The 213,858-nt window shown below is 38.6% G+C and overlaps 2 protein-coding genes and 1 long non-coding RNA gene across 8 annotated transcripts; 2 read left to right on the top strand and 1 right to left on the bottom strand.

Annotated features, from left to right (window-relative positions):
* Window positions 1-30,280: 30,280 nt before the first annotated feature.
* LOC124049729 (cadherin-7-like) lies at window positions 30,281-115,075 on the top strand. 5 transcript variants are annotated; one of them, XM_046371683.1, is made up of 12 exons: window positions 30,284-30,539; window positions 35,393-35,956; window positions 66,846-67,140; window positions 74,712-74,831; window positions 86,923-87,090; window positions 88,743-88,930; window positions 89,792-90,045; window positions 91,098-91,234; window positions 93,686-93,807; window positions 102,429-102,546; window positions 105,316-105,564; window positions 113,185-115,075. In XM_046371683.1, the coding sequence occupies exons 2-12, from the start codon at window positions 35,720-35,722 to the stop codon at window positions 113,697-113,699; spliced, it is 2,403 nt and encodes an 800-aa protein (XP_046227639.1). In that variant the 5' UTR covers window positions 30,284-30,539; window positions 35,393-35,719; the 3' UTR covers window positions 113,700-115,075. The 5 variants fall into 5 exon arrangements, with proteins under 5 accessions (XP_046227641.1, XP_046227642.1, XP_046227639.1 ...); XM_046371685.1 differs by lacking the exons at window positions 105,316-105,564; window positions 113,185-115,075 and adding an exon at window positions 95,172-95,295 and having other exon boundaries at window positions 30,281-30,539; XM_046371684.1 differs by lacking the exons at window positions 30,284-30,539; window positions 35,393-35,956 and adding an exon at window positions 53,941-54,150.
* Window positions 115,076-120,515: 5,440 nt separating this feature from the next.
* LOC124049750 lies at window positions 120,516-186,589 on the top strand. The gene is made up of 3 exons (XR_006841456.1): window positions 120,516-120,619; window positions 184,523-184,619; window positions 185,085-186,589. It is a non-coding gene; the product is annotated as an uncharacterized LOC124049750 (long non-coding RNA).
* On the bottom strand, window positions 133,715-153,571 carry cdh19 (cadherin 19, type 2). Of its 2 annotated transcripts, XM_046371742.1 has the most exons (13): window positions 153,149-153,571; window positions 149,625-149,706; window positions 147,061-147,440; window positions 146,612-146,906; window positions 145,059-145,178; window positions 143,537-143,704; window positions 142,240-142,430; window positions 140,543-140,796; window positions 139,080-139,216; window positions 138,377-138,498; window positions 137,883-138,000; window positions 136,133-136,384; window positions 133,715-134,609 (listed from the first exon to the last, which is right to left on the bottom strand). In XM_046371742.1, the coding sequence occupies exons 3-13, from the start codon at window positions 147,304-147,306 to the stop codon at window positions 134,089-134,091; spliced, it is 2,424 nt and encodes an 807-aa protein (XP_046227698.1). In that variant the 5' UTR covers window positions 147,307-147,440; window positions 149,625-149,706; window positions 153,149-153,571; the 3' UTR covers window positions 133,715-134,088. The 2 variants fall into 2 exon arrangements, with proteins under 2 accessions (XP_046227698.1, XP_046227699.1); XM_046371743.1 differs by lacking the exon at window positions 149,625-149,706.
* Window positions 186,590-213,858: the final 27,269 nt, after the last annotated feature.

The following is a 213,858-nucleotide window of genomic DNA, read 5'->3' as shown; positions in this document are numbered from 1 at the left end:
ACTGTGGTCTGATGTGTCTTGGGCTGTTTTTGTTGTTATGCCTGGTCATAATTTAAATGAGGAAGTCATTGGGCTGTAACATCCTGCATGCCTGCCAAGGCCCCTGCACTTGTAACTAATGCAGGGCATTTGTTTTGATTAGTTTTTGACTTGTCTTTTTTTTTCTTTTTTAAAGAAACGACTGAAGAACATTCATCTGTGTTTGCGAGAAATTCACTTTGTTTGTTCTACCACAAATTTGCACAGTTTGAGTTCAGCAAATGAAGATAAACATTTTGTTCAGTGTATGCTTTTGTTCATTTATTCCTCAGTGGTGTCCATCTACTCTGCACAGACACAAAAATTTGCTGCCACTCGCAATAATCAAAGGTTCATTTTCTTGTAAACCACTTGTTTCTACCTTTTCTGCATTTGTCGTTTTCCTGATGTATCTTTTGGATTGTAAAATCCACCAAATGGTACAATGTGTACTGAATGCATTCCATTGCATTTTGTGCATATTTACCCAGAAAATAAGGAAGAATTGAGTGAAACTGCACCTTTGGTTTCTTTCTTGCAGATCCTCCTCTTAATGCATTACCCAAAATAATTCAAACTGCCTCTGCATCAACCATATTATATCCTCATTAAGTACAATTGTGATGCATTTACTTAATAATCTTTGGAAGGCAAACCTATACATTTGACTAAGAAGTAGGATATATATTGGCTAAAATGCATATATTTCTCACCGGCTTTGTGCCGTGTTTGATTCTGATGTGTCACTGATTGGACTAATTTCTGATGTAAGTCATGCATCTGGGCAGAAGATCTAGAAACAAAAAGAATGTGCATGGGTGTTGGTAGCATCACTACTACTTTGGAAGCGATGTAACTGAGATAATTAGACATCTGGTCTGAGTACAGGAGAGAATAAATCAGGAGCCACTCTAACTAATCAAATTTAATCACACAACCAGCCTACTGTATATAATTAATGGACTCAGCATGTAACATATATCTACCTCAATCTGCTATATGTATTCTACCCCCTAAATATTGTAATTATATGCAACAACATGTTTTATATGTAGAGATTATTCGTAAGGAAATAAAGTGAATGTATAGAAATATTACTATAGTATATCAGCAAAATGGAACCTGTGATGGATATTTTTATTAAATGTGTTTGTTAATGCTGGTCTGGCTGGTTGAGGTATAGCATATACAGTGACTGTGGGTTGTTGAGTTCAGTCCTCAGAGAAAATCTGAGATGATTAATATAGTAAGAAAGAGTTCAAAACAAGTTCTGCTACATAAATTTGCTTTAAGTATTTTGGGGTATTACTCTCCTGTTTACTTTTTTGTGTAATATTGGATACTTTCACCTATCTGGGCTTCAAACGCTTATTTAAATGAAACCACTGAGAGGTCTTGAGGGGGAATCACTCTCTGTAGGAACAGCGGAAATTAAAAAAGGACAAAAAAATATTGCAAAGAAATTTTAACTGTTGGCCTGGAGGGGAAAAAAATGGTGTTAGCGGTTAAATCATAATGCACACGATGCATGTGATTTAAACGTTCAACAAGGAGACAAAAAAACAGCTGGAAACATCAGCTCTGCATGCAGTGGTGAGGAGACTGCAATGGCACCTGGAGAATTAGCACCATCAACTGTCGGATGCACTCAGCGCCTAACAGTTGTGGATGGAAACGTGCTTTAGTTCCCATTTTCTTTGGTAGTTATAGACAAGTGAAACGAGACAAGAGTGCTTCACAAGCAGAAAAGTTTGGTAACCAGTCATGTTATAACCAATAATGTGTTGTATTTTTCAAGTTTATTGTGTGCTTCTTAAGATAAAATTCTAATCTGAAAAGTTATCCACAACTCCCAGAAGATCTCAATACACCAGTTTGATCTGTAGCCCAATATCTGATGATTGGATGCATCAGTTCTGTGTTTTGCAATGTACAATACATACATAAGTTAATTTCCTTATTTTAACCAAAAGTCAGTGGCTTTTGTGTCAGGAAATAACCAAACATTTCACAACGTTAGTAACAGTCCAAAAGTTAAAATATGTCTTCATACTTAATAGGTGAAATGCTTACCAATGCTTACCTTTATTTTGAAAGTCTAACTGGACTGAAAATTTCAAGAAAGGAACAAATACTTACTTAAATTGTATTTAAACATAGTACTTGATTAAAAAATAAATAAATAAATAAATAATTTACCTTCCATAATTTGCACAGTTCTTTTGTTTTACAGAGATTTAAACCCAAGAAGTAATGCAGCCTTTTGCTTAGCCTAGCAGCTCAAACTTATCCACTGTGAAAACTCTTTACACCATAAGATTAGACTTTCAGTGTGCATAAAATGCCTGAGTCATGACAGTGAATGATGGCTTTATGTAAAATCATAATACTTTTAATAAATGAAGTACAGGGTGCACCGTGAACCTGTAAGACGTGATTAAATAGTCCGGTCCCTTGTTAATTAGATTCCTTCAGGTGTTAACTGCAAATGCCAAGCTTCCCAAAACACATTGACGGTGAAGTCTGCAAGAAGACAGCGGACTGTAAAGAGGCCACTCACTAAGACAGGAGCAAAATCTCCTTTATATGGACCCATGAAGCTTATGAAGCCTTGATCAGGGTAGGATTTGGGGGCTTTTCCTTTCAGCAGTTGCACAAAAATCCACCATCTCCATGACAATCCGGGTGACATTTAGGAACAGAACCTGAAGTCACTTTAATATAAAGCAATTGATCTGTATGTAGTGATTAACATTTGTGCCAATGACCGAGGAACATCAGGTATTTTCAGTCATTTTCTTTATTAATATCTTATTTTTGACAGTCCCTTTACACTGAGAGCAGGGCTCATAAACAGTTGACAGATTTACAGAGAAAATCTCCAGGGCTTAAGTGGATCACTGCTCTCCTTTGGTAACAACTAACTTACAATCGCAAAGAAAAGCATTAATTGTGTCTGAGACATGATACACATCTATACATTAAGGATTTAGATGTCTCATTTGTCTCATGGCTGTCTTGTATTGATTCATTAAAAAAGAGGGTTTGATTTTACGCTTTTCCAGTTGAATTTTATCTGAATTTTAGTTCACAGAAAGTACTTTGGCAAGAAAATATTGGTTATATTGTTCTGGGTTGGATACAGGCATCTATGGGCTCAATTTACCCTTCTCTGTGCATATGAAATAATAAATAGATGTGTTCTTTGAGGTGGAAAGCATCAAGTAACTCTGAATATTGAATAACAGCTCTGCAAGAAGGCAGCTATTTTTGCTTACCTTTTGCTGTATGCACACGAGTCGTATTCAAACACGCCCCAACCCTCCTTGACACTCTTTGTTCTTAACACCATGAACAGTATTTAACTCTGCTCTCTGAACTCATCTCCTCCAGCCTTCAATAAACTCTCTGCTTAAATGTTTGCACCACATTTGACTTGTTGAATGACAGCGGCGTGTTTTTACATGATAGCGAGCGAGAGCAGAATCCAAGATGAGCATGAGGTGCTTTAGTTCAACCACCACGGGGTGATATGATAGTCAGGCTGATACAGTTTACTGTGGATTTTAATATTAATGTTAAATTAATATTATATTATATTAATGGTTGAGCTGGTGAGGCCTAAAGTGACTAAGGCAGATAGGACTTCTGCATGAGTAACCCTGCATTCTGACTTAACGGGTGAAACAGAGCAGGGCAATGAACATCAGCTGGTTGTCTCGCCCAGCTGGGAGACTCATAAAATCTACTTCATATTCCTGCATGTTTTTTTTAATGAGTATTTGACTTGCTAATTCAGAAAAAAAGGGTCCTGAACGACTATACCCTAACGATAACCAATTCCTTCCGAAATGGATTTTACCACAACTTTTGTGATAAATCCTTGGTTACAAACAGTTATGTTTGTTTTCTATCCTCACCCCCTCCCACATACTCAGCCCTTGGTGCTTTGGGTCTCAACCTTGGCATCTTGTCAAGTGCACAGGGTTCGCTCAATTTATTTGGACTTTTTTTGGTTTTTAAACTGGTCAGATGCAGCTGCTGATTGTGGGGAGGTGCAGGACATGTTAAGCAACTTGGGACTGAAAGGAAATAATTGATTTTTGCTAACCAGGTTAGAAAGAATGAACTCTGAAAACCTACATAGGCCCAGCAGTAGGCCAATTAACAGTCTGATTTAGAAAAAGCATGAGAGAACCTCTGTATTTGTTTACCATTGCCTGAAATTTCTGTGAATTCATCAAGCATAAACGTTAGAAGAAAAAATCCCTCACATCCGACCTTCTGTCTCTTTGAACATTTTAAGGTCAGAGGCAACGTTTTCACAGAATCCTAATAAGTATTTTCTCAAAAATTGCACACATTTCCTTTGGCATTAACATCAAATACAGATATCTTTAGCTCCCTTTCCATCTCTTACCTCGAAAGCAACTGCGACTTCTAAAAATGAAATTAAGGAGAAATTAGAGAAATTGCTTCACAGTGCCATCTCCTGTGACTTCTATTTATACTTTTTAGCACCATATATTATTAAGCATCAAAGGGTTTTGTCAGCGTATTTATAATAATTTTGATTATTTCATCTGGTTGTGCATTTCATTATGAGAGGGTAAGAGGGAAGTGGGAGTTTTCTTGTGTTGCACATGAAAGAAAATATTAATAACTACCTCACTGTTGGTCACTCTGTATGCTGTTATGGGCTTTAAATAAGTCCCTCTGGATATCTAAGCCAAATACAGGGGTAAGCAGAGAAACTCACATTTGTTCTAACATAATTTGCTGCATTAAGAGAATGATTCAGGTGAGAAGTCTCTTATTTTAAGAATTCATTTCCTGTTATGGATCAGCTTTAATGAATGATGATTCACACCTGAAGTAAATGCGGCGACCTCAGTGTGCTCATGTCAGCCCACCTATTCGTCTTTTCACCTCTTCTTTATTTGCATTGTAAAGCAGCTTGCATCAGGCAGCTCCAGAGAAAACAGAGAAAGCTCTGTCTTAGAAATGTTGGTTTTATCTAAGCCTTTCAATTTACCAAAGTTGAGCCAATGGAGAGAAAATGCTCCTGACAGTTTAGATATCATATGTACATAAACTATATTTATACTTTTAAGTACCACACCTAAATCCACCTTAGACTGTTTTTTCATTTGTATTGTTTTTTTTCTAAAAGGATATCACAGTCCAAAAATATTACTAAATAGCCTACATCGATAATATTGTCAGTTATTTTACATAATTATAATGGAGGGTAAAAGGGAAAGCTTTATCCTTTTCTTCAAGATAGTTAATGATTTAATTCAGTAAAATTTAATCTGATGTTTATTTTGTTTAGCTGTCAATGTTTTCAGTTAAGCGAGCTAGCCACACAGTCCTTTCAGCTGGTCCACTGATGTTACACATTCAAACACAAATACCAATCTTATTTTTATTATAGCTATTGATGAAGATAAATGCCCTTGCAGATGAGTATGACATAATAAAAATAAAAGAAGTCTATGATTTCTGTGAATTTCTAACAAGCAATAGCGAGCAAACTTTGTTAACATTGTTTGCATTAACATGTTGACTAAGCAGTGGCACCTTCAGACATTTTACGTAGGGGTGGCCAGACACAAGGTCACTGAAAACCCCTGGGTTGCCCCCCCCCCCCAAAAAAAACCCTGGAATTCAGCATCTGTATTATGCTGTTCAAATATAGAGGCTAGTTGAAAACTATGTCAGTATGAGAGAGAGTTGCTTACCGATATACTTTGGTTTCTTATTTTACAGTTAATGTCACTAATTATCTGATGTGGCTAGACAAATGCCAATACAGCTCAATCAGCAGAGACAAGTGAATGAAGTGGAGACAACAGTTTATTACAGCAGATGATGAGATAATTAAGTCTTGTCAGAAAGTCTTTGGTGTTCAGGCTCTGCAGGGAGATTTTGTGATCGAGGGGCATCGACCCTGAGCTGCAGCAAGATAAATCCCCCCATGGAGTCCAGACACTGGTTGTAGTGGTGGCTGATCACTCTGCTGAGACTGATAGGTTGGTTAAATGATGAAGCTGATGGGTACTACACAGACTGTGGCTCCAAATTATGTCTCCAGCACTAGACTGCAGTGCCCACATTTGGGATATTTCATTATTCTAATCATTTCTGTGCACTGACCAAAAAATTAAGGGGTTGAAACATAAACTGAGGGAGTGAAAATAAATATAAAAGTAAAATAACAGACATGTTGCTTTATTTTATCAGTTGACTGGTTGTTACTTCTTTATACCAATTTGTTGGTTGAAGGAAAAGTCTAAAGCTACATATTTACTTTGTATACATCTACATTTTGAACCTCTCTGACAATGTTATATAATACACAGATCTTAAAAAAGGAATCCAATCAGAGAAAAGAAGAGCAAGTGAACTATGCAATCATCGTTGGGAGCCGTTGCTTCGGGGGCATTCAGATTTATGTGAAATGATTTAGGAGATAAAACCAGGATGTGCTACATTTTGGCGTGTACATATCCATTTATGTAATTAACTAGGAGTGCTCCCGTTAGCGACAATGGTTAATAAGCTCCAGTGGGAATGTGGGAAGGCAGGTGAACCCCTGGCCCTGGAGATGTTAAACACAGATGAATAGATGCCATAGCACACACACACCCTAGTAAATCAGATAAAATGAGCAGTGGAACAGGACACAAATGGGCCTCGCGGTGAAAACTCAATATCACATAAATGGACAGGCCTCTCATAGATATTGGAAACTGGTAACCTTGCCACTGCAAGCTCACCTTTTCTATTGCTCAGAAGCCCAGTAGACATTTACGGGCTTTACCTTCTTCAGGTCCATTTTAGCCTTCAGAACCTTTACATGTGTAGGATGGCCATAATGGACAGTTGGCTAAATTAATGTATATTTTTAATAGCTCTGGTAAGAAGACATTGAAAACAATATATTATGTAGTCATCACTGGTATTCCTAACTTCTACATAGCTAGCTGAGCTGTCAGGCAATGCACCGTGACCTTAAGCTGGGGTGGGGTGGGGTCAGAAATAGAAAGGAGATGCAAGGTCACATATTTGATGTCCATTCAGAGAGGAGGCAATGACCTCCTGAACTCTCTTTACTTCATGAAAATAAAAGCTTTTATAGATAGATAGATAGATAGATAGACAGACAGACAGACAGATAGATAGACAGATTTCATAGCAAGTTACACTGAGATTTGATAAATCTATTTCAAGCATGACCCATTTAAATTACATATTTTGTGGTATATTCCTTGGAGATGCTTGACAATCCTTTACTGCTGCCTCTAGCTTTGAATGAATCTCAAATGGCTTCTCCTATATACATCAAGTTTGGCTAATACTGTTTTTTTTATTCTCGCTCACTTTTCATTTTCCTTACTCTGCTTTATAGAGTAAAATGTTTGCAGATATTGAGACAGGCAGGAGGAGAAGGCCTTGAATATTTACACTGATGAGAATCGGTAGGGTTGATTTATATATTTTTCTTAGATATCAATGAAATTCAGTTGTGAGAGTCATGCAGATCTGCAAAGAGGAAAAACGCTTATTTGATTTGAACATATTGATGTCTTAATCTGAATGACTTCAGCATATAAATGTGATACCAAAAATCAACTGAGATAAAATATAAATTAAATTAGCTGCAAAATGAATGGTCTTTTCACCATATCAACATCATCATCACGGCTCGCTTATTTGCTGATAGTACTGTAGGATTTTATTGGCATATTTTAGCATTGCATCTTAATACAGTGAGGAGAAAAGTTGTCTCATCTCAAGTCAGTAAAGACAACAAGCTGCATTAGGTTGTAATCAAGTCTTTCATGTCTCTCAGACTGTCAATGTCTAACCTGACATAGTGATCATCTCAAATGCCTAAAAAATATTATGTAGTCTAATCCTTGCATTACAGGTCACTAACAAAATAATTATAAGAATGCTTTTATGTGGTTGCAGGCTTCTGTATTCTCTCCAGACCATAACACTCTGTCATGTTGTGTATCATTAGGAAGTTATTCTACATGCAAACACACCAGAGAGAATGGGGAATAATTAAAGTGTTTGATGCCAGAAATATCCATTTAGATTCATAATGAAAGAAAACAGGGCTGAGAGCGCAACGAGAACGGCGAGGAAACACACCATGACTGTGAAAACCAACAGGTAATATTTTATAGACTGTTGATTTAAATATAATTTTTGGTTAAATTTGCTTGGTTTCAATGAGCAATAAAATTTTACTTACGAAAGGTTTATTTTCCCAGCATATACTTGAGTCATTACTTATGTACTTCGAGTCTTTTGTGACTCACAATGCGCCTCAGAGTTGTCTCACTATTTTTATGATCTTTGTAATCACAAAATAATGGCCTGAACTTCTCCAGTACTTACATTGTTGTAGTAATGAAATAAAATCTTGTAATAGCCCTTTAACAATGCACTTATCAGAAAAGTGTCTCACATTTAAGTTGGCCCTAATTGCACAGAGTTATGGTCTATTAGATGGGGTCTGGAATAGCTGCACTTGGCACTTTTATGAAGTGCGGATATGAGAGAGGAAGTGTGGGAAAGAATGCTTTTCGTGGTGTTTTTTATTTTATGAGCTTTTCAGTAACTTAGTGGTAGACATCCCCTTGCCCTGCCCTTTTACTTTGTCTATTCATTCCTGTGATTTAAATTATGAAACTCCTGTGTTTTGCCTTTCAGTGGTGCTCTTGTACATCACAGTTGCACAAGAAGAGTGCTTGGATCACCAGTCGCTGTCACAAAGGACTTTACTGCACAGTGGAGACGAAGATGGAATTTTCTTTTTTTTATACCGGCAATGTCACCTTGATAGAATCACAAGACTGGAGCTTAGGATTTCTCCTGGAGTCACCGCTATGAGTTGTGTTTTGAGCACTTTGATGTGGTATGTCATGTAAGGTGTCAGTTAACAATAAGACTTCCACATCAGAAAAAAAAGAAAGAAATATATTTCCTGACTTCAAGACTTCAAGTGCACAGAGAGGCACAGTAGGCACTCATCCTTTAAGCAGCAGTCATATGAGACACTCTCCCCAATGACCATTAATGCAGAACAAGAAATATCGTCTAAGTTATGTGCTCTTATTTTGGGAACACAGCCCTGATTAGCATACTCTCCCACTGCAAAAGTCCCTTTGGAGGTGTTTGGATGATTTGCACACCGATATATATTCAGAGATTCATTGCACAGATTCGATAAAACAAGAGTCCAGTTGCTTCTCCTCAGTTCTGCCGTTCTCCAGCCCCTCTCACTCTCCCTCGGTCCTTCACAGTGCTCATCTGCGGCTCTGTAGCGGTAATTAACAGCAGCGTTACATCTGGGGAGATACTGCGAGCTATGTCAGAAAATTAGGCTGTGGAATAATGAGGGTTGAGGGACATGTACTGCTGGTCTGTAGCGCTGCATTAAAATCAAAGGACTTCCACAGCTAATTGGAGAGGGGTTAAACTGCTTGGCGGCCTCACCCCTGTCCCGAGCCCTCCACCCAAACCCGCCCTTAGGAGATGAATGCCTTCCTTTTCACTGTAATTTTGTGTTTCATTTCCATACCAAAGTGTTCTCTTTTTTTTATCTGCTTTACAGGGGGAATCTGTAATGCTGAGACTCTGGTAAGATAACTTTATTCGATACAGGGCCAATTTCAACTACAAGCAATTACTTCTTATGATTTTTTTTTCCCCTTCTCTTTTGGGACTCGATTGGCCACCCACCTGCGTTATTTTCTTTTTAACGGTCACAAATTTCCTCAGTACCCTCGCAATTGACCAAAAGATACACACAGCATAAATCAATGCTACATGCCTTCATTTTAGCTGACCGGAACATTTACTGATACAAGTGAAATTAGCACAACACGAGATGCCACTAGCTCCTGCCTCTCCCTGGTTGCAATGATAGCCTCAGCAGCATGACGCTGTATAATGAGCACAGACATGGCTACACACCCTCTCCAATGGGCTTGTGCAGAGAAGCTGCATGGGTCACCCTCAAGACGGCTGCACATCAGCTAATTACAAGCCAACAGTTGCATTTTAGCCTGGTTTTATTCCCAAGGCATCAGGTTCCGTTTCATGTTTTGTCACATCCCACGGCTTCTCTTCCAGACGCAGAAAGTACCCTTTAGCATTCAGGCTTTAATGTATCTCTAATGCAAATACGTCTGCATCAGAATGAGATGATCAGAGCAAATGCACAGCGTGACGCAGTTTACCAAGTGAGGTCAGGGTTGCACGCATGACCTTCACAACAATAAAGGAGTTTGCGTCCTGTATGAAACCAAATGTCGCTGATCTTTTCCTAAATCTATTCGAGTGGTTTTTGCGCCTAAACTTAACAAAAGGGTTTTATGTTAACTGCATTTGTGGCAGGAAGGATTTGAGCATTGCACAAAGGGTAACAAAGCCACACTATCTGGCAGCCTAAGATGAGTATGGGCTGTGTATTTATGTATATATTGAAATCAAACCAAATTGTGTGTTTTTTTTCTTTTGAAATCAAAACATACAGGATCAACAATACATTGGTATAGGAGGACCATGCTTTATGTTCTGCATCTAGAAGAAGGCATTTGTGCTGAACTGCGTTGATTCACAAGTGGTATATTTTAGGTAGAGCAATGTTTTTAGCTCCACTAATAATAATAATAATGATGATATTTAATGAACTAACATAAAGGAGATCTGCACCACAGGCTCAACAACCACAATAACAGACCATTGATTATACATAAAGGTATTATACAAATATAATATACTGTCATAAAAAATCATAAATAGTAAATAGTCATAAACACTGTCATTATGAATCATAATAATAAAATAGGCCAGTAAATCAAACCTTTAATGAAATAACTATTGAAGAACTTTCAGTAGAAGAGGATAAATGTGGATGAAAATTGTGATTGTGCCTCTATTCATTACATAAAATCAATGTAATGAATATCTTTTTAATCTTTTTTCCTTTAAAAAGGAAGGTGGATTGTTAGACTTTTGTAGCAACAGAACAACCCAACCATGGCTTCAAGGATTCATCATAAAGCCATTTTCAATCTGTTCATGTTCTGTGAAAGACACCTGCTGATTATCGATTTCATAAACCCGGTCAAACTAATCACAGTAGTGGGAGGTCATGGCTTGTGTTTCCAAAGCACCGCTAGGTGTTTTGAAAACTGTAGCGGATTATTTTTATTATTACGGTTGATTAAGATCACACAGTACGAGCAATATGTGTATAAAGCTGAAAAGAATCTTTCAGATCAGAGACATCTTCATAAACTTTAATTTCAGAGCTCAACAGTATGCTTAAACATGGTTATGAAAACATTATAAGCGAGAAATAGGCTTTCTTTCTGTCTCTTTTTTTACAATTTTATTGAGTGAGTGAGCCACGTGCATTTCTTTTGGTCTGAGATGCTGGCGTTCTAATGTGATTTCAGGTTGTGAATGATGTACATTTAATTCTTCAAATGTCTCCATTTTCTGCATTTTAAACCGCTGATGTACCAGTGATATAATTTGAAAAACTGACAGCAATCATGACACCTACTTTACAGCCATTAACTGGGCAAGGCCACCAATGTTATGAGTTTTAAAAACTATCACCTTATGCCCGCTCAGGTTTAAGGTGAGTGCAGCTTTTGTAAATTAACTAAATGCTAAACAAGTCTTAATCAACATAAGCAGAAATGCCTTTTGGTAATATAAGCATTCTAAACAGACCAAATTTCTGATTACATTGGAAATGCTGATGTGTTTCCACTGCAACCCCAGTTTAAAGTCATCACATCACACTTGGTGAAGTACGTGAAAAGACGGCATGAAAAAGGTTTCTCCATGAGGTCCATAAGAGGAAGTTGAACTCTCTTTTCCCCGATTCATTGTTTATGTGAAGCGGCTGATTTTGATTTCCAGTTACTACGCAGTCAATTCAGGTTTCTGCCCTGAATTTCATATTTCAGAAAGACTGGCTCAAGTTCACAGATACTGACTGGGTCCTGGGACATGAGGGCAAAATTCTGCCTGTAAATTTTTTAAATTGCTGGCATCCTCCTCTTTAAGTGTTAGGTTGCTAAAATAAAAACACTTTCGCATGCTGAGTCTGTTGTATTATATATTGCAATGCATCCTGGAAACAGAACTCATGTTTGACTTTACCTAATAAGGTGTTGTGCTATTTCTCTGCTGCTGCTGCTATTGTTAGGCTTTTTTTTTATGATTATTTGTGTTGGCGAGAGCTTCTGCTGTCACTGTCACTCATTAACAGAAGGCACAATGGGTCCTGACAGATGAAAGAAGCAAATTAATTCAAGACTGATATTAGAATTTGAAGTGTTACCATCATGGCAGGAGCAGGCCGCATTCTTGGAATCTGCTTGTTGCACTGGAAATGTGGCCAAAATGTTTTTTTTTTCTATCACTCTACAGTGCATAAATAGCATCAACATGTTTACCAAAGCTTTGAGAAATAAAATGTGTGATGTCAAAATAGCAATTTTCATATGTTTCCTGACGGTAAATTATTTCCCTTTGTGCGTGCATATAGTCTGAAAACGATTTCACACATTCAGACAAGTAAACATCCTGGCACATGTTCTTTTATGCTTTACATCAAAAACTACTTTATGAAAGAATCCCCATTATTTTTTTTGTGCAAAAGTGAAAGAGCAAGCTAAAATGTTCTTTTAATGTACTAATTCATCAAGTCACTCTACTCCAAATGTCATGAGACTCCATTAAATCTGCCTTCCAGTGCTTCCAGTCTCTCTATTCTGCTTCCCGATTATGTTCCCAGTCCAGGCGATGGCACTGATGTGGGAGGGAGGCCATAGCTTTGTTCAGTCCCAAAGGGAGAGTGTGAGATCTGCACAGACTGAAGCTGCCTTTCTCTTTTCACAAGTTTTCTTGCCGGAGTCAATGAGGCAGCCATTGAAGGCAGTTTTATTTTCATAGAAAGCATGATCATTTAGTGTGGTCTCCAATAGATGAGATTTTCCAGGACTATACTGCAAATCTATATTCAAATGTGTCTTTCACTTTGTCTAGGACAGTCCTGTATGATAACCTCTCCTCCCATGTAGAATAATAAAACCATTAATACTCCAAGTGGTGATTTCGTCAGGTTGTAAAGCCTTGTGCTGATTCCTACAAAATGAATAGAAATATTATGGTAATACAGTTATTAGGGGCTTTGCTTTGGACTTGTTTCAGTTCAAAACTAATAACACAAGTGTAGAATAGAGCTGCTTTGATTCAATGACATTTTTAAAGTTTTTCAGTCTTTTGCATTGAATGTCAAGTCAGAGCGAGGCTTCAGTCTTTGTATTTGTAATGTGAGTGTCTGGATCATCAGCATGTAAAAAACTGTCCCTGAGCTGTGGACTTTTCTGCTCCTGAAATGACAAATCAAATGACTAGTTCCCCTCAGCTATATAGAGTGTTTTAATATGTTTGAGCTTATTGTTTTGATGTTCAAATCTGAAATTTTACAGCTTTGATTCATTCTCAAGGCTTTCGTCGGCCATTTATTCAACTTTCAACTGCAGCTGCTTTCAAAAACATAGAAAAAAAACCCCCCTGCAAGCTATACCTACCCAGCAGAAAGTTAGCGAATAGGTTGTAAACATAGCAAGCATGTACCAGATAAAGAGACACATATTTCCAGGAGTTTTTCCAGATGTTTAGTCTTTTCTTCTGTCTCACCAATGTCAAACTACTCCTTTAATCCTCATGCGCTTTTTGGCTGGATGGGTGACAGGCAGCCTGATCCAACGACTATCAAGAGCAATTATCACATAAACCTAAAAAATCTGTTTGTGGCCGTATTAATTTAGTGTATGGTGGGCAATAGATCCTTTCTTAAAAAAATAAAGTCAAAAACCAAAATGAGATAATAATAAAAACATGGCAGCATCTGCAATAACTCCAATCTGCATTCAGTTTCAATAATGAAATTTGACAGAAAGCCCTCGAGAGATTAGGGATTCCGCTATGCCAACAGATGTTTATGAAATAAAAGAGTTTCAAAGAGAAGAGGGCGGGCAAGAGAGGCAGGGCAAGAATGCAACCAAAGTGTAATCTTGAGGTGGAGGGGAAAATGTTTGGATTCTCTCTCCATTTGCACAGTGGGGGTAAGAGGACAATGGATGAGGCTGATTTCTACATTGTAAATGCGTAATCCCCCAGCAGAGGAGTGCTGCATCAGGATCAAGACTTAAACAATGTCGCCTTGCCTTTATCTCGCCGCTGCACTCTCCAACAGACCTGCTGGAATAGACTTGCAGTCTGTTACTCCCAAAAGCCTGAATCACAAACAGCTCCCTCTCATTCAAGTGCAGCTTCATTACTGCTTGCAATATGCACAGATTCAAGTATATGTCGCCATTATATTCCTTGACTTGTGTGACACTTACATCGTAATAGGGCCGCCGTTCAATCACGGCGACATTTCATTTTTGGAGCAATAAAGTTTGTGTAAAGTTGACATTGTGATAAACCTGGATGGCCAGCTATGACCTTGAGCCATGATAAAACATCTCACAGCTCAGGAATCATAGAAAGAAACTGTTTCAAGATGGGGAGATTGAATCCTCCATTCATCCTCTGTACAAATTCAACTAAAAGAACACTTGTTAAAGACCTCTACTTTATTGGGCTGGAGCTGTCACATCTGATAAAGCTCACTGTAACCGAATGGGCGACCCAGGGACAGCAGTGGGGGACCAGGAGATTGGTTGGTGCCAAACTCGTGTGAAACAGAAATTCACCTTTCACTTGGCCCTTACCAGGCGATCATTTCAAGCTTAAAAAAAAAGTCATAGCCTCAAAGGCAGCAGCAAAAAAAATTCACAGATGTTGAAAAAAATCAGCTCCAAACAACAGACTTAGCTGCAATCTGGGAGTAACATTTGTTGGAACACCTTGGACTTTAATGATGGCTATGAAACCACAAACGAGCAAGTGAAGACTTCCAGTGTGGAATCAGGAATGAACACATTGGCCTGTGCTGACAGATGAGTCTTAATTGTTACCTCTGGCAAATGGGACTTCACATAAGAGAACAAAAGCTCTCCTCCCAGCACCCTGTTTGATGCAATGTGACGATGACCTTGCTGCAGTGCACCCTCTGCAAGATCCTTAAGAGTTTATCTTGACAGACTCCCAAAGACTGTCTCTCAGGTGTCGCACTGATAGACCAATTCATTTAACTCTGTCAGGATCCGGGGCTTTAGAGGCTGCTGCTTGATGAATTTCTATTGTTCCTCTGCCTGTCTGGCTGTTTGCACTCCTTGAGGCGAGCTACATTACTGTTTCAATAGCCTTTAAACTATTACCACATGAAAAAAAACTGCACCATTTTCAATGAACATTGTCCTCGCTTGTCCTATGTGCAATTCCATGGTAACAATAATAGCATGCACTGCTGGATAAATGAAACACGGATCACTCAAGTGCTTCTGTGCTTTTTAAATTCATTTAGAGGTGTTATGTCTACATGTAGCATTAGGAAATCAAACACAGAAGCCTAAAGTGTGTTCTTATCATCATCTTTTCACCATATCACATCACATTTAATGTACTGTCATATGTCATGTCTTTACATTCCCTATCTATCGCTCTAATAAAATGAGCTGTGTGGCCTCTTTGCTTCATTATTATAGAGAAATAATTATAAATGATAACTAATTAAACAACACGTTATATCTGTTCTGTATCTGTACGAAAACCTAAACATATGCCTTCCTGGTGTATGCCTTTTTTTTTAACAATGCCCTCATTTGTATGAATTGAAAACAAGATACGAAATATAACAAAATACGCCAACTAACACTAATACTCCCCGATTACATTATATCTTGTTATATCTTGTTCCTTGTGAGTACCGTAAAGTTAGCTGTTTTCCATCTTTATGCTAGGTACCGGCTACATGTGGATATTGTCCCACAAACATCAGATTTCCATCAATCCTGTCATCAGTCTCTGGGCAAGAAACTGAACAAGCCTGTTTCCCAAACTGTCGAGCAGTTCCTTAAAGGCATCTATTCTCTTACTTACTGTCTCCAGCTTATGTTGTGTGCACGTATAAAGGGAATGTGTCTGGAGCTTGACAAAAGAGAAAAATAGTCTGCAGATGATATTTGTAATGGTATAAGACATTAACCGATTATGATTTAATCCATGTTGAAAGGTTGTGCACAAATAAAAGTGTATATATTTGAATTCTGTTCTGTTTTATCTAGTTTTTTTTTTTTACTAAACAGTAAGCTGTATAGTTTTTTTACTGCATCTTCAAGGTGTTCAGTTCAGCTCACATGGCGACAGAATGATTGATGCCATTGTACTTTTTAACTAAATAGCTATAAATAGCACTTCATAGAAAGGGTGTCAGTGATGTGTTTCCTCCACATTCTCACAACCCAACTCTGCATAGAGGCTGCAGATGGTAACCAGAGGTGGTGGAAAACTTTCGAATCCAATACCCACAGTCAATATGAGGACGGTAAATTTCACACAGCATTGCTTTATAAGGAAGGATATGAGAGGGATGAGAGAAATAAAAAAAAATAAAGCCTGACATGTCCAGTTTTCGCTGGTTGAGTCGCTCCCTCTCTGCTGTTTCTATTTCCGCATGATTTCTTAATTTCTGCTGTTTTGCCCCACAGAAATTATTTCCATACTGATAATTTTTACCTGTGAACACAGGATCTAAGTATAGGAGAGTGAAAAGTGAACTTTCCACATTTTGTCGACATCGTTCCTTGTAATATGTCAACAAATCACCACAATTGGTTGCATCTGACCGAGCACACTCATTTCGAGCAGCTGGACTACCTCATTGCCAGGCAGGGAGTGTGTGAGTGGTGTGAGTGGTCTTGCCTGGTTCAGGAATGGGCATGCGGGTGTTAGATGAGTCATTGATCCTTCCCAGCAGGCTCTTCCAGCAGGCAATTCCTCCACTTGCACAACCCCTCCCCCACAGCATTGACTTTCTGCCATGACGTTCCGCTGTCACGGCAAGACCTGACATTTAATGATCCTCTGATGGAGTAACGTCACATTTATCACTTGCCGGTGCGGAAACTGAGAGGCAAGTATAGACCAAAGCAAAAAAAAAAAACAAACAATGTAAGCCAGGAAGAGGAGCTGCACTCTGACTGACAGTAGGAATAATTCAGGATAAAGCCCCAAAAATGACTGTGCAGAAATTTCTTCTTCTCAAATATTAATAAATACAGCCAGGACAGTCAGCTGAGGCAGTGCAAACTTGTTTTATGCTCCACACTCGCTTTGTAAATTTTTTTGTCATGCTACCATAGCATCAGTTACAGCTAGTTACAACTGATACACTCTGCCAGTGACAGCTGTCATTTCAGCAGCAAAATTGATTTTTGCAGAAACGAGAAGCTGAATTTGCCTGCCACTGTCTCAAACCAAGGTCCTACTTTCACATTTGACTTTAAGAAACATGAAAAAGTCAGTTGGACATTGAGTTTTAAACTAGTTCACAGAGTTAGTGTTAGCTGGTTAGTTAGAGCTAATCTGCAACAGCAAGTCTGTTTGTAAGGCAAACGTGATTGCTGTTGTTTAGATTTTGCTGCACCAGACTCACAAGGAGGTGGTTGGTAGGTATATGAAGTGCTGTTAGCACGCGGCTAACATATGACATATTCCACAAAGTTAGCAACGTATCACCACCGCCACAAAATATTAGAAATTACACATTAAAATCACATTTTCATACACACATTAGCACATTTCTTATTGTGTCGGAAATTTATCATTGAAGATCAGTGATTTTTCTTCATGCTGGGATGTGTGGTACTGCCCTTGCGCACTCAATTAGCCAGCCAACTCAGATGTTTAGCTCTTCTTGGAAAATTATCTATGTCTCTGTACAAGAAGACTGAGAAGATTCAGAGCAATAGTCATAGAGTATAAGAAAAAGATATCCAAGACGAACTGACTCTCTTTCCTCGATCAAAACGCTGAACTGTCCAAAATCCTGCCCAATATCAGAAATAAAAAAAGGCCTATACTCTTAGGTGATTTGCATAGTATTTGGTGAGTATAAAAACATCCCAAGTGTGCTTTTTGCCTGAAGGAAACGGTCCGACTTGTATCTGATGAAAAAAAATCTGCACTGTAAGTTGAAATAGTGACTCTAAGTTTGAATAATTATGCATCATTTCATACGGTGTTTTCCAGCACAAAAAAGCTGTCTAACAAATTCTGATCAGACCAAAAAAAAAAAAAAAAAAAAAAGAAAAGAAAGAAGAAGAAAAAGAAAAATAATGTCGAAGGACACTAAAAGAGACGTGTTAATTTACAAAAGGCTTGAGGAGGAGTTAATTAAGCCAGCTGCAGGAATTGGAGAAAGTGCTGAGTTCTGGAGACACAAAATATTTATTCATCAGCCCATTAAACTTTAATTCCTTTTTTTTCTTCCTATTTTTAAAATAAGGGAGAATGGAGGAAAGCTTTGAACATTTGACCTTATATGTAAAAGTGTAGGGTGAGTCTGAAGAGCCTCGGGGATTGTTTTAATCATTAAGAACTAGAGCAAAAGAACTTGTTCAATGCTCTATTGGAGCAGACTTACATATTATTCAAATCAGATCATTGCAGCATTTGATTATCCCCTCTCCGTTTTCTGTGAAAGTTACGAGATATTCGGGTGAGAAAACAGATACGTAACAGATGGAGCAGGTGACCTCTTTCTGGAGGTTCAATAATTGCTTGAGACAAATGGATACATGACACAACACTGACAGATTAAAGTCTGAAGCAACCCACCTGTCCGAATTCTGCTTCAAATATCCATCATGTCATACACAACACTTCAGGGCTCCTTCTGATGAAAGGATGGTGCTTTGCTGAGGAGGAAACAGTCGTGTGCTTGATTTGTCTGCAGCCTAATTATATGGCAACAAACGAGTTGCCAATCATGAGAATATATTGTCTGGTTTTATCTCAGGAACTCATCAAGTCAACCCAATTAAAAGCTGCAATGAGAAAGACATCGGCAGTGAACAGGGCTTTCATTCAGTTAATTCATGATTGCCAATTAAAATAGAATAGCGTGCAAAGTTGTAAAGCTGTCAGGAGGGCCAAGCTAAATTACCCTTTTCCACTTTGAATGATGGATGCGTTCATTGCTCTCCCTTATCTTATTTATTCTGTGGGCAGAAGTGTGTGTGTGTGGGGGGGGGGTGGTTGGAGGGGCAAAACCGGGAACAGTTTAAAGAGTGTGTCACTAATGAAGAAGGCTCCACCTTTTGGAATACTGAAAACTGCAAGTGTTGGAAGACTGTTTTGGTTTCCTAGAAAAAGAAAAAAATGTAATTAAATCACGTACAGTATCCCAGATCCATGTAGATGACCCAATTTTTTCACACAATGAGTTGTGAAAATTAATTCCAAAGACTTAGTATTGATATTGATATTCCATTGCTGTATGTCTTCTAATATGCACATTTTACCACTATAGTACCACCAGAATCAGCCCATACTGACTACATAAAGATTTTTTTTCAGACACAGTCTCAAAATTCTGTGTCAACACAATGCTTTAACTCCCATTTAAATGCGTCCACAACAGTTAAAGTGAAGACAACTTATCCTGGTTGTGTCCTCTGCACCATTAGCCACTGTTGCCATACTATTGATGGCCTAATTAAAATGTGTCAGCCTGAAATATGTCACATTTTTTAAAGGCTGAAATTGATAGCTCACATTAATTTTCGCTTTCTCAAAATGACCTTTAATTTCACTCACCAAATGCAGGCTTGTGCCTACACTGGCACACCCTCCCATTCCCGCTCCTCCAACAATATGTCAAACAGCTCTGACAACACATGGGAGAAGATGACCATTCTTCAGAGCAGAATGTCTCAAAGATGAAATTGAAGTCACTCTTGGATTTCAAATATCCATGAGAAAATGATATGCCAATGACTCCCTACAGAGTAATGGTTTCAGACATTTTTTTCTCTGCTAATAAGTAACAACTGGTAACTCTCCCTTCTCAGCACACTTCCTTTGGCAATGTGCTCACTTTTGCTCTCAGCTGTTATATCTGCCACTCGGGACCCTCTCTTTATGAAAGCAAAACAACCCCAGATCCAAAAGTGGTGATGTTTTCCTTCAAGCACTGAGGGAGAAAGTGATGGTTTCCATATGGGCTCAAGTAGCCAGGAGTTGGTTCTCATCCCCAGGAGACATGCTCTACAGGTCAAGCTCTTTGCAACAGATTAAAAGAGAGTGTCACTAATGTCACTCAGCCAGGGAATCAATGGCATGGCGTAGGAAATGAAAGCTGTGACGGATGTGGAGGACCACATCAGCTCCTGTCACTGTGTGTCTACTCAGGGTATTCTCTTCATGCTGGCAGCTGCCGGGACCTGAGGGTGTGCCTGTCAGCTGAAGCCAGCATGGCCCAGCACACTCCTGAACCACGGAAAGCCCATTGAGGCCTTTTCTTGAAAAGGCTTACAGGGCTTCAGACACTCACACCATCAGCTCAATCAACTTGTGCCACTCTAGACTGAGCTTTGCTGCTGCACCAGAGGAGAGCTTATTTTCATTTCCAATGTGAGTTTGTCTGTGCATGAGAAATGAAAGTGTTAAAAGTGAGAAGCACATGAATATTAAGTGAACTATGTGTGATTATTTTCTGAAGGAAAAAAAAGACATTCTTTCCTTTCTTCTTTGTTTCTTTCGGCTAACACTGATACTCAACAGAGATCATTGTGACTGTCTTTATTTCTGAATGCACCAATTTTTCAGTCAGTGGATTTAAACATCGTTTGTCATCCTCCTCCTCTACATCTCTTTTTTCAGCACCATGTGCATGGAATCTCATATATTTAGATGTGCACACTTGTTGTCATTTTGAAACAAGAAAAATATAGCTGTTTATGTCACAGCTTTTGGATCTTGAGTGTTCACAGCCTTTGGCTTTTGAGTGTCCCCCCTCACCTTACCATTCTTGGACCTTGTCAAGCTGTCCATTCCTGCGATCTTTGGCTGTGGAAGCAACTAGTTCAGTGCAATACATTGTAATTAAGCTAGTTAGCCAGACATGCTACTATTTGCATCTTATAGTAAAACAGACACATGCACTGATTAATTCTTCCTTACACTTTTGCTCTTCTGTTTTTGTTTTGTAAAGTGTAAAACTGACATCATCAAACTGCTTCCACAAGTGGAGGAATCCAAGCCTTGACAGGCCTGTCAAGCCCTGTAATTGCTGCTAAGATGTAGCCTAATTGGATGGATTGGTTTAGGTGAGGGGCTCGCAAATGATCATCAAAAGCCAATTGCCGTAACAGAAAAAAACAACAATGTGTAAATGATCTTTTTCCATTATAAGATAGCCCTAAGAACCATAATATGGATCATTTGAGGTAGCTGGCAACAAATATTTGCCCTTGTTTTCGCATTTTGAATACAATGTACTTCTGAAGGAAAACCTATTACCTTACTTATATACTTTGTTTACAAGAAGGAAAAAAACAAGATTGGGTAATGTATTTTGTCCTTCAGCCTCCATCGCCTGACTCAACGAGTGTTCTTGACTCATATGATCCCTTTCACATAAAGATGGAAAGAGGATTTAACAGGCATAACAGAAACTCCTGGAGTTAATGAGAAGCATTTGAAATATGCCTGATAAAGGGAAGAAGACCTGAGTTTTCCACCAGCATTCATTACCCTGTGTGTTCAGTCAACCCAGCTCCTCATGCAAGCCTGTGTATTCCCATCTGGCACTTGTTGGTTGATGTAGTCCATTAGATTATCACTGTTCGTTTCCTTTTCTCAAGATTGGGAACTCACCTCTGTCACCAGCAGGATGGCCCAGGCACCACGGGAGCACCAGATTTCAGCTTGACAGGACTGCATTTGATTTTCAGGATCAGGACGCTTCGCCCGACGCAAGCACCACCTGGGCTGTTCTGTTTGTGTTTACCCATGTCTTACAAGAAGAATGAAAAGGTGCTACTTGTTTCCTCGTTACATGGGGCCAGGAAACACGGAGGCTTGTTGAAGCAAACACAATGCAGATGCTTGTGGTGTGGGAAAAAGGGATGTGGAAAGAAGAGGAGCAAGCAGATGAAGGGATGGGGGTATAACAAGCTCTCTGCCAACCAGGCAACCATGAGTGCTATTGCTCTGCTGGATTGAATGCAACAGGCTTGGGTTTTTCAGCCTGACTACTGGAGCATGTGAACACACATCTTCCCCACCATGGGAGAGAAGACTGTCATGACAAAGCCAATGCCTTTGCCTCTTTTTTTCTTTTACTGTCCCTTCCTGCTCCTCATCTATGTGTCTGTCTCATCCTGTCCTCATTTCTGTCTTGTTTGTGCTTGCTCTCTGTTTGGCTCTTTCTCTCTTTCTTTCTTTCTCATTGTATATCACCCAAGGTGACATTATTTTTCCCCTTACAAAATGGAAAGAAAAGCATCTGGGTGATGTGCAGCCAAGGCTTGCTGTCAAAAGTTTGGTACATTTACTACCTTTCATGAAAATCCTAATTGAAAACCCTGGCTCTGGAGGTGTAACAAATAAACTAGAAATGTCTAAGCTAGTAATGAATACAAATGCAAACTGGTGTGCAACCAGAAGCAGTTTTGTTAAAATGATTGTGTGTCTTAATGTGGAGCAGCATTTCTAAAACAAGATCTCACACAAGAAACATTATTATATTTTGTGTAATATTCCTCACAATTGTTTGTTTGTGTGTGTGTGTGTGTGTGTCAAACACTCATCCCCTGTAGACATCTAAGGTGTAATTTTAAAGTTTGTGTGTCATGGTTTGAGGTATCTGTTGGTTAGTTTCCTGTTTTATTTTGTAGTTTTTCTCTCCTTGTGTCTGATTTTGCTTTCCCTTTCCTGTCATTGTCTGTTTTCCCTCCAATTTTGATTGCTTGCCCCGCCCAGATTGTTTTCACCTGTCCAGACTGCTTTTCTCTATAAATAGTCCTGTGCTCTCCTTGCGTGTGTCTTGTCAGTTTGTCTGTTTTCCCTGAGTGAGTGCTGTTTTCTTGGTTTCTCTGTATTCCTTAAGCATATGCAATTCTATGCTCTTTGGATCATGCTTTGTTTTGACCTTTTTTCCTGGAGCTCCCAGCCACCTTTTGTTTCCCTGCTTCTGTTCTTGACTTTTTTATTTTAAAAATTGAAGTTTCTCATGTTCAACCTATCCCTTCTGTCGGTGTCCGCATATTGGGTCCTCCATTTTGTAACTCCTTACATTGTGTAAGCATTGCCCCTTCACAGGTGCTTGCTACTGTAATCACCACAGCCTTGTGTTACCGTGGATTTACAGCAGTTACAACTGACAAAAAGAATTCATAAACCTTAAAAGACCCACAGAAACTTATGATGCTACAACTGCAGCAAAGTTCTCTTCTCGGTCCCTCGTCTTGTATGCTAAGTTCTCACAGCTAGACTTAAAGACTGTATGGCTAATTGCACTTCACACAACCCTCTCAAGCCAACGTTGGATCCTGCCCTCTGCTCTTCCAATGCTCAGAATAGCTCTACCCTTGTTTGCATTGTTAGATAGCATGCTCCATTTTGTTTTTTATGAAGTTATGGTCACATTCCTATCATTGAAGAAATGGTTGGGATTCAGTACATCAGACCAACACAATGAGCAACTAAGGTTTGCAAAATGCCTTTCTCCATAGACTTTATGGTAAAATAGCATAACAAAAGTAATCAAAAATCACAAGTATTAAATTAGTTTAGAAATGACCCAAGCAAACCAAGTGAAGCAAAAATATTTTCTGTGGAAAGTTCAAGATAAAGCAAAAAATAGATTTCATCTTATGTTATGTAAACATTGGCTACAGATGCCAGTGGCTAGTTAATTGGCAGCTTTGTGATCCAAGTACGTGATAGAACACACTAAAAAAAAAAAAAAAAAAAAAAAAAGCCTGCAACTACAGTTGTCTTTTCACTGGCTGGGAAACGACCAAGTCACTCTCCTGCCCCTGAGTCGGCTGGGAGGCTTATTGTTATGAAACCTACTTTTTTCATATTTGCTAGAACTGTCCCTTCTTTGTGACAGCAGTACATGAGACAGATAATCTTTAAAAAAAAAAAAAAAAACATCTGGTTTCTCTTATTGTCCCTAATGGCATTTGCAAGAATCCTCCGCACCTGAAAGAAAACAACCTCCCCATCCCCCGCTTTCTCTTTCTCAGTCAACCTCTAGTTTTCATTTTCCATTTTCACACAATGGCTGGAAAAATAACTAGCTGCAATTCGTGGAAAACGGCCCACCCCTCCTTTGTTTAATACAATGTATAGTACAAAACACACATGGAGCTTTAGGCTCATTATGTTTGACGCCAGGGCACTTGTATAGATGAGTTGCAAGCATTCATGATATCAAATAGTGGGGAATGACTTATGATGGGGAAAGTAGTGTGTGTGTGTTACCCTGGATTTTGCTGATACAAAGCTGAGTATGACCAATTTCCTGTCTGTGTTATTAGAGGTCGGCGTGACAGTCCAATAATAAGGCCCCCTCGACCAGAGAAATCAAGTCCTCCCCTGTTTCTTTACCCTTGCTGCCAAAGTAAAGTGTTCCTGAGACAGTCAAAAAAGTCTGGACCATCTTCTCATCTCACTGACTTACAGCTGCCTTGCGACCATGTAGCACTAGAGTGGTGTCTTGAGAAGGTGAGCTGTGGCAATAATGACGGGGTCTGGCGCATTGGAGAGCGGGTTCTATGAGGGATAAGGTTCCATACGGCAACCGGTTCCTTCTGCAAACTTATGGGTTTTAATTGGAGGGGCTTAGTGGACCAGAAGAGAGAGGAGGTGGAAGACTTTGCATTATGTATGTTCAAGTAGAAACTGCAGCATTATTTTTTTATCTATTATTTATCTTGTTTATTTTGAGTATTTCTGACCACAGAACAAATTTAAGTTCAATACTCACTCTTCTTTTAGCTTTGATATGGTCACCACCAACTGCTGCTTTTTGTCTTTCTTTAGTTGCTAGTTGCAGACTTTAATTACTGTTTTGTGCTGGACAGGTACAGTGCACTGTGGATTTATCAGAGCTTTCTTGGTGTTTATGACATGAGAATTTATCAGCTGTAAATCCAAAACAATAGCTTAAACAGGATTAAAAATTTTGTTGACCTTTTAAGCATTATTTTTGGCAAAAGAGTTACAACCATGAATTAAATGCTTTTTGAAGTTTTAACCCGAGGTTTCAAAAGCCACAACTCCATGTAGTGTATATTAGAGTAGTGCCTGTATTAACAGGGATGATCTCCTCTGACACTTATTTTTGTTTTGCAGTGCTAGGTGCAGCTCTGAGTGTGAATTGAGAGCACAGTCCAAGCTGCCACGGCTCTCCCATTCTGTGACACACAGACCGCTGAATGTTAGCAAGTTGGTGTGTCATTAGGATTCGACTCAGGATGCTGTCTTAGTCGACACAAACTGAGGTGAATGAACATGTCTGTCTGCGGCGAGACGTTTCTCTTTCAGAACCTGCTGTGACGAGTCTAGAGGGAAATTGCTGAGGATGACCTTTGTACTTACCTGTTATCTATCTCAAGTATTTACAGAGTTTTGGGTTTTTTTTGTCCACTATGGGCTCTCTGTCTCAATCTTCTTGAGAAAGAACGAATATCACTTTACTCCTTTGCAGAAGTGATGCTGACACTATATGAAAGATGCCACAAGTTCATGATAAACTTTCAGTAACATTGATTATTCACACAGATGCAGGAGATTGTCCTTGAAGAATGACTATCTCTGCAGTGTTGGCAGCAAGTGTCACCAACCACCAAGTCATAATTTTGCTTGTGTGCAAAACTGCATCTGCAAGCATGACAACATATTCAACACACTGTATATCAATGAGAATTAAGACAATTTATATATGGAGGGCACAAGCAGAGGTACCTTGCTCTGCAAAATCTCCTTGCAAGAAAATATGAGAAAGAAATAAACTACCTAAAAAAAATGGAGAAGGGTTGATAAAAACTTCCTACATTAAATTATTCGAAATCCAACCCTCTGCAAGACAAGTTCTAAGCTGCAACTCAGCAAGATTGCCATTCCTCCTCCATAATCTATTTAACCCTCAGGGGAACAGGAGAGGTATGGACTAAATTAGTGTGATCTGAAAGAGGGTTTCTTGAATATGGTGGTTTCAGCCAGTGAGGGATCGTATCCGCCTGCAGCTTCAGTGGCCTGACAGACAATGAGGATATGACCATCTGAATCGATACGCCCAATCCCCCATGATTAGGTCGTCCATTAGTTCACTTGATCTTTCGACCCTCTTACATTGAATCTGATGAAAATGTAATCGCTCAATACTTGCTGGATGATTAGTCCAAATCCATGCTTCTCAAAGAGGAGGAGCAGGAATGTTTTGATGCAGCATATGCAAATAGGTCAGGCTTTTGTATTTTGGTCATGGTGCCGGAGTCAAAGGGACGTCAACTCCCCGGCCTTGTCCCTTGAACATCAAGGCTCCTCTGCTCCGTCTGATCCCAGGCTTTCTGCAGCCTTATGAACAGCATGTAGTGAAATACACGCTCACATACTGGGGGTAATGCTGAGCTTTGCTGAAAGAAACACAACTCCTTGTGCGTCTGAGCTCAACAGACTGAAAAATCAATCAAAAAAAATAAAATTAAAAACAATTAAAGAGGGCATTTAAACTTGCATGCAAATGTCTTGGCGGAATTGTGGAGCAGAGAAGGAGTCAGAGATGAATTAGAACAAGCGCTAAATGGAATTCAGTTTGATGATAAATCCACTGTCCCACTGTCAAGATCATGGTGTGAAAAAGGTCACTTGCTTTGAATCATCGCTCCACCAGCACCAAGAACACAAAGGCCAATGCAGTGAAGGGAATTTTATTTTCATAAACCTAAAAAGTTGAATCAAAATTAATTAAATTGCAATTCTTAGGGCACTGCCATATTTCATTGTGGATTTTCTTATTTGCCTCTGCATAATAAGAACCAGATCATGTGTAGCTATTTCACTGTTATTCTCCATCTCTTCCTGTGGCTTGACTGTATTTAGTGTTTTGTCTGTGCAGTGCTGTTCAAAAAAGATAACATATGTTATGACATCTCTTTAGCTGTGAGCGCAGCAGCATGTTTTCTTTAAACGTTCAATGGGGAAATCAGTACCTTGTTTAGGGCTGAAATTAGCCAGTCAGTTTTACAGTAATCTGTTTACAATGACTTTGAGAGGCAGTTACTTGAATTATAATGTCAGCTGTCTTTTAGCAGGTCAGAGACTGACCAGAAATTAAGATGAGTCATCACCTTATTTTGCTATGGACTATTGATTTATATGTATTGTTGAGCAGGTACACCATTATCCTCATCTGTTCCACCAAGTAAATGATCTGTATTCGTATCTGCACTCAGAATCAGTGCGATTTAAACCAGAGACTAACTGAAAGTTGTTCATTTAAGCCCTATTTTTTTTACAGAACAGCCTCAAAACTGAACTACATAACAATGTTTTTCATCACAAGAGCAACAAAACTATTTACAGAATTATTTTTTTCTAAACTTGAATGAAGAAGAAGAAGAAGAATCAGCTTTATTGACAGTATATATATTTTTACATACACACACTGAATTCATCTTCTGCATTTGACCCATCCTTAGATGAACACACACATGCAACACCCAGCAAATTACATGCAGTGAATATGCGGTGAATATAAGTAACATATCTACCCAGTGAGGGTTTTCCTTCATCACAGCAGTTCCTGGCCCAATTTACAATAATGATACTCATACTTGTAAAAAGTACCTCCATACTAGCTACTTGTTTCATCTGAGTACTCGCTCAACATTAGTATGCGCATATTAGAATTCACTGACTCACCTGTAATAATAATTGTCGACATAGGCTATAATTAGCAGAAGTGCAGTTAAAATGGATGGCTGGCTAACAGTGAAGGATGAACAGAATATTTAGCTAAATATTGAAATACACAATTAAATTAATGGCTGGGCCTTAAAGTTCCTGTGTGAAAAGTTGAACTAGCTCAACACAATGGATAAACAGCTGAAAAACGTGAGAATGTGTGTTCTGTACACTAAACATTGGTTCAACTTCATGAAAACATTATTGTAAGCTAACAATGTGAACTTTTTTGTAGTTAGTAGTGTTAAATAACATTCTCTTCAGTTCAAATGAACACATTTGGAACATGCCAGGTGGTGCTGATAAAGAGGTATCTGACTGTATTAGTGTCATAACAACTCATCTAAATACTAAATGCAGCAACTGAGATGCTTATTACACAAAAATCAAAGCCGACCATCCTTGGAGGTCATAGGATTTTATAAAATATTCCATAAGCTGCAACAGTGTTACTGTTTTCCTTGTTAGTCTGTGAACAAAAAGACCTATCATGTGGTGTGTCACAGGGGAGCAGATAACAGTAGACCAGGTGAGTGGAGGTCAGAGCATCCTGATGAGGGGGTTGGGTGGAGGGGTGGGTCGGTAAGGGTGGAGGAGATGTAATGGAGGCATGGCGGCGGCTAAATGCCTGGGCTAGCCGTGGGATCCAGAGGGAGCGGGGCGCAGGCCACATCACCTCAGGCATCTCCTGACCGCGAGTGATTGATGGGGAAGAGCTGACGAGCTGGGCTCCCAATGTCACTCTCCAATTAAATAACTCTCACTGCTGAACTGCCCCCCCCCTCCTGTGACACACCTCCCTCTTCTCCTCCCTTTCACCTCTCCTTTTATTATCACACACCCACTCTCCCTCTGTACTCTGTCTCCCTTTAAGTTGAGTTCTTATTTAGTCCAGTTTATGCTCTCCTTCCTTTCATCTTCTTGCCATTATCCTCCCTTAACTTCCATTTCTTTTGCTGCTTTCCCTTTGCCTCACACAACATTATTCTTCCTCTTATTCCACTACAGTGTGCAGTAACTTATTTTTTTTTTTACCTGTCCATTGTCCCCTGTCTCTAATTTCAGCTTTTCTAACTGCTCTTCCAGGTATGACAGATAGAGGCTGCTCTTTCTATTAGTTTGGGTCAGTGCTCCGTTCTTCTATGACAGAGAAGAGAAGACAAAAGGAGCTACACAACCGTAAATTACTCTGTCTGAAAAATGCAAATTGCATGGAGAAACATACACAGAAGAATCACTGGATGACTAATGATCATGGCTATGTTTGGAGGGAAATATTATATTTCTTCTGTGAGAGCAGGTGTATTTACTATGAAAAAATGTGTGTTAAGTGTAAGCCACCTGCTAAAAAAAATGAGTCCAAACTGTTTGCACTGCCCCACCTTGATGAGTGTTTTACTCTATGCAAATGTGAGTGTTACAGCATGCACCAGCATCTCCAGTTAGTATGTTTACTGTCACTAATTAGAAATGCAACCAACACTGGTTGGTTTCAAAAGTCTGTGAGTGTAGAAGTGCAGCAGTTAAGAGAAGCCAGCCTCATGCTGCATTTTTTGTCACCACAGGAGCTCGTTTTCAGCTAATTGGATGAAAAACAAATAGAAATGGGATCCCAGATATCCATGCACAATTACATTTAAAAAAAAAAAAAAACCTCTTTAAAAAATGTGTATTTAAAAAGTAAAATTGGGTAGTATGAGTTAAGCAATGAAAAATAAAATGATGTTCAATGGAACCTCAAATATGAACAAGGGAATGTAACTTTTTGCCAAAAAGAAGAAAGAAGAAATATAATTGTCTCTTATTTTAACACCTGACTTTCAGTATTTAATTAATTCTCAAGCTAATGGAGAGGTGTTAAAGTCCCCTCATTGGTTGAAGGTGTCAAGAATTTTGTGTTGATTTTCTTTTCACCAGCAAGGCAGTCATTTAACAGTACACATGCCATCTGCTGCCAGAGACTTGGCAGGTTTGAAAATCGGTTCTTTTTTTCTATCTGCCAAAACGCTGCGTGAGTCTCTGGCTCCCTTCTCACCAACTTATTTTGGTCAAACTATTTCGATAGGCTCTCTCCACTCCAGTCAGTGAGGCTTTGGCTCAGATGAGAGCGTTTCCTGTCTCGTCCGATGTTCTGACTCTACGCTGCTGCGCGTCCCCTGTTGCCTATGTAAAAGAGAGATAGATACATGCCCAAACCCTGCAGCTGGGGTTCCCTGCACAGAGGCAGCACTGCGCAGGATACGGGCAGAAGGGGGGAGGGAGGGAAGGAGAAAGAGAGAGAGCGAGAGAGACAGAGAGAGAAAGAGAGAGGGGGATGAGACTTGCCACATCCCTGCCAAGGGTGAGAGCATTTACGCGCGATCCAGTACCCGATCTCCAGCAGCCTGTTCTGCCATCAGGACTAATTTTACCATGAAAACTTTCAGCCTTCATTTTTACATAAGCTGATTTCCTCTGTGTGGTGAGCGTAGAGGAAAAAAACACAACTTTTACCACCAGACACCATCTGCGCGGCGAAGTTATTCCATCTTCTTTTGGTGAGTAATTGCAGTAGCTCTCACAGCGCAGTGAAGACAGTTGCGATAGTGTGTCGATTTTTTTTTCCATCTCCGCAATGCATCTCATTTAATTTATGGTCTGCTTGGGTATTCTGTCCATTTTTGTCCCGTCGCTTATTCTGTGATTAGTATTCCATGGACACAGGTTTCTTGCGGCGGTCGCTCACAGAGATTTAACTGTCGACGTTTCCGTGCTGTCCGATCCCTCTCATGTGTTTATTTGGTGACATCATCTGTCCTCTTCTGCTTTATTTCTCTGAATGCCCGAAGTTGTTGAGATGTTCAATAGATTTTTATTTATTTATTTATTTATTTTTTTAATGGACAAACGCCTCTTATTGATCTGGGAACAGGTGCGCCCTGCGAACTTTTTTGTGCATTGTGCAGGTGTTGACAGCTAATGCGCAATGATTGATACTTAAAAGGAGGGTCAAAGCAGTCAGGTCACATCCGTGCGCAAGGCCGAGCAGAGAGGTACCTGCTGATTTACACTGCGAACAGCCCATGTCAGAGATTACAGGCTGCACGACCAGCTTTTTTTTTCTGTGCGCAAGTGAACAAAATTGTAAGCAGCGTAAGAGAGTAACTTCATCAAATTCTGAATTGAGAATATTCTAAAGTAAAAGATCTGTCCTGTTCGGCTTAATGTAAATCCACGTTTCGAGGAAATTCATGAAACAAATGATTGCAGTGGGAATAAATGCCAGAAACTGGCAGAATGTTCCACTTATTTAGGGACCAAAACAGATTAGGCTACGTGTGGATCAATAGACAATAAAACGACTTATGAAGATGAGTGCTGCAGTGCAAGTTTATTTTTTAGGCAAAATGCATTAACATATGAGATTTCTGACTGTGCAAAAAATGCTAAACTGTGTCCTGTTGTCTGTAAACCTTATAGTAATCATAGTAGGAAATGCAGTGTGATATATTACTTTCCACAACCCATCAGAAGCATTTATAAGTTAAATCATATTGCTGCAAGGACAGGAAGAGGTATTTATGTGGTTGTCAATGTGAAGGTCTTATGGTCTCAGTTTAAAGACTTTTTTAAAAGCATGATTCCAAAAATACTCAAGTAAAAACTTTAATTAAACACATAGTTTTGATTATATTGCAGGAATATGAATTAGAATGAATTCCTGGCACAAGATAGAAGTCAGTGTCATAACTCATGCTTTTTCACTTATGAATTATCCACTGTTTGGAGAACACACTTCTGCAACTCTAGAGAGCAAATTTCTGCCTTTGGTAATGTACAAGCTGTGCATTGAAGTCCACTAGTGAAGGATGCAAGATAAATTCAGATGAATCAGAAAGTGGATCAGTAATTATATCAGAAATCAAAAGAGTGGGGAGACCACCATTCAACTGCAGTATCTGGGTTCAAGCTCCTGACTCTGTTAGACTCTGGTCTGGATATACTGTGAGTGTCCTTGAAGACCTGCCAGCTATGGGCTCATTGTGGCTCTTAAGCTGACCCCGTGCTCCGATTTTCCCCAGAAAGAGACATACAAAGAAGGAAGGTCGTGGAAAAATCAATGAAGTGCCAAATACTTTTTATTTATATGGAAACTGTTCACATGCTGCTTTTTTTTATTACAAAAACCCGCTGCAGGTCCTTCAGCTAATGATTCAAAATGAAGTAGAATATGCTATAAACATAAACAACACCATAAAAAGCCTTTACAGAACATCTTAAGCCATAATTAACATAAGTTCTCAGCAGTTTGGGTTATGTTTCTGGCCCACGAGTGAAGACACTCTGAACATACACAACGATTGAGGAGAATATGGATCAGAGGAAGCGTGTGATTGGTTACCGGGTGCTCTGGTAATCCTGTTGTGAGACTGGCAAATGGGATTAGAACACCGTGTGTAAAAGAAACAGAGCCGGGGGATGACTGGGAGGCTTTACATTCATGGCTTTATCTCACATTTTCACTTAATTTAGCGTCATCACTTTGTCACCACCCAACAATGAGTGTGTTTCGCTTCACATATGGACTTTGACCAGAGAGGCTGGTATTGCTAGACTGAGTCAGCTGGAAAATGATATTTTGTGCTGATATTTGACTATTTTTAAATGTTAACAAAAAAGCAGCAGTCTGATTTTCTCTTCAGGCTGGGAAACCAACTGAAGCATTTCACCAAAACATTGCCAGCACTTTAAGGCACAAGGGTAAAAAAATTGCCTTGATATCTGGTAGTGAAAGCACAATTTCTCTGTTTTTTTCAGTTTGTCCTTCTCCTTTCCATTTGACATCAGTCATCATACTTGCAGACATCAGTCCTGGTTTTCACTGTTGTACAAGTATGAAAAACACAACTTCCACTGAGTGAGATAATCCATCACAGCAAACATGATGCCTTCATCTGGTTTCCGCCAAAGTTTCTCTCTGTTTCATTGTCACTTCATTGTGCTGGAGTTGAGTGTTTTCATATCTGCGCTGCGTCACGCTCTGCTTACTGTCAATCTCCTGACACCAATAGGAAAAAGAGATAGAAGTTGTCATGAGAAAACACTCCCTTGTCACATCCTTCTCTTTGTATTTGCATGTCTTTATTTATGAGAAGAGCAGTTAATTTTAAACTACATTTAACATTATGCATGTTAACTTCTACAAATGCATTGAAAAAAATGTATTTCTCTGCAGCATGAATGTTGTAATAATTTGGACAATCAACTAGACAGAAAATCCGCACCAAAGCTCAACAAGCCAATATCTGCCATAGTGACCACACTGCTGCACCCACAACTACATTAGTGTTATCTCAAGTCTGTATCTGACTCTCATATCTATTAATGTTCAGGGTTTAGCAAAGTGAGATGCATTAATTTGGCTGTTCGGCTCAAACTGACCCTGCGCCGATTTTCTCTCCCACAATACCACCACCGCAACCTGCCTTCACAACTCGCGCTGCCCTGAAGCCAGATCTGCTCCACTTTCCACCTCTACCATTAAATTGTCATGCAGAGGCTGTGAGTTTGTGTGTGTGTGTGTGTGTGTGTGTCTGTGTGCGTCTGTGCATTGGAGCTGCCACAATTAGTTGATTACTTGATTAGTTGATTAAAAGAAAATTAGTTGTCAATTATTATGATAATTGATTATTCATTTTATTAATTTCTCAAACAATGACAGTAAATGAAGAGCCTTTGGGTCTTGTGCTGTTGGTTGGACTAAAGAAGCAATCTGATGAACATTTTTCATGGTTTTCACCAGTTTTTGACACTAAACAATGAAGTGATTAATTGTGAAAATAATCAATTATAAACATAATGATTAGTTGCAACCCTTGATGTTAAAAGCGTGAAGGGATCACGATGGATGTTTTCATAGCTTTATGGCTTCTTAGGGAAAGTTTTGCCTTGTAAGGGTTTGTGTGCTTTCTACACCTTGACCAGAGAGAGAGAGAAAAACAAATCATTTGAAAGTGAGACCTCCCTCACGTTGATTCTCTGGTGTTGAAGGTGCTTCACACAAACATCTAGGTGTCTGCAGAGGTGGCAGTCACACTGTTATGATTTATTTCTGTGTTAATTATTAGCACTGCATAATGACTTTAGTGTGGCAATGTACAACAAATCACTTCCACAGGATGTGTGGTGTGCTGTTTGTATTTTGCTTGGGGGGGCAGAGAGGAAGTAAAATGAGAACTAGAGAATCTGTGTGTGGGAAGAAAGAGGTCACTTTATGCCAAAGCAATTACCTTCCTCATCCAGGGCACTGCCAATACTCTGAGTAGAGGAGAGAGAAAGGGAGGTCAGCGAAAAAATAAAGATACGTGTGGTCAAGCTCTCAGTGTTTTAAATGTTTGCTTTCAGGACCTCCTGAAGTTTAAATGGCATTTCTGAGTCAATATCAAACTAAGATATTGCAGAAATTTCCCAGAGAACTCTGCTGCACATCTTCACTGGCTCCATGTGTGCAGTGCTGTTCCTTCAACAATTAGTCAAAGTCATTGTTATGCCTCAAATTACACAGGTAATATCAGCAATGTAATAAAGGTTATGTAATTTCTCAAGTACTCGTGACCACCCGGATGTGTTGTGACTCGAAGAATGTTATCTGTCAGGAGCTGATGATTTTCTTCCTACTTTGACAAGTCTTCATGTTCTGGCATCTTGGGGGATCTGTCACTGCATGACGACGGCGGGGGAGACAGATCCCTTTGCATGTGCTCAGGCCGGCAAACAGACTGCTCAGAGTAGAGGTCAGGAGTGCTCGGGCCATCATGCTGCTGACAGCTCAAATTTATTTTTAATCTTGGCAATGAGAATTCACCACACAGATCATGTGGCTTGTTAGTGTTGAGTGGCGAGCCCTGCCACCATTACGCCCATGATCTTATACAAAGAAAATGTGACAAAATAATGACCTTGGTGAGGTAAAGCCCAGATAATTGGGAGCCAGCTTGAATGGGGGTTTGATTGTTATTCCGCGCAGCCACTGTTGTTTCACTTGCTGTGAAAATCTCTTCGCTTATGTGCATTGAAAAATGCAGGTCATTTTCCCCTCCATCTTCACCTGATTAACTCTTTGACCTGCCCCCCAGTTGTTCTCGACATGTGTGTAGGTGAGTATGTGTATGTGAAGGACGTTATGTTGATTGTCTGTCCTATATTTACTGTCAATTCAGTTTTGACCAATTTCTTTATGATTGGTGAAAAAAATGTCATTATCATTGCATCAGCAAGCACATTACTTGCTGTCTAAAGTGACTGCGGTCACAGAGGCAATTTTGCTGACGGTACTTTCTCTCCTCTCTCCTCAATGTCTTTGTCTCTCCCCTTTTTCTCTCTCTCTCCCTCTCTTTCTCTGTTCTGATAGGTGCCAATTACACAGCCTGTGTGTTGAAGCCTGCCCGGTCGCCACTGCCCCTGTTAGCCAGGTTTAATGTCAACTCCTTGGCTCCAAATTGGAGGGAATTACCCCACTTTTAGTCTCCAATCAGGAAAAAAGAAGAACAACACAGCAAAATGCAGGGCTTGACTCTTTTTCAACCCATGCGCAGGGTCTGACTGCTCTTGCTTTCTGGTGAAACACGGGGTCAGGACTGTGTGGATAAAACCCTGAGGGTTTTGACATTTCAGCCTTACTGTCTTTTTTTAGTTTTTGCTACTCTTCTGGCCTCAGTGGTTTTTGGAGGAGGCCCAGATGATGGGGTGGTGTTGCTCAGGCATATGCAGAGCCCTGGCTCTTCTGGCACTCCTCTTTCCCTTGCGGGAGAGGGGCTGCTGGGGGCTGAATCCCAGCTCTGGGGATCTGGAGAAGTCCCCACACTCTGATCCAGACCCCTGGGAGGTCCTGCACAGGCACAAACGCAGCTGGGTATGGAACCAGTTCTTCGTGTTGGAGGAGTACACAGGAAATGAACCACTCTATGTTGGCAAGGTAAGCAGTCCGTGGCTGTTAATGGATCTGCATTAGCAAGGCTTAATGATGTGTTACATGCACGAAAAACAACAATTTTAAATCTATTGGTGCTTAAAACAAATTTTATCATAAACGTATTCACACATCCTCACATACCCTTTTTCTACAGCTCTGGCACCACATTTAGCGCACCTGTACAGTAATACACATATCAATAACCTCTTACCATAAGGACCAGCAAAATCTGGGACACAGCAGTGTTTTTACAGAGTTGTACATATTCCCAATGCCCTATATAAAATGTTAAACAAATGGAAAAGACACAGACAGCGTAGGAAGGTTTTCTGCATTTTATATCAGCTAGGATGAAGTGTGCGCTGTTTTAGTTTGGAGGACGGTGTATGACTTGACAAGGTAATTTGCACTGTAATCATTCCCCAGAAAAGGTACATATTACTCAAATGTGTCTTTGTAGAGTAGGTGTTCAGCCTAGGTACAAGCAGATAGATCAAAGTAATGCATGTTTTGTAAGATAAATAAGTATGAAACTCCCCCAATGACACAAGTGGCATAGTTAATGAGAGGGTACACCTACAAAGTGACAAATGATGCATTTGTTAGATACGATAACACTGTTTTTCTGCTATAGATCACATTCAACTTGTGTGTGTGTGTGTGTGTGTGTGTGTATAGCATTTACTTTCTTAACAGAGCTTTTATTGTGAAACATTTGCATATGTTACAGCAGTTGGACAAGTTTAAACCAAAAAAAAAAAAAGAGCTGTTTGAGGTTATTTCCAATGCGTGGTGCAAAGAAATGAGGTCTGCTATGTCCTATGCATTTGACACTTTCTAAACAGAGATTTAAAAACACCTACAAAAATTGGGTGCACTGAATGAACAAGCTCACAAGTATGCAACAAATAAAAAAATATTAGCAAAACACAAACCAGCACAGACGCACTTGCACTGTGAAAAACTGTGTCTTCCTCCACTCCTGATTCCACTAGCTGTGCTACATGAGTATGGTGATAACTAGTTTATGCCCTCAGGTGTACAAGTGAAGTAGCAACAGCAATAATCACACAACTTTACCCCACACACAAACACACACACACAACATGGAGCACATACTAAAACTGACTGCAACAAGCGACCAATCAAATTCATTAATTTCATTTATTGTGTCAGTTATAATCTGACACAACAAAACAAAACAAAACTAAGGTGCAGTCCTGCAGATATAAACTTCAGTAGCCACTAATACAGTGTTTACAGTAAGGCTGATCAGATTTTCACTCCACAAGTGTGGAGAAACAAATTCACAATAATGGTATTATCACAGTATGTACGGATCATTTGATAAAAACAAACAAACAAAAAAAAAACATTATCACACAAATTCACCTTAAACTTGGTTTATTATGGGTTTAGCCTCTTTTTGGCAAATGAATTACAGTCAAAATACGAGAGAAGAGAAGTAAAGGGTAGAAGACAATCGATTAATGGGGGCCAAAGACACAAAGTCAGTAATCTTGTTGTGTGTTTGAAATAGCCTGAGATGTATTTAAATTAATCTTAACCTCATATAAGACAGCTTTATTCATAAATTATAATGTTATGTTGGTTGTTGCACAACATTACTAATGCATCACACTCTGTTTTGTCAAATGTAATGCTAGTTCTTACCGTTAACAAGAAACTCGTCACTGTGACCACCTTTAAAAGTGACAGAGGCACGACTGCCTTGATAATTCAAAATGGTCATATGCAGCTTCTTAAGCTTGGGTGAGCATCGGTCCCATGCAGACAAGTTCAACACATAGCAGCGTGAAAATCTACGACCAGAACGCAAAAGAGCTACGTCAGCTGGGCCAGCATCCTTTGCTATTATCATGATGATTAAACTTCCAACAGAGAGTTTTATTCCACCAGTGCATCGACTGATTTTTTTCCTTCTGAAATAAAGGGAAGTAGTGATACAAGACAAGTGAACTGAAAGAGTCGAGTAAAATACATGTGCAAGTACTTCAAAAGGTACAGAATGCTAATTAAAATGCTTAGTCATAGTCTACAACTGGAAGTAACAAGTTACCAAAGCTGTCAAATAAATGTACCTCGAAATGTGCAACTCTGTCACTTTCTGCACATAACTGACACCCATAAAAGTGTAGTTTTTCAAAATTGTATTGTAAAATTGTTGTTTTACAATGCAATGTTTGGTGTACACAAAGAGCTCCCAAGCTTTCAGCGCTACTTTTTAAATGGATAGCTCCTGCCCAGAAAATGGCTCTGGTGTGTGCAGTGCAGGCCAGCTGGGTCTTGGATTGGTCTCTAGATCCCCGTTATCTTGGAGAATTTTCTGGTCTTATTATTAAATTAGTTTTCATCTTTCCGCTCATCTGCAGGATAATCATTCTCATCTGCATGTATTTGCCGGGTCTGCTCTCACAAGCCCATTTCCTTGCTGTCTCTGAACCGGATTAGCGTCTCCAGCTGGAATTAGGATACATTTGACTGTTCTATTGTTCTCCTCTCTGTTTTTGCCAGAGGGATGTTGGAGGAAAGCATCTAAATCAGAATGAGCCTATTTGTGACACTGCTAGAGTTCAGTTAAAGGTCATTTCTTGTCCAAGCATCCACGTTATCTTAAAACAATGTTTCGTCTGATCTGTGTGTCTCCAGATATCTTCTATATCCGACTAGTGGGGAAAGTATTTTTTGCTTGGGGATATCTGTTCTCTGATTCGCATGTATTCTTTTCCTGTGCTGCCCATTTGAAAGTTAAGGAGAAGAGGCCGGCACGGTAGACTTTTGCACGTGTTTGTGTCTGATTGCTTTTCTTGTTAGTAAATCCCACAGGATGTGAACAGGCTGATTACTTATTCATAGATGTGTAGAGATCTGCTTATCCACCTGGAATATACACAAACTCATTTGCAAACCCTTTTTCCAACAGGTAGTCTTTTTATTTATCCCCATGTAAGTATTGATTGATCTTCTGTTTCGTTTGGCATTCGTGCACTTACGGTGGTGCTTTAGAACTAACAGTCAAGGGCGGAGACAACACAGCAGCAGGCGTATGAAAAGTCAGACGAGCTCCATCTTTACATCTGACCTCCTGCCCGAGCTCAATCTAAGCATTTCAGAAATATCAAAAATCTTATTCATTTACTCCCCCCCGGGCACAGCAGGCTGCCTGGGAGCCTGAGAAGCTGTCACATTACTTGTTTCATCATAAGATCATAGTTGTCACAGTGTGTGTTTGTTTGGTATCACAAGGACATACAGTAAAAAGCCTGGGCAGGACATCCTGACCTTGTGACTCAGTGTGAGTGACATGGAAAGTCCTGCCATGTCAAGAAAATGACCTTACTAGAAATAAATTCTTTATGCAACTTCTGCAAAAAAAAAAAAAAAAGCATCTAAACCAAAGCTTGTTTCTCATACTCAGCTCTAAAATTTCCAGCAGGTGACAGGCAAAAACACCAGCATGACGTGACCAGTTAGTGTATCTAATATGACAAACAATAGGAATTTGTGTCCAAACAATGGTGCAATCGCTGCACAATTTGGTGATTTGTTTGGCTGGAAAAAAAGAGAAATATGATATAGTTGGTAGGAAATTGGAAGTCATCACTTTGGCCTGGCTGCTCCCTTTTCATCTGCAGTATGCTTGGCTTTAATGCATTCTGTCAGATTCTGAATTTCACAACCAAATGTCTCATTATGCCTTGGCACTCTGCCTCGGGTAAGTGTACTGGCCTGGAATCAGCTGCAGTCACATCAAGCCAGTGGAAACATATATTAAAGAACCTTAAACTGCACAGCCTCTGCCGCAAATTGGTGACGCACATATTTGAACAAGCGAGAAAGCCGGAGCAACTCATCCACTTAACAAACACTTACTGGTAAACATGATGTGATTAACATTTTCTGCAGAATATTCATGTAACCAAATATTTGCAAGCATTGAAATGTACCAATCTGCAGCTTCTGCTGAATAAGCGATGCTCGCAGGCCTGCCTTTTTTCTCATGTAGAGAGACAAATTGACTCCTCTGTTTAGAACTTTGTAAAAGCACCAGCTTTCCTCCATTCAGTCTTTGTACTGGTATCTGGAATTCAGTACCGGTGCCCGATGCTACCTTTTCAGTACTTTACTCTCTCTTTTCATTTGTAAAAAAAAAAGACAAATGACCCAGAACCTTGTAAAAATTGTATTACTTTAAAGGAGGAAACTGTTCAAAAAATGAGCAGCTGGAGAAACAGTTTTTACTCTGTGCACTTTGTTCAACCTGAATAACTTGACCAAAATGAAAAATGAAAAATATATAAATAGCTGTAAAAGGCAGTGTGCCCTTACAGCTTCTAGTTTGCCTTATCCAAAGGAGAAGAAGAAACACAAGCATCATCTGTCTGTTATGTTGTTATTGTCACTACATCAGTACTTATTTATTCCTAAATAGAATGCAGTTTATGTAGTATTTATTCATACTAAGATTTCAAACATACTAATGTACTGTTTCAGCATAATACTGACATGTTGGTAAGGATTTTCTGATTCAGTCAGTGTCTGAATGTGACTAACGCTGGTAAAAATACTCATCTAATGTCATCCAAAACAGATAAAAACAGAGGACTATTGTGTGAGCGTGGCGAGTCCACTTTGAGAGATAAATTTAGTTTGTGGCCAAAGGTTTCCTCAGGTTAGATGGGTTGCCCTGGCCAGGTTTGCATTTCACATAACAGATATTACAGCGTGTTATCAAAGTCGAGTTTTGAAAAGGTTTTCTTTTCTTTTTTTTTTCAAAACCTTTTTAACGAAGATGTCTTAAAAATTGGCAGCCTGACTAACCATCAGAGTAATGGATGGACCTATTTCACCTTATAATTCAGGCTGCATTCTGTTGGCATTAGCCAGGACTCCTGCTACACTCACAAAAGGATTTCTTCCAAAATAAATAGAAGGACCCAGCCAGAAAATGGAAAACATCTCTTGATGGAAGAATCACTTATAGCTCGCTGTCAAGTCTTCTGAGACTGAGGCTCAAGAAGGGAAATGACTTGTCTCAAACAGTGCAACATAAAGAACAGGACTTTTTTAATTTATTTGTTTGTTCATATTTATTACAACAATTATTGGACATTTTCATGAGCATGCATCATGAGTAATTTCTGACCTGGCAGCAAGAACCTGTCGTTGTGCATGACAGTCATTCATTTTAATAATCAAACAACATGCATTGTGGGCATCAGGGATAGTCCCACGGATAATTACACTGGAGCCAACATAGCATGTTACTATGCAAACTACTTCATTAGCATTCTATTAGACGTTCACTGTCAAATGGGTTAGAATCATAGAGCACAGGGCGCTGCTGCAAAGGTCAGTCTCAATAGCATCTTCTCACACTCGCTGGTGCCGCAAACACATCGGCGCAGCTGGGGAGTGGTGAGAGCAGCATGTTGAGCTGGAGAGGAGGGTGATTCAAGCTGACAGGGGGGACATCATACACACGGTATCCAGGGACAGGAGCTCACAGAGGGGGGAGCTCATGAGGCATCCTGGGGGCCTCTGGGATGGTAGGAAAGCCTTTATCTGAGCCAGGGAATCAAAGCCAGACTAGAGGGTAGTTATCAGTGGGGTAGGGGAAAGGACAGAAAAGGAACAATGTTTACACTTCTTTCTCACATACAGTACTGGGATGAAGCTGGTGTCAACATCAGCAGGGCAATTTTTAGAGATACTTTAGTCCAGAGGGATTTCAGGAAGGAGTCAAGACAGGGTGAAGTGAAATTTATTCAGGAACAATAACAAGTAACAACAGAGGCTGCAATCTACCCTTCAACATCCAAATGATATCTGAAACGAAATACACTGTGGTAAAATTTTAAGTTGACACTCACCCCCATCTAATGCGACTGACAAAACAGTATCAGAGTCGCCAGACACTGAAGAAGCAAATAATCATACAAAGGCTGTAGAATCATTGTATTTTAGCAGAAACTATTGTATGTTCAAATATGTGCAAAACGTGTGTGCTGCATTTTACCATCATTTTTTTGTACCCTTAACATCACCAAAGAAAACTTAAAGGTACCAAAATGAGATGATTTGACAATCAAACAAACAAAAGCAGCAAAATGCAGTCATTTGTAAGATCAATACCACTCTGCTGTATGTCTGTTAAACGAAGTTAAAGCTAGCAGCCAGTTAGCTTAACTTAGCATAAAAACTGGCAACAGAGCGAGACCATCTGACTCTGTCTAGGGAACAAAATCTCACAAAATTATAATTTGTCTGGTTATTCCAGTCAAAATAATTGCAAAATATTTTTTGGCTTTAAGCAGCTGCAAGCCAACCTAAAAAAAGTTAAGAACAGGTCTGATGAAAAGGTTTTTACATAATCAGACAGCATGATAATTTGCATGGCCAAAATAAACACCTTGGTTTTGCAAATGGAGAAGCTGTAGAATCTAGATTGTGATATTTGTTTTAAGGCCAGATCATCCACTGCTCGGTGGAGCTTTTATACTTTATGAGACTGATAATAGTGTAAATAGCCCCACCCTTACTATAAACGTTTACATCCATCAAATTCTCCCTAAATTTGAAGAATCTGTCATATTAAAACGTTGTTCTCTAGAAAAGGAGGGATGTTTTAAATATGGCATTCTTTGTTTACAACATGTTTACTAAGAAAGGAAGTCAAAGTCAGACAGATGGTTTTGGTTTGGTGCTGGGATTTACTTCTCATATGTCGGCCCTGGTTATAGAAACTGTTTTTCTTTTTGTCGAATTTAAGTTATTATTTAGAGCTTGGATTTACACACTCTCCCCTTGTCTCACCCCACGGCTACATTCAGTAAATTTATGGTGGTCTTCTGATGGCTTGGTAAAGACAGAGGTATATCATTTTGTCACTGGGATGTACTGTGTAAGATAAATACTCTTTCTTATAGTGAACAATATTGTAACTTAATGAAATATTAAGGAATATTGTAGGCAGGGAGAATTGTGAGGCAGTTTGAAGTTGTTGTGTATTTTATTTAATGTTTTCTGTCTGTATCCTCTTTTATGTCTTTTTTTTTGGTTTTTTCTTTTTGAGTGTGGTGCTGAAGTTTCCTGAAGTGCTGATGTATTGAATTTTTCGACATCCCCAACAGGTCTGATCTTGAATAATTCAAGAGAGTCCTCAGCCTGTGCTGAGTGAATAGACGTACTGTGAATATACACAAAAGTTAAGTTTTTAGATCTCGCTATTTTTCCTCTACAAAGTGGATAACAGGTGGCCTAGAGACTGTTTGGTATCAGGCATTCTTTTCTATTTCAATGAGTAATGTAAGCATTGCAGTTCATGTATTATAAAGGTGATTAACTGTGGTTAACACTTGTTCCTTGTAGAAGTTTTTGTGATTTAAAGAAGAGACCATTAGCCTTTGGGAAAATCTAAAAAAATATGTGTAGTTAGTTAAAAAGCAGGAAAAAGACATGAGAGGAGAAAGATGCTTGGCAGACATCTGTATGCAGAGTCTGATGATTCTCAAAATATAATGAAGCGCTATAGAGTGGCACTAGTTTTTCATGGGCTGACTAATTACATCTCACACGGATATCTGTTTGAAATGAAAGCAGTTTGATCTCAGTTTTCTGGAACTGGTTTTCATACCAGACAAGAAACATTGCAAATGTTTCTTCAAAGTAGAGAGTTGTTGAGTTCCCTCATCTCTATTATTTTTCCTTTGCTACAGATACCTTCAGAGATTTGCTCTTTGAGTCAAGTGTGTTTTGAGATTGATTCATTATATATTACCCTCCATTACTTAAGGGACCCTGAATTTAAAGTCTATCAAACCTCCACTGATTTAACAAACATCGAGGCTCCATAGTAATCAGATTATTCCCCACTTTCAGCAGTAGTCTAATTTCAGAAACACCCATCTAAGTGAGAAAAGTGGTTTCCTTTTTCATGCTAACGGAGGAAGAATAATTTTGTTAGCAGTGCTAGATTTGGGAAGGTGAAACACAATTATGTGGCAGAGTATAACCTTATATGGGTTTCTTGGAGTTCTTACTCATGTTGGAAAGTACCACTTACAGAACACACTATACTAATGTCTCCAAACCAGGTGTTCCTGTGCACCCAGGGGGTACCTAGACTGGAACCAGGGGGAACACTGAAATACTGTAGAGAAGCTCAGCTAATTGGACAATATGCACTGAAATTATGATCTGGAAAAACATACAGATTGTGTAATCTTACATTCTAATTAGGAGGAAAATAAACACAGGCAGATAAATCATGTGATGCCCACTTGAAACAGTTATAACCTAAGACTTCCCGATGCAGTTGTTGGTCAAAATCACCTTCTGCCGCTCCGTGTTTTTGCAAATCCACTGAAATAATAAAAGTCTACAGCCGTGCTAGCTGCTCTCTAAGGCTGTACCATGGACATATATAAAGAGGGATGACGCATCTTCATTTCCTCCCACTGTATAAAAATGAACCCAAAATATCCTGAACATAAAAGTTCTGTGCAAAAAGCTCTTTGTCCTTTTTTGGATTAGCCGGGACTTAGGCGGAGCCATGCACTGCCAGCTGGGGCCACCACCCTGAGCTTCACATTAGCTCTTCATAAACATGTGGGTGATGCCAGAGAGACTGTGTCCATATTTTATACAGTCTACGGTGTGCAGCCATGTTCTCGCTCCATCAGGCACACGATGCTTTGAGCTAAATGCTCAGATGCTCGTCAACATGCTAAAATGTACCCAGTAACAACATGTTGATGTTTTGCGGGAGAAGCATACCATTGTCACCATGTCACATCTTTAACACGCTGACATTTGCAAATTATCACTAAACACAAAGTACAGTTGAGGCTAATGAGAGTCATTGTGTTGATGTTCTGTCATAAATAATTATTTTTAAAAAATATTTGTTTATTTAAGAGAGATATGAAGGTACATTAGTCACAAAAGGTTGGGAATCATGGTATTACAGAATCTCCTCCTGGCTAATTAATTCCTGTAAAAAAATATCATGTGTGATTTGGCATGTGTGGTAGAAAGTCTTAATAGTAATTCATATGCGCTTTTTTGTTTGCAATAGTGTACTGATGGTTTACTTTGATATCAGGCATTTTTTTGGAAATGGAAGAGGGGAAATACATAAATGAGTTATCCAACTTTCTCACCTTAACCTGATTACTCTCACTAATCTGCTTTTGTGTGTGTGTGTTCATGTAAAGGCGTTCAAATTGCAGCTCTGCTAAAGTAACCTGACTCTTTCTACCACCATCCCCTCCATTCAAACACACACTTTTTATCGAACCCAACCCCCACACCCTCCTCTAGACATTTACCATCCAATGGATGAAGGACCCTAATATGCTAAAACCGGGGATGCATTGGCCACCTTTCGCTGTAATTAAATTCAGTCATAATGAATCATAGCCCCTAATCCTAAAACAGGCTATATTTCCACAGGGAGGAGAAATGACCTACATGTACTGGAAAAAGCTCTTAGTATAGCCTTTCTACTACAGCTTTCTTACTTGGCATCTACTCTGAAAGCTTTACAAACACACACAAACCTCACTTTGAACCGCACTGAAGGTAATCATATCGCTAATGTTCATTTGTACGTATCATGCAGAGTGTAGCAAACAAAATCATGTAGCAGCTTCAAAAAATTTATATCAAGTCATGTCACAGTTTGGAAGTATTCCTTTATAATATGATCAAATCTTTAGTATGAAAATTTGTGTCGTGGTTTCAGCTAATGCTTTGTGAACTGAATAGCAATGTCATATGCAACGGCTCATTGCTCTGTGGAGAAGAATCTGTGCATAGTAACACGAGCCAATTAAGGTGCTGTATGAGCCAGTCATCGGACTAATGTTGGTGATTCACAATATTGCCTCTGCACCTTTGCTCTTGGAGGTGTATTTTATCATTTGCAGACCATGTTGGTTCCTGCCCAAGATACTGTCACCGATTCATTGTGTAAAAAATACACTTGGCAGCAGAGGAACACAGAGATTATATGTACTTTGTTTTTCTGTTTAGAATGGCCACAGATAGAAGAAGAAATAACGCACTTGGTTGCAGTGCAGGGATGTGTGTTAATGACAATTTCTATCTTTGTTTTACGTGTTTGAGTCATTGTGTTGAATTCATTCCAGTCTTTTTTGTATGTAATTGCATATAGTCGCTAATTGCATCAGAGAATATAAAATTTCAGCTTTTGATTCAAGCTTTTATTCTTGCCTAATGATGAGCCTGCACTATCTATCATGTGCTGCTGGAAAATGTAATTTTTCATCGGAGCAGGTTGAATCGTGTTTTCTGGTAAATAATATATTCACTGCGTGTCTCTTGGATAACAAGAGCCCATTTTTTGTGCCAGATATTAACATATGATCTGGAAAATGACATCTGAACCGCCAGCTTTTGCACTAACACCTAGTATGAATAATAAAAAAAATCTTTTTATGATTTTTGCCTGCAATTTGATCAGATCTCAATATGCAAATTAGATTAGCAAGACTGGCAGAGATGTCATGATGGAATGGCCGAACACTGAGTTTTCACACAGGGGATTAGGGTTTGTTTCCTGTGTGGAAAGGAATGTTTTTAACCCAAACCATGATTTCTTTCTCTTTTTTGCTATTCTTAAACATCCTACAACAAACAGAGGAAATACAATACAAAATATGATATAATATAAATCAACTGTGTGTACAACAAAGCACACTGGGGTGTTTATCATGATAACAACAACATTGTGGCTGTGGGACATGGCTACAACAACTGATCGACTGAGGTGATCTTTTAACTTCAATGGGCTATTTTGAAGTCACTCTCTATCAGTCTGTGGTACTCCTTTGTAAAAGTCTTCCCAAAGTGAAGACATTGTGTTTCTCATTGGACGTTATTAGAGTCTGTACTACTGGATAGACAGTGATGTAAACTACATGGGATGGTGCAAGATGAGGTGGTAATTCTTTGCTAATTAATGCTAAATGCAAAGTGCATCTGAGATTCTAGTGTATTGGACGTATTGAAATGTTGGTGCTTAGAAGTTTAAGGCATCACTTTATCCTGAAGGGACCAAACCTTCACTCCAACCTACAAATTTGTACTTCATGGTGGTGCTAGAGACAGTGCCATCCCTCAAAATATTACAACAACATTTTATTATAAGAGTGAAGCGTGGGAAACTAGGTTGAAAGGTATTTCTCTCAGAGCCCAAGTTTAATGACCAAATGATCCAGCAAATAATCATAACGCAACAAGTGACCTTTTCTACCCGCTCTCTACAACCGAGCTACAGGCCTGGCTTTAAAAGCATAATTACTTCAATGAACAAAACTAACCCCTCTCATTACTGACTCCACATGACTGATTTTTGACTTTCGGTGCCCAAGGCAAATTCATAAAAACTGCATTGGAATGGGCTGTTGGCTGAACAAATTTGTTTCTTTTCATTCTGTGCAAAATTTGAGCATGTATTTCTTTTTATTTTCTGTTCTTTTTTGTTCTTTTTGCTACACTATGGATTCAGTTACTCCATAAAAATGTAGTTTTCTACTAAATCAGCTATAAAACTAATTACTAACAATTTCACAATTATCTGTACAAAACTGTACTTTTGGTTAGGACACATGTACAGTGCAAACTAAAGGTGCAAGACAAATTATTTTTATTCCATTCACACCAAACTTCATTCATTTTCAGTCCATTTTTCCTGCCGACAGATATCACTTTGACACAGCCTGAATTCAGTTAAATTTAGTGCCTCCAGAGAAGTTTGAGGGATCTCTGTGAAGCCATCCTGCTCTTGGAATCCAGCCCATTCATTTTCTATGGAAGAGATGAGTTCATAGTCTGACAGTGTTAAATTATGCCAAGGGGCTAAGGCTATGCAAAGACTATGGGATGATTCAGAGATGGATTGGGGTATGATCTAAAGCCGTTATTGAATTTGGCTTCTGATATCCCTCAGAGTGAAGAATGGAGTCAGGAGAGTGATTTGCTCTTTTTCTTGGTGCAAGACTAAATATATTCACTACTGGAGGGATTGTGTACACATCAAAAGTCTTCTTTCCCAAAGGCCCCCTCATGTTGCTGTTTAATAAGGTATTTTATTGTTTGAAGTAGTGCTGCTTGTTTGAGTTGTTTATAATCCCTTTGGATTGTAGCAGCACTGTTGGTAGTGTAAAAGACATGACATTATCCATGTTCTTTCTTTCTCACACACACTGGGCTTTGGTTACATTGTGTAATGCAGGTGGGCTTTTTCGTTCCTTCTCCCAAAGAACTAAGGGAAGGGTTGGAGTCACAGGGCTCTATTCATATTATATACTTCAATGCCATTTATGAGCAATAGACATCTTTGCTGGTTAAGGTATGTAGGTGCTACGCAGAGAATGGAAGGTAAATAACTATAAATATATAACATGAAATGAAATGTGAAGGTGAAAAACAGGTGAATTATTTAACATAACATGGCTACAGCACCTCATGGTGTTAGTGCAAGTGTTCATCAGCTGCAATGGATTTAGTTAGAGTTCAGTTGCATGTCTGTCCATGCTTCAGTATTAAAAATAATTTGCAGTATTTCAATCCCAAGAAACACAAACCTAACCAATTCCTGCAGTATCTGTGCAGGTCCAGGGAACATCCACCCTGAGAGCTGGGCAATTTGATGGCGGGCCCACAGAGTAGACAGAATGAAGTTGGAGAATAATCGGATTCTGTAGAATGAGTGAACTACAGTATGAATTAAGGACTTTTTAGCTTGTTGCCAGGGATTGGCAAGCTAATTTAAAGACTCGGTCTCTTTCAGGGGTGAGTAATTTTACATGTGTGGATTTTGTGAATTCATTAATATTCTGTGGACAGGATGGGAGGCTTTGGCGGAATGGATGTGACCTGCGGGCTGCCAGTTGATGATCACTGGTATAGGTGCTGCAGTGCATAACTACACTGGTCAGAAGGCTGATTCCCACATGGCCATCTAACATGAGGAATTGGTATAGATACAAGCACAGTCCAGCAGAGCAATGTGTCAAATATTGGACATATTCTTGGGACATAATATTGACTGTACTCCTCAATTGAAAATGCTCCTCACTTGACAGCAGCAGGACATGATGAAGAAAGTCTGACTGGAATGTTTAGTGCTGCAATGATAAGTCAGTTAATTGATTAGTGGATTGAAAGAATACGTATTTTGATAACTGATTGAATAAATAAAAATGAAACAAAAATTTCGTCTTAAATGTGATTATTATTATACATTTTATATCACATAAAATGATATATATCTTTGAGTGTGGTTTTCGACACATCTGGGAAACTTTGATGGACATTTTTCATAATCGTATTAATAAACGAAAATTATAAATAGCAAAAACAATTATAATTTGCAAACTTACAAAAGTTACTTCAAAAAGTCCAAAATTTTTAGTTATGGCAGAGTTTAATTTCTGTCATTTCTTTTGTGTCAGAAAAAAAAAATTTAAATGTAATCTATGCACACAAAAGCTTGATTCGGTAATATAAGAAATTATGGTAAAATGTGTCTGTTTCAGTGTCAAGTGCACAACAATGGTTGAAACAAGCTGGAATTAACAGGCATTTTGATTTATTAAAATAAATGCAAAAGTAATCACAGCATCCTGTCATCCAACACTGTGAGGATGTCAGCTAAATGTAATAACTTCATTTTGAAATTATTTTGGCGACAATAAAAAGTAAATAGTATTGGTGTCTGAGTCATATTGTTTTATTGCCTCTGCGGCGGCAATATCTGTTTTTTTAGGCATTATGTTTTTAGGCATTATGTTTTGGGGTTTTCAGTCCTTCCATTGGACCAAAAGGTCAAAAGGTTAGCCATGCTGTAACAGCCATTATTGAATAAGACAAGAAAAACAGCAATATAATGTGATTCTAAACTGTTGAACCACAAGGTACTTTATTGTTACTTGACAGACTTTAAACTGTCTGTTAACTGAAGTGTGGAAAAGATGGACTTGATTGACAGTATTTGTCGCATAAATATACATGTGGAGAGAAGAGATGAGAGCACATACTGTTATCATGCATGTGTCATACAGCTGTTTAAAGGACTGGCATCAACAGTCACCGGCATATCAGTGTGGATGTACATCAGCCTGTTCTGACTATAGGCTATAGGCCAGTGTTTCCGAACCTTTTCTGAGCCGTGGCACAAATGTTTGGATCAGTTGGCCGCTCCGCCCGCCACCGCACGCCGCCCACCCAGAACACCAATCGGGTGGCTCCTTGCGGTAGGTGTGCCGTGGCACAGCAGTTGGGAATCACTGCTATAGGCTTTCACTGTACTGTAATTTGCTGTGAACTAAAAAGCCGCAGGGTAAATGCTTTCATTTTTTGTCTGATTTTGTCAAATCTAATTTACATTGCATCACATAAATTAAAGGACATTATATAAAGCTTTCTGCTTCCTAGGGACTCTTTATATACTGACACTTGCTAAATGTAGATATGTACAGTCGGCTTAAAAAAATATGTGGTGTTAAAGTGAACGATTTATGCATCTCTGCCCTTGTAAATTATTACCCTCTCTGAGATGTACACTTGAGCTGATTTTACTCCATTTAAATCAATTTCTTTTTTCTTCACCTTCCATGTGTGGTTAAAATTTTATGATTTTCATCACATCTGTCATGAGCTTTGAATCTTTATCCACAGTTGCCATAGATATTAATACTGGCAGGATTTAATGTAAAAATACCACCTTAAGAAACTTAACAAAAAATTTGCAATTGATTTAATTTACATTACTACTTACTTTACTTATTTTTTTAAACGTCTAAAACATTAACGGTAAATGTCAAAAGAACTTTGTTACTCTCTCTATCTGCACTTACAATTCCTGCAACAGCTACACGTATGTTGTCTGTTTTTTTGGAAAATGCAGAAAATCATTAAGCAGTGTGGAGGAAAAATCAGCAGAAACTAATTAGAAAAAATAATACTGACAGCTCTGAACATTAATAATGGATGAAACAATGTGAGCATTTGTTTTTGCTTGACCTCTATAGCATTCATAAATGAACAAATCTGATCTGAAAATACATCATGCACATAAGTGTTCTGCATGTAAATGTGTTGTACACTGAGGTGCAAACATGCAGTACCTGTGGCCTGATTCATTTGTATGTGTCAAATAGCATTAGAAGCATATTCCACTCATTAGGCCAGTGGGTTTCACACTTTTTCACATCAAGTAAAATCCTTTGATGAGAATTTCGCTTTTTGATGTTTTATTACAGAAAGTGTATGAAACTCAGGACCAAAATAGTCTTACATTCTGTATTAGTGTCACTTATGGATGGAATTATGGTGAAAATGAATTATTCCCCTTTTTGCTGGGGACCCCCATAGAACACCCTTTAGGACCGCCTCTGGCAGTCCCTGGACTCCACTTTGAGAACCACGCTAACATTTCACAGAATAATCCCAGAGTGCACTGCAGTTTTCAGAACCATACCTTTTCAAGTGGCCTGAAACAATCTGACAGGAAGTTAGTCACAGAAATATCTCCCATTAGATAGATAGATAGATAGACAGGTAGATAGATAGACAGATAGATGTCATTCTTGTATAAAGAAAAGGTCTTTTATTTCACTTAAACAGGAAAAAATCCATCCAGATAGTTAAAAGGGTACATTTACTCTCACTAGACATTTAAACCTTTCATTCGCTTGCTCATGATAAATGATGAGTGGAAAGTATGTTGCCAAGTCATGCAGGTCTGGTTTGACTTAGAATCAGGGACCACGACCAGTCATGACATTCCTGCACCAGTCAAACTTTTGCTGACTCTTCATCTCTTGGCCTCAGGGTCTTTTCAGCATTCGATGGCATATACAGCAGAGATGTCATGCTCACTCTTGTGCTGTCTGGGGTATTTGAAGTAATGGCACGGCGACAGGAACAACACACTGGTTTCCCGCAAGCAGCAGAAAAAAAAAAATCAAAGTTGACTTGTTCTTGACAGCAAGATTCCCAGATGTCATGTGAGCAATAGATTGAACACAATAGCCCATAATACCACATTTACTCTCAAAGAATATACACTTATCATTTAAATGTCTAGGGTGTCTGCACTGCTCAGTGCTTCATCCAACTGCAGCGGTCAAAATTTAAGACTCAACTTCAGCTGCAGGAGGTTGTGTGAGTTAGTTAAACAAATATTGTTAGATCAGTGTAAGTTTGAGCAGTCCCTCCAATCTCACAGTTTCTACTAGTTCATTAGCTAGCAAATCAGAGTCTACAGTCATGCTTGCTGACTATACTAATTCATGTCATGTGGGGTGGATGGCAGAAGTCCAGTTAATCCAATTATTCTGATATTTCCCTTAAACAAAAATTGCCATGGTTGAGCAAGGGGATCACAGATGTCAACAGGGTTCATCCTCTGAACACCATGAATTCCATCCACTAGTCTTTCAGGTATTTTAATTTGGAACAAAGTGGCAGATCAACTGACAAACTTTGCCTTCCCTATACCCATGCATGGCTAAAACCTCATACAGATGCTACACTTCACTGTAGTTCTTCATCCTCGACACACACTTGTGGTCTTGTGTCTTCGCGGAATCCCACGTTTTAAATCTTAAGCACCCCCAGTTCATGCTCAAGTTTAGTACACTACTGATTTGCACATGTCTAAGTTAATGTAGATTTAAATGTTAGAAAGTTGAGCCTTCTGAGGGCGCTGTTTCTTACTTGATGTGAGTGATATATTACTCTATTAACACACCAGTTTCTGTTTTATTGGTCCAGAAGATTGAGAAACGTCACAGCCTCATCACAAAACCTCTTCACGCTTTAGCTATGACTTTTACTAAAGGCCACTTTCAATAAATGTCAGACTCCAAACATTGGTAAACAGTTTTAGCTCTGATCAAATTCCAGAGGGATGATATACACCGTGAGGCTGCCATGTCCATAGGATTACAAGTGTTTCACTTTGGAAATGGCACATTAAACAAATGGATTATTTCCCACTGGTGACCACAGTATTTATTCCTACCACTGAGGAGGCCTGCCCTTTCACTCCACGTCCCATTCGTCCAGACGTCAGGCCGCCACCCATCCGACTGATGACGACTTGTTTAACTCTGGTTACAAAGTGCAGCTTGGGAAGGCAGAGCTCAGCTGCAGGCTCGCAACTGTGAAATATTCTGCAGAATGCAAGATGTGTGGAAAGTTGATCTGTAAAATTTTAAGCATAACGATTGCCCCAGTAAAGACTGTATAGTTTTTGCCTTCTCTACTTAGAATAGTCATGTGTTTTGTTTTGTTTTTTCAGTTCAAAAACCACTACTGGCAGTGGGATGAATATGTATTTCTCTTATAAAGACATTACATGAGTGATTGAATGAATGATTCCTTGGCAAGTAAATATATGATCGGGTGACTGCACCATGTGACAAAGCTCTTTATCAGTTACAACATATGTTAAATGAGTCTGGACAGACATGGACGTAAACTGTGACTTTAGTGCTCAGATAGGCAGTAATTCTAATTTCAAAGATTATTTTAAAAATGATGTGACATTTTCAGAAATGTTACATCCGTTAATTGTCCTTTTATTCCTTATTTTTCAAATGCTTTGAACTGGCAAATGAATGTAGATTTTAGTCACACATCTGAACAATCCAGACTTGAATGGATTCCTGAACTACAGTGCAGTGATGTTACTTAAAAGTGCTTCCTCCTCCATCACTTTTCCCTATTTTAGCCAACAGTCAGAATACAAAAGACAGCTTGCTTGCTCAATAGACAAGTAAAAGAAACTGCATGCATGCACTCTTTTTTTTTTTTTTTTCAGCAAACTTTATTCAGAATATTCAAGTAAACTGCAAAACTGCATGTTAAATTGGGAAGATTGGGCTCAAGGTGTAGCTAATTAGATTAACTAGGGTCACAAATTGTGTGTGAAGTAATATCACTCTCCAGCTCTTGAAATTGTTTGATTTATGGGTACTAACAAGGCGGTTATCTTTCCTCTGATCCACATCTCCAATATTTGGACTGTTCATTGTCCTTGTCGGTCATCTTCATCCATGTGTTGTTGGTGACTAGTGCCTGAGAAGAGATTATTGATGTCACTGTCATCAGGCGGTCACCTCAGAGTGTTTGGAGTGGTGAGTACTCTTCACTGAACAGGTTTTTAATCAAAATAATGTGTGTCAAACACCACTGAAACCTGTTTGCTGAGAAGAACTTGAGTGCATGTGAATAACAAGAGTAAACACACTCTGCTTCCCAAGCATTTAAAAAATATATTGACATGAGAACAGTGTTTATCAAAATCAGTGAAGTGATTGTGAAGATACTGTCATTCAGCTTGTGATTAACATATTATTATGTTGGCTACCGTATATTGGCTCTCGGCTGTGCACCAACCTACTGCGTGGAATTTGCGTATTTCAAACACTCTGAAGTAGACTGTTCTGAAACATGTAAGCTTTGGTCTTTCCTCATTTTAGCCAAATAACCAAGTAGAACAGAATAATTTGTCCTCTGTGACTTGGACATTTGAGATGTGCTACTCTTTTATATGTTTTTTTTTAGGAATATGCACACAAACATGTGTTTTGATATTTTATTTTCCACAGCTAGTCGTTAAATTACTGTTCTAAACCTGCTTGATGTCTGTGTGCACAATGTTGCACAGTGGGCAGTAAATAACTAGAGACGGGAGGTCTGATTCAACCCAGTATCACAGCAGTTCAGGAAATAGTGAAAAAAATTACTTTATAGGATTTGTGTACAAGAGCAGCACAACACATGTTGAAAGTGGATTTAAAACTATGTGTCCATGTATACAAGTCCCATAGATAAAATCTAACTGCAGACTGATTTGGATCCAGGATTCTGAAATAAGTTGAGTAGATGCTCTTCACTTGAAGCAAACATGATAATCTAACGGTGCTGTTAGAGCAAAACTCAATCAGGAGATCACCAGCGTCAGTAGGAACCGTTTTCTAAGAACACAATGTCAGAGCGATATCTCTAATGGTTGATGAGAAATTTCATTCTGGATAGGGTTATGTGATTATCAAGTGCTTGAATTACCGTCTCAAAATCCCTTCCCAGGCAGTTGCACACCACTTCACAGTTTAATTAACGTGACTCTAGCGACTCTCATGAGTGCCATGCGACCTCACACATGACCTCAAAGATCCCAAAGCACCTGCACGGGTTTAAATATCTGGGAACTCCCCGTAATTATCAGTCAATAGGATTAATGAAGCCTGTTAGATGACTCTGAACACAAACTTACCTTTCACACAGTACTTAAACATCCCAAAAATATATTACAAGGCCAATAAAACTACAGTTGTTTTGATCTTTTGCTCTTTACACATAAAGTATGGCAAGTTCTTCTACATGGTACAGTAGAAATACCGTCCTCATTATATCCTCCAGTTTTAATAAAGTGCCAGGGCCTTTTTTCACCTGACAGCCAATGGGGAGCTGCTGCAAGACGGATGGAAAGCAGCCACTTTGGAAGGGCCTGTCATTTTTGTTGGCAGAGCGGAGCGCTTTTTGAAGTTGTAGAACATTTTAACTTTACATACCACACAAAGTGGGCTACTGTTGGAAGATAGAGCAGGTAGAGCAGTTTGTAGTAGTTATGAAGTCGGTCTGCAGCTGTCTTGACTCTTTGAGTGCTGAACATGTTTTGTGACTCACTTGTCCCTATTACCTGCAGGATATGTCATATATACTGAATGTACTCCATGTGATATGTCATGATAACGTGTTTTTATGTGAGGCTAAATTTAGTCCATAGATATCAGAACATTATTTAAGGCATTAAAAACCACACACACAGACAATGCACCATTAGCATCATAAATGAATCAAGAAGTTTTGACCAGGAGGGTGGAAATATGAAGTATTTTATTTATTTCTGAATGTCTGTGTACTTTAATATTATTTCTGCCTTTTTAGCTCGAATTTGATCTGACAAAACTTTCAATTACTTTAGATAACAAAAGTAGCTCTGAAGCAATTTTTCTTTTCTAAATGGACGCTTAAGCTCAATAGGACTCAGGAAAGAATTGATTCAATGGAGGGAAGCTGAGAGTGAGTTGGATCACTATCAGGTTAGAATATCACATAGGCTGTCACAACAGGTAGGCACAAAATAGAGACATAAACTGAGATTTTGCTCAGACATTTTTGTAGCGTCCCCTCAGTTGGATTTTTTTTTTTTATCTATGAGAGATGCATTTTTTTTATGAACAAGCATTTTGGACTTTTAATTTGGATTTGGTTTAGTCTTTTTTGCTGTCATCTTGTCTACTGGACTCCATGTATAAACGTATAAACCAATTACATGGAAAACTGTACTATTCAGATGAACTGGCCCAAGTTAAGTTGGCCCACACACATAACAGAATGATAACCTTTACATTTCAGTAGGAAATTATAATGTTCATCTATAATGTTTCAGATTGTAACAGATTGATAAAAAGTGTCTAAGACCAAGGCACAGCCACAATTAATATAAATTTTACCAAAACACAATGTTTCTGTGTGTTTTCAATGTGTTGTAACTGTTTACTGTAACTTAGTTTGAGCCTGGGACCAGGAGTCAGCACAGTATGTCAAGTGATATTTATAGTCCTCTGTAGCCTCTTGTACTGTACTTGTCCTGAGCAGCAGAATGAGCTCTTTGTCACTTTTGTAAGTAGTTTGGTCAGTGTGTGACCAGGCCTGTAGCAGTTTGATCTAAACAAATGTCTCAGTCCCAGCATAACGCTTTTCTCTGTTTAAGTGAGGCCTGCATTCACACTTCACTGGCTTGTCTCTCTGTCAGTCACTGCCCTGGTCCTCAGAACAAAATTAACCCTCATGGTGGTTGGTATCCACTCCTTATGTGTTATTATAATGATCCAAACAACATGTGAGCAATCTGGTTGTGCTCATTCTTTCTATTGGAGTTAGAGGCTTTAAAGAGTTTACTGAATTGCCTGAGTTGCCTCTGTTAGCGCTATAATGATTTTATAAATGATTGATACGAAAGATTGATTGATCAGAAATATAACTGACAGGTAAGCTCTATTTAATGATGAAAAGTTACTTTGATTAAATGTCATTTTTTTGTCTATTTTACTTGTTTTTGAAGCTGTTGTAAGCTCATTGTTTCTGTCAGTATCGGCAAAAATCTCACAGGCGTCACAGGGTAGTTGAATTTCATACATCAAATTAATCTTCCTTTTCAAAATGTCCTGCTTATTCTGAAAAAAAGGACAATGTGCTAATGAGAGACATTCAGTGGCTGATAAATGTATATAATAAAAAAAAACACAGTTTGGTCCTTGGACCTGATGGTTAAATGCATTTTGCCTCTTCAGTGTCTTTTAGTAAATCGGCGTTGCATTCACACTGGCAATCTTTAACCTTCCTTTCTATAATGTTCCTCTCATCGGGATTTTGTCTGAACTGTGTCCACTTTTAAGTCCTCGTCTTCTTTTTCTACATTTCCGCCTGTACAAGAGGAATAGTAACTGTAGGACAAGCATGCAGGGATGATTTTCTGGATTAAAACCACCTTATATGGAAATACAGTTTCCTGCTGTTCACGATTTCATTTAGATTGGTCCATCAATAGCTGTCAGTTCTAGCCTGTATTCACATGAAAATAAATAAATAAATAAATAAAGAGTTGTCCCAATGATAGCATCTAAGGAGCCTTTTTGTGACAAGAGAGCTTTGATTCCCTCACCCATAATACTTTGAAAGGGATGTCTATTCCTGTCTTCCATTTATGTGCATCTCTGTGATGAGGGCAGGTGAATGCCACACACATACGCACTCCCACACAGCCACACACACAAACACACACGCAGACACAAAATAAAAAATAAAGTGAAAGCTTGCCCTGATTGCCAGCTTGATTACTTTCATTGATGTGGATGACAAATCGGCATGGTGGCAAGGCTGGCAAACCAGAAAAGGCAGCGGGGCACCAGACTGAAAGGCCTGGGAAGCACTCCTGCATGTCTTTAATTAACATGTGTGTGTCAAGGGCAACTCCTAACACGGCTGTATTGTGCTAAAGTAAATGAGGAAAATGTTTGAAATATGTTTTGAAGCTCGTGTTGGGCAGTAGGTGAGCAGGTTTTATCTTGCATCTCTTGTGGTAAAATGAGCAGGTTTTCATGGACATTTCTGTATGTGAGATGCAGTGATACTATGCTATTTCTGGTGCTGATGCTGGCACTAAAACAGCTCCTGTGCTTAGTGCTTAGCATCAGGAATTGAATTTTTCAATTTCTGATAGCATGGCTGATTCTCCTAATGGCTGCATTATATTCGCTTTCTTTCACAATAACACCCTTTTTCACTTGACCATCTCTGATTACATCCTGGACAACTACAAATGCAATTTGACTAGTCAAACTAGTAACCTAACCAGTCTGAACTATAATTGGACATATGTACAGTGGCATTTTGAATAGCAAAAACAACAATTTAAGACATCTTCTGTTAGATTTCAATTAATTAAAGATGTCTGTAGTGAAATCACTGTTTTATCGTTTATTATACTGACTGGATTCATATTCTAGATATCCGGAGTACTTTTACAATCAGTCAGAACTTTCATTAAATATATCTCTAATTTTCACTTGTAAGAAGCAGAAGTTGTATGAAGAATCTAATCAGAGGTATTATTACAAGTCAAAACTAGGCATCATATCTAGATATCACTAATTACACCTGACAGCAATTAAATTGTTAATTCGTGCTATTCAGAATATAATCAGAGACATCTCGAATTCACGTTCTGACTACTCATAAATGCACTGCAGCTCTATTTAATGCACGTTCTTAAATATGTTATTAGGGTGTCTGTATGAAGGTCCTTGCAGAAAATCACGAATCAATACACTGTCAGTTCTTTCTTGTTAGAAGTGAGATGTGGTTTGGACACGAACAGCCTTATACTATGAATTTCACCAACACAATATACAGACGACTGCTTTGTTTCTTGTCAGATCCTCTTGTGCACCACGAACTGAGTGCGTTATGTTTCAGGGTTATATTAAGCACAGCCCAGTGTATGAATAGATGTAACTGACACCCACGTTCATGCTAGTTTTTGACATAATGTGAAAGTGCTGACAGAAACATGAGTGATTAATTTAATAAGTGCTCAGATTAGAACTTGGATATTTTTAAGTGTGTATATCTCTCTTTTTTTGTGCCTTTGAGATCTTTACTAAAATTGACTAAAAGGCCTATTCCTATGGAAATCCAAATTCATTTTCCCCACATGGAAACAGAGCCATTATCTCTCTGGTGTTATGACTCAGCCGGCAGGTGCAGATATGAGCCGCCGCTGTCTGATGGAGACAGAGTGTATAAATGGCAGTCAGAATTGTGAAAAATCATTTCTGACTTTGATTGAAAGCCGATTCTTTTATGTGAACAGTCACCACATCAGAGAGAGAGCAGTGAACCCTGTCTTATGCCTGCTGAAAACTGCCTCTCTGCATTTTCATATTCATCCTCTAAAGAAAAGCTATCGGCTCTAGCTTTGTAAACGCTGTCAAGCCTTCACACGCATCTATTTGTATAGATTTAACAGTGAGTTTAACTGCCTTTTTGACTCGTTTTGAATCAGCTTATTTAGGGCAGAAAATAGAATTTCTCCTGATTTAATTTTGTTCTGTAAATTGTAAAAAGTGTGATGATTTTTACTCTTCAAAGTGGCACTTCAACTACTTAAGCTTTTCATCTGCTATCACTGACAACACTTCAACTATTTCTATCTCTTTACCTTCAACTGTCGGTTCAACTGATTTCATTTCTCACCTGGAAAGGATATGTGTGTGTTTGTGTGTGTATATGAGGCAATTGGGAAAGTCAAAACACTTCATTTCCTGCGTTGCGGTGATTGCTATGTACCAATATGTACGTCTTCTGTATCATTTTAAAGTGCAAATGGCTTTAAATGTCTAAACAGATGCACGTGTCTATTAATCATTTTATCACGTTTTATCTGGCATAGAGGCAGATTTGTTTGTTTTAAATGGAGGACCTCTTTGAGGGAGGGAACAGTGTGAAAATACATAGAAGTTAGCAAAAATAAAACAGACTGTCAAACTGTCAGACTGTCTATTTCTTAGTATTTTAAGTGTTAAACTATTTTAATTTTTTCAGTAAATCTGTTAAATTCGCTTACCAATTCTGAATAGAGTTGTGCTTTTATGAACCACATGTGTGGAATTCGCACCATTTCAGTGACTCATTTGGCACAAATCCAAACAAATGTCATGTAATCATGGTAGTCTTAATCATTTAAATCAATACGCATACAGCGTGTGATTGATTGTTTTAAAAGATTAGCATTATTGGCAAACCAAAAAATGTCAAGGTGCTCTACAAACTCATAAAGTCAGACAACTTATATGCACATGAGTATTATTAAAAACAAACAAAGATCTACAAATAAAGAACATGAGGAGCATGAAAGAAAAAGGTGAAGGAAAAGAGTTGCAATAAATAAGATAATACATTATCAAAAGTAAAACATAAAGACATCATTTATTTCATATCAGGACAGTAAGGTTAAGCCTATGTGTACAGATCCCATGCATCTGTGCACCACTGTGTGATGGCTAACAGCTTCTCCATGGTGATGGCTAATTCCCTCCACCTCCCAACGTGAAATAAATGAGGGGCGGCTGAGCCTCTCTCAGGGCACAGCACCCTGGCTATTCACCAGAACATGGCTGAGTGAATAGATGAAAAGCCAAGCATGTCGGGAGCTCATGTCAGTGACAGCTGCACTGAAGCCTGTGTCTGCATATTTAGCTCTTTTTTTGGAGCAGAGTGATCCTTCTTGTCCCTGTCCGCTGGCCTTCTTTATGTGAGATTCATGTATGCTTTACTTGATGAGTCTGAACTCCTTCAAATATTAAGTGTCCAGTAATAACCTTTACCCACCAGCAATTCAAGTCGTGATTTCAGCTACATACAATACAGTTCTATAGTGCAGGGATTATTGTGTGCAGGTTTGTTGTGCACAAAGGAAACAATCTCAGAATGCACCTTTGTCAATGTGCAACAGTTTATTTTTAGGTTTCTTGTGAAACATGCAGCACTACTTTACACATAGAGACCCCGTTAAGCCCTGCTGTTCAGCTGATCTGAGAAATATCTTTAGGGCAAATACTGATTAAGGGCTCTTGAGCAGCAGCAGAGGCTTTTGTGGCGTACTCGGTCCAGTGTTGCTCACAGGTTGCCTGTAGGTATGGACATTTGTATCCATTTTGGATTGTGAACACACCGTTGAATAGAACAATTCTCTTGTGAGTTTCTCTCCTCACAAGAGAAACACAAATACAAAGCTTGAAACATACATGTTTGGGTTTAAGCATTTCTGTGTTTAGTTATTTTTTGTTTTAATTGAGACCTCGATAGTTTCTTATGCACAGAGCCAAGCCAAATGAGGAACAAATTAGAATTACTCTCCAACATGGCTTTTCGTGTAGCAAAGAATGACAAAAATGGAAATTCAAATGCTAGAACAGTTTATACAGCAGTTCTGGTGATAGGACAAGTATGAATCAGTGGGTTGTTATGGCATCTTTTGTGCTTCTTTACCCTTCTCCCTTGCTACAAGGTAAACAAGCAAACACAAAGCAAACAGGCTGCTCCCCGGAGTACTCCCTGCATACAAAGTGATGATAAGTGTCAGCACTGATTTCAGAAGGGTTCATGTTCAGATCCCACCCCTCCTTCACAATCTTTGGGAGTGCCTTTGAGCTACAACTCTGCGCTGCATGCAAAGAATTACAGAGTAGTCTTTAGTTTTTGCAAGTGAAGCAACTATGGTGCTCAGTACAGGTAATAAAAGTTGAAACTTCAAATACCACCTGAAAATGAGCAGTGACCGCTTGAAAATGGGTTAGATTAATGAGAGGGAAAAGTATTTGACCAGCGTATACTTTTAATAAGCCTTGCCAAGCTATACATATTTTATGTAGTTCTCAGCATTGATGAGATTTAGAGATAGAATATGTGAGTCAGTTGTAGCGCTGTTGTGTGTCATTCAATAGCCAGGCATAGAATGGGAAACTAAGCAAGCCAAAGGGTTCACTGGAAAGACCACATAGTGTGCTTGACCCTCGACCTGGATTGCATGCTTTGTGGCCTGTCAGTTTCGTCCTCTTGTCCATGGCATTTACCAGAAACAAACTGCCACGGATGGCTTCCTCAAGATTAAATGTTGACTCTCCACGACTGACAATTTACCTCAAGTTTGCTCCTGACAGCAGGAGACGGTGAATAAACATGGTGAGCTCCATAAGAGAGGCGGCATATGCATGCTGAGGCTTCAGGACACAACAATGCAATCATCATGCTCCTAACGCAGCATCCATCACCGAGCTGATGGATTCCATTAATAAAAGACCTTTGGTGTTGTATCCTCTGTTCAGCATGTACTCCTTCAGTGCTACCAATATAATATTGACCTAATCATTCTCCATCCCTGCAGCGGTGGCTTGAAAACTGAAATATCATTGTTATTTATCCCATAATGAGATGTTGACATTTACAGATAAATTGAAGGAAGAGTTTCAACAACAATCCTGTGTGAGTACATTGTAATATAAAAAGAAATGCTGTACAATAGGCTTTTGTCATTGGAATAAACAAGAGAGGCCAGCAAGTAATTGAAAAGCACTGTACACAACGTGCACAGACTCACTCATTTGTTCTGTTTTCATAATAAAAACAATCATTGTGATGAAAAATAATTAAATTGCTCAAATATAATCTTTTTTTATATTGTTTCTGCACAGAGTAATACATTAGGTGCGCTATTTCATACACTTGTGTGCTGGGTCAGGCGTGATTAGGATATTAAAAATCATGTAGCGTCAAAGAGGTTCAAACAAACCTTCGGATGACTCTCAAAAAGAGAGGGCAAGTCTTTGTCCTGACTGTTTTCATCAGTGATAGTTAGCTGCTAACCTCAACTGGGGATCATGCAATGGTAGGATTACAGCAAAGATCTCTTGAACCCAAATGTTGTACCGTCTAAGAGGAAGACATATTGTCGGACTCATTCTAAGTCTTACACATCTCCCAGGGGAAGAAGAGCAAGGTGGTTAAAAATCACAAGACTGGAGGAAATTCATCCTTGAGATGCAAAAATCTATGGTTCTCATAGGTAACGTGCCTCTTCAGTGTCACTTGAGTTCAGGAACAGTGCGTCACGTATGTTGAGGAAAGACCAGCCCGACAAGGGTGCTGACTAAATGTCGAACCTCGTATTCAAGAGGAGAAATGTGATTTCAGTCTAGCTCCTGGAAGAGTTCATCACCTCTTCACCATTGCACAGAAACTGAAGAGGCCGTGAAGTTCAAATTCACATGTGTTCGATTACGAGAAGGTGAGGTCTATAGCGTCCCCTGAAGTGTCTTAAAGGGTTCCTGGCTGGGTGCACTGGAGCAATCTGAACCAACTTGAGGACTTTGTTTGCATTTCCAGTTGTGAATTAATGAGGAGAGAATAGTATGGATTGTTTTTGTGACCAGTTGTGTTTTTTTTATTTTATTTTCAGAGACATGGTCTTGAAGCAAGTGCAGGATTTTTTGCAACTGGCTCTCAACTGAGACAAATGTTTTTGCATAGTGAATCCTAGTGCAGTTTTGAGAATCATTAAGCTCCTCTCTTTGCACATTCGAAAAGCTTTGCCTTAAATTGTAGAAGATTTCCAAAGAAATCACTTTATATTTACTTTTCAGTAAAATAAATATTATTTTATGATAATATTTGATGAACACACATATTAAGAATTTTAAACTTTTGCTGAGGTGGAGTTTTATGCCAGATGAGAAAAGTTGCAGGATGTTTTATTGGGAAATTGCTAGTTTGATCATTTGTGACAGTGGCAGTTGCATCATCTTGTTTGATTTCTTTATTTGTAACAAACTGAGCATCATGGTGGGATTTTTCATAACATCTTGTCAGGTACCATTGTGAGATTTGAGAGCCTTCTTGGTGGCGATTTTAGGTCTTAATTTAATTTTATTTTCAGCTACGATTTTAGGTTATGAAAATAAGATCACTGAGATTAAATATGATAATCGTACCACATTCCATTTTGCTCTTGTTTTGCCTCACGTAGTAAAATGCAGTGCTTCGCGTTACAGCGGAGTGTTTTCGCCTCTCCCCAAAAGCTTAAACTTACTCTCAGACAGACTGTGGCGTGTTCAGTTCAGCTCACTGTGGTAAAATGATCTGTGGATTCTAAAAACCTGGGCAAGCCAGATGCCATTTTGCACTTGAATTATATTTCAAGTTAAGGGAAGATGCTAAAAAGATGTTTTGCTTTGTTTTGTTTTGCATTCATGCAGAACTAGCTTTCTCAGAAATCAAACGTATCTGTAATTGCTCAGACACATTCAATGTCACAGCCAGCAGACAAAATATAGTGGAATTATCCATTTAAAAGAAGCTTCTATTGTGTGAAGTGAGAAGTCTTTTATTAAGAATGAAAAAAAAAATTGAGATACATTCAAACCCTGACCCCATCCTCACCTCCCACCGTTAAGTGGGTTGTGAATGTCGTATCATTGGTCAGTAACAGAACTGCACAGCCAACCCCTGGACACATGTAGTCCTGGTGGCATCACGAGGCATCCATCACACCGTGATGTGTTTTGCCGCTGAGTTTAAAGTCAAACTGTTGCGGGTCAGCAGTGCCATAGTAAATTACTGAAGAACCCTTTTAAGTTTGCAGTGTTTACACTGTGATTATTGGCAGTGTACTTTATACTTTACAGAAGCCATTTGTCTCAGTGCAGTGGGCTGAAGAGAGCTTGGCTTGCAAGTGAAAAGGGAAAGTTTTTTTTTTTTTTTTTTAAACAAACAGACACCCATCTGTCTACCCCACCTGGTCTTTCCTGATTTTACTGGTTTGGAGGCACCAAGATGCAAAACACTTGGAAGACTATTGAAGCGTAGCTATTACAGATTCAATAATTGAAGCTTTATTCTGTGCACTTTTAACACCAAATATTGAAAAAAAAAGTCCCCTGAAAAAAATTCACAAAATCTTGCTTTGTCTGCTTTGCTATTAATTGAGGTGTTTCGTCATGTTGGAGGTGACGGAGTTAAGACAGAAATATGCACTCTGCTAAATGCTGACAGTTGAAAATAGTCCATCTGTCCATCTCTGCATACCAACAACGGCCTTCCCTTCAGATATATGGCAGTTTCTGTGATCTCTCTGATGTTCAGCTCATTGAAGAGGTTGCTGGCCATCAGACAGCTCTGACTTCAAAAAGGATTATTCAAGGTTGGTTACTAGCTTCAAGTGTTCTTTTTTTAGAGTTGTTCAAGGATTTTTTTTTTTTTTTTGAGTCGTACTTTAAGGAGGGGTCTTAAAGTCGTCTTTACACTTATGACTTGATCTTTTGGGATTAAAACCCCACTGTAAGCAGGAGGTTTTTGTAGTGACTACACAGGTTCAGTGATAAAAATGTAGCTTGTCTGACTTCCTTAGACCTTGTACGTCTGTGGATGGAACATTATAACAACTCATTAATAATATTCTAGCTAATTTCATAGTGGTAGCTCACATCCTTTGAGCTGAAAAAGATTTGATTTGATATGAAGATATGAACTCAACCGTTATTTGGTGTGCGGCTAATTTTAGAGAAGGATGGGTTACATGGCCATTAAAAAGGACTGATTTAAGCTCAGCTCTTGCTATTAATTCTCAAAAGAAAGAAACCAGCAGAATCCGTTTTGCTATAAGTAGTGGATGAACTGCTCTTAATGGCAGTGATAGGGAACTGTTAAATAACCGAGCCTTAATATGTAAATATCAAATCATACGGATATATCATTGAAAAATTGCACATTCATTCACATCTGCCTGTTCCACTCGCTCACTGCTGTTTCATTAGCAGTTTGAATGCTGGATACTTCACTACCTATTGGCAAAAAAGAATCTATACATGACATCAATGTCATTTGAGTGAAGACAACAAACATACAATAGGGGTCTTCACTCAGGCAGATGTATTTTTACATTAAGTTTTTCTCAGTGAAGCATCATATGAAAAGCTTGATATTTAATCTTTGACCAAATGTGGATCAAGATCAATCATTCATTTAGCAAATAACAGATTTCTAAACAGATACTGTAGTATAGTGAAATAAATCAATTTGACGAATCACTCATTTTTTAATTGTTGCAGTGTACTTCTTCATGTTTCTTCACACTACATTCGTTCATTCGTCGCATTGCAGTTAGTGGCACTGTTCCATTTCATTCCTTTTATTTGTAGCAAAATGCAAATCATGATAGTATTTTGTAGCACGATTAATTCATGAATAAATGCTTTGATTTTGTGATCTGATTCGTGTATTTATCCGATAACGTGTATTTGCTTGTGTCTGTGTTTGTGTGTTCAATATATCAACAAAAACATGACAGTGAAATACACTCGGTATAAATATTGAATATTCACATTTACATATTTTTGTATGAGATATTTACACATTTTTTTAAATTAAATGAGTGACATGAAATGTGCTAAAATACAGCAATGTTTAAATTCCAGTTTATTCAGTTCAGTATTTTGTCTCTCAACAGACATAAACAGAGAAGAATAAACCTCAGCTGTGTAATAATTATTTAATACTTGGTAGTGGAGCAGTCATTTACGAAAGAAGTTATTCTTTATTAAATCTAGAATCAGTAATAAAATACTGATATAAGACATTTTTTCCACAGAAGATTATTTACTTTCTTAAATGGCGGTCTTTACCGTGATGTTCTTTTTTCTTTCAACAGCTACATTCAGATGTGGACAAAGGAGATGGCAAGGTGAAGTATGTCTTATCTGGCGAGGGCGCCACCTCCATCTTCACTATTGATGAGAACACAGGAGACATCCATGCCACGAAGCGCCTTGATCGGGAGGCTCAGGCCTACTATACCCTTCAAGCTCAAGCTGTAGATCGACTCACCAATTTACCTGTAGAGCCCAGGTCTGAATTTGTGGTCAAGGTCCAGGACATCAATGACAACGAACCAAAGTTTCTTGATGGGCCGTACTTGGCAGGGGTACCAGAGATGTCACCTTTAGGTAAGCATTCCCATTAGTCTAACTAATGTCATCCTAGTTCACCCCTCTTACTTATATTTCCTCCCCATTTTCATCCTTTTCTTCTCTTTCTCATACTCTCTCTTTGACTTGCCAACATCTGTGTTTGATTCTTTTCCACTGAATTTGTTTTCATCCCTCTCAGCCTATAGGTCTTAGGGGTTTGGGAAGTTTGCAATATTAATTTGAATCCAGCATATTTATTTCAAATGCATGTTAATCACACTGGAGCCATTTAAACGGCACGAAGTGGCAGCGCATGGGCTTTATATCTGAGCTTCAGGTTAAGTTTCCTGCATGTAGGCATTTCTTAGCCACACCATGCAGGTTTTTTGGTTTCTTTGTTTTTTTTTTTGTTTTTTTTTTATTGCTACCACATGCTGATATAAAAGACCATGGATGTTTCTTCTCTTGAGGTCTTTGAGTTTTTAAAAACCTTCAGTTTTGTTTTGATGATGATGTACAAAGATTGAACTCCTAAGGTGCCCTTGGAACTTTGGACAAGCCAAAGCAATTTATTCATGTTATACACTGAGAAATTCAAAGTATTACATGAAAGACACCGAGACTAAAATGACTGAATGAAAAAGTAAAAGGAAATACAAGTCTGTCAAAAAGATGAAATAGAAAAAAAGTCAAAAAAAAAGAGAATGGTGACAAGATTTTAGCCTTGATTTATTTCAGCCTTTACCCTTCTAGCCTTGATTTCAAAGTAGATTTAAAGTTGATTTGAAATGGGAGGAATTCGAGAAAATCAGAAAAAAAATAGGTTTTAAAACACTAGGGGAATAGATAAATGATAAGGAGTTATCATTAATTTAGTTAGAGTTAACAAAAGTAAGATGCTAGCGATGCTAGCTTTATGAGGCTGCCCTTAACTACAGCTGCACACTCAGCAAATGCTAACGTCTTGCTAAGTTGCTATGGAAATGTTTTAATTTTACTATGGACTACATATTATAAGGTGGTGCAGCAACCAACTTGCCATTCATAAATCCATTCCACTGACATGGCTAAAACACATGACTGTCGTTAGTGTAAGTTCCCACAATTCATATTCTAATGATCACATTAGAATTCATGACTGCAGATATTTCTTTTATCTGTCTGTTTTAAATATGGTCCTTGAGGGAGCCATCACATCAGACCTTTACTGTAACTTGTTACTTCTTGCTGGATGGTCGCGATATCCTCCTAGGTTTTGAACAGGTGACATTCAACCTCAAAATCACAGTAAATACTTTTTAGCATAGTGAGACAGACAGAGAGAGAGACAGACAGAGAGAGAGAGAGAGTGACCTTGATGTTGATAAGCCATCATGTATATATGAGAATATATGAGAGTTAACATACCACTTAGAATATTTCATCAGTTTACCACTGCTGGTTTAGGTTATTTTGGGGGGTTTGTTTCTCCTTTTTCAGAATATATTTTCCAGTTTACCATCAATGCTACTAAAATTCTATATTTTGGTCAACAAGAAATAGGTGGTGCAAAGCATAAAATGCTGTCTATATGCTATTTCATGGTGTTTTTAAATGTGACTCAGTGTATTGTAATGTGAAGTCTGATGTACCTTTATTTACATATTTATCCCCACACATATGCCAGCACAGACCTCGGGGCTCAGAAATGTTGATGAGTGATGCAAACGCGAACAGACTGAAGCAAACTTGAGGTCTGAATCAGGCTTGAAGGCCAAAGGCATGTTTTCCACAAATTAGGCCCAGAGTTCACGCTAGCCAGTACTTACTCTGCTAAAAATGTCTCTGAAAATGTATTTTTTTAGACAAATACATTTCTATCTATCCATTTAACAGGGGAGCACAGGCGTCCTTAACTTCCTGGAGCTCCTCTGGGGGTTCCCAAGGCACTTTCAGGCATGCTGAGAGCTGTGGTCTAATCAAAAGTAAACCCTGACTGATAGGATGGAGTGGTAAGATGGTCAGAAATTACCTTGAATGTCAAGTGACAACAAAAAGGTCATATGGCTTTTTTGTTGCACACAAAGTTTGAGAGTTTGAACCTATAGACTGTATGTATTGATAAATTTGATTACTTTCCCATAATATGTTCCTGTAGTTCATTATTAATACTGGATATATTTGGTACCAAAACTGTACATTAATATGAGTTATTGTCTTAGCCACTTCACTGTACAGTCTGAATCATAATTTATTATTAAGATTGGGATCTAACACTTAGTTAATTCACTCACAATACTGAAAGGAAGCAGATGAACTACTCAATTTTGTTGTTTAATTATGCAAAATAAGGCACAACATCCTTATGAGTGTCCTCTGTATACTCCTTTTGAGTAAGTGAATTCAATAGGTAGCAGAGCAAGGCCAGAACTCTGTGATGTTGCCACATAGTCTTTGATTTCATCGAGAATATATTAAACTGTGTTTACATAGGAAACACCCTTTGAGACAGGCAGTCTGTGACAGACAGTAGTTGGGTTGAAATAGGACAAAAAAGCAAAAGCTGGAGCTGAAAGACGCTACAAAGCTCTGTAGCACTGCAGAGTTGATTAGAACTACTCTAGATTTGAGTTTTACCAAAAATGAAAGCACATTACACTTCCTTACACTAACAAACGCTGAGAACTGAAAAGCATCATCATCACCTCAATACCTCAATCATGCATGGCACCTAAAAGATGGAAATGAGGGAAAACAAAGATGTTTATGGCTTTTTTTAGAACCTTCAAAGTCAAATTGATAATTTCGGCAGGCATGCAGTGGCAGGGGGAGGCGGTCCAAGAGGAGCAATGCTTTGCTTACTGCACAAGCATGGAGATCTCTGAAGGATTACACAGCTGACTGTCAACAGGGGGTACAGAGCTCAGGCTTAAAGAACCAGAGGATTAAAGTACAAGGGCTTGGAGTCTTGTGTCCAACCCAAGATAAGACAGCAACTCACTACATCAACCACAGAGGGGGATGCATTCACACCAATAGCATCGAGACGCAGGGTCACTCTCTGCACCTTATTTACTCTGCCAGTTCCTGTGAACATCTCCATCACAAGCTGAGAGACCAACGGGAGAATAAAGTATTGCTTCTCTAAATATCTACTCGAAGCAATTATCAATGCGGTAAAGAACCGGGAAGGGCCAAGCACCTCCCGTCCTCAATAATTCTGTTATAGATGTCTTTAAATCATTAATGGTCACAGCTCTGCACAGCTGATAAATGGGTTCAATTTAGAGGAAATCATGAATTTAATTAATTTAAGTAATTAGAGGCAGTGCTCGTCCATATACATGGAGACCTTATGGCTCGAGGATCTCTGAAGGCTTTTGTCCTAATCATGACATGGATGTCAAATAAAAGACGAGAGAGCTTGAGGACAGTTGGAGGTGTGACAATCGCAAGTCTTGGCTCTCTCCCGCTGGACAGCGAAGGGCCAAAGGAGCAGTTTGAGGGCTCATTACAGGCATAGAGAATGTAATGTCAACCCAAGGCCACAGCTCTTGAATTTACTACTCAGCAGCCCTATATTCAGCTGTCATTGTTCCTGTCTAATTCATGAGAGCTCAAGATCAAGGATGGGATAGTCATTTCATTCTGGAGATGAAAAAGGTGTTTTGGTTAAGGTAAAGTCCATTCACATTATTAGTTTTCATCACAGATAGAGGATTGGGGTCATGTTGATTCCTCTTTGCATTGTGGATTATAGATATACTCTCAGTGGCCACTTTATTAAGCCATAACATTTATCTTTGTTTAGTTTTTGGTGACATTGTTTAGAACCTAGGTCATAGTGGTATTGGTGGCATGTACATGGTATTTACATACATGAGATGGTGCAAAATGAAGTCCTGTCTAACACGATCACTGTGACCTCAGTTCTAAAACACTGAATTAACGCATCAATGGCCGTGTGAAAAACATTATGGACATCATAAAAATAGACTTTATAGTGGCAGAGCCGTATTGGATTACATTCGATTTTACGGGTGGACCAAATAAGTGTACCTTGAATGTTAAAATTCCTAAAACACACACAGAAAACAGCAGTCCATTAGTAACTTTCTCTTAAAGTGCTGTAATTCATTTTCACTGAACTCTAAGCAATAAGCCCTGCTTATCTGAAACAGTGGGGAGCAGGTGTGAATGTCCATGAATATAATCAACTTAATCAAGGGTATCAACTCTGAATACTCATGAAGGCATTGCAGAATAATTGTGCTTAAACAGAATATTTTTAATATTAATATAAGTCATAGATTTGGTTTCTGCTTTAGTCACATGAAAATGTATTTATATTTGGCCCTTCATTTAAAGATGGTGTAGTTTGTATTAATAACACAAAGTTAGAAGTCACATTCTGGGTCACATTCCTCAAAACAGACAAGCTAACAAATTTCATCGTACGTGTGCACTCAAAAATGCATATTGCTCTCGACAGCTGGATGAAACCTGTGTGTGCAAGTGGCTGAAGAATACCTGTCTCCCATTCAGATTAAGCATGCCACATTTATTTTCATTACTGGCAGATGACAGTTGCTCACCCAAGATGCGGAAATGATTAGGAAATCTGTTTTGTACACAGCTGCGGGGTATAAAGAAAAAAAAAGAAAAGAAAAGAAAAAAGTGAAGATCGGATCCATCACATCAATGAGGATGGACAAATACTGAAGGGACACAGACAGGGCAAATTGAGTAGCAGATGACAGCCTTGTGGAGCAGAAAGAATTCTATTCAGGGTGTTTGTCAGTTTTTTTGACATCCAGCTCACCCTTTTCGTATTTACTTTCATTCTAGCAATATTGTTACAGCAGGATGTTTGTTGGCCTCACGTGGCAAACAACCTGAGTAAGAAGCTTAAAAAAACTAAACCTTTAAAAGGTGTACTCTATCTGAGGCCATGCCGAATGTTAATTTACGGTCTCGTCTGCCGAGCGATGTGACAAGTGATTTTAACTATCAACCTGTAATAGAGATTTAGACGTCGCCTGAGTTCTCTTTCATACACTCATCCTTTGACCTTGGTGTTTTAAACTACCTGTAATATGGCCTGTCATGACTAAGAGGTTATGATATAATCTAGGTGTCCTTCTACAACCAGCTTGGTGATAACTTCTCCAGCTTCACCAACCGTTTTTTTTTTTTTTTTTTTTTTTCTTTATATTCGCATCTAGAGCCAGAGCCTGTTAATTCTACTTTATGGCCAGAACAGAGGACTCTAATCTTCAGTTTCCATGATCACTTCATTTTGTAAAAGGTTGTAAAATACATTTCATGTTAGAAAGTGAGATTTTTATTAGGATGTTTTCCTCAAAGTAAAACACTTGTAAGACAGCACTTTCTGTCAGATGTTACAATATGGGCTGAGCTCAGCCAGATACGTGCAGCTAGCAATTAAAGTGAAATATTCTTAGCATAAACCAGCACTCATTACCTGAACAAGTGCAAGAGGCACATTTTTTTAAGGTTATTTGAACAGTGTTGTTGATGATTTCACCACTGCCAAGCTGTAGTAGGCGTCAGCTTTAAGACCAACACTGACGTACAGTCTAACAGCAAAAAATAGCCTGAATCATCAGTGTTAGTGAGAATTAAGTTAAATGGCCTTTTCCTCTTCATTATCGGATGGATATCAGTTCCTCGGTGTAAAATTCCTTTGCCTGAAGAATTTGTAACCAATAAATGAGCCCAGTTGGAGCAACGAGGCTCATTTATACTATAATAAATGACCTATTGAGATTGACTGGCAGTGATTGGCCCTGATTATGTTTTCCCTATGAAATCTTCAAACACTTTTCTGCATTACCTTTCAAACCACGGCTGTCAGACCAAGTCACATCAACCACGTTCCGTTGGTACATGTAAAAAGAAATGCATAGGGAGTCATGTCTGATGTCTTCCTTTCTGCCTCGGAGGAAGAGTGGGAGAGGACAATACACTACTGCACACAGAAACAACAGTTGTCAGTTGTCAGCAGAGTTCACAGTCGAGTGTGAAAACAAATTTCCTTCTTGTAAGCTGGGAGGAAGTTTGGGGATTTGGGGGGTAGTTCTGGGCACTAAAACAAAATCAGGCTTTGTATCTTGGGATTTATCTTCAGTGTTCCACTACATAATGTAAGCTATTTTTTTCTTTAACCTGAGACTGAGGTGATAAAGCCTAACTATATCTATTTCTTTTTGGAATTAAAGTTTAACAAAAAAAATGGCATTTATTTTACACTGCAATCAGATTCCTTACCTTTGCTTTCAATCAAACCATCCATACCTGCCATGGCTCAGTGCCATAATTAAGGTGTTACTTAGGGTCTGAGTTTTTAGGCATAAATTAAGGATTCGTTCATGGTAATTGGAGAGATTCTGCTTCATATGTTATCTTACATGAATTCCAGGCTAAGGATATCCTTTCTGGATAGATGACTTTTGGTGTTAGTTAAAGTAAAATTTTTGTGGAAAAGAAACTGTACACAGACTGTACACAAAGATATACTTTGTGGGACACTTCATTAAACAAAAAGATCTGCCTTTCACTGTGCACCAGCACCAGAATTTGACAGAGCATCATGAGCAAACAACACTTAGGATGTTTGTGCAGCAAAATCACTATCCTGCCTCTCGCCTTCAGATAACATTGTGTTTTCATAGTTACATTTTTTTCCTTCTCCCTCAACAGAAGAGCAGTGTGTGGACCTTAAATCAGCGACTGGATGGGTTACCATCTGTGCATATTGACAAAGCTTTTAACTGGGAAATAAAATAGTAAGAGTAATAAAATAGTAAAAATGGAAGAGAAAAATGTTTTCCCAACTTTTATCTTTTCCTAAAACTTTGTGTCATAAAATTCTTCAATCTACAAAGGTTTACTGAGCACTAATTAGTCCAACTGAAAGATACAATGTCCTCCTATCATTGAAGGACAGATTCAAAGTCTTTGACTCTTAAAAAAGAGAAAAAAAAAAATTCTGTGGGATTTTATGATATGAGATGCATAATAATTCAACTTTGTCTTTTTTTGGTGGTGGTGAAATGCCTCTTGAACACAGCACAGATTGGTTGCAGAGCCCCTTTGGCTGCTGAATTAGAATCAACAGATTGTAGTTACCAGGAAAGATGGTCCTAACAGATCTGCAGAAGGAAAATGGAAACAATGGCAGCGAAATGATGTCTAAAGGCGAGGAGTTACTCTTTAATCCTGCTGCAGCATCCCTGCAAATGACTGCAACAATGGAATTTGTTTCAGTGTTTCAGGCTCAGAGCCAGTACACAGCACATGTCACTTCTATTGGTGCTGCTGGAGGTTCCCGTAAAGAACAACTTGAAGCTCAGGCATTTTGTATAAAAAAGAAACTTGGTATAAAAGTAAACCCTATTTCAACAAAGAAAGACAGTGTAATGACTAGTAAATAATGAGATTATTTACTGCCTAAGAAGTTACATTTTTATTGTCCCCCCTTCCCCCCTTTCAAGTAGAATTGGTCACCCTCTCTGCCGATATGACGACTATTTCCACATTTAGCTCTGTTTGACATGGCTTCTGGATGTTGTCTTGGAAACTAATGAAGGGTTGTCTGCCCACAGGAACAATGGTAGTGCAAGTGGCAGCCACCGATGCAGATGACCCAACATATGGGAACAGCGCCAGGGTGGTCTACAGCATTATTCACGGACAGCCGTATTTCTCAGTAGAGCCCAAGACAGGTTGGTACAAGACATGTCAGATGAAAGTTATGGCGATGTGACAGCAGTGCATAATTTAAAGGCCTTGAAACATGTATTCTCATCAAGTGAAACACAGCTTTGTGCCAAACTGGGAACATTTTAGTTCTTTTATTTGAGAGATTTCTGTATTTGTGTTTTTATCTGAGCTCCTCTTATTCATTTGTTGTGGATGGAGCTCAGTGAGAAAACATGATGTCATATACTTCTGTGCAACAGTCAGAATTTAGCTTTTACCCCCTTCATTTTTTTTCAGATACTTTATTATATTAGCTTATTTTTGCTTAATTAGTTATAAATATTTGATTTCCCACCAGGATTTGGGTAAGTTTTGTGGTCACTATATGACTACGTGGCAATAATAGCCACACAATTTTTTTCTTTATGCTCAGTTGTGACTGTATTAGGTATAACTGAACAATCCTTTGCAATTCAATAGAATAGCACTACTACAAATTCCAGCACTGAAAGGTTGATATTGCTCAGTTGCTGTTTTTTTGACCTTGTCAAAAATGTGTCGACTAAGTTATATGTTCATTACTAAATTGATTTCTCCATGATGGTGACATATTAGTTAAAACACCTTTGAAGACAATGCAGTCCCTTATAATACCTATGCCTAGTAAAACAGACATTGAGATTAATTCTAGAGAATCTTTTGTGTTGGTAGCTTTAAAATCATTACAATTATACAACCAGTCGAAGACCCAACGTGTTTCCTTGTGAGGAAACCAAGTTTTACCTCTTATTTTACCTTAATAAAACTATTAAATGCTTATCTGTGACATGATATAACTTAATGTAACAGTAGCTCAAACAGAAAAGAGCTAACATTGGTCAACATGAGGCGCTATAAGCTACCGGTCATAACAGACTGGTCAGGCTGTAGCAGTTTTTTCAAAAATCACATAGTGTGGCTTTTAGCATTGCTCATACTGAAAAATTCACCAGACTTAAGTGCCTGGATACTGACAATAAAAACCCCACTGACAGTTTTATTTTGCCATCAGCAAATTAAAGCAATGAGTTTCAAAGAATGAAACTGGCAACCAAATTCTATTGTCGCTTGGTACAATAAAGATAACAGCAATCAAATTAAACAACAGTTCAAAAAAGCCTAAGAATATGGAGTAAAATAAAGTGCAAGGTATAGATGTAAGGTAGTTTGTTGACTTGTGGGGCATTTTATCCTGAGAAGTGCAGCTGTAGTCCTTGCAACATCTTCATTGCTGGCTCATTAGCCACTGCCCTGCTGAGGCTTGGCTACTCCATGCAAAGTACTCTTGCATGAAAACAGAAAAATATGGTCCCTCCCATAATGTTAGGCTTCATCCTCTGCTTCACGAGCTACACATACACACACACGCTGGGATTTTATGAATGTATATAGTTCTAATTCATGAACTGGTGAAAGCCACTGCAGTGAAGGGATTTACTATATGTCCTTTATTTGTCACACTCAGGCAGACACAGAAATGGGAGGGAAGCTTGACAACAAAAACTCTAAATCTGCAAAGTTCACTGTAAACATTCAATAAGCCTAACCAGAAGAAAATGGAGCACTCAAGAAAAATGAATGTCTATCACAAGAAAGGAAATGACTTCATACTGTGTTGGATTTATGGATGTGCTGTCTGAAGAGAAAAAGATGTGAGCATGAAAATCTCAGTACACTTAGCTGTGAAATGTGCACAGTATCACTGAACTGCTATGTTGTTTTTCACTTTCCAGAGACCTTTGACTAATGAATCCTTCTGCTGAAGATTTCATTAGGGAACATTTCCATGTTTCTATGTTTTGGTGCAAACATTTACATGTTTTATACACTCTAAATGAGTAAGTTCCTCGTGGATACTCTTTAGGTTCTGAGAGTTCCACTGGGACCTCTCTGAGGCTGAAAATCTTTGATTTTCTTAGAAACTAAAACTTGTGTGGGCTAATTAATGTGTTAAAAAGCTGCAATCACCTTCCCTAGGAGTTTTCTTTTTTTTTTTTTTTTTTGGAAGGGGGACTTTGTGGGGATGTTGTGCTTCAGTATTTTTCTCATTTCCTTTCTTCCATTAATTCAGAGGGTGATCAAGCACTAGACAGCCGTAGATGCTGGTGTGATGTTCTTTGTTTGTTTGTTTGTTTTCTGTCATCACTCAAGCCAAAGTAGTGGGTTATAGATTAAGACAGCCTTGGGTCTACATCATTCCAGATGGCTATTTGACATTTATGTATATATTGTAAAACGTCCAGTTTAATAGATAATTTAAGTACTAGATATTTAAAGACATGTGTACTGTAAATGCTTAATCTCACAAGCAATTTCTGTTTTTTTTAAATGAATTTCCAAGACTTTGTATGTTTGTTTGTTTTTTATTCTTGACCCCACATATTTATTTGCACATTTTTTCATTTAGTGTGAATTAACAGTCTGTTAACTAGAGATAAAAATTAGTCTAAATATTTGATATTTTCTCTTCTCTAATTCCTTAAACCTGCTGTAAGTGATTTTCTGTTTAATTTTGATTTTCTTTTAAGACCATTATTCACTTTCCTTTTAGCTCTGTCTTGGTCTCCACCAACCCCAGAGGGAAATACCTTATTAGCTGCTAAGTGTTGCAGCATATTCCCCAGCTTGCTACTAACTTTGTCTGCCTGCATTTTGGTGCTGGACAAATAGGCCACAGTGTGTTTTAGAGCATTTCTTAACAGCTGCTGTCTGACAGCAATTATGCTAATAAGGCTGGAAAAAAACACTAATGTTGTGGATCATACAATGAAAACTATGAGTTTAAAGGTGCTAAAATACTTCAGAAAGCTGAGGGAAACTGCAGAGTCTGGTGTTAACGTTCTCTAAATTTCTCTAACATATTGACTATAACTGGATTTAAAAACAGAAACCAAATCTCCTTCAAACCTCCAGCAGATGAGTTGTGGTCTCTCGTCATCATAATTTTAAATTTTTTCTCTGAGGCTGTTTTATTTGTCTAGAACAACGTAGCGTCTGATTTCCCCAGTGAAGATAATATTCACACAAATAAATTCTCAAAAGTTAAAAGTGAAGTTCAAAAATGTCACCTGAAGCGAGATCTGATATTCTGTCTCTCTTTCATTTTAACAGTTTACAGTACAAATTAGCAAAATTGTTCTTCTTTTCGTGGTCTCCACTTTGAGGACGCCAATGTGTTCATGTGTAGAGAGGATTGGTGGTTAGATTCCTGGCTCCTCCACATGTCAAAGCATCCCTGAGCAAGAGACTGAATCCCAACTTACTATTCATGCATAGATGGAGAAAAAGTCATCCTGACAAAAGTGTGTTTGCCATGTGATTTTTTGGTTAAAGTATGAAAAGTTTAAGCTCTAAGATAAATCCCACGTTGGTTCTGTTTCTGTACGACAACAGCTGGTTTATTAACCTGTCAAATAAGTGCCATACACACACCCACATCCACACACACAGACACACACCTAAATGTGCACCCAGGCACAGCCCTTGGGCCCCTGCCAGCACCTTGGCTTTCTGCTGCCCATCACTGTCTGACCACGACTGATTATACTTGGCTCTCTTTCCATCCACGTAGAAGGTGATTGGATCTCATGGTTATGAGATGCAATATTGGTGTCAGAATTGAATAGCCTGGATGGCTGTCAGGGAGATATGACTACATGTGGGACTTGATGCAGGGAAGCATGAAGACATGTTCTCTTGTTTGACAGGGGTAACCTTAATAACAACCTAGTGTAAAACAACGGCTTATAGAACGGGAACTTGTGTGTCGAAGGGGAAATCCTGCACGCTTTCATGGCAGCATCGTTACTACCTCGAAGTCTCTACAGATTTACAAGAGTTTTTTTGATAGATTTCTTTTTTCTTTTTATCTCTCTGTATTGCCCTCTGAAAAAGTATGAGACACAACTGTAGTCTTCACCAGGTTACATTTGTCTTCATCTAAATTTAGTTACCTTTCAGAAAGAACTACCGTAGGGAAATAAAAATTTATGCTACTAAAAAATGCTTGGCTGGTTTCCTGTAAAAACCAAGATCCTGTAGTATCATCAACTTTTAACGCTGTGGCACCTTTTACAAACTCCCCTTCTTTTTGTGGTTTGTTTATTTAACATTTTTGAAAAATCACAGCGCTTGTTCTATGGTCATATTTGTCACCATTATGATACATTTATCCAGCGGGGTCTTATCTCACTTAAACGTGTTTATGTGGAATTTGGTGATCATTAGATAATAGGTTAGATTAGATAATACATCCTAATTTGTGCTACTTCCTAATGTGGAATTAATTAAAATTCTGATCCTGAAGAACTAAAAGAAGGGGTCTCATTTATCACATTGTGTCCAGTAGAAAAAAATTTGCACAACAGGGACAGGACTGATTTTTGACCACTTCCCTCTGGCTGTTCAGTGATCTTTAACAAAGACTGTGAGAACACCCAAACCCATCGATGAGTCTCAAGTGAGACTTCATGACACCAATACCAATTAGAGCGAGAGCAGACATTTACTTAAGTGATGTTCAAACAGCTTGTGTGCCCCATAAAGTCCCCATTACTCTCATGTCATGTTTTTCTTAAGACCCGTTCAGCTCAATGACCGGAGCTCATTCTTTCACAACCTCAGATGATGACGTGTTTTTCATTAAGCTAAGTGGATTTTTAAGTCCCGAGGTTGATATTTCAAAAGCTTTAATGGGTTATGATGGCTTACTGTAAGTGGACTGTCTTCTCCCTCTGTAGATTGTGATGCTAACGAGAGATTTCTGCCACATGCCAGACTGTACACTGTACTGACTGCGAAACAATCGACTTTGTGGATGAGGCATCATGCGGAAACGTCATTTGTATCGAGCTGTCAAAGCCTTTATCATTTACATACCTACACATAGACTTTTGTTTGCATCTTGACACCATTTTGCTTTTTTTCATGTTTCCATCATATAAGAATCAATGAACATTCAGGCTGTGTCAATCACAGCAGTACAAAATGCACTTGTAATGTGCTAGTCAGTTTTCTTTTCACTGATAAATGTATTTCTGTCTAAGTCATATATTCCTTTGTGTATCTTACTTCAGAGGTGATCATACTTTAAAGCCATTGTTTGGGAATTTTAAAAGAAGAAATAACAATCTAATAAGCAGCAGAAATGCACTGCAGCTCACTTCAATAAAAGAGTTTTGCTGCTGCACTCCTGCTGCCTGTCTGATATGACCTGTTGTTTATTAGGTAAATTTAGATAACTGACACTGCTGGCTTAGGCTTTATGATGGTTCTAAACATGTGCTTCTGTTAAGCTACATTTTTCCTATTTTTATTACGTTTCCATAACTGCTGCATGTTACCACAGTGACTGCTGTTTAGCACAAGTTATGTAATCTCGCTTTAATGAAACCTTGAGAGACATGAATCATCTGTGGGACAGCCATACCCTAAATTAATAGTGCAATTAGTGTTTGTGTAAGGGAAAAATAACCTGAGCAAAATACAGTCCAGGGCTGCAAGACTTGAAACGATGGTCTTTAAAAGAAGTGGTGAATTGTTGTGTGTCAAACACTTAAAACAAGACTTTTTTCTGTGAATGAATCCATAAAAAGCAGCTTGAGGCAGGATTATTCTGCCACACAGCATCCACTGTGGCCACAAAGTGGACTTCACAGAATAATGGTGTACTTAATCGTTGGAAAATCAGTTGCGTGGTTGATTTTTGTGATAATACCATATCTGCCTGTGTAATGCTATCAAAAAGAAGTCATGAAGTGACATTTGCTAAAATCAACCACCATAAGCGACATACCAGAGCAAGAAAGGCTGTGGCAGAAAACATCTTTGACTTGACTCTTTTCAAGGAGATTTTTTTTCTCACAAAAGCCATGCAGTCTCCATTTCAGTGTTGTCACAGGTGTTAAACATTTAGTCCACCATCTGTATTGAAAGGGAATACGTTGTTTGTGTTAACTGTTAGTTTCTAACATGTTGTCAATACCATGTATATTACAGAATACACTCCAGGGGTGAGACACTGGCTTTTAGATGGCAGCCCAGATTGAGTGTTGTGGGATGAGCTTTGTGCTTCTGTCTTTGCAAGTTACTAATTAGTCCCATTTGCAACACACGCTTGGGCCATAGCAGAGGGTGACTTTGACAAAGTGCCTGGGCTGAAATACACTCTAAGCTCCACACTGCAATACTGCACTTGCGATTAAGTGGCAGAGGGCTAATAGTCACCGGGGGGGGGAGGGGGGAGATATGTGTGACCTGATGTTAGGTGGGTAGCATCCAGGCTCTCTCTCATCTAACAAGTCTCTTTACTCTGGTTCTTAATCCCAAATTGAATCTTCAAGGTGCCCTTGGGAAAAGTACTTAATCCTGAATAGCTCCAATAACTTCCAAGCAATGCATAATGTCGGCAAAATACATAAGTTGCAACGCCAAAAGGTGCTCAGTTAAGACAGCATTTTGTAATATATATTGATGGATAGCTTGTAGTTTAGTTTGAAGGTGACGCTGAAATTGTTATGCTGTTAAAGACTGCATTCTAATTGATGGCAGGCTCAAGGAGGTTTGAACAGCTGCCTCCAGCTCCATACACCTTGGCGATATGGCAAGTCCTCCAGAGACAATTAGCCATGCACATTAGTACTGCTAAGCATGCATGCTTGCATGCTCACAAACCTCAATGGCTGGAATAACAAGAGAAGAATTTAGTTAGCAGAAAATGCCAGGTGCCTGAATGAGAGGATTAATTACATTCTAAAGGGGGTATTTAAGATGTGACACGGCTCGCCTCTCAAAGCAACACGACTATGACATCTGAATTTGACAGGTACTTAGTTGAGAGAGGACTGGATGGACTGAGCTTTATCTTTTTTTTCAGCCTGAGAATCTAATTAAACTGAATTTGCTCAAATAAAGGAAAAGGCCGGGTACAGATTCTTGTGTAATCTAAGGTTGCTCGGGCTCATCGTGTGAAACTCTGACTGGGAGGTCAGGAGGACATGGGTCGACCTGTGGTCAAGATATTAGCATTTCCTTTTTAAAATCTTGTGCGCTTTTCCTCATCCTCTTCTTTAAATGTTTGTGTTGTTGTAGCTCTGCGAAAGATTCATATTGTGGTGACTGCACTAAATCGAGAACATTACAGCTGAAGGCTAGATATAAATCTGGCTGCCTCCTGTAGTACCGAGAGGGAGATGCAATTTTTCAATTCTAATCACAAACAGCTCACACACTTGGATGTGTGTACAGATGAACACACTTCCTTTCAGCGTAACATTACAAATGAATGGATATTGTGTTCTCTAACATGTTTGACATAATGATTTTCGTGGTAATACATGGGTCTATTGTACTGTTGCATCATGTGGGCCTTTCACACTTGTGGATCCCTGGGTAGGTATTGTGACCTGTGATTAAAGCATGATGCTTGAATGTCACTCAGTAATAAACTACCTGGGCAGCAGGTTTTATTCCCTGTTTGTATGGTCTGTTTTTGTGTTATGGGATCTCTTCCTCGTAAGCAGACCGCCTGAGGCATCAGCAAATCACATACTGACACCTTCATGTTTAAGTGTTCACCACCTTCATCAGCACCTCTCATAGCTGCATGCAGAGCCAGAGGGTTCCTCCAAAGTCTGCACTTTTATTTCCTCTTCCCAAGACAAATGTCAAGTATCTGGGCTTTAGCAGGGAGCATGGCCCACCCGTCTGCCGCCAGTGGTGTGGAGACAGCTAGATAAATGCATGGCTACAATGCGTCTGGCTTGCTCCGGAGGCAAGGAGTCACGGCACAATGCGAGGCCGTGCCGTGATAGCGACAGAAGGATTTTAATCATCTCCTCTCCCCAGGAATGACACCAGCGCCGCACGGAGTAACAGAGATAGAGAGTAAGGGGGGGCTGGCACCCAGCAGACAAACAACAGCCTTGCAACATCGCCATGTGGATTAGCGGTGTCGCTCGGTGAGAAGTATGTATGCCTCTCGCCAGGCGGGAGGAGAAACATGTTGCTGTTTTTTTTTTTTTGTAGTTTGCTGGAATCAGGATTCATGGCATCGTTAACCACAGCCAATATCTCTCCGGCTCCAACACACCAAGCCGATATTAAATAAGTATATCAATTGTGTGTGAAGCCTATCTGTGGTTTAGTGAGATCATTCATTTGTCTCAATGCTGCCTGCACAATCTTAACATCTTTTCCTTTTAGGGGCAATCCGCTGCTGCTCTTGTTATAAGCCAACCATTATCCAGCTTCCTCCTCAGCTTTACTTCTCCTGAATGTTTAAAGATGCCTCTTTCAAGTCTAGACATGCATGTTTTGTCCCGGTGGTGATGTTGTATGGAGTAGAGAACAGAAAAGTTTTGCTTTGTTTGTGTCTAGCCAGTATTAAGGGAGCCGTGCTGGATTGAAAGCTTGAAGTAACCTTTCTGATGCAACTCAGTAAACAGGGTTCACAGGTGTCACTGCAGCAGGCACCAGAGCAGTGGTGGTGCTCTTTAATTGGCTGCGAGGGCACACTGTGGAAGAAGCAGCAGAGAAGTGATGAATGGGTGGATGGAGGACGGATGCAAGGGATAAACTGATCAGATGGGTAAATATCCACAGCTCAGTGATAGATGCCTGGATTCTCAGCATAAAAGCATTCGTTTAAAAAAGAAAGAAGCAACAAAACAGATGAAATGTTTTGACTTTGTTGTTGAGGTTTAACTAAAGGAGAGAAATCCAGTCATGTTTCCCCCCAGTACTATATGACAACTGTTCATTATTTCATGCAGAACAGAAATGGTACGTTCTGTTGAGCAACAGCAAAACATTATTGCTTTATTGACCACCGTCATCCCACACTAAGTCCACTGTAAGGGACTTTGGAGAAAAGAAGTGGACAGCCTACTATAATTTAGCTAACTGAGCCATTTAGTTAGAGCAGCCAATAACAGTTTTTAGCTGGAGGGACTGTAATGACATTAATAGAGAATGGCAGGGAGAGAGAAAATTAAACGCTTAATGGAATTGTTTATTTTCAAGTACAGCCATGGTTGACGGTCAAAAAGGCATCTTCATTTTCTCTTGAAGCCTTTTGCCCCACTTTGCTTGAATTGTTTGTCCTTCTTCCTTTGTTTCTTGATTGAGCTTAATTATAAATGCTGTTTGTGTGTGTGTGTGTGTGTGTGTGTGTTTGTGTGTGCGTGAAGGAGTGTGGGTGTTCTACTTGTACTATTGCTGTGAGAACCACATTTTGTAATGTGAAGAAACCTTCACATAGGACAAAGCAAGGATGAAGGTCAGGTTAGACACCCACATAAAGAAACAGCATGTCATTCAGGGTTACAACTCAGTGAAAACAGATTATAACTACAACAACATTAGCCTTCATTTTGAGTCATGCTTCTGGCGACCTAACAAGTTTAACTTCAGCATTCACTCTACTTTTGTCTCTGGTTTGTCAACTTCTTATAGAAATATCTGGCTCTTCAACTACTGGATGCTCCGCTATGTTCATTAGCTATAGTGGCTAACTTTGTCGCTTCACTATTTGGTGCATGGCCATGTAGCATTCACTGTTTTGTCTGAGCTTTTAGTTATTTTTTATTTATTTGGTTTGTTTTTTTCTAAAACTTTTCTACACTTTCTAACCAAAGTGTGTGTAAGTCTCATATACGCTGTCTGTCTACTGCCAAAAAATAAGATCTACTTCTTCATGTCAGCCAGTGAAATTTGCAAACATTCTTGTTAATTCCATGTCTAAAAACAACATGGGCCAAAGCTGATTGAGCACTCTTCATTACATATGTACATATAATGAGCCAATAAGAACTTTTTTTCTTCCTCTGTGTAATTTCTGTGTAATTTAAAGGATTATGAGAAATTCTTCAGGTGCCAACTCTAAGCAAGAGCCTCCGTTTGATCTGCTCTATCAGGCCGTGAATGTGATAAAGCAGCTAGAAATGATTCATTTATTCTGAAACTGTGTGCTGTGGCTTTGTGGGGTTCGTAATGAGTAATCTTCCATGTTCTGTAGGAATCTTTAATAAGTGCCATTTAATGAATGAAACACATTGTGTGGTAAGTCATTAACTTTGAAAGCAACAGTGATTGCTTTTGAAGGATTAGGACACTTTTCTTTGCATTTAAATGTGCGCCGTTAATTTCTCTGGAATTATCATCTTTGTAGTCAACAGATAAAGTTGAGATTGGAAAAATGTCATTAATGAAAAGATTCCTTGACAAGATTTTTATGTATTATGTGTATGGGTACCACATCTAGGCTTAACACTAGTTGTCTCCTACAGCAAACAGACAACTTCAGACAAATACCAGTCATCTGATGCCAATGTTGTCACATCTCTAATCTTTTTCTGATACAGATCAATCATGACAAGGGGACAGACAGATAATGCCTCCCCTGTCGGCTAAAATGTCCCTTTTCATGTGCTCACTTTTCTGACAATGTCTTAACATCACCCTCATCATGTGTCAGACCACTAAACAGTTTGGAGTGACAGCACATTTGAGGGCATATAAGAGTCACAATTCATTGCTGCTGTGTAAACAAGCAAACAACCATCATAGAGATCCCCCATTAACCCCAAGTCATGTGTTCTTGTAATGACTGTTTGAAGAGTTGAAGCTAATGCCTTTTTCCTGTCTAAATTCATATTATAGAGTATTCATTTTGACATGAATAGATCCTTCCAGTACTTGAGTGTTTACTTGTCAACTAGCAGTTGAAATAGAGCTTGATGTATAATTTTATCAATGTCTCAATTTTAGTCACTTTTTTTGTGTGTGGTAGTGTGGAAAATTTTTTGTGCTTTTATATAAAAGACCTAACACTTGCAGTGAGACATCACTTAAGGCCTCCTCCTCTTAACATGAACATAACATTTATGAACATATAACATACATTATATGGACAAAAATACTGGGACACAGCTCTTTATTATTGAAGTCAGGTTTCGGGGGGGATGGCCCTTCTAGTGAAAGGAAATCTTAATGCTTCAAGTATTTATATATGTCTTCTGCATCACTTGAACACTGCATGTTTCTGTGTGAGTGTGTGAAAGGTAGCAAGCAAATCGGGTTACCTAAAAGTAAAGATATTGAATGTAAAGAAAAAAAGTTTAAGTAGGTAATAGAAATGGATAAAGTTCAACCACACCCTGAAAATAATATAAGCAATGGTAAGCAAGTAATGGATAAACTGTTGGAATGGTCTGCTAAAAATATTGGGAAAGTGTGTGCACACATGGAGGCACACCCATTTGGTTGGATCTTTGAGATTGACCGTGTGGTCTAATGAACCACAATGAAGAAAGAGTTATTAGAGCTAACTTAAATGCATCAGTTTTGGAAAATTTGTGCAGGAGCGTTTATGGTACTCACATGGTACTCACCAACTTTAGACTCATTCTACTCAGTAGTTTGGCCAGCCTTCTTCCGTGCCAAAGCCAACAACAATCGTTCTTCGCCCACATGTGTGTGTTTGTGTGTCTGCTAGTGTGTGTGACAGAGAGAGACACAGAGAGACAGAGAGAGAGAGAGAGGGGGGGGGAACAAGGACAGGCTGAGTGAATCAATGTGATACGTGCAGCTATAAAATGAAATAAGGTTTAACCCATTTTAAATAGTAAAGAAGAATGTAGGAAATCAATATTTGGCAGTCAGTGTTCATATTGTGGGGGCTGCCACAAATAAATCAATGTATGGGAAACACTGTTTGTTGTCTTTTTTCCCCATCCCGTCCCAGTCACATGATGAGTAGTGAAATTAGCACCCATCTCATGGGAAGCCCACAGGTGTCCATAACCCACAGTATTCCCGAAAAAATGTCATAGCAACTCATAGTGGTAATGGTAGCACAAAGACCAACTTGACCAAATCAACCAAACATAGTCAATAATGTATGAACACATTGTTGTAGGCTAGGCCTTTTATACAGTGTTAAATAACATCAACACAGTTTGAAATCCATTCATATGAACACTTGAACATGTCTGGTGATGTAGATGAAGGGGTTTTGAGTTGATCCATGGATAGAGTCTAAAGAAACTTTTTCTCCCTGTCTTCCTCTCTCCTCAGGTGTCATCAGAACAGCTCTTCCCAACATGGACCGGGAGACGAGGGACCAGTATGTTCTCGTCATCCAGGCCAAAGACATGGTCGGCCAGATGGGTGGCCTCTCCGGCACCACCTCTGTGACTGTCACTCTGACTGATGTCAATGACAATCCGCCTCGGTTCAGTCACAGTAAGACTCCGTTCTTGATTTCTGTACTTGGACTATTAAGATTGTCACGTGTAGTATATATGTCACGTTCCCAATGACTATTCAGCGATGAAAATAAAGACCACAGCTGTTTGCTTCACTTGCATGTTTTGTGCTGCAACTGAATGAGACTTTAAAGGTCTACAGTCACTGGAAAACCACTTAACCTCAGAGAACCAAATGAGGGAATACTTTGTACTGCATGCAGTTAATGCAGAAGTATGGAAAGACTACACCGTTAGTCCACCCATGAAAAGAAATCATTGGAAAGCAGTAAAATTTCTATATTAAATTTTTTTCCTGTAATATGTGGGAAAATACAGTTGAACAGCAACACAGTCATTAAATTATGATCACTAAACTTAAAAGACTTTCCTAACTCTATTTTCCATTCATCTTTAAACTTTCCTACATTTGTATTTTTAGCAAGCATTTGGACTTTTACAACAAATGAAAAAACAACCTTTCTGCAAGGTGTGCACCTTTGCTCTTCATCAGAACTGGGGGCTGCTTTCTCCTTGGATCCCAGGATCAATCAGTGTCCGTTTTTTGTTGTCAGCCTATTTCATGGGCTGCTAATGGGTTCCAGGCCGAGCTTTAGGATTCAAAGGCATGCAGTGCTTCTCATGATAATCCGAAGCCCTGGCAATCGGTTTACTGCTGATAGCCCAAACACTGTCTGGCTAGTGCACTCACCACTAGACCGCCATGAAGCAGAGTCAATTTGCAGGCCCCTGGGGGGAAAGAAAGGTTCAAGTTTGCACAACAAGTCATCAATGCCGTTTTAACCCAGTGCTGTCACACTGGGAAGAAAGAGACTTTGGAGGAGTTTGGGGTTTTGCTCCTGCTGTCCCTCTCCCGGGGTCATGGGTCAGAATCGATAGACCATTATGGAGCATCAGAGCTGATAGAGTCAGGAGCTATAGCTGGTCCTTGGAAGAAACAAGGGGAAAGAAGCCAAGGTTAGCCGCATGAGAGGACAGGCTGCAGGGGAAGTGTGGGGAGAAGGGAAAAGAGGTAGGTGCCCAGAAAAACGGAGGGAGGAAAGCAATTCTTTGGTCTTTTAAAGAGCTGCTATTCCACGGCAAATTAAAAAGCCATTATAAAGATTACATGGCGGCAAACAATGTCAGGCAGATTAGCATTTAGACAGCGGCTGAGGGAGACAGTGTGAGGAACACAGAAAGGTCTGGTAATGAGCTCTGCCATGGTGATTGGAGAGATTATGATTATGAATATGATTCCCTTCTTTATTCTTATAAGAGTACTTTAAATCCAAAGGGTCAGACAAAAAGCTCAAGGAACACAATAAAGAGTTTCGAAGTAATAGAATCTTCAAGTGGATATTTCATCCCATAAAAGGTGGGATTTCAGCTTGACTCATGTTTTTCTTTCTTTCTCTCTCTAGCTCTTTTGCACTTTTTTTTTTCATTCTTTGCATTTAGAGTTTTAAATGCATTTGTTAACAAGCTGAGGTTTGGAACTGTCAGATGTCAGTTAGAATCTGTTAGAAATCATGACCGGGTTACTCCGGATTTCATGTTGTGACGCACTTTTGCAGGATAGTGCAGGAACATAGTGCAGGAACGAGGCACATTCATTACTAGCATCTGTTTCTGCCCATTCCTTTCCAGAGAGCTACCAGTACACGGTGTTGGAGTCATTGCCCGTTCAGTCTGTGGTGGCCAGAATCAAAGCAGCTGATTCTGACATCGGCTCCAACGCAGAGATGGACTACAGGATTATGGACAGTGACGGCCCTGCTATGTTCAACATAACAACAGATGAAGACACACAAGATGGGGTCATCATCCTTTTGAAGGTACTGCATGTTAAACAAACACATAAAAAATTAAAAGACCAAAACAACTGTTTTCTTCCCACTGAAACCAAGATGATATAAAAAAATGACACTTATATCCTTTTACATAAACAAAATAAAACTCAAGTTAAATGTGTAACAAAGGCACTTATTCATTTCTACAGGAAATTTGTTGCACATTCTTGCCTCACTTTTGGATGCACCAGAGCTCATGGCTCATACTTAACGTTTCAGGATTTCAGAAGACTTGAAATGGTCTCCTCGGGCCACATGGATGTGACAGTTTATTGCCGCCGCTCTTTGTAGTACAGGGAGAGCCGTTGTTGGACACTAGCAATTCTTGTCAGATGGGCCAATTTGATCCTGTGTTTGTTTTGCAGCAAAGTCAGACAATTACAACACTGGAGAGAATCACTGACAATGAAAGTGTCAAATCAATGTTCTTCTGCACTATATTATATGTTGCAATCGGGGGTTCCAGACAAAATGTTTCAAAAGCATTAATTTCAGATGCTATTCACCATGGTGTGTGCCTATCTTAAAATCAATATTATTGTTTTCACAGCACAAAGTAACTATAATCCATCAGCAAATGACTTTAAGTCTGACTCTGTGTTAAGTTGTAATGGGTCTTTAGAATAAACATCTTTAATTGGGTTCAATATTTCAGCATCGTATAAATGATTTAACATTATATACGCATATAAGTTGTTCCTTTACCATTGACTGAAAATGTGGGGCATAGCAGTGTAATCTTTCCAACAAAGAACTGAACAATCTGTCACCAGCTCAGATTTTGTCAGAAAAAGTGAATATCTCTCACATATATGTTCATTTGTGCTTCCTGTCTGTCTCTTCCAGCCTCTAGACTTTGAAACAAAGAGCAGTTTTTCTCTGAAAATTGAAGCAACAAACAGGAACATTGACTCCAACTTCTTAAGTTTGGGCCCATTTAGCGACACAACATCTGTCAAGGTGATAGTCGAAGATGTGAACGAGCCACCGGTCTTTTCCACATCACTGAGCAAGATGGTTGTATCGGAAGACGCCAAAGTGGGCACCTCAATCGGGAGAGTCTCTGCCCATGACCCAGACACCTCCAACAATGCCATCAGGTACAAATCACAAATCTCTTTCAACAGATGAAACATCTGTTATAATTCACTTTAATTAAAAAAAAGTGTTCTCATTCTCCAGAGCTGTTTGTTTAAGAATAAATGCAAATAAAGCTCTTAAATCAAGCCAAAAAAAGAGTTGTTTATAAATGGGTTAATCCATTCAACTGCTCCACATTATGTGACAAACACAGATTCTGCAGACCCTCGAAAGTCCCTGTGTGGCTGTTGTAAAGACAATGCCAGATGGTGGGAGGGCTAAGGAGTGCAGCATTTGCAAAACTGAAATGCCATCTTGGATGAGAGAAGGGCATTCTTGCAGGAGGGTCAAGCCTCAACATTTGTGCCATGGCATTTATGACTCAAGACAAGCACTCACATTGCCAATCTGTGCAGTGTCACTCTTGAGATCCCCGCCTATTTTGCATTAATTGAATGAGCATTGTATGGTATTCATGCTTGGTCTGTTAGGATTGTTAGTAATCTTAATCAGAAAATCATATTACTGCACTATTGTTGCTGTAAATTGCCTCTTTTTGCTCCTGTGACTATTATCAGCATCTGCAATATATTTCACTACATCTGTTGAAATTAAAATTATTGTGGAACTAATGCAGCCACAAGAGTCAAATTACATTGCAATAATACCCTTTGGATGTAGGCTAATTGAAGTTGTAATTTTCTCTAGAAATATGAGTTGCTGTATATTGAAAGGGTTTGATCAGTGTTGTGTGCTGAGGGACAAGTAGACCACCTTCAATTTTATCACAATTTAATGGGGTTTTGTTTCACAGTTTTTGTTCCATTTCTTAATGCAGAGTAATCTCTGGACTTGAGTTAATTATTTTTACTTTTTAGACTCAACTGTGAACACAATGTATTGTTAATTGAGTAAAGTTCTTTCTGTACCAATTGAAAATCTTCTGTTTGATTGTTGCACACCTTGATGGAAGAAAACTATAATAATTTTAGAAATGTCAAATCAATACCACTACTCAAAAGCAATTTTCTAAAAGTATGTTGTTTGTGTGTATTGTGTTATTTTTGTCCAGGTACTCCATTGACCGAAATACTGACTTGGAGCGCTTCTTTAATGTGGATGCTCTTAGTGGGGTCATCAGCACAGCAAAGCCTCTGGATCGAGAGGCCAACTCAGTCCATAACCTCACCATCTTCGCCATCGAGAGCCGTAAGTTTACATGCAGTACACGCTGACCAATTTGCTGCATCTTTCATTGTAGACCCTTTGTCCAGTCATAGCTTAGTTAACCAGTCACGGCAGCTTTAGATTTCTTCATGTTGAAGTGGCGTGCATTTGGTTTCAGCAAGTGTGACTCAGCAATTTAAGACTTCAGTTAAACTTTCAGACCAAAGATATAAGAAATAAACGGTGTGGTCATTTGCTCTGTTGACAGTAAATAAAACAGGTTTAAAAAAAAAAGGTCTACTGCTCAAAAAATCTACCGTTTGCTATCTCCAACTTATGTGTGTATACATATGCAGCTTTGGTGCCGAAACCTGACTAAATTATGCCCGCTTCATATGAACTTAATTTATTGTTTATTGTTACCATGGTGATTAAGGCCACCTGAGTATGATGACAAAGGTCACCTGACCTAACAAGATGACGAGGTTCACCTGACGAGGTCACCAGACTTTGTCTTTTCTTGAGCGTCTAGCTACATCAAGGACAAACAAATCTAAGATGAGTGTGTTTTTGGAACAGTGAGCTTTGGGATAACGGGCTGTCTGAAAAATGGGCTTTTGGCCCAACTGGACATTTGTCAGATTATTGGGATTTTAGAGTAATGGGTCATTGGAACAATGGGCAGTCCCCCAACATGAATTGGTAAGGATTCTAACTTTTGTTAGGCTCTTTTAACTCAATATCATGCATTTGACCATCAAGTACTCATTATGTAGACTCTTCATGCAATAGTCTCATTTAAAACAAGTTCACTAGCTGAAAACATTAAAGTCAGCTCAAAAAAGTTTTCAGCCGACTAAAGGCTCGATTAGCTAAACAGCTACAGATGATAAAACCAGCTGGCAACAGTTGTTATTTCTGTCTGTAAAATAGATGGTTGGTAAAAATGAGACACTTCATTTTGTTTCCCTCCATTTAAGGATCCATTGTTTAACAAAAAAAAAATAAATGAGTATTGACTCTGAGGGGTATTGTGAAAGGTCAGTTCACTTGTTAGCATCACTGTGAGTGAGTACATGAAACCTTATCGGTCTCTTTCATATCGGTCCTGTTATCCTCTTCTCAATGTCCCGAGCCTTCTGTGCTGTGAACTATGCAGCGGTTGGGCTTGTTGTAGGGCTGTCGGAGAATGTTAATTCACGCACAGGACAGTCGTTTTGACCTCCGCATGTCCCTGAACCGTGAGATGCTGACTAAGGGTGGGCGATCTCACCCTTGGGTGATCTATGTTAATGTGATGTGAAGAAGTGCCGCCTGCCTTTTTGTTGAGCTCTCTACAGTCGAAGGACATGAGTGCCTTTTTTTTTCTCAGAAGCCTTTTTTTTTTTTTTTTTCAGCATTTTTAGCGTTCCACTGCCATAATGGAAGCACAATGGACAGCAGTCATCAGCTCGCAATGCGCCTAGTTCACAAGAGCGCTGCGCCATATCAGTATAAGTTAAAAAAGACAACCAACCTGTCAGCCCAGCAGTTCCTCTGTTTCACATCTTCAGACTGAACACTGTTTGAAAAAGGGTATTCATTTTTTTTCAAAAACCCTTTTATCACTCTTTGTTTCAAAGATGTGTTTTTATTTACATCTAACAGCACACAGATGCAATACTCAGTTGATTCCCGAGTGTGGGTGCTTGCCTGATATAGCAACAAAGAGAAGGCAGCATATAATAATAGCCATATGAAATGTCACAACAGTCCTTCATGCATGAGGCATTGGCTTCTGACACACTGTGACACTCGGGTGCTGTTTCCAGCTGAAAACATCTCTGAGTTCACTGACTGGCAACAAAATCCACTGCCCTGTATGCCTTATGACAGTATTTATAGTAAATGGGTTCTTTGTAACTGAAAAGAGTTCAGGGACTCTTTGGTTGAGGGATGTTGTGCATTTGAGCTGCAGTCACTCACATTTCATCTGTTCTGCCCAGACCACACCAATGACAAGAAGTCTGTGGCCCAAGGCTCTGCGCGTCCTTTTTATCACCATCAAATCAGTCGGCCCGAATGTCAGTGCATCATCTCTGGCCGGCATGGCGGCGATGCCAGGCCAAATCATCATCTTGCACTTAGATGCAGCCATTTAGCCATCAGTGTGTGTCAGGCAGACAGAGGCGTGAAGCCCACTGTGCGACATGGTTCGTCAGCAGACGCAGCCTTCCCCAACTACAAGCCTGCACCGAGCGTAATCACTTTGGCTGATCACAGCAGCCAGGACGCCAGCTGTTGGAAGCACATTGCATATTTCATTACCAGAGCCCTTTTTTTTCCATCTCCTTCTTGGTGATTAATTAAAACACATGAAAAAAAATCAATATTCCATAATTTGGCCAAGTGCATCAATGCAAAGTTAAGGCATTTGAATTAAAGTGTTTAAAAGAAAGTTTGCTGAATGCTCTGACATGAACAGAGGACTCTCTTTTCTCTCTTCTTTTCCAGAGGATCCAACCCAAATTGGAAAAGGCATCACTCTGATCACTGTGCTGGACATAAATGATAATGCCCCGGTCTTTGCCATAGACTATGAAACTCTCCTCTGTGAGAATGCCATGCCGGGACAGGTAAGACTCACCATCTCTGCAATCCGTCCAGCTTCCGTTCTTTCTCCTCTCTCCTCACTTGCTTAAAGTTTGACTCACAAAGACAGTCTGCTGACTCTCAAAGCTGTTAAAACCCTTTCTTGTTCCTCAAAACAAGTCTGCTGTGCACACATCCACCTCACAGCTCGAGGTCATCCCAGGGAGGCGGCATCATTAGTATGAGGCACATCCTTAAAATTTAATAGCACGTATTGTAGGTGTTATCGCTCATTAGAGATGTTACTCTCATTCCAAACTGTCAAAGCCAACTGAATTAATGACAGTGCTTGACTCTGCCTGTGGTCTTAATCTTAAGTAATATCACAACGTAATGTGATATCTCATGCTGAAATGGAGTGGTGCTCTGACGCATTATGAATTTCCGTTCTGAAGACCACTAAAATTAGACACTCACTATGGAGGGCAGCCAGGTAGAAAATGCTTCACAATATCAAACAAAAATGGACCCTGAGAGATTTCAGGGCTTGGAGATTTGATCCAGGAGAAGAAAGGGAAAAGAAACTGTAGCCATACTTTGCATTTTCTTTGTTTAGCATTTGGCCTCATTGTTGCTAAATGACTTGTGTGTCTGTGGCAGCTATTCGTCTGTTCTTGGCATTTGGAAAATACAATCGGAAGCGAAGGGTAAAGGAGGCGTGTAGACCTGAAAACGTACAATTGATCAGAATGATGCATTGTATTGGAAATGGCTATTAGACCCTTTTAAATATGTTATTTGCATTCATATTTTGGAGTTGTTTGTCACTGTGCTCATGGGAGGGTGAACTAAAATAGCAAATGATTTCATTTGCAAAAAATGAAAGACTATATTTCATGTGTGCATTTATTTATTTTTTTTTTCCTCACTCTGTGTACTTGACCATAGCATGGCTGTGTTCTCAGTGAGGTTACAGAGCCGTACAGATGATGTTTTCTGGAATTGCTGCTGTGTTGTGCATCTGAAGTGTTATGTTTGTCTCTTGTTTATTTTGCTAACACTTAAAATTAACTACATAAAGTTCAATACGTACAATTCAACCTTACCTGAGGTGTTCTCTGATGTTGGTAGATATAAATTTAATTAATCAGATTTTAGCCCCAGGATCCAGAGTACTTGCTGGAACATTGCCTCCATATCAGGTGGCATCATTATTGAAGAATGCATTCCACCAGAACTGAATATCTTTGTTTGTTGTTTTTTTTTTATTTTTAGCAATGATGCTGCCACCGATCCTGAGATGATTGTTGTTGCTTGGTGATCAAATTCAGAGCAACCCTAGCAACTATCTATCACTCATCAATATACCCTGACTTTCAAATGTAATTTGTTCATTTCTTCCCACTAGCGCCTGATAAATTATGGCACAGGGCCTATGACAATACTGAAACAAAGTCATTCCCCAACAATCAAACAGGCCCCGAGGACATTGCAACAGCCATAGCCCATGACAGCATCATCAGCAGGAAAAGGTACAGCAAATCTGTAATTACTCAGCTGAAGCAGACAGATTGCTTGCTCAATGCCAGTGATAGCTGCGCTGTGAGGTTTCCCCTAGGTGTAGCTAGGACCTACTCTGCTGTAAATTTGCTTGTGACGAAGGCCTCGTCCACCCAGTGAGAAGACAAGCTGCATTCACATTCTGTTCATATGGTCTGTATTATTTATGTAATCATAAAAGGAGCTGCTATACATACATAATAGTTGCAACGTGCTAACAGCCAAGGTTCTCTGCATTTTAAAATGATGTGTGTTTGTGGTGTGTGTGGAAATTGATGTTTTCACATGTGATCTCCTAATTTTAACTTACAACAACATGTTAAGTTGTTGTTTTCACATGTAAATTCTCATCTCGCGCTTATGAATTATCTGAAAATCACATGGCTATGTATATATCTCATGTTAATTATGTCTTAAAAATTACAAAAAACAAACGTTAATTCATGCCTATGGATTAGTAAACGTTGCCCTTGGTTTTACAATCTGTGTCAGTGTCCTTGGCTGCTTTTCCTTCCTCCCGTCTCACTGTTATGATGATGTCGCTGGCTTCCACACTACAGCGGCCCTCTATACTGTCCACATGTTTATGCTACCTTTAAATACAATGACCTAAGCAACCATTATTATTATAGCTATCAAAAAGAAATTCTGCTATACTGTGCTTGCTGTACACACAATATACTGTATCCCTTTATGGTATTTTATTCATATTTTATCTATAAACATGCATCCATATATTCTAGATTTGGTAGTGATGCTGTATATTCTGTGTTCCTTTAAACAACTTAATTGTCTCTGGTGTATAAGGAAAGCCCTCAAGGTATATGTATCAAACTGGAGCACAGCAAACACATCATACCAAAGTCGCTACATTAATGTTGTATTAATATGGATTATTACAGACAAAATTAAGAGCCCTTCATCAAAATAATGTCATTGCATTTAAGAGTAATATAGATATGTGGGCCATATCAACACAGTGAGACAGGAGAAGAGAGAGCTGTTGAGAGCGCAGTTTACTAAACCAAGGGAATGGATTGCTAAACCATGGGCACAGTTTACTAAACTCATTGTTTAAAAACTAAGCACTAAAACCTGGGTGCAGATTTGCACTTTTTTCCTCATCTGACCACAGGGGGCCTTCATATTAGAGTGAATGAAATGCTTGTTCTCATTTTTATTTTTCAAGAATTCCAATTTCTATTCAGCACCATTCAAATAAAGCCTTCTGTTTAGGCAATACTGAAGTGTACCAGTGGGATTCTACCTCCAGACTGAATAATGAGGGCAAGAAAAAATGGAAATTTCATGATGAAATTTACACCCAAAAACACATACAGAGCAAAGGGAAGGGGAGCGGTTGACATTTGAATGCAAAATCCTGTTTGAATTACAACTAGGTGTCGGCTGTCTGTTAGCAGACAGACTGGGTGGACTCGTAACCTGTCAGATGTGTGTTCCACCAACCCGCTGATTCCTAATTAATTAAAATACTCCTGTTGTGTACTGTATGTCCGGCTGTAACGGTGAACAGTTGGCTGTACTGACTGCTCTGCTTCCCTGTGAAGCTTTGTTAAGAATCTTAGGCCACCCACTGACTGTCACGCCCATTGGCTTATTCACAGCTGCGACAGAGATGAAATAATAACATTTGCACGTTTGGGCCATGGTTGACTCTGTGGCTCTGTAGCACAGATTAACAGGGAGTGCAGGGATGGAATAACCTGCCATTTTTTAGGCCTAATTAAGGCCGTCTCGTGGCACTGGCTCTCCAGAGATGCCACTTGTTACGGATCATCGGTGCGTCTGTCTTCTGCCATAATATTAATTGATATTATGATGGGGTGGAGGGGGCAGAGGCAGTAGGGATGTGGAGGGGGTCACGTACAATCACTTCAGTGTAACTATTACATACATGAGTGGACTTGGCATTCTGCTGCCCCCATCTGCTCCCCTGCCCCTCTGTGCACTCCTGCAGCATCCCAGAGGAGGCTCAGCATTCTCCAGAGATTTGTGAGGTTTTCAACCAGGATTCTGCCATTCTTATTGGGGTAGTCTGCCTTGTGTTGAAAATCTGGAGAAATAAAGAGGGGAAAAAAAAACTCACAATTTTCAATTGTCTGGATTTGTGTGCAAGGAGGCCCACAGTGACTTTGAAAACTCCAGGTCAAATACATTTTTTTTTTTTAACCTTCCCTTCACCAAAACTACATCACACTAAATCACAACTGCTACCTCAACTGTCACATCAATCACACAAACAACAAGAAATGTCTGCACAACCCCAATTTTCACTTAAATTATCAGTTTATTATGGGTGTTGCATGAAGGTGGTGAAAACAGCTATGTTAAGGTGTCAGTGAATGTGGAAATGTCTGTTCTATAAAAAGGAAGAACCTCAGATCTCAACGGGAGATCACTTTAGCCTCAGCAGATTTGACTTAACAGGATCACTCCATGCTCTGGTCAAAACGAATCTCAGCAACTGATTCAGATAATGTGAAATGAGCAAACCGGCTTGGAAAGAAATAAAAAATAGATCGAAAGTTGACATTAGTTGAATGGCGCATATTGATTTCTTTTAAAATTTATATGTGTGTGTGTGTGATGACAACAGCATGATGTGTGATGTTGTTGATTTGTTGGTGAATGAGCGGGTGTCACATGTGGGTGATGTTTGGGGCGCCAATGTCATAGGAAGCAGCAGCAGAGCAACGCAGAGTGAGGGGTGTGAAAACTGCACGACCACCACTTCCTGCATCAGCACAGCCTCTGGTGACAGCTGTGTTGTCACCACCTACGATGCAATGCTTATTTATTCTCTTAGTTCATAAGTGCCTGGCTTGATCTTATCACATGAATCATCTGGCTGACTATCTGATAATTAAACTTCGAGGACAATATAATATAACTAGATTGAACTTTTCCTAATACTAAGGGAGTAGTTTTTCTACATGCAGTGTAGTGTTTACCCTGTCAAAGAGGAGAAAGTGCTATACAAGGGGATTATCTCTCAGTTTTTCAGTCTCTCCATCTAGTCATGTTGCATCAGCTGATATTACTCTGCTCATCACGGAGGCCTCAGTTAGAGCTGCATCTCCAGTTAGTCGGCACAAGGAGCACAGATGTCGTAGGTGAAGTGAATTAGGGTCATTGCAGTTCGCTGGCGTACTTCAGGTGTTTGGGAGAATCTTTATTGTTTGAGCTGAACTCTGATGAGAACAGACAAAGGGCAGAAATTTTTGTGAAATTACAGCAAATTATGAATATTTAGTCTGTGAAGGTTCGGCTTAATCACCCAAGTGATATGGTGTTTGGAGTAAAGTGCATCCAAGTCACAAGACAAGTCTTCAATCATCAGAATCTGCAGACTCAGCATCGCATAAATCATGGTGTGCATAAATCATGTGACTTAAGCATTCACTGAACAGACAAAAAATAGCGGCAGATGAAACCAAAGAGAAAGGACAATAAAATCTTCCTCAAATGCGCACATAAGAACAAACAAATTCCATATTTCCACTGGGTTTTATGCATTGTTCTCTGTTTGGCTCCACTAAAATGTCTGACCTTATGGATGATACTAACTTGAATCTGTTCGTCACAAGAGAATTGTTTTCTCATTTGTCAACTGAAGAGGACTGCGTCTGTACGAGATTCAAACGTACATGGGGCGAGCTCGATTTGGTACATCACAGATTCAAAAGCCAGTTGCTGTCTGGAAAATACAACTGCTGCCATTTCCCAGGCAAAATTGGTGAACTATCAAGACAGGAACAGATGTATTACTGTATAGTTCACAACCACTAATGAGTGACAAAATAGCAAACCAAATAAACACAAAAATGAAGATGAACGAACTACACTTGCATGCATTTTTATACACCTGCTAGTCAACGATTTCAATGCACAGCAGGCTTTTATCTGAGTTTGAGTCTCACTAGGGCTCAAACATGTAACGTTATGGCTGAACGTCTTTATTGTTTCATCTAACAATTGCCGTCTTAATGCACACTGCTCCTTCACTAGTCAGCCTAGCACAAGCAGTGGTAGCGAGCGAAGCGCAAGGCCTGTGGGGAAGAGCGGATGTGCCTCCAGCCTCTTTTCATATATTTTTTTTTTCTTTTATGAAGAACAACCAAGAAAGCAAAATATTTGTCACAGCCCGGAGGGGAGCTTTTTCAGTTAGTTATTAGTTAATGGGTGTCAGACTATCATAAGCAACCAACTAAAATTGACTTTGCTAATCCTTACATTCAAAATGAAAGTTTAAAATTGAATATTTGTCATTGAAAGTTGCAAAATATCCTCATTTATTTTGCAGTGCCAGTGAACACATATGTGCATGCCTCTGTTGTTTGCACATTTCTCCTTGTCCTCCTCCTCTGAGGCAACAGAGAGACACCTTTGTCCTTTTATATCCTTTTTGAGCTGACGAGCAGCCATGTGTAAACTCAAAAAAAACCCCTTTAATTCTATGATTCATAGGCCTCCACTGTCGTGCCTTGCGACAGGCACCAGTCTGCTGCTACTGTTAATGTCTCTCAGCGAAAATTTATGCCTACATCCTTGCCTCTATCCTCCTGTCTGCTACTCAACCCATTAGAGAATTCCCCACCAAAGGTTCTCTGGAACGCCTTGCATCAGAGCCACACTAATGAAAGGCATTATACATTACAAAGTGTTTGATTTAAGGATGATTTACTGTCGTTTTCCTCAGTAGTGAGGAATGGGAACCTTCCTCGAGATAAGCTCTGAATCCATCTGCAATATTCAAAGGACATCAAAGGGTTCAAATTGTGTATAGGAGGTGTCGGTGTGAGAACCACAAAGATAGGTTTCTATCAGATGAGAAATTTCCATAACAGAGTGAGAGGCTTGTGAGTTATTATGATCCCTGAATCAATGGCAGCTTTGGCGATATGCAGCCGAACACGCACACACAGCATGTTTAGGTGCTCAGTTGTTTCGTCTACCTGTCACTGATCTGGTGCTGACACAAAGATCACTTCTGTCTGTATAGAGAGATATCCCAAATGTTCTTCAACTAGAGCAGATAACCTTCTTTGCATTTCTGCCTCTCTCATAAATTTCCCTTGTGCTGCAACACCAAACAGTAAACAAAAAAAAAAAGAAAAGAAGCATACTTTGTGATTACTTTTGCTGATGAAAGAGGAACTATTTTAATTTTGTTTAGAAACAGAGTAAAATATTCATGAATTTTCACCCCGCCTGCCAGATTTAATAATTGGCAGGATGTCGTTTACCACCTACACCAACCCCTAATACCTGACAGCTTGTAACCAGCAGCATTTAATCACAGCTGACAACTGATAATCCATGTCTCAGCACTGATGGATCATTGGCTTTTTATTTTTTCCTCATCATCTTCGCCCTTTTTATTTATTTATTTATTTTTTTCATTTTGTTTTTGTCTTGATGTTAGAAGCGGAGCCGTTTGTGGCTGGGAGATGTGATAATTTAGTGTGGATTGCTTTAAAGAATCTCTTGGATCCCATCCACGGGTGTGAGTTGTCACAGGGTTGAGTTTCTAGATTGTCTACAAAGGATTCAGGAGGCTTGATTTAAATTTATAAGGACACTGCTGCAGTAACACCCACTTTGATGGCCGTCGTTGCGGCTATCATTTGTCGCCCATATGGCATGCCTGTGTGTGATATGCTTCTCTTGTGCCGCATGTACGGAGTGAGATGCTTCTCTTTTTTTTTTTTCTTGCTGCAGCTAAGTGGTGTTGCACAGAAGGTGCTGAAATTAAAGCTCAGTATTTTTGTAGCTGAAAAGAAATAACATGATTTTCAGATACCACGTTTGTTTGAATAATAATAAAAAAAAAATCATTACAGCTCATGCTGGTGGGTGTATATAAATTGGTTTATTTGGTAATTTGATTTCTTGCATTATTTATAGTTGTCAACACCGTGTGATGAAGGGACTAAGATTCTGCTTAGTCTCGGGTTCGAAGGCAAAATAAAGTGGGCTGAAACAAACAGCATTCACTTTTTCAATTCTGAGATATGAATGCTTGTCTTGCATTGCCTCAAGCAAGAGCAGTTGTTATCATGAGTCATTTTCATACTTGTAATAATGAAGTAGCAATGCCTGACTGCATAACATAAGCATTTAGTTTGAACATCACTGTGGCAACATTCAGTGGACTGACCTGATTATATGGTGGTTAATGCAGTCAGATACATGAGTCTGTGCTTCAGATATCAGAATAAGAACAAGACCCTGCCTGAGTGAAAATGGTTGACTGACATTGGGTGTGCAAATTGAAGCGTATAGGAAATACTTACAGGTAAATACACCAAAAGACTCTTGTGCTGTTCATTTTCCATGTAAAATGATCGCATATGACTATCCTCTGTAAAAGGAGCTGCGCAACTATAAAATGTATTTTATTTCACAAAATGTGTAGTAGGACATTGTTACCATTTGGTAGAGATGCACATTTACCATAAAAACACATGTGAGCTAATTGGTAGAGGCACTTAACTTTAAAACTCTGTGGTCTGTTGTAGACAATAATATAGATTTTTTGTTGTTTGTGCGCAAAGGAACTATGAACTATGCACACTATTTATATAGACTGTATAGATTTTTTCTATTGGACGTTATGGTCTGGGTGCTGGGACTGAGAAAATAGCTGCTGGACAAAGATTTGCTGTGGAGAAAACACTTTCTAAAAGAAACCCTTCATCCCTAGGAGGGTGCCAAGCTCTTGCCAAATAAGCACTTACTGCACTTCAAGAGATAAATGACACAAAACCACAGCCAAACATTATAAAACAAATTTTTTTCCATCAATCAAAAGCAAATTAATTTTCTCCACTTCACTCACACCTTTGACAAAGATATATTCCTCCCTTTATAAACATTTATGAGAGTGAAAAGTGATGCATATACAAAGGCTTGACAACAGTGCTCTGCTTAAACTGACACCACAGCTCTTACTGCATGCACACATCAAACAATTTACAGCTTGAATTAACATCTAATCAGCTAGAGAGATTGGATAACAATCAGCAACGTAACTAATCTTTAATGTTTCTGTTTGTCTCTTTGGTGCTCCTGTTGTCCTCAGGTGATCCAGACTATCAGCGCAGTGGATAAGGATGAACCTCTGAGTGGTCACCGCTTTTATTTCTCCCTGGCTACACCTGTTGCCACCAACCTCAACTTCACTCTGCGAGATAACAAAGGTGCTGCTGTTTATTTTGTGATTATCTGTGGTTACATTTTATTCATTTCTTTTCTCTTCTGGAAATCTGCAAGTCCAGGTTATCTGCAGGTCTTGTTTCCTTACAAAAGTCTGGCAGCTGCATTGGTTATAACATGTTTATGTATCCGACTACGGGCTGTCGGGAGATGTTGTAAACCTAAAATAAAATCTGTTGATTGTTTCGATGGTCGTTTGTGCGTGCAAGAGGCGGTTTAATCTTGTCATACTGCAGACAAGGCAACATGACAAGGAGGATTGATTACAGAAAGAAAACGTATTTTGAAGTTCATCTGGGCAGTAGACTATACTTTGAAGGGAGACTTAAAATGATGCTTTTCCATCATGCTTTCATACTTTGAGCACTGTGACTGTGAAAGGTTAAATTGTACTCTACGTGGTCTTGAAAAGTCTTAAACTGAACTTGGTGAAAACCATCAAGTCAATCATCAATTCAAACTTAAATGTCTACATCCTTCACAAAGCTTCAAGTGTCAAATCAACCCTGTTGCATGCAGCTGCTAAATTATAACTCCCTGGAAAAACTCATCCATCAGCCTGTGGAGTCTGTAGACGGTATTGGTCAAGTTAGTTACGGTCTATTTGCTGCTTACCTCCTCTCAAATTGAGCCTTGCAGCAGTGCAATTGACACTTTGGCCATTGCTCTCGACAACTCTTTATATCTGCCCTCCACCTGGACAAAATATACTCTGCAGTCTGACTCAGGAGAAGAAGTACAGAGTAACTGGTACCTCCCGGCATGCTCAACCCGGCCAAATGAAACCATAATTCTGCTATGACAATGCCCTTACTGCCTTTTTTTGTAATCAAAACTGAATGCAAAAACAAACTTTCTGCTGCAACTGGAGCATATCTGAGATAACTCAATTTGTGGCACAATCCACTGTGCCACCGACTTGTTCTGCTTAGTCCAAGGTCTCTGTGTACTAGATCACAGAATAACTTTAACCTTGACACACAGGCTGAAAATTGTCATGCCATTATGATTTTCTCTCCACCTACACGGCATGCAGTGGGCAAATGAACAAAGTTAGCCTCTCCTAAAGGAAAAGCTAAAGTTATATTTGCATATAGCTATAAAGACGTGAGAATTGTGCTACGAACGTGTGCGGAGCTGCCACAGTCTGAGGTCATGTGTTGTGTGCTTTGTTCAAACCAGCGGGAGATGGGCTAAGGCTCCCATGTTACATTTCAGAGGTAGCAGCAGCCAGCTTGTTCAACGGTATTCCATGTGAGTGCAGACCTGTGAGTGTTACATGATATTTCATGTAGCCTTTCAGCAGATTACCAGCAACTTGGCTGGAAGACAACTTTTGATAGCTTTGTAGAAAAAAGGGTCTTTTTTGAAAATACAGTTCTAGTTTAGCTTCATTTCAATACTACTGAGTGAATGTAAAGAAAAAGGGTAATGCTAGGGAACAGAGGCAATGTTTGGACATGGTGATGGACACACAACGTATCTATTGACCACCTTGACCTCCGTACATTTACTTTCTACTTTGCTCTTTGGGCTTCCATTCAGTGAAATCCTGTAGGCTGTGACTTCTGGCTTTTTCAGTGCTATAACTGGGAAACTATCCATGCTTTTCATCATAGAAAAAGACCATAAGCTTCAGCAATATCTGCTGCCTTCCCTCTCACACAGAACTCTGCTTACTGGAGCAACTCCTGTCTGTAGCACAGTAGTCTTCAGTTATTAGAGGTTGCTATTCATAACTTGCAACCAGTCAAATCGGGGGGGGAGGGGTGTACACTGAGTGACATGACAGAATGATGACTTTTTACTTTTTATTTAAACTTGAAGTTATTATTATTATTTATTTTCACTTGTCTCCAGTATATATTTCTAACAATAGAATAACAATTCTTTTGTTAATGTACATTTTTGATTACTTCACAGTTGCTTTGGCAATAGAAAGGTTTCCCATGCCAGTCTATATATATATATATATATATAGTAGTGGCAAATCCCTGCAGCCAGCCCGTTACAGCATCCCATCATTTTGGAATGAACAATTTATCTTTTGTGTGTCTCCTCTGGACAAATGTTAAAGATAAGACCAACTGTTTCCCACTTAGTATCAGAACATTTAACAATTTAAGCGTTTTTCAACTTATCACAGTTGTTATCAACCATGCGTTTTTCTTCACCTGTGAAAACATTTTGCTGATTAGACTAATGTCGTATTTACAAGAGAACCAATCTCTATATGAATTGCTACCTTCCTCTAAAGCAAAGAGAAATCTTGACATTGCTGAGAAAAACAAAGGACTTGTTCTTCAAGACAAAATTTACCTTTCAGTTGTGACTGCTGAATTTGAAAGTGCACTTCAATCTATTGAACTAGTTGTCAAAAATTGCTTTTTTAACTGTGTTGGCACATTGTTCTCATCTGGCTTCCTTTGTTTCCCTCATAAGCTGAGATTTCATTTCAGATTTCACCATCAAATTAAACCTGTTATTAGCCAACAGGTGGTCAAGATCAGGGAGAGACGCCGCAGTGTATCATATAATGAATTGTGTTCATGACACCATCTGTTGGTATTACTGCTTCTAATACTGTAAAATGATTTCAAACTGCACAACCAGTGCACAGCAGTCATCAGAGAATAGCAGTGAAGCCTCTTGTTAGTCATATATATGCTGTTTCATTGTTCACTTGAAGCCAGTAAACCTGATATGTACATTAAATGCAGCCCTCCATATACTTTTTCACTCTTATTTTGCAGACAACACAGCGTCCATATTGACAAAGCGAAGTGGTTTCAGGAGACGGGAGCAACCTGTGTATCTGCTGCCTGTGTTGATTGTGGACAGTGGAAGTCCTGCCCTCAGCAGCACAAACACACTCTCAGTGCGGGTGTGTGACTGTGACTCCGACGGCGTGGCCTTGTCTTGTGGAGCTGTGGCCTACACTGCAACTGGCCTCAGCACCGGCGCCCTCCTGGCTATTTTAGGATGCATCATCACACTTCTGGGTAAGATCTGTATGACCTCAGTGTCAGAGATATAAGTCCGTGTAACAACTAGTGGAGGAGATTGGTATGAAGTTCAGAGAGATCATTATCGTAGAGGTGGCCGCTGTTTCTAACAAATAAGAAGACATCATAATTGGTTTATATAGTTTTTAAGTTTTGTTTACAGTTTGTCTCATTATAATGTTGTTGCCTCTTTGCCTTTTACTTAAATAGTTCTGCCATGTAAAAATACTAACTTACTCTACAAGTTAAAGTCCTGCACTTATAATTGTACTTCAGTTTTTGAGAAGTATACTGCAAAATGTAGTCAAAGAATACCCAAGTTATTTTCAGTATATTACTGTACTAATTTAATCTATTTTAAATATGTTGGTAGTTTAGTTTATAACATTGTAGCATATTCTGTTTTAAGTTGATACTAAGTTGATCTTTAATGTAAATAGTACTAAATAAAATTAATCAATACTGGTAACTAAAGCTGTGAAATGTGGCGGAGTGAAAAGTGCAATGTTTCTCTGGCCTCCTCTTCCTCCGTAATAAATTAAGTAAATAAAGTATACAGGGAATCTACATCTTAAATAGACTCCATGGCATTACTTTCGAGTTGTGTGGCTGAAATAGCTCAAAGGCTCAGTTTCTTTGTTAAGAATACATTTAAGCTAACAACCTTTGCAGTTCCCATTTAAGTTCAGAATTAAATGGAGCTAATGTAGATATACAAAGCTACAATGCAAAACTCTACTCACCCGAGTATGTACAGCCCATTCAGACTCATCTTCACTGTTATGTATCCTTCAGGCATCTGAATGTATGAGAGATGCTTTGCTAAAGCACAGTTGCATCTTGAGGTCTTGCGCATGTCAAACCTGGGGGGACTTATCTTCCCCTCATATTTCCTCTTTGGTAAATGCGTGCGACCTAGGTCAGCCAGCTCCGAATAGCGGCCTGGATGTTTACAAGCAAGATACTGTTACTGAAATCCTGCCAACAGGATCAGTTACCGAGAGTCAGTATACTGGGTTTTGGGGGAATTTGGGATCACTTATATTTTGCATGAGTATTTAGCTGGATGCATCAGAGAGCTGAAATTAATTCTGTGGGTTTTTCACTGATGGAATATATGTTCAACTAAGGCAGTTACCTTTATATGAAAATTTTGAATCTGTTTGCCCAAATTTTGAGAAATGGAAGTGGAACAGTATAGCATTAGTGCATATTCAACATGTGTTTAAAACTTATGTAATAGAATATGTTCAGTTTTTCAGCATGGTTCTAGACAAGATTTGTCTCAAAGTATTGGTTTCCTGTATGTTTAAGTTCCCAATAGCTTCTACTGGCAGTCATGATTATATGTCAGTTATGTGACAGTGCTCCTCCTGTGTTTGAGCATACTGTAAGTGTGATGATATGCATTTTTATTGAGAGAAAGCAGTGCCTGAAGGCAGCCTGAGTCAGTGATGAGATTTCAGATTTTAGATCATTTTCCTGTCTACAGGAGCTCTCATGATGGCTTCTCCCAGATACATTTAGTGTATTTTATAAGCTTAATTATAATATTTCATGAAGGTCACATCGATAAGTACTGTATGGAATACTGCATTTCAAGGGCAGACACTCCTCTGCTTCTGTTTTCTAGTGTAACGCCATATGTTAAGATGTTAGTCAAGACACTTGTAAATGAGAATTCATTAACATAACGTTAAAGATATTGAAGCAGTGAGCCATCACCTCCTGGCTGCATTATTACTCATAAAACCCACAGACAGAGCATTACCACATCAGGGCAGAGTCATAGTTTAACGCTTAGGTGATCTTCATTGAAAGCTGAGGAGGATCTAAACAGCACATACAATAACTGGAATGAGTTCTTTGATGGGGTCAAACTTTTTATTCCAGTCCCCTTGAAGTTTGTCTCCTTTTTACTGCAACACAGAATACGTTTTAGTGATAAATGATAACTTCAAAAGAGCAACCAGGGAACTTTGTGGCCACACAACCCTGAACCCAGGCATCACTAATGAAAGCTGGTGCTATTCTGCAGCATGGCCTCAGGCCACAGGCTTAGAACTAATGACCTCCAGCTGAATATACTTCCATGTTTGCCTGTGTCTGTGTTCATGTGAGTGTGTGTATCCTTGACAGTCTCTGTCGGTCTGTTTAGCTCAATTGGATCAGCCTCTTTCCTTCTTTTCTCTGTTTCCTCCTTGTGCATCACACAGCCTGTCCTTTCATTAACAGCCCATGCACGACCACTATGCCCAATCCTTTATTCTGATCTTCCTTGATGGTCTTCCATCAAGATGTCTTTCAGTCTACTAGGTAGCAATCGACGCTGTGATTGTGCGTGATTATATTGTTTTGGACGCGACACGAACCAGAATGAGACCAGAGCTGCGTCTCACTTCCGTGATCCTTGGGTCCTGTTGATCTCAAGTCTGCTTCTTTATTCTTTACCCTCCTTCCTCGATCAATCTCCGTCTTTCTCATCAGGTGAGAGGAACACCCTCTCCTGCCAGCAAGACACTGATTTTAGTCATCTGTCGTCATGACTGAGTCTAATAACTACAATGCATGGTGTGTGTGGAGTGCTCTTCAGAGTGCCACTCCTCTACTTGTCTTAGGATTTATCATTTGTGTGTGAGAACTTCAAAAACAGCAGTTGATCCAATGAGCACTGTTTCCACCTGTCTGCCTTTTAAACCACACAGATCTGAATTAGCTTTGAGTCCATGTATTCATAAGCTAAGTGGCCATTAATCATAGGTTGATATTTTTAGATTTAATTACTGAACTTGTCCTCTAACTCCTTGCGGTACCAACTATGTTTTTCTGTAAATGTCATTTGAAACCTTTTTTTAATGACATAGTCACTTTTGGGTGATATATCCAAAGTGCAAGATGATCATTATCTTGTTAAGATTAAGTGCCTTTTTTCCCCAATACAGGTCAGATATTGTTCAGTCCTCTTGAGGGCCAATTAGGACATTACGTAGCAGTCTGATTCTCCAGACAGTTTTTCCATCTTCTCAGACCCATTCTATAAATCTTTACGTTCACTCGACTGTCTCTCACTTTACTGTCTGTCTCCCATGTTAGCTCTCTTTCTCTCTTTATGTATTTGTCTGTATTCAGGCAGCACACAGTTCTTCTTTTTCTAATCTTTAAGCTATGCACATTGTATCCTGTGATTGTCCTCGTCAGATTTGTGTGTTTTAAATCTGAAAATTAATTGCCTATCATTACACCATGGCTTGATCTGCTATAAATAAGGAGAAACAATCAGCAGGAAATCAGCCTTTTTTAACTGAGCAAGTCAATTAAAAGCAGGCTCATCTTCATAATGACAGTCTGGCACAACCTAAAAAAAAAAACCTTTAGAGAGGGAATTGGGTGGAAAAAGGCTAGCAGCTTTCAGAAAAATTCACAGAAGAAAATAAAAACAGAAATGTGAAGACAGTAAAGAAGCACGGACACATTATGTGGACAGGATGCACATAAACAGTGCGACAGATGACATCGGCAGCAACAACAAAGAAACCATCAAAGCTTCTTCGATTATGCAGCAAACATAGAACAGCCCTAGTTTAAAAAAAAAAAAAAAAAAAAAAAAAAAACTTTAAGCAAATCACATGGAGGTTTTGTGTGATTAGTACGTCTCTATACTCTTCATCATGTGGTGGTACAGCATGAGTTCTATGCAGTGTTCCCCGTGAAGGATTTCTGTCAGCCTATGAAGCTGATTATGAACTATAATTATGAACTATATTCATAATCAATTAATTGTTTAAGCAATTTATTTATCAAAATTGCCAAGCATTTCTCAGTTCCAGCTTCTCAAATCTGAGGAATAGCTGATTCTCTGTTTTTTTTATTTTATTGGTAACTGAATATGTTTGGAGTGTTTGTTTATACAAATTTGAAAAGAATTTGAAGATATCCCCTTTGTGTGTCTTGGACATTTAGTCAGTTAATTGAAAAAAAAAATAAGTATAGATTAATCAATAATGACATTTGTTTCAGCACTTATAGCTGCAAAATGTTTTCCAATGAGGGAAAACGTGTAGCGCTCTGAAAGCTGTAAGTCTGTTCAGGATGTTGAAAGTAAGTTGGATAACAGTTGGTTGGACAAATTTAAGTTTGAGTTTGTCAAAGATTATTACTGTTTTACAGAAAAGACACAGGGTTTGACAGGCAAATATTGTGAATTTAGCATATAACAAGTGGTAAACAATTGTGAAAAACAAAAATGACAATTACAACCAGAGCATTGACATTTGAAATGTTATTGTTAATAAAATATGCAAAAGGGAGCATCTAAGGAATTGCAGTATCTGTTTTTTGTCTCTGCATGGTGCTATATGCTCTTTCTAGCTCGCTGTTAATATAACTCACACATACTGAGAGAAATTACAAACACTAAGAGAAATTACATAACTCACATTAATACCGTACACTGAATGTAAATATATTCTGTCTGGCTATGTATACAAGTTAGACATGAAAAATATCCCCCTGCTGTTTTTAGATGTACAGCATACTGAACAGCTGGTCCCACTAAATCAAGCTTTTAATCAGAGCTTAAAAGTGTGGCAGCATGCTTTGTCCAGTCAGATAAAGAGATTCAAATGGCTTCACAGGAACGATTGACTGTAAATGTTATGTATTGATAGTTCAATTCATCATACTTTTGTCAAAGCACAAGACTAATCCATTTGTTATTTAGATCGGCCCGGGGGAGTTTCATTCACTTTCACTGAAGCAGAAATGTACGCCTGGAATTATTGGTGTTGTGATGTACCTGTGCTGACAACGCACATCAATCCATCCATTATCCATCACTGCTTAAATGTAAAAGTACACATTTTATAGAATGGCCAATTTCAACCTAATGTATGGTGTATCATTAGATTATGATTATTGGTGCATTCATGTGTGCAGTGTTCATCACTCATATTGTGGTTGGTAAATTAGGTTCTAATATTCATTTAATTATATGTATTTTAAATATATACTACTTAGTATAGTGTGGGGTTGTTGTGAATATTCTCTCTTGAGATCAATATAGTATTTTCATATAATTTTATCATAATGTATGTCATTATGTTTCGTATTGTACTATTCTACATTTTGAAAATAACTAGTAATTTAAGCAATGGAATGAATGCGGTGGAAAAACCTATGTCAGCTATGTCAAAATCATAATTTGTTCCTTTCCACCACTGCACTGAACAAAGTACACAGGATTAGCTGATAATGAGTGCTGACTCATAACACAACATTAACATCTACCCTGCACATCATATGTGAATAATTTACTAGGTAAAATAATAGAATATTTAGATTATATATTTTTCAATCTGATGGAAAATGATGAAATGATGAATAAGGCTGCATGACCCAAATGCCATGATAAACAAACAGGATTTAAACAGTGTCCAGTGCAAAAGAAGAAGTTTTGGTTGATAGCCAGTATGGGGTTCAGTAGATTTATGCTAACTTTTCATGTTAACACTGATTTCATTGTGACTCCCTGTTTATAACTCGTCCTTAAAATGCTGTCTGTAAATTCATAGTGGTCTACTGCTAATGGCACAGCACATAAACATGAATAACGTTGCTCATTTGTGACAATCACATAGTAATCATGGTTACCTATGAAGTAAATAACTTTCCTCTTCTACATGTGCGGGCTAATATCATAATATATTCAACATAACCAATAACATAACATGGAAATAGGTTTCAGGGCCTTTCAACAATTGATAAGCATACAAGAAAGACACTCCTACAAACAAACAGTCTGTCATTTCAGTGTCACAGCAGATTGATACCTCTTCTAGAAACTGCACAGCAGAACAGAGACATGGGGAGTGTGTGGGTGACAAAATAAGTGAATAATCTGTCACCGGCATCACATAGCAAATGGACCAAAATACTCTAATGAGAAAAGTACATTCAATGATGCATGCTGGGAAGAAAAGGGCAGCACATAAAACTCACCTTTTAGTATTGATTGGGTGATGTAGATCATTTAAACAATTCAATTACAGTAAAAGCCTTTGTAACACTAAATTCATCTCTGTTTTTCCATTCAATGTACATTATTAGTAAAAGTGTTATGAAGAGTGAGACTCCTGTAACATCAGGGTTGTATGTTTACTCAACTGTCTGGGCTGGAAGTCATTTCTTACAGGACCCTTGGTAGCTGCTTACACAGATTATTTGTATTCTCGGCCATCCACCTGCTCTTCCTAGTAGGACGTGATTGGATGTTGGCCTGCTTCCAGCGTGTGACGCATCGTAGCTGCCTTCTAGGCATTAAACCCTGAAGAGCTTTGCTGGAAAGCACTGAGAATATTCTATTTCAATATGCCACTTTGTAATTCACTTTGGAGAAACCCTACTGAACTGAATAGAATTTAGAATGACTCGAGTTCTTAAAATCAGAGGAAACAGTCTTCCGCAGAAATGTTTGGCGTGCTGTCTTAAAGCACTAAAAAAAGTGTCACGGGTATTAGCAGAGGTTATTAGACTGGAGAGACCATTCACCAAGTGTTTCACAAAGACTGTGCTATAGCTGCTGTTGTTGCAGGGTACCAGCAGTCACCATATAGCCAACAGAAAGCTACACATTTGTCTCCTGCAGCCTTTCCATGTGACACTTTCTTCCCTTCCATCTCTTACATTTGCTCCCTTATTAGAGGTTGTGAAGTGGTGTTTGAATGTGGTTCCTGGGCCTCTTCCTCCGCTGCTTGCAATAGCTCGATGCTGAGAAGGAAATATGGGCCCGCTGAACGATATTTCACTGGCACCAGCTTGACATTGATGGATAGAGGATCATTAGACATTTGCCAGTTTGCTTGGGCGTAGAGTTATTTTCAGCAATAATGTATGGGAGAGGGAACAGGGTTTGGAGGAGGGCTCCTGGTAGGATCTTAAGAGGACCATAGATTACAGTGTGGTGGAGTTTTGTAGTTTTGAAACAAGATGTAGGTGGTGCAAATGAAAGAGGAGCACATTATATTACATTGCAGTTTATTTTGGTCAACTCTGACAGGAGTTAGAGTGCAGTGGTTCCTACCTGTTTGTTTTTTTCAGATGTGCCCTGACCGCCCTGCCAGAAAAATTGAAATCCTCCTTAAATGCCACCATATGTAAAATGTGTTCATTTGAATAGATTTTAGAAAGAATGTTATTTAACATTTAATACTCTACATACTTTTAGATATTTCCTCATTGGGGCCTGTGTATAGTTTTCCTTGTCATCTTAGGTCAAAAAAGTTCCACGTATCACACTGAAGAAGTGTGTAACCTTTCTGACCACAACTCAGTGCTGAATTAACATCTTGTGCATTTCATTTTAGCTAACTATATAAACTCACTTTCATTACATCATTTTTAATATTTATATCTATTCCAACTGATTATTCAGTAAGCCTACTTTTAGTTGACATTTTGAACTTAGCCTACAGTAAAATGCTGGCTGAGTTTATCTATTTGTATATTGTGGCACTTGTTGATTTTTTTTGAAAACATACACACCCACACATGCAGCATATATGGCACAGAAAATATGCACATTATGAATAGTGACTTAGACATCTCTCCCTTTCTGTGCAGTGATGGTTCTGCTAATCGTAACAATGCGTCGGAGGAGGAAGGAGCCTCTGATTCTTGAAGAGGAGAGGGACATCAGAGAGAACATTGTCCGTTACGATGATGAGGGCGGGGGAGAGGAGGACACGGAGGCCTTTGACATGGTTACCCTCCGCAACCTAAACGTCATCAGAGACCCCAGCGTACGGCGAGATGTCACACCAGATACTCCTACCTTCTTTCATTACCCATCAACTACTCGCCCGTCCTATAAATCCTTGCCGGACAACGTGGTGTTTCGAGAGTTTATTTGGGAGCGACTTAAGGATGCTGATGTGGACCCGTCAGCTCCCCCATATGACTCTCTGCAGACATATGCTTTTGAAGGCAGTGGCTCTGTAGCAGAGTCGCTAAGCTCTCTGGAATCTCTAAGTACAGACTCAGATCAGAATTACGACTATCTCAGCAACTGGGGACCACGCTTCAAAAAGCTGGCTGACCTGTACGGCAACAGTGACGGCACCAGCGTCTTCTCATAGCCCTTAAATGTCTCTCTTAACATTTGTTGGACTTAAAAAAAAAAAAAAAAAAAGAGTAATTTATTGTCAGAGAAAATGATTTTGTCTGCCTTAGTGCATCGGAGGAAAAGATTCAAAGACAACACAAGAGAGATTGTAAGAACAACAATTTGACTTCAAAGGTTTTTGGTTTGTTTACCTCCTTGTATGGATTTTCAAAAGGCGTGCCATGGTGAGTTTTGACACAGACTTCAAAAGTGGCTTGACTGAGGAGGAAACCTTGTGTGCAAAAGACATTAAAGGTTTCAGATTTTGGGCTCCAGCCTAACCATTGACTGCAGAATGCATACATGTTGGAGCATTTTTACAGGAGGCACCTGTTCTTTCGTTCCTGCGATGGGCACGGGCCCAGCAATCTTGCTTTGATGCATTACTTTGCTATCTTTGTGCTATAAAAACATAAATGTTTCTCATGAAATGCTTTGTCCCTGGCGGCTAATTGGTAGTCACTTGACTGTTCATATGAAATTTGACAATTTCTATGTTTGTTTTCCTTCTTCTTTTTGGAGGCGTCTGGGGAAAAAGGTGATGAGAAACTGTCTGTCATAAACATTTAAATGACAGAGTCACTTCCTTCATGGACTCTGCCGTGAACCTTAACATGATATGAACACTGCAACACATGCAGTATAAACAAGTATTTGATGTGCTGAGGAAGTGATGTGAAGACACAAGTTGTGCAAATAATGAAAAGAATGACACTCATCAGTTTGATGTCTCCAATGGGTGAAACAGGAAAGCGTATAATTTCTCTCCTCCTAACAAAACATTTTGCAGATGTTGCAATGTAGTGTTTGTCTGAGTCTGTTTTTTCTTCTGCCTTTCTATTTCAAAGTCCAATGTATAATTTCTAAGCTGTAGAATTCAGTTGTTCTGCTGTTATATGAGGCTTGGGGGGCCAGGGAATTTCTGCTGTGCGAGAACACTTTGCTGAAGGATCTGTCCTCGTTGTATGTGATAGTGAGGTTCATGCCAACTAGTCTAGAAAAAAGAATTTGTTTCTGAAGTGACAGTCCTTGGCAGGGTGAAGTTGCAGGTTCTCAGTAAATGAATTTTGCTTCTGTAGTGTGCAGAATCCAGCATATTGTCATATTGTCATTCAGAAATGAAATCAATAATGTCCATGGTTTGTTTTTTGATGGTGAAAGGGCACACTTTATGATAATAATCATGCAACGCTTTGTGCCAATTTTGTTTTTTCCAGCTTAAAGACAATTACGTTAAAATTGGGTGTCAACATGTACAACCGATATGTATTATTATTTATTTTGAAGAGGCAGACTTGTGCAAATGATGTTTTTATCCTTTTGCTGGAAATAAAATTGACATTCAGTTCCTTAAAAGACTCAAGGGATTTCTTTCAGTCCATCAAAATATAGAGAAATAACTAACTAAATAAATAAACTTTGCAATAATAAACTCCAACCTACATGTATTTGGGGAGCTCAAGGATCCAGAGAAGGGGTTGGGAGGAGGAGAGAAGTTTTTTTTTTTTCTCATTTCTTTTTGATGAGGCTTTTGTACTTGAAAGACCTGATCGATACAGAGCACCGATGCTCCACAGAGGCGTGTGTCATGCCTGTGAGGCTCTCAGGCAGCCATCTGAAGAGTCTTTTGGAAGTTAGCCAGGCCTGTGTCTTGCAGTCAAAGGAGGATGCTTTAAAAGTGTGTTCAAATACTCATATGTAACACCTGTCAAACAAACATGTACATGCTTCAGTGGTAGAAGTAACATTGTCATCATTTTACCCCATCAGTCTTTTGACCCACTCTAAAAATCCTCAGTACAACACCTTCACTAAGCACCCTCCAAAACATTTTTTTCTGATTCTTTTCATATTCATCTAACAGTTAAAGGGGCTACTTTTAACATATGGCCAGAATTCAAATGTAACTCTGAAAATATTGGAGGCAACAGACCACCAGAGTAACCAGCAACTGAAGTTTATTATCTTGTTTGTAGTTTTCTTTGGCTGTGGCTATAGCTCAGCTGGACATGGAGCCCGTGGCTCTATAGCTGGTTGGCTTTTATTGCTGAACCCCAACTTCGAATCACGTGGTGGGGGGTCTTGGCAGAGGCAACAGGGCTCAACCTCCTCCCAGTGAACACAGCTGGACACCAGACTGGGACCAAAAACAGCCTCTGAGACCGGTGGAAGCCAATTTGACGATAGGTGATACAGTACAGATGTGACTTAAAACAGCCTTGACAAGGACTAGGACTTCATGGAAGAAAAAAACATTTCACCTGAGGTCAGAAGAGAGGTGAGGTTAGGAAAGTGAGGCATCAGCAGTGGCTGAAAACGTGATGCAAGGCCATCATATTTTCACATCTTTGACCAAACTGGAATTGTAGAAAGAGAGAGTTTTACTTAATTTATTTCTTCTTTGAATCAAGGCAGATAAGCTTGTTTTAGTTTGGTTAAATCTGTGTTATCTTCTGTAGATTTCATTGCAACAAAATATGATATTATACTAGTGATTTTTTTTGAATGTTTGGTTGTTTCTATCCAAAGTCCACCAGAGCAACCCCTTAATTTTTTTTTGATTACAACCACTTTACAATTTACAGTTTAGTACAGAAATGAATCTGCTGAAATTTCAGATAAACAGCAGCACACAATAAATTCAGAATGAAATCACACAGATTTTGTTGTCATTTTTAACTCTTAACAAAACTGCAGCAGAATGTGCAAATCTAATTCAATTGATCATCCAATGTACATTTTTGTTTAAAAGTAGCCAACTAGGGTGCATCTCAACAGCACTCTAAAGGTTCATGAATACAACTGACAGTATAATTCACAATGATGCAAGAGATTGCAATGAACTTGTTATGAAGCTGTGCTTGGTAAATATGTCGTCTCCTTACAGGTATTGACATAGTTTCCAAAGCTTTGAACCTGGCAAAAAACAAAACATTCGAGAATTTAAGTGTGAGTCAGGGGTATCCAAGATCAACATGTGTTCATTAAGATGCAGTTCACACAAACCTACAGGAAGACAGGTGGAGGTTGTTCTATCTCATATATTCATGGGTTATCATACATGATAGCCTCTTGCATATCTTATCCGAACCCACAGACATCACTTGTAAAGCTAGACATAGCAAATAGGAGGGTTCTCGTGGAAATCAGATGGAAAAGTCATGAAATGGAATTGGAGGACTTTTCTAATCAGCTGAAGATAAAACATTCGATCATTTCTAAAATTTTCCAAGAAAATGAAATCTGCTAAATGTACAAATACAACCTCAAACCTGACAATTGTTAAATGCTTACTACATTTTTAAACAAGTATTTCCCAGTCGGGGGTATTTGTACCTCATGTGGTAACTTTTGCAGTTGTTTGTGGGTACAGGGAAAGAAGGGCATGTGTCAAAAATGACACTGGTCCACCAAGAACTGCATACGCTAGAAATATTTTTCTAAAAAAAAACTGTTACCTGAGTGTATAGCCCTGAATATGCACAGTTCTCCTACTGGGCTTGACTTGATTGCAAATATAAAACTTCTATAGATCATAAATTCCTAACATCGACAGCCATAATTGACCTTGTTTGCAGTTTGTGTGTGTCCTGTCAAAAAATATTCGGAAGGACCAGAAACTATTGCTACAACATCAAAGGCAAAGAACAAACTCATGTCAGCCTCTCAACCATCCCACCACTACTTGATCTCATTATTTCTCAGAAGCAATCCCAAGTGTCTCACCCAGGGTAAACAGAACATCACAGCTGACATAACGTATATTCACAGTACAATTTATTCTTCTTCTTTTTAGTTGTGCTATGTTTTTGGAAAGGTGGTCCTTGGAAGTTTTTCAACAATCATAAGTTTCAAAAGGTTGAGAACCCCAAGGTGGGGTAAAGTCAATTGGTCACACAGTGAGATACAGAAAATAATCAAATACATGAAGGAAGCAATGAAAATAAAAATTACGATAGAAAAATGGATTTAAGAATATAAGTCAAATGCAGTGATAACAATGAAATAAACTACTGCAAAAAAAGCTATAAGTGAGTCTTCAAATGAGATTTAAAAATATTGATTGTTGTGGTTCAGTAAAAGACATGCTTTCTGAAAACCTCAGACATTGTGAAGTAGGCCATAAGAGTTCAGCAGTCTGTTCTGAGACTTTATCGTGACTTATATAGTATGTAAGCAAAAAAATCAACAGCTAGTCAAGATCATTTGGAAGAAAACAAATACACAAATGTCCTTAACATCTACATAAAAATGGTGTAGAGACTGTGGTTGCCTTTCAGCAAAAAACACATTTTCTCTTTCAAGCTTCTAATGGGCTAAAAAGTTATGGTTAAATTTCACTTTTGCTACTGTAACAATAATTTACCATTTTTGCTTAACAATTTAACATTTGGCATTAACACATAACTCTCACTCGAGACACCTCACCTGGGCTTATTCCAGTGAATCCCTTAGGTTCTCGATCAGGTTGGGGTCTGTGGAATCTGCAGGCCGTTGCTGTGGTCCTTGAGAAATTACTGAGCTGTTTCCAAATGTGACAGGGCACAGCTGGGGGGGGTGGCTGCTGCTGATGGAAAAAGCTGTTGCCATCGGGGGGGTGTATTTGGTCTGCAATGTTTAGGTGGCTAGTGTGCATCAAGAAACATCCACATGATAGTCAGAACCCAAGGTATCTGCGCAGAGCTCTGCATTGTAAATAGCTGATTAATGTTATTTATTTCACTTGTCAGTGGTTTTAATTTTGTGGCTGATCGGTGTATATGCTCTAAAAATCTGGTTGTTTTCTGAATTTTATGAAAAAGGAAAGGATAGTAAACCCAATCCTGATTCTAGTGCTATTATAGCAAGATACAGCTGGCGGATGACATATAGAGTTCATGTGCTTCCCTTTATATAAGCAGACTACGGCTCAAACACAGACATCTGATGTAAACTCTAGCGCTGATAACGGCTGCGACCAGATGTTGATTTTGATTGAGCAGCTGTCAGTCAAAATCCACAGAAAGTGTCTTAAATGCCTGTCGCCCGGGGGTATTTATGAGCAATCAGGGACACTTTGCTATCAAGGGCTCAATCTGGACCTGGACTGATTACTCATGTTGGCCATGGTGCCTTGGGTTCGTAGGCCCTGGGCAGCTACAGACACTTCACTCAATTCTTATCAAAACCATGCATCATCAACAAATTGCCCTGACAAAGACGGGGCAATTTTCAGAGACTCTCTACGAGATGAAGAACACGTTTTCCCTCAGATTGTCTGCTGGAACACCACTAATAGAGTTTGACCTCTTGGCTGCCTGTTAAAGAAATCATTCTCTGCAGTCACCTTTTTACATTCACATGCAACAGGGGTGCCTGAGATCATTTGTCACACAGTAATTCTCTTCTGTTCATACCGTCTTGAGAATAACAGCAATATGACTACTTTTGCGAGATTAGAAGAATGATTATTTTCATTAAATGTTCTTTAGCTTCAAACTTTAAGAAAGACAAGATTAACAGGATGTGTGATGTTTGTGTTTGTGCCAGAATATACAGAATAAAATGCATTAACTAAACAGCTGTAAACAGAAGCATTTTCATGTGTAGGCAGTTAATCATCGGAAGAATTCATTTTAGGTATTAATGTGAAAATATTCTTCCCGCCAAGGTTTAAGACATTTACCTCCAGTATACGTTGCCTTCCTTTCTAGCACAGAATCTAAGAAATAAGTAGAAATATAAGATTAATTCTAAGCCAAATGGGGACTACATCATCACATATTTATTCATGTGGGTGAATATTTATTTCTGCGATGACCCAGCATGAAACAAAACTCCAAAGAAAGTCTGTCTCCACTTTCTTGATCTCACACTGAACAAAGATAAAAATAAATAATCCACCGGCCATCCATCCCAGGGTGGCTATTGGTGGCAGAGAAATGGGGCCCCTGCTCAGGCATCAGCTGGACGACTCCTCACTGGTCCTTTGAAAAAGAGAAAAGGGGGGAAAGGAAGATCAAAGGCCGTTGCAGCACCATGTTTTATTCTGTCTCTCTCAGCAGCGCTCACAGTTGGCCTTGCCTTCAGCAAGAGAAATGTCAGACCTGAGGTTTGTGTACTCTATAGTTCCACACAAATTAGACTGGTCCCAGACCCAGGCAATATAAATAATTCTCTTGAGAGGTATGTGTGTGAGCAGGAGTGCAACAGCTTGCTCCTTGAGTGCCTCAGGAACACAAGGAGTGGAAAAGTAGGTCAAAGTGGCAAGATTAGGTAATAGAGTGGAAAAGGAGGGAAATTTAGGATAATAACTGGAAAATAACTCAAGAGGAATCTATCATTGATATATCAATATATATCCACCAAAATTGGCAAGAGTTATGAAGTAGCCAGGAGAGGAAATTTTGACAGGAGGAAATATGAACTGTGATCACCAGAATGAGCAACTCGCTCAGCTTTCAGAGGTGTCATTTTGCTCTGAAAGGTCAAAGAAAACAAGATAATTGTGAGAACATTTCAACTCTCAATCAAAATTATTACTTTGTTAGAGGCAACGTTTGACAAAGTTATATGTAAATTTGTCTGCACATTCAATGACCTGATGCAAACGTGCTGACACATCTCGCAATCAACTGCCTAATGTGTTCTGTGTCTGTTTTTCCTGTTTTATTTTGGTCATTGTTGTCTGTTGTGTTGTTTCCAGCTTTGCATTTCCTGTCTTTGTTCTTTTTCCCTCCAATTCTCTCTTGCTGATTTCCTTCTTCCTTCCTGTTTTGTTTTTTGTTTTTTGTTTTTTTTTTAAAGTTTGTAGGACTTTTGCTTGCCTTGTGGACTTTGCACCTGCTCACTCCTTTGGATTTATTTGCCTGTACTGACTTCCTGCCTGCCTACGGAACTCCTGAGTTAAAAACCGTGAGTTTGACTGAAGTTTATTCTCTGAGTTGTGCATTTGGTTCTTGTTTTCTGTGGTTCGCCAGTCTTAACACATACAAATTGTTCAAGGGTTGAGTTAAAAAATTTTGTGGTCCAAGGTTTACTAAATTTTATTTTTAATTTGACTTTTCAAAACAATCTTGTTTTCCAACTTTTTCTCTTACTTTTTATACTTTGAGCTTTGAAATCTCACCATAGAGGAGACTTCATTACATCATCCAATTTCTTTGCCTTGGATAGTTGAAAGAAAATCTTTTGGAGCAGTGTCTCATACAAAATACAAAAAGGAGTGAGAGGACAGTCCACTCTCTGAAAAGCCATCCCCAGTTTTCATTCATTTTGGGTTTTTTTTTTTTTTTTTCTGTAACGCTGACATAAACACGTGACTGTAGACTTGATACGAACGCGCTTAGAGCGTCGGTACAATGATGAATGAAAGTAATTAGAAAATGATGCACTGGAGCCCTCTCCAGTGATGATTGGCAAAAACATGTCAGGGCAACATCAGCATTAATGAGCCATAATCAACATAGGCCTAATTAGCAGCACTTTGTACTTTTTACATAGGTTTATCATCATTAGCCAAGCCTGGCTTGATATAGTACTGAATGTGTGGGTGGCATAAGTGTTTGTTTATCATGTAGACACGGAAAATAGTTACATGCTACAACAGCCTCGGTGTTGGGGAGTGTTTCCATAGGCCTACATCTGCCATCAGGAGGGGTTTCAGGGCTAATTAGATCTCAAAAGACTCTGGAAACTGTGGAAGGAAACATGCATATTTAAACAAACAGCAATATTCCCTTTTGGTGTTTGGGGAGTTTTCTTAGTCATATTTAGCAGAATTATACATTCAAATCAGGATATCTAATAAATCAACCATCAATGGGACCATTACAACCCATCAACAGCTGTTTAACACCACTTCTGTGCATTTTAGCACCGCCATTGTGTTTAATTACTCTGACTTCCTTGAGCTGATATGTGAGCCTGAGACAGAAAAAGTTTAGAAGACTCTGTGCTGATCTTACAGTGTTTGTCTGACATAATTAATGAATATATTCATCGATCATATCTTCTGTCATCCACTAATTTGCATATATTTACATGAAGCAAATGAACACAGACTCAACTCCCTGCTTAATAATTCACTGGCTGTTTTCCCCTTTCTATTGTCATTTCAAGGTGTGAGCATGCTGGGTTTATTTTCCTAATAAAACCCAATGGCACAATGAGAGGATGGAATTATCCTGGTTGTATTTAATTGAGTTTGACCAGGTCTCTGCTCAGTGTCGGTCTAATCTCCCCATAGCACTGTAGTCTCTCTCCCAGGGAGACAGGGGAGGCCGATAAACTTTGAAGCCTGCGCTGAGAACCTGCTCACTGCACCCTCTGCATTATTCATGATGCAAGGACTAGAGCATCTTCAAATGGCCTGTCATTTCCTTTTACCCTCCATCACAATGGCCATATGCTGCACACACAAGAGGAGGGGATGTGGAAAAGCAATCTCCAGCTAAGCCTAGCCAAACAGGAACACATACATACTAACAGACGCATTCACAGGTAAACCCACACAAACAGATATGTACAAGTGGGGAGCTTGGAATTCAAAAAAATCTGCTGTGGCATATTTCAGTCTTGTGCCGTTCAAAACTAACCTCCTCCCACTGTTGCTATCCCACGCACTTACTGCAGCTGAAGTAAACATGATGATATTCCCGTATTCCTGCCTAAATGGAGTCAGTGGTGGAAAAGTTATGAAAGGACAAGAGGAACAATCAAAGTTTTCAGCAATATTTTCACAGATCCATCCAAGTTTTGTGACATTTCTGAAAAAAGTAAGAGCTGCTCCAGCATAATTGTTCTCATAGGAAATGAAATCTCTCGCAGTGAAGTGCAGTTGATTTATTTACTTATTTATTTTTGTAAGAGCTACACAATGTGCGGAGGCGTAATCATCGTTGGATTATAAGTTGCATGGTTACCGGTCCCTGAGTTCTTCTCTCAGATCTGTGACATTTTGTCAGCCACGCTGAGTCCATTCAGCCGGTGTTCTGCACCTTTATTTGTATTTACAGAGTTTGTTTGCGTGACAAAACCACACAAGGCATGTCCCTTGGAGGTAATTGGGATTGCCGTCATTTGGTCTCCCCAATGTCTGTCATTCAGCATTAACATATCATTAGGTCTTTCTGGGACCGTTCACTTGGAAAATTAGTGGTCTCTGTGGACTCCCAGCTCCATCACATATGGCAAAACCAGTTGACACCTTCTCTTTGTAGTTCTCAGGAGACAGAAGCAGAATCAAAAGATAGGTGGGAGTAAGACTGGTATTTCAGGTGGTTCTTGATTATTATATTAATGGACAAAATTTTGTATTTGTGGCTGCGGGTGGAGATATGTCCTGACCTTCACCTTGAAATAAAAAAAGATGGTGCTGACAGATTGTGGAACGTGATATAATTGCATATATGGTTCCCAAGGGCTGACACAGATTCTCCTAGAATAACATCAGCCTTAAAGTGATTCGTTAAATGCTATTGTAAAAACCCTGTCCTTGTTGAATGGTGGAGTTGAACTGCACTGCCCTGATACCTAATGACAAAACATCTGGTTGATTGTTGCTACGCTGTGATGGAATTGCTGTAGCTCGAGCATTTAGTCTTGGTAAATACCTTGTTTTGACACCCCTAATGGTGTGAAGTCTGACTTGTTTTTGTTGTCTCGCACTCTAGCTGCTGCTGCTGTTTTATGAAGCTCTCTTTCTCCAGGGTAATTAGAGGTTAAAATTAATTCCAGATAGAAGGACAAAGGCACAACACCCCAAATAACTTGTTCTAATACAAGAACGGTAGCTCAAGCTGTCTGTGTGTTCACTTGCAAGATCAGGGTCATTTACTTGATGCCTGTTTCTTCTTCTTTTTTTTTTTCTCTCCTCTTAATTATTTGTGCTGCGAGTAGAAAAAGTAGTGCTGGTGAAAGTTGGACTCATAAATATATGCAGTCCATGAATGATCTCCACTGTGTAATTTTTGGATAAATGGATATTCTGGATGAGTTTTTGTGGCTTTTTCCATATACCACCAATTACATAATTTAAATGTATCAAGTAAGCATAACCTGGATTTTAAACAAAAAATGTAATTAAATTATGTAAATATTATTCAATATTTCCCTGCATAAAGATAAGGTTTCTTGATTATTGGTAATGTCTCTCTGTGATATGAGCTACCATTTAACAGTTGTACTATTTTTTAAATTGGTATAAATCTTTAAAACTTCTTTCCTCCTGTCTTTGTGTTTTCTCAGCTAGTCTTGTACTTTGCGACCAATTATCAAAAGAAATGAAGAAAACGATATTTGGTGCTTGGCATAAAAATGTCTATTTAAGGTGGCGAGAGGAAGTTTAGCTGCAGAGTTGTAGATATTTTTTAATGAACAATTGTAATGGTAGTATTATGTAGATGTAGCAGTTATGGACATTATAGAAATATTTGTATATGATTAGGTTGATCAGTTATTTAATAATGCTAAATATTTGAATTTTGGTTTCTTAATGTTTATATCACAGAACACATTTGAGTTTTGGGCTGTTGGTTGGATAAAAGTAGAGTAGTAGTAGTAGTCGCTCTGATAAATATCACTGCTTTCTTTGGAATCCAAGAACAGCTGTGCTATCAGGTTTTTTTTAATGCTGTTATCTCGAGATCACAAGTTAATATTTCTTATCTGAAGAAGAAAACAAGCTTTGTTATCTCGAGGCAATGAGATAATCATCTTATCAGGTCATTTACAATGTTTATCAGAGATTTGAGGTTTCTTTTCCAGTTTCTCTATGCCAATGACGGTTCTTTTGGTTCTCGCCTTTTGGACAGTAACGTATCTGCTTTAAGTTGACCACTGTAGATTCACAAAGGTATATTTATTAGTGTCTTGTATCACCTAGCCTTAGTTTAACTGTCTCTGCCAGATTAATGATTAAAATTGGCAAGGTGCAGACACAGCAGTAATTAATCCTACATTGTATTACTATTATCATGCACCAGATATCAAACACAATCAGAAAAGTTTGATCTGCCCAGGGCTGCATGGATCAATCAAATAAGGAAAATATCCTAAGGTTGCCACATAGCTGGTGGCTAAATAAAGCTATCTGACCAGACATGTTTGGTGTCCTGATGGGCATATCAACGCATGGGAGACAGTGAGTAAATATTTCCTGTGGATGACCATTAGAAAGTCACTGTTCAGTGGTAAAGGCTGTCTAATCCCTGCTGGTATGTGTTTCGAATTCAGCAGACAGAAGGAAGCTGATCCAATTCCCTGCATCCTGCAGGACACAGATCTGCATTTCCTCTGCACTTTGATGAAACGGCAGCCAAGCTGTCCGCCTCCATTAACAGCCCCTCTGATTTTACACTGTGCTCTGACAAGTTGGTGTGCGTGTGTGCGCCTTTGCTTGCATATGTGTTTGTGGATGCATGTAATAAATATGGTTGTCTGTGATGCATGTCTTGGGATGTGTATGTTTATATTGCTTTGTAGTGAAGAGCTTGAGGTGTCATGACCAGGATAGTTTTTATTTTTAGAAAATCCGGACAGCATAAAATGTTTGGAGATGCAAAAAATATTATTGGACTTTAGATTGCAGCATGAAATGTACAGCATAACTCAACAAATCTACACTGTATTTCTTCTTCACACAGCAGTGGCAAACTGTTGTGCTGTACCCTCAACCTGGTTGTACGACATCACTGCATTTAATCATGACATGTAAAACATATATCATTTGTGAAAACAATGACTCATGTCAATTGCAGTGACTTAATGACTCATATCAATAGCTGACTCATGTGCGTGAGCACTGCAATATCCAATAGGAATGCAAACGTAGCAAAAATTTGTGACAATCAGAAAAGTTGCAGTATATGTAAAGTAGAATATTTTTTTGTGTTTGTGTGAAACTGCTCGGTGAGCTGCATCTCTCTGCTTTCATAATAGGCCCCCAACACCAAAACTGCCGTCAACTTGGCACAAAAAGGTAATGAAAGAGGTCAAACTTGCGTAAATCTAGCTGTGTTGACAGCTGCAGCCATGTGAAAGCAGGGTTGGTCTGTTCCATGAGCTAGCTGTAGCATGTGGGACATTAAATTGCACAGTGTCACTTGTGTGACTGATGGGTGTGTAGTGTTTCAAATGTAATAATTTCAGTCTCATACTTTATCAGTCTTGTGACAAAAACAAAAAATTAAAATACAGTTTAAATTGACAAATGTGTGTAATTCATGGCACAATTCTAACAGAATCAAAAAGGTTATTTGTCCCTCATTAATTATGCTACATATTTTTCCAGAAATGAGTCCTTATTCTCAGTATTTCTACTTGGGTTCCAGGAACAGTAATTTGACAAACCTTTTTTAAAAGATTCTTAAATGCAACACTCATTTATGTGTAAAAGTAGCGTGTCTCCAGTTGTTTCCATTTGTTTGTTCATCTTTGATTAAATCTATTGTTAAACAGCAAAGTCACAGTGAGACAGCAGCTGGGATTCTTCCTGCAATTAAAGGCTGACGTTTAATGTGGCAACAGGAGACTGGGTATATTCAAACTCAGCATGGCAGTATTTTTATTGTAATATTCTGTCATCACATACCATAAAGCAGAAAAAAGGACAATAATCCGAGCCAGCACCAGTACTTTGTTCACAGTAGTATTTTCTAGGTCACATCCTTTAAACACTGTATCAATACGAACATGGCTAGTGGCTCGAATTCTCAGACTCAAGGGTCTTCTAAATGCCACGCAGGCTTGTCACAGTTATGCAGAACAATGATCCACACAGCTTGAAGGGCAGGATAAGAAAAAAAAAAAAAAAGAAAAAAGAAATAAAGTGCGCATATTTTTGTTCCACCTCCACGATGACGTGTATGCGCAGGATGGTTAACTGCGATAAATTGGCCAGAAATTGGCCAATGAGTTCAGACGCTCTTGTAATGTGCCTTAAATTGCATGCCCTTTCAGGGAGTGGAACAAACCACCTCAATGTCAATGCGCTCTCTCCCACATGTTGAGTGCTTAGTTTGCCATGCAGTACAAGATCTCCAGGCCTGTTTAGTATTCACCCACTTGAGTTTCCTAAAGGTTACCAAACCTAATTAGACATTTATGCAGGATCTTCAAAGGTCCCTCCGTTATTAATGATGTGCTACTTCTGAGGACTGCATCGATGGCTTTTTTTTTTTTTTTTTTTTTTTGACTCGAAGAGCACACTCCTCACAATATGCGCATACACAATAGAGACGTGCAGACATCCAAAATGCAAGAAGGGACTGGTGCCTGGCTGATAGTGATTACTAAAATTGCTTGCATAGAGTATTACTCCGAAGTGTACAGACATGCACTCACACTGTACACATGAAGTGGTTTAACACAGGGCCAAATACACAGAAGGATTACTGTCCTGCATGAGCCAGCTGTAACAGAAAAGTATGAAAACTTAGCCTGGTAAAGCCTCCTTCAAAATAAAAGCAGTGGATCTCTGCATGAGTTACATGAAGAAAAAAACAACTATAAAAAGACAGTAAAATTTACAGTCATTTTCATAAAAAAATTTTGGTATTTTCTTAATTAATTAGATAATCTGGAAGTAATCAGATTCTTTTAATTAAAGTAGAAATACCACAATATTCACTTTGTTACAAGTACAAATCTTGCATTTATAATTCCTATTGAGTAAAGACGTACAAGTATTACCATCAAAATGATCAAAGTAAAAGTTCTTGTTATGAAAATGGCCTCTTTCAGATTGTTCTTTTTTATTCTCAGAGTTTGTCTATATATTTTTCCATCCATTTTCTATACCGCTTATCCGTCAGGGTCGCGGGGGGGCTGGAACCTATCCCAGCTGACTGCGGGCGAGAGGCGGGGTTCACCCTGGACTGGTCGCCAGTCAATCGCAGGGCTCTATATATTTTTTTCTTTTTAAATCTTATGCACACAATATAATACTCTGTGTACTCTTGTTATTATGTTTGCAAAAGTTAAAAAAAAAAAAAGCCCATAATTTTTGTTAGTATTCTCTGACAACCATAACCATCTACAGTAGGCTATAACTGTTAAATAAATGTAATAATATAAAAAGTGCAATATTTCTTTCTGGAATGTTGTGCAGTATAAATATAAATTAGCATGAACATGAACATGAAAATACAGTAAGGTACTGCAAAATTGTCGTACAGCACAGTACTTGAGTTAACGTACTTGAATGATTAATCAGTAATCAAAATTTTTCTGTTAAGTGCTAAATTGTTTCAACTTCATTTAGGAAGTCAAGATCGGCTAAGTGTGCTATTTAAAGTCCTGCCTTCAGAGCAAGACCAGATCCAGCCTCACCTGATGTCCTGAATTCAGAACTACACCAGAAAAAAAGAAAGCATCTCCAGCCTGTCTTTGCACTTTAACATGATGCAAATTATTTAACAATTATGCAGCCATGTTTGCATCCAGTCTCACTCAGTCTTTACCCAAGGTAAATGCAGTTGACAAGACACCCCAAATAAAATTCAATTTCCATTTATTATTTACTCTTGGACTTTAATCAATTATGAATGACAGCTAATTAGTGGTGTGCAGGGCCATCGCTCTCTACAGTGTCAAAGTCTACTGAATGTACTGTATGTCATGGACTGTGGACATTGACAAAAACTTCTCACCACTTTACAGATTTGTGTGTCTTTTTTCTGAAGAGACTCCACTAATCATCTGTGAAAATGTGGGGAGTGAGTGTGCATGTGTGCGTGTGATTGTGGGGTGCATGTGTTTTGATAATAATAAGGCAAGTGAAAATGAAGAGGAGCTAAACTGTGTAAGTCATTTCTCATTTCCTTGCTTCAGTGCCTGTCAGAAGAAAGCCCTGCATTTTGAATGATGGCTCAGACAACAAAAAGTGAACAACAAACCCTGTGGCTGTGAGGAGAGAAATGGAGGAAGAAAAAGAAAGGGAAAAAAGTCTACAAACATCAATGACAAATACAGATTTTTAAAAATGACCAAACCAACAAACACACAAAGAAAATCCCAATATCAGTGCCTTGATAATACCACTGAACATGCCCTAAAAGTGAAACATAATAAAGAGAAAAAAAAAACACCTATACAGTTGGCTCTCATGCAGTTTTGGAAGGACCTTTCAAGGGGCTGATTTAATGTGAGAACATCAATCCTTTAGCAGCACAGGGCCTTGACAGCAAGTGAAAGTAATCTCTTCTTTATTAATGGGACTTTTCACTTTGGACCCGAGGCCTTTGGTATTCCATAATGGTAGTTTCATACTACAGACCTAAGGAAAGAACAATATGAAATCAGATCAAGAGGATGTGTTATGTATGATAAGTGGAAAGTATTTCTTTCTAAATTCAGCAGGGCATGTTGAGTAGACAAAAGAAAAAAAACAAAAAGATGAGCTGTAAGAAGCCATGCAAATTCTGAAAATAGCTTACACTGTGTATTTTGATTCAATGAAGAAGTCTCGTGGCAAGGGAAAAACCTTTTCATGTGATGAGCCATAACAAAGGAAAACACATTAATTAGTTGGTTCAGTTTAAAATTAGTGGTTAATTTCATTTGTGTTTGGTGTCAACTTTAGGAATTCAATAATCTTGTCTATGAGGACATGTTCAAGGGCCTTGTTCTGCTGTAGTCTTTGAGAGGTCAAACTCTAAAGCTAACGTGTGTTCCAAACCCACTTATTTAATTCCTTATATGACTTGTGATTTATATCTCAAAACAAACACACTGTACACCCTTAGTTCAGCCAAATGGATCACGCCTATGAGGATTTTTGTCAGAAGCTTTCTTTCATGTCAGTTGCAAGGGTTCCTTCCTTGGCAAGTCATACAGTAGAGCCACATTTACTTTACGCAGTGGTGTGTGGACATAGATAATATATTGACCTTCTTCTTGTACTACACACAGACAAAGAAATTGTATTACAATTTGTATTATATTATCACAGATATTATTGTATTACAGCCCTTGAAAATTATAATGTTGCTATTTAAAAAAAAAAAACAAAACTGTCATAATCAATACTTTAGAATAACAGTGAATCAAATCATTGTGTAACATGAGTTGTATTGATTTGGCAGGTTCTGCAGTTTGTCTCAGCCAGTTATTTTTCTCATGAGTTGGTGGATATCAGAAACGGCGCTAATAGGAGAATGAATTTGGACTAACATTCATCTTGTTGCAGGAAAAAAAAAATCTGCAGCTCTTTGTTATATCAACTTAACAATGATACAGTGTTAAATATTCATAAATAAGCAACATCTTAGGTATTTAAACTTAATTAATCTGCACCATCAGGCACCAGGACTGCATGGGTGTTTTATTGTTTGTTTGTTTGCTTGTTTTTGTTTTGTTTTGTTTTGTTTTTTTTATCAGACTTGATTGACAGTAACCACCATCTGCCATCAGTCTGATTCAAATGTTGTTAAATCCTGATTGGTGCACTGATGTGTGCAACATCATCTCTTTCCAGGTGAATCCCGCCCACTTCAAATCAGAGATTTCTCATATAAACATCATGCAAAGCTAAACTAGCAAGTTTGTCAATTCACAACACACAGAATTTCAAGAAATAAATCCCCTCATGGTCTTTCAGGGGTGCCGTAGATGAGTTTCCTTCTCTGGCTGACTTCTGGAGTATTATTCTTACTGCAGTTTGACTACACTGCTTTGGCATGTGGACAGGAAGATACCCAGTTAGGTGGAGCTGCTCAGCAAATGTAAAACAGTTTCTTTAGCCCGATCCATCAACAAAAACAAAACTCAGCTTGAGCATAAATAGTCATGATAATAATCCAGTTGCCTCAGGCATGATATCAAAATATAAACTGTCTTGTAAATGATGCTGCATAATACTCCGCAAACAGCCACTAGTTAGCCTCTGATGAGCAACCAAACAAGTTTCTAAAGTTTTTGTACAGCATTATTATTAATTTCATATCAAAGTCTGACAATCCCCAAGTCTCATCAAGATGAGAGAAAGCTCATTAATAGACCAGAATAGTGAAGGTTCCCATGAAATAACTTGCAGGAAATGTATTCTGTAAATCCTAAAATATTAAAGTGTGCATAATCTTTTAACACATTTTGGTGTCAGATTTTACTTGGGGGCACATGCTGGGGTGAGAACAGCCTGACATGCCACAGATGGAAGTCAGTTTGCTTAGATATTATCGTGTATTAATGAGTGTGTTTTTGGTATTGATTATTGCAGTGTTTAGACTTAATGTCTATATCCTCATATCAAGCCTCTGTCCTATTCCTGTAGTCATCGGTAAATCGAATCAAATTATAGTCTAGTGCCTTAAGTATTTTAAATGATCATGTTCCCATAAGATAAATAATGTAGATGCACAACATACCAATACATACATACACAACAAATTTTATGAAATGGCTAGTAATCTGGACCAATACATTCTAACACACATCTCCATGCTCTATAATTATGTTCGCATTACCAAAGTGCACATGAGTGATTTGAATTCTTTTCCGTCAAACCCTATGGCATTTGAATTGCTAATGATTTAGCTTTTTTTTTTTTTTTTTTTTCAAGCTGGGTTTCAAAAATCCTTTGGGGAATCTTTTAAATCATCTCGCTGTCTGCCAAATGAGAACCCCCTCTAGTGAGCACTGTAGCACTTTGTGATGAGTTTGGCCCTGTGTTTGAAAAGAAGAGCTGAATCTATAACCTGTGCAGAAGAGCAAAGGCCGGAGACGGTTGACGGAGTGAAATCCTTCACATTGCTGTAATGGGTATAATTACACAAAGAAAAAGGCTGTTAGGTTAAATTACCCGTGATATTCACCATGGGTAACGACAGAAATTCAGAAGGTTAAATGACACCAGGAGCTGAATGACTTCTGACATTAAGGTTCTTTTGAAAAAGGAATTAGAACAAAGCCTTTATGGACAAATCCAATGCTGTGCATGTTGGACTGCAAAGATTGGTTTTAAAAAAAAAGCCCTTTTTTGTGAACACCTGTGTTTTTAGAAGCCATTGTGATATAATGGTTTAGTCTCAAAAGCACTGGTCAGATAGACTGCTTCCAACAGTGGAAGCTATTTGAAGCTCACTTTGAATTGCAGTGATGTCTGAAAATCGTCCTGCTGAGTGGTGCACCTATTCACCCAAGTTACCACAGCAGAAAGGAAGGGAACAGACAAGCCAAATAGATTCAAGCAATTAGTTGTTACCCACATAATGTCTCTCACCTCGAGGCATTGCAGCTACTTTTCAAACAGTCTTGTGTATGAATTTCTTTGGCTTATTTCTTCGGTGAGAACTAAATTCTCTCTGGTCCAAATGCTGACCTTCGCAAACAGCCAACAGCCCAATTAGCGGATGAGAAGGTGAAGGGGGCTGAACCTCATCCCCATTTAATTACCTCAAGTCACCCCTCGAGCAGCCACCCACACAACTAACCATGAGCGTGTAATGTTATGTGTCTATGGCTACAATACTGTAAATGACCATGAAGAAACAAGAGAGCCAGACATTATATAATATATAGTATATTAGGCACTTTTTTAAACAGCACTCCAGCTGTTGCATTTCTCAAGAGTTTCACTGCCTTTATACATTTCAAATCAAGCCTGGGCTGACTTTTTCCTCTTCTTTCAACCTTTGCTTGGGCTTTGCTGCCACCCTTGTACTCTCTCTGCTGCCGATTGTCTTACACGAGTAGCACGATGTGAGCTCTGGCGACTCTGGCAAAAAGTCTTTTCATACAGCACAATACAAGTCATACAACTGATATTTAAAGGATGTTCTTCTGGATATGAACTTTTAATTTCTGCTAGAATAAGACTAGTCTAATAAGAAACAAAATTTCTATTAAAAAAAAAAACTGTTGCCATATAATTGAAATTTGATTCAAATACAAATGTCTTCTGTGTGAACATACAATTTTTATTGCAACTGTTATTGATAATAAGCTGCCATGCTCATAATGTTATTTCACTCCATGCATTTGAGTATTTTGTCTGTAATATATTTCTAATTCAGTAAATACAGTAAACATGAAAGCAAGAGTACATCTAGACAAGAAAAAGTGAATTTTTGCATTCATTAACCTGTAGAGTGGCTGCATCATATTACAGTCTATTCAGTCTTCTGTAGATAAAATACTCAAACCTGAAGAACACAACTGGCAATTTATTTAATACCTTGAAAGTAAACCTGTGTGACCAATGCAAAAACAAATCCTATAAAGTTTGATCTGCCATCTTTTTTTAAGGTTAAAAATGCCTGATTAAAGCGACAAGAAACAATAACAGTTACATATCAACTGACTATGTGTGATGTTTAAGGGGTGGCTTGATGAACAACTTATCTCACTGCCTTGAAGTGACCAAAAATAAATTAAAGCAACTTTTAAAGATTAGGGAACGGTCAAAATTAAGGTTGATTTAAAAAAAAACAAATAAAAAATCAAATATCAAAAATTATGTGCCCCTTTTCCAACGATGTATGGCATAAATTATATGATTGCTGTATAAGAGTGAGTATAGGGATAAACTAACATAACCGTCAATATTAAAACATACAAACGAACATAGTTATAAATACTCTCGATCCCACAAAATACAAATTCGAAAATGGGTCCAAATATGCAGGGCATACATGCATATATGAGGAACAACTTATGAAATATGTTTAGCTTTCTTGCTGAGAGCCAGAACAGTATCACTGTCTGTATGATAGATGTGAAGCAAAATCAGTTAGTTTAGCATAGCATAAAGACTGTATTTTGGACGATGCTATGCTTCCAACTTTGTGACAACCGATTGGGGAAGTCCCTTTTCTATTCCAGCATGACTGTGCCCCAGTGCACAAAGCAAAGCTTCATAAAGACATGGTTGGATGAGTCTGAAGTGGAAGAACTTGACTGGCCCACACAGAGCCCTGACCTCAACCCAACTGGACACCTTTGGGATGAACTGGAATGGAGATTGCAATCCAGGCCTTTTTGTCCAACAGCAATTCACCTCATCAATGCTCTACTGCATAAGTTCCCAGAGAAACACTCTAAAATCTTGTGGAAAGCCTTCCCAGAAGAGTGGAAGCTGTTAAAGCTGCAAAGATGTCTATGTATATAGAAAGCAATATCATTAAAGTCCCTGTTAGCGTAATGTCAGATGCCCCAATCCTTTTGTCTATATAATGTATCTTTATATTTATCAAACAGACACAGTGGTATCAATCACCTGATCTAGCTCTTGGAAAGGAAGTGAATGAGCAAAAGTCTGAACCTCCGTTGAAATTCAATTCTGCAACAAAATTTTTGTTTTCCACCATGTTATCATTGGAAATGCACTGAAGTGGTCCATCGTGAAAAGGTTAGAAGAACAGCCATTTAAGAAAAAGAAAAGCCCCTCAGAAGGTGGTGTCTTCCTCTCCTACCCCATACCAAGGGGTAAGTCTCACCAAGTAAGGTCTGGGATTACAAACAGGTTGCTCAGGTCCAAGCTCTAAAGTAGATGAATCCAGTGAGCTCAGGGATCCTGTGGGAGATCCGGACCCTTCATATGCATAGGTTCTTAGACAGTCAAATGGGGGAACATAAGGATCCTGATCAGCCTCTGCCAGTCTGTCTAGAATAAACTGCCTAAAAACCTCGTCCTCTGGTCCGATTAGGTGGGACTCTCTGAGGGACATTCGTATGCTGGCCCTGACATCCTCCCTCCGTAGTCTCCTCTCCTTCCTCCTGGGGTGGGGGCGCAGCGGGACAACTGGCTGGCAGAAGTCCAAGTCTGCTCCTAAAGCCCCTGGTTCTCTGTAATAGAGCACCTTCTGTGACACTGTCTCAGGCAGCTCTAGCTCCTTTGCCTCCACCTCCAGTGCCTCCTGCTGCTTCCGCCTGTGTCTCCTCACCATCAGCATTAGAACTGACAGCACTGCAGACACAACACAGTGAGAGATCATTACAGTTAAACACCAGGGCATGAGCTTAGCGAGGGGGGGAAAAAAAAGCACTGAGGTTGCCTGATGAAGCATGCACATAGAATGAACAAGTGCACCAAAAATGATAGCAGCCAAATTTGTTTTTCTGTGAACTGTTGTGGATGCAAAAATCAAAATGAGGGAAAATTAAGCTGAGAAGTAGTTGTTTTTTTTTTTCTTTTTAGGTCAGCTCACACGTAAAAAAATATTTTTTTGCTCCATGTGATACAGAATGCAATAAGCGTGTGTTTTTTTGTTTGTTTGTTTTTTTTGTGCCATGTTTTCATTGGGCATTGCGCTCATCCGACAGTATGTTAGCATAGCAGGTATTGTCATTAATCTTTCATGTGATGGGCACAGGGAGGACACAAAGCAGCTGAGGTCATAATAAAGCTCTTCACTATGCAAACCCATCAGTGTCCCAGGATGGCATTGCTACTGATGTATTGCAACCAATACACTCATTACCTGAAATCATTGCTCTGCAAGCTTTCAGCATTTTAAAAGTGTGTGTTAAAAGCACGCTGGTGAGTTTTAAAAAGGGGATTCAAATGAGAGTGCAAATTTGTTAATGAAAAATCCCGCTGTTTCACACACGATTTAGATACTTGCCAAAATGATGTGAGGCTTAACTGCTCTAGCTCAACAGATCCGCTGAAAAAGAATGACTTTTTTTTATAATGTAAGATCAGGGAGATAGTCATTGTTTCATTATGTTTTGTAATTACCAATTTCCTAAAGGAATATGTTGACTTTTTGGGAGTTTGATCTTTGGTCACCTTATAGCTAATGACTATGAGTTAAGTAATTACACATGTCTTGCTTTATTCAAAGTTGGCTATGTTGCTTGTCTTCTAAAAATTCCAGGTCACATCATTAGTGAAACTCTTTGGTGTCCGCAGTACAAAAATCAGCTCTCTGGTACACTTGGCTCTTCTTGTGTAAACAAAACAAAATACATTTGCAAAATTCCTCTCAGAGCAATCTTGTTTAGTCAGATGCCTGTCTTGCCAATCTCACTGAGGTCTGAAGAAACTCTTGCCAAAAAATTGGCGGAACAAAATCTTTGTAATTCTTCTCTCTAGTGCATGAGACAAGAATTATAAGGATTATATCAACAGCTCGCTGTGTTTACACTAATTGCTCCTGACCTATAGAGGTTTTAAGGATATGGAGGATTGTGAAAGAAAGATTTTCTCCTTCTGGAAGTACATTAGTCTATACTGATGGTCTATTCCAACACTCTGTATTTTTTTATTTAAATATGGCACTCCAGCACCATATTTAGATGTCTTTCTATTAAAATATTTCTTAGATTTTCATTTTGAAGATAGGCACCAAGATAATTTTGATGGCAGTTTACTAAGACCAAACTCCATAAAAAGGAGTGTATTCTTTTATATACATCTTTATTATATCAGTGAACAATATTCTGCAGATGGAATGTTACTACAATCTTAAGACCAAGCTTGCTTACCTGTGAGTGTGACCAGGCAGACCAGAAGCCCTAACAAGGTTTGCAAGCTGACCCCCATAGACAGGGCAAGGGCCTCCACCCCCCCGGTGGGACAATGACCAGCAGGTTGGCAGCTGCACACACTGATGGTCAAAGTGCTGGTGCTGGAGAGAGCTGGAGAGCCACTATCTGTCACCACAACAGGCAGGAGATACTGGGTTCGATCCTTGCGGGTAAAAGTACTCCTGCGTGCAACGATGCCAGCTGTATTGTCTAAAAATGAAGTCAAGAGAGGTGCACTTTTCAGTATTTTTCAACCCCCCCCCCAAAAAAAAAAAACATGAGCACTGTCTGCACTCTGAGAGCTGATATTTTGAGGGAACTGTAAGCTGAACAACAACTGACACACGTAATGTGATTTAAAAATACAATCTCAGCTCTCTGAAAGGCCCAAACACCTTGTCAAATCTCATTTTCGGTGTGTACAAAAATAAATTTGGAAAATCTCTTTCACTTTTTGGGTTTCACCCATACGACTTAATCAAGGCATTTGAACAATAAGTTTTTTGGAAGTCAAATATGCCTTGTGGCATCTGGAAATGTGTTTTATTAAATGTGTTCCTTCTTGATTCATTATTCATTTCCTAGTGGCTGACTGGACTGCTGTGCTTGTGTGGCTAACCACCCATACACTGCACTTGCATACATTTCATCCTAAGTTATTCAGCACATTCAAACATCCCTCTGCTGCACTTTAACAACTCTGTTTGTTCGATTTTTACTGCCCATTTTCATTATAAACTTGGGAAAAAGGGTTGTGTGCCCACTGACTACAAGGCAAACACTCTTTCAATTTACTTACTTGAGAGGCTGTAAGCCACAAAAACTACAGACTACTGAAGGATTTCATTCCAAAGTGTGGAAAAGACACTTGGGGGTAGACAGTGTTCATTTAAATTCAAATTCTTGTTATCATAAAGAATATCCCTTCATTCTTTCCTTGTCACATAGTTATATAACTGCTCATACAGGTTGTGGTTTAGTTATAGCTCGCCATCGTTATTTCAGCCACTGAACGACTGACTTTAAGTTTGACTTCATCCTGGTTTCATGTATTCATTTTTGCCTCACGGCTTAAAGTCAGTAATTTTAAAGATTAAATATCTTGACGCATGAAGAATAATAATACAAATTTAATTCTTGCTGAGGGTCTCAGTACCGAGTCATTCAACAACTCGTTCATTGCACAAATAAAATCCCTAAAATTATTATTGGATTTGGACAAAAACAGCCATCTAATTTTTCACAATGACAGTGAATCAGTGGCTGACTCTGTTGTTTTATCAGGCAGTAGTTTTATTATCCACTGTCTAGAGCATCTGCAATATTTGCCATCATCATCATCACAGTCGTGATTTTTGTCTTTTCCCTTGTATGCACTAAGACACAACGAGAACTAACTCCTAAAATATTAGATAAAAAATATATGCATAAGTTTTATTTTAGATGCAATGTGCCGTTTTTGGGAAATGTGCTTATAATGTTTTTGACAAGAGTTGAAAAGAGTGGCATTACACTTTTCTAATGCTAATCAAGTAAGTGTGTTACCCAAAATGCTTAACTATACCTGTAGGCGCAAAAAAAAGATTAGAGTTTGTAAAAGAAATCACAGTATTTCACTTTAAACAGCATACACAAGCATGAATAGGATTGGGAAGACTAGTAAATCTCAGAATACAAAGGCATATATCATTATCTAATCAAACATAACCTTGATTATCTCTGATAGTGAAGTTTGGATTGATGTGTTTCTCAGGAACCATAGAGAAGTAGAAGTGGTGTCCTTCCACAGGTTCATCAGGATCAACAGCACTGAGCAGCTGAATGAGCTGAGAGACACAAATACACATTAGACAGGAAATATGCATGACACCAGTGCCACATACACACAACACAACACACACAACAGATTTCCAAGAAAGTCTAGCTACGTAATCACATACAGCACTTATATGTCCATAATCAAAAATGTAACACTCAGAATCTCATTCAGCAGGTGACAATTTTGTGAAGACTAAATAGGATACTGCTGTACATTAGTTAAATGGTATACTGCAAGTCCTTTAATGCTCGAAAAGATCTACAAAATAGTAGAATTGCTCGATGCAGTATAATAATAATCTTACTGTCCGCATTCATGGAGATTTTCATTGTCCAACTTTTATAGAATAAATCATAAACATCAGTGCATCATAATATACATACTTCTCCTGCCTGTGTTCCTTCACAGATATATGGCTGGTAATCTCTTGCAAGCCTTGGCACATTGTCGTTTATGTCCAGTACTTTGATGAACACCACCACAGAGGAGGATAAATGGTTCTGCGCTGCAGTAGTGAAGATAGACATTTGCTGGAGTCCACTGGGTGCATGTATCATAAATGCTTTGTAAAAGCTCTGTCAAAATAATACTTAAAAGTGATAAATGTTTCTTCTTCTTGAAACACGACTGTGGAGCAACAATGTTTCACTACTTTCTCCAAACTAAGACAGACTAAATGGTAAAAAAAAAAGAAAACAAAAAAGTAAATATTTTTCAGACCAGTAGTTCCCAACTTGGCATCTATAAGAAACACACCAGGCTCCACTGTAAACCAAGCAACTGCTCCTGCTGTCCATTAACGTACCACTAATTAAACTGTTTACTTACAGCTAACTATTTGACCAGTTTATTCATTCCATCCATTTCCACTTCTTAAACTTGAGACTAGTTTCTATTCTGTCAGATTAGTTAAATTACTACACAGTGTAACTTCAGAAAACTGCCTGGTTGGGAACCACTGCTCAAGATTTGGCATCAGCACATTGCTGTGAATATATTATGGACACGTTTCATCACTCAATAAATGTGCAATACGTTTGTCATAAAAACAAATTGCTTTTGTAAGCAACATGACATACTCCTTACTTATTTCCCTTGCTTCAACAGTCAAATTGTGCCAGTTTGACGTCTCTCGGTCCAAAGGTTTAGCGACGGTTACAGTTCCATTGTTCGGGTCGATTTTGAAAGCTTTTGTGGAATCACTCCTTTTGTCAATTGAATATCTAGAAGAAAAATCACAGCGGCACACATTTAGCAGTTTGTTTGCTGGGCAAAGAAAACATTACAATACCACAGGGAGAACAATTAGGCAAACTGCTCAATTTTTTTTAATCTGTTGACAGAAAAAAAAACTAGACGCAGAAGCCTGGGTGACAGTGACAACAACACTGTGAAAACAAGGCATCACACAAAGATGGCAAAGACACTATTTTGTGTTTTGTTTTATTTTTTTTATTTTTGCTATTTTAATTGAATGATATTTCTAATCTGACCACAGACTTTCTCTAATTGTCATGAGTGAAGTATTGTAAGACAGAAACTTTGTTCAGTCTTTTTGGAACTGAATAATAGCCTTTCTACACTATGATGCAGGCAGTGCAGCTACGCTGACATAATACATATCCCTGTTTCTTTTCCCTTTTTTCCTGATGGTGAATAAAAAGTTAGCGCTTATATATTTTTTTATGTCAAAATAAGCTTAAAGGAACATAAATTTATCATCCACAGCCCAAGCAAGCAAAATTGCTTATGAAGGAAATGTTTGCCTGCTATTGCACAAATCTTTCACACCAACATACCTTTAACCCTCGTTAATACAAGTGATTTTAACACCATGGTGAATTAGAGTAACCAGGATTTAAAACATGCCAAGTAATGAATCATTTGTGTGCGCCAGTTTGCTGATAACAACATGGAAAATAAGCCAATTTGACCAAAGCAAACTTAATCATATTTAGTAGAACTGTGGAAACCCCTAAAATGTCAGCCTGAATTTATTAAGCAATGAGACACTGTCACCAAAGGGACAGTAATAGATGCTAGGCTGAGGATGATATGCAGCACCTGCCACTCTTAAGCTCTGTAGAGATGGACTACAGGCACCAGTACTGCTGCTGTCTCCTCGGCAACGTGCCCCAATTGCAAATGACTGCAAATCTCAATTCCATATGCCACCTCGTACGGTGCTTTATTACATTCCCACGTCCTAGCCACGTCGCTTTGTGATAATACCACGGCAATAGATAGAAAAGCCTGTGAGGTATAAAAAAATCGTCATGATTTATTCAGCAGGGCTCATTTCCTACTAAAGTAATATGAGATAAATATGACCATGTACAGGGTATCCAGAGATCAAGGGTAAAAATGGATGCACCGAGCAAGTAACATTATTTGAAATGGAATGATTTTTCACCATGTGGAGGAAGCTGTCTAGGGCAGGCTGTCGAGTGATGTTACGCCCCCACCAGCCTGGGTAGCTACCTTGTCATTATCATACAGGCAGTAGTGTGGCAGATGCCATTCTTCCTGATTTAGATGGTTCACATTACCTGATGGGCTTGTTGACTGTGTCAGTGTTTCTGGCACTAACACTGCCAACCACGGTTCCCACCACTGCATTTTCAGGAACTTTCCACTCGTAAACCGGTGAGAAGAAGACAGGCGGCTCATCCACATCCTCCACGACAATCTTGAGTGTTGTCCTGTCCCTGAACTCATCCAAAGTTAGAAAACGAGTGTCCACATGATCATTGACTGCCTCTGCAGCCATGACAAAACGTCTTTTAGTCTCAAAATCCAAAGGCTGTGAAGGAAAGACACATCTTTTACAATTCATATAATATGGTAGCTGTTAAAACCTCTGGCTCATCATTATTAAACACACTTTAACAGCTTTTCAAATATGTTTTGCCATCTTGTACTTAAAACAGCGTATTATTCCTATGAGAACAGGATGACTCAGACTGGATGTTAAAATTGTTTAGTCAATGTCAATAAGCTACCAGCTGTGAGCACACACTTAAATAATGCTGGGTTTTTGATTAACTTTATGATACCAGCAATAAGAAAACAGCGTGCAAACCATTACCGCATTCCCAAAATGATTCGGAGACAGAGTCGATAATATTTTTGTTTTTTTTGTTTTTTTTCATTTCATTATCACAGCATCTAAATTGAGATCTCCTGTGCTATGAAGAGAAAGCATACTGTATATGGGAGAACAAAAATGAAGTATGGGGCACAAGTTCAAAAGGACAACAGTCGTAATCCAACATTATGCTTCGGCGATTGGAGTTGTCTTAATTAACCGGACATATTTAGGACTTTTTGAAATTACTGGGTCGTGAACATACAGAAGTCAGCCCTACACAATCAAGGGGGCTTCTAAAACACATGCGGTGGTTGAATGAGTCAGTAACTTTAAGTGTTTTCTGGATTGAAAAAGTAATTTTTTTTCTGCTTGGGTTTTGTTTGATAAATCTGAAACATGGCAACTAACTGGTCCTTTTTCCTCTTTCATCACTCATGTAGCAATTGTTTTTCTTTTTTTTTTTTGCGGTATCCTAGCACAGGTTCATTGTGCATATGGGCCCAGACTCTGCCCCTTTATGTCCGTGACCTGGAAAGGAGTCGATACTGCTGTTTTTGCCAGGTGTTTGACTGCGTGTGATTATTGGGTCCCAGTGCCAGGCTGTTACACTGTTGTGTCTCGGAGGCTGATTAATTTTTAAAAGAATTCTTTAGTTTTTTTTTTTCTTTGCCCATGCACTTGTGTGGTTTAACGTTGACGCTGCTGCGGTCTGCCAGCTGTCGTCTGTGAGGACGCTTGCGTGGTTATTAAGAAGTGCCAGGATATGCAGCCATGCCCTCTATCAGGTGCAATGATTTTTTTTTAAACTTTGGTTTTGCAATTTTAATTAAATCTTTAAACACTGTAGTAAAGGTTTATGGAAGTCCCTAACAAAGGATCTCAGACTAGTGTCCTCTTAAAAATCTCACCCTTATATAAAAGCATCATTGAAATGAACATTTGATGTAGTAGTAGTAGTGAACAATGGCGACTAATTAGGGATTGTAATAACAGCCTATAGTTTTTGAAAGAACAAAGTTTCAGAACCACATAGCCTCTGTGCCTACCCATGTGGTTTATGGCTACACTATTGCCCTTCAGATAAACCTTTACAATAGAAATGTAGGCAATTTGATACATCAATCATAGAGGGACATGTACTGTATATGTATTCACCTTGGCCAGCAGAATCACTCCCTCTTGTGTTACTGGGTCTGTTTTGATGATAAAAGTGGAGCTTTCCTCCAGATCATCCTCTAGACTGTAGGTCATTCTGGCATTGATGCCAGTGTCTCCATCCTCTGCCATAATCCTGCCCACTGTGGTGCCCACGGGTGCATTCTCAGGGATGGCAAAGGCATACAGGTCTGAAGACAAAAAAAGGTGCTTTGAAAATGATTCATATTGATAGCATTAGCCTGAGAAGTTTAACATTGGAATAGGATATCAAAAGGAATACAAAATCTGGATGATACCAATTTGGCTCTTTTGATAACTCGAATTTAGAGAAAAACAACAAATAAAAAAGTTTTTGTACCGAAACATCAGCAACGAAACTTGACAGTAAGTTCTTAATAGCTAGTCAAGAGAATCTGCTAGTGTATAAAGTGATAAGAGGGGAAAACATTGTGGTGGAGGGTCAATTTGTGTGAGTCACAGATCAACTGTGGTAAACTCCAAATAATCCCATCCTAACACTAATAAGAAGATGAGAAAATGTGATTGTGTCTTTGGATATTTGGACTCTATTTGGATGGCTACCAGAGCAACAAGGAACAACAACCAACTGCTCCTAAAAAAAAAAACAAAAAAAAAAAAAATCCCTGCTGATAATGATGTGCAATTATATGACAAAACAGAGGACACAGTTCAAAGCCAAGCATGGCCATACAATATTTATAAAGCATTTTGACTGAACTTATCATCCATGGGATACAGTAACACCAGCAATAAATGTGTATGTGACATTAATACTTAAAAGCATCATCCTTGCTGTCTCATTTTTACAGAATTGATTTCTTCCCTGAGCATTCATTTAGTGAGGTTTATCGTTGAGGAGGCTAGGTTTGTTTCCAAAGGTCATGACAAATGTCCTTTCATGTGTGAATGATTAAATTCATCCAGTGGGCGACGTGTACGTGCACACACACAGATGAACAGAACATCCACATCTCCTTTCCCGTCTCTTTCACTACTTCCCACCTCTCTCTCTCTCTCGCTCTCTCATTCTTCGACTGTCTCCTTTTAATTTTGGTTGCTGTTTGAATAACAAGACGTGTACGGCCGAACGCAGCACTGGCAGCACAAACCACCCACCCAAACTGGAGAAGTGTGATCAAATAAACACCTCTCTAAGGTATTACATCAAACATCTCCACGCAGTCTGCAGTGCTTTGTATTCTTTCACTAATTCCCTGACTGTGTATGGCCTGGTGTTTGCATCATTGTGACTCAGACTATATAAGTGACTCACGGTGCTGGAATGTAGGTCCATTGTCGTTGACATCTGTCAGGCTGACTGTGACTGTGGTGGAGGAGGAGTAACCACCACTGAGGCCTAGCATATCCTTCACCTGTACCACAACTAGGTACTGCTCCCTGGCCTCGCGGTCCATATTTGGCCAAGATGTTACAATAATCCCTGCAAGTAAAGGAGACAGATAGAACGGAGGTATACAAGCAGCAAGTTGAGTTCATCTGGACAGCATCGAGTATCTGTGGGTGGTTTCTATCTTTTTTTTTTTCTTTTTCTTTTTTTAACCAAATGTAAGTGAACAAACTTTGCCTCAAGAAGTCTTGACGAACTCTACACTATGTGCTGCACCACAAACTCTGTAAATTTTATCAATACCTAAAGAAATATCAAGGGGGCATTCAGGTGATTCAGTGCTTCAATAAACAGAAGACTGAATTAACCAACTAGCTAATAGTAGCAGCATTTAGATCGCTATAAATTGTAATCAATCAAAACAACCAAACATTTTTTGTGCTCCATCCTCCAAAAATGTGATATAAATTAATATATTAACTTCTTTTGCTGGGGACCCCTAGAACCTACTCAAGGACCCCTGATGGTCCCAAGACCCCAGTTTGAAACCACTGGTTTAAAATATTTCTGGACTCATGAGTATTTTTATGGTATCAGGACTGTGAAAGTGGAACAGATTCAAAATAAACTACAGTTCACTTGTTCCCTACGGGGCAACAATATGGTCCAGTAATATATTTTACCAATATATTAGACTTGCTTGAGGAATCAGTTCATTGTTGGTTTTCCTCTTTTTATGGGTTTTACTGACAATGATAAAAAATTAGAACACCTCTACATTTATCCTTAATGCTTAACTGAAACCATGAGCAACTACAACTTAGAGATTTGGAGCGAACTCCTGCCCACTCTTCAATTAGGACTAGCAATTGGTTTCCTATAAAGTCAGATTGACCTTTAACATATTGTATTTGCATTTACTTTATTTTATTTTATTTTATTATTTTATTATTATTATTTTTTTTTTTTACATCAGTAAATCTCCCCACCAACTTTTCAGACGGATCAACTCAACAATGTGTGTGGGAAGTCTTGTAACTGACCTCTGTATTACCCAAGTAAATGATGTAAATGTACACATACTGGCATCAGTTGAACCAGTAAATATTCATATCTTTCCCAATGGTAGCTAAATCTGACAATAGTTGTTTTGAAAGATAAAGTTGCCAGGGGAATTTATAGAATTCTCAAAGTGAGAAATAGTGTCTGACTTTTGAAAAGTGACTTGGCCCAAAGGGACAGAGCCTGAAGACGAGACAATTTCCTGTCTCGACAGCCTGGAATAAGAAACATTTCTGCCCTTCTGCCTTTTTTAAGCTCACTTGTTATTTTTGCATAGTCAAATCTCTAGTGGACCTCCCTGATAGGCTAAACTGTGGCTGTTGAGATATTTTTATACAATTAAACAATAGTTCAAACTAAAAGCCTCTGTATCCAATGGTGGTACCCGTCTTTGGCTCCACAGAGAAGTAGGGCTCCCCCTGCAGGATGGAGTAGATGAGCTTAGCGTTGTTTCCAAACATGGGATCATCAGCATCTGTAGCTGTCACCTGGGCCACTGTGGTCCCTGTGGGGGGGGAGCAGATCACACAGCCAGAGTTAGCTCAGGCAGCAGTTCCAGTCGACGGGGAAATAAAGTGATTATGCCACAGTCCCGCAGGGTCTGTCTGTCTGGCTCAGGGGGGGGAGCAGAGGAGATGGAAGAGGGGCGGGAATGAGGTTGGGGTAGGGTTAGAGGAGGCATGTTGACAAAGGGGTGAGGGTTGGAGATGTGGGGGAGGGGAGAAACGCTGGCTTTCACAACTCAGTATGGCTGTGCAGGTGTGTGTGACAGCCTCTCCAGTCCTATAGCGACATCTTTCTCAGGAGCCACCTGCCCCCCGTTTTCTCTCCTTCGCTCTGTGATTCAGTTTCACCTCTCTATCTTTCACACTTACTACCCTTTTTTCCACTAACCATATCCTTCTCCTCACCTTGCATTCTACTTTATCTTTCTCTCAGCCCTCTTGTCTATCTCATTCTCTTTTTTTTTTCCCAGAGTGTACTCAGTTTTTCTCTTATAGCATTTCTTATATGCAGTCACTCCAACCTCCCCCTCTCACTTTCCCTTTCCAAGTCAAATGCATTATGATTTATTGCTAGCAAGATATTATGGTGCAAAAGCAGATTACACATAAATTGAAATGGTAATGTTTGTGGTATTAAAGGGCAGTGGTTATAATAACATTATTTAAGAAATTTAAGGCATCCAAGCTATGATTCAGAATCCAATACTTCTGACTTCCTGAATGGGGACAGATTCATATAACCTTATGTTCATCGTCTTCAGTCAAGATTTAAGTTAAGAAAATTAATCTGAAAAGTAGCCTATATCCTTAAAAACAATAAAGCCAGTAACAAGTTTTATCTATTCAATAAAAACAACAGCTGAACTTTCACTGGTAAATATTTCGACAAATCTCTGAAACCTGCCAATCATGAAAACTATGACTATATATGTGAATCTTGGATAAGATAATGTCATTGTTTAGTCTTTTCTGCATACTATCACACCATTCCAAATGTCTTAAACATGTTGTTTAAGATGAGCATGGAAAAATATCATGCCAGCATGTCACCCAGCTCACAGTAACCTTAAGGGATTGTTCAACCTAACCCTAACCCTGACAAGAATTAGATGAGAACATCAACAGGCCTACCATTCTGACATCTCTATCGTGAATATGTAGCTGGGGACAACAGCAAGTTAGCTATATTAGCATAGAAACAGGAAAGTGGGGGAAGTGGCTAGACTGGCTTATAAGCAAAAACTGACCAACATGTGTCTCTAAAACTCATTAAATAACACATATCGTTCCATAGAAGAAAAATGTCAATTCTCCATTTGATGGTTGGGATGGGAGACTCCCTGCCATCTTCACTGGTTGCCTGGCAATGATAACTTCAGGAAGTTACAGCCAGTACTTTTGCCAGTATGTTCAATATCTTTCTTAAACATACCAGTTGGACACATCTCAGGAATGCTGGTCACGTATGGTTCATTCTGGAAGTGGGGGACATTGTCATTGATGTCCTGCACTGTGACGATGAATTCTGACTGGGGCTCCTCTGGTTCATTGGTCCTCCTGTTGATAGCCTGGGCTTGAAGAATGTAGAAGGCCTTTTCCTCTCTGTCGAGCTTCTTCAGTGTCCGGATGTCACCAGAATTCTCATCTATCTCGAACACATCTCCAGCACCTTCTCCCGATAATATATACTTGATAGAAAAGTCGCCTCGATCAAAGTCAGATTTAAGCTGCCAAAAGATATTAAACATATATTAGAGCTTGATTTTTTTTCCCCAAAAAAAAGAAAAAAAATCAATTTTCTCAGAGATAACCAGAAAACATGCATATTCAAAGGGAAGTGCCATATCAAGGACATGGAGGACATTCAATCTGTAGTGGTACCTGGCCAATAACACGAGGAGTGGGATCTTCCTCGGGGACAAACAGCTGTTTCCAGATCCAACCTCTCTTCAGGCGATGGTGCAGATGAAAGGACCTCTGGGCCAATTGTTGGGTTTCCAGATCCTGAGTACCTCTCATATCACTCAGCACCCCGCCAGGAATCATAGAAAAGACCGTCACCATGGCCAAAACCATGTGCATGCTCGTTTTTACTGTCCATATGCGCGTTTCCTCTGTACTTCCCATGGTTAGTGGACAGAAAAGAGAGGTATCACTAGTCCATTGCTACCAATTCTTCATTCAACAGGACAGTAATTCATGATCCCGGCAGTGCTGTATCCCATCTTGTTATGACGTGGTTTGTATGCTTGCTCATGTCTCTGAAATAAAAGTTAACAATTTAATTAATTGCTGCAGTGATTAATTTCCAGCAGTGCTCTGAGACTGCAAAATGAGGAAACTGAAATCTGTAGCAGGATGGTAAAATACAAAAATTGAGCATTTAATTATACAAAGCTTTAAATACGCAAGTATTTTGAATTTTTTGGAATTATAAAGTTACATTTAAAGTCTGTGTATATCTATGTCTAATTTAAAGTGAATTTAAATTTATGAAAAGCAAATCTGCTCAGTGTATTGTTGGCAAAAAAACCACCAAACTGGCACTCGTGTGGGCAGCCCCGGTCCTGTTACTGCTACAGCCTCATACTGTGGGGCCCAGGTAATATCCCAGTGGGTCAGTCTGCACTTTGGACTGGGGTGAACTATCCCACTGGGACCTCAGAGCACAGGGCCCACACGCGCCCTTTATTTCATGACAGTAACGGGATCCACAGTGGGTTGCCCACACAGGGCTCGATGGGGTATATGATTGGCATACTGTGGACACACTGTAGCTATAATGGAGGCCCACTGGGCACTGCTTAGAGAGTTTACATGCTGTAAATAAAAACAATATCGCCCTGTATATCATTTATTACCTAATGATTAACATATGTACATAACAGGTTTTTGCTGATATTCAGTTTATTCTCAACTCAAGCTCACTATACTGATATGTGCACATATTTTTCTCCATCTAATTGGAATTAACATATTACTTATTTTTGTTGTGATGGCCTAGTGGCAGGTGCAGTCAGTGCTTTTCAAAATGTTTCAAATAAACCTTTTATTTCAAATCATCGTACATCAACAACTCGGATATAAAACAAATTCAGGCAAGAAAGACAGAGACAAAGCCTTTGTCTGAGCTCCCCTTTTTATTTGTCTGGCATCCTACAGTCCTGCACGAGTGGCTGAAAACAGCTCTCTGTTTTCTGAAATCAGACAAGGCCTTGTATTGTGTTTCATGGGGGGTGGGGAGGTGAACATCATTCTTTAAGCATGACACTGCACTCTGTAGCTGACTAATGAAGACTTCTAATTAGATCAGTGTCTCCCCAGACATGGAAAACAGAGACACACATGCCAAGTATGAGTCCAATCGATGTTCCAATTATAATGTGCATCAAGATCAGGATCAAGAGTGTAAGGACAATGAGAAGTCAGTCAAGACAGCAAATTAGGTAAGACAATACAGATAAAATATCTTGAACTGACAACCCTTTTGAAGTTAAGAGACTTTGAGTTCAGCAAATTAATTTTCTTTATATACATGTCTCAAATCTTTGCTTTGTACTAGCATCAATAACCTTCCACTGTCAACTATCATCAGGAGCAGAAGTATTACATTTGCTCAATTTACTGTAATTAAGCCGTTTTCTTTGCTTATACGTTTGAGTATTTTTTAAGATCAGTACTTTTTAATTTTTATACAACACGTATTGTACTTCAATACATTTCAAGTTGCATCCTTTACAGAGTAAAAACAACAATGCGCTAATGAAGGATGACATCTTAAAGTTAGCATTAATGTACCTTCGGGTAGTTTTAAAAGAGGCCCAATCTACCTAACAGTTGCCAATTTAACGCGCTATCTGCCCAACACAGTAAGTAACACAAATCAAGCACATCCCAATGTTACGTGACTAACAGAGGATGTTGGGTTTGACAAAATGCTAAATACTAAAATGCTCATGACGGATCATCAAGTGGTGATTTCTACATTTCCTACATTGCTTGTGAACTTCAAACTTCAGTGAGATGTGAGGCCTCTCTGCACTTTTTCTGTCACAATATGACAGCAGAACCTTTTCCAGGTCAAAATGCATTAAACTTTGAGTAGCACAGAGAGGCTTAGAGGACTGGTTATATTGGCATAGAAATGCTAAGAGAACTGGCTCTAGTGAGACAGCCCAGCTGATGGTAAAACAAATAAGTTCAATCAAGAGCAGACTGAGGACTTTATGGTGCACAAGGCTCAAAGACTGATGTTCAGACAGATGAGAATGTCCATTGTGTTGCATAGTAATGCAGTGTTGTGTGTGTGCATGCTATGTGGTGTGAAAAACTGTGCAGCGCTCTTTGCAGGAGCAAGGCAGTTATTTCATCATGTATATTGCTTTTTGCACAAGCCATAGTGTCTATAGTTTGTTTTATTCAGTTGTGGTCATGTGTTTAAATACCTGAGTTTTGATCTCTTTCCTGGTTAATTGTAGTGAAGCTATATGAAGGAAGATCATTGTATTCATCATAGATAGTCACAATCTGCAAAATATACAAATAGAATTTATTAGTTGGGACACAGGACATGGTGGTTAAGTCAACTACTTTTACTCGTACCTGAATAACATTTCAGTAAAGTAGCAATACTTTTATTAGTGTACAATATTGTGATACTCTTCTGCATGTTACTGTCAAAAAGACCAGAATACCACATCATAACTGTGCCATCCTGTGTTACCAAGGGTGACTGTTGGTACCCAGGCTTGTTTGACTGGAGTACCTCCTCTTTTTACTCAGTAAATAATCAATTTCATTTACAGCGTCTTTTTGTCTCAGCATAGCTGTGCGAAATTGTGGTCTTTGTTTTGCTTTCCAATCATTTTAGAGTTCTGTCTTCTGATTATTTATCAAGGAACAGAAGTCACAGCAGCCAAAATTCTAAACCATTTTAATAGATATTTTTGACATTGTAATCTCAGCACATAACATATGTGTGGATGCTTTAATCCAAAGTGTTGTACAGGATCATAGGTGCACCTGTTTTTATCATGGATGGTCCCAGTGGAACTTATAAATATTATGCATATTGCAGCGAGTTGTTTCAGCAGTTCAAGTAGTTGCGGGATTAATACTTTAAGAGCTCATAATGTTCATGTTTAATCTTGTAAAAGTAAATTAGCCTTCAAGACCTATTTGTAATGAACTGGTAAAATCAATTACTGATACGGGCCTTCATTTCTGAAATTCAATTTCGATACAGAACGTGAGTGAAAGTATGTGTTTGTGCTTATGTATGTCTTTACAGGCCGTATTCATATCTCCGAGTATTGCGGAGTGACATTCCAATTAGTGGCCAGTGAATCGTGAGCTGTTATGGTCTTTCACAGGGCTGCCAAGCACGCGGCCAAACTGAACGCCTTGAGCCAAAACTAGACAACAGCCCTCAATGATGTTACTCTGAGCTACTGCTCAGCTGCCAGCGTGCCAGGAGTCGGCGTAAAAAAAACTTCCTGGGGCTATCAGCCTTTATTGACATGGCAGGAACAGTGCACAGGTCAACAGATGTTAAGGTGCCAGTTTAACAAGATGGGCCCTTCTAGAAATAAGTGATGAAATTTTAGAAAAATAATTGGTTGCTAAAGCTCCCAGCTGCAAGTCTGTAAATAGCAAAGGCATGAGGGAGCAAGTAAAATACATGTCCATGACCCTGGCAAAATCCGACTTTAAAACATGTAGTGATAGATCTGCTTCATACAAGCTTTTAATAATACAAATTCATCTGTTATAATTTACACACTGTATGGGTTATGAGAAAAATAGAGAGAAAATAAAAGAAATGAACTAAATTTTGAACTCTATGGTCATTTTTCTCCTTTCAAAAGAGTGTCCTGAGGTTGACAACCATTCATTACCTCTAATAGGTCTTTCTCACATTTTCAGCAGACTTCCTGTAGCCTATATGTACACTCCACCACTCTACCACATGACAGAATGACAATGAGCTGCAGTCTCACAATGTTAAGCACTAGATGCACTGAGACCGTCACATTACTTTCCAATATGGTGATGTGTTCTAGCTAATAAAATGTCTTTCTGTTGTAGAAATGGTTCCAGAATGATGTAAAAATGTGTCTAATGTGCCAACACAAATGTTACAATGCAGCGATAAAGAAAAACTGGCATCTACTTGACATTGCGGAAGACACAATTAGTACCACAGTGCACTGCTAACAGTAACTGCTACGTGATGCTGACTTTATGTATAGCATTAATTATCTTGTGTTTTTTTTTATTATTATTTCAAACATCAATCTTCTCACCTGGTCTGATGTTGGATAATTGAAAAAAATAAAAAAAAGGAAAATCTGAAAATATGTAAAGCTGAAAACGTGACAGTGAATCTAAATGTAGACTCAAACCTTTCATTTAACTACAGCCATTTGCAGTCTTGAAGGAAAATCCATCTGTTAAGCCTTGCATAGTTAAGACCACCCTTCCAAGACAAAATGTTCTTAATTGGTCATTTGGGAGCTTATCATGGGACTTGTTGTTTACTGTTCAGCTCTGTAAAACAATAACACTGACGTGTAGTTTACGTATCCTAAATCAGGTCCTCAAATGAGTCCAGAGACTGAGCTAAATCAACAGGGGAATGTCAAGCAAACATGTACTTGCAAATAAGTAATTTGTTTGAGTTTATTATGTGCACAAGCGGAAATCATTACTGTTTAGCAAGTATTATGAATTTCCACTGACATTTGTCAGTGATAGCACTACATCCTGTTATTTGTTTTCTTTCTTTTTAATTGAAAACAATTAACTGAGGGCCTGGAATAAAATAAGATGAGTGCATTTGAGCTAAAGGCAACTGTCTATAAAGTCTTAATTGCACTGACAAAAATTAGTTTATGACAAAGACTGAAATTAAGATTTAAGGAATATCTGACAAAGAATACATTGTGGGACCAGATCATCATCATAATATAATTAATTAAGATTCTGGGAAAATATTGTAATGTGATATCATGTCAGCAGTTAATTCACTGAGAACATATCCCACACAAAGTCAAGGAAATTTTAAATTTATTATTTAAAGGGACATTCTGCTTTTTTTTGTTTTGTTTTGTTTTTTTTAATTGGGGTTGAGTGATGTGCTTATCTTACACTTATTTGTAGATGGCAGCTGACACATGGACTGGGACAGAGACAAAACACGTTTAAGTCACGTACAAATAAATAAATAAAATAAAATCAATATCAGTTGAAGTGTATTTAGAAAATGGTTCATTTTGCTGCTATCCCTGTCTGCAGCAGTACAATGCTTAGCTTACCACGCCAGCACTCCTGCTGCTTCTCTTAACTGAGGGATGCCATCTGCCACCCACTGTACTACAATGATCCTGGAGAAGTACCTCATAAGACACCATTTCAAAAAACACAACCCCTTTAATCTTGCCACATTTGAAAAAAATATTTTGAATTTTTTAAAGGTGGTATGTAGTGAAGGTTTGTTTTGTTTCTACATACAATAGACCAGAATACCAAGTTAGTAACTCAAGCGGGGGTGAAAAATGTGTATATTTAAATGTAATTAAACTTCTTTCAATTACCAACACAGGCGCATCAAATGATTAGCTGAAAAAAACTTTTACACAACTACATCACTTTGTTATACTTAAATAGAAAGCGAGTCTTTAGCAAAAAGAACATTGTCAGTTATTTCAGAACATTCAAAAGTACAAAAAGCCATCCTAAAACATCTAAGAAAAATTACTGATTTCTTCCTGTGACAAATACAAACAACCACTGGACTTGCGTAGAACTGATTGCACTGTTTTCTGCTGTTGCTTTTCTGTTGAAAACCTCTGTCAGGTTTATATTCCTCCATACATCCTTTCCTGAATATTGCAGAAAACTACATCGAATTATCTGTGACAAAAGATCATCTCCTACGGGGATGTATAGTGTCCACCAGCACACCCACCTGTTTGTGTGATGCTGCTGTCCCTCAAAGCCACTTGTCACCAAGCGTCGTCAAGAGAGATCATCACCGGCTGTAAAGAAACACAATCTGCTTGACTAAATACCCTGGTAGTGGCAAGCAATTCAGTCACCACAATGGCAGAAGCGAATGCTCATGGTTCTCACAATGCGTAATCCCCTCTGCTGACGACCTTCCCTTTTCTTCTTCTTCTCTCCCCTTTTCTGCCCTTCTCAAACTTCCTGGAGAAGAACAAACACAGGCCCTATTGTCTAGGACTCACATCTGAACACTGCAGAACACTAGGGGCCTTCATCGCCATGCAAATAGTCACAGCCTAGACTTATAAATGGATTTCTATCTTTTCACCCTCTCTGGATTTTTCTCCCCATCTTCATGAACAATCCAGTGCTTATTAGAGTCGACTTGGAACATGGAGGGAATGGTAATTCATCCACTGTACAACCACTATTTCTGCTAGTGATAGGAAAGCAACAGTCTGTTTTTTGACATTCATTCCGCGGGAGCATGTTGTTCATGCATGCCTCGTCTTGACACGGTCACATTTAAAAAATTGACCTGTCATGACACCCAGTATGCAAAATCACTCAAGATGTTATTTGTCCTCCACATTCCCCGATTTGTTTACATGTACTTGTAATCAGGGCTATGGTGGTAAATAACGGATGGTTAAACTTGACCTTACCTCAGCTACAATATTACAGCCTTGTGAGGGCCTAGCTAGATGAAAAGATGGACCTTTCACTCTTCTTCTCAAACACCAACATTAAATCAAACATAATCTGTATGACTTTCAATATCTGGAAAATAGCAGAGTAACAAAACTAACTGATTAGGTATAAAGTGAGCACTGGAGAATGAACAGGCTTCCAGATCAAAAATGTGAAAATAACTAAAACTTTTTTCCTTCTATAATTGCATTTCTGGCATTTAAGTATACATTATTTGTTCCTGTTAAAAGATTTATCGCACAGTTTATTGCAGGATCCAATCTTGCCCTTTTTAATTTAGTAAGATTTTGATTATTCTCTAAAACTATTAGTTATTTTTGTGTCTCACAGAGATGGTTTCTCCATCACCTGACCTGTTTCTGAGGTTCTTTTGCTCCTTCAACTTCTTGAATCCTTAATCATCTACTTTCTCCTCCATGTCTGCCTCCTTTCATTAACTCTTTCACCACTCTCTGGAAATATAAAAATGTTTGACTTGAGTAATGTTGATTGCTGCAATTGTGGATTAACTTAATGTCAGGAAGTTGACAAGCTATAATTCATGTTAATATAAACTGTAGAGTAAAGAAGTATAAAACTGGGTATTTAAAACAACACTGCTGTTAAATGGACTTTAGGCTCACATGAAGACACACGCAGTAAAATAAAATAACACATTTTTGCAAGTTCTAATCCCTAAGTGGAAAGCCAATGTGGTCAGTGTTCGTTTTCTTTACTTTGCCATTTAATGTTTGTGAACAGCCTTTCGGTGCGTTGGAGCATGGCGGGAATGAATAAGCAGCTAGTGATGTTAAATTACATTACTATGTATAACAACATTAAATGGCAATTTTAATATTTTTGAATACTCATCTTTAAGTTAGAGGCATGTACATAAATTTATCCAAAATGTGATCCAGGGGGACTAGTTAACCTCACCTGTCATATACCACTAGCTTATTATAGTAGTAGCTAGCAGAACGTTTGAGAGGAGAACAGAACAAACATTGCCGTTGTGAGAGGGAGTCCTGCTCAACACTCTAGTGTAAAGTAACACTCACATGGGCCTGAAACATTACTGGAGAATAAACAGCATTTGCATGCATTTATAATCCTCTACAGTCCTTTTGGAAATAGTGGTCACTCCAATTACCACAAGTTAAGTTTGTCATTCTTGAGTCATTTTTGCTTTGATAACCAAATAACCTTTTGGATAAAATACCCAAAGACCTGTCATTATATGCTTCTCATAAACATGCTAACCTCCAAGGGCTAATTACAAACCTGAACAATGCAATGCAAATAGATTCAATAATTAGAGGGGCAAGAGAGTATTGTTAAGTGTAAATGTCTGCATAGTGGCAGCACCAGCCTTCCCTCACAGCCTTGTGACAGGGTTGAATTTGTTATTTCAGAAGTTGAGATTAGTTCTCCCTGTGAACTCAACTGCTCCCATTCTGATTCCATATCAAACAGAGAAATGTCAGGACCTGCACTGTGACATTTAAAAGCCCCATTGTAGACCTTGTCTAATTGAGCCTCCCTCATTATAATGATGGAGTGTGGACCGACCACTGCAAAAGAACATCAGGGATGAAAGCTACGGTTTGGTGCCAGCAAGAATTATTTACATTCTCACACTCTTCCTCTCTCCATAGGCAGCAGTGAATCTGACTATCTCTCAGTCTTTGCTGACATTTCAGGGCTGTCAAATAATGGGCACAGAGTAATGGTCAGCATATTTACAACAAGATAAAGGTGACTCTGGTCAAATCAGCATTCACCAGGATGTCATGCTGTATAAATAATATAAGCTGTAATGGTAATATATTGCCTTGCTTATGTCCTGTATTACTCACTATCAGTGGAGACATCACTCTCTTGACAAAAGACACAAAGACAAGATAATCTGGCTGTGGCATTCAACTGATGATTTTACACAGGCGTACATTCTGGTTTTTCACATTTTCCCCCACTAGTGTGCTCCTCTGATTAATGTTTTTGAATATGCCTTTAAAAAAAACAAGTTATTACTTCATCAAGTACTACCCCAATGTCAGTATTAAGTTCACAAGTTCATGCTCACAAAAGACGAAGCGCATAACTGTTAAAGCATCGTCGTGTTAGAGACAGATGTGCCCTTGTATTCATACTGTTGCATCTTCTCACTGTAATGGGAGGAAGAACAAAGTGTCATTGGCATTCTGCTCAGTCCACTGTGGTGAATCTGATGAGAATGTCACATTAAAAATGCATGTTCCTCATATGTTTTCTGGCCCTTGTCTTTAGCCATGGGAAACAGCGGACACTTATGACAAATAAGGACGGAGCTGATGCTGCCTGAGGAGGATCTCTCAATTCGACAGGAAGCATCAGCGACTTTTCCCAGTGTCTGCCCGCTCCACATGAGACCATGCATTTGTCAACTGCCTGGGCTGATAGAGGAGAAAAGAAATTGGGTCACCATAGAAAAGTTCCATAGACTTTAAACATTATTCTAAGATGGGATTCAAGAAAAAAAACAAACATTCTTCAGCTGACAATTGATGATGTGCATGAGGACTTAGATAAATTCTGGTGACTTTCTCAGGAAATGTTCAACCAAAGCTTCATGCATCACTATTTATCTATAGTTTTTGAGTGATTCGTAGTAACTCTTTGAATGAACAGCTCAGACAGCCGACTGATGGCCGACAGCCAACTGTCGACCAGCTGCTGGCTGATCCCTTGTGAGATAGATCCTCCAGAAACCTGCCACAAATGAGAAGCAACTCGGCTTTCCTGGGTAGTAAGGGAAATCTGGAAGCAGAAAGCAACATTTTTCTTACATAATTGTTCTAAGTCGTTCCATACAACATGTAGCCCTGTTGGTATGTTATTAGGCACATTTGAATAAGTAATGTCAGTTGTGACTTTAATACGTAGCTTGTGCAAGTTCATGCCCACATTTCTCTGCCAGTTGTAGCCTGTTACCCTACAGATCAACATTTTAATACAAAATAGATATTGGAATGCTCAAATATGAACATTGTTGAGGGATAAGCTAAGCAGCAGCTTTTAAAAGTGTTAAAATTAACACTGCAATAGCCAGCAATGACATTTAAAAAAGACCACTTTGGTTGATGATTCTCTGTTAGAACTGTCACCATAAACATTAGCTTACTTGTTCAAGCACCTTACTAAATCAGATTAAGTTGGTAGGACAGAAAACTTCATCATCAACAACTTTATCAAAAAAATATCTGCTTCTCTAATAAAAGGTATGCACGTATGAATATAAAAAAATAAGTAAGAAGTTAACTAATGCCTGTGACACACTGTCGTTACTGAGTTGTTGCTGCTACTGCCATCAACAGCTTTCTTCAAGGAATTTGTCTTTAATAATATTCAGTGATGGTGATGACATGATTGTCTGTGACATATTCCATTCAAATAGACATAACAACAAATCATTTTCACTGTCTATTTTTGCTGAGAACTGCATGTGTGACATGGAAAAAATAGGTGACGTGCCAAATATCAAGACATTGATGCAGCAGCACGTGTCACACTGTGACTGCATGAAGACAGCATGTCTCAGGCACAAGACTACCAAGCATTTCAGAGAAACCGATAATTCAAGATGCAACCTACATGAATCAGTTTTAGATTCAACTTTAAAAGGATTCAGCAACTGCTGCAGCTCTGATTTGTGCTTCTTCCCCGTAACAGTGGGGGCTGAAGAGCTTGCATTGTAGTAGTTTTCTATGAGATGCCCACATTTCTATGATGAGTAATATTGGGAATATTACTAAAAGGGTAAAGAAATGAAATGGGAATTTTTAATGTGGAAAATTACTTCTCGATCTGGCAGCTCCTTCCATTTCACAACAGTTAGTGCACTTAAGACTGCGCTTTTTCAGAATCACATGTTAAAGATGCCAGGAGAGCAACCGCCGTGAATTTGAGCCATGCAATATCAAAACAAGTTTGATTTGTTGTTTTGGACTGTAAAACAGTTTGGAAGTATGCCATCCATATTTTATTATGCAAAACCCTCATCAAGTCCCACATCAAGAGAAGAGATGACTGTCAAACCTGTTACCTCAGGCTCAAGGAAACAACACAACACATTGGTGAGGGTTAAACATCCCATCAAAATTACAAAATGCATGTCCAGACTCTCTGGTTGCAGAAACAAACATGGCTTAAAACTTACATGCATAACACAAAACAACATTAGTATGCCACTGTTACAAATGACATGATGTAGTTTAAAATGTTGGAGTTCAAAATCAGTGTACATTTCTCAGTATCTTCTGTAGTCTGTTCACTTATTTGCATTTATACTGTTCTTGAGCTTTGTCTACACAAAGTTAGGCATTCAAGTTAACTAAAAGTTAAACCAACTAAACTATCATGTTGCTGGTTTTTGTTTTTTTTTTTAAACATCAGCAACATGTCATCTTCTGAGAGTTAGAACTGACAGCATTTCTCAAAGGATTAACTGAAGGAATGAGCAGAGACCTCTCTCCTCTCGGGGGAAATATAGTTTTGAGTTGAACGTGCGGTATCCATCATGCTGATTAAATGCATAATTAATTCTCATCTTTCCTGTAATCCTTCTCTAGACTTGGCCACAAAGATGAAAATTACAAGCCATGCCTATGTCAGCCAGCTGGATGATATCTATTGTAGTTTTCTCACACAGTGGCAAAGAAATGCAGATGATAAATTGGCAAGGTTACAAAGTATTTACACAAATAAGTTGGAAACAATTGATCCAGCGCACCACACTGTCATGCCCAGGGGATGTGGTTCCCCTGGAAGAATGCACAATCCTCCTGGCCTGGGTTCATTTGAGACGCAGATTGTGTCTGATTGATCAATGAGAACCACTGCTGAGCCATCAATCTAACAGGAGTAGAATAGGAAAAAGGGAACATTAACATGTATAAGCTGCCGTGTCCCAACGATGTCCTCTACCTTGAGTTGGTGGGAAAGCAGCCACCTCTGGGGAGTGTTAAGTCTAAGACCTGCGACAGAAGCGTGTTACGTAAGGACAACAGGGACAATGTCAACATCTCGGCTCTTTCGTGATCTCATCTCCTTCACAGCAGAGGCTCCTTATCTCTGTACCTTACCCAAAATATCTAATCTATCATAAAGATTCTGCTATGCCTGCCCAGCTTTTTCTTTTTTACACAGGTTAGAGAGTTAATAATATCTGAATAGTGTATCACTTGAATATAACCTTCAAATGCCCTGCAGGTAATCATTGCTGTAAGCTGCTAATGAAAGCATAAAATTGTTGGCACCTTTTTGGCCACCCTCATGCTGCAGTGTTTAAGACAAACAGGTGATTAATGAGTGACTTGTGCTGGTATTGCTGGTAGACAGATGTTCCATATTGCAACAGTCATGGGGTGGAGCAGTTAAAATGTGTTCGTCAAGGTCTTTTAAGAGTGCCTTGCTTATAAGGCCCATTGCCAGAACAGTGGCACTAGTTATGCTAGTGGATTTGACAGTACATTTTTAAACACTCGCATGACATCAGAGCACAGCATGGCAACCATAAGTAGAAACATACACATTAACTACACATCTGATCTGATATGTTCGACTGAGATTTTTTTTTCTCTGCTCATAGAATATATTAGATTTTATTGATACACCAGCCAATACACATTAGAATGAATAACATTGCATTGTCTCACAACAGTAATGATTTACTGAAGAGAAAATAAGAATAAATACTGGGATAAAATTGGAATGAATATATAGGTGTATAAAACTATAAAATTGCACTAATATTTCACAGTTTGTGATTGGTGTGTTCCCTTGTGTATGGCCAGGAACAGTTTTCAGTTTGCAGATATTGAGATTTGTGTGGATAGAGATTTATATTGATTCCTACTAATTGTTAATTTTTGCTTATATCTGCTGTAGTCGTCGTTGGCATCTCTTTATTTTTTCTTTCCTTTCCCCCTCAGCCAAGAGTAAAACATTTATTTGCAATACGTCAAGAGTTTTACCTATTTATTTTCTGTATTTTCACTTAGGTTAAAGCATAAATTGATAAGGTGGATTGATAAGGTGGATTGAAGCCCACCTACAGAATTTGCTAATGTGGGGTGTAAATTACAAATGAAGACAGCTTGACCAACAACCTGATTTCCATGAAGGTTAAAGTGGAAACAGACAACTTTTCACACTCTTCACCTTACTTGTCTCCAACCAACAAAACAACCGCACAAGTCTTTGTATGTATTTGTAACATATTACATGCAAGATGTTCCAAATTATGGTGCTGTGGCAGTCCTTACGGACCAGAACACAACCATGCATGGCACGTGAAAGCTATTCTGGAGTCATTATTCTAGAACCATTACTTTTTGTAATCAATTAATTCACAACGATACATTAAAGCAAAAACAAACAAACGATCAAGCACAAAAAATGTCTATTGCTAGTTTCAATATATCAGCAAAAGGCATTAAACTCAGAGAATCAACTACAGAGAAAAGGATGATTAAACACCTTATTACAGCCCCAAGCGGAGCTCATCTGAAGGCAAAGTGCTTGCCAAAGAGCCTCTTGACACAAGTTGACAAGTGGCAAGAACAGCATGTCTTGTTAACTTTTGCCACCCTGATTTTTGCACCTAATCTTGGAAGTTGAGTAGGTGACATTCCAGTTGATTTTCCAACCATGCTGCCATTTTATACAGCCTGGAAACACAGAATTTCATTAGACACTGTACATTCATGTGTAGATATGGTGATACACTGAGAAGTTTATCACTCTGGCTGCTCATATGAGTTATGAGTTTACAAATTACCACACATTCTGACATCATTTCTATAATCTGCGAAATATCTGCGGGGTGTACAAATGTCAGTTCTGGGGATATACAGTATAAGCTGAAATACTGACATTCATATTGCAGCTAAGTAAGTCCTCATAGTAGCCAGTCACAGTAATACTCGGCTTATGGCATTATTCATTCAGTCCTGCTGTCATGCACTGGCACAGTAGCTAATCTCTGTCCCCAAGGCACTTCAGCAGTAATGCACCTGTAAAAAAAAATAAATAAATAAATGAATAAATAAAATCCCCATCCATGGCAATTTAAATTGTAAAAAGATTAGCTGATATTTTGTAATAGTTTGGGGGACTTATTGGACTCTTGTGTGGTTCCATCACAGTTTCTTAGAAAAAGAAGCTTTCAAAACTGAAAGTCTGTATTGTTTTATGCCCTGAGACTACCAAAACCAATCTCTATCATTTTATGTAAAGTTCTAATTTAAAAATGGCTGATGACAGAGTATTGGAAACTTTAACTACACATCTGATCTGATATGAAAGTCTTTCAGAAGTCATTATGCAGCTTAGTGTCACAGTGCTGCATTCCGTTGTCTTGTGTAGATTTTTTTTTAATCTATTTTAGAAATGAACCTATTTTTGGTTTGCCTCTTTTCAGTTTAAACAGTAAGATTCACTCAGTGAGTAATTTCTCCCTGATTTTGCAAATATAAACAGGAGCACATTGTTCTAATCCCAGAAATTTACAGTATACAATACAATACAGTCATGTGGACATGTCATCATTCACAGATGTTACAGGAAAAAGCAACTGTTGGCAATGAATGTTCTTCAAATGTGACCCTTATAGCAGGGGATAAAAAACACAAAATGAATCCATACACTATTAAATTCTTTAAAACATATTTTTTTGTTTTGCCAGTAATAGGAGTTGTGACATTATGTATGCCGCAAATTTACAGCTGTAAGATTTTATCATTAGCGAAAAACTTGTATCTGCTTTCTGTTTGAAATCTAATCTTTCCACCACAAACATGCTTTCTCTCAAGCTTTTGTTACTTTTGTATTTTCAGAGCTGTTACAATTTGTAAGCATTGAAATAAATCATTTCAGTTTGAAGTGAGTCAAATTGAATCATGGGCAGAATGTCAGATTTTATGATGCACTACATTTCTTCTGAGAGAGCGGAAATTGAATCGAAACTTGGCTGTTACATCTTTACACCTAAAATACCTAGAGATTAGCTGTTGCTTCTCTTTTTGACAAATGTAGTGTGTTGTTCACTAAATAAATACTGAACAGAGTTTTCAACTACAGAACTTCTCATTAATTTAAATTTTCTAATCAGACAACCGATCACATCACAACAAAAAAAGGTGACAAGCAAATCAGAAATTAGTACTTGTTAAAATTTTAAAATTGTAATTTTTTATTACAAAAACAAGTATACTTAAACTAATGTTATATCAAATGTTTCAGTCTGGAAATCTGGAAAGTTCAAAAAACATCTTTATGTTAACTAGGAATTGTTTTTAAAACCAAATTATTGTTTATATATATCCACAGACAACTAAAATATAACTAATATTTCCTCCCCCATGCAGTACACTAGGTGGTACACTGAAATTGAATAATATTTTTTGAAACATGTTTTTCTTGGAGGTCAACTGTGTGCCCCTGGAATAAAATGAAATCCTAATTTTTGCATTACCATGAATATAATATTTTTCATTCTCTTAAACCTTACAAATTGACATGAATAAGAAATCTGTAAAGCCATGATAAACACAAGAAGATCTATGGATTATGTGGAGGTTGAGTCACTTACAAAAGGACACCTTGACACAAGGTAACAAGTGAAGGGAAGAACAGGCCTTGTTAATGTTTTTCACCTCACCAAACAGTTTGAACTGTAGATAAATGTGAACTGGAGTCCAGATATAACCACACAGTGAAATGTCCTCTGCAGAAGCACTCCGAAGTAAAGTCATGAGATATTGTTTTGGAAAGGGTAGTCATGCAACATCTCAGAAAAGTCAACAAAAACTTGATAATGCCAACATGTTTAGCAATATCAGTACTAACCAATAATTATTTCCATTTTGAACATGAAAACCAGTGAAGATGCTAACATGGTAACAGATTTTTCATGCACTGATCAAAGATTTCTTGTATCCAGTGAAATATCTTAGTATTTACTACAGTAGGTGGACTGTCACAGTATTTTTTAGCACTTTGTTTTATAATCAAAGAACAAAACAAAAGACATTAGCCTCAACTGTACTTTGTGTTTAGTAGTAATTAGCAAAGGCTGGCATGCTAAAGCACTAATATACGGTGGTGGACATGGTTAACATTACACATTCTTCAACCTAAGCATATTAATACTGTCAAAGTATACATCTTAACATGCTTATGTTGGCATTTGGCTCAAAACTCCATTGGCAATGCTCCCTAAGTCTAACCTTATTACACAAGTATAAAGTATTTAATTTGAGAGTTTAAAAATCAGCATTCTTTCATATTTTCATAAAATGAAAAAGTATTTTCATGATAAAACAGTACAATAAAAAGGTAAAAGACACAAAGTAATGACTCAAGAGATAAGCTGGGGTGGTATAATGACTCAGCGTTTCTCACAACAAGAAGGTGTTTTGTACAAACTTGAAATGTCTCCATGTTATCCCTTTGATAGACTGGCAACTTGTCCATGGTTTGTCGTGCCTCCTGCACAATACATGCTGGGATGGACACTGGCTCTCTGCAACCCTGAAGAGAAATGGCAAAAGGACAGACAAATGAAAGGGCTCAGTGGCCATGTTAATGCTAGACTAATTTATTTATTAATAATAAAATCACTTTTTAAAGACAGATTCAGAAATATGCATTAATTCTTGTATATTATATCACTTCCCTCACCTTATTGCATTATACTCTAGGATGGCATGTTTTTGTCTCATCACATCCAACACTTTGACACTGCATCTCCACTCTGAGTGCTCTACAACTTTGTTTAGAGTGAATTTTTCTCTGGACATGACAGTGCTGCCAGGCCTAACACTGAATGTCAGTCTGGACAATTGATACCATAAACCCAATTGAAACTTTCAATCTCCCTCCCGCTGATAAGAACAGAGGGACTCTGCAAGGGGGGAGAAGGAGGGGGACTTTCTTTCCTTGACAGCATAGTGTCAGTAACTGCAGAATCTCCATTAGACCGGCAAGGAAAACAACATTTGGGAGCACATCTCCTGCAGTTCAGCTCAATACATTTCCACCGCAATATGGTTTCATTTTTTAGAGGAAGGTGAAGAGAGGAAACCTCTCTTGTTTACTGTGTCTTGGTAAAGACTGCTCGATGTTATGTATGCAGTTCAATAGTAAATATCTGGGGTCATGTTAAGATGTAGTCAGACATAAATCCAAAGGTTGCAATTCATGGTTCCCGGGCACAAGTAAAATTCAATATATAAGTCTTCCAATGACGACATATCTCCTTATAAAAAGCTCATCATAAAATATTTAAAAGATGCTAGTTAGGGCTTATGGAATAAAACAATGTTCCCAGCTTATCAGACCCAGGTTGCATATGCTTCTCATGCAGTCTCCCATCCAGGCAGCTTCAACTTTGATTTTCCACTATAGTCTTGTTACTGTGAGCTACTGGGCTCATGGGACTGGAAGTAGGATAGTCAGACATAGGGATTAGGGTGAGAATAAGGTCAGGTGTAGTTTAGGGTTAGGCAACGTGAGCATGCTTAGTTAAGGTAAAGTTCGCTCTTGAGCCCAGGTCTTCTCTGAGGTTTCTGCCTATTAAAAGGCAGTTTTTCCTCAGCAGTCACCTCTCAGTATCAAGAGATAACTTTCGCTGTGATTTATGAAACAGACTCCTGGTTCCTTAGCTTAGCCAAGTAGTTTTTGTGCCAAAATCTAACCAAGCTGTGCCTGTTTCACAACAATAACATTCAATACAAAATATGCTGCTGTACTCACATCCCTTCTCTGGGAAAGGCTTTCTACAAGATTTTAGATTCTGGCAGCAGGACATTCAGCATTCAGCCAGAGCTTTAGTGAGTTTGGCCACTGATGTTAGTTATAAGCCTGCTTCTCAGATAACATTCCTGTTCATCCCAAAGAAGGCTGAGTTCTGACCAAGACACTCAAGTTCCTTTTTCTAACCTGGGTTTGTACAGAGGGAGTGTTGTCACTTTGAAATGAAGGCCTTTGCTAATTATTTCCTCAAATGTGGAAACAAACAAAGTTGCCTAAAATTTAAGGCCAAACCATGAAAAACAGCCATTAAAGGTTATTTTCCACCCCTGTGAAATCCTGTTTTTAAAAGTTATTGAATGGATGAATCATTATGTGGACTTTGAGAGTTGAGAGATGTTCATGAGTCAGTTAAGGTCCAGCATGATGAGCCAATCGTCTGACAACACAACACATGAAAAGATCCTGGTGGTTGGGAGTACATAACTACCCTGCCTCTGATGCCATTGTGTCCATCAGCGTATTGATCCAAAGACCTTATCAAGCTGTGTATCTGAAGCTAACAGGGTGGTGGGGATTGACTTTGCAAATCTCTACTCCTTGTGACTTTCCCTTTGATCTGAGCATGGCCTCTTTGGTCTGTGTTTCGTAATCAGCTGAGTTGAACTCGTCTACGTCTCAGTCTCTCCCTCTACATGTTAAGACTAGAGCAGAGCCAGTCTCTTTGGGGTTGCCAAATGCCACCTCAAATTTATTTTACCTAATTCTGTCAGTCTATGATGTATCTGGTTGGAGAAAGAGCGCATCTTTAGTAAAGTTTCAAACATTTTAAAACATTTAAGCCAACTCATCAGCATATTCATATGTCACACAGCTTGTTGGCTTTTACATTTGTGTAATGTTTTATTTATGCACCTTGTGTAACTATTGCATCATAGATTACAAAGAATAGATGTGTGGGAACATCAGTATCATCAGAATAAACTGAATAATTGCAATAGTTGCACTGTCTCTGGTTATTTCATGATAACCAGAGACAGAAGCATACATCATGTCTCACTTCCTCACCGCAATCCAAAGATGACACAGAGTGATAACAAATACAGGCAGTTCTTGCTGAACACAGGGGTTAGCCTTCAAGTGGAAGACTAATCCAAAGCAATGATCAGTGCTGATGTTATGACTGTCCAGTCATGTGCACAATCAAAGAGCTATACAATTTAAGTTACACCCAGCATTGCAGAAAAGACTTAAAGTAACACTGAATTGCATTTTAAAGTCAGTATAAATCAAGATCATGTAAACTAATGTAAATAATCAATTTACCAACAGTCTGTCTGAAGTCATGTGCAGTGTAATGAGAGTGATTCTCTGTGATACCAGCTTTAGACCAACCACCTATTTTCGTGCTAGCCTCAGCTAGTAGCTAGAGGATTTTATAGTAACAGTAGCAAGGGATCGAGTATTGGTGATGAATGGTCAGCTGACGAAATTGTGAGTTTAAATGTTAACAGCGGAAATCCACCTTGGCTACAATCGTTACCAGCATAATACTAATTAATACATGCTAATTTGGGACATAAGAAACAATAACAACAATAAATAGCTATAAAACATAAGACATGTTATTTCTGCGCAATTATGTTTGATAACTCAGACCCATAGCAGTATGAAAAAAGGTATATATATATATATATATATATATATATACATAAAAGGCATTTATGCATGTCAGGTATAAATATTTATTCAGTCCTCGACAGGCATGAGAGGGTGGGGGTTGAGGGGGCTACACTTCTGGGGAAGAAGTAGTTCCTCCCTCTTTTTAGTTCAGGCTTTAGATGACTAACGCAGACTTTGTTCGCACAATCCTCTGTGCTGTGTTTACCACCTGGCTGGACACAGTGTCGTTAACAGATTCTGAACCGTCCAAGTAAACCGTGTACACAGCAATCTGTTGAATCTGACTCAGAATAAGACTGTTTACATACACAGAGCTGTTCCTGCTAGCACTCGAGGTATGAACCCTCTTTGACTGAGTCATTCTCTTTCTTTTTATACTTGAGAAAGGAAAATGATGATTCCAGTGTTAGCTGTGTAATCCTGTTGGAACTCAGACAAACAGTCAGAGGCACTTAGAGTGAGATTTTCCTCTAAAACTTAAGTATGTTGATGGCTGGCAGATTTTTTTTTGTAAGCTTTGCTTCTCTGTATTTAGCTCCAGGAAAAAATGAATGCAGTTCAGTATTCCCAAGCTTTCTATACTGCTGGATGTTCTATGCTGGAGTTTTCTTTCCCAGAGAAACTTGTTTTAAGCTGCGCATTGCTACAATTTGCATATTGCATTAGAGGGGTATTAAGAGCTTTGTAACCAGGAGAAAACACGGATTTAGATTAGAAGTTCTCTGACTGACTGCTATTTATTTGTCAGTTTGAGAATGAGCGAATATTCAATTTGCACAGGATCAGATATCAGAACAAACACAATGACTGTAATGAATTTTAATATATTGTATGATGACAGTATCACCTGCCATCAGTGTATCTGTGATGCAACACTTGACCTCTGATCAAAAATCTGTCACAGGATATTGCAATGAATTTTGGTAGCTGGTTTGGCCTCAGTTTTTTGAGCTGTGTAATCATGCATCATATGTGTTGGCTGTATGACATATTGCATTACAAAGAGAAAATTAAGGCAGATTTAGTTTAGTTTACTTAGAGTAATACAAGTATTGTGAGGAATAAGATGAAATGCCAGCATAATGCTTTAGCCCATGTATTTGTGCACAGATTGATAATTAGCTGCATATTTTTGGGTTGTTCTAACACACACACACACACACACACACACACACAGTAGACTTGCCTACATACATGCTGAATCATTGAACACAAACATTTGGTATTACAGCATAGGTAAGATATGATTAGATAAAAAGGTAAATACTCGTAATTGTCCCTATTTTTGTTCTTTTCTTTCGTTGTTTCTTGTTTCATTTTCCAAAGCTAACTTTTACTGAAAGGGCAGTTTACATCTGTTTTTGGTTATTGTTCTTAATTTCAGGGCACGTTCAAACGTTTATTTAATTATTTTGTCAATACAAACTTATTTTTATTTTATTTTGTCTGTTACCAGGGCAGCACGGTGGTGCAGTGGTTAGCACTGTTGCCTCATAGCAAGAGGGTTCCAGGTTCGAATCCCGGTCTGGGCCCTTCAGTGTGGAGTTTGCATGTTCTTCCTGTGCCTGCGTGGGTTTTCTCAGGGTACTTCGGCTTCCTCCCACAATGTCTGTTACTTGCTTATACTCTTAATACTTGCTTGAACAGTCTCATATCTTATGTGCACAGAGATCTTAAGGTACATGACTGCTAACCAGTGGTGGAATATAATTAAGAACAAGTACTTGAACTGATTAGCTGATGAATTGATTCAATGATTGACAGAAAATTATTGACAAATATTCAATAGTCATCATTTTCATGCAGAAATATGTTGTGGTTTCAGCTTTGCAAATGTTAGTATTTGCTGTTTTTCCTTTTAATCATTTAAATTATTTCAATATGTTTTTTTTTTTTTTTGCACTGAGTACTTTTAGTACCTAAAGTACATTTTTCAAGACATGCCTAGTGTTAATCAAGTAACATTTTTTTTATGCTGAGTATTTCTACAGTGTGGTATTATTCTTTTACTTGAGTAAAGGATGTAAATAGTTCCTCTACCTCTGGCTGCTGACAAACATCTCAAATAAATGAGCAGTGTGAATGCTCAGGGGAAGAGTTGCCCATATTAATCCATGAGAGCATGTCAAGGTCAAGGTCAGTGAGCTCACAGTCATGTGGCTGAGTGAGGACGGCTTCAGTATAAATGTATCAAACCTGTCCAGTGTCCACAGGATAGAGGTCATAGAGTGTGAGCTTTACATTGGACTTTATCCATGATCCATGAAATGACTGCAGTCCAATTTCACCAAAACCTAATCAATTTTGAAGAACATCTTGCTGAGTCAGGGCATAATTAAATAGGGACTACAACAAAGTCACAAGCAGAGTAATCAAATTTATAACAACAAGGCCAAATAGAGAAATTGTGTATATTATTTCTCCAGTTTAAACATTTGAGTGATTCCTTAAACACACAAGCATATTTAGACTTTGGACTCAGCTCAGACTTTCTTCCAACCGAGCTAAACTTTGTTCACAAGTCCTACAACCTGGCATTGTCTGTCAAATTGCAGCAGAACTATGACTGTTTTGATTGTACTAACATACTGCCTACTGCATACTGAGTCAGTATGTACTGTATACTGTCTGCTAAATGAAGTATGCCATTACCAGCACGCTGTTAACATTCAGGTATGCTCAAGCAGTACGTCTTCACTGTATCCCATGACTATTATGGAGCACATTATCAGTCTCTATCTTTGAATGAAAATTGCATCAAACATGTAAAGTAGTTAGCACTCCATGTAACATTTCTCATCTCCCCTTCATGTTTGATTAAAAGAATGAAGAACTAAGGTAAAAAATAACTATTAAGGTCAAAATGTTTCTACCCTTGATTTACTTTACTGAGGAGCAGAAGAGAAGGCTGCTGAGCTGTGGAGGCGACTGTAGGTGAGAAGAGTCAGGAGGAGGAGGTTTGTCTCTGATTAAGTATTTTATCTTATAAAGTTTATCTAAACTTCATAATAATGAAAAATAGACACAATAAATACAGTAGATTGAAATGTTGCTGAAGTAGTTTCCTGCATTGGCTGCAGTGGTCTACATACGACTACATGCTATGTAGTTGAGACACACCATATACTCATTATGGCATCATACTCAGTAGGGGTAGGATAAGTTAGTATGTGCCTTCCAAGACGCGAATGGTCATCTTGTGACTTATTTCAGTTACAGTCCAGGTTTGGTTAGGACTTGACGCAAAGCTTAAAATGATTACGACTTGTACTTATTTCTTCACTGGAGTGGGATGCAGTTATGTTAATCACTAGCAAATGTATTTTTGCATCAGTGTGGCGTAAGGGGAATATTTTAATTAATTCACAAACTGTCAGAACAGTCTGTAACCTTAGTTATTTGTGCATACATGGCTGTCAGAGTAAACATAAAATACAAACTGGCCGAATAACAAAGTTATGGTGACACATCACGTTACTATAACAGCAGAAAAATGATTCTAAATGACTTCTACTAAAGGACTGTTTGTTATTTATCAGAGGAAAGGGGTGGCCTGGTTGTTGACTTTGTTTCTTTTTTTTTTTTTTTTTACTTATTTATTTTATCTTGACCAACCCCGGAGCTACAAATATTTTCCTTGAGCCTCCCTGTGCAACTGGAGGAAAATGCATTACCCTCCCTCTGCCATAAAAGGCATACATTTTCTTAGCTTTACATCAAATGTAGGTAGTTTTGGAGCTGATGCAACAAGCAAACAGGTTGCTAAAAAAACTGTTTCTTTAGCCAAATCTCCCAAAACCAACAAAATTTAATAAATACACACATCAAGTGCACATAGCAGCTTTAGCGGGCCATGTGCATATTAATGTAGCGTTTTTCCAAATAAAACGTTACACACATGAAGCAGTTAACAGTTAGGTGCTTAAAATAAAAATGTCCTGATAGCTCTGATGGAGCTCATGATTCATCCATAAGGGCAGCTTTATTACAAGCAAATCCACAGTATGAACCTGGAATCTGCGTGTAACACAGAACATTAACTATCCTCACATCCTGTCTAAAGCCAGAACAGCTGTGCCACATGCACATAAGCAAACAACATTTTTTGTTTCAGCTGCAGTGTGATGCTGCATAATAAATTTAACAAAAAAAAAAATCTGAGCTGTCAACAACAAACTCATCAGTACTGATGTTTCTGTGAAATTCTGGATACATTCAGTGACACGTGAATGACATTATTGTAAGATTCAGACATTAAGCCGTCACATTTCGGACGTGCCTGAGTCACCATAAGAGCTGTATTTGACATTTAAGTAGAATAAGTCATAAATGCCACTACAGAAAAATGAAAGAAGCAAAATGCATGAACGTTAGATTGTGATGTTCAGTCCAAGTTTTGAGGCTTTTGTGAGCTCTGCAATTTTTTATTATTGACCAGTCCCTGTGCTGAAAGGTGGAGAAAGGCACTGGAGACAACTCCACCCACTGTAAAAATAACTGAACTGGTCTTATAATGCCTACCTAATCCTACCTAAACCTACCTTATAATTCCTAATAATACATACCTAATCCATGGTGTGTCTTCTTATGTGCAGCCTATGGCAGCCATATTTGCTTTGCATGAATTTCATTGGCTGTGCAGCATCACGTAAGATGATGTATGACACATGCAATTTGTCCGTGAGTTTCCTCCTGTAAAGTCTAGGAAAGCTGTGCTATCCTACCCCTCAAACGTTTAATAATTCAATAAATAATTAGCTCATTCAAGATACAATATACACTCGACACTACTTCCTTGGGCCCTCAGCAATACACAAAAGGCACACATGCATGCATAAACACAAGCAGGCAGATAGAGATTTCCTGCTTTATATTATGTAAAATGGATACTTGTTGACATAAAGTAACATTTGGCTCCTGTGGCTTCAGCCTACACTTCCCTCTCTCTCTCTTCTCTCTCTCTCACTTTAGCCTCTGCTCCCTTTTGGTCAGCTCTTGAGTGTTCCCTTTTCTCCCTCCTAATCTATCCAGCATCCATCTCTCTCTCTCTCTCTCTCTCTCTCTCTCTCTTTCTCCCTTTCTCTAAGTACAACTACCTTATGACGAGGTCAACAGGCCTCCAGGCACAGTTCTGTCTCTGCCTCTCTGCTGCTCTGATTGGCTCCATGGAAAAACTGTATGAATTGAAATTATAGCCAACCTTTTGAATCAAATTAATTTTGAAACCATCTTCTTAATTAAATTATAAAAAATATGATTATATTTAAATAAAGGCTACTTTGACATATAATGTGTGCTACTGATAGTGTAGCCATGACAACAGTACCTTGCTGGTGTGTAAGTTAGTATATGTAGTAGAAATTTGAGGTACCTGTACTACTTGAGTATTTCCATTTTATTATTTTATACTACTACCATATACTACTTCATAGTTTTACTATATCTCAAGGGAAAATATTGTACTTTTTTACTTCACAACATTTGTCTGACTGTATTAATTTCAGTAATGCAATGTTTTGTACCTTTCCTGTCCAGTGAAAACCAAGTATCTTCAGTTATGGTGATTTTGAATGTTGAGTTGAGAAAATTCTTTGACTCCTTAATCTAAATAAACTATTTAAAAACCCCATTTGATTAGGTGGAAAGCTGACAAAGCTGAAAACACAGCTGTTTTTCTGACTTTGTAGAGATACATGGTCCTCACAGTACAAACATGATCTTATAGAATATGACTTATTGCTGTAGTTTTAACGACTAGCATTTGTGGCCCTTGAAGTATATTTTGATGCTAATGCTTGTACTTCTAAAAGTCCTGCTACTGTTACTCGTAACATCTGAATACTCTCTATTTGCAAATCCACTCACAGCAGTGCTTCACAACATGCAACTAATCAAGGCACAGTAACAGACAGATTAAAGCACTGGTATTAGGCTCAGTACATACACGGGTTTAGACAGCTGAAATCCCTTAAATTGTTTGTAGTGTTGCAGAAAAAAATAAACCAAACGTAATTTATGAACATAATTTAACAACATAATTTCTGATCATGTTTTCGCATGGGGAAAAAAGTTATATTGTTCAATATTTAATTGTGGACAAAAGACGTGAAAAACACAAGTCCAAGGTGTCACAAGACCAGACTTGACATTTCCAGCTCTGTTTTGAGAATCTACACCATGTGCTAATCTTTGAATTGCTGAGCAGTGCTGATAATACAGAAGAATTCAAAACATCCCACCGTATTCTTGTCTAGCATTAGCATACAACATGATGCCACCATATTGCCCCAACTGTATCAGTGTGTTTGTAGATTATTGAACATTTGCATAAAAATAAGTATGACTGCAAAGCCTGCTATTTTCCTCTCACATGAGGGATCATCTCAGAGCCACGGCAAATCCTGAGCTTTGTTCATTGACCCTGTGGGGTCAATTATGTTTGCTGCAAGAAGACACAGAGATGCCTCAGGTTCACAAGACCACAGTGTTGGCATGTTGATCGATGGCGGGGATGCTTATCAGCCACAGTGTGTTACAGACACCTAATTGCAATTGATCCCTTTTGCTGTACCATTAATTGTAAATCCTCGCTCAATCACAAACTCCACACACTACACATGTTGTACTCTAAAACTAAAACTTCATTCATCAGTGGGTTCTAGATTGGTTTTCAATACAGGAGTGCCATGGTAGACAGTACCAGAGCTAAGAGACACACTGCTCAGAATGTGGAGCTTCACTGTGCTGTATGCAGCGCCTGGATGGTTTAAAGGTCAAGGTTGATCGTTAACAGCTGAGCGCTCTCATCAAGATGTCAACACACTGACTCATCATATCAAAACACTAATAAAAAAAAAAGGAATCAAATACAATAAAATAACTGATGCTTTTTAGAAACACCAGCGGCATTGACTCTAAGGAAGCTCAGTCAGGCGGGACCAGCATTATGGTTCAGACTGAAATATCTCAACAGATATTTGATGGACTGCAATGAAATTTTGTACCTTTTCATGGTCACGGTCAGGCGCAGTGATTTTGGAGATCCACTGAGTGACGATGAGGTTGACATTTGTGGGGGGTTTTTTTTGGATGGATTGCTGTGATATTTGTTGCAAACTTGCACATCCCTGCAGGATGAATATGACTTTTTATCAGGCACTGTCATCAGGTCAGAATTCTCTTCTGTTTATTTAATCCACAGCTTGGGCAGGCCAGGCAAATTACGATTCTGATCTTTCTAATTAATGAAATCTATAATAATATATATATATAATCTATACAATATTAATTCCATTACGTGCAGTGATCTCCCAGCAGCAGAAACAATTAAAGTGTCTCCCCATTAGGTGAGACACTGTTCCCATTTCCACATGAGACACATCAGCTCAACTTCATTGATTATTTAAATCTCTCAACATGCCGACGGGCTTGGTCAGGGTGAAATGTTAATTAAAGTTGTGTGTTCTTCTACACATCCCAAAGGTCACGCATACACAGTCCTGGTTCATGCAGTGAAATTGTTTGGAGTAAAGCAGCCGTCCAACTGATAAATTACCAACTGTTAACATGATAACACTGAAATGAGTTAGTGAACATTATGCTTGCTGTAATGTTAGCATTGTCACTGTGAACAAGCATTGTTAGCATGTTGTCATTATTGAACATTTGGCTCAAAGAATCCTACCACTGTACCTGAAAGTGTAGCCTCACAGAGCTTCTTGCATGGCTGTAGACTCTTAGTCTTGTTTGCTTGTCACTGAAAAAAGACTATTCTTGGCCAAATTATATAAGTCTTATGCATGAATATATACTGTAGGTAAAATGAGAGGAAATTTTAATAAATGATTAATCATATGACAACATTTCTCTGCTTTCAAAGACAAATTATATTCCACATTATGCAAACATCTTTCAAGAAACTGTCTTTCCTTTTCCCTAAGCTTCATGGGAATAAACATACAGCAATACTAGACAGGGCGACAAGCAATGTGCACTATAAGGCTAACCGCTATGAAACTGCCGCTTCCCTCTTGCAACAGAGTGTACATAACTAAACAGCGGGTTCTCAGCAGCAAAGAGAGAGGCTTGCCCAAAGGATAAACTCCTCCAGGAAGCCTCGAAAGAAATTGGTTATTAAATAAGGTAGACCGGAGATAAAGATGTCAGCAGTAATAATGCTTTTCATTTTGACTCTGATCTTATTTGTTCAGAGGGGAGGATGAGCCGTGCAGTCTCACTGAGTTGACATAAGGGTTTCTCCCACTGCTGAGAGACTGATCTGTCAGCAGATACGTGGCTATGCCGTCTTTGTCGCCCTGCCCTGGTGGGGACAAACTAATATAGTGGAACTGCAGAGGTGGCACTTTCTTACTAACACATTTAATACCCCATACATACACACAGAAGGCCTGAACACATACAGTAACAGTCATTGCTGATGTATACAGGCTGTGGTGGTCACAGTGAGTGTAGCTTGGGTGCTCTGCTGTCCTACATGTCCCAGTGGCAAACAGAAATGATGGGACATACTGTACAGTAGATTCAGACCAGTTGGTGATCCTTCTGTAAACTACCCAGAGCTAAGCCTGTACTCACTGTATTCTTTGTCAAGTCTGTTTCACCTACCACAACGTGAGCACCTGCTCACCAAGGAGATGGACACAAACCGATACAACTTCTGAAATATTAAAAACTGTGTGTTAGAGAAACATGCAACATAAAAGGACACATAATGGAAATCATCTGGAAAAAAAAACTAATTAAAGAGATCAAAATAATTAAGAAAATTTACATAATTGTTGAAGTTCTTTGGGAAAGTTCACAAAGAGGAACAGCACATTGACAGGGAGAATTTAACCAGTGAAGGTTTTATTGGTAATTGCAGCTCAGCTGTGATAAACCACAATCCCTCAGCCTTTTCAAGAACACAGCTAACAGTAACAATGGTCTGTTGTTCCATTATCTTATATACCCACAATACTTGCAAACTGCAAATCCTAAGCCAAGTCTGATCAGTCTGACTATACAAGTAAACCAAATTGTCTATGTAGCGTCTCAGTATTTTAGCTGGTTAGTTTACTGTATAGATCTTGAATAAACAAATGCAACCCAATACAGCAGGCCTGCAGCAAACCTTTGAAAAGGCCACTTCCTTCTGCCATTGAGGGTTTCAAGAATCAACTTACAACAGACTTTCACTCATTCGGCCAATAACAGTGCCTGACCCATCCTGATCCTTTGTTGTGCATGGTGTGGTTTTGTTTTATTTAGTGAGTTTTTTTGCTTGTTCAGTAACCACGCGAGGTAAGTGTGAATAGATTCATAAGGAATTTATGGCAAAACTAAATTTCTTTATATCAGATTTACATTTAAAAATCCAATTAAGGTTGACACCATCCCACTGAGGACAAAACTCAACAAGCATGAACTCTTGCTCAGCCTAAATTTTTACTACTACAAAGCTGTGTCAATTACAAGAACAATAACATAAACCTTAAATGTGTCCTGTAGAGTTTTCTTGTAAAGAAACCAAAATTAAAATTAGATTCAGTGTTACTCACCAAAACGCATTGTCTTTGAGGTGAGAAGAAATGTGTTGAAGGCATTTACATCTGCGTAAAACATTCGCTGAGATGATTTTTAAAGTTTTAAGAAAAAAAACACTCTGATAAAATAGCAGGATTCTGTTTTAGGACATGCCAAAATGACTTTTTTCTGTCTCCCACTGATGACTGTCTCTTGTCTTATCTCTTCCTCCATCTGTCTCACTCGCTGACTCTATTCGCCTGATGCATGTATTTGATTGGCTGAGAAGCATCATGTGAGATGATTTACAACACATGAAATTGGTCTGTGAGTTTCCCGTCCGTCTAGTGATATAAAGGCTACAAATGCTGCGCTGAAAATAGAAAAGATCAAATTTTAATGATTTTCAATAATGTATCGGTTATAGGTCTGGGTCTGGATAGAACGGTGTCTGGGTTTGGACCTGCTTTTAGTGACCTCGGGGATGAATGGAGAGGGATGGCAGGTTGACAAGGCAACTGCATCCTTGGCATCCCTTCTCAAATGATATATTATTGATATATTATATTCAGTTGATGTTAATGTAACATCTGAAAGACATCTGGTGGTTGCTTTTTACTTTTTCTTTATTTATTGTTTTGTGTGGTTTGGTGATGCTGTTATGCACTTTATTACATTTCCTGTCACATGGACCCCTATACTATCACTGTATCCCAGAGACTCACATGCAACTTAATCTTCAATTAATTAAGGACTATAGGGCCAAAAAACATGTGCTGAAAGTGTCCCCCATCTTCACCACTGAAGATGGGGGACACTTAAAATAGGCCAGTTATTAACTCTGCAGGAGGAATGGGCTCTCTCATTGGACAACTGACAATAAACCACCTACAAGGTGCACTCATTAATCGTCAGTCAATGACATGCAGGCTGGCTGGAGATCGATATTAAAAAAACTCTCAAACTGGCAGCCTTTCAACCCTCCCACTCTGAAATTTCAGCTTTAGACAATACCCCCAAAAAACCACATGGCTAAAAAAATAATAATAATAAAAATAATTAAAAAAAAAAAAAAAAAAACAACCAGAAGGGTAAACACAATTCACTGAAGACCAAGCCAATTCTATTAAATATTTATGGTTGCTGTTTCTTACTTTTCCTAAGTTTCTTTGGGGTACAATAAACAAAAGCCTTTTTTGTTAGCATAACACAAACATAAAACATGGACAATCAGGCCTAAATTCAGTTTTAATCACATCACACTCTTCTTTAAGGTTTTGTTGAGACTTTACAGTCTGCTTTTATTATCCCTACAATTGTTCAGCATTAGGATATTAACAGCTACTGCTCCTTTGTCTGTAATACATTAGAGGCCTTGTCCATTTGCTTCAATATAAACTGTCCTTACAGAAAGCATTCCCTAAATGGTTTCAGTCTGCAATGTGACGAGAAGAGTATCAGTGTTCTAACATTAAGGGCACACCAAAACCAGGGCTGTAACAAATACTGAGAACACTCCTGGGTGCTTTAACCATAATTTAACATGGGAGGCTTTACACAAACTAAACAAATACATATTGTGGGCATTTAAAAAAAAAGCTGATTGCAGTTCGTTTAAAATATCCCTAACTTTAACTACTTTCAACAACTGCCAACAAAATAAAGAACAAATAAATAAAAGATGGACTGGATTTTTAAGATGTCCAATTTGGCATATTTTAATGGGTTAGTATCAGTTAAAACAAAGCCAATCAATCCTTTCTTTGTCGTGCTGTACTATTTTTTGTCCAATTCAGCCTGCTCTTCTTTATCACAACTGGGCTCTACAGTTTAGTATTCCTTCCTGTGAGTGAAAAATTGCTTGAGTGCACCTTCGGTAACTCTGAGTTCAGACAAAGAGGCTGGTGCACAGATTTTCTAAGTACAACATTATATGTAATTAGCAAAGAACATTGTACAGTTCATTCATTTATAGCTGGTGGTGATTGTCGCTTTCACCAGTAAAACTTGCAGCCATTGTCGGCAGCAGGTTGACAATAATTCCTTGCAACTTACAATTAAACTTGTCTGTTGTCCAGTTAAAGTGCTCTCTGCAGGCCTGAGTCTATACTTTGTCAGAAATCAGCGCTGAGGGAAGAACCTCTGCTGTCGTACAACCATGAGTGCTTTCTTTAGTTCCAACAAATCCAACACTGGGATGCGACTTCTCTCTAGCTAACCTAAAGTCAAAGCCTCAGTCTTTCGTTCACATCAGGAGGATCAAGATTCTAACCCTAATATTTTATTTTTAAAATCAGGGCCTTGAGCACTTGGATTGAATAGCTTTTGAAAAACATATAAAGTGCTGTCATTTCCAATGTATTACAGGTATTTTGTGTTGGACATTCCTAATGGCTATCAGCATGTCTGTATGATAATTTACTTTGAGGAAATTAAGCATTATTTGGCAGTTCGTTTTGTTAAATAATTTGTATGAAACCTCTGAATGCATCAGTGTTAAATAAAAAGCTTCGTCCAGATAAAGTTTGAACTGTGTCCTATAACGATTTTTATTTAAAAACTTTTATACTTGCTATATGCTATATACTCAGCAACAGCATATGCATCTTTTAATGTACTCAAGTTATTGTGTAGGTAAAAAATACTTCCTTGCTTCCTGAAAATGGTACATTGCTTTAAAAAGAAATCTTTAGAAACTTGGCCTAACTGGGGCAGAGACAAACTTTGGTCATTTAGCTCTGCCAGGTTTAACTAAACTAATAAGATTACATCTGCCTCTGGAGCAGCTTTGCCCCTGAGAAATGTTTATATGACTAAAACTCCAATTTACTTAATGCAAATAAACTGCTGCTCATTGTCTCCTCAGGCCTCCCTCAGGTCTGTCTTCCTCCCAACCAAACGTAATTCCTCTCCCTGCTCCCCTGCCACTTTATCATGCAAATCAATATGGGCTGAAATGCTATAAAGAGAGACAACCATGCAGTTAAAAGTAATACTCAAAAGCTTCATAATCTCAAATCTTTTGCACGTGAGCAATATTTACTTTTTATGTCTAGACATGCAACAAAGTTTTCCACATGTTTTCAGATGCCATTGCTTTACACCCTGAAAGCAAATTTTGTTGCAAATGAATTCTTTCTAGCACTGTATTTAAATCTCACTGACAGTATACTTGAAGCTGCTTTTATCAAATGATAAACTATGGCAACGTAGTGACAAACCCACAGAATTAACACCAAACTCTGCAGATTTACTATCATCCTCAGTCAAGATATGAAAACATCTGTCATGCTCACACAGCACTCAAGGGCCTAAAATTGGACAGGGACAGGACTTGAGAGGAAAAAATATAGTTTTGCTTGGAGGAATGACAATTACATCACCTTGTTTGACCAGTGATGAGAAAAACAATCATTTTCCATTAGACACACTTGTCAATTTAGGTAGTTGCAAGCAGAGCTAATTCAGGGAATGAATAAAACTGCACATGTTAAATGCTGGCCAGTAATTATTTCCAACAAGCTTACAGTCCGTTGAACACAAAGACATCAACATATGTTAAAGTCACTCTGGCTAACATTAGAAAAGCCATAGAAAATAATGAGTGAAATACTGCCACACCAATTCACCGCAGATTGGAGAAAAATAGGGTTTGACATATGGCAAAAGTGAGTGGTTATATTAAAAAAGAGAGCACAGAATTATACAAAAGCAAAATGAATGTTACAGCATGTACAGTAATCTTAGTAACACAAATGTCGTTCTCATATATCAGTCAGTTATTAGCTTTTCGTGAGCCTCTAGCTCAGCTCATTATCAAGGTATGACATAGTCTGTACCACCATCCATTGGTACAAAAATCTCTCAGCAAAGGGTCTTGGGACATCATGAGCAAATTTGCAATGTTTTTCCATCGGCTATAGCTCTATTTACAGGTTGTCAGAGACAATAGAACATAATTAAAAAGAACACAGTTATCAACCTCATTACAACCATGCATTTAGGCGAGTCAACTCAGGCATCTCATTTAATTAACTAGCCTTTACAAAGCCGCTTAGTACTGCCTAAAAGTAAATCTCTATCTTTTTTCCTGCTTTCCCCCCTCTATGTATCACACACACACATGCAATCTCAATCTGAAGGTTACACACACACACACACACATATATATATGCATTTACTGTGCTGTACATCATCATTTTTTTTTACTTTGTACACATTTGGCTATAATATGTAAGGGGTAAGGGTCAACAGAACTTTATATTCTTATCAAATTAACAACTGTGACTTTATATGTGTCTAAAGATCAAAGTCTTCATTTACCCCAAGGCTCTGTAAGGCTCTGCAGTTTTGGCAGAACAGGCAGAAAAGGAAAACATCCAATTATTCTGACTTGAGTTCACCCATGTTACACCAAGTGCAAGCCATACAGTCATATAATTTAAATAGGCCAAATCAGCTAGAGTTTCATACTTGGAATTCACAAATGAAACTATACAGACAGACAGACTGCTTTTAAAGGACATGATTTGTATTCATTTTAATATCAGATTTTATTTTGATGCAGTTGGCTTTTTGTTGACACTAGTTCACATCACTTCACTGGGGATATCTTCACTGTCAAGGACTCCTGATATTTACAATTACAAGTCAAAATTGTGTAAAGTTTTTTTTTGTTTTTTTCTAATTAAAATCCTCCTAATTTCTGTTTGAATAATGTAAATGTGTTATGAGGCCAAGGGGTGTATTTAGCTAAATGCTAACGTGCTCATGACAATGACAATGCTAACTGATATTTTGCAGATATAGTGTTTATCACCAGTTTGGTTACTATGTCAACATCATCATGTTTCCTAATTAGCAATAAACACAAAACTGAGGGTGATGGGAACAACATTAATTTTTCGCAGGTCTTTTGTCAAAAACAGTAAATTATCAGACAGTTAAGGGATCATTTAATGAATCTAAAATTCAAATCCAGTCCATGCAGTTGGTGATGAGAGATTTCACTTAAACTACAAAAGTGAATGTCATGGTGGCACTTGTGAAAAAGTGAAGGGACAAGTCATTTGGTCGCCATGAATGTGTGTACACATTTTCATGACAATCTACCTAATACATGTTGAGATAGTTTAGTGTGGGCTAACAGACCGACATTGCCACCCTGCGTATTAATGTTTAAATGAAGTTGTAAAATGAGACTTGGCATGTGGCTGAGATACTGGCTCCATAGCTCAAAAGACACAGCAGCTGAGCTTGTTAACCTTGACTTGGCCTGCCAATAAAACCTGAAAACACCTTCACCACGGATGCACATGACCTTTCAAGAGCTTGTACTTCTGCATGACATTTCATTTAGCATCAACTCACTGTATTAGTTTTGGTCTGTACCCACATCATATGCCAGCATGGCTAATTCCTCGCACACATTAAGCACACTGGATAAACCGTCCGTATTGATTAAAGGGTGTTTTCAAACCCGGTTACCCTTTATTCTTCCTTCATGAATAAATCAATACTCTCACCTCAGTAGGACACTGAGGTGACATGAGTAACACCACCCAGTCAATGGGCACCCCACTTGTTGACCAACATTCACCTCACTGAACCTGCCACTTGCTCTTAGCATAAAGAAAAATATGAAGATTGAACCAAGATACAAGATAGGGAGTACATTATTCCCAGGCCTTTTTAATTACACATCCCCAAATAATAATCCTCAGATCCCAGAACTCACTGAGCTTTGTTCTGAGCTATCAGCTTCGTCTGTGTCTAACCTTGAGTCACTGTAATTATACATTAGGTTCATATGAAGGGCCCAGCGGCGTAGTCTGACTGCTGAAATGTGGGTCGTGAGTGTTTTGTGTTCTTTTCTTTAATCTAAAATATATTTAAGCGAGACAGGGGCCGGGCAGGACACAGCTCTACATCACCCAGTGGGGTGCCTGTCTGCCGTAGCCACGGGGTCCTGCTGGATGATTTATACCACAATACCAATGGCTGTGATGGTAATATACTACAGGTAATTGAAAAGAAAATTGAATTAGGTCAACAGAAGCGGTGACAGTCATTGTATGTCACACAAAGACTTTACAACTACAACATCATTCTGCCATGCTGGCCCCATTAAGTATCTCACTGCCAATTGTAATATCAGCGGACTAGATAATTGTTGCCATATTTCATTTAGACTTAAGATACACTCTGAAACTGTACCTCAACCTGTTGTGATACACGTACTGTAGCACCGATAAGGTTTTGTACAAGTTGTCTAGTTGTATAAAATGAGATAAGACCTTATCTCTTGAGTCTACCGCTCATGCTGTGTTGGTGGTATCCTCAGGTTAAGTGGCATGGACAGTGTGTGCCGTCAGATATCATGACAAGGTCCAGTAGAGCGCAACCCTCCCACCTCCCCCTTTGAATCAGAAGGTTCAGAAGCCCAGAGTTCAGTGCCTAACAGTAAATGTTAACTTTCACTGTTAGAATGTCAATGAAACAATAACAAATAAATGAAAAACAACTAAATAAAGATGCAAAACAACCAGATGAAAAATGACTGTAAAGTAGGGTTGCTTTATAGTGCAAAAATCACAATCATGATTTTAACAGTCAATGCTGAGATTGTGTTTATTGTTTTTGACACGATTAACATAAAGGCTAATATACGATTTGTAAACACATTTTTATTTGATGTACATATTAAGTGAGAAATGATTGCTGAAAACTCTCATCCTATTTAGGTACTCCAAGCATCAGTAGCATAACAGCATTCATAAACACATATCAAAATCTAAACAGCAAGTTGCAGTTGGAAATGATACAAAATGACAAAACAAACACACAAAAATACACACATTCCTAAAAGACACCCAAGATGGCCACAAGAGGTACAAAACAAGATACAAAACAGGACAAGGAATGGACTGTAAAAAGATGTAAAATGACCACAAAGAGACACAAAATCACTACAGAAAGACTCAAAATGACCAATGACAAAAAATGAGAATTTATCAAATCATTTGCAGTAGCTCTGTGTCTCTTTCAATCTGCATCACAGTCTTGTTCTTATGTAAGATAAGTTGGGGGGGTCTTTCCTGTGTCCTGTGGTCCATTGTGTCCTAATCTTTCCATGTCTTGAGGCTACTTAAAGTTACAAATAGCAACTATTATTGACATCATTCCATATTAGTGTTGGGAAGACTCATGACCGGCACTCAGTGTGGGCAGTTTACATCCTCATTCCTCAGCTGATCGGGAGCATCTCCATCCATCAGGTGGCTGTGGCTTACCTGCTCAACTCTTCTCACTCTCAATAGCCTGGCCCAGTGCATTCAGGTGGCAGACAGTTTTATTAGAGCACTGAAGGATGTTTATTCTGCATTAATTTATTACACTGAATAAACAGTAACAATTAATACTGTACAGTTAATCATTATGGCTGTGAGTAAATGTATTTGTCTCTTCTTTAAAACTGTGCTCCAGTCAGTAGTGTGTATAATAAACAATATATTTTCCATAAGAGTCCATGTGAATCATGCAGAGCACACACATGCTGGAGAAGTGCTGAGCTCCTCTTCCATCTCAAAGACTTAAAAATTAATCTCGCACTTTGCATGAATAAAATGCCACCTAGAATGTTAGCGGTTGAATGGAGGAGCAAGCCATAATTCACTCTAACCATCTGTAATGACACACAATGCAATTAACAGATAACGAAATTAATTAAGTTGGATTTACCGTGACACCTTTGTGGCTTTGAAGTCACTTGTTTATTCGAATCGAGCCGTTTTGTTGATGCATGGGCACAGGACCTTTTAAGTGCAATGGAGACAGCTGTGAGGGGAGTATGAAATGAGGGGGAAAATACAGTCCAGGCCGTGTTGCAATGGACTGTGCTAAAAACAAAAAGACGTTTGACACAGCTCCAGGTTTTGTTTGTTACTTAAAGTGTCATCTCAACTTGTTTACAGCATTCTACACACTTTACTGTAATCATCTTGTGAGGTGCACATTTTGTTCTGTAATGTTTTTGTGTAGCTTGAATTACCACACTAACTCTATAGTGGGGCGTGAATTAAATGAAATTGATTTGCCCGTGCTGAATACACTCTTCACAATAATATCCTGTTAGGTGATCTTACTATAACATAATGGTGACTGCATAACTAAACATTATCGCAGTTTCTACAGCTTCAAGACTTTTCCAGGATACAGTTCCACTGTGTGAAATGAAAATGTTTTATTGTTTTTTTTTTGGGTGTGGGGGGGTTTGTAGTACACATCTGCTACTCAGTTATTGTACATTATAACAATAGTCACGAGAAGATATTGACAGAGCTCAGCCTGGAATGAGAACATTACCTTTATGCAGCAAAATGTTGGATTATTACAGCAGTTTTTAGCTCAGTCAAATAAAAGCTCACAGCTGCCAGCGTACAAAGGGAGAAGGGAAATGAAAATATAATATGCATTGCATTCATTCACACAATTATTGCCTCACATGTGGAAGATGATAATATGAAATGTTCCTATAACAGCTGGGTCACAGTCTTTTCGTTGCTCGTTGAATATATTCATGATCTGGCCGCAAGATGGTAAACTCTCCCTCTCTGATTCCTTACATCCTCTCTGTCTTGAACAGCAGTGAGGCTGATCAGCATGGACAGTTCTGTCGGAGAGGAAACAGGAGAGGAGACAGGAGTGACACAACTGTGGCCTCCTGCTGGGAAAGAGAGCAGGTAAAGCAGGGGAAGAGGGTGGCTTGTAGATAAATAGACTAATCTAATTTGTTACCTCAGCCAAATGTATTCCAAATCCCCCTCTGTGGCTCCCTGTCCCAGCCTGTGGTGGATGATGCTAAAATGTTTGGGCAGGAAGGGACACAACTGGGAGAGAGCTTGCCCAGAGGAAGTTCAACACTAGCCCACAGTCCTCTCTGACACATTCCACAATTCTGTATTCTGCATTTAAAACCTCTGCCCATCCACGTGCTGCAGTGAAATGCATATACTTATGCAAATCAGAGTCTACCATGAAACAGCTCTAATAATGTATTGATAGTAATATATCGCCAATGGAAATTGAAACTGAGAAATGTTGTCTCATCGGACCAGAAACCAAAAGTACAGATCAATTTAAAATGGCAAATGACTATGCTCCCAGAGCCCATTTCTAAGTAGTGAGTAATATATCTCTGATCATAGGCTATTACCACCTGGTCAGGCGGGGGCCAGGCTGCCTGTGGAATACAGAGAGCACTCCTTGACTTTTACATCAAAAAGACACCTCAGAGAAAGTCCTCAGAGCCGTGGGCACCATGGATCTCAGGGGCTGCACCACATAAGGAGTACAGTCGAATCGTTGTTTTCATCTTTCTCTCTGGTCTTTATTAATGGTGACAGGATTATAATTCAGCGAGCTGTGCTGAGTTCACTGATTCTAATCACACTCGCTTGTTTCAGACAATGGGAGTGTATGGTGAGTGGACATTTCATATAGAGAAAGCAGGCTGTGGCGATTTGAGAAGCCCATGTTGGGTCAAAAATTCTTAAAACATTAACAACATTAAATGTTTTCACAGTTTAGCAATCTCTTTCCTTTGTTCAGCAATCCATTCTCTCAGTATACAGATTGCTAAACCTTAGGCACAGTTTACAAACCATGCAAACAGATTTGTAGAGTGAGAGCACATATAATCCTGTCACCATTAATACATTAACAACCAATTTTTTTCACCGTACATTGACTATACTTCTAATTAGCAAGGTTTCTATCCATAGTTAGTGTCCATCTTAAACCAAGATCTAGACAATCTATAAAAGAAAATGATAATTCATGTGTCCATTTGCTACTATTAATGTGTGGCAGGAGTTGGTGGCTTAAAGTGTCCTGACAGAAAGCGGTTTGTACTTTGGTGGGTGCAGTATAGTTGCTTTCAAGTTGCTTACAAAATTTGCAGCCATTGGAGTCCAGTCATTTAGACAGCAAAATTGTAAATGTGAAAAAATGATGTTTTGACATGACAACTTTCACTGGAATTTCAGGTAGGACATGAAGCATAAGGATGCTTTTCAGTAACACCAAATTGTTTTAATTATTCAACATATCATCACATTCACCTCCAATGAGAACTTCACATGTGAGGTGAAAATTCACATGAGCCGATGCAAATGAAGACCTTTTTGATCTGACAGTCAAAATTGATGGGTGGATCCTTAGATCACTACTCTGGTGTGATGAGAGATGAGAGAAAAGAAATTTGAATTTCAAATTTCTATCTTGTTAGGTGCTGTGTGGCACAGGTAGATACAGTGGTGCTGAGAGTGGACAGTCAATATTAGGTATATTCGATAGATTGCCATTTTAAAAACCTTGCTGGAATCATTTTTGTTGGAGAACATTAGGGAATATGATTGTGCAATACCAACCTCTCAGCGCCTCTCCTTCTCAATATCTTAATACCATTCCTGTTCATATAGCACAACAGGTCAACCTTTCAGACTTTGTGGGCCTTAAGGGCTGAAAATATTTTGCATCTAAATGTATTATTTGTAATGTTTCAGAGTTCAACAGCATGCATAAGCATAAAAAGGACGGTGTTTATATACCATCGCCTTTAGTGTGTTCTTATTGATCAAAGTTGACAGCTACACATGTTGGATAAAGAGAAACATCATGATGATGTATTTTTGTTGCATTATTTATCATGGCTGGCCTGGTAGGGCTACAGTCCCTGAGGTAATCTGTCTCCTGATACATTATATCAGACAAATCTCTGGCTCACTCTGGAGAGTTTTTGCCTCAGAGTTTTATAATGCATTCTTTTTCTGTTATGTAACATTTATGTTTTATGTCCAGGGAAATCTGTGTGTGTGTGTGTGCGCGGGTGTGTGTGTTTGTATGTGTGTACTAATGTAATGTTTTATTTATTATCAAATGGCAGTCGTCTTTGAAGGACTTACATTGTGTTTGCTTAAGCGCAAGACAGTTTCATTTTTGTGGTGCTAGTTTCATGTATTCTTTGAAAATGTCTCCAGATGAATGCAACTGTGATTTGGGGGCACTGTTACTTCTGAAAAAAACCCTACTTATCAACAGAAGACGAAACCACGGAATGGGTGTTCAGTTAAAAAACAAACAAGCAAACAAACATAACATAATCCAATCCCATGGTGTCTTTCATTAGGGCATTGACTGTATAAAATATGGATGGAGCATTTCTGGCTTCCGATCTGAAGCCAGAAATGCCTGATTTATAAAAGATGTCCAACTGTATGTGAGTTTATGAGAAATTGATCCTACTTCACACTTAATGCATTACCTCAGTTTCCTAATGAGTTTAGGGTCTCAGTCACAAGTTTCAAGTCTTGTGCAGTATAGCATGAGGTTCATTTTGTAAATAATGGTCCCATTTAGAGTTGTTAACCACAGCACGGCCTCAAGTTCTCAGTCATATCCAATCAGGGTGGAGGTCCAGCAATACATATCCTGCCCAGGTCCACTATCTCATCCAAATATGGTATATAAACTAACTACAGCTGGTGTGACCAAAGTGGAAATGACTGACATCATTTTTGTCTTATCGCAGATTGGGGATTACTGTAGTTAATCAATTGCAAGATGCAATGAGTGGATTAAGATGGAAATATCAACATGCTACTCTCTACAATGCTTGTAAACAACTTAATTGGTTTACACAGATAATCAGTGTGAGGACACCAATGAAATTATTGCATATAAACACAAATATAGTACTAATAACATGCTCTGCCCCAGTTGCCTGATTTTCCTCTGATTAGCTGCTGCAGACCTTCATGGAGATGGATTAATAGATTTCACTCAAGTGCCTGAAAGGTTTGGTGTCTGGAGTTTAGTTTGTGTGTGAGTGAGAGGTGCTGAAGAGAGAGACGGAGGAGACAAAGTGATTTAAGAGTTTAAAGATCTTTGAAGTGTGTTAAACAGTTCAGAGTTGTTGTAAAAACTGGGATATTTCTGCCAAACCACAGACTGCATGGGGAGTTCCCACAGGATACACAGGCTGTGTGGGTGTCAACTCATTTTATTCACATTCAGGATACAGAATCAACACATCAGCAGGAGGGAATCATCATGGTCTTTTTATAGGCTTGATAGATTTTTGTTTTTTAATGATTGCAATAGAACTTATTCTTGGCCCTTCTTACAGGTTCATGTTTTCGACTCCATCTTACACAGTACTCACGTGTTTGTTTATGTAAAGCATTGTTGAATGCTACTTAAAAATAAACCGAATAAAACCATGAAATGAGCAATAAAGCAGAACAATATACTGTACATGCACACACAGTGGCCATTTTATTAGGCACACATGTACGCTTGTGTACAAGTACTGCAGGCTACTTAAGTACAAATTTGAGGAACTGTACTTATTATTAATATTTCATCTCACTTTATACTTGTACTTCACAACATCTCAGAGGGAAATACTGTATTATATCAGACGAATCTCTGGGTCACTCTGGAGAGTTTTTGCCTCAGGGTTTTATAATGTAATCTTTTACTGTTATGTAATATTTATGTTTTAGGTCCAGGGAATCTGTCTGCAAGTGTGATTGTGTTTGAATGTGTGTACTAATTTAATGTTTTATTTATTATAGGCTTAAGCCCACAATGACCTAAACAATCCATCACAATAATCCATAATGATAATATTAGTTGCAGTCCTATACAGAATAACAGAATGATTCAACGCAAGTTTCAACTTGTCAGCATGTAAACCATAAGCTAAAGTAAGTGAGTGGAGCCAATTAAATGGTGAACAGAGAATGAGCTGGAGTGGAATAAAAGTATTGTTTGAAGAGATACTAGGAAAAAATGTGAACTTGTCCTTTAATCCGAATTTTTCTGTGTATGCGTGATATCCATCTTCAGTCTTGTCAAGAGCTACTGATTTGCATGACAACCAAAGTGCGTGTTTACAGCTTTCATTACACCCATACAGAAGTCGGCACCATGCTATTACCATTTCATTTGAGGCTGAGTAACAAATTCTGCATTTTGCTCTCTTCATATCAATTGAAAAATGATGACTTAATTATGATAATTATTTTTCTTGCCTGTAATTTCCCCCCTCTCCACAGAGAATTGTAATTAATCCATTACAAACAACACCTGTTATTCAATATGTTGATGAAGACACCTTTGAGGTAAAACATTGAAATGGTGGCGATAGTAGCACAGCACAGCGCATCCATGCATGTTACATGTGCTCTTCAAAGGGACGATTAAGCTTTCTTGATTGATTTCCTCCCATGAATCATAATAACAGTAGTGGGCGAACTACACTGTAGACTTGAAGCCAAGACACAGAATTTCATTTCTTGAGAGAGTTGAGTAGATGTCTGGTAGTGTGCTTTGAGCCTGTTCTGCACTGTATATCAATCAGTACTATCTACATTGCCATTATCTTTTGTTTTTTTATTATTATTATTTGTTATGTTTAACAACATTGAAGTAACAATTTGACATTTATGCAAATCATAAATGTTCTATGAAAATGCTGATTCTAGGACAGACTGAAGCAAATAGCCTGTACCTCAGCCTGCGGGAAAAGTAGTTTTTGGAGTAGGCTGTGGCTAAAGGAGCATATTATACTTTACTTTAACATTATTCTGTGTACTTTTAGTAGCATATATGTATGTATTCAGATGAATTATGACTTGTGAAACTTTTTAGTCTTGTTGTCTTGAGTTCTTTTTTTAGTTTGATGAGGCACTGCTTCGTATAATCTGTACAAAATCTGAGTAGTAAAAAATGACAATTTACTGTTTTACCTAGATGTTTTCACAGTTTAGTTTTTATACATAACACACAAAAGATACATAACTTCTTAACTGATGAGCTTCAAGGGTGTGGGTAGATACATTTTTTTCTTCATACAGTATTTGAATAGAATCAAGCTGGCTGTTTCCCCACCCTTAATGCTAAGCTAAACTAACTAGCAGCTGGTTATTATTTACTGCATTTTCTCAGCTAATTCTGAGGCTATGCTAATATGAGCATTTCCCAACTCCTTTCAAAAACCCAAACATAGAGTAAAATACTCTTAATACATTAAAGGGTAATCTAGTTTCTCTGATTATATGAGAATTTTATCAAGCAGATTGTTGTTAGGCAGCTTGAGCTCACCGTTAGTAATGATTTTTAATAAATCCAGTTAGTCAGACTCTGTGAATAATAGCTGGGGAAAAAAATAGAAATAACAATGTTATTCCAATGAACACTTTTCTCCTGTTCAAGTTAGAATTAATTGGAGACGTGTACCACAACAGTTTCAACAATGCCTGTCTAAACTTTTCAATTTGATTGAGTTTTATATCTGAACAGCGCTGTGCATTCTGAGCCATAAATGCATCTTGATCCTCAGGAAATCATCCTGGATTACTGTCAAAGTCACATTTTCTATCATTTACAATTCATTTTCGATGGATCTGCTCAGTGCAAAGTCAGGCTGACATTCCACATTATGGCACAGGACGAAATTTTCTTTTTTGTTTCCAGTATAGAGTCAGGAGACAGAAGCAAATGTTCACTCAGGATTCGATGATAAATATAATATGAGGATGTCTGCAAGACATTTGACAAGTTGAGACACTGCTTCTCTCTTAAATGCTGCTGTCAGTGCATTGGCACTGTTTAAATGTTAGAATTGTTTATATTCTTTAGTCTGTCAGTATTATATGTAGCATTACAGGCATGTCTAAAATACAGGCAGTATGTTGTTGGTCAGCATCCCTCCACTGTATATTAAGGCCTTTAAAATAATGATGAAATGATGAAATGTCCCTATTTAGCCAGCCTTTTCAAACAACTGCTGCATTTTTGTCTGATATTTTTGGTGAATTAGTTATTATTCAGACATGTTTATTAAGACTTCTTGTAATATTAAACTCCCTCTCTTTTCACACTCAAATTTCACTTTCAACAGAAATAATCTGTCCTCACCAAGAAACAAAGTACAACAAAAAAGTATTATTGTAAGGTAAGGCGCAGATGGCACCAACAGTATTAAAGTACAACTGTTCAACTGTGGCTTAACCTATCATTTCTAGCAAAATAACTTGCCATCAAACAGCTTGTGAAACACCCTCACAGTCTCCAGTCTAGACTGTCAGAACGCCAAAAAGATTGTTCCTTTGAACTCTTCAAAATAGAAAGTTAAAGGGAAAAAAGGTTTCTCGTGTAAACGAGGGAGATGCTGGAGGATGTGGTGTCTTGTTAACAAGGTCCATCATGTGTGGGGAGAAACTTTCAGACTCTGTTCTAATTTTGAGTTGATTTACTGAAAACCAGAACGGAGGATTATTGTGGAACTGAAAAGGTCAGGAGTAATTTTCGACTAATTTTGTTTTTATCTTTGGCTTGCTGTCTTTCTGATTAATTATGTTCAAGATGGACATACAGAGGAGAGACTGAAGATGCTCGCTGTGGCCTGTGTGTGGGTGTGTTAAGCACTGAAACCCTCTGTTTAGTCAAGTTTAGACAAGTTAAGACATATTAATTTCTTTAAAACTGAAAGATACAGCCAGTAGCTTTGAAATTGTCTGCAAGCAATATTGCAGGTCAAATATTTGACCACAGTGGTAGTGACTAATAGATAGTTGTTTTAAAAAGATGAGCCATTGTGTAGCCATTGCTACACAAAATACTGTACATTCTGTTCAATTTCTGATATTTATTGTTTCACTGTAGCAACAACCATCCTCCCATAATGTGCCAGCTTGGCACTTACATATGGCAATGAATAAAAGAACACATACACTATATGCACAAATGTATTGGGACAAAGTATTAACCATTATACCAACAAGGACCTTAATAATATCGCATTCTAAATAGATAGACACAAAATGCATTACATGTAATTTTTGCAGAAGAGAACGTAAACCAAATAACTCGAAAAATACCATTTAAAACAACTTTGAACTGATGATGGCGCTAAATTAAAGTCATGAATAACTGCACCAATTTTTCCATCCAGCAGTTCATATTTCAATCAAAACCACCGACGTAAACCTTGTGATGGTGCTGGAGAAAAAGTCAGGAGATCACCAAAGTAACTGACAGCAACCACTGGCAAGGCTAAAAAAATAGCTAAGAAACAACAATAGAATCTGTGAAGCATCAAGATAAAGTGATCCCATTTTCATCTAACTTAGATGTTAAAATACAGTTCTCCTTGTGATACAAAACAGGGATGCAATAATCCAAAGGCAGGATGGATGGGAGAAATCTATCCATGACTGACCACATAGGCTTTTTAAACTTCCCAACTCTACTATGGGGTGCGAGGTTGCAGTCACTTTGGCTGATATTGTCCGGGATCACTGAGCTTGTCACCATATCACAAATACTTAACTGAGTGAGGGAACATCATCATCACCATTCTTTTGATCCCTAACATTAGTCGGACAAGAATTGACTGTTAAATTAAGAGCTTTTCTGTGTTGCAGAGCTCCATCTATCACCACTCTCTCAAATTACATTACTGCTGCCACTGCTCCAAACAATTGCAGTTAATCTCTCAATTTTACCCTTAGAGGTGGAGAAGACCCTAGGATACATGAAGCTTTCCATTAGGAGCAGCTGTTCACTCCCCATCTGAGTGCTGCACACAACTTATTTTTTTCTAAGATATAGATCTACATTCTGATGCTGACAATATCATCGAGCAGTAAACCACACTGAATGAGGCAAAAGAATGTAATTCTCTGAAGATGTACTGCCTTAATATCATGGCACAGCAGATGCCTGGACCCTCTCCAGGTATCCTGATATCCTGTCCATGAATATGACTCAATAACTCAATAGGACAACGTGCCTTTTTGCAAAAGACCAACCTCTTTCTTGAATGAACAAGAATGCATACATGCGGTATCTGTCAATCTACATGAAAACTGTACTCACGTTCATTAGCATGAATGGTTTGCAGCACCAGCTGCAGCTCTCTAGGGAAATATGGGCCTTTTTTAGGAACATAAACTACACAAAGACACAGTTGGCAATTTCATCTGACCTGTTATTTGTCACGAAATTAAAGGCTCTGCCACCATTCTGTGACAAGGATGAATGTACAACATTCATCCTCTTCTACAGTTCCTTAGTGTTTTTTAAAGAGGCTCTGTGATCATGGTAATGTGGTTGTTAGAACATAAACTCTGAGGCCTTCTTTAAAGACAATAACCACCTCCCAGGCCATTTGAGGACATATCAACCATGACATCCTGATATCAGAGTCCTCATTACTTCAACACAGATCTTGTCCACCACTGGCACCTTCCCACTGTGGAGACCTATGCAGTGACCTCTGCCAAAGAGATGAGCAAGGACTTTCTTACGAATCCTTAAGAGAGGGTGTTGAAATTTGGATATGGCCAAAGTGTTTCTTCCACTTTATGGCCACATCTCCAGTCAGTTACCAGTTGTGCACCTTCTCACGGGTGTGTTCAACAATATTTACCTTCCTTACCTTAATTTACCTTACAAAATATAAAAATAACAGTGCGTTTTTGTCATAGAAATTATGCAGAGGTGACAAAGCAGCCAAGGTTTGAACTTCTGCTCTTTTTTAAATTCTTCCATCACTTCATATAAACAAATGAGTGCGGCACGGCAGCGCAGGCTGTCATTTGTCATTTTTGATTGGTTGTTAAGCTTCAAGAGGCAGGTTTTATCTAATGTGAGATGTGGGAGGGCAGGATGCTAGGAAGGAGAGTATAGATAAAAGGGATAAGAAGGAATGAGAATGACTTGCTGCAGAAGAATATAAATGGCAACTTTTCATAGAAACTGAAATCTAAATTAACTGAAACCACTGCTGAACTCAATGTTATTCCTCAAACATAGCAGCAGTGAAAAGTTGGTTGAACTCACTGGGGTGTCAGATTAGGCTTTCATCTTTATCTTGTTGATTGGCAACTGAGGGCATTTAGCATATGCTGGGGCCTGTTACCAGCTGGTGCGGGCATAAGGTCTTGCAGTGATTGAACCCCCCAAACCTAAGAACAAATTATTTTGCAAGTACTACCTGTGCAACAGTAAAAAAAATCATTAATGTCACCTGTTCTTGAGGTGCCTCTGTGATAGTTATTGACAAAAAAAATCAAGTCAGTAGCCCAAACAATATTTGCTTCAAGTGTCACATCTTTCCTTGCCATTACTCATTCACAACCATGAAAGATCTTTTTCCTTTAATGTGGTGGCTCAGTGACACAATGGTGGCGTACAGTTCAGCGAGGGATGTAGATGGCCAGAACTGGGTAATTGCTCTGGTATCGGGGGAACGGGACCAAATTGGAATGAGTCTTGGAGGCTGGAGCCACGTTGATTGAGAAGCCACAGTGATGGCAAGCAGGGGCAGACTTCCTCCATGGGAGCACAGATAAGAAGGACATAGACAAGAAGAGTGGGGAGACCCAGGCATCTATTAGAGGTGTGTGTGTGGGCTGCCAGCAGGGGCACACAAGTAAGCATGGGAGTCAGAAAAGCACTAGTTTGCTCTGTAATGAGCTGAATGAGTGTAATATTCTTTGGCGGTAAGTGTAGTTTGGCCTCAGTGTGGGAGGCTTCTTCCTCCTCACCTTGGGCCCTGCCATTGTTTCATCAAAGCTTAATGATTGTGCATGCACTGTGACAAGCACAGGGGTATATTAGTGACAGTGTGCATTCATACAAGGCATCATTATAATGAATATGCTGCACAAGCCAATATATTTGAAAGCATTTTGACAGTGACTTAAATCTATGTCAAGAAGAAGCAATGTTAGTCTACTGCCTCAACAACCACTCAACTATTTCCATTTAGAGCTGGCTATATATGATTAGCATCAGTTCCATTTTTAATTGGTTGTACTGCGGTAAGTGCCATGGTAAAAATAGAAATACTATCATTACCATGATAATACCATTGTACTTTTTTGTAAGGATAGTAACTATTAAGTTCCAGAACAATACCTATCTCTCTCACTGTGGCCAGCTGGGGGGAGATCTTTGTTAGCTCTAGCACTTTGACAAAAGTTGGAAAATCTGCTAATACTACAGAGTGGCAGCTGTGTAACCATTAAGGTAATTTCAGATTTTGCAAATAAAGTCGAATAAGTGGGTATTTTGGAAGCAGCCACATTCTGTCGAAGACCCCAAGTTAATTAAGGAAAGTGGGGGCTTGAGGTGATCTTTGGATCCTGATGCACAGACATGAAGCTCGCCATTCAAGCACCACTTGTGATCTCCCTGGGCCTCCATTGTGGGACAGAGGAGGTCGTGACCCTGCCCAGCTTGATCAAGGATTGCTCTGTCTTTTGTTCCCCATAGTTTTTCTCCCCGGTGTGCTCTCTTGCTGTTGGCAGTCTGTGCTATGTTGTGTACAAGCCTTTAATGCTACCAAATTAAAACAATTTAATTTGCTTTATTACAATGTCAGGGAAAATTGGACATACAATTTAGTATGATAATTAACATCCGCTGCATTTTTAACCACATATTCTCTATTTTTAAAATTCTGCTCTATTTCAATTCTACAAAGCACACACAGGGATACACAGATGTCAGTGTCTCTATGATGCATGTAGCCAGCCTGTTTTCTTTATCAGTGCAGCGTACTGTACTGTTCGGCTCGCTCCCAGCAACATACCTCCCCTGACTCTCAGATAAAACATGGGGTCTGTCACACAGACTTGTGCTGAGGCCCAGCAGGGGAGCCCTAATGATTGCAATAAAAAAACAAATGCAAATGATTACCTTGGGGTTCCCTCTTGTGTGGAATCTGTCGCTCAGCCTCTGGCTGTCAGGATGGATCACTGCCATCGTCTGTGGACATGGAGTGTTAGGAAAATAAACACCAACTGGGCCAACACAGGCAGCAACAATGCAATAACAATAATACTATTATCTGTTACATTGCAGGGTGACAAACTAAGACCATTTTTGCTGAAGAATGATGGGTCACGGCTGAGCAGAATGAGACTGAGAAAACTGTAGCGATCAAATTAGCTGCTGTTTATTTGTAAGTTTTGATATAGTACCGTTTTACAGCCATTCAAGCAGTCAGAAAATTATTTCTGTAGTTTGTGTGAATTTATGATGCTCTTTATCATGTCGGTTAAACCATGTTTCTCCATTGCATCTAGTTTTTATGAGCGATGAAAGAACTGTGATCTCAATGACAATGGATTTTTATATAATGGAAAGTACAAGTCTGAGGTCCTTTTCTTTACAATAATTCTACTGCAGTACATTTATTTAACAGTGATAGTTACTGGTTACTTTTCAGGTGAAAACTTTGCATACAAAACATGCTATCGGTTTATAAATGGAGTATTGTTGAAATATACCAATAACAGTAGCTGATATGGAGTAGTGGAAAATAATCTTATACTTAAACCTAAGTAATATTTTAAATGCAGTATTTTTGTATTGCTACTTTTACTTGAGTAAATTATCTGTTGTTTATACTACATGTTTGTGACCATGCATTTTTCAGATTTACAGACTGAAGATGTTTTTGTTAACAAGTTAGTTAGGTAATTAGTTGGTTAGTTTTTTTAATGCCTTCACGCCAGGCTGTGGCCACGGTCAGAGCCGTTATGTTTTTGTGTGTATACATACGTCCATCCCATCCTTATCACCATGATATCCCAGAAAAGCCTTGAGGGTATTTCTTCAAATGTCTTCTTGAACTGAAAGACAAACTAATTTGAATTTGACAGTGAAAGGTCAAGGTCACATAATGTTCTACAAAAACACTTTTGTTTCACTGCTGTGAAAATGAATTTTCCTGAATTGCTACATCTTTGTCATAAACTCACAAAACTGTCACAACTACCTTATGATATAACTAAGTTATGTCAACAACACTATACACTATATAATGTAATTAAATATAACTGTAATTATTTACTTAATCTTTATAATTGCCTGACAACACATTTTTAAAGTTTTCTGCATATGTAGAGTTTCTGGAAATGAAAATAATTATAATTTGTATGCTTGACAATTTGAGTTGCCCAACATTTCTGTAACAAAGCTCTTTTTTGATTCCATCTCATTCCCAAGTCAGACTTAGAAAGAAACAAATGTATCCTCTTCCATCCACTTCGTCAACTTGAGGATCATCAGCAGTTATATGATTTATTTTTTTTCACTGCAGGCAGAGGAAATGGAAATTAGTCCCGTGCCTGCTGCTGAATGGCCAGAGTTCAATTTAAAAATGTTTTGGCTCTAGTAGGTCATAACTAAAGAGTTGAGTCAACACAAAATAAGAGGCTCATATAAAAGGATTTTATGAATTATTTCCTAAAGTGTGTCAGCTTTCTGGATTTGGAGGACAAGAGAGGTCAAACTAAACAAGAACACAGAGGCACAGAAAAGTATATCACTCTGTAATAACAAAAAGAAAGAAAGAAAAAGTCATGGCTCTCTGAAATTAGGCCTCAGGGGCAGCATGCTCCACATGAAATCTCCTTTCCTTGCTCCTTGGTGAATGGAGCGGAGATGTGATGTTCGACTCAGGGGTAAAATCTGCCTCCAGCCCTCCATCAACAGGTGAATTGAGACTTGTGTTTATAGTGATGTGAGATTAGTTCAGGGAAGGGCAAGGGAGACTTTCTCTGCAGACAAATGGATCATGCATTGTCTCTGGTAAGCATTCCACACTGTAAGCCGGGCTAATCCTGCAGGCAAGATGTATAGCTTCAGTTGCATTCTTCTGAAAATGGACAGTTTTGCAATGAAATAGCACCAATATTTCTTAAATAACTTACACAGACATTCTGTATACATTGATTCAAGGTCAACGGGGGCCTCCACTCCTGTTTGTATAAACCTATAAAATATAAAATAGGAAGATTACAAGTCTAAGATCACATTTCAGCGATGAAATTCAAACATATCTGCAGTCGTCTTGCTACAGCTGAAAATGCCTGTATTTCTATTTCAGCTATTTTTAGGGTGTGTTGTAGTTATTTGGTTGTTTGGGTCCTTCAGGGCTCGAGGTGCCTATCGGTCAAAACAATCTAAACAGCAATTTTAGGATTGATTTGTCATGCAGTTATATAAGAGGCTGATATAAAGTACACACAGTGTGTACTGAGAAAGAAATAATGGTCAACAATATAAACTGGAAATAATGAAGAATAATTTGTTGTTTAGGGGAAAACAATTCAGGGACTTGTGTTTTAGCTCATTTTGCTTATGATGTCTTTCATCATTAGGAGTTTTCAAATGACCAAAAGTCACGAAAAATGCTCCTTAAAATATAAATACAAGTTTAGTTTTTATTGTGATTTCACTTGGGTAAAAGCAATGAACAGAAAATATATTTAACTTCACATGCTTCCTTTCATATTTTAACAATGTATATGTCACTATGAATTATATCAAATGACTACAATACTGCCATTGCAAGAGAAGAGAATTACAATGAAACATAATGTCATTAGCACCAGTCTCTAAGTTTTAGGTGGACTTAACTGTCAGCTGAAATGACTTTTCTAATGAACTGAATTTGAATAATGTATTTGAGGACAGATTTGGAACAGTGATATGGTGATGATTAGGATATATGACTAAAGACCAGATGTGGCAAACCACCTCTGTGTGATGCATGACACATTCACATGATTAATGATGACTTCTGACGTTTGCGCTAGGTTACTCAAACAGCGACAGGGACAGCTCCTCTTACAAAGATAAACCACAGGCTCAAGTCTTCTGTGAAAGAATGTGAGATGAGAATCTTTATCCAGCTCATAGATTCTCCTCAAGCACTGAGAGCTGGCAAAGACAAATTTAAGGCACACAGCATTCTAAATTTTTGCTTACTGATAAACAATTGTGGGGGGATTTCCAAGCATGCAGATTCCTTATTCAAGAAACATCAGCATTCACATGTATGGCGTTTGATACTGTGTAGCATATGCGTGTGTTGAATCAACAGGAATGCAGGTCAGAGTCAGTAATGTACAGTTCGTGAGGCCATTTATAGAAAAATAATTGAATGTACTTGATACAAATGACATAAAATTACTTGTAGTAGATCCCCAAACCTTCACCTCCATTTAGGCCTGTGTGCACCTGGGTAGAAAATGTTGCAGATCCACTCAATGCCTTAGACGCTCCAGCTACTTAATGAGTTGAAAGAGAAAAGCAAGATATGGGCAGCACGCAAATCAGAGTTCTTTCATTGCTGATAATGTCCTTGAGGACTATAGACAGTCTGAGATTAAGCAGGCCTTAATCAGTCACCTGGAGTGAGACCCTATGCAGGGCTTTCAGGTTCTGCAATCTTGAGATGTGGACTCACTTCTAGCAACCAATTTACAAAGGGCATTACACTTGAACCTAGTGTTAAGTTGTATTTTCAGGTTTCGGAGAGACTATATACACGAAAGATGGAGATCAATATGATTTAGCATTCAGTGAACCACTTGTTTAATAATAGAGAATCTGTTTGTGTGACAGAGACACCTACTGGTTTGGTTCTGCTTGGGGTTTGAGCAAACAGAAAGAAAGGACTTGTAGACTGATGTTACATGTGCTTTGTGTCCTTAGTTGTCAAAAAGGAAAAAAAAATAGTTGTTTTGTGTGAGAACAGCTCATTTGTGATTTTTTCCTCAGCAAACAAAGGCAGATATGTGTAGACTGGGATTTAAGATTCTGATTTAATTAGCTTTGACTCTTGGGGGCTGCCTCTAAGGTAGTTGCTCCTACACGCAGCAAAGCTCATTATGGATGAATTAATGAAGTGGGACGTACACTTGGCATCATCCGTGTGGCATGCACTAATGCATTATGTATTATTATTATTATATTATTATTATTATTTTAGGGCATAAGTAAATCAAGTTTGTTGGGTGTATATCGGGGTCAGCTAATGAGAGGCATATTGATCCTAAAGACAAAATCACATCAAATGTTGTATGTTGTATGTATGTTGTTATTCATATCCCAGATCATTTTAAGATCTGTGTTGTATGTGCTGAATATGTCTGATGCTGACTAGTTGGGATTTCCACAATAATTTTAGATGGCCATTATGCATCTTTCTAGCATCAGTATTATATAAAAAATTATTCCCTTTAAATTCCATCTATGAACAGAGAAAGGTGCTTTTGCAGTCAGTTTCATTTCTTTACATATGGTTTCAATGTGAATTGAAAGAATGAAAAGACTTTAGATGTCTGAGGGGGAATTCGTGGCACCTTTTTGGAAAAAAACCTGGAAACATCGCCAACAATTCTTTCTAATTAAAGCTCCATTAATTAATGGCTATTTTTATGTTAATAATGGGTCAGATGATTTGATTTAATCTTGCTTGACAATCTTTGGACTTTACTATTCCTGTCATACTAAGCTTTCAGCTCGTGATTTTGGTCAGCCATTTTATTGTTTTAATTCAGTCTCACTTGGTCGACTAATTGATTAATCAACTAAGTGTATCAGCTTTACACTGAGCCCAGTTTCATTCCCAGGGCATTAAATACTGCACTTTTAGCAGATGAGTCTGCGTCTCATCCAGATGCAGAACTTACCCTCTAGTGTCAGGATGTCACGCACCGGGCTTTAACGTACCTCCAGTGCAAAGACATCTGCCTCAGTATGAGATGATCAGAGCAAGTGCACAATGCAACATGGCTTACAAAACAAGAAAGTCCCAAGAGGACTAGAGGTCAGGGTTGAGTGGAGAGTCACACATATGAAGTTCTCCAAGGAGATGAGAGTTCATGTTCACTTGGATTATGTATTAGAAAGGCTTTGTTCATGAAGGCTTTGACGTCACACACAGACACTAAAGGGACGGCTTTGCTCATCAAGCACACACACTAAAGGCTACCTCGTCCGCCTGGAAGACATGAGGGGCGCAAAGCTTGAACCATCACTCACGGACACTAAAGGGAAGAGTTTGAACATCAGCCACATGAGTACCTTACGTGTCTAGATGAGATTCACAAAGGCGTGACAAAGCGTCAGTGTCTGATGGCCTATTAGGGCATGAGCAAGTCAAAGATAGCAACAAACAAGTGAACATTGAGTAGCATTTAGAAGCCAAGGAGCCAGACAGTTTCTTTGTTGTTTGTTTGTTTGTTTGCTTTTTGAATTGATGGCGACCAAAGCAGAGCGACAAGGAGAATGAGTATTGGAGTCATCCACGTGTAGATGTGCAGCTGTTTGCTAGCATGTTCAATATAACAGCTTTATAAGGTGCTAATAGTCTTTGTCAAAATTCTGTTTACAGTTTGCTCCAGTGGCCCCAGAACAGGAATATATGGCTTATTTTTTATTTGTTTATCTATTTTTTGTCAAAGGAAGAAACCGTGAGCAAATAATGTGTGCTGGGTAATCCTGGAATGCATTACCACAGTTTGTACTACCAAAGTATATGATAATACTGCTATACTGAGTCAGTTTTGTACAAGACCAGCATAATGAATGGCATGCCATACCTGTGTAATGTGTATGAGCCCTGTGCACATGGCATGAACTCTACTGTAGGTGATAAACCTCACATCAGCACCATAAATATCCTCGGCTTGTTTATTGCATCTTATCGCACAGCGTGGTCTAGAATGCATCATTAATTTAAGAACCTTTCTAATGAATGTGAAATGAAAGACTCTCAAGCAGGCAATCTCTTTGCACTTATCATTTGAGGAGAAACTGTAGCGGCTGTATTTTCCGAGCCCTTACCTGAGTGCTTGTGAACCTAGTGAGCTCTGCCGTCCCGCTTTGCTACCCTCTCATCTTTCACCCATGACAGAAATTACATGATTCAATGGTCGTGCGGAAGGACTGATGGACAGCCAGCTCTAAAATGTTAATAAACACAGTGTTTTATATAGTAGCCTGTCATTTTTCACCAACAAATACAGCTTTAACCTTGTCTGTTGTCCTGCCTCCTTTTTGCTGCAGAGGTTTTGGCTATACTGACATCTGCAATTCAATACAATAATTCAATTCAAAAAAAGAAAATAATTCAGAATGAAAATCAAACACAGCAAGTTCTTGTCCTTGTCACTTTTGATCTCATCGAAACAGGCAAAGTATGAAAGCAAATAAAAGGATGGTTAATGATTTTTAGTACTGTGTTTGACCTTCCAACTCCACTACTGCTTGTCCTCAAGTAAACACACCAGTGCTGCCCGAGGCTAAGTCCACCAGGCAGAACACATATTGGATCCCAGACAAATGCACCCGTAAAGAGCTTGTTTTCAGCATTAGTCAATGCACTTTGACAAAAATGATGTGTATGTTCATGCGCGTACAGTGCAGGAGGCGTAGACGAATGCATGCAGAACTTCATTCACTAATGCCATTTTTATTAATACTGGATAATGATTTGTCTGGAGGAATACAAAACTGCACACCTTGTTTTCTCAAACAATAATAATAAAACACAAAATTTTTCAGCTTGTTCGGATCAATGAATAATGTGCAGCCAGAGTTTCAATATCCTCTCCTCCAGTGCATCAAATGACAAATTTGCTCTGAGTATTGTTATGGGTCTTTTCATACTGCATTGACCTTTCACTATGATGGATGCTCTTAAGTACTGTAATAAGACTTTCGCACTGCATGGGGGATGAGTCAGAGCTTTTTTCCCTCTTAAGGTAAAAGTAATTTTGATCAGAGACGTAATGTAGCACTTAAAATTATCATGAATTACTGATTCATCTCATAAAAGGCTTCCTAAAAATATTACAGATTTTTTTTTTTTTTTTACGTTGTCAACACAAACTTATATTTAAGGTATTATTATATAATATTTGCAGTATTTCTACATTAGGTGAGGGATTCATTTCTGTCATTAAAGGGAGACAAAAGGAAGTGATAAATGAGTGTATGTTGCTATTTAATTATTGCATTAATTAATGGACAGGGTAAACAAAGTCATTAACTTGCTGTATGCATTGGGTTGTAAAGTGGGAGATTGTTGCATGTAAACCAACCACAGACACACACACACACACACACACACACACACAGACACACACATCTATTTGCAGACAGTGTCATCTAGTGGAAGTTATATGCAAGTACAAAAAACTGTACCTTGTGTAGAGGTTCATTCAAAGCCTAATGCATGAGGAAAAAGTGGGAGCCATCCATGTTATCCAAAAGAAAAAAAAGTTTAAAAATATATATTTTTCTGTGTCATTAAAATATGTGAAATATATGAAAATAATCATTTAAATAATGAAAGAAATAAATACAAATGAAACTGAAAGTTCTAGAAAACTTTCAGTAGCCCAAGTTGACCGTTTTTTCATCAAGAATTCCTTCTAAATAGTAAATACTATTTCTAGATATTAAACTAAACCACACATACAGTTTTGGTGTCAGACTGGGTCCAAATGTTCTGTATTTGTCAACTAAATCTGTTTGTCTGTTGATATTCTTGATGTCAGTAGTTTAAAATTCACATCAGAATAATCACTGAAACAATTTTTTTTAAAATGCGTGTGTTTATATGTGTGTGTGTTTGTTTCTGACACACAGGTACAGAAGCTACATGTATATAATGTTGAAATTTAGGAGATAGGATCAAACATCAGTCTTTATGTTTTTGTGTGGTAGGTTTTTGACCACTAGGTGGACCTCATCCTCCTCATTTCTGATTGAATGTGGAATTAGCTGACTTGGTTTGCGGTCTTACTGTCTTCAACGGTGTTTTAATTAAAGGTCCTGCACACCCACAGGACTTTTTAATTAATATGACTGATTAGACCTCAGGTTGCTGGAAATTACTTGTCACAAATGCCACAATCTATGTGTATAAATAATGATGAAGCAGTGTCCCACTGTAACATGTTCAACCAAACTGACGGAAAAGTTAGACAAATGGCAAGCACGGTTTGCATATGCAGTACTGAGAAGGTGTTTGATGATGCAAAAACACATCTTGGTCTACCAGGTGCTTTGAGGTTAGAATTTAGAGGGATTTGATGGGAAATAAACAGAAAATGCAGTTTAATTGATGTACGCATCAATGCAGCTTAGCACAAGTTTTGTTTTCAGCTTCTCTAAATGATTTTCTTGTCATCGTTTTTGATGGGCTTGATAAGAAATGAGTGAAATAAATTGCCGTAAATGATAAGAGAGTTAATGAATGATTCCTAATCAGTGAGTCAGCATCATAGAAAGGCACAGCATGTTATTCTCACTTAAACAGTAAGGAACAAACATAGTCTATGATAATAAGCTATATTTTAAATCCATCAAAGTTGAGCTTATTAAGTCTGACATTTAAAATCTCCCTGAAAATGCAAATGAGCTGACTAAGTGGTTCCATGCCACAATTTCACATTATCAATCAGAAAGAACATTCCCAAAGAGAAAAGCAAATTGGACAAAAAACAGATCTGCTGGAATTAATTTCCAATGCCCTGTCCAATGACTATGGACTATTTCGGTTTGTCACAATATCATATTTTCACTACACGATTATTGTGGCTTGTGACTGAAAAAACATTCTAAAATATATAAAATTTCATGGGCACTTGGGATCAAATTCTCTCTTTATATTTTGTTTGGTTTTTTATTTTTACATTAATGTTTAATAATTTGCTGAGAGTACAGTGAGTTGTTAGTGCTTCTAGTGAGTTACTGGGAGTTAGTTATTCTCTGCTGAGAGAACCAGTTTGAGGCTTGCATAGCATTTAGTTATGTATGCACAGTGCTTAGAGAGATAACACACCAAAGTCGGATGGGGGGTGTTGGGGGGATCACACCTGTTCCTGAACAGGTCCTGAACCATTCATTTCCACGCTGACAATGCTGTACTTAAAAACAGGTACTGTGTATTTTTCTCGGAATTTTCTGTAAGACCTTTGTATGTGCTAAGCTTTGTCTTTTGTATCCCACTGCACTCACCTGCTCAGTCTGCTCTGTCCTGTTCAGTTCCGGACTCCTTTTGACTCAGTTTTTGAAACACAACCTCGCCAGACTCAACATTTGGAATCAAACTTCAAAAGACCACATACACTCACCTGCTGCCCAGGCTCTCTAGAACACATTCTTAATTCCATTCTTAATTTAGTGACTCCCCTGTTAAACAGCCATCTTGATTTTTGTGTTTATTTGAGCATTCAGAAATTTTCAGTAAAAGACTTTTTACTTCACTCCTTGTTTCTGAAAGTCTGCTTTTGGGTTCCAGTTTCTGACAAACTTAACAGTGCTTGGCCCGGCTGTAAAGTATGGTCAGTGGATTAAACAGTGTTTAAAGAGGAGAGAGCTTCATATTACCAAATTAATACAGAATATTACCCCTCCACTTAAAGAGCTACCATTAAAACTATAGACAGGTTATGTTATGGCGCCATGGAGGAAATGGCCTGCTTAGACTTCCCATAAAGTATCGAACTGAGTGTCATGATGAATATTCATAAACTGTTTTAATGAAGACCTCGCATTGATTAAGCCTTTTCTAATGGGCTGTATCATACTGAACGCCAGAATATAATTGGATTACGGTGACTTTGGGAAGTACTTTGAAACAGGGCCCACATTGGAAATGAAGATGTGCAGCTTGCTAACGGCATAATTGACAGGGATGAAGATGGATGGATCCAAGCAAATTCTAAGCTTCCTGCCCAAAGCAGAGGAGCCCACAGATGTGCCCTATGCACCAAGTCAAGATTTAATTAAATCAAAGGCTTTTGTTGAGAAAAACCTGTTCCTGAATAGATTCAGCAGGAAAAGAATAGGTTTGTTTCAGTGTACAAAGAACTATCACCTTTTTTAGATATAATTCAAGGGCAGTTTCTTATAAATTACTAGTTAGGCAGTAAAACTTTTGAAAGATAAAAAAAAACAAAAAAAACAAAAAACTTTTACTCCTAATCATAAACTTTAGAATAAATTCCACTTATCAAATTTCTTTGACTTTTGACTTTTTACAAAGTCGAATTGAATTGTCGAATTTAAGAGAGGTCTCTTAAAGTTGGTTCAGAGTGGATCCTACATGATTGCACTTCAGAAATACACGTGAACACACACCTTCAGAAACATACTGATGCATGATCAGGATACTTTTTGCTTTAGTATTTTTTTAAACTGTAAATTTAGCCCAGCTTGCCACAGTCTGATGATGTCATTCAGCTGTTTTTATATTGCATTTTTTCATTTAATTCTCTATACAGATCAATACCTAAAGCAGACCATTTCATTTATTACTTCTTTTGTATTCCTGACCAGCAGAGCGTAGCTAATGTCAAAAATTATCCCTGTTCAGATTTCAGAAATGTCTTTAGGCTGAGCTCATTATGATAGAAGAACCCTTCTGCATATTCCTGAACTTTTACATCTATAAAGCACACCACTGCACCAAATTATGCAAATCCCTTTCTTTCTTAATCAAGTCTACAGCCCATTCAAATTGAAAATCCTGCATTAGTCCTTTAGTGGCACATTTACTCTGGTTGGCTGGCCGTCAAGAAGCATCACTGTGAGCCAAAGAAATTGTTGTTGTCATACATAACTGCTTTATGCAATGAATTTAGCACGGACTGGGACATTGCTTGTTATTTGCTTGTTATTTTGTCACTGGGAGAGACAACAACACAGCTGCAACACGTGATCGCAGAATTGTGTGCTAATGAATGAGGTGATAGGCAAGCTACAGAAGCAAAGCTGACATCTCCTGAGTCTGATTAGACTGATGCTTTAATAAGCTTTTTCAACAGATCCACAGAAATGTTTCCGCGTGCTTGTTTTAGTGTGGATAAAAGCTAGATTCACATGTAAGCCTACAGTACATTTTAGTTTAATACTTCTGAAATGAAATGAAAGATTTAGGACTTGTTTGACAGGGTATAATTGTATTATCTGTAATTCATGTGCAATACCAACAACATGAAAGCACAGCTGGGCAGAACTTTGTATTGAAATGTATGATGAGTTTGCTCATTGTGGTTAATTTCATTGGCATTTTGATGATCTAATGAGGAAAATCTTGAGCCACTAAAGCATCGTATGCTGGGATAAAACTGGGGAAGTGAGTGAACCTGAGGCAAATCATAAATCTTTTATCATTTGTTCACAAATTGGTCAACAAAAGTTATTATTTGTAACACAGCTCAATATACTTTGATGATTTTATCAGTATAATATGAAGAGGCTCTTCTCTCAGTTCTCTTTTTCCACCAGGTTTTATGATCCATGTTAGGTACAATAAATATTTGTACTTCCATATAGTTTGAATCTGAATACTTAGTCTACAATTAATGCTAGATGCTCCAGAGTTATAGGTCGATTGAATAACATACATGGTGGGAAATAGTTTGGCTTATTTTCCTCAGTTCATAGTTGTGGAGATGCCCCTGACATAAAGTGTAATATGATGTTTAAAATATGCTGATGACATGGCCCTGGTGGCCCACATGGACAGTATGGAGGCTCTCACCCAGTAACAACTAGCGGTGGATGACCTGGTCACAACTTTCAGTGAGAAATCACTTGAACTGAATATTTCAGAGACAAAGGAGTTGTGCTGTGAGCAGCAACTACGTCTCAGCTTTTTAAATCCTTATCTATTCAGGGAGAGCAGGTTGAACAGGTGGAGTGTTTTAAGTGTCTGGGGACACAGATGGACACCTGCCTATCCTTCCAAATGCACTCAATCTACAATAAAGCTCTCCAGCACCTCCATCTTCTCAGGAAGCTAAAGAATTTTAATGTCAGGAAAAATATCTTAATCATGGTCTACCGGTCACTTATAGAATCCATTCTCACCTTTTCCTAGTACAACATCCTCACCAGTAAACAGAAAACAAAACTCTCACGGATCACAGATCAAGCTGGAAAAAATAATTGGTTCACCACAAGCTCCACTGTCCCATCTGTATGAGTACTCTGCGATCAGGAAAGCCACCCTGATCACAGAGAAACCCTCTCATCCCCTCCATCATTCTTTTAGTCTTTCTCCCATCAGGCAGGAGATACAAAAAAAAAAAGCAATAATTCATTCCAACTGCAATCACAGCTCTCAATAGAAAAGGAATTTCTGTAACCCGATAATGATTTTACTAATGGTCCTTTTAAGTAGCAATGTGTGCGATTTTAGTTCAGGTTTATGTGATCTGAGGTCTTTAAATGTCTTGTATGTGTGTGTAAGTGATGATGTTGAGCCCTGTCGAACACAAATTTCTGTTACCTTTTGGTGTCAGACAAACAAAGATTCTGTTCCATTCTATTCTGTCAGGATTCGGATAAAACTAGTTTCTGTCATGTAAAAACAGTGTTGGAAAGCACTGATATGTGAAAAGATCCTGAGGATGCATTCTGTGTTTCTATTCACCCATTAAGTCATTCAGTCATAAGCCAAAGTATTGGAAAAAAAACTTCTACACTCCCACTGGTGAAAAGGTCACCAAAGTGAATGCAACACTGACATGTTTCATTACATTCACTGGGCCCTGTTGTTGAGACCGTTCACACAAAGCCTGAGGCGCTAGAGAAAAACATAAACAACTCTGTAACTACAAGAAGTCGTTAGGTTAAACTTCATTATGAATTGCATTACACTAAACCACACATTCATTAATCCAGAGCTTGATGATTGCTGTGCGCATTGATAAATACACAATATTAAACTGGACATAACAATCATTCCATGGTTATTGATTTATCTATTTTTATTTAGAATTATAGTTATATTTCTTTTCTTTTCTTTCTTCTTTTTTTTTTCAATTCAGACACCAATAACCAAAGCAGGAGCTCAGTTTTTCTGTTTTTTGGTATAAAATGAAAACAAACCAATAAAACGAAATGAAATGCACATAATAGTCTTTGTGCAATCAGTTACAGAAGATACTGGCTTGAAGAGATCTCTGTGCATGATATCACGGGCTCATCCCTTTGGGACTGTTTGCTCAATTTCAGTAAGTGAGGTTGATAAAGGTAAGAATCTGCTATTACCAGAGCCAGCCAGAAGGTGGCATTCATCACAGCCACTGATACTGAAGTGGAGTGTCACTGCTTTATTGATTGTCTCATATTTATTGATTTGTTTACCTGCAACAGACAGGTAGTCAATCAAACTCGTATTAGATGATTCATGAAAACAGATTTTTTGGAAGTGTGAGCTAAGCTACTCTTGTACTTGCTATTGACAACCGAGAACATAATCAATCAATGCTCAGAGTGCCATGATGCCACTTGAAAACAAATAACTTCTGCCAAAATGTATAGCATTAAAAATCAGTTACTTTTCTACCAAAACTGCATCCTGTGTTCAAAAGGGCTCCTCTGTTTTGCTTTGCTGTGGAGAATCCTATCACGCACTGCGCTCATTTCACACAATCAGCAGTGATCAGGATAATTAAGTGCTCATCCAGTGTGGTGAGAGCGAACTCAGTCCTAAGTCAGAATCTGCCTCGGGTAAGCGCCACATATTTTAACTGTGATACAATAAGGGTAAAGGTGTCCTCGCCACTCCTCATTCATCAAAAGTTACAGCAGCACTGACATGGAGAAAAACGTGACAAATGGGTGGGCAAGTGCTACCCACTCTATGTCATCTTCTTCATGATCCCTTCGGGCCGTGAGGGTCATAAACCAGAGCGGTGAGAACATGGAGGCTGGCAGTGTCCTTATAGCACAGGGAGGAAAAATGCGCAGTATGGTTCTGGACCACGGTCTTGTGTACATTGTGGCCTTGAGCTATAGTATCTTCACATTGACAAATACAACTCGAGCAGACAAACTCTTTGAGTGACACCCCGTACAGAGTAGCTTCGCTACAATAAATCTCAAAATCAAAAAGCAAATGCCTTAAACTAAAACCAAAACGCGCAAATAATTTCTGTGTGAGGATTCAGCGTGCGTCCCTGACAGACGTCCAGATAAGTTTAAATTCATCTGGGAAATGAGGGGGCGAAGTAAATCTGTGAAACATGTGCAGAGGCGTCTGTAACTATGCAGGCTGAAACATGCAGGCTCCGTGAGGTCGAAGATGCTTGGTCACATCGGCATTCTGTCAAACTACACATCAAACTCATTCTTCAGCAAAAATATGCTAACGACATTAGAAGAAGAAAAACAGGACATCAATGCTATCTGCCACTTGCTTTTAGTTATTGTCCCTGTCAGAAGAGTCATTTCACAGCTAGCTTTTTGTCAGTGATGTTTTTTTTTTTAAAGGTTGAGGCATGCTTTGTTTTCATCGCTGCCTCGCCAGCTTTTACCATCAGCTTTACCTTTTGAAGGATGTGAAAGAATGAATGAGGCAATCAGCGTTTCTTCAACAGAGGAGGGCCCTGCATGAGCCGACATGCAATATTAATCCAATCTGCGGAGGTGGTTTGGCTTCCAGGCCAGTCCCTCCCAAGGGACTTTCTCCATTACCTCTCCCAGCTTATCTCCCATTCCTTGATACTCCATTAAAAAGTCTCCTCCGACTCAACCAAAAGTTACACTCCTTTTTTTATTTTTGACTAGTTCCTGTCTCGCTCTCTTGAAGATTTTCTGTTGTATTATTGATCAGTGAGTCAAAAGCTGCTTTAACAATGCATCGTGAATACATTTCATCAGCACCAGAGAAAAAAAATAAAAATACAGAAATATCTCTAATATTTTGAATGCTCAAAGCCAGAGCGTTCCGAAATCTGGAGGCTTGAGGGCCCTTAAAAATGCAACAAAATATCCCACACAAATCCATCCTCAGTAGTTAGTGGGTTTTGGGTTTGCAGGACTCCAGTATTTCATATGCCATATATGTCATCCACAGTGAAGCAAAAGCAATACGGTGTAAAAATGCTCTAATTAAAAGTCATACATTAAAAATGGTAGCGCGTGAAGAGAGTAAGTGCTAACATCATAATATACTTGCAATATCAAAAGTGGGCTACTCATTATGCAAAGTGACATTTAAGAATTTATTATTATATTGTTTTTGTTGATGCATTAATGCGTAAGTATCATAATGTTACAGCTGGTAAATGAGAGGATCATTTTAATTGCTTTAATTGCTTTATATATGGATTAAATTTTGTATTGACAGTGCGAATCTGCAAAGTAACTATTAGCTACATCTGTCAAATAAATGTAAAGGAGCAAAACTAAATGCAGTGGAGTAGAAATCAAGTAGCATACAACAGAAATACTGAAGTACATCAGTATTGTGCTTTAGTGCAATATTTGAGAACATGTACTTACTTTCCACTGCTGCATACTTACACCATACCAACCACTTTAAAACTAAAAATCATCCTTATAATGACAACCATCCCAAAAACTATTTCCAAGTCACCAATCAATTTAAATGGCGGAGAAAAAAAAGGAAACTCTTGCACAGATGTGTTGAGAGGTTTTATCTGGGACAGACTCATACTGATTTTGAAACCCTGTATAATACATAAGAATTTGTTTAAATGCAGAAACTGTTAAAGCTGACTGATTGAATTGAAAATGGCACTGATACTTTGACTGTTTAATTAGAAAAATTCATTACTGACATGTTTGCTGAGTGATGCAGAAGGATGATTAACTGCCATCTGGCCATATGTTATTAACTCAATTTTTTTGCTGGGAGGCAATGAAAAGGAATCACATGGCTGAAAAACAAAACTGCAGTTTGTATTTGCATTGTGGACTTGCAGAGAATAATTGAATGTACACAGCGTTCGGTCTCAAGGCGTGAAGATGCAAGACGTGGCAGGAGAAAATTAACAGCTCTTGTCCACAAGGCCTCTTTAGAGTGACTGTATCCCAATAGCACAGGAACACTCTCCAGTTGCACTATCAACAGTTTTAAATATTTAATCGTGTCTGTCACAGGATCTCACTTTTGACTTTGACGTCAACCTCTACAAGATGAGCTGCCAAGTGTTATATTGCCATTACACGGCCTCTCATACTCCTCGCGGCGTCTTTCTCAAGCACTTCACATATCAAATGGTCTGGAGCTCAATCATAGTAGAGTGTACAAATAAGAGCCCAGCCCAAGTGTACCCGACTAATTTATCACTTCAGCAGAGGTAATGATGAGCAGAAAAGGCTAGGAGGTAGGAAAAAAAAGCTCTGTAAAGATGCCTAGAGACAGTCTTAGGAGATCTGTGAGAGTGTTTTGCCTTGCTGTCACCTGGACAACCGCTTCTATGAGAAACTTCACGCTGAGCATCAGGGACTCTAGGGGCCATCCCAGTGGCAGGTGTGCTGTAACTAGCATGCTTTTCTCCCATGTGCCCATGAACCTTGTTGTTGGCTTTTGCTTTAAGAAAACATATATATATCAAAAGGTTGCAATCAACAATCCAACAAGTAGAGTGAAAAAAAAAAAATAGCAACTATATGTTACTCGAAAGCTCTCCAGAAGGCACAGCATCATTAAAATGCAAGACTCCCTGGAGTTAACCTGTTTTCACTGCTTTCTCCTTTTTCCTTCCCCTTTATAGCACACCAAAATGATAAACATCCAGTTCTGAATTCATTTATTTGGCCTATTTTCTACGTGTCATTATTTTCTAAGCTTAACATGTTTTATTCATTGGGTCAGATTTTGATTTCAGTAATCCTATTGTTTTTCTCCAAAATGTAATCTACATTGCAAATAAGGAATCCAGTGAGCTCATTTTTCCGCATTTGACAGTCCTGCCAATCCTTCCCCTTGTATATGGCAGTGCTTAATTCCTGTTCATTTTTTAATTATCACTCTAGCAGTTCAATATCACAGCCTGATTAAAATGTTATAGGTCCTGGGTTCAGCAATAATTACAGACTGGTTGGCCCAGAATGTGCAGAGTAAATTATTTTATTGAGGAACATAATTACATCTACAAAATGCATCATCGTGAACGATTTAACAGCACCTATCAGTTCTAGAGGGGAGGTTTAATGGGTCATTTTAGCAGGCCCTACTGGACATTATATTGACTTGGAATGAGTTAGGATCCTGTGCTGATTTCAGCAGGAGCGTTGCTTTTGGTCACCGTTGTGGAAAAGCAGTGGAACAAATCTTTTTGGAAATAAGAGAAAACTGTAGTTTTACGCAAAGAAATCATTGATATTTTCATGAAATATAGCTTAATGATGATCCAAGTTATTTTGTTTTTTATTTATTTTTTTTTATTGTGCATATTGAACATTCAACATCCAAAGATTTATTTATCACATATAATCATATTTCACCATGTACAGGAATACTGTAGCCTAGATGATTTCCGAAAAGGCTAGAGTGCAATAGCTAATAATGATTAAAGTAAAGATGATGGTGGTAAAAAATAATATAATAGTAGTTAATTTTATTATTATTATTATTATTATTATTATTATTATTATGATTGTATTCACTGCATCATCCATTCATTTTCTATTCTTCACTGGAGCCAATCCCTGCTGACTATGAGCAAGAGGTTGGGTTCACCCTGGACTGGTCGCCAGTCAATCACAGGGCTGACACACAAAGACAGACAACCACATGCGCACAACTAAGGGCAATGTAGAGTGGCCAGTTAACCTAATGTGCATGTTTTGGGGATTGTGGGAGGAAGCCGGAGTACGCGGAGAAAACCTGCAACCCACTTGCTGTGAAGCGACAGTGCTAGCCACCGCACCGCTGTACCGCCATCAATGCCATCACGTCGAAGATTAATCAGTAAAGGGCTACGTGCTGAGTATTTTTCTGTCTGATACCCAACCCAAATCTAACTTACTTAACACTGAAACCGAAGAACAACGTGTATTACTGCAGCAATGACCCACTCAAAAACATTCCCCTGTAGCTGCTAGTGATTATAAACTCCATTTGAGTCAAAGAGGCAGAACTGTTTCCTCACATATCTTTGTGACTTTGGTATTGCCATATTAGGTTTTCTTCATTTCTTTATTCTGAGAACGAGTGGTCAATCAAACCAATTGATTGTAGGCTTCATTCAGCTGTTAACAGGCTCAGCTCTTGTGATCAGTATTCTGTGTACATGCATTTTTCTTTCATCAATGCCTTTCAATAGA

Source organism: Scatophagus argus, chromosome 18 (genome assembly GCF_020382885.2).
Source record: "Scatophagus argus isolate fScaArg1 chromosome 18, fScaArg1.pri, whole genome shotgun sequence".
Lineage (NCBI taxonomy): Eukaryota > Metazoa > Chordata > Actinopteri > Scatophagidae > Scatophagus > Scatophagus argus.
Note: the sequence above shows the minus strand (reverse complement) of the source record. Positions and strands in the feature narration are given on the sequence as shown.

Coding starts and splice junctions, on each gene's coding strand:
- LOC124049729 (XM_046371683.1), top strand. CDS start 35,720: ATGATGGGGTGGTGTTGCTCAGGCATATGCAGAGCCCTGGCTCTTCTG. Junction 91,235..93,685: donor CATCTTCGCCATCGAGAGCC/GTAAGTTTACAT, acceptor CTTCTTTTCCAG/AGGATCCAACCCAAATTGGA. Junction 105,565..113,184: donor ATGCATCATCACACTTCTGG/GTAAGATCTGTA, acceptor CTTTCTGTGCAG/TGATGGTTCTGCTAATCGTA.
- cdh19 (XM_046371742.1), bottom strand. CDS start 147,306: ATGGGAAGTACAGAGGAAACGCGCATATGGACAGTAAAAACGAGCATG. Junction 142,431..143,536: donor TGGACCTACATTCCAGCACC/GTGAGTCACTTA, acceptor TTTTGTCTTCAG/ACCTGTATGCCTTTGCCATC. Junction 136,385..137,882: donor CACTATCAGAGATAATCAAG/GTTATGTTTGAT, acceptor CTTCATTTTTAG/ACAATACAGCTGGCATCGTT.